The following is a 288,358-nucleotide window of genomic DNA, read 5'->3' as shown; positions in this document are numbered from 1 at the left end:
TAACTACGCTGGTAACAGATTTGAATACCAGAATGCAGTAAACAATTTTCACACACAGTTGCCAAGAAGAAAGGGTTTGATCGTTTGATCACATGACATTGTCTGTTTTTACTGTGTAGCACCTGCTGTATTGTTCTGTAATGCCACACCTCACCAGGCAGGTGAAACTGAAAGTAATTTGGCTTTAATTTCCTGGCAATCAGGTGGTGTCCTGACCTTGTCATTTGGATCTCAATCATTATTTTTGTCAATAATTACTTCATTGCACTTATGGTTATTCATAGCCCAACCAAATCACTGTCGCACCACAATGGTCTTCAGTTTATCTGCATTGTTGGGTCTGATGCGTCTTATCTCCCTACTGACAAGACAACATAGATACTCTACGGTCTGGTTTATTTCCTGGCTAATCAAGCACAGGATTCAGTGGTCGGTCAATCAGGTACTTTAGACAACGTGAGCAGGAGCTGAAAATGAAGTCAGCATCGACATTAAGTTAACAGAGGAAACATAAAGTGCTCTATAATTTTCTGGTAGACAGCTGTACTGATTTTGGACGTGTCGTGTTCTGTGTTTTCTGTGTGTTAATTTCAAGTTTTCGGTGTCTCTGAGTCTCTTCGTTGTCCTGTCCTCCCCTTGATTGTTCCCAGGTGTGTCTCGTTTCTGTGATTACCCTCCCGTGTATTTAATGCCACCTGTGTGTCTGCGTCTCTGTCGGGTCCTTGTCTACCAACAGTCAGTCATTTGTGTTTTCATTCATGTCCATTCGTGTACCTGTGCTACCAGTGCTGAGCTTTGTTTTCCCGCTCTGCTGTGCTGACAGGGTTTTGGACTGTTTGGAATATTCAGACATTATCATCATTAAACTCCGTTTTTTCACTTAAACCTGGATCCTCAGCGTCTGCCTCTCCACCTCACACCGCACCTTATGACAAGACGTCATCATAACTAACAGCAACAGATGACATATTTTCCCAAAACCATCACTGACCGTGGAATCTTCACATTTGGCCTTCAAGCCTTGTTGGTTCGGTCTCTCTCCCCTCTTTCTCCAGACTCTAGCTGCATTTCCATTGATCTGAAAATTGCACAAATTGGAAAATTGATTTGCATAACAGAGACAACCCAATTTGGAAATTTTTTCAATAGGTTCTTGTGTCAGAATGATGTGGTTTTTCAGTTGCATCAAAATGAGTGTAATTAATATACTGTAGCCACGTGCACCAACAATGAAATGTATAATTCACACAAGATAAAACGTATACTCTCTATTTATTATGTATATTTCAATGATTAGGTGTGTATATAGAAGCACATTGTATTGTTTATGTTACGATGGTTTGTAATTTCTCTAAGGACAGTATATTTTATTACATTATACCTCACAATATATTACGTGTCTTGCATGTTTGAGTAACTATATACAGTATGTAACTGGCTTCAGTGCTATAAACTAGAATGACACACGCCATAACAACCACACAATTCAGTTATGACTAGGGAGTGCAATTAAATAAATTAGTTTTCTTCCCACTCCCTTTCGAGATATTACTGCTCATGTATTAATACAGTATGCATCACATTACATTGACAGGGTGAATTAGATAATTCCTTGTTTACCCTGTAAGCATATCACTGCATATACATATATATATAACCAGACCAAAAGTTTGGACACACCTTCTAATTCAATGGGTTTCCTTTATTTTCATGACTATTTATAAGGCAAGAAATCCCACTTATTAACCTGACAGGGCAGGTTGACCTATGAAGTGAAAACCATTTCAGGTGACGACCTCTTGAAGCTCATCAAGAAAATGCAGAGTGTGTGCAAAGCAGTAATCACAGCAAAAGGTTGCTACTTTGAAGAAACTATAATATAAGGGCTATTTTCAGTTGTTTTACACTTTTTTGTTTAGTGCATATTTCCACATGTGTTATTCATAGTTTTCATGCTTTGAGTGTGAATCTACAATGTCAATAGTCATGAAAATAAAAGGAAACTCATTGAATTAAAGGGTGTGTCCAAACTTTTGGTCTGTACTGTACATACAGTATATATATATATATATATATATATATATAGCTTGCTAGTTTCCTTGACTTCTTAAGGGATGCAATATGGATTTTCCTCTATCAATAAAAGAAACAAAATGAAATGTAATATCTGTTTTACATTTTTTATTGAATTACTGAAATTAATGATCTTTTCAGCAGCATTTCTATTTACTGAGATACACCTGTACTGTCCGTTTCTCATTTCACTGCATTTACAATGACGAAAACATGATATAGTCCATGCTCATTCATGGATGTTCGTGTTTTTAGACAATTTTCCGTGGCTTGCAGTTCAGATGGTGCCTCGGTGCGCAGCCATCATACTTCCCTGATTTTTAATCTGTGGTGCGGCTAATGTGAGCGCGTCCACCGGTGTGCAATATAAACACTTCGCCGTTTAACTTGCTCGTACGCTGTAATGACAAGAAAAACAAAAACAGTGCAGAGGTGAAAGACAAAACACGTCTGCTGTGAATCAGTGCAAATGAGCCAGATGGAGGGAGGGAGTGTCAAAGGGAGGCCACACACAGCTGCACAGTAGATTAGTCACACACCCTCACAAAAATTAACGCCAGCACATATTATCCTGAAACATTAATCAAGCAGGAAGCAAGCACATTGTCTTCAGAATGGATCGCCTACTCCACACAGACTCAAATGAACTCTATTACACTGTAAGCTAAACCCACTATGTCAACTCAAAGAGAGAGAGAGAAAAAAAAAGCAAACGCATCCCCACAAGCATCTTCTGCACCTCATTTTTCACTGACTGTTAATAATGCATCGCTTACATTCAGTGGGAGCATTGTGAGGCACAGGGCTCAGGTGGGTTTTGTGAACGAAGAGGCCAACCAATCAGACATCGCGGTCAAACCTATCTGCCTTGAACTTATTCGGGGCTTTTGTTCGAATCCAAAATGCCGTTGCGCAAAATCTGCTTGCTAAGCTCTTGCATTTCAAAGTAATCAGAAGAGAGGTCACAATAGGTCGCGGCGTGAGCCGCCGACTTCAGCCTGCGAAAATAACATTTTATCTGTTGCCGGGTTTAGCTTGTTGGTTCTCTCAGGACATGCAGGAATTGTTCTTTGAACACGGAGCAGGCCGGGCTACAGGCCGTCGCTCTGTCCGACCGATTAGTGTCTTTTCCTTCCGCAAAGGAATGTATGTTGACGTTCCAGTTGGGCGCGGTTTGAGGCAAGCGTGTTGATTTATTGCACCACTTATGCACCTTTTAGCCAGGCCACCAGGACGAACCGCGAGGGTAGAAATGAAATCATAGGCTTTGATTTTGTCTTCAAGATAACATCTTCCACTCCTTTGCACCCACCACTGAAACCAAACACCCCCCACTTTGGAAAGCAGATATGAAACATTGAAGGTGACATAATGTGCCCTTTTGTCATAAGCTGACACAGTTTCCTGAGGTCTTAATAAAAGCGTCTGTAAAATGCTGTCGAAAAGCAGGGATACAGATGGACTGCAGTATTCTCCACCCGGCTGTTGCACCTCTTTTTTTTTAATCATTATTATTTTGGCAGTCAGTTTCTGACAGTGAAGTGGAGTTAAGCACTTGACTGCACTTCTCCCTTCTCTTCGATGGATTGCATGACTTTCGGGATCACTTGTGACGATCTAACCCACAGGGCAAATGTTGGTCATTTTTACTAAATTGGTAAAAAATTACACTTACAGGACACCCTGTCTGGCTAATGAAGTTATTAACATGAGTTAAAATATTGAACATTTTGAGTTAAAAAAAATCTAAATCTAAAAATGTTTGTATTATTTTTATTTAAAACAGAAGAGCAAGAAAAAAACACTCTTACAGCTTAGTTAATATAATGTATTGATTATTACTGTTATTATAATGTTATATATGACATTTAATTGTTATTTAGATTGCGTAAGGTAGACTTTAAATTAAGTCAGAGTTGCCTGTTATGTACTCAAAATCCTGATTTACCAGATCAGCTAAAGATAATTATGAAACTCCAGGAAGACTTAAGAGAACATTAAAGTAATCGGCGACACTCCTTTAAGTTTCATACCAACACATTACAAACACTCCAATCTCTTTCTTAAAGGCAATAGAAATTCCTAATATATGCGTAGTGTCAGCTAGTGCGACAAAATGAGTTAGAGAAAATCAAGAGGGTTGATTCCAATAGGAATTTATTGGTTCCTAATAACCAATAAATAAAAATTCCGGTTACTCAAGAATTTTTACTGACATATTTTAAAAAGGATCTTAAACTATAAGAATAATTTGAGTGTTTTCTAAACCTGGTGACCAGTCTGTGACTGGTGAACTTGGTGGAGTTCCAGGAAGGGTGTAGAATGTTATGCAAAAGGTTTTATGGTACAGAGACAATAAACATAATTTCTGAAAAAAACCCTCCTGAGATATATTTATATGTTTGTTTCTAAGCAATTGATGGACATGAAAAACCCTGAAGTCATAAATTGCAACTTGGCATGGGGCTATATTGGTGTATCGAGGTACACCAATATTTTCAGCAGGTATTGTTTCAAAATCTCTTGCATATTGAGCCATATCCTGTTTGCAATCCTTAAAATCAGCAGCAATACTAAGCACAAGCGTCATCGATGCTTTGAAAAGCCGATGAGCTAAAAAGACGTGTTTGTGGTCAACTACATTCTACATAGCAGAAAGTCACAAAAGGTCTAACATTCAATAAGCATTAAATACTTGAAAACTACTACTAAACAGCATCATTTTATTCTATGTTTTTATGTAGTCTATGGAAGTAAATGGGCGGGGGCACCTATTGTATTGTTTATCATTTATCGTGATATATTTGTTATCACGATAAGCGCTTTAATTTATCGTTTCACAATAAATTCCAATTAATGATGTTTAAAACCTCCCAAAACTGTCCTTATTGTTGGGACTGATTGTTTTGCTATTTTTACCGAAGGTTTGTTCAATGAAAGCACCAATAAATACCAATAAATTTGAAAGCGTCGTGCAGTTTAGTGATACAAATCACACTTCTGTACATAAATGCTGTCCTAAAAAAGTGCATTACAAGTGGGATTTTTTTTCACGAGCAGTTTTTGTATTTATGGGGCTACAGTTGCTGTGACTCACAGTAATACAGTTACCTGAAAAAGAAAGAAAACAATAGTTCTTATTGTCGCTTTTATCTTTATCACAATGGTATGGCAAGATATGATATACCTTTAAGTCCATATCGCCCATCCCTATAAACAAAACCATTTTTAGATTATTTTAGCAACAGTGGAATAGCTTGTTTTGCTTCTTTTGACTAAAATCAATTGCAATGTCTATATTCCAAAAATATTCTCATAGTTATACACCAAAAATATTATTACAACATCTGTCTAATTACAACAAATATATGTAATATGAATTTAAGGCAAAGGACTTAAACAGTATGAATATAAACGTGAGGCTGGCAATTAGCACAGGTTAGGGAAGACGCTTTATGAATCCTGCAACATAAGCTCAGATGTAATTAGAATATGAAAAATACTATGTTGCTGGTTTCAAATCAAACATTTCTTACATGCATTAAATTACCTCAACAATGCAGGAAGCTTAAAGTATTTTTAAAAAAAGTTTAGTCTGATCCAAGTTTCTTTGGAAGCTATAAAAACAATGAATAGAATATGAATCTATGAATAGATGTCAAAAGAGACTCAGAACAGAGTAGCTATCACAGAGCTGACAAAAATATTTGTTTAGAAAAGTACTAAGAAAACTGACCTTGGCTCTCCGTCTATACACCCAGCAGAAGCCAATCAATAAAACGTCTCCAAACGTTTGTCCACACACTGAAACCAATAGAAAAGACAGAGTTAATCAAACAAAATTCAAAATATGTAAAAACAAATACTGTTTCCAATACCATTTACCCCTAAAACATTATGAGCATTTAAATAAAAAGAGAATTTAAACATAACTGGTAGTGAAAAAGGAAGTCTGGAATGCTTTTATAGTGCTGTTTTTGGACATGATGTTACATAAACCGTCTGAATAAACCACACAGGTGCTGTCAGCTAACCTGAAGCAATTTTGCCTACACTTTCAGCCGTATTTATGCTAACAAAAGCAAAAACAACATAACGACCATAATTATGTCTTTACATTCTCAACTGCAGGGATGCTAAATCTTGGGGGGGAAAGGAAATATGCATAGACCATATCTCCACTTAATAAAAACAGCTTTGGTGCATTCCCAGTGTGAAAAGTATGGATTATAATTTCAGTCTCTTTTAGGACTGGACATGTTTGGAAAAAGAACGTTAAATGTCGAAGGTATTTGCAGTTGCAGACTTTGATTAACTGTTATCACATTGTCAAACATGTTTCTTTCCTCTTATCCTTCTCTTTACCTTCTTTTTTTATATTCTTGTCCTCACCAAATTTTCATTCTTTTCTGTTGTAGATCTTTCCCTCCTTTTGTCTTTCCTTCTGTCCTTCCATCCTTTGTCCAGTTCTTCATTCTGTCATTCCTTTCTTGTGTCCCATATCAATTCTTTCCTCCCGTCCTTCGTTTGCTCTCCCTTTGTTGCCATCGTTACCATCTTAACCTCCCTTGTGATATTTCTTCCGCTTTTTTGCAGGTGTCCCATCTGTTGCCTGTAGAAATCTCTACCGTACATTCTCACAGTGAACTTTGGAAAGATGTCACTGCAGAGTGGTTTGGCTAATATTCTAAACTAGAAGACAAAAGTTTATGGAGGGGACCTTGGAAGTCTTGGTGTCAGTGACAGCTTCCACACCGAAAGGGGTTACTCTTTCCCAACTCTGATGGAAAACAGAGTTGCTGACAATTGGGGGTTTTTTTCTATAAAGCCACTCAAAAAAAACATCTTCCCAAAAATATATGAGCTTCAGAGCTAAATCTGAGAGAAAAAAACTAATGATTGGCAAAGCATTGGGTGTGTAAGTGAAACACGTGACAAACAACTGCTAGCAAATTTTTACCGTCAAGGAGCAATTTATGAACTGGGAGGCTTTTCACCATATGCACCCAGCCTCAGCTGGAAAAATTGAAGATTTTGAGAGAGTGTAACTGAGATAATGTTGGTTTAAGTGAAAACGTGTCAGAAGATACGATAATAAAAACTAATAATGCATCCGTTCCATTTTTAAATGTTTTTTTAATTATTATTATTACTACTTCAGTGAAACCCTTGTAAAATGAACAAAGGGGCATTTTACTGCTAAAAAACGAAGCAAAAACCGATCCTTATATTGAGTCCTAGAAACAGCATGATGCATGGATGCCGAGAAGTAAAAAAGAAGTTTAATATCGTACGTAATGAACAGGTCTCGAAATTAAGAAAAAAAAAGTTTGGAAAAAAAAAAATAACAAGAGAAGGAGGCAAATATGAAGTCGGCTTCGGGGGTGAGAATGTACTGAAAACAGAGAGACGGAGTGTTAGTCCTCTGTGCTGCAATAAGCCTCCAGCAGCGAGGGTAAGAGGCAGAAAGACCAGGATTCCTGACAGAGCCTTATCTCATCTTCGGCCTGGAATAAAACCCATTTTCCAGCCCCGAGACAATAAAGCACAAGGTTACTAAACCTCACGCCCGTGACACCCCTATTTAGAGAGAGGCCTCGGCCCGACATAAAAATGCATAACACCATCACTGCGCCGAGAGATAGCGCATGACACTGGGTCTTAGCTTTCTGTGCCCGTGAGCATATATGTGTGCTTTATGATAATTCAACGGAGGAGTGTTGAGCTCCGCTGTGCCGTGCTCGAGCTGGAGAAAGTCTACTGGGGAAAGTAGAGAGAGACGGAAAAGTCACGACGGTCCAACGCTGGCGTTAGTTTTTGTCTTTTTTCTTCTTCTTCTTCTTCTTTCACTGCTCGCACACAAAGCTTAATTAAATCACAAAGCAACAAACAACCACGCGAGTGCGCGTGCATGCTTTCAAATAACTAAACGGAGCCACGCATGGAGTATGTCTGATTGCTTCCTCTGGGATTTCTTCCCCCCTGCACACTGAAGTGAATGTGACATGCGGTCTCTCATCATCACTAAGTGGATTGAGCATTGTGATGGGAAACTCAGGCACCCTTAGGAAAAATGCCATAAGGATAATATGTTAATGCGATTCACCTCTTTTGTAATGTGTAACCAGCATTTCCCGTCTTTCCGTCCTTAGCCCTGTCCAGACGAGAGCGCCACCTATTTCACTTCCTGAGATGACATGTAAAGTAGCTCATAGGTTGGATGCTGGGTTTATACCCTGATGGTAAAGACTTCAATTTGATTTCAGTGGTTTTTAGGTCTGATATTTGTTTCCTTTCTGTTCTGGTCCTTCCCTTTTTTTGCCTTCAGTTGTATCTTTCCTTTTTGCTGTCTGTTGTGTCTGTTGTTGTATCCTTCCCTTCCTCTGCAGTCTATGAGCTTTTTGTCCCTTTCCTTTCTTTTGCCGCCCATTATGTCTTTACTTTCTTTTGTCTTCAGTTGTCCTTCCTTTATTCCATCCATTCTGTCCTTCCTTACTTTCTTGTGTCTTTCTTTTCTCTTGTCCTTTCTTTCTTTCCTTTATTCCTTCCAACTGTTCACCATCCCTCTTTCGTTCATTCCTTCACTTTTTGTGTTTTGTATATTATATTTCAAAATGAGTACTTAGGAGATGGGATGTGTTTTTTTTTTTTACAAGTTTGTGAACCCTGAAAATAGGGCGTTACCTTGAGAGAAGAAAAGTAATCAGACAGGATTAAGGCACCAAAAGATGCCTTTATGGACTCCAAAGGAAAGCCATTAAGTCTCAGACTTCCTTGCCTTGTTCTCCCCCCATGCCCCTGAAAAAAGCACAGAGAAAAGTGAAATGTCCAGTGAAATGTCCAGTGTAACGGCGAAATACTTTCTGGCGAGAGTAGATGCAAACACAGGGTGGTTTAGGCAAACATCTGCCCAGAGCCAAAGTCTGCCCTACATAATTACTGGTATATCACGCAAACAAAAACACCCAAAAGAGATAGAAATACGAAGCCAACATTGTGTGGAAAAAAAAGTCTGCTCCGTTTGGTCATATCATTGCAAATTAGGTCAATGCAACCACAGCAAGTAAGGCATCGGTGAAGCATTTTGTTTTTTCTGTGTGTGCATGTGTTGCGTCACTGCTTGACTCACAAACAGCCACTGCGAGACGACAGATCTTCACCTCGCTCATCAGAGGGATCTGGCAGAAAACCAAAACCTTGGGAAAGCATCCACTGGTTCATTTAAATGGCGGAGCGGCAGCAAGCCAAGATTTGGCATTCAGTAAGACTGTTAATTACATGGGAAGCTCCAATGCAGGGAGATGAAAGCTATTTTGTCTGAAAGAAAATCTATCTAATCTTCCTTCAATTATCTAACTTGGTAATAAAGCTCTGGGAGGGACAGTTGACACTTTTCAGCACAAAGCAAGGCGGATCTGAGTTTCGGTTGAATTTTCAGATCAGTCTGTTTATTTTTTACTTTTGTTTAAAAAAAAGAAAAGAAAAGAAAAACCTGGTCATGACACGAACTCTCATAAAGACAAAAATAAAAAATCCTCCATGCAAACACTATAATTACTATAATTTGTCTCTACATTAGCGTAGAGACAAATTATAGTTTACGGCGTAGAATTCATGGAAAGGAAAAACTGTAAAACCTGCCACTGTTTACTTGATAAGTGAAGTTAGCTCTGTGACCGGCCCTTTGTACTGTACTTATATGAGCTTGGGAAATCACCTACTCATAACTGCAAGATAACCTCATTTGTTACTGGCAACAAAAACATCTCTCGAATGCAAGATATATTTCTGTTTCAATCTTCTATATTCTGAAGTAGGCGGTTGCAGAGAGTACTTGAAGGCATGCACCACCACGGGGCAATTTGCAGCGAGAAAAATAGCTATAGTTAGCCGGCATTATTTGACAATGATGAAATGTGAGCTCTACATTTTCCTTGAGGTGCTTCAGACGGCGCAGTAAACTGTAAAAATGTGACGGGGGCTGAACTCCTTCCACGGAATTAGGGCGTAACTCTCACAACCTGGTGTTTTTATTCGCCCGTGCGCACACACACGAGCGACTCTCTGCGCGAGCGCGCGCGTTTTATGCGCGTGCGAGATCCAGAGGCCGCCTTATCAGATGCTGGCAGAGTGGAGAACAGCCGGATCGATAGAGCTTTGGCCTGAAACAGGGAGACGGTACCTGGATCTCGACCGGCCTCCACCTTTCCTCCCATTGATCTTCATTACCTGAACAGACTGGAGCGAGCAGAGAAGGAGCTGCTCACACCGCCCATTAAAGACGAGAGGATAAACTGTGTGTGTACTGTACACGCGCCGCACAAATGGGGAACACGTGAGGCACGCACACGCTAATACATTTCAATTACAGTCACGGCTATCTCCATGACTTTGTAAGGACCTTAGGTATTCTACATTCAGACGGTGACCACCGCTGCTTAGAGCCACGTAAAAATGAAAGCTGACCAGCAAATCACCTGTAGGCTGTTAAAGCAAAAACGAATAAGAAATGCCTTAGAATTAGAAGTTACTCTAAATATGTTAATACTTGAGTAAGACTATTTAGAAGCAATGCTACTCTTTGGTAGGTAAGTAAGTACCGTCACGTTTTGTCAGTGTCCACGCTCTTTTGCCAAGTGTATAGATTAAATCGAATCGTATGCAAGCTTAATTGATTTTTATACTATTATATAATTTTTTTTTTTTAAATCATCTGAGAATTTCCTCTGTTTGAAAAATGTCACACAATTACTTTATCAAATTAAATTGTTGGAACAAAGATTTCTACCAACAGCACACGCAGAATCGATTCTAATAAAAGAATTGATGAAATTCTACAAAAAAATATATATATATACTTACCAAGTCAAGGCTATTTTCAAGCAACAAAGAGAAAGCAATGGAAAAAGTGAAGAAAGCAGCATGGATTTGAACACATGGATTGCTTTTTGCATTTTTTCGATGCATCTTCCCTCCCCTTGTCTCTAAATAGCGAGTCATTTCATGCCGAAGTCGAGCGAGTTCGAGAGGAAATGCGAGGGGAAAGATGGAAGTGAATAAAAGGCAGTTTATTGAATAACCAACACTGTCAGGTACCATTCTCCCCCTGTGTCTTAAGTTAATTTAATTCTCCCCCCCATGTCCCATCAAGTCTCATTTGGAAGTAGACGGCATCAAAGCCGAGCCGGAAAACAGCAAATGAGTGTAACTCAATTGTTGTGCGGCCATCATTGATTGTTTGCCCGGAAAGAAGTTGGAAGAGAGACAAGACACTTATTTTCTTCACCTCTCTCACCCTCAGCAATCACTTTTTGAGATGGATGAAAGTGTGTCAGAAAGTAGCTGTACCTGTTAGAACGCAGACGCCTCAGTTCACTTAGCTTTCAGCTGTTTCATAAGGTGCTGTATGCACAAGAAACACTAATGGCACACAGAGGCAATTAAGGATAATGTGGTGGACTTGCATAAAAAAATTTATAAAAAAAAGAGAGCGAGAGAGCACTCCTTGGTCGCAGAATAAAACAGATGGGTCTCTAATTAAGAGCCTAGAGCAGGTCATTTTGCCCGTTGTTACTCTTTCAACACTGGCACTAGTGTCAGGATTCTGACAGCAACGTAAACAAGTAATGCTCTTTAGCATATTGGGCTCCTTAATTTATTCTTAAAAAGATAATACAGGAGTAAATAATTTGAAATCTGTTCAAAAACTCTACTCAACTGAAAGAGATTAGGTTTTGTCCACTGGACAGAGGCCATTCAGGAAGAAAAAATTATAGGCAAAAGTCAGATTTGATTAGAAAGTCTGAAAATTGGATTTGAGTGAAAAACAACCAAAGGTTGTTGGATTTTTACTATTATAAGAAAGATATTTGCGTAGTTTTGTCAACTGGCTATTGTGCTAAATGCTAAACCATACCAAACATTATTCAAGTAGTTCATTAGAGGCAAATCAACCTTCCATGACAGTACTCCAGGTTTTGATCAAGACAAAATATTACTGTCCGAACATACCAAAATTTATGCAAGTCATCGACTATATTAGCACAAGCAAATCAAGACTAACAAGTCTTCTCAATCGTCAAGAAAACCAGTCTATGTTTGTGTGTTTAGACCAATAGCATAACGGTTCCATAAATCTCACACATTGTTTACAAGAGTCTCTCTTTGCTGTAGAATATTCCACCGTAGGTTTGATCTCCAAGAATCCTGTATTTTGAACTAGATTTTACGCTAAGCAGCCCAAAAGCAACATGTCTGCCTAACCCTGCAACTCCCCAAATAGGAGGATATGATATTGAACCTTTCTTGTTAGTATTTTGTGATTTATTTTTTTCCATAGTATTTCAACCTGGAATGCTTTTCGTAATTGCATTTTGCAAAAAATATATTGTGTATCACTGCTTGTTAGTGTTGCACATGTTTTAGGGTACGGTTGGAACAGTGTTTCCGTTCCACCCTGGCATCTTTTTACTACGTTGAGCTCATATTTTTGATGTGTTGCCGCTCGCTTTTTGCAATTTTAAATACATTGGTGCCATCTTATTTAGTCACTCATCTTAGCAAGAAGTCAACCAACTTGTTTCTCCTAGATGTTCCAGGGCTTCTGATAAAATGTAAAGGTGCCCATTTCCAGCAAATACCACAGTTAACCTTCTAATACTAGGACAGTAAAGAACTGTGCGAAGTTGTCATCAGCGATTGACAGAGCGTGGTTTTACCTGACAGGCAACATGTTTGGAATGTGTTTGTAAAGTGTGCTGGTTTATCTCTAGTATATTTAGACAGGGCCTCATGGAAATACATAAAATTAGCATGACTCATTAACGCCGCATTATGTGCTCGGACCAAGTGATGTGTTAAATTGTATTCCCGTACCACAGAAAGCAACAAGCTTGTCCCGTATTGACTAAGCGGTGTGTCAAAGCTGTGCTCACTGGTTAAGACTGCAGCCTTATTTCATGTAGCTATTTGAACTCAGACCGCAAAGGAGGGCAGTGTTACAAAGAAAGTCTAATTTACAAGCTGGCATTGTCATGTCTGCGTTTTAAATAGAAGGTAGTTGTGTGCCGGCATGAGAAAAAAAATCTTAAAGTAGTAGCATTGCTTAGCTCAGTGGTTCCCAAAGTGTGGGGCGCGCCACCTAGAGGGGCTGCAGTGCCATTGCAGGGGGGTACTGGAAGCGGTATGGATGAATAAAAAAAAAAAAAACAGTTACACAAAAGTGTTTCACTGTAAAGATGGTTTGTAGTTTGTTTTGTTGCAACCTGAAGTGTGAAATAAACCTCAGTGGAGTTTGAAAACAAAATATGTGTATAGGTTTATGTCTGGTTGAACGATGTGTGTGCCCAGTTGATTTTTTTTTTCTTTTTTTGTGGGGGGCGATTATTGTAATCCATAGGGGGGCCCAGAAGAAAATCTTTGGGAACCACTGGCTTAGCTTATCATAAAATGGCAAAAATAAGGTACAACTGCAAACATACCAGGAAGTGGCGGTCCACCTTAACTGAAAGTCTAGTTATCAAGAGGATTAATCAAAGAAACCAGCAATAGGATTGTGAAAATTATTGTAAGAATGTAAATTTAAGCCTCGTTTAAAGATTGCCCTTAGATATAAAAGGGATACAGCAAACATCCAGAAGAAAGTTCTCTCATCAGTTGAGATGAAATTCAACTATTTAGCCTACACTACAAAAACACAACATCTTCCCAAGCATCTTTGTATGGTTTCTAGTACAAATACCGTAGTATATTTTAAATAAAACAAAACCAACTTACAAATCACGTATAAGGAAGGTATAGGAGCTTGTTTGAATTTAATAATTCCTTAATATTGATTTAAAAAGCACTCGCTCCACTGTCAGATTATTTCACTTAGAATATGGAAAAATGTCTTGTTCTGGGTGAAATAACCTGCCAGTGAAACTAATACTTTTATTAATATTAAGGAATTGTTTACCTAAAACAAACTCCTGCATCCTGCTGAAAAGTTACTTATGAGTTAGTCTTGTCTTCTTTCAAATGTTCTACAATATTGACACTAAAATCTAGAACAGAAATACATGGTAAAATTTTGTGTTTTTGCCATGAAGAAAGTCTTGATGCTCACTTCCAATTTTTTTGCAGAAATATCTTTGTGTGTATGTGTGCGCGCGTGTGTTGGTGTGTGTGGTTGTTCATATTATCATTTAAATAAGACGACAATGAGATTTCTGTGTGAACCCCAAAGCTACCTACGGTACATGTGCAGAAGTAGAACATAGACTTCACACAGCAGTGCATTGTTTTTGGAACTAACGGCAAATAATGGATACATTTTAAAGTTATTTAAAACCAGCAGTTTGGTCACAAAGTCTTAACGCAAAGGAAGCTAATATCAAGACAACAACTAATGGCGATGGACTTTTGGGGAGCACTCACTGCAACTTCTGTATAGGAGTCACTTTAAATGTGTAGTCGTACTAGAAGTGGTGGGATTATGATGTGATGTGCGTCAGTGACACAGAATGTTTTTTAAGATTTTCTAATTATAATCTTCCACCTTTGTTTACACCCAGGTTAACCATGTCTGGTTTCTTGTGGGGTAGAAATATGATGCCCACTTCACGAGTGTCGTAAAATTAGGATAAAATGCAACACGTTGAGACAGCAGATGTGTTGAACACTATTATAAAAGTTTTCAGATTTAGTACCACATATGAAAGTGGCACAATTCAGATTTTTTTTTTTTCACAGGCAAAAAAAATTGGATTTCAGTCACGATTGCCAGCTTTGTGAACCTAACACCCTAAACGCCATGTTTCATTGTGAAACATAGTATCGTTCTGTGGGGATGCTGTTTTTATAAGTCCTCTCATCCATATTTAAGATCCTATTGTTTTTTCACAGTTCTTTTTTTCTCTTATTACACTTACAGTGCACATGTGGTTTAGGTAGCACATACTCAGAATAGTCTCCATGTCTTCGCTCCGTTAAAGGAATCCACATTTGTCTAAGCATCAAAGCGTTTTACATCGGTGATGGGTGACAATTTCTTTCTTTAAAACCCTTTTCTTTTTGTTTGCACTCATCTCATTACACATTTTGAAAAGGTCAAGCTCGTGACTCAAAGCCCCGCCGTACCTAATAGCCCTTTGAATTTTGCTCCCGTGAGCCGTGAATGTGGATCACGTGTGGCGCTTCCGATTTCGCTCGACGGCCGGGCTCGATGGGAATTCTCTCTTTCATCCTCCCTCCTCACACGGCAGTGTTTTGGCGCGGTTCTGTTCAACGCAGGTCAGTCCGTTTCATTTTCATTCCTCGGAGCCGAGGCCAAGCTCATTCACATGAACGTACGTCATTACATGTACAATTCCATGTAGAAGGCATAATCATCTAACTCTGCCGAGCATGTCGTTCTGATTGCTACGGCAATTACCAGTAGTAAGTGTTGCTCTGATTGACAGGATCCAGCTAACAGTATTGTGCATACATATAGCACCGAATTGCACAATATTCTTGCCTTTACGAGTCAAAACAGAGTAAAAAACACCCATAACTATCAGTTTTTGTGGTCATGATGTCACTGCAAACAAAGCACTTGAAACTAAAACGCATAACAAATCACTTGTTCAATTACAACAGTGGATAATCTGAATTCACAAGCTGTGTTTTGTGAATTACTAGAGTGGGATATTTCAGATGCAGCAGTGAAGTCCATAGTGGGAAAAAAAAAATATTGGCTTTAGATCCAGCATGCTTTCCAAAACTGAAAACATAAATAGAAACAGCCGGCCTGGAAGACTGTAGCCACAAAGAGAATTTTGACTTTTTCCCGGAATCCTTCAATGCAACGTGTTGGTTGAAATAGGTTGATACACAAAATGTATAGAAAAACATTTACAGGTTCTTTCACCTCAATGTAACATTCATTGCACAATTCAAATGAAAATCAAGTGTAAGAAGGGAAAAAGTGGAAAAGAAACCACATTTTAAAAAGCTGTAGTAACCAGGTTGGATACGTTTGCCACAACATTGAATCCTCTGTTGTAGCTCCTTTTGGTTCAAAACCAACATTTTAGTTTTATTTCTTAGACGTTGGCCAGCATGCCAAGTTCCCACCGAGTCTCCCAGATTGCGAGGACATCTCTTTCCTCAGCCCTCTGTAGTGGATCCCATAGATTTTCTGTCAGATTCAGTTGTGAAATCTTGGCTCTGCTATTCCAAAAGCTTCAATTGTTTTTTATTGGATGCCAAAATTTTATTGATTTAGATCGATGTCTGATTAGACTCACTTTCCTGCTAAAAAAATAAAATGATTCTTTTAAATCCACATTCTAGTAGGAAGGTTAAAATGTCTAGAATTTGAAACTGCATCATTTTCCTCACCTTGATAAAAAAAAAAACAACCTAACTCCATTTGTAGAAAAGCAACCCCACAGGGTTATCATCCAGGTTATTCTGCTCCCATAATGCATCACTGTGGGTACTTTGGTTGATTCACACTGCTGTTTCTGTGCCAAACACAGCTTTTAGTATTGTGGACCAAAAACGTAACTTGGATTTTATCACACCGTAACATTCTCCCACAAGCTTTTAGAGGCTTTTAGCCAAGGCTGGAGGTTTTGTTTGCCATCAATCCTACTTCCTTGGCAACGTCACTAAGCAAAGTTCCTATTGTTTTTGCAATTATTTACAAAATTGAATAATTACTTCCCCTTTTGATTACATTTCCATCTTCCCTTTCTTGACTGAATTTCATGACAGCTAGGACCAAACTGGCATGTCTGTATTTGAATCTATATCAGGGGTGTCAAAGTCATTTTCATTTTGGGCCCGATCAAAAACCTCAATGTTCTTAAAGGGCCAGTTGTGCCAGAATGTATTAATAAAACCATTAAACAATCAAAATCACAGATTTTGTGATGCTAATTTAGAAATATTTGTAAGAAAGTTTTGCGATATTTGCGCTAATGTATGACATTAAATGTGACTTTTTATTACTTGCCATATAAATCACGGACTGTAACTTGACATCCAGTAAAACTACATCCAGTAGTCACTGAAACTCAGTTTTTTTTTTTTTTTTACCAATTTTGAGAAAAATCAGCAGTAAAAATCAGAAAAAATGTGGGGATGTGTTGATTTTGTGTGAATTTTGTGCATTTGTGAAAAATCCGGGAGACTTATTGATGTAATTTGGAGAATTTGGGCCACATAAAAAGCTATGGCGGGCCAGATTTGGACCACGGGCCTTGAGTTTGGCACATGTGATCTATATAACTGGACTCATTTGGCTATAAATTTCTGAACATAAATTAAATCTGTTTGTCTTGCAAAGTGCCCTAAGATAATCTTTTGTTGCTTGTGAATTATTTTGCAACATAGCTAAACTGAACTGAATTGAACTTATAAATTCCTTATGGTCCAAGAACACCTCAGCAAGCCCCAGATTGACCCTGTAGTGACCCAAACGGTTTGCATTGTTTGCATTTGACATCCTGGAGACAAACTGTAACTTTCCTACTATTCAGCTGTACTGTGTGTCCTCTAGAGCTTGTATGAAATTCACTGAAATGCTAACCCATTTAAATCAAGTATTACATTTCTGAGCAGCAATAAAACGGAAGTGCCATCTGACTGTGTAGGTATCGGAAGAATTACACAGTCAAGGCAGGCATCAATTGTCCAGCATCATTGTGTATGATGAGATTAAATGGATGTTAGTGAAGCAATGATTAATCCTGTTGTGAATTGCTCCATAGATTGCAAGAGAGCCCCGAAGGACGGGGAACCAATCTGCCGAAAATCTCCCCACAATAGCACTTGTTGTGCATGCGGCGCCATCACTTAGCAGAATCTTAAACTTCATTGCCATGCAGGAACAAACTCAAAGCCTCACTTTGTCGCCGTGATAATTAAAGATAATTTATAAATAACACCATGCATTATTTATAAAATGAGAAGTTACATGATAATTGGTATGCAAATGTGCCCCCCCGCCCCACTCATCCAAACTAATAACTTAATAATAAAAAAAACTAAACAAAGAAAAAGAGTACATTTTTTTTACCAGCAACCACAATTAGTCTTCAATTAATTTGTTTCCCAATTAAACCGCGAACCTCCAATTAATCAATCTTCAATTATGAGCATATTATACACATCACATCGTGACGTAAATACACAAAGTCAGATTTTATGCTCTGGCAGACATGATAAACAATGTGTTGGGAGTTTAACATGCACCACACCGATCCCTCAAACACAACAATCACCACCTAACCCACATACACAGAGGTGCTTGTACTTTCTGGAATACCAATTGTTGCCAGCTCAGAATGGAAGAAAAGTTAATGGGCTGTACATGGCACAATAAATCGTGGTTTTCCTCAACTAATCGCTCACACACTGCATCTTGAATAAAGTATTTTGCAGATATCAGTTAAACCGGGTTACAAAACCAGCAGAAAAAAACATTAAGAAAAAACAGGAAAGCTGCAAATAAAAAGATTAATTTAACAAGGCCTGTTAAATTTAATTAAAATTAGCTACCGCAGAAGTGTAAAAACCTAAACATCTGTGTTGGTTAAAACTTCTTTTCTTCACTTCTTCACTTTAAAAAAAGAGTGCCTTTAACATGTAGTTAGCGTGACCCAGCTGAAAAGACCACATTTAAACAGTGAGGCTAGGTACATGTCTCAATCTTAATGGATTTCTCAGTCATTCCAAAAGACTAAAATGCAACTTTAAAAACATTTAGATCTATTTGTGCATTCCTATGTGCTTACTGTTGCTCTGAAGCACGCATTTTCAAGGGATGTTCTGTTGTGGCTGCATGAGACGTATTGCAATGTATAAAAACAACATTCAATGTTAACTTCCTGTTGAGCTTTTCCAATTTCTTCTGAATATTCTGATAATTTCTGGATGAGAGTGTGTGAACCATCAAGAGGATTTGCTGAAAGTAACATTTGTGTGAACACCAATCTTATTACACTCAGTGTACTTCCCATCCACATCCCACCCACTCAATGCACCTGTCACTGTGTTCTTCGGTTGCAGTTCTCCATTTATGAGAAAATATACCTGAAAACATTCCTGGTGTTACAAAGTGAAAACAAATACAAAGCAAAAAACACAGCTAAAAATGCTGAGATGTCCAAGCAAAATGCAAAAGTAGGGTCATGGCAATAACCCAATAATGTCACTTGCAGATGGCCTGTATGCGTTGATGAAGAGCCACTCACCTTAGCATGCTGAATGTTTGAAATGGCTCACACAGCAGAAGGGCTGGACTTGTTTTAGCAATTTCTGACCACTTTGGGCCAATCATAGACATATTATACTCTAATGATCAAAAACTATAAACAAATATAGAATCAAATACTTTGTTTGTTGTTGGGTGTCAAATGGCTAAAAATGAATAAACATAGTTAATTTGAGTATAGCTCATAACATATATAAAAACCTATGTCACCAGTATGCATAATAAAAATATATACTGCAACACTGGTGTTTCCAAATATGATGATATGGGGAGGAATTTTGGGGGGGTTCAGTGTAAAATGTGTTTTAAAATGTCAGAACATTTGTGGCAAAACAAGGAATGGTGTTACACAGTCTAACATTACAGTAGTTTTTCTTAAGGTGCTGGTTGTATTCTGAAAAGTACTTTCTGTGGGTATAAGGGGGAATTTCTGTAGCATCTGTTACACCTTGAAGTATGTGTTATGCCTTTCGTCGACTCCAGTTCTGAATAGTGTGTTCATACCGAGATCAATAGAGAGAAATTCTCAGTAAGTCAGGTGATTATTAAAATGTCGACGCACAATGAAGGTTCTGTAAGTTTTGACAACATCATCTTTAGTTGAATTAGTCAGATCGAAAGTGGAACTATCATTTTTACTTTCATTTTCAAGCATTCTGCATCTGGAGGTGAGTAAGGCGCAGGCGTAGGACAGTGTGAGACTAGTTAATCTTGTCATGTTAATCTTGTTTACCTGGTGTTTATGTTGCGTATAGCTGTGCAGAATGCATTAAAACTTGATGTGAGATAGTTATGTTGAAACAAAAGCCAGAAACACACGTGATGGGAGTATTAGAGATTAGGTTTTCACTCATAAGTAGATAAAACAGTTAAAAGGTTTAAGATAGAAGAGAAAGCTACATAAAGTGGTACAGCAAACTCCACAAAAACCCATTCATTTATAGCAATTTAGGGCTTAAGATTGGGTGACTCTAACGTTAATAGGGTCACCCAAAAAAGCCCGTTAGTTGAAATTTTTCATGATGAAATAGAACACCGCTTCAAAAGCCAATAAATACATCCTTAGTTTTTACCAATTAACATATGTTTACCAAGATTCTAAAATATCATGTATGTTTTGTAGTTTTCTACAAAAACATTGCCACTAGCAACTATTGCTTTATGCCGATTAGCCAAGTTAGTCTTTTATACCAAATGTGGTACATTAAAAATAATCAAAACACCATTACTGCAATATGAGCAGTTAGTTGTTTCTCGATAAACTGTTGAACAAAAAGTCTTAAGACTTAAGGATTATCAAACTAAAAACCAAATTTGTTTAGATGAGACACGGGATGCTATGCTGGAATAGGAGGGTTGAGAATTTCTTCCCATTTCATTATCTGTTTTCTTTTTTTTTGTATCCAAAGTCAAACTGTTGGTTAAACATGAGGATTTTTGCATAAAGAGTTATGTCTCTGAAGCTACCCTGTCCATTGCTTGTCATTTTAAAAGGCATTTCTTTACTCTGGTGTCAAGAAAGAGAGGAAAGGGAACGATTTTGTCGACATCCTTCAGGGGACATCCTGACATCATCCACATTGACAGTGGAGATACGGTGCTGTTACAACACAGTGAAACGAGAGGGGGCTTAGTTTAGTGTCATCAGCTTCATCACTCAGGGGAATGACCTAAGCCTTAGCAGGGACTGTGACAGTAATGGCCTGGGTCTCTGGAAAAAAAAAAGAAGAAAAATCTGTTGCCAGGGCAAAAACAAGGTGCGGGGTTATGGAAAAGCTGTCGAAAGTAATAAAGCAGAGCAGGTTTGATGAATTTCCATTTGTAATTTTTGATGTAAAGTTAAGAACTGACAGAGGAAAGTGGTTAGAAAAGTTGTGCCAAGCTTGTAAAGTTTCACTTATTGAAGAGTTGGCACAACCTCACAATTTTGGGGGTTTGTACAAAAAAAAAAAAAAATCATAGAAAGATTTTAAGTAATACCATGATTTTTTTTTTTCATGGAACAAATGTCTTCATATATACGCAGTCAGAAAATGCTTAAAAAACCAATTAATGTGTCTGTAGTGAATGTAAATAAGCATATTGGCAGGTTAAGTTATTAAGTTGAAGGTAAATGTGAATTCCCCTCTCCCATTCCTCCCTGCTGTCAAATGTCTGCTTGAGTATAAATCTTATGAGATGTAAATTTTAACATCTTTTCCTGGACTTATTCAAGATAAGAAATCTCTTATTCTGTCCATAATTGGAAGTTATTTTCCAAATCAAAATAATAATAATAATAATAATAATAATAATAAAGAAGAAGAAGAAAAAGAAGAAAAGGCCCCAAGGAGTGAAAATTTGAGCTTGGTCCTTAGGAGAGCCTAGACACCAAGGGGTTCACACTCAATTTAGCTGCAGCACATAGAAAATTTGAAGGTTGTTGGAGTAAACCGTTATTTTTCTTTTGTAAAAATAACAGTTTTGTAAAGAAAAGCTCTTGAAAGTATTCACTGCTCTGCCCTTCAATACATAATACTAGCTTCACGCTACAACGTGCTCTACACACCATTAATGGCAAAATATTAAAGCAGCGATAGGAAAGATTCTGATTTAAGACATCTCAGCCAAAAGTTTCATCGTTATTTCTCTTACATGTCTTAGAATGGAAAATGGTTTCATGGTTCATTTCCCGAAAGATAATTAAGTTGCTCCACTGTTTTACTTTGCACATTTTAATTAGGACTTTGCCACTCATTAGTTTTTGCGATATGAGGACGCCTGCATGGTCAACCAGTCATTCTACTTAACCTTTCCATTTTGCTGCAATGAGATCCATTTGCGAATCTGTCAGGGAGCACGCGCTGTGCATACTATTCGTAATCCGCCGCCTGAAGACGCACCGCTAAACAGTTCTCACCGCAAGCAGTGTACGGGGGGAGGTAATAGTTGTCTGCCCTTCCCTTTTGATTATTTGGTCACAATTCTCCTCCATATGCACTTCTATGCAGACTTTGGAGAAAGCCTTATCAAAAAGCTCTCTCTGTTTGAAAATGTGTTTTGAGGGGGAAAAAAAAAAACCCTCCAATGACGTATTCTTTCACTGCTTGGAGGGTGTTGCATTTTCATCACTCTCATTCTTCAGCCCTTAGGAACACTGCGAACCAGCGTGTTTAGAAAGACTCTCTCTCCGATTGCAACTGCTCAAAGTTGCCCCGCTGATTCACAGAGGTGAGCAGCATGTGTGTTGTTACTCCTTTTTTCCAGTTTCTTCCAGATCTATTCTAATAAAAACTGATCTGAATCATATCTCCAGCAGAAACCAAAAAAAAAACCAAAATCACTCCCCCTCAAAAACTTTTTATTTTTATTTTATTTTACATCAAGTACAAAAAAGCAGCATGAGTTGTTTATTTATTTATTTTGTTATATGGAGTTGATTTAGAATCAGGAATGAATCAACCTACCCACACAGAAGGATGAAAGCAAGGAGAGGTCTCACTGATTCTCTCTTGTATCTTACAGTGATATAGGTCACACAGTGCCTTGCAAAAGCATTTGCAAGGCACTGTAAATCAGGAAGGGAAAAGGAGAAAAGGGAAAGAAAGGCAAGTACTGTTAAGTATCCCAAAAGTACAGAAAAAACATCTCATCTGAGGTACCCCTCAGTGTCCAGATGATGCTGAGGTATCTGGACGCTGATACCTCAGCAGATACCTGTTTTGCATTTGCAAGCACAAACTTCAACGTACTTTATTGGGATCTTATGTGACAGACCTTGGTAAAGCACCTTTTGCTGCATTCACTTCTTAAGGTCTTTTGTAGGAGGCATCTACCAGCTTGGCACATCTGAAAACTGAAATTTTGACTCGACTTTCTTTGCAAAGAATATGAACATTAGCTTTACGTTCAGAAACGATTGCTTGTTTAAGGCGTGGACCCTGCTGAAGTTTTAAATGTCACCCAATCACTGACATTTGGTCATGACGTATGCAATGCACCAGTTCGACGATATGAAGCTTGCCGGAAATTACGTGTTGTAAACAACCATCCTCCACCGTGAAAACAGAAATGGCGGCCTGAACGAGACGGCTGTTAACGCTAGCTTAATATTTGGAGGCGCGGCCAACATGGACTGAAGGGCTTCGTTCACTTCTGTTTGCTGATTGGCTCTTTTAAAATTGTACAGGACAAATCCAGGTCAATGGCAAAATTTCCAGACACGATACTGAATTGAGATTGGAATTGAGTGGAATTGTGTAGAAAGGCAATAGCCAGGCTAGCCGCTAACAGGTTTTCATCCAGGATCACCCTATGTTTAGATCAGTTCATGTTAGCATCGACTGTGACTTTGTTGATTATTCCTACTGCTTCATTCCAGGATTTGGAGTGTTCAAGCAAAATGGATTTTTAGCTTTCTCCCTGTCTTACAGAGCTTTTGCATAAAGGCCAAAAGACTTCAGTAGTGACGTGACCTGTCCAGCAAACCTTCTTCCACATGTTCCCTGTGTCCTCCAGATTGCTCACGGAGAACTGCAAAAATACTTCTGGATGTCTTCCAACAACTTTCTTCTTGGAACTGTTCCATAAAATCTAAACACATTCAGTAGTTCCTACAGAGCTGCATTTAATTACTATTTAATTGCTGCTTTCTCTCACGTGTTTTCCAGCTTGTTTCACGTTCAAAATTCATCCAAGGTGACGCAAAATGACAAAAACTAAATCACATCTTTCATCACATCTCTTGTGTCTAAGACGAGTGTTTCCGGCCACGTTTCCTGGCAAAGGCGGTTAACACCTGCGCCACAATGATGATGAAAAGTGCATGCAAGCATCTCACATGTTGCAAAACGCCAGCAGCGAGGGCAGGGCGGCAGAGATCTGGTGCAGGTTGCAGGTCCAGTCACAGAGCTCAAGTTTAATCTCAACCAAACAAACAAAACAAGTATAAGAAAACATCTCTTTTAAAGCCACAGGCTGTGTTGCAATAATATCAGGTGTATTTAAGAGGCCTTCTCTGATTGACTCACACTATCTTTGGTGCTTACGTAACTAACGACAACCAATGTTGCAGCATCTCTTACATGCCACTGTTTTTTTCTTATCCCTCAGCGTCCAGATGAGATTTTTTTTCTGTATTTTTGGTCTACTTAACAGTACTTGCCTTTCTTTCCCTTTTCTCTTTCTCCCTTCCTGATTTACAGAAAGGAAAAGAGTATTAAAAGGATGGAGCATCAGCATTCTCTAGAGGCCAACAGAGGGAATGACATAGTCTTTGTTGAAAAGCATTCATCTTTCCTCTCTGTCTGATCTTCTTCCTTTCTGCGTCTGCTTGCTGCAGAGATAGCATCATATTTATTGCAGAATTCTGCCGTCTCCAGACAGTTCTATTTTGAGCCGGATAGACGCTCCTATTTTTTAATTTTTTGTTTTTTTTTAGGGTTGACTTTTGTGCATGTGAAAACAACCAAAATGAAATAACCTGTCTCGTGGCTTACAAAGAACCTACAGGTAACTTTACTTTGACACACCCTAACTGAACTTTAATAAGTAAGTGGCTGTGGGGAATTGTTTACTTTGGGGTTTTTTTTTTTTTTTTGCTGCTTTACCTCAAAATTTACAACAACAAAAAAAACAGAGCTCAGTGAAAACATCTGTTTTAGTTTCCACTTGACACATTGCAAATTCTTCTTGTAGGAGCATCTGCAGGCTCCGTGCTTTGGGTTATTCCACCTGGTGTACATGTTGCATTCATGACAAACCCTGGAAGTGGGTGGGTCGGCATGTCACTTGGAAACTAAAAGGAAAACAAAGCAACCAAGGGCTCTATATGGGGAAATGAAAGGAAAAGAAAACCTCAGCCGAGACTAACCCTCCCTGCAGAGGAATGCCAGGGATTCTGTGCCATGAAGATGAATTTATTTGTTTTCCTGCAGGAAGACTGAACTAGTCTGATTAAATTGTATGTGCTGAGCTGACAGAAAAAGAAAAAAGAAGAGTTTGCTTTAGGGAACCTAAATGTGACGCTATAAGGGAATCTGGATATGTTTTTACTCGCACCAAATTTGCATTGACATTGTCGCGCCATCGTTTTATTTGCCATAAAACTCTCATTTACTGATAAATCCTGCAGCGGTTTTCTTCCACGTTGTTTAAAGCTGCTGTTTTCATCTGTGTGAGATTTCCATGTTGTGTTGGCCAAACCTTTGTCTGCAATGCTTTGTGTGCATTCAGCACCATGCAAATACCAACTTGAGTATTTTTAGTTTGTCACCTGACAGACATTTTGCATAGCTGAACAACACAAAGTAGAACATAATTGTGAGGTGCAAAGAAAATTATACATGATTTGCTTTATTACAGTTTGTTGTAACAAATGGAAATCTTAAAAGCATTAGTATTCACCCCACTCCAATTGACACTTTGTAGAATTACTTTTCTACTTTTGTAATTTTTACCCAGAGTTTTATCTCCGACAGACTTACACGTCTAGATGCTACAATTTGGCCACATTCTTTTCAAGAGACCATAAAACTCTCTTGAAAAGATTAGACATAGAGCATCCATCCACCCATTCATCCATTGTCTATACCTGCTTATCTTTATAGTGTCACGGGGGGCTGGAGCCTGTCTCCACCGGTCATTGGGCCAGAGGCAGGAAACACAATGGACAGGTTGCCGGTCCATTCCGGGGTTACACAGAGACACACAGGACAAACAACATTCACTCACGCTCTCATAGAGCAACTAGGGACAACTCGAGCTGCTTCTCCATCGTCAAGTCTCACTTTAACCCATTAATGGCTGGCTTGGTTCTACCAAACTAGTACTACTGTACATAGTTCCAGAGTTTCACACCAAGGTGGCACAAAACCTTTGCTCCAACCTGATGGTGACCAGAATGCACCGTTTCTCGCTTCTTCATTGCATTCCCTTTCTTCAGAGAGGCGAGCTGCTAAATCACGACAATTCTGATACAAAAGTTGACGCGTGTTCTGTAGGTAAGCTAATCCAAAAACACATGATTGTTACTTTAACTGTCATGGTTTCTGGACTGAGGGAGGAAGTCAAAGGACCGAGAGAGCTACCTACCTATGCATGGCGAGAACCTACAAACACCCAACAACAAACCAAGTTCCAGCAATCGCCATTCATTATCAACTGGGTTTAGATCATTATGTTGATAGATCCATTCTGAAATGTCTTTGATCTAAACTGCTGCAGCTTAGCTCTAATTATACATTTCAGGTTTGTGTCCTGATTCTCTTCACCTGTTTCAAATTTTTTGGCACCTCAAACAAGTTTTCCTTCTAAGATGTTGTTTATTTGACTCCATCTTGTAATAACCTCTACAGCTACTTCCTCATAGCTGCTGAGAAACCAACATTCCCACAGCTTGATCATGAGTCCGTGTAGGAAGATGTTTTCAGCATGAGTGTCTCTTCTTACCAGAGTGCCTGTTTACTGTAACTCCAACATGACAAACTGCAAACAGGGCTTTTTTCGACAGTGACTTTTTTTGATCAATTAAAACCACGTTTGTGGAGTGCGTGACTGGCAGATTGTCCCACCTGAGCTGTGGACCACAACACATCATGCAGCTTCACTAGATGATTCATACTAGTTATCTAGTGGGTCATCTGCTAGTATGAGTGGATAACTATATCTTGAAGGGTTTGTGTTATAACCTTTCCATTTTCCAATGATGCATTGAACTGTGACTTTTTTTGTAGGTTTGGATATTGTTTTACAACCAAAACATTATCTTTGTCCTGTTTGTTGTGTCCCTTGATCTTCAACATGCTGTTTGTTCAAAATCAATCAATCAATCAAATTTTATTTGTATAGCACATTTCAGCAGCAAGGCATTTCAAAGTGCTTTACATCATTACAAACACAGAAACAAAATGCAACATAGAATCAACAATCAAAACACGACATTAATTCAAGTTCCATCAATAAATTTGTAATTGATTACATTTCAAATGCAATTCTAAACAGGTGGGTTTTTGGTCTAGATTTAAAAGAAGTCAATGTTTCAGCTGTTTTACAGTTTTCTGGAAGTTTGTTCCAAATTTGTGGTGCATAGATGCTGAAAGCTGCTTCTCCTCGTTTGGTTCTGGTTCTGGGGATGCAGAGCAGAACCAGAACCGGAAGACCTGAGAGGTCTGGAAGGTTGATACAATAAAAGCAGATCTTTAATGTATTGTGGTGCTAAGCCGTTCAGTGATTTATAAACTAACAACAGTATTTTAAAGTCTATTCTTTGAGCTACAGAGAGCCCGTGTAGGGACTTTAAAACTGGTGTTATGTGCTCTTTGTTAACTAACAAAGCTCTGAGACCTTAAAAGAACGACTGGATTTGTCCTGACATTAACTTACACAGTTACGCTATTGACTTTTTGGATTACTTCTGAATGGAACTGGTTGATTTGATTTGGGAGTTAAAACAAATGGATGCCTCAATTTTCCAGTTTTTGTTAGAGAAGTTGGGAAATACTCAGAAATCTTCATCTTCACAATTACAGTATCATAAATTGTAGTGGTTTGTTACAGTAAGTCAAAAATAAAATACATTTAGGCTTGCATTTGATTTGTAACAAAATGTGAAAAAGACTGGAGGGGGGAGAGAATACTTTCGTAGGCACACGAAATCCTCTTGTAAACATAAAAAGATTGAGAGGACACAAAGTGAAACTTAAAGGTGAAAAATGTCGACGACTCAAACAAAGAATCTCGTTTAGTCACTTTATTTTTAAGTGTAGCGAAAGTATTTCTCTGTGTTTCTCTTTCTCTTCTGCGACACATTCTCTCTGCCTTGCCTTTCATCTAAACACTCGGCAGGTTTTCTCATGCCCGGCCAGGACACATTGGAATTACCTATGGGTGTCTGAGTGAGACGCTCCACCCATCCTCGACTGATCCGACAGGTCCACACCTAAAACCATCCATATGGAACCGAGTCATTTTCTGTCTACGCAGTAGGAGCTGAAACACGACACTTCCTCAGCAGCCAGACAGGATTTCTGTGTTTTACCTTCCACTCCGTGTCTTTGGTAAGGTTCTTTGTTTTTTTTTTCTTGTTTCATATAGACAGATGCTTAGGAAATTAGATGCAATTCAGATTAGTTACCGACCTTCAGTACTTTTCTTTGAATGCTAAAAATAGAAGAGAAAGAAAAAAGAGAAAAGAAGACTAGAACAACAACAATGAAACAATTAGAGGAAGTCATGTTAAGAGGTAAGATCAGTCATACAACTTATAGATGACATGCATAAGGGAAACTAATAGGCTACTGAATTGATTGCTCTCTATTTAAGACCGAAATTACAAACAGAGACAAAATCCAAGTTAAACCGGTCAAAAAGAGGAATGCATGGAAAGTTCCACGAGAGAATGTCAACCACCTTTTACAATAAAGAGGCTTGGAGATGTATTGTTTTAGCTGGAGAAGTAGATGCAACTAACTTAACTCGTAGAGGAAGTTCTAGTCAGTTTATTTCTTCTGCCAAGGGGCTCATGTACAAAGTATTATTGTATTACTCTGTATTTCTGATACAATATTATATGCTACTTGAGAATTAAAAAGGTGTATTTATTCTGTGTCCTGTAAGAGTCGCACTGAGGTTCTAAATGCAGTTGTTTGAATGCAGGTGCGTAAACGCATTGCACAATCTGAAAGAGAGTGATATGTGTGCTTTGTGAGAAGAAAGAAAAAGGACAAACCCTTAGCAAAGAGATGATGGGACCAGCTGCGGCCGTTGGGGAAGGCGATGTTGCATTTGGTAGCAAATAGGAAAAACAAATTGCTGGCCGGCTGATGCTGTTTTTCTCAGAATAGATACACTCTGAGATTTCTCCTCCCACCCCAATTTTGAGATGTCACCTAAATTTTACTCTAATTTACGTGAGATTTGTCGAGGAATGGCAATACTTCCTGAAAAAGAGTTTGGAGACGGACCAAGAAGTTGGCTGGCAGCTGGAAACGGGTTTTTCTCAGCCGAAAAGGCACCGACCAAGATGTCGAACACTTAAAAATAATATTATCGGGGACGGCGTCGTAGCTAAGCACAACCAACTCTTCAAAGTGGAAGTTGAAGATGACTCGAAGACGGCTGTTTTAACCTTCAGTGAGGTGTTCAAAGATTAAGAGAGATAGCCAATCAAGTCAAATGAAATCTGATTTGATTTGATGAAGAGATAAAGCAACGACGTAAGAAGATACTTAAAAGGAAATACAACATGCAGAGACATATAAAAAAAAGCAAGACTTCTAAGAAGATAACAGGAAGGCCATATGTAGAGTTGCCATCTTTGTCTCTATAGTTATATATCAGGTAAACCCCTCTGGAAACAACACATGAAAAAAACAACTAGACGTTTTCCTGATGTCATTGGAAGCAGCATAATGCTCTCAATGCTAATTACCCAAATCATTAACTTAAGATGATAGAAACATTTTAAAATATCAACTCCGCAAACATTTTGGTTCTGAAATAAATTGAAATGAAATCACAATTTTCTTTTTTCAAAAGACGTATTGGTAGGTTGAAACTTGTCCAAAATCAGAGATTAATAATTGCCCTTGGAAAAACTTTGTTATTACTATAGATGAGCATCATCAGGGACAAATGGATGTAAATGCAAGAGGCCCGTCTTGCACAAAATGCCATGCATTAATACTCCCAAAAAGCATCGCTCAGCAGGTAAAATTGCTCAGCATCTAAGTCTGAGAGGAACGGGCCGAGGCGCACTCTGAGATTAATGCTCCTGTCTGGATCATCCATTTATGAGGAAAGGTAAAGTGTGGGTAGCATCAGCGTCGACTGTACGTGTCTGCTTTTAAATAGTCTCTGTTTTGATCCCCGTGGCATTTGTAGAGTTGGGTCTTTTTATGCTGTTGTAATTTAATAGTCAGACATGCTGGATGAGAAAGTAAATGGAATCTGATTTGACAGCTCAATATGTCCACGGTGATGCTGAGACGTTGACAGAGAGCATTTTTTTGAATCCAGATGCCAGGGATTAGACGAGACGGAGCCGAAATGGAACGGTGGGCAGTGAAGCTGTTATCCAACTTCTTTTTTTTTTCTCACCCCCTGTCAGACTGCCAGTGTTTATCAGAATGAGATGTAAATATAAAAAGGAGTTTTGGGAGAGTGAGGAGGTGGGGGGGCACTTTTTTCTTGTTATTGTAAAGTCTGGCACTTTTAAAGGTACAAACTCTTTCTGATAGCTACACTTAAAAAAAAAAGTTTGTACTTAAATGCTTTGAAACACAAGACATTTCTTTAGAATGTGTACTCAATCAGGACAAGACATTAACTATCAGGAGGGACTGACGTCAGTCAGACAAAGCTCCCACGTCCATATGCACAAATCATAGGCTTTTCATACTTTAAAGAAGTTGGACTCCAACTTCTTTAAAGTTGGCATCATACTGACGGCGCCGTTTGCCTGTTGTGCGGCATGTTTCAAATACTGTTCAAACATTTTAAGCGGCTTGCTAATAGAGTCAAGAGTATTAGTTTGTCCTCCCTACAAAGGCAGGCTCTGATGATGACTCACCCACTGAAGTGTAACGAGTCAGTTTTAGAAAACTCCACTCAGACTGAATGTGAAACATCTTTTTAACTGGAAATACATTTGTGAAAGTAATGCCAGGCAGTTTGTATTCCACCCACTTCATTAACATGAAAGAGCTGCTTATGGTGTGTGTGTTGGGGTGTGCAGGCGGGGGTGGGCGTGTGTGTGTGTGTGTGTGTGTTAGGAACTGAACACACCATTAAAAGAACAACTGCAGTGGTTCTATTGCTACTGTTGCAGTTTAAGCATCATCAATGCAAAGACTCAACGGAAAAATGTGTCTTGCTTCCCTTTGTATTTTAAGACATTTTTATTTATCAGAGTAAACGGGGCTAAAAAAAATTTATGTAGCACATAAAGTTTTGGGTTTTTTTTAAATATCCTTTTCGCTCCATTTCACAATTCTCCACAAGGACAGCCTGAGGGCATAGAAACAGCCAAGAGTTTGGTCTTAATTGAAAAGAAGTCAGAAGAAAGTCATTGTTTACAAAGAAATCCTTAAGAATTTGTAAGGATTTGAGTTTTCTGTGCGTTTATTTAGGTTTCTGTGTCAGTTGAGTTTCCGTGTTGTCCGGTCTACCCTTGATTGATCCCACCTGTGTCTAGTTCCCCTGATTACACTCTGTGTATTTAAATCCACCTGTGTCTCTTGTTTGTTGTTGGGTCCTTGTCTAATGTCATTGTCTCTAGCTGTGTTTCCTTTTGATACCAGTTCTGAGCTCCTAGCCTTCTGCTCACCTGTGCTGCCTGGATTTTGTGCATTATTCTTCATTAAACCATCATTTTCTCTACTACCTTGGTCCACTGCGTCTATCTCACCACTCTGCAACCTCAAAACATGACCGAATTCCCATTTGCCACAACCACAATAGATGGTTGTGGCAGCATTATGCATTGGCCATTGTTTTTTTGAGTGAAGACAGGGAAGAGAAAGGGAGGAAAATAACCAGCGCCCCATTATCAGCAAACATGGCTTTGATAAGCATGAATCTGCAATTTTACTCTGTCAAACATCCCATATTGGGAAAACAATCTAGTTTGCCAACTGAGGTTAGGACTGTTAGAAATGTCTGTATCTGGTTTAAACAAATTATCATCCTTGTTTGTAAAGTCTCAAGCAAACTTCTATGGAAAAAATTAGATTATTTTATTTGTCAAGCTGAAACATTTCACTTTTGCTTTCTCAGCCTTTAGTCTTTTAATTCTCTTTTCTTCCCCTTTTCTCAGGTTGAAAGCATCAGGACTTCTGACGATTTCCAGCTTCTCTCCTGACCCTCTTCCGTCCAAACACGCACCCATAAGTGGGCAATCATGAACTGGGGTAATCTAGAGGTGCTCCTGAGTGGAGTTAACAAATACTCCACTGTGTTTGGCCGGGTCTGGCTCTCTATGGTGTTCATCTTCCGGGTCCTGGTGTTTGTGGTAGCAGCTCAGCGGGTGTGGGGCGACGAAAGCAAAGACTTTGACTGCAACACTAAGCAGCCAGGCTGCACCAATGTTTGTTACGACCATGTCTTCCCCATCTCCCACATCCGCCTGTGGGCCCTGCAGCTCATCTTCGTCACCTGCCCATCGCTCATGGTCGTCGGTCACGTCAAGTACAGGGAGAAGAAGGACATGGAGTACACCACCTCCCACAAGGGGGAGCACTTGTATGCCCGCCCTGGAAAGAAACGTGGAGGCCTGTGGTGGACTTACCTGGTAAGAAAGATGGATTTAGCAAAATTTGGTATCCTTGATTTGACTTTGACATGAAGTTGGGCTTAGAAATTCTGAGGAGAAAAAAATGTACAAACTTGCATCAAAAGTGACATTCCTAGTTAATTTATTCTTTCCCACGTTTGACACAAATGCATCCCATTTTACAGGTGAGTTTGATCTTCAAGGCGGGCTTCGATGCTGGCTTCCTCTATATTCTGCATTTCATCTACAAGGGTTACGACATGCCCCGCCTGACCAAGTGCGAACTGCCACCTTGCCCCAACGTAGTGGACTGCTACATATCCCGGCCCACGGAGAAAAAGATCTTCACGCTCTTCATGGTGGTCTCCTCTTCTGTCTGCATCTTAATGTGCATCTGTGAAATGGTGTACCTCATCTTCAAACGTATCAAAAAGATCATTATAAGGAAGAAGGAGTACGACATGCAGAGGTTCTTGGAAAGTCACAAAATGACCCCTCTCTCAGATCCAAGGCCGTTCAGATCCAAAGAAAGAGTGGATCCTACAGTATCTATTCAGAATCTCAACAACATCAAGACTGAAGAAAAGCCTCTTAAGCGAGTGGAGGAAAGCTAGCAATACACTGTCCAGAGTGTTTTTGTCGAACGCCATGGAGAGATGGAGTTCTCCACGAGAGAAAACGCCAGTTGCTTTAAGCAATCCTTTAATGTGGATTTGTAAATAATTTAGATGATATTCTGAAGGACACGATGTGCACCTCTTCTCTCTTAACACAGAGGTCTCCAGTGTGAAAGGATTGTGTGTTTGACTAGTCTTATTTGACTGGTTGTAATTGTGTTCTGGTTGTGCTTTCTGTAATATTTGTAAATAACTACAACACCAATAAATAAATGAACGTGGCCACTTATGAGGATGTAAGCATTGACCACGAAGAACTATAAATAGTATTGAACAATGCTTAGCATTTTCTAGTACAACTGAATGACTCAGTTTTATTTATCTCAGGTAAATAGTCTTATCACACCCTTTGATTACAACTGCTTCACAATAAAAGTTTATATTTTTCATGTAGCTGGACAGTTGTATTTTCATAAACCTATTTTAATAGAGCTTTAACAATAAAATAGTTAAAAAAGAGAGTTTGAAAAGGGGGTAAAGACACATATTGAAGACGTTTTGCTTTATATTTTGTATTTATTGATGCAACCAATAAAGTCGTTATTTACAAACAAATGAAGAGTGTTATTGCAGTTTATTCTTTGTGCAAATCATCGTTCTGCATTGCCACAAGGTGACGTAGTGACTGACTCATTTAGTAAGTATTGGGTTGGATGTACAGTAGGGAGGTGCTTGTTGTGGGTGGTTGTTTTTTCCTCTCCCTTTTTTCCCCCGTTTGTCTACATTTCTGTCTCTTCCCGCCTCTAGCGTCCAATCAGAAGCTGAGCTCACTTCCGGAGTGTCAGCGTGACAGAAAAAACGGACCAATAACACACGCGGAAAAGCCGGCGCTGTTTTCCATACTGCGGATGTGTTTTTGTAGCAGGAAGTGAAGAGTTGTCAAACAAATCATGAGTTTTCACTACGGACAGGTAGGACAACTTAATGTTTTTCTTTTGTTTCTTGCTATGGTGACTTATTTAGTGGTTTAATTAGTGGATTGTGTGTTCCGCAGCCTTCGTGCGACACCGCCAGTCGTTTATGTTACACCACAAACGACTTTTATTCATTTGTTAACTGAGGGGTTGTTCCAGACTCGATTGTGTATGTTCAGAAATATTTGCCTACTGTCACTAAAACTACTCGGCAATAGTTTTAATGTATGTAGTGGGTTTTTTTTTAATGTATAAGAGTTAAAATTAATGTGATTTCCTAAGTACTACATGTTCTAAAAGTTCGATGCTGGTTTAATAATAAACTAAACTCTGCGCATCCTAATTTGAATGTGTCTTTTAAAGTGAATCAGCCACGATTCCGTATATTACGGTAACCTGTGGCATACGTTTATATATATGTGTGTATATATATGTCAGTTACGTAGGCACTGACTTAATCATAATCATATTTACAAATATATATATACCCTGCATGTTATTGTTTACATAAGGAAATTCCGCGCATGCGGACAACTCTTGAGGGCAAAAGGACACTCCTTTGACATGTCATCCATAGCCGCGCTGCCGCCGTAGAATAATTCCGTTAACTCAATCAGACTTGGACATGTAGATATTATTAATTTTGTGCTGTGCGCCACAGCAAAGGGAAAACCCGTTAAAGTCCAACTCAAAACCACTTCTTTCTCGCGCTGACTCGTTGCCATAGCAACGGACAACAACGCCACAAAAGAAAACCACTCAGATATTTCCCACACAAAAAGCAGAACATTCAGTCTGTTACAGATTTTAGGATTAATGTTTATTTTGCGATTTTTGATAAATGATTGCTGTGGTAGGAGGAGAAAACTCTAAATATTTCACTGCACTTGACTGTATGGCTAGCTCGCTGTTACTGTCTCTTACTCTGCAGTTGTGGAGTCGCAATGTCTGGGATCATGAGCGCCCCCTGCCATGAGGCAAGAGAACTGCCTGCCTCACCTCGAATCTGTTTTTTGCCGTTTCTGATCGCTCCTCAGCACACGAAACATGTTACACACACAGTTGGTGACAAAAAACACTGTTTATTTTTGCTTATTTTTCAAATAAGCTAAATTATGAAAAATCAGTTCATATATGAAATGTTTTTCAACCATTTTATTGGCGACGTACAAACAGGAGGAGCATGTTCTCATAGAAAGGCAGCCATGCAGTTAGCCAGAGGTTGCCGCAATCCCAGGTGAGGCTCAGCTCGCTGCTGCTTCACCGGCTTCTTTTCCGAGCATTTGAATGGGAAAATGCCAAAATTCAGCGATTTTGAAGAAATAATATATATCATTACATATTATTTTTCCATGATGACAGGGGAGGCTGTGCCTCCCCTGATCGCATATCACTTAAATATATATATATATATATATATATATAATCAATTTGAAGTGGAAAAATGAAGATTGTTCCCCATGTGGTGAATTTTTATCCTAAAGAATGTGAATTACAACACCTGATTAGCCACTGATTATTAATAATTGTTTTTTACAGTTTTTGATTTGAACGACTTTATATTTGGACATTGCTTTTCAACAATTTTGACAAATAAACAAACTTTTTCTCTATTATTATGCACTGTTGTACAATGGTAAACACCTCAATTATGATTACGTCAGTTCATATAAACAGGGAAATATTTTATTTGGGCTGTGCATCAACATTGATGACCTTGACTGAAATGCATTCCTCCACACACTTATTGGCGGCCTTGTAAAGATGTGTTCTTATTCATATATATTCAAAATTCAATAAAGAATTTTTGAATTTTGAAAATAATTGAATGTGTTATTACAATAGCAAGATCTAAATTGTTTATCCAGAGAGAACATACAAACTCCACACAGAAAGACCCCAAGCTGGGATTTGAACCCAGAACCTTGTCTCTGCAAGGCGACAGTACTACAAGCTGCACCACTGTGCAGCTCAACTTGCATTCTGTTAAATTTAATTAGTAAGGGCACATCATTACTATGTATTTTTGCTGCCTTGTAGCTCCAGAAACTTTCTTATCTCATGCAAATTTGCACCATCATACAATCGTACACAATTTATAAAGGAAACACTGTTAAAATGGGGTTCTATTATTATATTTTTGCTCTGATGCCATAGAATCGACTCAGAATCACTTGAATTCACCTGTTTTCCTTTGTATCACTGTGTAGGGGTATCCAAGAGGAGGCCACCCAGCTCAAGGTAACCCATATGGTGGAGGCCAAGAGGGCTACAGGGGTCCCCCTGGAGGTGGAACAGGCCCCACTGGGGGCCCATATGGGGGTTATGGAGCTCCAGGTTATGGTGGGCAATATGGGCATGGACCTAGTGGCATGCCTGGGGGTTACGGAGGACAGCCTTATGGAGGACAGGCTTATGGAGGACAGGCTTATGGAGGACAGGCGTATGGAGGACAGCCGTATGGAGGACCTAACCGATACAACGCTCCTGCAGGTAATTCCACTCAGCTGCTGCAGCTCTGTGAAGACTTCAGTAGCTGTAAGAGTAAAAAAAAAAACACAACAAGACTGCAAGATTGACCTCATACTTCTTCTTTGTTGCTTCTTTCTTTTGCTCTGCGGTGGGATGATTGATAAAAAAATAACCTGCGTTCCCAGATACTCATGCAGAGACGCGGCTCAGTTTGTGGATCCTCTGCAGGTCTATGCAGCTGGAGTAATGATGTAAGGTGAAGTCAGAGACAGATGGGCAGGAAGCGCTTTTTGTGTGCGTGTTTGATTGCACCGTTTTTAGTCGCATCTAAATCAGAAGCACAAATTCTACGTTTCCATCTCTTCCCTGCAGAAACTGATGTCAGAATGTCACCTGTTGTTCTTCCCATTCATGTTCATGACAGTCAACCATCTCTTTACTCCTCCTCCTATCACACTACAATGTGTTTTCTAAGTCTCCATGTATTTCCCACCATTTAATCAGGTGACTACCTCTTGACCTAGTACCGATTCTCTCTTCCTGAGGATGGCTTTTCCAGCCCTGTGAGGCATATTTACCTGATTTCTTTCTTTTTTTGGAGCAGTGGGTGTGAATGCTGTGGCTTTTCAAAAATATTCACACCAAATTTTCACACCGCACAAAATCTGTCCAATGTGCTTTTGTGCTATTTGAAATAGGATAATACAAAATGACACCGAGCCGTCAAGTGGAAGGAAAAGGATAAATTGTTTTACAATACATAGTATTTCTTATAAATAAATATCAGAAAAGTGTTGCATGTTTCTTTTTTGCCACAAAGCACAGCATCTGTCTCATTCAACCAGAGCACCTAATTTGACATTTGTCCTCAGGATGGTTTCTGAGAAACTTTAAATAGATTTTTTTTTGTGTTCTTTCAAAAATGTTTTTTTTTTGTTCACTTTTCCTTACAAGCCACATTTTCATTATCGTTGCGATGCTGTTTATTTGTATTTATTAAATTTTTTTTTATTTGTTGTCTTTTATTTCTATTTTTTTCTTTTAAATTTCTTTTGTTAGATGGTCTTTACTAAGACCTTCACAGAAGAGCTGGATTAATGTAGGGATTAGATTTTGTGCAGGTGAACTCTGTTTACTAATCACTTTCTAAGGGGAATGTATTATTCAGGATTTTAATTTGTGGGTTTCTTTGTAAAAGGGGATAGAGTGCAAAGAGAGAGCATGCCATTGTCTGTGCAATGCACTATATATCTAGGTTTTAGAGTAGGTTCTTAAGATATGGAATATTGTTTAGTGGTCTCAAATCTGATTTAGGGTGCAGAATGGAAAAGTTTTAACTAAATACAAGGAATAGAAACACTAAAAGAATATTTCCTGGCTTTTGGCTTTTAGAAAAAAAAATGAAACAATGCTGAGACTGCTCATCTTTCTTTTTTCCCCCGGTTTTATGTGTAGGTAACATCCCTCCTGGTGTTAACCCGGAGGCGTATCAGTGGTTCTACAGCGTCGACGCCGACCAGAGCGGCTTCATCAACTCGAAGGAGCTGAAACAGGCCTTGGTCAACTCCAACTGGTCCAACTTCAACGACGAGACCTGTCTCATGATGATCAGTGAGTCGCACGGCTGCGAATGGTTTAAAATGCCAAAAACGGTTTTTAGCATGTTGACAGTTCAACGACACAATGGTGCGGCGGTGTTCCCCACTGGCAAAGTGGCACAAATGTGACCTGGAAACAACAGGCGTTAATTCAAGCCACAGAATAAGACATTTTTTAAACTTTAGCTCGGTTTCTAGTCCAGGGGAGGAACAGGAATGCTCTCTCTTGATTCCTGCTCCATTCCGATTACATTTGCTGGCAGGGACCTAATGTTATCTCCAGCCATAATGAGAACAATGTGACCTCTGTGGACCGGTGTTAGAAGCAGAAGGTCTGCGGTGATGGATGGGGGGGGGGCTGCTGGGAAACGCACTAAAACATTTATGCTTTAGTTTGGAAGGACTGTGAAGAAAAAGTTTTTTTTTTCCAAGGGTTGTTTGTCTGAACTTGTGTTTCTCGTGTCTTCTGCCAGATATGTTTGACAAGACGCGGTCGGGTCGGGTCGACTTGTTTGGTTTCTCAGCGCTGTGGGATTACATACAGCAGTGGAGGGCCTTGTTTCAGCAGTATGACAGGGACCGCTCGGGATCCATCAGCGGCACAGAACTGCACCAAGGTATCCATGTTTCATTACCTTGTCTTAAAGGTGCTGCTGGTCATTTATTTATTCTATATATATTCACTGTATACCCCTCACATTTTTTCCCCCCTGCCCTCTCTCCTTTTTCAGTTTTAACTCAGATGGGCTACAAGCTCAGCCCCCAGTTTTCCGAGATGCTGGTGCAGCGCTACGGCGGGAGGGGCGGCCCCCAAGGCATCCAGCTGGACCGCTTCATCCAGGCGTGCACGCAGCTCCAGAGCATGACGCAGGTGTTCAGGGAGCGAGACACCGGCATGACGGGCAACGTCCGCCTCAGCTATGAGGACTTTCTCGCCGGTGCCGTCACGAGGCTGATGTGAGCGCGGCTCGGCCAACCTGCCCCGCTCGCAGCCGCTGGAAGGCGCGCTGTCATTTCGAGCACAGGTCGACAGCTGCTCGGATTTTCCGTGCTTCGCCAGAGGTGCCTCCCACCCCCACCCCCACACTTTGCGGTATATTCAGCGTAGCGGCAGTAGCTGCATTTAATTTGATGGTTAGAAGCCTGACGTTGCTCTCCGAATGAGGTGCAGAACCTTTACTGGCACGTTCACTGCGTGACGGGGTTTCTAATATCTGCTCCTGTAAGATGTTTGTCTACATAAAACCAGTCCGACCAAGGATAATGGTTATAGTTAGAGAATTTTTTTTGTTTGTTTTTTTTTTTTACTTTTTTTGCAAAAATGTCTTTAAATGTGGTGCTGAATTTGAGTTAATATGTAATTACAGATGATGGGAACATTACAGTTATTAGATTTATTGTCACACTGAGGCCTCGCAGTTTAATCAGGCCTTTTCCAACTAAACCATTAAAAACGTGTCTTTTTTTTGTTGTTGTTTTTCTCACTCTGTTTAACACATTAATCAAATATTTCTTTGTACAACTGTACAGATTACCATGCAGTATGTAAAAATATCATGTGGACCTTCTAAAATGGAAAACAAATTGTGTGCAAAATATGAGTTTTTGGAATTTAGCGCAAAGACAATATGAAAAACATATATATATTCCGTAGTCATGAGTTTTGCTAAATGATTTGTGATGGTAATAAATGTATGTTTTGCCATTTGTACGCATCCTTGATTCTATTTACTAACCTGATATGCATACAAAGCAACTAGAATCCATTTTTAAATTTGGTTTTCTGGCCATTTTAACAGGATAATTTGTCTGCCACTAAAATAAAGACATGCCAATTCATTTTCACCGGATTTGCTCTGACCGGTGATTGGCAGATCAACACTGAGAGCTTAATACTCCTAAATCTGGACATAGTTATAATTTCAAGAAAGAACATCAACCAAACTTGATATCTGCAGATGTAAAAGGCAAGAAAGCATAGTTGGTGCTTTACTCCATGTTTGATACATGGGTCTGTGTTATAAAACAGTTAGCCTAAGCTTAGCATGCCTATTATAATGAGTTGGTTATTTATCTTCTAAAAGCTTTGAAGAATAATGGCTGTCTAAACCTTATTCTAGAGAAATATGCCACCATTGACGCTTGATCTCAGGATTAAAAATGCTCACGATTTTGACAGAAAGTTGAGTGTGACCCTATCTGAACCTAAAAATGCCCATATAGTTACTTTGTTTTGTTTTTCAGTGAAGTGGTGTGAAAAAAAATGAATAAGCAGCTGTCTCTGTCTTTCCTCCCCACATCTGGTTCTTTTTTTCTTCACCATCTGTCCCCCTGCTTGATTAGTTTGTGGAAAGAATTGTTGTGCTTCACTCCGAATTGGGTAGACATGGAATATGAAAATCCCATTGTTATGGTAAGCATACTGATTATGGTTATCAGTATTATCACGGTTTTGTCAACATATGCAAAACGTATTGCTACAGATGATGGGTAATTCGCCAACGTTGGGAGACAATCGCATAAATGTTGTTTGTAATGTCATTACCATGATGATCATTTGCATTTCACAAACCTGGCCTTTATAGAAGAGTTGTGTTTGCAGTTTGCCACTAACTGTGTTACGAAACAGCAAACAGGCTTTTTCAGAAATGAAGTTTGCCTGTACACTGTCGAGGTTTGGCGATTCGCCAAACCACGACAGTGGCGAAGCCGTTCTGTCCGCGTTGACCACGGTTCCAAGTGTGGAGCAGCTAAAGTCGGAGCAAGAGAAATGCTTAAGACAGTTTGGTGAAATCAGATCCGGTTGTTTCAAATTTCAAGAGACCACGCCTTCAGCAAGCAATTGTTTCTGAGTAGCAGAGGATCTGGATTCTCCGTACGAAGCAAAGCGTAGAATGAGGGGCTGATTTTACCAGGCTAGATTTGAGTTATATTTTTGCTAATTATTTCTTACAAATTTTCATCACCCCCTGTTGGTCTATCATCCCATTAAAGCACTTTATGATTTGTTATTACAATGTAGCAAAATGGGAGGGGGGTGGAACAAATACTAGAGGACGTGATGCATGTCCAAAGGTTTAGCATGTTTTACGGTTCGGTTCACTGAAACCCATTTCCTATTACATGGTCTTTTTCTTCCTGACTTCTGTGATTCAGCAGTGATTTAACTTGAGTCCTGTCACTTTTCCTCATGTGTAATGAGGAAATTTCCCACCACTGACCATGCCTGACATCTGTAATTAGCTCTAACAAATAGGTTGAGTCTACGGGACTTTAGTGTTACAGGGCTGGGACACTCTGCTCTGTCAGGCTCGGCTCATGATTTGGATTGATAGAAATAGCTGCGTTGTTTTTTTGTTTGTTTTTTTTTTTCAGATGCAAAATATTGGCGAGCATGGCTCTAAATCTCATTTAACGAACAAACGGACGTTTATTAAATAGACCCACCGCTGCCAAGTTCAGCTGGTAAAGCAGAACTGGCACGGGCAATGTTGTTAGCCTGCGGGAGTAAGTGTGTGTGTGTGTGTGTGTGTGTGTGTGTGTGTGTGTGTGTGTGTGTGGCAGGAGATGAGCACATTTCTCCTTATTTGACAGCACTGATCACATGCCAGTCCTGGCAACTGAGGGATGCAGAGGTTTAAAGAATGATTTCAAACATAATCACCCACACAAGATTAAACTTAATCACAATTCCGGATTCATTGAAACTAATTTTAACAAATCTGGACATGGCTCCGTGTGTTTTTTTCCCCTCTGGAGCTTTACTGCAAGAAACCATTAAGTGAAAGCCAGCCACCGCTGTGTGACAGGCTGGCTGCTTATCGACTGCCATAGATCAACTAGGTGGCGAGGATTGTTGTTGTTGTTAAATGGAAAAGTTTCCAGAGTGGGGGCCGAATAATCAGTGTCATCAATCAGACGTAGCTTTGCAAAGAAGGCTTACTGATTCACTACCCAGAAAACCATCGTACCGAGTCTGATATTGCTTCTCCTATTGGGTGAAAGAAATGCACTTTGAGAGAGACGTAGGCTACCACTTTAAATCTGTACTTCTTCACAGAAATGCACCATTCTTTCTCTGCTAGTGTTTTCTCCATTTTTTGTTTGTTTTCTTAGTCTTGGTGTTTCACATAAGCATGTTTTAGTATATTCAGGAAGGATAACCTGAACAAATACTGGATGCAGTTTGTAGGCAAATTTCTCCATGACAATTGCTATGAAAAAGCTATGAAATAGCTTTTTCATAGCAATGTATATTAAACAAAGCTTTTAAACCTAAATAAAAAACAGATATTCAAACTGTGTTTTTATATGTGTGGCATATAAAAATAGAGTACCGTTCTTGTTTCCTTACAATTGCTTTTAAAGGGAAGAGGACTGGTTCTAAATGGTGTCTTCGACATTAAAGTATTTTACCTGGGACTTTAGCTGCCAAGTCCATCTGATCAGGGAAAGTTTTGAGTGTGTTCCTTAAGGCAGTGTTTTTCAACCCTGGTCCTTGGGGTCTTTATGCAGTCAGTGACCTTTCGTACAAACCGGAGCAGATTGGAGCTTGGATAAGAGTAAGGTCATCCAGGTCTGGAATCCTCCTTCCAGGTTTCTTTGACCCTACATAAATTGTATGTTCTATGGGTGCGGAAACTTGACTGGTTACTCTGGAATTTTTACCACGTGCAGCTATGTAAACATTATTAATTTTGGAAAGTTACCCATTTCCTATGTTACGGCTGCTTAGTTAGGAAAGTTACAAGTGTTAAGAGGTTTTTTTTCTAGCTTGAAGGCATGGATCAGATCCCTCGTAACAGGAAGAACTGGATTTCGCAAGAACGGAGCCAACAAAGACCTACACCCATTAAGACTGTGAAACTTGGGAAGTCATCCAGCGTAATCCGATAGACTGCCCCTGTGAGCATCATTTTAAAAGTGGTCATTCCTGATCTTGTCTATAATGGTCTTGCTTGCAAGGATATGAATGTTCTTTAAAAAAAGAATATTCTCCATTCAATCTGTTACTTTATGTTTCTGTCCAATACCAACACACTATATTGTCATTGATGAATGGCTATTTAAGTGGATATCTAATTTTCTTCAGGTATGAAAAAGTACACAACATTGCAGGAAAAGAAAGGTCATCTTGCGAACAAAGTAAAATGCTATGATGACATTAGCTCCACATTTAAAAATACATAGAAGAAATGCATAACATCAACAATTTTACTCCAGAATGTGTTCAACTTAAAGGAAAAGCCAGAACATGATTTGTAGATCACACATTCAAATAATGCTCCACGTGAGAGGAGTTATAGTTTTAACCAGACACCTGATTTCTGATTTATTCCTTACCAATGACCCTCAGTTTGTGAATTGTTAAATCCAGCTGGTGATGTTTATAACATTCATTTTAGATATTTTGTTAGTTGTATATATACAAACTTAAATACGGAGATACATTTTATTACACATCATTTTTAGTCGCTGGAAAAAGTAGCTGAGGGAGTACATATTGCTGGGCATTCAGTGCAGTGTACTATATTTACCAGTAGGGGGTGGTAAAGCGCAGAAGAAAAACTGGCGAATGACGTTGATACAGGAAAGAAATTGGAAACTCACGGAAATGACGTCTCTCTAGAACAAATGTGTTAACAGCAGAGGTGAGTGTGGTCTTATGAAATGAATTAACGGCGGTCAAAAATGGTCAAACTAAACAGTGTGATAGTAATTTGTTTCTTGGTAGACATAGTAAACTAGTAGATTAATATTCATACTTCCGGTGCCCGTTATAAGATTATGAATATCAAATACTTCCAGCTATGCCAACCATGGTGATGCTGACTTTGTTGGCTGATATTCGTGCAATACTTTATCTAAACGTGTTCGTGTTCTGGGGGTTTCTTTGTGTGAGTTTTTAATTAAACTCATGGTCAGTTTGTGCGCGCTCATTCGACTGGTCAGCTCGTGTTTTGTGGTATTTTGAGTCAAAAATGGCGAATTCTGTTAGACTGTTTAACTACATTACCAATAAGCAAAGTCTGACATAAAATGAATCCTGTAATAATAGCAGAGACCAGGTTTTCAATTCGGCACTGAGAAAACTGGCGAATTTGCGACATTGTAATGACTTTTTAACAAATATAGGAGAACTGAAGTTTACCGGCTGGTAACATTAAAGATATTAACCCTTTAATATCGGTAAAATAATAATAATTTGTAAGATTTATCGCCTCGTTTGAGTTAAAGCCGCAAATAATCATGATTAAAAACAACAAAGTCCTCCATCTGTTAATTCTAAGATTTTGGCTAGCAGGATATAACATTGATCTAGTCTCTGCAAATTTCTACAATTGCTTTAATCTAATCTGAAATATGAACAGAAAACCACATCAGATTTTCACAACATTAAATCAGTTGAAATACTGTTTTACAAAAAAAATGCCTCCTTGCTGCTTTTATTGGATTTTTGAGAGTAAGTAGCAGCCAGGTGTTGCTAAACTGCTTGATTATCTAATTATCAACAGGTGGCTCCTCTAGAGAAAATGGAGTTGCAAAGTGATCAGCATGCACCTTTTTTAAAAACTTATTTTTTCCCCCCTTTCTTTCAGACTAATTAAGTTTCTGCTGAGACTAATTGTCACAATTGACTATAATTTGTCCACATGAATATTTTTAATCGACACACTTATTTTTTTATTTCTTAATCATTTTAATTTATTTGTGTTACATGTTGAAGACCTTGGAACTGACTGTAGCAACAAACCTGTAGAATTGATTATTTTCTGGTCAAAAACACTAGACTTTATTTCCTTGACAATGGAAACTAATTTTGTTTTAACTGCAGGGATCTGGCTTTGACCACAAGAGGGGGCCAGTAGACAGAACATGATCACTCTGGCATTAGAAGTTGATGTTTCCTAAATAGTTTTTTTTCCTGTTACTGTCCTTAAAAGAACAATCTGTGCCACAATTTCTCTCTTACTATTATATAATTTATCTATTTTCTACTCTTCAGGGCACCTGGGAAATTAAAGCAGCATGTGGCCCGTAGTGTGGACTGCGATGCGGACCTACGCGCCGTACATCACCTTCCCTGTCGCTTTCGTGGTCGGCGCTGTGGGCTACCACCTGGAGTGGTTCATCAGAGGCACTCCAAAACCTCGGGAGGAAGAGAAGAGCATCTCGGAACTGAGGGAGGAAAGAAAGCTGCAGGAACAGGTGGGAACAGACGGCACTCAGGTGCTTAGCCTTAAAGAGAAACTGGAGTTCACGCCTAAAGCTGCTCTCAACAGGAACAGATCTGAGAAGAGCTAACTCATGTCGCGACAGACTTGTTCTTGCAGTTTTTTTTTTTTTGTTTTTTTTTCCTTTTCCATCAAGGGGATGGTTCCCTGGGAACCGAAGAGGTGAACCAGAGGACAAAAATCACCCACTGTTCTACTCACCTGAGTAGTTTTCACTTGTCATCTCCTGAAGATTCAAAGCCAGCCCGGCCGACAGTAAACACATACAACCAAACACACTCTTGCTATTCTTTGTAATCAGGTAAAAATCTTCTATCGGTGAATTTTCATAAGATTTGACAATGCATAGATGAACATTTCAATCAAGCCACTCTAATAACATATTTATTGAGCCTTTAAGTGTTTATCTAATGGATTGTTTTTACTTGCGCATCTCCACTTGCCCAAAAAAATCGTGTTTATTCATGTCATATTACAGCAGTATGAGCCAGATATTATTGTGGCTTCATCATTAAGTCACTCAATTTTTATTTATTTTTTGGTAATTTCATTCGAAGATATTTTCAAGATGAATGTTTCTCAAAGTGAGTGTCCTTTAATCTTTTCTGAATGTTAGAAAAGAAGTAGTAATTATCTTGCTGGAAGTGGGAAAAGAAAGATGGCTCTTTGTTGTTCCTTTTATCTCATCTGGCCTTTGAAGGTGTGTGGTAAAACAAGCCAGCAGTACAGGAGGTCTCGTTGGAGCTGTAACCTTTTTAGGAGTATTATTTGTAACCTGAACATGATGCTTTCATTTTAGAAAGTCTGGATGGTTAGTACTCCCAGGTGTATAAATTGTGTGTCAAAGAAATTATATGAAATAAAGGAAATCTATGTTCATAAATTGAAAAAGTGTCCGTTGCTGACAAATCACACAAAACTGGTTTAATATTCGTCACAAAAAACGTAATTTATTCCAAATGTGTATTCAACATAATAAAAAGTAACTTTGCTAATCAATAACCTTCTCATTCAGCTCTGAAAAGCTAAACGTATTCCTGAAGGGAAATCAACTCATTCATCTTTACTCTGTTGGATCATGTCAAACATGATCATTGAAAAAGCATTGATGCATCTTGAATTTTCACATTTCACCACCATAATTCTATTTGTTAGGATTTTACTTTTGTTTTTTGTGTTTTTTGTAATCTGAAAAGTGAGGTTTGCATTTGTATTTTGTGCCTTGTACTCCAATACCCCTGAATGCAATCAGGGGTATTGGAGTACAGGGGTACAATCAATTGATTCACCATAACATAGCTTGCCACAAATGCTAATGTTAGTTTGCATAGCAAATGATGACTGCAGATAAATGGATTTCCTGTACTGGTAAGCTGTTTTTCCGCCATTAGGACATTGAACAGCATACACAAGGATGATTGACAGCGCTAAGACCCTCCTCCTGGCTCTGATTGGTTGTTTTTGACAGAGCGGTTCATTAACAGTAGCATTCAGAGGATGAGGAGGAGCTTGATTTTTTTTTTTTTTTTGCACAGATTATCTGTGTCATACTGACGGGATGCTGCCTCCACATGGTGACATATTTAATAAATATGGAAAACATTTTTCTAAAGGTTACATACTGAAGCTTTAATATTAGACATCTTTAAATGATGCAGGTTTAGCCTTTAACACACTGTCAGCATCTTTGAAAATATAAAACAGGCAAAGTGTTTTTCTTCCAAGTTGATTCTTTTTTTCCCCACCATTCACCTGATTTTTGTTTTCTCTCGCTTCGAACTTCCAAAAACCTCCGGAGGGAATGAATGTTAACAAGAGATCTGACATTTAATGTGCTGGTAAACGTATACGCTTGAGTCAAGACCTCTTTTACTTTCGTCATCGCTACAGCGAAATGCGGGTCTGAAAATAAAAACTGACTGGAATTAGTCACAGGCTGAATCAGACAAATGAGACAAATAAGCAACAGAACTGATCCCACTGTTTGGGGTTTTAAAAGTTGGTCCCAGACCAATTCTGTGGTAATAAAATAAAAGTGGTCTGCAGCCTTTCTAGTGTGCCAGGATACGTTCTGCTACATTACCCCGCCAGCTTGCGAAATGGGTAGAGATCATGAAGCCCAGACTTCCACTGGCACCACAGTGGTAAATACTGCACTATCTGCAGCCATCTCCAGCTTTTTCGTCTCTGCTCTTATGTTCGCTATCAGCGAAATGGCCCACTCCACTTTGGATGAGACACGTTTGAAGAAGCAATTACCCTAGGCTGGAGGAAGTTTCCATTCAAAAAAAAAAGAACACAAAGTGAAGATGCAGAGGTGGCGCTGGGAGTTACGGCGAGCGCACTGTGTGAAAACTGTGTGTGTCCTCCTGGGAACAATCGGAGGACAGGTCATCCCTCGTAACAATGGCCCTCCGGCTCCTCAGAACGGGACGGCACTGTGGGAACGGAGGGCCGCGGTTCCTGGGAAAGGACGGGGGCGGTAGCTATTGTTCCTGCTGGATGATGGGGATAACGGGTGTGGGTGATGCTGGCTGGTCTTTTTTTATTTCAATCTGCTCAAGGAGGTCCAATCCAACATCCTGAATGGACAGGCTGGAGACTGTGTTCCAAAGTGTCGCATGAACAATAGAGCTGTCTGCCTCCTGGACGGGCACCACATCCTTTTATTAGATACTGTAGCTACACACGCGTGTAGCCACAGTCGTTTTTTTGTGAAGATAATGCTGAATTATTTTCTAAATGTATAGCCTAAAGAATAAACTGCCAGTCGGCCGATGTCAAGTCAGAAAGTGGGCAGATATGTTTGTGTATTTTTGTTGGGAAGCTTTTATTGGAACACAGACATTTATACATCGTATGTCTCTACCAGCTTTGGACATCCTTTATATTACAAATATTACAGAGGCGTAATATTTGTCGTCATTCTTTTTTGTGGGATCAAAAAAGACAGATCCCACATTCAAAAAATGGGGGATCTTTGATCCAAGCTCTGATTGGATCAAGCTCCAATCAGGAGCTTGATCTGATTCATCCAATCAGATCAAGCTCTGATTGGCTGAAGAATCAAGATTTTAAAAAAATCAAATAAAAAATAACTCTAAAATACTTATTCTGGAAGATAATCTCAACTGGATGTAGGGCTGGAAATATGCTTTGATCTGAAATATTTCATTGTAACTCTTTTTGTTTGATGAAAGTCAAAATGCTTTGTTCTTTCTGGTCTATCTATTTTAAGTTTGTTCAATGATTTGTGAGAATTTTCTCTATATTTTGAGGATTGTTCTGTTGGAAACAAAGACTAACATTCTTGACTGACTTGATTTTTGCTAAATAATAATAATAAGGCCCATATTACAGTTGATGTGTTCATATTTACCTGAAAATTGTGAAAGCCAACAACATCTTACCAATGAAGAAAACTAGCTATAGCACTCATTGATAACTTAAGTCAAAATTAAATAGATACAGCCACTCCTCCAGCAAAATAACATTCCTTCTTACATGCCAACTTTTTGCAAAAAAATACTATTTACTTCAAGAGATTTCTTTGTTTTTCATCTTATCTAATTACTATCCAAGCAACTTAATAGCACGTGATCCTTGCCTTTGTAAACAAAACACAAGAAACCATATCTTAAAGGAGCATTACACTGTAAAGCTAGCTGAAAATTGCTCGTTAGTGTACTATTTTTTTTTAACTAATTCACAATGCAAGTGTGAATTAGGGCTGGCAGAAAAAGAGCACTGATGTAATTCTAGTGTTTACCAGGAAAAGGGCTGGTAGGGGAACACTTCCACTTAAGCGTATTACAAATTAATCATTGCTTACCTAATCTGAAAGTGCTCCAGCAGAATATTCGGATCCTAGATGCGCCCGAGAGTCATAATTACAAGCACATTATAGTCTACTGGCGCAACACGGCTTTGAATTTTAAAACGAGGTACGCAGGTTTTGCCTCCCCACTCTCCCCCCCTAAAGTGTTCCCTTTTTGCAATAAGTTATTCCTACACATTAAAACGGTAATTATTTGCAGATGTTAACACTTCAAGCTACAGCGCCTTGCAAAAGTATCCTTGGCCGTTGCATCTTTTCACATTTTCCAAAGGTGCAACAACAAAAACAATGTCTTTCATTGAGATTCTGGGGCAGACCAGCAGAAAGTAGTGCAACTACAACTACAGCCTTTGGTGAGCATACACAGGGGAACAAAAAGCAAAATAATACCGGGATACCCACCACAGCACCATTGTCATGTGAAACAATCCCTGACCACCAATGCCCCCAGGGAGCAACAATACTGGAAAAGGAAACAGATACAGACTCACTTCCTGTCCCAGCAGTTAAATTTGGATATCGGCGACAGCCTTTTCAGTTTGTTTTTGCATGGAAGGCACGGTGCACGGACGGGAGATTGTTATGGATACGGACAAATCCGTTCTCGTGCGTTGTTTGAACGGATGTCAAGGCAAACAAAAGGAGTTGGCACACGTCTTGCCTTTTCCTCAAATGAGCTCTGCGCAGCGTAAACAATAAATCATAGAGAGCGGCCCCATGTAATGCCACAGAGCCCAAGCTCCGACTTGATCCAAAAATACAGATTTTGCATAACTTTCCTGACCTTGTCCACCCTGCAGCTGCTATTTGAAGGCCAGTTGGGTCCTTGCGGATCAGGAAAATTTTGAGTTTTTGAGGTCGAATCATGTCGGCCCTTCCTGAGTTCGCGAGGTCGCGTTTTTACCTAACCACTACAGCCTTCAGAAATGAGTAGAACCTTTAGTTTGTATGGCAAGTAGGAATAATGACACCTACTGTATATAATGTTGTATACATTATGTTTCAGCAATGCCCCTGTGTAAATTCTTGAGATTGTGATTCACTATATCACAAGTATTAATGTATATTACTGGAATTTTAAGTGACCAACACAAAAAATGAAAAGAAAAAGTTTAAAGATAAACAATAAAGGACATCTGCAAATATCAATGCCCACGTTTTTTCCTTGAATTATTTGTTCAATTTAAGTATGGTTAAATAATGTCCTAAGTCTTTAAAATAAGCCTTACTTAACCTTAAAGCAGCGCAATTCAGTTGAAGCTTATTTGATCAAGGACGGCACATTAAACTGTTGCATGTTGAAAACAAAGCAACTGTTGTTTTGTCTGTAGGTTTTCTAGCCACAGACTAATTTTCTAACCCAGAACCTTCTTTTGGACCTTTTTTTTAAAAGACAGCAAAGTTAAAAATGAAAAATTCCTGTCACACACAGAGACACACAAACACACCCACACACCGACACTTGCACTAAATTTATGACTAATTACATGAAAAACATGAAAATGCATATTACATAAATCTCCTCAACAACGTAAGCTGGTATACGTCGATGTTCACATATCCGTTTTTGTCTTAGCCATTGTTTCACCTGGGAATTAAAACGCTTTAAAATCTGTTACCATTTTTGATGTTAACAGACTCTTCCCATCAAACCTGTTTGATCTTTTACAGTTTTGCAAAAAGAACAAGCAGAAATCTTGCCTGGTAGAGACATACTGCAAAGAAAGTTAAAGTTCTGAGTGGCGGTTGTGAAAAGGTGGTTCTACAAAATGTTGACTTGCACAGGTTAAGTAAAAGTGCCCTCCAGGCGTTTGCTTTTTGTGTTTCGGAAATGAAACCAGGTATGCTGTTCCTTTCACTTCACAAGAACTGATTTGTTTTTTTAAAAGAAAAAAAATGGGCTTCATTTATTTTCGTTGGATAAATTGAGGAAGTGGATCCACTGTGACTCCAACAATGTCAGGAAGTAGAGTCACAGTGGCATCTGAACTCAGATGTTCCCATGGAATAACTTTATGGATATTTGCTGAAAAAGTTGACTTTAGTTTGTAAATTTTTCACAGTTGTACACAAGCAGAAGTCTCTGTTTTATTAGTTTTTTCTAAGGCACTCCTTACACATTTTTGCCCTGAACGATTGCATTGATGAGGGGAAACAGTCTAGACAAAGTAGATAATCAAACCAGTGATGGCTGTGAAGCTTTATTAATGCCCCATTGTTCTGAAGGAGGAACCAAGCCCTTTCTAGACACTCGTAGTGGGTTTTGAAGTTTCTTAGACTTGTCAGATCAAGAGTCACTTCAGTCAACCTGAAAGTTACTGAACAGTAGTGGAATGTTTAGTCTGTGAAAAAGAATAGAAGGCGCCCATTATTTTGTTCTGGTTTGTAATCTGTAAGTACAGATGATGCAAAAAGCTCGTCTGCAGATTTGCTGCTGGCTTCGCCTGGCACCGGCAGGTCGCCCTCCGCAATGTGTTCCTTGACCCCTATGGCTTTTCGCTGAAAACACAGAGGCCGACGCATGCGCCCACAATGGAAAGTGGAGATAACAGAACCGCTCGCAAATGCCAGAAGATTTCGAACACGCGGCAGGGACTGAACCCGGTAGCCGTTGCTGCCTCAGCGGTACGTGCAAATTTGTCCCCAACAAGGGCGTGTGATTAAAAAAAAACAAAACCACATTCCTCCAAAGGTTGAGGCGTCTCATTCCTATCGTTATTGGAAGAGAAAATTTTGGTAACCCACAGGGAAATAAATGATTTCACTGTTCCAGTTTTTTTTCTTTTTTGACCGCTCCTAAAGTCGAAGCTGTTCCACAAACCAGGTTCCCTTAAAGTTTTCTATTAACCCCTTTTCCTGCCATAAAAATCGCTTATCATCGCACCCACTGGTAATGGAGGCGGCATATACTGCTGAAAAGAAATATCACCTTAATGTATCAGAACCCAAGCAAGAACTTTTGTTGAAGGCGCTGACTTCTGGGTTTTATCAGTTGCTCTACATGAGAAAGGAAGAAAAAAAAGCATTAACAGCCCGACTTCTCCAGGGGAAATTAAATAGAGCACATAGCGCCGCTACGGCTTGTGCAGGCTTATGGTGCCGGATGAGTGATGCTCTCTTTTCACTGCGAAGCCATAACCCCCTGATTAGAAAACAGACATTAAATCAAAGTTATTTCCCTCCACTGGTTTCCTTGGCAAGCTGCACTGATGATATCGTGAAATACTCTTCCATATCTTTGTTTCTATTATTTATCCTGCTGGCATGAGGGATTCATTTTCTCTGCGTTGCAACAATGCTTGGATGGCATAAAGTGTATTGTTGGACAAGGAAACAATGGCAAATAAAAAATCTCATTCTGTAAAATGTGATGGGTGGGGGGTGGGGGGACATAAACAAAAAAGATCAACTTGAACTTCAGAAGTGAATAAATGGTACAAAATTGTGTCCCTTAGACTTTATTATGAACTGACATCAAAAATGATGAATAATTCTTGTTTTTTTGTTTCAAACAATAATAAATATTATGGCCAGGATTGCTTTACAACACCATAAAAATTACATTTAAATACATTTGTCCAAATATTCAACCACTCCCTTTCACTGAATTTGTACATTTCTGTACCGCTTTTTGTCCATTCAATGGGCAATTACTGGATTTGAGGTCCATAGAACAAAAGCAAAAAACCTTTTTGGCATTGTATTGTTCTGCAACCTCAAACTTCACTGTATTTTATTAGGAATAAATGAGACAGACCTACGTATAAGAAAGCATAAATGTGATGTTAACAAACAGGATATGTGGTTTTTATTACCCTGAACACACCACCACATTTTGAAACACGGTGTTTATAGCCTTATGCTGTGGGAGTGCTCGTCTGACAAATAGATGGTGCTAAACACATTGAAATCCTGGAGAAAACCCTGTAGGACACTGAAAAAGATCTCCGCAAGCATGACACTCCCACCGCCTTGTTTTGCTATGGGGTTGCTGTGTTCAGTGTAATCAAAACTGCATAGTTTTTTTTTCTTCTACATGTTGGTCAAATCAATAAAATCCCAACATTGACGTTTGTGGTTGTCAAACAACAAATTGCGAAGAGCTGTATTTTTGGACGGCTCTGCAGCTATTGCTTATTGACGTTTCCAGCTGTAGGTTCACATTAATGCCATCGCACGCAGCGCGGTTACTTCCTCTAGTCTCTTCATAGCTGAAATGCTATGGTCACCGTTACTGTTGCTCCATCCCACAAATCCCAATCTTTTGGCTTCTCTTCCCACTCCCCACATCGCCTTCCAAGGCCACATCTCCAACTTTTGATTGACCGGAACTCACTGGGCGAAAGGAGACAAGCATATTGTGTGCGTGCATGCATGCGTGCCTTCATCCACGCCGCAATTATCCTTCTGGGAGCCGAGCGGGGTCCAGAGACCAGTGCATTCCACAGAGAGCACAAATCCATTAGGAAAGAGCAAAGTTCCAGAAGACTCTTGGGGTTTCAGTGCAAATCTCAGAAGCGTACGTTTAAATCTAAATTTCCTTGCATAAACACTTAGTAGCTCCCTTTGCCAGACCCCTCGGCTTGTTTTTTCCACATCACTTTGCTATTAAACCTAGCAGGAAGGCATCTTATGACTTAAATCTCATTATGGAGTCACATTTTTATTTCGCCATTGGCAGTGTTCTCAAAATGCTTCATTTTGAATAGATTTATCAAAAAAAAAAACAACCTGCAAATGTCTGTGCCTCTGAGGCATGGAGTTCACAGTGCAGTGGTTGTTATACTGCTTTCCTTCAAACTGTGCACTCCTATTTGTTAAGTGTCATGTGCAGAAACGTCAAAAACCAAAGGAAGCTACCGTCAAACATATTGTTTCTGGTTTTTTGCATGTCCCTTATGGGCACCTTTCACATCCGTCCCTGTTTGATCTGAATGTTTTGAATGACTGCATCGTTTGGAACTTGCTTTTCCAGTGGATTTCATGCAGTTCATGTAGCTTGGAAGCAAGTTATCCCCGGTCTCTCCTGCATCCCAGTTCACTTCTATTACCGTTTCAGCGTAGCTTTCACAGGGGTTGCCCGGTAATTTTGCCTCCCTACCCTTTGTGGGGATGCTGATGTCCCTGCCGGTGTTATAAACCTGGGGCGTCTCCATTCGTAGGGCTGGAGTTACTTGTACCTGCTCTCTTAGAGGTAGGCAATCCTCATCCCACTTCTCTAGGCGATAGGAAAAGGCTAGGCTCAATAGATGGATGAGTTCAATCAGGTTGAGCAAAAGGGAGATGCCGGCTATCACCTGAGCGTAGACGGTGAAGATGGTCTTCTCCGTGGGCCGAGAGACAAAGCAGTCCACCGTATGAGGACACGGGAATCTCGTGCATTCAAACTTGGCTGCAATAAAGAAGCCGTCATAAAGGAACCAAAGTCCAGCGATAAATCCCGCCTCCAAGAAGACCTTTAGGAGGATGCTGAATGCATATGCCCTCAGAAGCCTCCCTTTCAGTTTCGGAGCTTCAGCAGATGCCTTTTTAGGCGCTATCCTTTTCCCACCACAGTTTTCTTTCTCTTTCTGCTCTGCAATTTCTTTAGTCACACTGGCGTCCTCCCTTTCTTTCACAGTTTCACATTTTTTACTCCCACTTTCACCTTTGCCCTCTTGGGCTTTTGGGTCCTTCCCACCTCTGATGGCCACGTATCCATAATAGAAGATGGAAGGAGTCGAGACAAAGATGACCTGGAGGACAAAGTAGCGGAAGTGGGATATGGGGAAGGCTTTGTCGTAGCACACAGAAGTGCAGCCGGGCTGCTTCGTGTTGCAGACGAAGTCGGCTTGCTCGTCATCCCACGCCGATTCAGCAGCTGTTCCCAGTACCAGAATGCGAAACAGGAAGAGTACGGTGAGCCAGATCCGGCCAATAGCAGTTGAGTACTCTTGGCCCTCCTCCAGCAGGTGTTCCAGGAAGGACCAGTCAGCTCTGGACATCCTCTGCTCCTGAGAGGGACAGATTATAGATAGGAGGCAATGAGACACATTAGAAAATCAAAACCAAATGTTACCTGAAAATGTACTGAAAGAAGATACTTTTTAAAGCAGGAAAAATGTATATTTTTTCAATTAAAATTTCTTTAGCCAATTCCCCGCAGAGATAATGTTACCAACCATGGGAATTATATATTCCCATATTGTGTTGTTTTTAACTATGTCTTTGTACTGGCAGTATATTTCCAGAGCTGCATTGAGTTATTCGGTTGTACATATAAGTTCAAACATAGGCATACTACTAATATTCGGATAAGTGCTGCCATTGCTAAAACTACAGGCAGACTAGAACAGCGCAGAAAATTTACATCATCATTCGCAACTTCTCCTGTTTGCTGATTGGCCCGGTTGAAATTCACTTGTAGAATTTCAAGTGAATGGGAGAAATCTCAGTCTGAGCTGTAAAGAGAGATTAGAATTGTACAGAATAACGCAGAAAGGCGATGGCCATTGTAGGATGCTACAAACCTAGCCATGCTAGGCCAATCTACAAACCGGAATCTTAATATTATGATTATCCCTTAAAAAAACTGATGTGTGTTTGGGATCTTTGTCCTGTCAGAACACCCAACTGTGACCAAGTTTCAACCATCTAAATACAAAACTCCTCTTGACAGCGAACCAGACCCTCTGCATGATAATAGCTCTTTTTAAGTCCGCCTGCTAAGTCAAACCAGGTAATGGGGACAAGACGTCCTGGTTATATATAACTGTGGTTACCGTGACTGAGATCCAAAGTTTATGTATAATGATTTAATTTATTTTTTTTTTACAACTTTTCCATTTCATTTGTTAAGGACAGCGACTCAAACCAGTCATTTCCAGTTTTATATCTGTAACTGAGCACATTTGCCGAAAAAGCACCGAAAAAATGGTTTAAGAGGGATCATAAAACTCTGGCATCAACGCACAATTGGCAAAGCAAACTGCATGTACTGACAGCATAGTTTGTCACTCTAATATAACTTCATAAGTTGAAAGCAGAAGAAAGATATAAAAAAAACGTTGTCTGAGAGCTGCAGGTTGCAGCTGTATCAGACCGGCAACCTATCTAGGGATTTAAAAGAACTCTTTGGCTGGCCCAAGCTCACTTTAATCTGGGAAAGTTGCTTTGATGATCTTGCGACCGACTGTGTTACAGCCGTTTGTTTTACCAGTGACATGAACTGTGTCGTATCAACATCCTTCAGCCTGTGGCTGTTCCTTCTCTTGAAGCCAAGATTTCCATAATTTCAGGGCAACAAGTGCTTTGAATTGAGAGAATGTTTCACAATGGGCTAAATCTAAATCTACTCTCCACCTGTTTATTTTCACTAAGCTTGTCTATTTTTCCAGTGTAAAAAGGATCACTGGGCAAAAGTAAGAGTGCTCACTTTAGCGTTTCTTTTTCCGATTACCAGTAAGCGGCCATATGTCCTTTCAACAAATTTCCACAAGAAGAGGCTTTCCACATAGAGAGCAATTTGCTTTGTATACAATGACTGGCTGTGACATCATCTATACACAAAGCTGTGAAAAAAGGTTTTGCTCCTTTCACATTTCTGCTGTTTTTGCTTTTATGTCACACAAGTTTCATACCTTAAACCTTCATACCTTAAAGGGGCAGTATCATGTAAAATTGACTTTGTTACAATGTCATTCCCTCATCGAAAGCACGTGTGGAGTGTTGCCTTGATTCTTTCATGCACGTTTGAGAACTCCCTTAATCTCCATGGCAACCATTCAGCTGTGAAAAACACCTTGCGTGGCTTTTGAGGACAAAGCTCCCCTTCTGAGCTGTGGCTTCTTAGCCACCAAGCTTCCACCACACAGAGCAGCCCGAGTCGCAACGCCTCAGCTCAGCTCCTTCAGACTAGCCAGCAGCAGTTAGCAAACAACTGGCAGGACTGCGCATCTGCTGAGCTCGTTATACGAGCTGCTTCTCAGTGCAACGCTGGGAAAAAACATTGCTAAAGAGTTAATAGAGGAGCACTGTTGTGAGACGAAGGCCCAATTTGAAGGCGTTAAAGCAGAAAGTCACATTTCTTTTAAGGCATATAGCATCTTTATAACTGAAGTTAACATAGTTACATGATTATGCTATAAAACGGTGCTATGTTCCTGGAAAACACATAATGCTCCGCATTTAAAGGCACACAAACTATTGGAAGGAATATAAAAGACATGTGGAGCACGGGAATGCAGAGTGCCAAAATGAAAAGCTCACTTTCTTTACAAAGACTGTTTAAGAACCCCAGAGACTGAGAATCCCTTCATTACTGGAACCCCTGGAGTCGTTGTGTGGGGGATGTTCTACCGCAACAAGGACCGGGTTACAAGTTATACAGAGCAACCCATTCAACATTGTTCAGAACCCCCCCATGCTGGAGCAAAGTTCAAAGAATACAACGCTTACAGGTAATGAGGGACATAAAAACTGACACAGTAAAGCCCCCAAAAGGTAATGGCTCTAAGTTTAATTTGTGGAGAGGAAAAAAAAAGTCTGTTTTTGCTGTTTAATTGGGTAAAACAACATACACCAAATGCATAGATTCTGAAATGCATTTGAAAACATTCCAACTCATGGCTATTTTTACAGCATGCAAAACTTTCCAGTGCATTTTTTTTTCCCAAAGAGGTTCTAATGTGGTTCCTAAATCCTGACTACGTGTGGGGTGAAGACAAACTTTAAAACCATGGACAGTGAGAGCTTTTTTGGACTAATCTCAGAGTGGGGGGCAGATGAAATTAGATTAAGCAATTAGATGTAAGTGGACAATATCCTTTTACATGCAAGATGTGTTGCATTTGTTGCTGCAGCTTAATTTTAAGGGCACGCAGCCCAGCTGCGCCGCGAGGACTGGCTTGAAAATGTACCAATTACATTTTAATTGGTACATTTTATTTCCATGACAGAATTCTCACCGGTTTTTGAGAAAAGGAAAAGAAAAAAAACAACAAAAAAGCGGCGCGTTGTTTTATCCTGTAAGTAACAAACGAGCTAATTTTCTCCAACCTTTTCAGCATAATGGTTCCTTCTTCACGAAAGAGCGTGTGTCTGGCGGCGGTTCCCTTATTAGTTCTTCCATGAGCTCACGCTGTTCTGAGGGGGCTCCGGGCCCTCATCATCGAAATGCAGAGGAGTAAGGCTTCCATACACTAACAAAACAACTAAAACAAAAACATATGGCGCTAAACTTAGCATTTTATTTGAGCAGGATTAGGGCGCGCTGCAACTGTTTACGACGAAACTTTGAAGGACCCGTCCAAAGAGAGGCCGTTATCCCTTTTTACAGAACACGACTACTAGCTGTTTATGCGTTTGGTGTATTAGGTAATAAGAGTAAGCAATGTGTAACGCGGCGCACTGTGGCTGAATTCAATAAAGTATCGTCCTGACCTGTGAGGATGTTAGGAAATGGAGGATGTTGGACATTGTCGAATGACACAGCGGCTTGCTCAAAGGGCAACACACGCACGCGCCTACACGCACACACACACACCCCCACACACACACATCTGAATAAACATCCTGTGTGGGAGAGATCAGACTTTGCTGTGATGCTTGTCTATTTGTTTATGCTATTAATGTTTTTATGTTGTTTCTTCCATCTCAGGGAAGAAATAACTCTTCATATGTGAAAATAAAAACTCCTATGACAGGATGAGGATACAATGGGCTGCCAAGCAACTCGGAGACGATAATGGCGTAGTAACTTTGCTGTTTCTGGGAAAATTCACGTGAGGAATTTGCTGACAATGTACCTTTGAGTGGGCTGGTATGATGACCTCACAGTATAAGAAGCCCAAATGAAAATATTATAGTATCACTGAGTTAACACAAAATTAAAGTGTAAAGTGATCCTGCTGCTACTGAAAGTATATAAAATATTTATTTTTGCTCTTACAATAAAACTTATTTATTGTTTTGATGTGCTACATCAGTAAAAGTGATATCATTTCTTTTGTTTGAGTACCATTATAGAATGAACTGTCACACACCTTAATATTGACACTACAGTATATCCATTTAAACATCTTTGTTTTTAGTTGCTCCCTATATTTATGGTATTCACAACTTCAATTTACTATCTAAAAAAAAAAATTCCCAGAAAAGAATCCCAAAATAAGCCACAAGTAAATAGTACCATCTAAACCAGGGGTCTCAAACTCCAGTCCTCCAGGGCCGCAGACCTACAGTTTTTAGATGTGCCACAGGTACAAAACACTGGAATGAAATGGCTTAATTACCTCCTCCTTGTGTAGATCAGTTCTCCAGAACCTTGCTAATGACCTAATTATTCTATTCAGGTGTGGTGCAGCAGAGGCACATCTAAAAGTTGCAGGACTGCGGCCCTCGAGGACTGGAGTTTGAGACCCCTGATCTAAACTAACTGAGTAGCAGTGTGTAGCAACAGGTGGGGGAGGGGACAGATGGCCATGATCTAAAAAGCTGGAGAAAATGTACCTGTAGCACTTTCTCTAGCTTCCAGTTAAATGACTTGAAGCTGTTGGGGCTCAGCAGTTTTGTAATCTTTTTCAAACACCTCCAGAAAACTTGAAACACTTTAATGATTCTGATAAATAATGAATGTGGTATGTGGTGAGTAAGTGACACACAGCGGTGTTGGTGATGTTGCTTTAACCCTTTCATGCATGAATTATGATCCTTAGTGTCAGAATTTTTTTTCCATTTTTAAAAAAATGTTTCTTAAGGCATAAAAAAAGGTAGGAAATTTTTTTTGTAAAAATAATTTATTTTTTATTTTTATGTGATCAATTGTAATTTTGTCCAAAAACAAAGTTGTTATTTGAAAAATACATCAGTAATATTGTTCCTTAGGGATTATCTGATGTCACAATTTTTTTTTTACTTGCAAGAGTCGTCTACAGTAGAAGGAGGGACCGGGTCGGTTCTCATGCTTTTTTGTCTGTCGGCCATATTGTATTTAAGAAAATTAATTTCTTGCATTTGCAGCTGATGGCCAGTAGTTGATGGTATATTTTATGATGCATTAGTGTCCACTTCAGTGGTCTGTGTGCATTTATAACATAAAAATCCACAGGAAGCACAAGAAAATGGCTTTTAGATAGCTGTCCACTGTAGTGACCACTATGCATGAAAGGGTTAAAATTACGCTCCATTACACAACATGATGACAGTTCCTCCTACAATAAAAGCAATAAAAATGTGTAGGAAATTGCCTGCTGGAATGCTTCTATTGACTGATGTTTAATTGTAAGCAATGGAAAGGAGACAGTTGTAAACACATCAGTAACAATCCTGGTCAAAAGATAAATGACATACAAATCTAAGTGCTGACAAAGTCTATATTTCTGTATTATTATTTCTTGCACCCACAACCAAACGTCCGGTCACTCCAGGCACATTTTCTGTCATTTTAAAAGGTTAATATTAAACTGTAGAAACATTCTGATGTATAGGCTTAGGCAGATTTGGAGCCTCAATTGTTTCTTGTTTCGGTCTTACAAACGTCTCTGGTTTAATATTACAGTTAAAAACACAGCATGGCAAAAGTTCATCTTACAACAACAACAAAAAAACCCATGTAAAAACAAATCTTCCGGCTGCTTCTAGGTTTTACACAAAACAAAATTATTTGTAGGTTATTCTAGGAATGGTGCATTTGCACACGTACACCAAAGTAAATAAGCTGGTCAGAAATTGAAATAAAAATTACAGTGTGCGCCTTACTTTCTTTTTGACATCTCTCTAAAAGGATTAAAGTCAGTGATAGAAAATGTTAGTTTTGAAAGCACCGCTTTTTTGGAAAACTTTGCGCATGTTCATACCAGTAGCGTAGTTCCCAAACTGTATTTTTAAAAAAGTCAAGTTTTGATCAATCACCAAAAAGCCACATAACAACTAAGAGCCTGGCTCAACTCAGAAAACGGCAGCAATAATGAACAGAACGAGGGCTTTGAAACCAGTCAACTCTAAATTAACTTCTGTTGAAACTTTCACATTTCCTAAAGGGATTGAAATAAGATCAATGTCACCTATTACAATGAGATAAATAAAAATAAAAAAAACACCTACTGGAATTATCCTTAAAAAAGCAAAAATGAAACCTTTACCTGCCACTGTAAACACAAACCAGAACATTTATTCAGTCACGATAAAAGAGACTTCACACTTCATAATGCTCTCATAATTCCATCCGTATTCATTTTTTTAAATTTTTTTTTTCCCCTTATCCAGGTGAACCTTCTTACCTTTCTCTCTCTTAAGGCGGCTTGTGTCTCCTCGCCGGTTCCGAGTCGCTCTGCTGATGTTACGCCGCTTGAAAGTGTGCGCTGCCTCCTTTACAAAGATCCGCCGTAATCGGAAAAAAGTGGGGAGAACTTTCCCATGCCCGCTGCTCTTCCCCTCTCCGCTCGGGCCCTCCCTCAGGAACTCCGTCCAGGAAACGTGATGCATGGACCCAGAGCGGTTCTGGGTAGCTGCGTCCCGACGCTCGAGCTCTGACCCTGTTGGATGAAGGCGCGCCGTCAGCGCGCGCGATGATTGCGCGGCGGGGCAAAAGCCGCCTGTTGCGCTTTAGTTTAACTTTGGAGGCTCGCGGTCACTGAAGATAAAACGGAAGCACGAATGAAAGATTATTATTAATAATAATAATAATAATAATAATAATAATAATAATAATAATAATAATAAATTAGCTTAAAATAAACCGATAGACTTATTATTATTATTACTACTATTACAAAAATAGAAAGCCATTTATCCTAATCAACATTTGAGCATCTGGATTTATGGCTGGAATGAAAACAGCGTTGTTGTTGTTTTTAGGATTTTTATCTCACATCTGCACGTAAATGACTCGACGTAATCTGCTGTGTTTCCTATAATTAGTCGAGCTTACTGTACTGTTTGATAACTATGTCAGTTGGAATGTACGACTTCACTGACACATTATTTTTCTGTTGTTTTTTTTGTGTGTGCAAAGTTCCTCGAGACATTTATTGTGAATTGGTGCTATAAATAAAACTGATTTGAATTGAATTTATTTTCTGACCCCTTCGGATCCTTTGAAGTGAACTTTTACGCATCAATTTACGAGATAGCTGACACATTATCCATCTGATTATTGTCCACCAGACTGTAATTTAGCGTCACACCACATAACGGCGCCACTTACCTTATTTCCAGTCAGTGCGCGACTTCCATGAAGCTCTTCAACCGGCTCAAAACAATGGGTGGATTTAATCCCTCGCCATATTTTGTAAACTATCGGTCATAATGTATGTTGCACCTTGAAAAAGTATTCACGCCCCTCGATTCTTTTCACATTTTTTGTCCTTTTCTTTAACATGACGGACCAACGCCAAGTAATGTGAATGTAAAGTGGATGGAAAATAATGTATAGTTTTCCAAACTGTTTACAAATAAAAATATGAAATGTGTGGCGTTTTATTTTTGTGTTTTATTTTTTTTAGATTTGTAATGAAATCTTCATCCTGTTAAGAGTCTAATCTCCTTTTCCCCCAACTATAACACGTTTCCTTCCGTTTACCTGAATTTAACTCCATCTACCTTTCAATTTAAAAAAAGCATTCCCAAAGCATGATGGTGCCACCACCGTGCTTTCACCATGATGTCAAATGGTAATTTTCTTCAAAATGTTCAAAATGACCTATGTTCATTTTAAACATAGGTTGTAATTTATTTATTTATTTTGATCTAGTTAGTCTGATTGGAAGAAAAATCCTCAATTGGATTTAGGTCTGGACTTTGACTTGGCCATTCCATTGTAGCTCTGGCTAAGGGTTGTTCTCCCAGTGAAGGGTGAATATATAGCCCACAGCATTATCCTACCTCCACCATGTGTGTCAACGTCTCCCATATATGCTGCTTTTCATGTAGATCTAAACTGGTCACAGTTGAATTAATCTGACCAGAAAACATTCTTCACAAGTTTGCCATACCCCTTTCGTAGTTCGCATCAAACTGCAGATGAGACTTCTTATAGTTTACTTCCAGCAAGTTCTTTCTTCTTGCTGCTGTCCCATACAGCCAAACTGGTGGACTTCATAACCAGTAGTTGACCTGTGGTAAGCTTTTCCCCCCATAAGTCGTGTATTTCTGTTCACTAATGTGCTAAAACAGACTTCTGACACCTTCACAGGAGACCTGCATTTATTACGTGACCTCTGAAGGCAGCTGGCTTCTCTGGGTTTTTTATTTACTGGCTGGATTACAGAGCAGATGATGACACAGGTCGAGTGTGGTTAAAGCAACAAGTGTTTTATATTTCCACATTCAACATGTCTTCATGAAAGAGAGGTGGGTTCCAGCTTTACAACAGCAGCAATCACCACGTGTCAGTCAAACTACAAAGGGCTCTGTTGGGGAAGGAATATACCGTCACTCACTCACAGGGGTGTACCAGATCTCCATCATTTCACCACTTATACACAGAAGACATTGATATAAATGCAAATATTTAGCAATTTAATATAAATATTTAAACATTCAATCACTTAACTTTACACATTATCCCTATCGTATTCATACAGTACAAGCTCAGAAATTTCCCACACTCTCCGGAACCTTTAAAAGGTGTCCAACAATTGTTTTCCCTGAACGTCCCGGGGAAGACACAGAGAAAACAAGAGTGATCACAACCTAACATACGATATTTTTTATTTGATTGTTTTTTACATTTATTTATGCTATGATGTCACGTGATCGTAATGGAATATATGAAAAACAGCTGTCTCATTCTGAAAAAGTTTAAAGACTTTTTGCGAGAAATTGGATCTTTCTCAAAATCCTAAATTTCCCTAATAGCTCAGTGAGGGGGGGGGGGGAAACAACACACAAAAAAAACACCCCCGCCCAAAAAACAGAGACCAGTTTAGCTTTGTTTGGATTCAGGTCAAGGACATCCCAAGGAGCGCATGAAATGAAACTGACGGCATTAATAAACATGAAGGCGGATGAGCAACTTTCTATTGGGTTTATGCTCAAATAGATTTGAGCTGCAAATCATTTTACTGTGACCGTTAAACCATGATGGGTTCTGCGTTGATAGCCAAGCTTAAGCAAACGTCGGCGGCGGCAGCAGTAATCCTCTTGTAAAGTGAGTTATTTTGCCTCCACCATTTTATTACTGTCTAATTTATCAATAAGGATGCTACTGCGGTCTTCACATTGATCTTTAGCTGGAATGACGCCGGTGGTATTACCTGAACTGTAGCATGATACGGTAAACTGGTAGCATTTGGCTCCTAATGTAATACTTTCATACTTTGGGTCTCCTTTATCTTTAATTACTGTACTCTTTAGTTGTGGCACATCCCTCTGCAGTAAGAGTGCTTTATTTCCCAGAATCCTGTTTATTATCACACTACTACATCATTTCCTTTGTAGTTCATGCCAAATGTTTCCCAAAGATGGTTTCCGCGGTGACTCAGTGCATTGGTTAAAATTATGTGTTGTGCTTCCTGAAGCACTCTCTCGCAGCCTGACCCTGTTGAATCATTCGACGTTAAATGGCTTTTTAAATAATGACAAGCTGCTCACTGCATCATTTATGATGAAGTAACTTGCAACCAGCAGAAACATTTTTATGCTATTTGTATTATTATTATTTTTTTTTTTTTACAATTTCTGGTTCCCGCATGCGTACCCACGCTTGTGTGCTGGGGTTTTTGTTTGTTTTGGCAGGATATTGCCACTGCATATGTACAAAAAGAAACATGACCTTTTTTTTCCCCCTCACTGTCTGACATCAGGACAAAGTTTGGCAAGCAGTCAAGCTTAAGCAAACAGTGAGCTTAAGCTTCGCCTATTTTGACTCATGGGCTCAATGTCAAAATATTGTAGTTCGGACATACTATCATCCAAACTGCCTCTCTCAGACAATGTTTCTCCTCCACATTCTGCTCACTGGGCAAATCACCAAATAAATCTTCATTTCACTCTAATGGTACCATTTTTGACCCGGCTGAGCAGTGCTTGATTCACAGTTTGATACTCCAGACATGACATCACTCATCAGCAACTTTCAGCTGCATTTTTGACTGTTTTGTGGCAGCTGCTCTTGTCTTGCACGCTATCATGAAAAGAACGTGGTTGGGTGTATTTTGGACATGAGATTTTTTTTTTTAGGGTTTCCTTAGCACCAACTGTATTCAAATGGAGAGAACTGGGCTACAGTAAATGGATATGATTATTATTATTGTTATTAAAGTTGAAGTTGGCATTCCTTGTATCCTTAAAAGAACAGGATTGTGTGTGTGTGTTCGTGTTGAAGGTGCATGCAGCTCTTTTAATACTATCAACTCCTCTGTTTGGACAGCACACAAAGCTTCTCTTCTATTTGTGTTTATTGGGAGCTCTTTTATTATGTTCAGGGAAGGGCTTGGCAGTGAAAGGGCTTTGTTTGCAGATGTGCTGCCACAGTCGAACTGAACAAGCTGAATGCGTTGTCAAAACCTAGACTATCTTTCCCTCCCTGGAAATAATCACCTAATATGTCCAAGTATAACTCTCTCTTGGGAGGCAACAATAAGAGATAGAGGGTGGCTGCATTTCCAGATAATTGCACAATTTGACATTTCGGAAATGATTTTGCTGGATGAAAACATGGCAACCTCAAAAAGAGATTGCACGTTCATCTTGTAGGAAAATGTGGAGATGAAACACTGCTGTCAACCAAGATTTTCAGTCCTACGTCAGTTTGGAAAACGTTCATCTGCATGGAATTCAATTGGAAACCCATTGCAACCCTATTGGAACCCCATTGGTACCCCATTAGAAACCCATTGGAATCCTATTGGAATTCTATTGGGACGTCATTGAAAATGCATTGGAACCTCACTGGAACCCTATTGGAACCCCATTGGTACCCCATTAGAAACCCATTGGAACCCTATTGGAACTCTATTGGAACCCTATTGGAATGTCATTGAAAACCCCTTGGAACCTCATTGGAACCTCATTGGTACCTCACTGGATCCCTATTGGAACACTATTGGAACCTCATTGGTACCTCACTGGATCCCTATGGGAACACTATTGGAACCTCATTGGAACCCCATTGACTCTCTGGTGTCAAGGTGAATTCTGAACTGTTATTCATTGTCAATCAGAGTCTAATTCAAATGCAGACACCACAACAAACACAGATTCAAAGGCAGCTTTCCTTCTTATACTGGACAGAGACGGATCACAAGCTAAGACGGTCTTCATCAGTCCAACATATAAAAAAACTAATTACGTCTTTCTTCCTGAGAAGTCAGGTCCTGACAGTTATTCCTAATCATGCCCGTGTCATCTCTCAATATGCAGAATACAAAAAAGGGGGGGAGGTTTGGACAATGTACCCGACTGGTGCCCCACGCAGACTTTTATCAAAAGCCTGCTGAATTGACAATGAATCATTCTGACAGATCAGCGTCTTGCTCTTTTCTTTGGTCATTACGTCTGTAGATGAATGTCTTGGAGGGAAGTGGGGACAGCTGACAGCGAGTAATGGAACTGCTTCTATTCAGGAGACGCGTTACGTCTGCCTGCGTTCTGGAAGGAATCGGGGAGGGAGGGCGGCTGTCTCTCTTCCCTCACCAAACTGCCAGCTACAACTTCCATTAGTTCCTCTCACTGGAGAGATTGTTTTATTTACTGTTGTGCTGATTTCTAACTAAATGTGATGTGATAAGAATAATAATACATCTCCTTACTAAGTCACTGATTCCCATTTTGACATGTTTTAGCTTTGTTTTAACCACAAAGCTTTATGAAACAGGGTGACTCCTAGTGGAACAAAATTGTTAAATAGATGCAAAAGGATTCATTGTTTAATCTAAAAGGTATGCCACTCATTTGTATTCAGCTCTTAAATCAATAGCGTTGGACTTTGTCTAGGCCGTTCTAACACAAGCATATTCGATTCTAAACCATTCTACCGAAGCTCTCTGGGCTGTAAGTTTATGTTTGTTGTCTTGTTGAAAGTTGAATTCTGCTTCAATCTCAAGTGTTTTGGTCTCTTTGCCCAACCTGTCAGTTTAAACGGAGAGCCATGGCTTGGTATTTTTGCCATTGTGCTATAGTCTTTATTTTAGGAAGGTGAAATGAGATTGTTTTATTTACTTACTTGTTTTATGACTTTTGCAATCTTCTCAGCAGTTTTCTTATTGACCTATCTGATGTTTTCCTTGGCATTAATGATGCTATTTTGCCTCATTTTTTAGAATTATAGTGCTAAAACAAAACAATACATGTTTTTAAATTTTTTTTAACACTATTAAATTGTGTACTAATTTACGTTGGTGTGCTACAAATTTAGTAGAGTTAAATGTGCCAAGTCTATTTGGTCCTTCTCAGAATTGGTGTTAATTTAACTCATTCAGAATAATTTCAGGAAGTGAAATTCCTGAAATTATTGTAGCTTTGGCTACAGTGCATTCTGTAGCCAAAGCTAACCACAGAGTTCAGTTTTAACACTTGAAATAGTTAAAGCTACTCGACAGCTTATTGCTGAGTTAAGCTATTCTGAGACGGACCAAACAGACTCGACACAGTGTTGATCCAAATTTGCTGCAAAAATCCCAACAAAATTCAATAGAGTTTGTTACTATAACTTGCATTGCACTACAATCTGTAGCAGGACCAGTATAAAAATCCCTTTGCAGATTTTAGGTCTTCGGAGTGTTTTCTGTAGGTTTTTGTTTTGGGGGGAAAAACTGATAGTCCGAAAAATACCTGGAGACAGAAGTGTCCTCACAGGTTAAACTGTAACAACAAATGGCTAAATCCGTTCTCTTGACAGCTTTGGCTGCTTTAGAAGACTGAAAATACTGAGGAGCCTACAAATCATGTCGGTGTTTCTGTTTTTTTCTGCATGAATAAGTAATAGCAAGAGTATTAAATCACCCTTGCTTTACTAAATGATGAAGTGCAGCCACTGCCTGGAGGAAAAGAGGCTGTGCCGACTACACACACTCTTCCATTCTGACTTGCGACTGCTCTGCGCATTTGAAAAAAGAAATGTATTTTTAGCCACACCATCAGCTGGCTCGTCTGCCCAGAAATTTGGTCTGCACTTAAATTTCTTAAACATCATTTAGTAGGCTGTCACAGCATTTAATAATTCAATCTAGGGCTTGTAAGACCGGCCCTTACAGAGTTTGTGGTTCCCGCGCAGCAGCGCATTAAATTTTAACGTGCCTAAAGAAATATCTCAACATCAACTCAGGACATCAGAGAGGCTTGTTCAGAGAAAGAAACTTCTTCCTCTGCTTAAATGATCTGATCTGGCCCACATTCCCATATGTTTCCATTAAGGGATCTTTTAAATGAAATAAACTGTATTCCTATAAAGCCTTTGTTTTTTGCAGATGTAAAAACCTAACAAAAATCGTCCATTTTCAGCAGGTTTCCACTCTGTCAGTGTTGAAGTAAACCTTCAACACGTTCATGTTGTGCAAAATTTTGAAAAAAAAATTACACTCTGATAAATCATTTCGAAAATGTTTTCAGCCTTGATTAAAGTATGCAAACTCCTGTGACACGTGAATGCCCTTAAAATACTCTGTTGGAATACAAACTTCAATTTCCGCTTTCGCATTTCATGCTTTACACTTTGGCATCTCATAGCTAGTCATAGTTTATTGTAGAGAGATTGAAATTGTTCAGAAGAATCGTATTGCACAGATAGACTACATAAAATTCACTCCATTATTTATTTAACATGGTATAATGAAGGCAGTCAGAAAATATGGGGGGGGGGGGAAGTTATTTTACAAAACTTGATAAATCTGTTTCTGAAAAGGTATATGCGACAACAGTTTCCTGGAGTTTATGGGATAAGAAGTAGATTTTATATACAAAATCTTTTTCTTACAAAGAAACCACCTATGCCTGGCTTAAATCTCCTAAAATATTTTGGAAAATTTATTACAGTTTAATGAGTCAAAACTGTAAGATTCGGGCAACGGTTCAAAACAGCAAATTTGGAAGAAACGCAAAGTTTGTGATGTTTTTTTAAAGTATTTTACAGATGTTTTTTGGGGTTTTTTGCAAAGAAAATGAAACTGTGAACAAGTAAAAAAAAAAAAAATCAGCATCACCGTGAGTCTAATTCTGAAGAGTAATTGGGAATTCCTCTACATTTCTACTGGCTTAGCTGTCCGCTTTATGGTGCTCAAATGTCCTGCAGCAGCAAATGCACCACCATGCACTGTCTTGGTTAGGCTCATGAGTTTCACCTGTTGGTGTCATGCAAAAACAAGGGCAGAGAATTGTCTCCATGAACTGAGTTCATGGAGGGGGGGTTACACAGCTTTGTGTGTGTGTGTGTGTTAAGAACAGCATTTGCAGCAAAACTGATTTATTTATTTTTTACTCCGAGAGAAAAACAAAAACATACTTTTAAATAAAACTGCCTGACTGTCCAAAGAGGCACTGGATTGACCTGTTGGGGCAAGACGGTTTCTGAAGGATTAAGAGAAATCCAGGTGAGCTAGCCATAGCACTGTTTTCTCCTGTCTATGTAAACCACTCACTATAGCTACTTTCGTTCATTTACGCACACAAGAAGGTGATTGTAACATTTACCGGTAAATCCTTTAGCAATATTCTGCTTCCACCAGTTTGTAATACTGAGCATATTCAAATCCACATAATAAAATGAAATGTTGTGAAATATTGGAGCCAGAGGCAACATAAAAACCTGTGTGGTCACCTTATAGTCGCTGGACAAGATGGGTTTTAGAGACATTGGTCAGATTCTTCATGTCTCCTGCTAGCACTTTCATCCTGGGTGTTGCTAATCACCACTTAGCATCACCAAAATAAAGACTTTTTTGAAAAATTCTCATTACAAAAGCTCTTGGCAATATTTGATAAAAAAAGAAATCATTTTAATATATCATAAACAACAATACTTCAGCAACTGTAACTCTTTTTAAACTTTTTTTTTTTTTTAGGTAAACAACCAGTTTTCTAATTGTAGCAGCTACCTGTGCTGCAATGCTAACGCTAATTTGTACACAGTATAACATTAACTCTATTTAACATTAACCCTGTTAGCAATTTAGCTTTGTGGAGAGAGCTATCAAGCTGCTAAAGCTAGGTTGCAAATGGCTACACTAACAGACAATGTTTTTCCAACAGCTATATTTTTATTTTTCCTACTCTAACAATTTTATAGCAAAACAAAATTTCACGACCATGCAGACTTCTGATGATAAAAATATTTTGCTTAAACACTGAGCTTATTTGCTGCTTCCCCCACACCCCCCAACCACCCCAATGCTAAAATCCCCAAAAGGTAAAAAAAATGTGGTAAACATTTCACTTCATCTTCTGAATTTAATTTTAGTGAAATGTAAAAATGTCCCGGTGAAATTCTGTTTTATAAAGTTACCCGACTGGATCATTAAACAGTGCTTTAACACAACAACAACAACACGCTGCTGTCCGTCCCTCAGTGAAATGGCGTTCACATTTCCACGGAACAGTCAGTGTCACGAGTGGCATCAACCCAAGAATTACAGTGCCTTGAAAACGTCGAAACAAAACGTAGCTGCTACTCACGAGATGACATTGAACGAGTGTTTTCTGTCTGGTGTGTTTTGCGTGGGGTTTTGGGTGGTTGGGTGGGTGGGGGACCGCTGCTGCGCGTCTCTTACTCCATCAGTCTGTCATGTTAGCAGTAAATCTCCAGCTCAGCAAGCTGTGCGTTCTCCTATTTCTGCCGCTTTATCAGTAAAGATGTCAAATTTACTGTCGATGAGCTACGGGGTCCATGCTGGGCTTCACGGCTTTTACATATGTTGTGATGAAATATTCATGACATTTGCAAAAGCTGTGGATTGTCTAAAAAAGACTATATGGTGTGCTGACGAGAGGAGTCCCAGCTTAAATGCAGCTTCTATACCAGCTTGAAAAGAGGAGGTATAGACGACGCCCTCTGTATAACGATTGGTAAAGAAATGTAAAAAGCCTTTTAAAATATGTTGATGCTTTTATTGCGGGAGCAAAATCTCACGCTGTATTAATTTCTGTTTTTTTCCAATTCGATATTTAATCAAAGGCCGAAAACATCCATTATGCAAAAATGTCAAAGAATAACTTGAGCAACACTTGCTGGCACCCCTTACATTTTAGTTACAGGAAAATGTAACTGATTATATTTTGTTCATATCTTTTATTTATCGGGGTGGGGGGGCAATGTTAATTTGCTTTTTTGGAAGCTTGATTTGGTAATCTATCACTTTAAGTGTGGGTTGTGATCTTCCGCCGTTTAACTTTGATTTCAAAGCGCTGACTATTGCGCTTCCCAAGCTTAAAAAATTGCCTAAATTGTGGAGTTGGATGACGGAACATCTTTTTTTCAGGCATTGAGTGCAGCTTTAGCTCATTTTGGCAATGAAGGGGGAAATTTGGAGAGCAAAAACAAGAAAGCTGCTCTTTAGCTACTCCTGTAGCTTAGTGGATGAGTATGCATAGCAACCATAGTGTCAAGAGTCATGTGCCTCTGTGAATTAGGTTCCATGTTTAATGTAGAAGTTTTGAGACCCCATCTGTGCTCTTCATCTGCTGTCTCCTATATTACAAAGCCCTGAAACCGCTCACTGACACACCATTGATCACTTCTGCCCTCTTAGTGGAATGCCACGACAGCCCATATTGGCAGCTGTTGACAGCTTTAAAGGTAAAATGAAGAGGTGGATCAGCAGCATCAAAACGCCTCGGGCAGTGGAAGCCCAGATTGACTTCCTCATGCTTGGTTGGGGCTCAGTTTTGGGGCTGAGTATTAGAAAGTGATCGATTTTGTTTTGTCCAGTGGGGATTACGCAGTCTGGCCACAGGTAAGGCTAAGCCATAGCTAAAGCAATAGCTTTAGTATGTAGACATTTAGTGACATCCATTGGCCAAAGTACAACGTAATGAAAATGTCGGGTCCACAAAAGTTTTCCGTCCGTTATCTATACCTGCTTATCCCTGCAGGTTCACATGAGGCTGGTGTTTATCGCCAGCGGTCGTTGGGTGAGGTGGACAGGTTGCCAGTCCCAATTTGCACCTGTCATATTTATTCTTCAGATGGAAAAAACTCAGCGCTTCCATGACACAATTCCAATCCGTTTTCAATAGATGGCCTGTATCACAAAGCCAATGTCTGGTCTGCTTTTTTGCTAACTGGCAACATTATTTGTAGTCAGCTAATATAGCTTTCTTTCTTGGTCCAGGTTATAATTTTACTTTTTTGACTGTGGTTGTAGACTGGTAGTATCAGTTTTCTTTTTTTATATTATTCTTTTCATGTGGCTTTAGTGCAAACTTTCCAACAGAAACAAAAAGAAACCGATGCTGATACTGTGAACTGTATAAACACATTTGAGTTGCTTGTTACCACCTCTCTCCAGTAGGGGGCTAATTCTAAACACTCCAAAAATATAGAGCAGATCAGCAGGTGTTGCACAAAGGTGACTTCTTTATTTTCACATTTTTGTAATTTGGAGATGATTTTGAATAATAGACCTTCTAATAGACAGAAATGTTGCTTTCTCAGGATTTCCACCTCGTCTCTTTGTGTAGACACAAAAGGCTAAGAGTAGCAATACCAAAACTATCATAAAGTTGTCCCGTAAGCCTTTTGCTTTAACAAATCTGGTGGAAAGCGTTAGCGTGGCTATCACAAGCGCGGTTAATAAAGACGCGGGCAGATCTGGCGGGGGGGCCGGCTGTGTAGCAGGTGGCGCACAGCCCAGGTGTAAACGATCCCGGCCTCTGTGATGAATGCTCTGCCATGTACATGAGAGGTGGAAGCTTGTGTTGCGCCATGTTGGGGGGGGTGAGGAGGGAGAAAAGTGGATATTACAGCTTGACCCGACGAATCGATAAATATTCATTAGTCTCCTTTCTGCTGAGAGGGGAGATTGTACAAAACAATCTGGTTGGAGCGCTTTATGGGAAAGTGGCGCTCCATGGTTGATAATGCAGCCGCCTGGGAGAAACGGGGCACAGCGAATCCGGTAGGGTCAAGAGATATAAGGATAAACTTCTATTCACTTTGCACTATTAGTCATGGGCGAATACAGTCTTTGGTTATACTTGTTTAATCTACTGCGGCTTGAAAAAGCACTTCATCAGAATAGAAGGATGGGGATACGTGATTCTAAATAGTGGACTTTGTGTGTGAAGACAATATGTATGTAGCCTACTTTCTTCTGACACCCCTAAATGAAATCCAAAACAACCATTTGCCTTCAGAAGTCACAAACAGGGATTGAATGGAATTTAGCAAACGTCTGTGAATGGGAAGCATCAAGAAAATCAAACTCATCAGTGGTAACGTTGAGACGTTTAGAGCAGGGTTTGATTACGCAGCGTACCCAAAGCTTTCAACCCATTGGGAGAGAGTAGTATGGCACAACTGCAAACCTATAGAAACATGGCTGTTCACCTAAAGGCAAAGGATGGGAAAATACAAAAGAAGCCAAGGGGCTGCGGAGGAACAGACTGAGCCAAGTAGGAGATGCAGAAAGCATGGATGGAGAATGGTCAATGGAAAAATGGATGGTGTAAATATTGGGCCAACCCTGAAAAAGAAAAGCGTTTTAAACAGGCAGGACGCACAAGCAGATTAAACAAGCAGATAGTTGATTATTCTACAACCTGCAACTTCAGATGCACGTTTGCGTCTTACAAAACCAAAAAGGAAACGCTTTTTTAAATATGGATGCAATAAATAAATGATAGTTTTGAGGGTTTTTTTCTGTAATATTCTGTGTATAATGTTTACAACAACCTTTCAAGCTATTCTATTCATTTTCCATATTGATGGTCTATCTTTTTTTCCTTTTGTAATGGATTCATTTAGTTGACTGTGAAATAGAAAAAGGTTTTATAATTAAGCATGTTATGTAGTACATATCTGGAAAATAACTTTTGCAGCTCTGTTTCTGCAGAGTAAAAATGTACTTGATTCAAATTTTTGTGAAATTGCTGCAACTGATATGGTCTTGGTTTTTGTTGCACTTTTTGGGGCGGGGGGGTTATTTTACTGGCAATTTTATTTATTTACTTTTTAATCAACTTACTACTTTTATTCATATACCCATCTGTGATATTGTGAAGCACGTCGGTCAAAATAATCTTTTGACTTGAGCTCTCGGCAAGTTCTGTTCTGTAGCAGAAGTGGCTCTTTGGATGGTAAAGGGTGTTGACCTCTGGCGCAGAACATCAAATCTCAATAACAGACATGAAAGTTTGTAGTTGTATCATGGAAAAATGTGAAAATCTCCTTCCCACTTCTACTTTAAAGCAACGCTCGTATTATAAAACTCTGGTTTATTATAAAGTAATCAAAGGCAGGCAAGATCACACTGTTGGGGACTCTAAGACGAAAGAGAGGTTTAGTTTTTCATCTCTTAACACTCCCTCCAAACCCCCCCTTTCACGGCCAACACATCTCTTCCTTCTATTAGTTAGCGGTGGTGAGAACAGTTCTAACCGCACACACACACACTTCCACACCTTGTCAGTTTCACACAGCACTGTCACTGACCGTGGTGCTGAAACATTCTGCATCCCTAAAAAGAACATTTAAAAAAAAAAAAAAAACCTCCAAAATGGTTCCTGTCCTCCTATCGCGAAAATCAACGGGACTATTCCCAGAAAGAAGTTAACGAGATCTCAAATCTGTGAACGCATTATCCAACGTGGCAACAAAGTTTCCCCTAACAGCCGCAAAGATGCTGAGCTGGTGTTGGAAGAGGCGCAGCTGTAAATTAAAGTGTGGGTGGAGAGCTGCCTGATTGTCAGTGGGCGGGTGGGGGTGTATAAAAGAAAGAAAGAAAAAAAAATCACCCGGAGAAACAGCAAGCCAAGCAGTGGAATAATTCATTATATTTTCACACACAAAAAAAATAATACAGCAAACAAAAAAAGAAACCTGGGCTTTCTACTGGACTTCAGACACTTTTAAACATGAAAGTACTTATTTACCATGAATATTTATCAGTTGTGCAATAGGAGAACTTTGTTTTGCAAATGAAAGAAAAGAAACTTGAGCACACTGAAATGGCGTCTGGGTTTCTTTGTGCATCAGGAGTACGTCGTTCTCATCATGAAGCGTAAATGAAGCGTACAGATGTCGTCCTGCAGCGCCGGCTCGCCGCAAAGCCTCGGTTTCAGTGACTTCATTCCTCAAGCGTGATGAGAAATTAGCACTAAAAGCATGCACTGGTGCCCACGGAAATGAGGCAGCCTCTTAATTATGGACTGCCAAACAAATAGGCAAAATATGGCAAGAAAAAAAAAAGATAAACACTTAGCTAATGTACCTAGAATTTATAGGAAAAAAAATGAGTGATTATTTCCACAGCTTTCCTGTTCCTCTGCTGACACCGTTTTGACATCGAGACGGTTTCAGAATTTAATTAGATTCCTCAAGCTGCAAGCCTTTCGCAGAAGAATACAGAAAACAGAAAATGTGCTCGACAAATGAGTTTAGTTGATATTATTCATCCTATCATTGTTCAGGGCAATAATCTCATGTTTATTGATGTAAAGTGATCAAACCTCTGGTGCAGGTGAAAGTGGCTCTGTTAAAGTTTATTCTTTTGGATAGAGGTGAATCTTGCCACATATACACAACAGTTTTTGTTTTCATTAAAATGTTAAAGGAAGAAGTGGGAATGGGAAAACTGTTCTATTTACTGGTAAAAAGTAGAAAAATACAAAAATCAGAGTATATTTGTATATATATGCATACATGTACATATGTACGCATGTATTTTGAAGGACATACTGAATTATTTTGGCCCATTTTGAAAGCCACTTTGCTTCTTTTCGTGCCCATTTTTCTGTCAGTTTTTGATTCCACTCAATTTTCTTGAGTCTTTTTAAAAAATATTTTTTCTTTTATCCTTTAGCTGAATCGTACAGCACTTTGGTCAACATCCAGTTCTTTACGCACTATATAATTGACATCATGTTCAGACAAAAAGGAGAAAACTCTACATTGAGGCAAACGAGTAACAATAAAGTTACACCGCCTCTGAATCCTCTCCTTCCTCCCTCCACCATCATTTCCTGCATCCTACATCCTGCCTCCTTCCTTCCTGGTCTTTTTATTTTTGCTCCTTATATTCACAATCCCTACTTTCTGAATCCCTTCTCCCATCGCTCCCCATCCATTATCTCGTCCTCCATCTCTCATCCCCACCTTCTTCATCTTACATCACTGGCTCTTTCCTCTCTCATCCTTCATTTCTGCCTCGTTCCACGATCCCTATCTTTGATTCCCGTCATTCCTTACTCTCACCTATGTCCTCCCTCATCCCATGTCCAACTTGCATCCCAGATCCCGCCCTCCCTCATCCAGCCCATCTTCATTCCCTATCCATCATTGTGGTCACCTTGGTGGTATCTAGTGGTGGGGGTCCCTGTCTTGCTCTGGGAACTGATGTCATGGCTAATCCCCCCCCCCCCACACACACACACACACACACATCGCCCCCCCCACACACACAGGTAGGTCGCAGAAAGTTTCCCAGTTTAATGTAATGTGCAAAAAAGACAAACAACAAATGATTAAAACTGAAAGACATGGAATCCAAACTGGAAGGCAGCAGGAGGAGATTCACTTCCGATGCGTTGGCTGTCAGCTTCGACGGTCTGATTTCTTTTCTTTTCTTTCTTTTTTTTTTTTTAAGCCCCTCCTCGAGATGCGGAGTGGGGCCCCGCTGAGGAACCCGTGGACCAATCGGTTGCCCGTAATATTTCAGTGGGGGAGCGAGCGTTGAGTGAGGATGAGCCACTGCTCGTTGTCCTCGCTGCTGCTTCTCCATCCTCCTCTGCGCTCTCCGATCGGCGAGCTGTGGAATAGGCGTGTTTCTGTTCCTCCGACGCAGAAAAACGCAGAGAAGAAAGCCTAACTTCAAGGTAAGGAGGCATCGCCTTTAAAGCTCTTTTGTTGTTGTTGGTTTTTTGGGGTTTTTTTAGATTAATGTATTTGATTCAAAGAGAAAGCCGAAGGTACAGGTGCCGAACGCACGGAACTGGGCTCATGCAAGAGGTGCAGCGGCTGTCATGTGCCGCTTCTGTTGGATGTGTGATGGAGATAGCTGACGGGTTGGACGGAAGAGCTTTCGCTGGTCCACTCCGTCGTTCAACATCAGGGTGTTGTGTGGGTTTCCAGCTGTGTCAACATGACGGGGGGTTTTAAAAAAAAAGGAGGGGGGGGGGAGGATGAAAAAGAGAAAAAAAAAAATCATCACCCCCATTTCGCGCAAATACGCTGGAGCAAACAAAAGCGCCAAATTGCCACGAAATTGCGAACCGGAGATGAGAGAACAATTTAAAAAAAAATGTTGCCACGCACCGAGTTTCGTTCGTGCGTAAATGTTCGCTGACCGTAAAAAAAGAAGAAAAAAAAAAGCGCGTCCCGCTTAAAGCAATGGTTCTATCTGCGTGTGTGTTAAAACGTGCGTCCCGAAGAGGGATCCGCGCAGGCTGCAGGGGCACCACACTGAGGCACGCTGCTGTTCAGTTCATCAAAGCAAAGTCGAGTGGAACACCAGCAGTCCCGGCGCTTTGGGACGCGAGAGGACGATTCCTCAGGACCTCCAGGAATGTCTCCCGCTAAGAGATGAAGCCTAATGTTGGAACTTAAGTCATAAAATTTGAACATTTTGGATACATTTTTATGTGTAGAAATTACGTACAGTGATGTGAAAAAGGTACTAGGCCATTTAGATTTCTCCTAATTTAGCTTTTTCTTTTTTATGGTGTGTGTGTGTGTGTGTGTGTGTGTGTGTGTGTGTGTGTGTGTGTGTGTGTGTGTGTGATAATGCTAGGGGGGATTTTGGTTCTTTTCTTTTAATTCTGCATTATTGAATGCTTTTTGAGTATTAAGAGTCTTTGAAGGTAAAACCATTGGTAAAATGCTTTGGATCATTGTCCTGCTGCATAACCCAAGTCTGCCTGATCTTAACCTAAAAAAAATGATTTGCATTGTATGTCATGAAAATTTGCTTGAGAGCAGAATTCCTGATTCAGTCACCAAGGACTTGCCGCCCCATACCATCACACCAACACCGCCACGTTTGACAGGTTCCATTCAGTTAATGTTTGTATTTCTGTGGGATGTAACGGGACACACATCCTACAGGAAGTTCCACACGTATCTCGTCAATTTAAAGAGCATTTTCCCTGAAGTGTTGAGTCTTTGTTTGAGCCAGCAGTGGTTTTGGCCCGTTTCCTCTCCAGTGGCACCTATGGCCGAGTCTCTTTCTTATTGTTGATTCATGAAGCCCAATCTTAACGGCGGCGGTTGAGGTCTGCTGTACATTCGATGTTGTTCTGGACTCTTTTATAGCCTCCACAGTAAGTCATTGATAGATTCTTGGAGTTCTACTAATAGCCGGGTGAATCCTGGGAAGGATTTGATCGATTACTGGATTTTATTAATCCTCAATTCTACCAACTGTTTCTTTTTCTTAAACCAAACATTTCCTTGACTTTGTTTTTGGAACCATTTTCTTCCTAGGTTGACTTGTTTTCATCAACGTACGCTTCTCAACGTTGTCCTGGTATTTCTTCTTTTTCCCTTCCAGTTATGATCTGTGATGCAACCTTTACTGTAGACATGTTGGGAGTAATTTGTAGAACCGCTCTTCGTCCAAACATGGAATGTGTGCAATATCATCCAAAGCTTTGATCTCATCTGTCAGCATTTCTCAGGCTTGACCAAATCTTCTGTAGCTAGTTTTAAACAAGCTGCAGCATGATCCTCTTTTTTTTTCTTTTCTTCCTCTTCCACAGTGCATTGGTGCATAGGTAACAGTGTGGTTGAGTGAATTACTTTATTTTAATGAGAACCCATGAAAACAAGATCTTTTTGAAGCTCTCCATTAATGCTTCTTGGCTCTTGGATCCCTCTGCCAGGCGTTCTACAAGAGAAGCCTAATAATTGCTGGTTTATGATGAAATTGTTTTTTTTTCCCACAAGGCTACAACTTTCAGAAGTTTAGGAAAGCTACCTTTTTGGTTATATTTTGTGTAAGACGTTTTTTGTGAAGATCTATTTGCTTTTACCAATCATACTGCTCTGTGCAATATTTTGGCCATCAGTTGATATCGTTATGCACACAGCAGCAGTGTTGCTTTCTACATTTTGCTCGATTTTAGCTGGTTTCTTGGCTTTCTATGCCATTTTACACATCATCTTCACGTGTTCAGTACTTATTTCATGCACTATTCCACATAATTATGAACAAAGTTGTTTTCCTTTTTGTTTTTTCTGGTGTGAATTTCTTCTCAATGGAAATATTATTAATATGTTAGAAAAACATTGACTTGTTCAGTGCTCACTTTACTCACTGTATTCATTTATACTACCAGATAATACATAAGTGAGACTAAAAGATGTCTGAACTTCTACCTTCAGTAAAGTTTTAAAGTAAAGTGGGTCTGATCAGTTACCGAAATAAAGTTGTCAGAGTTGCACTGTTGTGTTGAAAAATAATTCTCTAGATTTAAATTTCACTCATTTTTAATGCTTTACATTTAATTCCCTTCAAAATTCCTTTTTGCAGTGCAGTGCCGACGAGTTTCAGCACATTATTTCTTTACACTTAGGTGATTGAACGAGCTTTTAGAGCACAGCTGATCTGGAAGACATCGAATTTCCCATAAATTGCCGCTGCCTGTTTCACACAGCCGTGGCGCGGCGAAACATTTTGACTCTTGGCTCTGATGGGATTGGCTGATGTGCCAGGAGATCAGATAGCGCATCTTTGCCTGATGTACTATCTGTGAGGTTCGATGTGAATTCAAATGACTGAATAAACTCCACTAGAAGTTCATCCAGGCACTGCTTGCTTTTTTTTTTGTCTCTTAAAATGGATCCAGGTTGCAATTTTGAGTGATGTAGACTTGCTTTAGTCTGTATGTGTGTCCAGGATAAGCCTCGGAGCATAAATGTGACTCAGGAAATTTTATGTGATAGACCATGACGAAATGCTTAATTGTGAAGGACATAAATGATACAAAACTCTAAAAAGTGTGGCATTTAATACCAACTTTCACTGCAATTACGTTTGCTAAATTTCCACCAGTTTTGAAATTTCTGCCTATTCTTTCCAGCTCAGTTTGATTGGACTGAATCTTTGAACGTCCATATTTGGTCTTGCCACAGTTTCTCCTTTGTCTTTGGGGGTTAGGCTTTGAATAGGCCTTAGAACATAAATTCTGTGGTTCTGATTGTTTGTTTTGGTCACTATTCTGCCTCGTACTCTCAAAACTCCTGAGATTTCTAACAAGGTTTCTTTTAGCACTCGTCGCTGCACGTTTGGCTCCATCCACTTTCCACAGCTTTCATGTCCATGCCAAATAAAAGCATACCCACAGCATGGTGCTGCCACTGCCACCGTTTCCCACTAGAGATCATGTGATGATGTGTTGAGATGGCTTGTGAAAAAAAAACATTTTTTTACTTCTAATGTAAAGTAAAAAGAGCTTCTATCTTTAAGAAGCTCTTACTCTTAGTAGTAAGAGCTTCTTAAAGAGACAGACACCAATTTCAAGGTGTCAAAATTAAGTCATGTTGGTATTTTTATAACTGAACGAAGCATAGTTACTTGGTTTTGCTATAAAATGGCACTATGTGCATGGAAACTGAAAAATACTACCCTTTTAATAACAATACGTGATGCGGTATAAGTTTATTTAATAGGATGTATTTAGAATGAGTATAAGTGCCTGAGTTTTATAATTGTAGTTCATTAGGTTTAGCTGTGACTGTTCAGAATCTGATTGTTGTCAATGGAGCGCGATGCATAATTAAACGCTATGGAAACAGATCAAGTATTGGCTTTTTATTAAGTATGTTGCTCACATTGTCCTTTAGAGACACAAAACCCATTAATTTTAGATTGAAAATGTGTGGAAGCATTCATAAAAAAATTTAATAAAATAATTAAAACACTTTAGGCTTTCATCATTTTATCAATAAAGACTTACTGACATGGTGCACAAAAAAAGCAGCTAATGCTAAATGAATCGCCAGACATTGCAGGCCATTATATCTCAACTCACACTCTGCAGGTCGGTGTTATATTTGAGTAGAAAAAAATTCACTTCTTTTACTGCCATTCGCTCTATGCACCTGGCAGATTCTGGTAGTCAAGATGGAAAACAAGTAAAAGAGTGTGGGATTCATTAATTGCCTTTCTCTTTGCGATATTTAAAAGTGTAATTGCAATTGGTTGTTCTCCCTAATGCCTAACATCCCTGAAGCCGAAGAGGTTATAATATTCTTCTGCATTTCTCGTGCGTCTTCCGAAACTTTCTGCGACACGACTTGGACGCGCTGATTAAATTTAGTGCAAATTTCCAGAAGCGCATTTTGGAACAGCCCCAATTTTTCTCTCTGAGCTCAAACCGCCTCCTTCATTAACCAGAAAAGACAGTTCATCAGCAAAACAAGACGCAATTAAAATGATGATTTCTTTATCTCAATTTGACTTAAAATTAAGGTTCCTTACTTGAACGACACACACACACACACGAGGCTCTGCTTTGAGGCAACAATACATGTTCCAAACGTCCAACTCTTTGTTGTTTTTTTTGTTTGTTTGTTTGTTTTTTCCCCACACAGAGGAGGCTCAGTGGAGATGCTCCATCTTGATGGGCAGAGGATTAAATGCTCGTCTTGGCATCACGTCTCGGGGCCCCTGCGTGTTCCCTTCTCACGGGGATAACTGATCAGGAAAAGAGGAGAAAAACAGAAGTGTCAGTCTAAGTTGTGTGTGTTTCTGCCGATACAGTTACTTGGCAGACTGCGGGCCAGATGCAGCCCCTCCCATCATTTCCATCACTCCTTGTGAAGATGTGTTAAAAATTAAAAAAAATCAACTTAAAACAAAACAATATTTTACTGCAGCTAGGCCTGTCGCAATAAATCTATTAATCGCACAATAAATAAAAATGAGCTCCATCATTTCCATTGGCATAATTTATCAAATTTCTCTTTCTATTTACCAAAAACTGGATGACAAAAGTCTTCAGTCTGGTGCGTCGGTCTCAACTATCCCCCCCTTTTTTTTTGAGAATTTTGTTTACAGACTCCATAATTAATTTTATTTTTCTGTTCTTTTAAAAAAAATATTTAAAATATCTCCCAGTTCTAGTGTTAAATGTTGATCAGAAGTTAAAGTTAGATTTTTGAGAATGTGTTCTTGCATTATTATGCCATTACTATCACATTACTTGAAAACTGTCTCAAAACAATATTGTTTATCGCAATAACTTCTAAGACGATTTATCGTCCAGCAAAATTTGTTATTAATACAGGCCTATACTGTGTGCTCTTGTTCTAGACTTTGTAATTGGCTCCTTAACTGTAGATACTGGTGAGTTTAGGCAGCATTTTTCTGTCTTGATCCACTTTTTAATTTTTTTATAAAACATAAAGATTAAGAATATAATTTAATGCACTTGATTTATGATCATTTCAAAATTCCTTTCATCTATCAAAGCATCTTTGGGTCATTTTCTTTATCTTTTATAAGGTATTGTGCTTGGAATAAAAAAAAAAAAATGAAGTCAGACAAAATTGAGTTTGGGGGGGAAAACAGCCTGATGGTGCTTTTCTAATTGGAAGGAATTCATATGCAAGGTACCCAAAAAGGAAAAAAAAAATTGTAATTCGAAGATTATTATTTCTTGATAGCTTTTATGGAGCATTGTGGATTAGCAATCCGTGCCTAACCCCCTGCTTAATTCTTCTAAATGATTAATCATATAACATGAGAACTAACTGTAAAGATCATTTCACTAAATGAGCACAGAGAGGGCATTGTCAAAAAACACAGGAGGGAAGAGAGGCTAGTAGCTCACAATTGAAATATTACATAATGATGCTTATCGGATTTTAGCTGCTTTGGAGTCAGCCCTTTCAGATGTACAATCACTTAATTTCCTCAATCTAATCTGGAACTAACATAATATCTCTTTAGAGCTGAGTTATTATTATTATTATTATCGTCGCTGTTTAAAAGCGTGTCTCTCTCCTCGTGTCACGAGGAGAGAGGGAGGGAGGGCAGTCGCAGTAGGAATCTGTGACAAGGTGAAGCGCTTGGAGTGTTTTCATATCATTACAGCTGCCTCTAAAGCCACCGCTGCATTAAAATCGAGGACGCAACTCAGATTGGGTCGTTAGAAAATGCGGATGCATTCAAAGAATGGATGCGGCTCATGAGGAGGCGCTGCACGGATTTCCGAGTGTGTGTTACTACAAAGGCGGCCCCCTCACCTCCTGGACTCTCTCCATATTTTCTGATCGCCGCCTCCGCACCCACCCCGACTCACACGGCCCACGCGGAGGTCACTTTGCATTCAGCATATCAATGAAGAGCGTTGAACTCCAGAGACGGAAATATTCTGCCTTACATGCTTAAGTATCTCGACCATTTTCATATTTCGTCATGTTAAAATCCTAAACTTCAGTGTCTTTTCTTTGGATTTTACCTGATATTCCAACACAATGTAATTGTGAAATGGAAAGAAAATGTTGAGGGATTTTGAACACAAATCCATATTTATTATACGTAAGCAAAAAAAACCTTGATCCTCAGGAGAGATCCAAATCTTTAGGGTGCATTCACACCTGTGCTGTTTAGTCTAGTTCATAATCTAGTTTGTTTGCCTAGAAAGTCTGGCCTGTTTGGGGAGGTGTGAATGCTCAATCGCACATGTTGCAGACCTCAAAAGCGAACTGTGGTCTGCCTAAAATCCTAGGTGTTGGTTCAGTTGAAGTGAACTCTGGTGCGGTCCGAATGCGTAATGTGAACGCCGACTGCAATGGAGATCACTCCAAAAGCAGGAAGTGGACTAAATTTCAGGGCATTCTGGGTAAATACAACCAAAACAAATGTCTAACACTAGTGGAAGAAATGGCTCATTGTCTTTTGCCAAAAACAAAGGAGAAATCCTACAACCGCTAAAATATGACACCGCTCCATTTTTGTTCGCATTTTGTCAAGAAGAAAGTTGTCCTCTTGTCGTCTTCGGAGATTTTTGTCGCTTCCTTCAGTAGTTCTTGGTGCAGCGCCACCACAGGCGAGGAGGGTGAACAGGTTTGATAAAGTGCAGAGCGAAAGCTAACCGCAGCAGCTGAAAATGTAACAAATGTTGCAACTTGGCGCCACTATCAAAACATCTGCTGGACTACCAGATGTGAAAACAACCCAAGTGGCAGAATCTGTTGACAAGGCAGCTGTTCTTCATTTGCTTCGCTACTACTACAAATGTAGCAAGCCATTGTGGCACACAGTGGCTTGCTACAAGGAAGAAGGTGCCACAAACTCCTAACCCCTATGTAGATTAAGTGGTAAAGCGCCAACACGGAATGAATGTGACGCACAATTCTAATGACTGATGCCGCTAGTCTGGAGGTGCGGTGTGGGGGCTGTAGCTCCAAGGTGGAGCTTTGTAGAAATAGGCGGAGCATTGTGAGAGCAACCGTTTAGGCTCCTCCAAATGGTTGCCACGGGAGATTTAAGGATCATTCAAACGTGCATGAAAGAATTAAAGCAACACTCCAGTTATGTTTTTTATTTTTTATTTTTTTATAGGGGAATAACGCTAACATTATAACATGACGTAAACCTTTTCATATATATTTTACATAAGACTCTCCCTTTAAAGCCCCAATTAAATACGCTGGAGTTTGTAGCTTTAATGTGACAAAACATGAAAAAGTACAAGTGACACGAACGTGTTTGCATGGTACCGTAAAGATCCGATTACAAGATGAATGTGTTCTATGTACTCCTAATTGGGAGTCGTGCTGAACCCTAACCCTAACCCAACTGGAGTCGAATAAATCAGAGCACAAAAAACTGCAGATGTGCAGAGAGAAGCTCGATATTTTAGTGACCCTAATGGTTGTTTTTCACCGACTAACTCATAGGTACGTAGTAGATCTTAGCTGACAACGGAGGCAACCATGACAGATTCTTGGTCTAATTGGACTCGCTCGCCAATATGTCGGCGCGGTAATTAACAGTATAACATTGCCCTTGGAGTTAATCAGTAGGTGAAACATCAGACACTTAAAGGGCCGCCTGTCCAGAAGCTGTGTGTTCAGGATTTGATTGGTCGGAGCTAGAACTGACTGGTGAGGACAGCCGGGATGATTTGATGTTGCTGAAGCTGAAAAAAGCAGCTTCAGATTCTTTGTAAAGCAGGGCATATAGGTTCTGTTTAGATGCTAGCTGAGGCTATAAAACAGGTAATGAAAGTGGGATGAGTTGAATTAATGATGTTCGATGGGACAAAATATGCTGAATTGTTTTGATCTTTTTGCCAGCATCCATTAAGAGCTGCATTACTTTGATGTTGATTAATCACACATGAATATGACACTTTTCCTGTCACAAGTACTCTTAGCATGTAAAAAAGAGCTGCCTGATGTCATGAATCTCACTAATGAGCTTTTTAATATATGTAGAACATAAAAAAATAGATCCGTTAAAAGTGTGCACATCCTTAAGATTGCTCATTTGAGGACCAGTTCTGCCGATTTCATTGCGAAACCCTATGATGGCGATTGTGTTGAAAAAGACTTAAGTAGCAAGACTTATTTAAAAAAAGAGAGAAAAAAACGATTAAATTAACCTTTTAATAAAAGTCGAACACACACACACACACCCACACACTTATGACCTTCTTGTTCTTGTCCTTACTTGTATGATTTTATTTTTATTTTTAATTTATTGGTGACAAATGTTTTAGATCACAAAGTTAACTGTACTCAGTCAAATGTAATCTAAGTAATATGGCCCAAGCATCTGTTTGTGACCTTAAGCTTGACCTATTTAGCAGGACAATCAGCCAAAAGGGATTTGGATGCAAAGTCAGGACTTAAATTGAATTGAGATGCTGTGGACTGACTGAATTTAAAACAAAAAGTTAACCAAATTCCTCCCACAGTGACAAAATAAAACTGTTATCGCAAATGCATTATAAATAGCGTTTTCCCCTAATAAATGAATTAAAAAATTGCACTCTCATTATTTTTCTCTGACATTATAATAGCTTTGGTAAGTATTTGTGTGACTAAAAGGATAAAAACAGAAGAAATCTGTTTAAACTCTTGAATGAACTTTGCTTACTCTCCTCAGGGCTGTACTTATCCATGTTTCAAGTTACACTTTTTCCTTCCACTCAACGTTCCATCAATATGCTTGAAGTCAGGACTTTGTGATCTTCTATAGCAATAGCGTTTTGCAGCTTAGCCTTTTTGTGGGGTTTTCCTAGTTGTTGTTAGTCACAGAATGGCTCTAGCAACATTTCAGGATAAAAAGTCATTCATCTGTTGGTCTTATGTAATATTTAGACTTTCTGAAGCTGAATCATGAGTTTTCTTTAGCTGCAAGCCCTAATCATCAAAATGAACAGAAGTAATCACTTGAAATGTATGCCTCCGCATGAAAGAAACTGAGTATCACTTTTGAAATGGAATTACTGAAATCATGACGTTCTGCTCCATGCTGTCCGTTTGTCAAAAGCTCAACTTTTTCATTCCAGCCTGCAGCTAAAGATGAGTCGCACAAACTTAGACGAAATTCATTTCACTTCTTTTTTTTTTTCTAGCTTTAACATAAAGAGAACAATCCGAATGTTTGACAAAGTTACATCGTGGGATATCATCAAATATCATCTTCCTATGAAGATTTTCATGCGATTTTGTAGATCTTAAGGGTTTCTAACACAACTTCAGTGCTAGTCCTCCATTTTCAAAGAAAAGGGCAGAACATGTCGACTCTTACGGTCGTTTTGTTAGAACTAAGCCTGCCAGTTTGGAGAGAAGCGGGTGTCTGTGGATTCCTGCCGTCTTTATAGATCATGTTGTTTTTATCAGGTTCAAATCAGCTCATTCCTCCAGGGTCTGTCCCATCATCTCTGTTGGAGCGGGGAGTTTTTTTTTCTGTTTTAATCACAAGAGACTGCCTAAGGTAAACTTTTTTTCCTTGGGTTTAACTGGGTCAGTGTCAGCTTGCCCTCTCCAGCAGAGTGCAAACGTTCCAGATTTGAGATATGATTTGAAGATGTGCTTGTGGCGCACACCGAGGGAAGCCGTTGTTGTTTATATCTTTTCTGGCATCTCTGTGCTTTGCGGACAACAACCAGCTAGCTTCTGTATTCTATGTTTTTATTTGGGTCTTTGAAACAAAATGATGAGTGTTATGTGTTAAACCAATTCAGACTATAACCAAGAACACATAAGTTGGCAAAAATAACCATTTCCTGTTCAGCCAACTGCAGTTTTGTTACAAAGCTAACATTTTATTTCATTTTATTAACATTTTATTATACATTATTTTTAGTTGAACAACCAAATGATTATGGAAAAAATTCCAGCTCCCCATGTCCGGTCCCACTCAGTCCGGCTCTTTGTGCCTAATAAAAACACTCCTAATAAACGTTAAAAATAACAGAACCCGATCGCTCCGTGGTCCATTCGGCTGAATGAGTAGGAAATGAAAAAAAGCCAAAGAACGATGTAGAGTGGAAAATGATAAAAGATTGAGTTTTTTATTTTATATTTGTCTGGCTTTGTTAGTCTTTTTCAAATAAAAATGGACTTAATAGCAGGGCTATAGTTTGGTATCATTAGATTGGGTACAACAAAAGTAATCAGACTGCAGTGAGGTGACCTTTAACCTGCATTTAGTCAAAGCAACCAGACTTCCTTGGTTTTCTTATTTTGTTGTTTTTAGCCAATTAGGAGTACAGAGAAATGCATATTTTAGATTTTACTTCTGAAACCTACTTCTCTTCCTTCTCATTCTTGAATTTTTGCCTCAATTTTAAATCCACGTTTATCCCGAGAAACGTAGAGACATTCCCTGTTTTCATGTCAAAGGCATCATTCATTCGAAAGAGAAAGTAGATGACCGTCCTTTCCTTCCTTTAGACTGATAGAATACCCGACTGATTAGTGGAGTTGTGCCCACTGGGATTAAAGCCAGCCCAGCTTCTCAGATACCCCCTACTTTTCCTGTTTACTTCTGTTTTAAAAAAAAAAAAGCTTCATTGTCTCATCTCTAGGCTAAAATAAGCCTGGCAACAATGCAGACGCTAATAAGCGCGCCATATTGTCACTGGTCCTGGTTTAGCTGAGGAGAGACACACACACTCGTGCACCCCCAAATACTTCACACTTCTCTTTCAGTTGTACGCACGCCCCCGTGCACACCATCGGTGCCTCGGTGGAGCTACTCTTACTGGAGTGTCGCCACCTTGTCTTGACACATTTCCCCCTTGACGCTGCGTATTTAATCGCTCCCGCCGCCGCGGTTGCAGCAGCAGCAGCAGCATAACGGGGGCAACCGGAACCAAAGCACGGCCACACGGTCATGCGTTTGCAGTACATATCTCGAGACCACTTATCGTCTGTGAAGATGATGTAACGGTGAGAAACGGAATGCCGGCTCAAGCTCCCAGCAGGCCGATGGCAAAAACCGTGTGCTGGAAATCGTCTAGCGGATGGGACCAAAAAGAAGAAAAACAAATAAATGAGTTAAAGAGCTCGCAGGCGAGCGGCAAGGTTAAAGAGGCGAGGGTAATTGCTGTAACTTATCTGGGTGGAAAAATGTTTGCTCATGTTCAGAGTGTGCTCTTGTCTGATGCACTTGGGCATGAAATTGTTCCCCTTTCCACCTAGCAAGCCCCGAGCCTAAGTCCACTGCCCATCGTTGGCCAGCCAAAGTGGCCCGTTTTTTGTGTGTGTGTGTTTATGTGCATGTGTGTTTGCTCTTGGTCGCCTCTGTGAGTGTTTACCTTGACGGTTTTGCTGATGAGCGTGTTACATTTGGGAGCGGGGGGTCGGTTAAGCGAGAGGGCGAGCGCTGGGCATCAGCTGGGCCCTCTTTATTCCTCGCCGACTGACAGAATGAGTGAACGAACGCTGCAGTGATTACAGGCTGCGTGAAGAACTGCCGAATGATCACAGAAGCACTTCACGCCTAAATCCGAGGCAGAGGCGAGAGGGCCGCGGCTGGAGGGCTCCCACGAAGCGGAAGCGCATTAGCATATCTTCATTCAGATATTGGCGGAATGGTGTGTTTGTGTGTGGCTGGGTGTGTTTGGGGATGTTTGGGTTTCAATCCTGCTTTTTCGTCCGCGATTGATTGGATTGGGTAATTTCGTGATAGACGACCACGAGTCGTTGGTGTCAATTTCCGTGGGGAAAAAAGTTCAGGTCACACAGCAATTTCTGTCTGAATGGATTTTTGTGTGTTTGTGAACCCAATCAAAGCCCGAATTGAATACATTCAGCTGTTTTCATGTGTTTGGGGGGGAGAGAAAAAAATACCCGCCTCACATATTGTGCATTTACATCTGTGCATCTGTGATAAATATTATTTAGTAATCGTCAAGGGAGAATGCTAACATTCTCTGCAGCGTTTGCCACGAGAGTTGGGTGAGCGAGAAATAATAGCTCCAGTTTGCAACCCGTTGTGAAAAGCGTGTTATTCTTTCTTCGTTTCTGTAATATTTACTCCAAAGGCAATACATGCAGTTCACACACAAAAAAAAGTCTATTAATGCTTATTCTCCATCAAGGCGTGAATTACACATACAGCGAAGTTCTGAGTTTGAAATATTCATGTGTTGTAGCAGCCAGAAAAAGTCAAATACGTCTCTCATCTGGTGGCTGCACTGCACTATTTCACTAAAAGGTTTAATCCCACACCAAAGGGCAGCTAAGTGTACTTTACCTCAGTATGGGGTTGCCACAGTATCAACCTTGTGTGTGGGAAAAAAAAAAATCACTTGGTTGCTTTTTTTTTAATATTCTGCAGCCTAACCTGCCATGCTCTTGTTTAAAAAAAGCATTCAAATAAAATAAACTTTTATGGTAACAATCTCACACACAAACCCCACCCCCACAATTCAACCTTTAAGAATTGTTGAATTCTTTAGGTTTACTATATTCTGTAGGGGAAAAAAAATCCAAGAATAAGAAATGTTAAATTCTTCAAAATACACTTTTTTTTGTAAGACTGGAATTTAAATGCCTGTAGGGTTTAGGTTAGAAACGTGTCAGACCCACTGTTGGTTATTATCCATAAAATCACCTGTAACTATGATCAATCAATCAATCAATCAATCAAATTTTATTTGTATAGCACATTTCAGCAGCAAGGCATTTCAAAGTGCTTTACATCATTACAAACACAGAAACACAAAGCAACATAGAATCAACAATCAAAACACGACATTAAGTCAAGTTCCATCAATAAATTTGTAATTGATTACATCCATCCATCCATCTTCTTCCGCTTATCCGAGGTCGGGTCGCGGGGGTAGCAGCTTCAGAAGGGAGGCCCAGACTTCCCTCTCCCCAGCCACTTCTTCCAGCTCCTCCGGGGGAATCCCGAGGCGTTCCCAGGCCAGCCGAGAGACATAGTCCCTCCAGCGTGTCCTGGGTCTTCCCCGGGGCCTCCTCCCGGTGGGACGTGCCCGGAACACCTCACCAGGGAGGCGTCCAGGAGGCATCCTGACCAGATGCCCAAGCCACCTCAACTGGCTCCTCTCGATGTGAAGGAGCAGCGGCTCTACTCTGAGTCCCTCCCGGATGACTGAGCTTCTCACCCTATCTCTAAGGGAGAGCCCAGCCACCCTATGGAGAAAACCCATTTCGGCCGCTTGTATCCGCGATCTCGTTCTTTCGGTCATGACCCAAAGCTCATGACCATAGATGAGGGTGGGAACGTAGATCGACCGGTAAATCGAGAGCTTCGCTTTTTGGCTCAGCTCTCTCTTCACCACGACGGACCGGTACAGCGCCCGCTTGACAGCAGACGCTGCGCCAATCCGCCTGTCGATCTCCCGCTCCCTTCTTCCCCCATTCGTGAACAAGATCCCGAGATACTTAAACTCCTCCACTTGGGGCAGGACACCCCCCCTGACCCGGAGAAGGCACTCTACCCTTTTCCGGCTCAAGACCATGGCCTCGGATTTGGAGGCACTGATCCCCATCCCGGCCGCTTCACACTCGGCTTAATTACTCAGTAATTGATTACATTTCAAATACAATTCTAAACAGGTGGGTTTTTAGTCTAGATTTAAAAGAAGTCAGTGTTTCAGCTGTTTTACAGTTTTCTGGAAGTTTGTTCCAAATTTGTGGTGCATAGATGCTGAAAGCTGCTTCTCCTCGTTTGGTTCTGGTTCTGGGTATGCAGAGCAGAACCAGAACCGGAAGACCTGAGAGGTTCTGGAAGGTTGATACAATGAAAGCAGATCTTTAATGTATTGTGGTGCTAAGCCGTTCAGTGATTTATAAACTAACAACAGTATTTTAAAGTCTATTCTTTGAGCTACAGGGATGTACGTCTCTTGCTTGTAATTGTCCCAGATCTTCACCTCGGCTGTAATTGAGTGTGATTTCTGTTTCTATAGGAAATGAGAAATCCTCCTACAATGGTATCGACTTAACAAAACCAGTAAGATATATGGGGGAGGTGAAACACTGCTACTGTTCCAATGTCCTTGATCCTTTTCATCAAAGAAAAATATGCTAAGTAAGTTAACAATCTTGGATAGAAATAATGGTGTCTTTATTTCATAGTGATTGTTGAATTCTTAAAAATAAAACTATAGAGTCATCGGTTTGTGGCTACAAAGGGTGAGTACTGGGCTCGGTTTGTGTACGGTACTTAAAACGGGTTGATTGATTTGCGGTGAAATGATCTCTCCCAAGTGGCAGGAGAAATGGAAAATACATTCTAGTAGAAGTAGACTTAAGCTAAGCTAGACTTAAGACTAAATGACTTGTTTAACTGGATCTACATGCGGTCCAGACAACAACGTTCCCTCTTTTGACTGGAGCCGTAAGAAGGACACGCGTTACTTGCCCAGATGATCAGAGGATGGAGAGACAGCGATGTGGCGGGGGCAGAAAGATAATAGAGAGGCTAGGTTAGGATTATAGCCTAATGAAGTGGATGAACCATTACATCGATGACTCAGATTGAAGGGGTGGCAGTCATTTGATGAATGGATGATGGGAAAGGATGAGATGGGGGGGGAGACATGTTAAATAATGAAGAGAAATGGTGTTTAAAAGCTACAACATGTGGGGGGCTTGTCATTTTATTTGCCCTTAATATTTTTCTCTGTCTTGTGTTCTTTAATACTCAACTTAAAGTCTAAAAAGAGAATCTTTTGACTGAGAAATTTGAACAGAATAATAATCACGAGTAAAAGCTTTGCTCAAAGAAAAGACATCGGTGTCTTTTGAAAGATGAAGATGCAGCTGGAAATTAAAAGTTGAGGATATTCACATGTCTTCTGATCCCTAAATATGACTCGAGTGTTTTTATAATTTTTCTGGTTATAGATTAAGGTTTTTTTCTTTTTACAGTGTGCACAGTAAAAAGAAAAAGAGTAAATAAATAAATTAGCTTGCCTTTACAAAAATTGTGAAACGGTAATCACACATGGGTGTAAGGCGATGATTTGAACATTTTTCAAATATGTTTGCTACTATTCTTTTATGACTCCAACATTGATTTAAATTTCTCATTTCGGTTTCATAATGACTATGCTAAGTCTTCGGGATGTGACGATGTGATGGATGACGACCCTGTTTGGACCAGAAGCAGAAAACTGCGTAATATCTAAGCTAACTAATCACTGAAATACTAATCTATGAAAGTACTAATTGAGCAGAACATTGCAACTTCTCTGCCCTTTTCCACTTTACAACTGGTTGGTTTAATAAGAATCTGATTTTTATTCAATTACTTTTCCTGTCATCCATGACAGACCCATTAAAACCAGCATAAACTGGTTTATGCTGGTTACATTACATGACATCCAAATTGTTCCATTTTATTTACTTTTTTTTTTTGACAACCTGCTCGTTCCTATTTTTACACTTCTTCCCACCGTCACACCTTCCTTCACTGCATTTCTAATTTTCCCTGCCTACTGTGACTTTATTTTTTGCACTTCTCATTTAGCATTTCCCACTTCCCGAGCTCCCTTCTTCCATTCTCTTCCCCTTGCATCTCAATTACCCGTCCCGCTTTTAGAGTCTCCTAACCCATTTTGCCCAGCTTTCGTTTAATAACATCCGTCTCATTCTTTTATTTTAATGTTTGCCTTAGCTCCTCCAGATATCTCTCTTCCCCTTTGCTGCCCTCGTCTCCTTGTGACCTCCATCTTTTCTTCTCTCTCTCTCAGTAAAAAACCTTTCTGTCACTCCAACACTTCTCTCTCCTGGTTTTTTTGTCTCTTTTTGCCTCCTCTCGACAGGCCCCTCTCTCTCTCTCTCTTATAAACAGGGCAGGTGGCAGAGAGTGCACTTTCGGTGGCACATGCCTTCACTCAGATTTAAATAGATAATGGCAGAGTCTAGTGCTTGTTGGGCCCTTTGAATAATGCAGGAGATCCTGAAGGCATTGTTGCCAGGCATCACTGATGGCGACATGCATAAACCAGCTCACAAGCTTGCAATATTGATACCATGAGCAGATAGGAGGGGTGGTGTTCAGCCTTCCGTACGCTGGCATCTCTGACCGTTACCGTCGAGGTTAATGGTACTGCCATGTAAAGCGGGAGCTTCAGTTGTTTAAAGAAATGCACATTAATGATGGAGGTTTTTCTGGTCTTGGTGCTTTTTGTTGTTGTTGTTAGGTGTAGTGTTAGCGATATGTAAACAAGCAACGGCAATTTTGAAAGGAAAAATTGCCTTTTCAGTTTGAAACGTCCTTTTACCGGTATCATTTTTACTTTGGACAGGGACAACTTGTGCATCAAAAAAAGTAGTTAGTGCAACCAGATGGCATGTTCAATGAAGGAATAAAATATCTGATTATTTGGTGACAACTGACTGTTTCAGCTTCTTCCCGATCACAGCTGGTGTAGAGAGAAAGCTCCTGGTTTAACAAGCTACTGACGTTTTTCAGAGATTCTCTTTGAGTTCATCTGAAGGTTCATTGGCCGGTTATTAATAAATTGTGTGTGATCTTTATTGTGCATGACCCTCACAAACTTTATTGTGGTTATTTTTGTTTTGATTTCCTATTCAGTAAAGTTTTAAGATCTGTAGTTTTATCCACTCTTGTGCTCAGTCATGTTCTGTTTGGGGAATTTCTCCGTGTTAAACCCTGTGGAAACTCAAAAGTCTTACTCACAGTTTTTTTTTTTTGTATTAATGTAATTTCCTGCCTCCTCCACCACAGCAGTTTATGACTAAATTAATGTCGCAATGGGATTGAGTAGGTTGCCAATGTAAAGTCCTTTAAATGAGACACCAGAGAAAGGTTAATATGTTTTTTGTTCTTGTTTGGAAGAAAGATTAATTTCACTGTTATGATGATGGAGTAGAAACTAGAGTTTAAAAAGCTGTTTTTAAACTCTGATCGTCTGATTGAAGGTTAGTTTAGGGTTTAGTGGATGTTTGTTCAAAGATTTTGGTTAAATCTATATATCATTATATATCTATACCATTTATCTAAATAAATGCTATAGATACCATCCTTAAATATCCTAACATTATGCTTATTAAGGTTTTAAGGGGCAGTAGGAACAATTCTATTTTTCTTTTAAATAAATGCATTTAGATTCATTTTTGTTTTCACAATTTCCTAAAAAAAAATCCATCTTTTTGTGGAATAACTGCTGTTTTTACTTCAGGTCATGATGTATGTTGCCGAAACTGTCCAAAAATATTTTTGATAAAGTGTGCTTTCCTGATTGAGAACAAGAACTTTTAAAGCCCAGTCGGTTCATCGGCTCTTTGCAGGAACAATGTTCTCTGCGACGGGCATCAGAAGTCGATCCTGGCAGGGCGGTGAATTGTACCCGTCGCCTACCTCCTAAAGTGACACCGTCGTTTAATTTCACGCCACGGCATTATGAAACATAATTACCGGGATGATTTCTCAGCTGTGTCTCCTTCTCGCCCCAGCCGCCCCGCCGCAGACTCTCGCCGTCAGTCTGTCACGATCGCTCCCTCGGCGGAGTGTGACGCTGCTCATTTCCTTCTCGATCGTCTCCGTCAGAATGTCTGGCGGTGATTTGCGACGCTTCCTGTCAGTTCGGAGGACGAGGGGAAATTTGGCCTAATGCAGTTAGATTTATTAGGCCCCTGACTGAAAAGTTTCATTTATTTGTTGCTTTTTTTTTTTTTTTTTAAAGAAACCTGCTCCACACTTTTTTGGCGTGGAGAACGATCAGACACAAAACCGAGAGAGAGACAGGAAACGTAGCTTAAAGGATGCAATAAGAGGAGCTGTAAAAAAGAAAAATACCTCTCATTGTCTCCTGGTATCCTTGCTGCCAGCTATGTACCGGTGCAGAAAGAAGAAGAGAACAAAGAAAAAATGGGGTAAAATGTAGATGGAAAGAGTTTTTCTAGTGATCTTATCTTGTTAGTTACTCTCTTTTTGACCTTTTATTCACGTCTTTCCTCGGCCAGGGCTTCATACTTTTTAAGAATAAATAGTCGCTTCCCTAGGGAGAAATATTTCATATAGAGGCTGTTTGTGTGTTGATGCCTTCAGCCGAATGCCACAGACAAACTGGACAGCGGGTGAAAATGGGAGATGAAACTGAGCAGTTCCTTCAATGGGCTCTTGACTCACACTGGGACAGGATGGAAACACTGCTGCTTTTTTTTTTACTGGAAATTGGGGGGAGAAGAAAAGAAAAAGAAAAAAAAACGGAGAAAATGAGTTTTAAGCCGCAAAATCTCAGCGGTCTCCTCCTTCCCAGCAAGCCATTGCTCATGGAAACGCAAATGCAGCATCTTAACTCTTAATTTTTTATTTTATTTTCCCCCCCCCCGTTTCATCCCCCACTGTTTCTCTCCGTGGGGGTCTGCTTTTGTGTCTGCGTGTAATCCATGAGGAAGATGTGTATTTTTGCCACCCATCAGAGGTGTGGTATACAGCGAGACTGTCTGCTGTCAGCCGTACTCTGCCAGCAGCTGATAAATGAGGGGCCTGAGAGATCTGCTTTTACACCTCCCAACAACGCCGCGGCCCCTCCGGCGCCGTGCTGTATCCGAAGCTGGATCCGTCCCTGCGTCGCCTGAACCTGCTGCTCACGTCAGCACAAATGCATGACACGTTCACGTGCTTCTCGGCCTGTCACAGCAACAACTCTCTCACATCGAAGATTGGAGTCGCAAACCGAGGCTCTGCTTTTAAGGCGGCATACCAAGTTAATAGTTTCAGGTTTGAGTTCTCAGTGAAGACAGTTGGTGGTTTTATGCTCACTGGGTTTGATAAATGTGTGACTTTGTAAGTATCTAAGCTTCTCTGGTGTCGGAGATGACTGCAACACCGCGTCATTGTCAGTTTCAGCCAGAGAAGCAAGTCTGTCTGAAAGATAAGAGCTGTGCACCAAAAAGGGCTTTTAAAGGCATAGTTGTTTAAATAATTAGTACCACTGGATAAGACACTTAACGTTGCCAAACTTTGTAAACATTTTGTCGACATAAGATGCGGAATGTTGGAGATATCAAATAACTCTCAAAATAACAATGCTTAGTAATTTAAAGTTGCTGTATTCACTTTCCAGGTGACTATTTTCTCTGGGTGCTCTGTTTTCTTTGCACTGTTCCAATACATGTATATGTCGTGTTGAGTGAATTTGTGCACATCTGTTGATCTTTGTGTTTGTTCAACTCTGGATCCTTAAACTTTGTCATATTCTTCCTATTGCCCATTAAAGGTGAGCAATATATTTTCACATTGATCCGATATCAAGTAAATACAGGGCCAGTGTTGTCAGTACCGATACTTTTAAAGTTTGATATATCATCAAACCTCTAACCTTTTGTTGTTTTTTCTTTGAATTATTTTGTTAAAACCTAGGACAGCAAGTTTATAGATATTGACAAAACACTTGAATAAGACATTAACATGACAAACAGAAACTATAGAGAAGCCAAACAAATTTTTATACTACATAAAAGTACAAAAAATTTTTTGTCTGAGAACAAACTAAGGTTGAGAAACTACAAAACAAAAATAAATTACATTTCAAAAGGGCATTTCTAAAGTCAATCTTGCCGCTATTGATCTGTTACGGACTAGAAATCGATATTATTGATATTTTGGATTGACCCCCCACACAGGTATTGCCAATACCAATACCAATACCACATGATCAATCCATTACCGTTCCCTTCCTAAAAGACAAACACCAACAAAGTGATATAAATATTAGTCATTAATGTCGGCCCCGTTTTACAGATTGGGCCAATACCGACATGTTAAATAATAACTAACTTCAGCCGATACGATAGATGCCGATATATTATGCATTCCTACCATCAACAGAACAAATGAAGTGAAAAAGAAACTTTTGTTTCTGTTCACACTCACAACAATGAGGGAAAGATGTACAATGCCTTTCCCATGATAATGTGAACAGAGCTACAAAAGTTTAAACCACTGTTATGTTTTTCAGTCGGTTAAAGGCTCTTTAAAAGGCTCCTGTAGTTGTGCATCCATGCAAGCAGTCCAGCAGAGCATTTCCCAGCTAATGTAGCTTTTCCATTCTCTTTATTCATTATCCTCATCAGACTGAGGCGTCCATTCAGGCATATTTTTCTCTCAGGAAACAATTAAATATGACATACGTTGAGATGGGTTGGACTACTCTGCTGTTGACTGAAAAGCACAAATTCTTCCGATTGAGCCAAAAACTACATTTGTATCCTACTTTAGGTTAAATCAGGCCCCAATGCAGCCGTTTGCACACGCTGATGTCACAATAATAGACGCAGACAGGTGCTGGTTATTTCGCCGCTTCACCTATTCAAACACTTTCTGATGTCTTACTTTTTTTCTTCTCTATACCCAACTACTTTCAGGTCTGAATGAAATCCATCAGGCATGTCATGTTTCATATCGACCGGGTGTCTGTGTGCGGCTGGCTCGAATCCATTTTCTTTAAACCGTCTGACAACTGTTGATTTCAAGCTATTTTCTATAGCCTACTTATAATGCTGTGAAAGGAAACGTGGTTATGTGACGCCATCGGACATCAACCAGCAGGTCTTTCGGTTTTCTTGGCTCGGCCAGTGGTCATAACTATTCAACTGGCCAAGAAAGGCCTAGAGTCACAATCACCAGAGACTGAGCAATGTCAAATCTTGAGAAATAAATATATTATTTTCCAGAAGGTCCATATACAAGCAACCTCTCAAAATTATAAACTGTGGTACGTTTGAAGAATTCTTAGCAAAGGAAATTTGGATTTGGTGTGAACACAAACGTCAGTATTTGCAGCCTTGTAGTGATTAATCCTGAAACGTTATTAAAATAAACATTTTTGTGTCTCCTGCAGAAACCGCCCATCCATATTTTGGCAGCTCATGATTCTGATTTTGTCAGATTGGGAATCTTGAGGTCTTGCTCTGTTCATAAGGAAGAGCTCTATAAATCCTGTGTCGTAGGGTGTCGTAGCCGTATTGGCTGGAAGGTGGATAAGGGTGAGGGTCAAGGTAAAACCAGCAGGGGAGTTAAAGAGAAGCAGATAGAGAGAAGTGTGAGGGTCAGTGGTCATAGACAGCTTGGGGGATGAGGGACTGGGGGTCACCATAAAGAGGTTTAATGAAATCGCTGTGCGAATCAGGAAAGGCCAGAGGATGGTGGAGTTGACTGTGAAACTAGAAGGCAGTGGTGGCGTTTTGTTGTTTGAAGTCTTTAAATGAGATTTTTTAGCTTCCATTGTGTGTTCAGTCAGATGGGTTCTATCTAAGTGATACGTTTGCAAACGGAAGCAAAGGATTTTGCTTCCGTCACATTTAATAGATGATTTAATAGATGATTTAACAATCATCTATTAGTCACATTTAATAGATGATTTAACAAGGTTGTTCAATTGCGTTTTCATAAGTTTGAAAAATGCCATTACCGTTTTCTCAGGATATCTTTGTCTAGATTCAGAACTTATTTGATGATCCGAGCAATTTTTGTGATACAAAACATTAAGAACATAAATTAAAGAGCTGTTTGGGCTAAAGATGCGCAACATTGAATTTTTGGTCAATATCCGATATGCCGATATACTAAAACCCACTTGGCCGATAATCGATACCAATACTGATATTTTTTCCTATATTTACTTTCTGAAACTGTATGGCTTTTCTCTACTGTGGTATTAAAATACTGCATTATCGTTGTCACTTTAGCCTGCTACCAAATGCAAATGCCAAAGTGGAGGCTGAAAATGACGTAAAACTTTTAACTTGCATTATGTTTAATATCAAATTTATTCATGACGTCTGCTTTCTCTAAGACAATAACACTCAAACGGTGCAAATTTGTAAATCTTCACAAAACTCATTGATCAACTCAACCTGTTCACAAGCAACAACTGAACAATACTAACAGTTTCTTATGACGTTGTGCTGTTCTGTAGGCATCATTGTCATTGGTTTGCCACATAAAAACACCTTTTATATCTGTGGATTATGTTGACGGAATGGCTGACGTCCGATATTAAATTTTACAACTAATATCGGCCGATACCAGTACCATGCCGATAATATCGTGCATCCCAAATTTGGGCAAATACAATTTCATTGTTCTTGTCATCTTTTGGTGACAAAGTATTAGCTTGTGTCATCCTGATTCCAAAATGATGCGTCCATTAGAAACCTTTTAAAAGTGTGAATTAGTGAGCTGTTTACCAAACCCAATGACGCATTAGTCGTCATGAAAGCCTCGGACTGAAAGAGCTCAAATTTTCAACTCTTTGATTATTATTGTTTTGTGTGTGTGTGTGACTCATTCGAGCTTGGCATTATTCCGGCAGACGCAACCGGCATACATGTCAAACATGATCATGTGGTCGTTAGGTTGACAGGTAGCCACCAAGGGATCCCATTTATACCCATCCACTTTTCAAAGTCCACTTTTCAAAGTGCAGGTCATTTGTCCTTGTTTTGTCTCTGCCCTTCCCTTTCTCCTCTTTCTCATTTCGCATTCAGCGCAGCCGCACGGGTCAGTTCTAATTATCCAAGTTCAATTGGAATTGGCTTTTCAATTTTTTTTGACGTGGCGGCGGTGGAAATCGCGCGCTGCCAGTTGCAGCTTTTCTTCCCCTCTCTGCCTGCCTCACGGTATGTCGGCTACGTTCCCCTCACTGCGCCAGCACTTAGCAATGCAGCACAACCGTGTGAGAGGGAGCAGGGGTGGGGAAAGCTGCGATGCTACAAATGCTACAAGGCCAGGCGACGTGTGCACAAGAAGTGTTATGTACACATCTGAATCTGAATGCCAGGAAAGGACTGAGTGAATATGTGATGGAGCTCTGCGTTATGAGGGTGTGGGGAGAAACCCAGGGAGAACGAAAGAAAGAAAGAGAGAGAATCTCTGAAGGGGTTTGGGAGTGGCAGAGAGAGCCAAGACTTTTCTCCTCTGTCTTTCTTTTGGGTCCGCAGTGCAGGAGAAGAGAAGATTAAAGTGGAGACGCTGCTTTTGAAGTTGGGGCAATGTAGAAGAAGCAGCAGCAGCAGTAACATGCACACTCTCATATGGCATATTCTTCCTTAGAGCCTTATAAAGTTAGGAGAATACCGCCGACTTTGATTCACGCTGTCAATATGATTCGTTATGACGTTTTAACGTCCTTCCCACAGAGCTCCAGAGTGAAAATTTGAGCCTTTTATTTAAACAGGAATGATGGCAATAAAGACATAAACTCACAAGTCAGCCGTTGAAGCTGCCTTGATGCATTGACGGACCCAAAGTCTGGGGCGAAAACTGTAGCGGTAAATGATTGAATGTTTACACTGGGTGTAAATAAGAAGGTTATTTGTCCATTTTGGACAGAAACACACACACGCGGAGCACGCCCCCACACGAGCGTCCAGTGAGTGAGGCTTAAATACAAATCTGGTGCGGAAATGTCAAGAGGTAATTGTAGGAGTAATACTCATACTGGTGAAATGTCAGACTCACCCTCCCGGTCTCCAGTTCGCACCCTAATATCATCCATCACAGGCGTATGGATTCCCACATCGGGGGGAAGTAAAGATCATTATAACCATTAAGTGGTAATGTGTTCATGCCAGAGCAAATTGCAAAAGTATTCACCCCCTTTGAATGTCCTCAAGTTACGACAACAATCCTCAAATGTATTTCAATAAAAAGTGTGGACTGTTTGTGTGATTGGCGAACAAATCGACCAATCCCACAATTGTACAGAGTTGAGAAATGGATGGAAAATTATATATTTCAAAATGTTTTAAGGTGTGGCATGTACGAAGCTCCCTTTACTCTGATATCCCTAAACACATTCTGGTACAACCTTCAGAAGTCACCTAATTAATCAGATATAGTCAGATTAATCTAATTAGTTTATATTTTCACTGCTGTATACAGATCTGTGAAGGCCTCAGTAAGGCCTGTTGGAGAGTATTGGTAAACAAAAAGACCAAAGAACATAGCAGACAAGTCAGCGATAAGGTTGTGGGGAAATTTAAACCGGGGTTAGGTTTTAAAACAAACTCTAAACTGTAAACATCTCATGAAACACTTTTCAGTCCGTCTTGTAAAAACGGCACGCTTATGGCACAGCTGCAAACCAAGCAGCACATGGTAAGTATCAATTGAGAGGCCGAACAAGAGGAACATTATGAAAAAATTTTAAAAAACTGAAAGGGGGTAACTTTGGAGGAGCTGCAGAGAGCTACAAATTACATAGTCTGTTGACGGGACAAATATTAGTCTTTCACCAAAACCAAATGGACATCGTGATGTAATGACTTGTTTTAGTTGTCGCTACAAGCCATATAGAAGACACAGCAGTTGAATAGGTTGCTCTGGTTTGATGAGATTACATGTATCTGTTTATAACCATGCACAGCTTTGTACTGATCTTTTACATGAAAGCCTAGTCGTGTTTGATGTTGCAACGTAGCAAAAATGTGAAAAGCTCTAAAAGAGGGGGTCTAGTTTAAAGAAATATTTGTGTGTGTGTGAATGCGGAGGAGCTGTGTGAACTAGCCTCCCGAAAAGCAGAGGCCTCATAATGTGGATGTATTGGAGTTTAACGTCCTTGTCAAGTCCAATGGTTTCCTATTTGGAATTCTCCAGAGGCTGTTAGAAGTGCACACTCCATCGCTGCTTTCCCACTTGACCTAAAAATTCCCGTTCGCTGCATCGGACTGCCAGCCCTTTCTGATATCTCTGTTTTTCCATCCTCCTCTACCACCTTCGTTTCTCTTTCACACCGACTGAGATTTCTACAAGATAAAAGGCCCCGACGTACTTCATCCGAGCTGCCGAAAGCGCCTATCGTTGATGTAGACGCGTGACGAAGAACGCGTCATTCTGCTTGGCGAATTCGTCAAAACTATTTCGACTTCGCTCTGTGCGAAGTGTCGTGTGGTTGGTCAGTAGGTTGTTGCCATATTTTTATGCCGAACCAATCTGCTTCCACTATCCGGTTTCTGTGTCTGCGGGAGGCATGAATACTTTTGAGGAACGTTTAACTGAGATGGTGAGAAATGATGTACATTTGTATGATTCTTCTACAATAATAAGACTAGAAAATGCTTAATCTGTAACATCAATGTCCACAGAGGCTGTCTGCAGAAAAGTATGGCGCTAGCTCTGTGACCGTTTCATAAAGGTAATATGAGGAAAGCAGGGAGGTGTGGTGTGTGAACACGAACGGACTGCGCGTCGAGTGCTTGGCATTAAGATTTTAACTTTCAAACGTTGCGAAAATTCATCCAGTGGCGTTCGCCCTGACATGGAAGATCGCAACACGAAGCTGAGCACGTGGACCCCAGATCTCCCGCTTTTTATGTCTTCAAGCGTGCAAGAGCGCTCCTAAAACAAGCCCGTCCTCCTCCATAAGTGATGCTTGAGCTCTCAGCGTCTTGGTCTGTGCCGCTGATGGGCCTCCTGCCTCATACGGTGCATGTCAAGAAAAAACGCTGCTTGAATTATTGAACACAGAAAGGAATGAGATGCAAAACGCGCGTGGAGGAATGGAAAGAGGAGCAGAAGTGCAGGGACAGGGAGAGGAAAGAGTCGGGGAGTATAAAGAAATGCGCGGGAAGGGCGGGGAGATGCTGAAAGTCGACGAAAAGCACAGCGTCGTTTTTCCCTTTGGGTTGTTTGCGCGATGATGCAAAGAGGAAAAATGTAGATCAGCAGGGGAGTTTTACCTACACCTAGTCTAACTAGTTTCGGAAATACGTATGTGGCGCACTCTCCGTGTGTGCACATGCCTTGTGGGACTCGATGAGATGAAAAGGGAAGAAAAACAAAGACTGCGCGCTAATGTCTTTCTCATGCTTATTTTACAAGGCTCAGTAGAGCTGCAAAGGCTGTTGGGAGTTTTGCACGTTGTTAGTTATGTCGGTGTTTATGCATGCAAACGATAATGTGCACGTGGTGTCTACATTAGCAAAGAGAGGAACTACGTGTGTGGGGTGGTGGTGTGTGTGTGTGTGTATGTATGTGCGTGCTTAAAACTGGCAAATCTAGAGGGAGTCTGACTTCCCCCAGTGCTGGCTTTGTAACTCTCAGCTGAACATGGCTGTGGATCAATGTCATCTACAACACACACACACACACACACACTTGGATTTGTTTACAGTTTAAACAGCAGGTGGCATAGATAACAACCACTTAATCCGCAGCCATTTGGACAACCGAGTGCGATACCCCAAACTTTCCTTCCTCCATACTGCTTTCTTTCCTTTAATCTCCTTTTGCAGGCGTTTGAATTAAACTTTCTGCTGCATTACAGCAACCAGGTGGAAATTAGTCACAAATTGCTCAAGATTGACTTTAGAAAATGTTTTGCAGCAACACATTGTCATGATCTGTGTTTTTCCTTGTTTATTTAGAGTTTTCTGTGTCGTTAAGTCTCTTCGTTGTCCTGTCCTCCCCTTGATTGTTCCCAGGTGTGTCTCGTTTCTATGATTACCCTCCCGTGTATTTAACTCCACCTGTGTCCTTTGTTCCTCGTCGGGTCCTCGTCAATGTTAGCTTCTGTGTCGTCTATGTCTAGTCAGTTCGTCGTCAGTGTTTCCTTGTGCCTGCTGTTCGTTGTTACTGGACTTATTACTTATTAAATCATCATAATTCCTCTGACCTGGGTCTCTGCCTCACCACTCTCACCACCCGCACTTCCTGACACACATATGGTCGGTTTATTTTGCTATTTGTGTACAAAATGCCAAGAAATGCAGTCCTAGTAAAAATAAAAAGTAAAAAAGTCAAATTTTTTGCTGCTAATCAAATCCAGTAAATGATTACAAGCTATAGAGAGGATTACTTGTTTAATGAATTTATGTATGGAAGTGTTGGAAATTAGAATATAAGAGTAATTTTTTCTATTCCTGTGATATTGGCGTGACTTTAATTTCTTCTGTCCCGTTGTTACCCTTTTAACATTCTTCCGCATCACGTTTCTCATATACCCCGTGCCTATGCATTGTATTTGTATTAGTTTTGCCTTAATGCTTTCAATATGTAATAAAAATAGTAAAAACAAAATGATTCCTAGCATATGTGGTGACAGGTGTTGCAGGAGTTTCATTAGTTTCTTTCTCATGGGAATATAGGTGTGTGTTAACAGAACGGCAGACGGAAAGACTTGGGCAGTGAGACGATCCTGCTCGTCAAAGTGAAAAGGGTTCAAAGGCCATTTAAATGAGTATTTCCAGTTAAAATTAATAAGATAAAAGATGGAAAGATATCAGCAATGAATAACCTCTTTGAAAGTTCCCTATTTTCAACTTTCGGAGAAAACCGAAATAAAAAACTACGTTTTTTTACAGTTGTCTACTGAACAAAACATTATTCACAAGTTAGAAATATTCAAGACGGCTGATAATATCCACAAGAATCGCTGTAAATTTATTCCGCCGTCTGACTGAAATGCTCAAGCGATTCTACTGACCTCTATTAGCATGTTAAATGTTAAAGTTCATCACTGTGGAATTTAATACAAAAATATTTTTGGCTCGTTTTGAAGAGCTGCCAAAAGGAAACATCTGTTTTCCTCTTAAAACAATACTCCAACATGACTTAGAATTACAAAGTTGCCTTTTAATGAACCAGAAGATTTCCTAATCAGTTTCCTTTGGACAGATGAGATAAAGTAGAGAAATTTGTCCAGAACTATTTGAAAATGGCTCAAAGCAGTGGTTCCCAAAGATTTTCTTCTGGGTCCCCCCATATGGATTACAATAAAATCCCCCCCAAAAAAGAAAAAAAATAAAATAAAATTCAACTGGGCACACACATCGTTCAACCAGACATAAACCTATAAACATATTTTGTTTTCAAACTCCACTGAAGTTTATTTCACACTTCAGGTTGCAACAAAACAAACTACAAACCATTTTTACAGTGAAGCACTTTTGTGTAACTTTTTTATTTTTCATTCATCGTTACCGCTTCCCAGTATCAATATCAAATCCAAAACCTCCTGAACCTTTCCAGTAGAGGACAGAACCCGACCAGAACCAGAACCGGGTTCCCAGCTGTCTGACTGTGCCATTGCCCCCCACCGCCTCCCTGCAATGGCACCCCCCCGCCCCCTCGGGGCGCACCCCACCCTTTGGGAACCACTGGTTTAAAGAGTGGTGCAGAAGTGAATGCCCAGGAACTTCAGCGAAGTGAAGTAACTCTGCAAAGATGTGGTGGAAAATCATGTGAGAGATCACAAAGTGTTGCATATTATAATGTTACACTAGAGAAGCTGCTGAGACGCCCGATCATTCACGGTGCTTACAAGATGGCAGGCGCGGCAGTCAGGAGGAAAGGTGTGAAGATTTCAATGTGATGTGCAGTCACTACTTTTTATCCACTGGAATAAGTATGTGTGCGGCTGGAGATGTGTTTTGGTTGGAGGATAAAGAAACGGAAAAAATGGATTTTGACAACTCTTAAACGACTTCATGAGTAAAAACTCTGAAAATATAGCATATATGGTGTTCCAATGGTCAACCTGGACTGACTTTATTCCCTGTTGAGACATAAAGCTCAACACAAATTACCAGCATTATGAATGTAATTATTCCTTAGAATGAACCAGGAAAAAAAAAGTTATCCAAATGCACTTTGGGGAAAAATGACTGTAAACATGTCAGGTGAACAGTTTGAACATCTAGAACTTTTTTCCACACTTTGTCTCAGATTCTACATGCTGTAGAATCGTAACCTACAGTATGTTTTAGTCTAAAACATCAACCAAAGTAAGAAGGGAAAGATGGAGACTCATCAATAAGATCCACGAACGCAAGCAAACTGGACAGAAAGTCTTTTTGAGTTGGAGTTGATTAAAAGAACAAAGAGTTTTCTATGTAGCAGTATTCAAAATCAAATGTTAAGAAACGTCATACACTGACTTGCACGTAACTTTTCAGCAAGATATAGGAGCTTGCTTTAAGTAAATAGTTTTTTTAATATTGACGGAAAAAGTACTCGCTCCATTGGCAGATTATTTCACCAACCACAAAACATTTCTCCCATGATATAAGTGAAGTAATCTGCCAGTGGAGCAAATACTACTTCGTCAATATCAAGGAGTTATTTACCTAAAACAAGCTCCTATATCTTGCTGAAAAGTTACTTGCGTTATTTCAAGCGCACTAAGATATTTGCACTAGAAACTAAGCCAAAAATAGTTGGCAAGATTTTGTGCTTTTGCAGTGTACTGTTATTTATCAGGCCGCCTGTTCACCTTACAGCTTGTGGATTAAAGTTCAAGTGCCAACAATGTTTTGAAAAGGTATATTACCTTGACTGACGGCGTTGCCTTCACACCACGGAAGCTGTCAGGCGGCTTTCGTTTACTGCAGGTCAACCTTGATGTCTGAGCCTCCTTTCAGTCCTTTCTGCTGCACTGACGCCCAAGGCGGAACTTTTCCTTCCAAAACCCGTCGTGTGTGTGTGTGTGTGTGTGCGCGCGTTTTGTTGCTCGAATTGTGGAGTGAATTATTCCATAAAGAGCGCCGATTGGTGAGACTCTCCCCTCCCAACACCTGGAGCGGTCGCGCCTTCCGGGAGGCCTTCCCCCTTTTAGATCCATCGGCGGAAAGTGGGAGATGATTAAAGGGGCGAACGGCGAAAGTGGGAAAGGCACAGATAAGGCAAGAAATACAGTGACACATAAAAGAGGGAAAGCGAAGATCACATGTGATCAAGCTTTAGCTAAACGTAAGGCATTGTGGCACGGTGAGGGCTCTGCCGGTCACCATAGCAACATTTAAAAGGCTGATCCCCCAATGCAATTAGAGAGGCTTTGAGGCAGCCAGTTTGAGGGCAAAGCGTATGAAAAATAATGGCAAGAAAGAGCGCACAGACTTGAGGAAAACAACCCAGGCCGCATGAATGAAAACCAGCCATTATGAGAGCAAGCGTGCCGGTAATTGTAGGGAGACTTCTGTTCCTCCCCGACCCACAGTGGAAGATTTTCATAAGACTACACCTTTGGCGATGTCTACGCGTTTGTGCTTTCAGCGCGTTTGTTTTGTTTATGAGAGAGAATATTAAAAAGAAGCTAGCCGAAGGGGCTAGCCGTCGATTCGAATGTGTACTTGCCAGACCCGAGGAGTAAAACAAAGCAGGAGGGCAGAGGTTTGATTGAATAAAAGCCTCGACTCAGGCCGCCGAGGTGATCATATCAGTGAAATTAAACCTGCAAAACTTCAGAAGTGTTGTTGTCCAATATCCTCCCAAGTCTTACATAAGGTGCAAAACGAACACATGCTTGCTGGCGTGTATCAGACTCCGAGTCATCGGCCTTGTATTCCTAGAGTGTTTTGATTTGTCTTCTCTTTTTTGCTCATGAAATCTGACTAACTTCTGCAGCGTGCTTGAAATTAGGTGCATTTACAGACCTTAGCACATCCGCATTAATCGATTTTACAGCGGATGTTCAGTTCACCAACCCAGTGTTGAATGTTATTTTATTTGCAGTGTAATCCTGCTGTTTGTTTCCCCCCAATGTTATTCCTTAGTCATATGTTCCTTGGTGTTAGTTGCTTCTTGTTCACTAATGTTCTCTAACAAATCGCTTTACTTCTGCATTTACACTGATAACTTGCACACAGCCAGATCCTTATCACTGATAAAGGAGGCTGAATACAAATGCTTCCCACACAATTCAGATTTTTTTTTTTTTTTAGTTTTCAATCTTAAAAATTGTCTTACTCCTCCAGTTTACAATCATGCATAATCCCATGAAATAATACCGACAGTGACAGAATGTCTAAAATTTTAAGAGTATGAATACTTTTTTTTTTTTTTTTACAAGACATTGTAAAAAGAAAAAAAAGAAAAGCTGTAGCTGTGAGATTTTATTTCTCTCTCAGTCTGACAAATGTTATTTTCAACAGCTCGGTAGCTAAAAACCACGTTGTCATATTTTCCCTCCATCTCTCCCCGCTGGCAGCCAAACTCTTAACATAATCTCTACATGAGGTGGAACGCTTACTTTTTAAAATTTATTCTTTTATCATCATCAGCCGGATCACGTTTCAGTCCATTTGTGGGATTAGATGCTCCGTCGAGAGCAGGCCAAATTCAACAAACCCGTAATGTGTCAAAAAGCACTTAGCAAAAAAAAAAAAAAAGAAGGGAACATTTGAGGCGGAGCTCCTCGTTAAATTAATTTCAAATAAAGTGCGCGCGCTTTTTCTCGCCGTTACAGTCTACTCTGGTTTGTGTTAGGAAACATCACCAGCAACATTTAAACTCTTTGTTCCTCTTCATGAGAGAGGAGGATAGCCTGAGCCGTTCTGTAACGACCTCAGGCTTTCATGAAGATCAAATAATAACCGGCTACATTTCTATCAGGATCTGAAAGCTTGAGAATTTGTTTTAAGCTGTTTTGTCGTCTTTTGAACTTACAGCAAAAGAGAAAGACGAGAACTGTTTTTGACTTGGAAGTTGGTTTCTGACATTTATTTAGCTTGCTAATCTTGTAAAATCTTTCCGGAACGGGAGGAATATTATGTAAATGTGACATTTTTTTAGCTTTACATCATGTTACAATGTCATTCCCTCATCAAAAACATACCCGGAGTGTTTCTTGGATTCCTCCATGCATTTTTGAGAAATCCTTTCATCTCCTGCGGCAGCCATTCAGGAACGCCTACACGGTTCCTCTTACCTAGCGGAGCAGCTCCTCCAGACTAGCGACAGCAGCAATCAGAAAACAGCTGCCGTCGCTGCTCATCCGCTGAGCTCCTCGCATGAACCACTTAGTGCAACACACAAAAGGACTTGTTAAAGGCTTCGTGGAGAAGCACTGATGTGACGGCGCTCTGACGGTGGAGTGTCAGAAAGAGTAGGAGCTTCTTAAAGAGACAGAGGCCCAAGTAAAAAAATGTTGACATACTTATCAGTCTTGGAACAACTGAAAAATGTTACTTGATTGTATTATAAAATGGAATTATGTTGCCGGAAAATTCACACTACTACCACTTTAAAAGGTTTCCTAGGTTATTTTCTGTATTTCTTCCAGTTCATTTTGAGAACCACGTTTTGTTGTAATTACACGTGCATGTGTTTGGAAGATGTCTTTTTATTTGCCCATTTATCTTTGTAGAATATATTGTGTTTAGTGAGATTTAAACTGTCTTTGAAGCCAGATTAGACCAGATTTTCAATTAGATTTGGGTCTGGCTTTTACCTATTCCACTTTAAGACACAAATGGGCTTAGTCTAAGGCATACGAAGCCTATTCAAGCATCCCCACAGTATGATGCTACCACCACCATGTTTAACAGCAATCTGCATTGTGGGTGTAGGGTGTTTTACGTTGTTGTGTATTTTGTTAGTCTTCCTGCACACACAGTGATTTGCATGTTGGCCAAATTAGTTACGATCCATCGCTCTGTTAGTGGCAGCAGTTGTTATAAAGAACAATGTGGAAAACAGAATGGAGGATTCTTTCCTTTGAGCTGCGGGACCTTTAGAGAGTTAATAGCAGATCCATTCATGTTTAAAAAAAAAAGAAAGAAACAAAAAAAAGGCACTTCACAGAAAAGCGATGTGGATATTTTTCACTGCACACCCAGGACAAATTGATGGCTTGTGTTTTAGCAATAGCCTACTGAGTGTTAGTAGCGCAGTGTTTTCACTCCACTGACCCAGTGCAGTGACCCCCAGAGGGAGTTGATTTTTACCACGCTGCTTCCTTTTCAAATCTCTATCTTCTTTTATTTTTTCCCTCATCTTCTCCTCTGCTCACTTCCTTAAGCACATGCATGTTGATCTCATGATTCTCCACAGTCTCTCTTCTATTTTTTTTGTTCCTTCATTTGCTTTGCTCCCTCTGGCCTTCTTGTCAGTGTCGCTCGTTTTATTGCCTTCTACGGCGTCTCGAGACCCCCAGCTAGTCTTTGTTTCGTCCTTTTGCCACTGCCGTTACGTTTTTTTTGTTGTTTTTTTTTCACTCTGCTCCTCGCGCCTCTCCTGTGTTTACACCCTCCATCTGTCTTTATCACTCGATCGTCTCCTTTCAGTCTTTCCTTCCCTGTTTGTCATTCTCTTCGTATTTCCAGGCCCCTCCTCTCTGTTTGTGCCATCATCGCCAGTGTTATCCCTTCCTCCTCTTCACCGTCTGCCTGTGTGTACCGGATCCCGTCCCCGGCACGCGGCCCGGGTTGACAAATGGATTATCACTCCGACGACACACATAAAACCTCTACGGACCGCTTTATTTTTAGCAGCTACAACTACTTTATTGGTGTCGTTTTAGGAAACGAGAAAACAGACCCGGGCGAAGACGTGTTTGCATGTATTTTGTATGCAAGCTTTTCCATTGCCTGGGATGAAACCCTGGTTTTATTCAGAAGGTCAGCAATGTTTATGAGGTTTTTTTTTGTTTGTTTTTTTTTCTACATGTATATGCTCTGTAATAAATATAAAATGTGTATTTGCAAGCTTGGTTCAAAGTAGCTGTCGTTTACTGTGAAAGAAGTTAGTTAGGGGCATAAAAGTTCTTACAAAAATGTCAATTTTCTGGTAATATATTCAGAAGTCGCAAAGTCCCAGCAGTCACATCTGACCTGATTTCCTAAGTATCAACCGTGGAACAGCCGGAAAATTAGAAAATAGCTCAACATGCTAAGAAATCAACATTTACACCTTTACATTTTCTTCTGTTCTTGTTTTTTTTTCCACTTTACTTTGTGTTTGTGTTGCCGCACATATTTTAGGCAATAGATTAAAATCAATTCAACCAATGCATTCTTTGTTGTTGTTTTTTAATTGTGGCACTTTTTGTTGACCTTCGTAGCCCTTGACACTGTAATAGCAATTTTCCCTGTTTTTTTAATCGGTACGCGGTGATGCTACAAAGGTCAAAGGCCGCATCCGTGATAAAGGATATGGCAACTTACACCCTGTAAAATCTTTGGAAATTGAATCATAATACAGTACAATAAAATAAACTTCAAATATCTGTAGAAAAATGTTGTTTACTTTCTACAAGGTGCTTTTTTATTTTTATTTTTTACACATAAGGCAGCCACTAGAGATGTGCTCCCTATGAAAGGCCATCCACAAACAGTCATCTCTTCTTTGTATTAGGAGCAGATGGTAGGAAACAGAATATTTCTGTTACTTTTAAACAACCAAAACATGTTTACAGAGTTGACATTTTAAGCTGCCCTTAGAGGTTTATACTAGCAATTAGCCATCACTGCTAGCATTACAAAAACAACCTACATGCACTCATTAGAGAACGTGGATCTTTATTCTTACTCTGACATTTCCTTTCCTGTTTTTTTTTTTTTTTTTTTTTACAAAATCCAGATTGTTCCACAGCAGACAGCAGTTTAAAAACTTCAAACATCTGTTTTTTGTAATTCAGCCTGTAAAATAGTATTTTCTACAATTGATTCAGACTGATTTTTTTTTTTTTCCATTACATGTTTAGACGGGTCATAAAATTTTCAGTTTCCATTCTAATAATTCGTTTTGATTAGCTCACAGATTGTGTGAGATGATTTTGGGCTTAACAGCTGCTTTGGATAAGCAGCTGTTTAGCATAAGTCAAAACGATGCCAGTAGTGATTATATGTTGACAGTAAAGAGCTTTGATATATAAATGAAATAATGACAATTTCCTTTACCAAACACAGTCCAGTCATTGATGTGGACTTAAAATGACCTCAACTGTTATCAGATAACATAAGAGCTTACATATTTAACAAAAAATAATGCATTGTTGACATTAATGTTACAAGAAGTAGGTCCTGTTTTCAACAAGAAACAAAGCAATCCAACATTTATTTTTGGTTTGATAGCCCAGCTAACTGAACAACAGCATAAACAACATAGTTCATCTTGATAATGACAAAGACAGACGAATAAGTCCAGAATAAACATTTAATCTGCACCGAGGACAACTGATGAGGTGAAAGCGTATTATTATCGCAGCATTTGAAAGGATTTCACCTCGTTAATCTCTGCAAGTAGATTCCTGACAAAAGACAAAGCACAGCCAAAAACCACCCAATATTACAGCTTTTACATTTTTCACACAAATAGCTTGCAGATTTTGTTAAGCCATCTATATAATGGTTATTAAAACAAGGCATTATTTATTTCATTAGAAAAAAGCAACAGAAACATCTTACATTAACTTTAAGAGTTAATCGTTACGAGTGATTTGTGTTATGTTTGCGTAGCCATCCTCTTCATAAATGTTTAGTTTTTTTTCCCTCTTCAGTTGGAGCTGTTTCAAGCTCAGCTGATCAAATCATTTCTCTCACACCAGCACGTAAATGGGCTTTCTCTGTTGTAAGGAAAACATCATTTATATGGAGCATCCCGTTAAGATTCTTGATGTTTTCCAGCGTGCGCCACTTTTGTTTTCCACTTGACATATCTGATTGCTGCTCTATATTTGGTAATGGAGAGCATGGTGCATACTAACACAGAAAAATCTAATGTATTATTCAAGCGATTTTTTTGTTTTTTCCCTCAAAGCTATAAGACCTGGAGCAACACACTTACTCTATGGATTTTTGAAGCCGTGGTTGTGTAGTAAGTTCTGAGAGCATACAGCGTACACAAACACAGAAGTCCTTGTTTTTGTGGCGTCTGCAGATACTGTACTGTACTGCATGCAGACCTGTTATTGAGCAGTTCTTTCGTAGCATGCCCACGTCTGTTTTTTGTTTTGCTTTCCCTTCTCCGCTTTGCATGCCCCCAAACTTTAGCGCACGGATGCCATGCTCTTGCAAAGGAGTTGCAGAGGAAAGTAAAATAAAAAATGTTCCAAACGAACCAGGTAGAAGAACTGAATTGTTTCCAAGAAAGCTCAAGGTGGAAAATTCAGAACCGGAAAAAACATATTTACCGATTAATCTTTCCGTTTTTAATCTTGTTTCTCAAATTGCTCTACAATAGTAGAAATGCAACCTCATTTTTAATAGTAGATAAACTAACATGGCGCTATTTAAAAAATAATTGTCCTCCTTTTTAAATCATCTATTATGTGATTAACCGTTTTTTTTTTTTTTTTAAGTGTTTAATTTTGTTATCCACAGCCAGGGCTGATTACACCCAGAAATGTACAAATTGCTCCAACAGAACCTCTGACAACATGAAGTTGGTTGGAGTACAAAAGCAACCTACATTTGATCTAAAGAAATTAATTAGCTGATAAGAAATAGTCAAAAGTCAAGCCGTTTCTACACTCTCACGTTGTGAGGGCTTTCTAAAATCACGATGTATTGACGACTCGATCGGGAAGTCAAAAACGAATCCAGAAAACATCTAAAACACATCAGGCCTAACGTGCATCAGTTAAAAATTGTGCTGATGATTTATTAGTACGAAATAGATTGAGCAAAAACAACAGAGCAAAGTTCCCAGGTGAAAACTACAGTAGTGCTGGTCAAAAAGAACAGAACGCTCCATGTAACATTTGCCAACAGAAACACCATGATCCTTAACACTGAAGGGGAAAATATGAAATGGACAGATGAGACAATAGTGGAGCTTTTTGCAACATGGCGGTTGTAGTGTGACTATCGCTTTAAGATTAAAAAAGAAAAATGCTGAATTACTGAATTAAGACAGTCCTTTTCTAGTCTTCCAAAAACATAACGTGCATTTCACTGTAGCTACACTCTGACAAATACACGCATCTTCATACAGCAGTATGCAGATTAATGGGGAACTTGGGATTTAATACCTTGTCCAGGAGCATAGCGATGAAGTTGGAATTAAACCCACAACTTAGTGACTGCTGTTACACTGAGAGGTGTGGTGTGGAAGAAAAAACTCCTCAAAGTTGGCTGTAGCATAAACAAAGGTGGTTTATTAGGCCTCCTTCAGCACAGCATGGCTCACAGACAAGACAAAATGACATCTTCTCAAGCTTTCTCCCTCTTTTGGCTCAGCCAACAGTCCTCTTATATACTGTTGTCCCCACCTTCTCAATTAACTGCCCAGCCAATCAAAGTCCGGCAAACATGGGCCTTTCTATAAAAGAGCTGGGTTTGAGGCGGGCCTCCTCTTTGGTAGGTTCCAAGATGGCCGCTACAAGGACACACCCAAAAGGTAACAAACATTTCACAAACAAAAGGATCACATACACATTCTAGAATTTAAATGTTACAGAAAATATTATTGCTTCTTAACACTGCAAAACGACTACTGAACAACAGTCGTCCCAGTTGTAATGACAAATGGTTGCTTTATTACGGGGCAATTTGGGGTGTGCCATAACTGATGGAAACATGATTTGTGCTAAAGAGTATGTTGGGATTTCAGTTTGATCTGAAACGGGCGTGTTCGCCTAAAGAAAAAGTTTAACCCGAAAGGAATCTTTAAAGGGACATGTTGTGGGGTTTTTTCACGGCACTGTACAGCCAAGAGTGCATCAGCAGGTGCTGCGGTCGCAGCCGTAGGCTGAGTGAGAGACGGAGGCAGTGTGAAAAATTGATGTACCCTACTTACAGCAGCTGAGCGGAGAGAGGAGCAGCAGGGCTGAAATGATGTCAGACTTTTGAAGAGCTTTTTTTTTTTTTTTTTTTTTTTTTACTCTGCATTACATCACGCAAATTAGTTTTTGGGTGTGGGCGTGCGCTCTTGATTTGCCTATGCAACGCATGCGGTGTGATCTCGGCCTACTTTTGATTTGTTTACAGATTTTTTTTGTTTTTTGGTGTAAAACATGGGGGGGGGGGGAAAGGAATCTGTTTTCTCCCTTTTGAACGGAGGGTTCACATCGGAGGCTGCGGCTCTCATTAACTCCTTCCCTACAGTCTTTGGCACCGTTTGACCAAGCGGAGCCCTTTTTATCTGCCGCCCTACTGTTCAAAACGAGGCAGGGAAAGGAGCGTGGGTCCCACTAGAAGTCAGCAGATTCCAAACCGTTGTGCGTTAATCAACACCGTCAGACGCCACAAAGGCGCGACTGCGGCGCTTTTGCCCGTTTTACTCCCAGGGAGGTCTTAATGACCGAGGAGGATTTATTGGGGTTTACGCTGCAGGCCACAAAGGAGTTCTCCAGGCCTTTGAAGTTCTGCTGGTCTCAGCAGCCCCGTCTTAATGCACTGAAGTGACCGTAGCTCACGTAAACGGCCGAGATGGCCGTCACAGAAAGCAAGCTCGAAGCATTTAATTCTAATGTTTGGAATGATTTAATAAGGGATATTAAGCGACTTTTTAGATTAAGGTTCAAGTAAACAAGTCTCTGCTATTGGACTTTCCCATCACTCGGACGTCACCTGCAAATCTGGCTGTGTTGTTTTTATTGATCCTTTTCCCCCCCACTTTTTTTGCTACCCTCCATTTTTATCTTTTTAATATTCATCCCTTTTTCGAGCCATAAAGCAGACTGCCTTTGTGCTTGACTGACGGGATGGCCTTTACTCGTTACCTAGGGGTTAATGTTACCTGTGTGGCAGCATCTTAATGAACAGACATACACCTTTTTTATTATTATTTTTGGTTCATTGTCTGATGTTAAATCAGACCAAACTTATCTTGTTTTTAGGTCTTTAGGTCAGCATATAGAAATTATTTCTATATACTAAACGCCTCAAAATTGAGACACAAAATGTCAGATTTATTTAATGTCTTCAAAATCAGAAGTGTACATAAATATCCTCAATATTTGGTAGCATTGCTTTTAAACTGTGACTTTGGTCAACATGTTTTGGGTTTCCTTCAAGGTGGTTGATGTCTTTAAATGTTGCTTCAGGTGTTTTCATACAAGCTTCTTTCCTCATGATTCCATCTATTTTATGAAGTGCACCACTTCCTCTGGCCGTAACTTGTTTCCAAGGAAGAACCAGGTTTGTGCAGCGCCATGATTCACTTCCTGATATCTTGGCTGATCTTTATTTATTTATTTATTTATTTTTTACATTTGTAATGCATTGCTATGAAGCGCTAGCACACAGTTGCTTTATCTATATTGTTGGAAAATGTTAGATAAGGGTGTTAGCCCGGCCGCTGGCTTCCTACACAACTCTGCTCGATTCTCATCTGCCTTCAGTGCTGCGTCTGGAATTTTTCCCATGGAGCTGGATTTCTTAGGATGCGTTTCATCCTGGCCAATCAGCAAACGGAAGGTGTTTTGAATGATGGTGTTAAGCTTCTGGGCCATTTTTAAGTTGTTGTCCGCCTGCAGTTGCAGTTTTAGCAAGTGAACGAAGCCGTTCAGTATGTGTTGGACCACGCTTCCAAATATTGAGCAATTAAAGTTGGAGAAAGAGAAATATTTAAGTTTTATTGCTGGCGGCTTGGCACATCTCAGTTAACAGTGGGAGATGGGGTTTTTTTTTTAACAGGTTAACAGGTACGTTTCATGGCGTAGCTTTCTTGGCAATTGAACTGGCACATTCGTCACCGCCAAACATTAATGACTGGGTAAAATCAGAACAAGTCGTTTAAAAGTTCAACAGAGTCCACCCCGACAGCTTTAAGTGATGGTTTTCCAATAGCCAAGGATCCAGATCTTCTATATGAAGTAAAGCGTAGAACAAGGCACTGACTCCTAGCACTTTTAAAACACTTTTGGGCCAAGTTGACAAAAGGACTGATTGTTAATGCTCAAAAGACACATTTTTTCCCCACTTTAAAATGTCTGTATATAAATAATTATCTACATCGAAGATGAGCTGTAGTGACATCCATCACCATTGCAATACATCAGCAAGTCCAACTTTGCATTTCTAGTATACTGAACTTTTTCCTGCGTGGTTTAATGCTAAGAGCATCGCACTGGAAGGTGCGTTCACTCTTGATGGAACAGTTGTTGAAACACATCATGAATAAAAACACAGGCGAGCTTTGTGCGGATCTTAACAATGCTGTCATCACTTACCTGAACTACCCTAACAGCTTATCGAGCATTAACTCGACACGCACATTAGCCAGAGCATAAAAGTCAGCTGATTGGAGTGATAATTACAGCACCTGTCATGTCGTCTTAAAGTATTTATCTGTGTTTTATGTCTGTCCATCTGTCTCTCTTCCACAGCGGTCGCCGAATAGGCTCGTTTCTCTGTAGAGTGAAAGGCATGCTGGGTAATTGAAAGAGGGCAACTGACACAAGTTGAACAGATGGAGACGTAGAGTGAGCAGAGTTTGAGAGTGTGTGCTCATGCGTGTGGAGGGCGGCGCATGGCAGGAGTCAAACGGCTGTGGATTTATCAGCTTCCCAGTGAGGGCCAAAAGGAAACGCTTGCCAGGTTCCCCACTTTCTCTCATAAATCCAGGAGCACACGCAAACTCCAGTTCTTACTCGTCATACCTGTTCGCATTTGGATAAAGCAGCACATTTTAAATCTATGCATGCATTTAATCCCCTCTTGGTTCTTGAGTGAAATATCCTTCCTCTCCTTCATCTACCTGATGGACAAACATGGAGAATTGTGATAAACGGTAAATAAAAGTCACTATGAACAATGTTTCTGGCCTAAACGAGATAATCTAAAACAGTGTTTCTCTATCTTTTTTGGGCCAGCGCCCCCCTGTCCATTATCCAGGTCCCTCACCGCCCGCCATCAAAAAATTTGTAGGCTTCTTTGCACTGAATATTATTTTATTAGTAATATTACTATCATTATTGTTGTTTTAATTTTTATGGCTGTTTCTGTATTTATCACCAACAATCATTTCCCAGAGAACAAAAAAGCCATGCGAATAGAAACAATTTTTACAGGGGTCTGCGAAAAATGCAATGAATGGACATTCAAGTTAAAATTAGTAGGCCTTTCAGCAGCCAGAGTGGAAAAAAAAATATTCTTGTTCTGTGCCGTTTTCTGATGTTAGTTGTTAAATCCTTCACAAATTGACCAGATAAAAGATGTACAACAATACCAGTTAAACTTCAAACTATTTGCAAAAAACTGTGCTCTGCAACATTAAAACATGGATAGAACTGCAACCATATTAATCATAACCCTTCTTCTCTTCAGTGTTTCTGTACTCTGTAAATAAATCAAGTAGGTTTATTTATTTTGTACCATTCATTTTGTTACGTCTTGTACCATTCCTACAAGTATCCCAGCGACATATCTTTTTGGTTCATCACACATAATCCCAACACAAAGTAGCACATAATTAATTGTTTTAAATGTTGTTTTCACAAATGAGTATCCAAAAAATGTGTGGCGTGGATTTGTTTTCCAAACCCCTTTAAATCAAATGCAAGCAGTTGCCTTTAAAAATGTATAAAATGTTTCCCTATATGTAAGTTGATCAGTATACAACTGGTAGTGCTTGTCTTGAGGGGTGCCATAGAAGACATTTTAGCAGTTAAGTGGTAAAGAGAAACAAATTAACTGTGATATAAAACTGATAACCACAAGTTGTTCAAGAAGATTGTTTTCCAATTATAGCACAAAGTAAGGCGAGCGCAGCAGAGAACATTTTGAGAAGTGCTTCTTACTGAAGTGAACCACAGTAAACCAGCAACATGTGCTTTTGAGCACTCCTGCTTTGCCTCAATAACCTCTAAATTCACAACTTGCGTCTCAGGATGACATAAAATTTTCTCAAACATGAACCCAAGTGAAACGGGGTTGCCGTGTCGACGTCGAAAAACAGTTACAATTGCAGCTCGATAGTCTGTGATCAAGCTGTTATTGGCGAGGCAAGCTAATGACATTGTGTTTTCAGAATTTTATAAATGGTGTAGCAGGATGTTCTCTGAATGCAAGGAGGTTGCTTAGCACTGAACGTGTGGAAGGTGAACGACATGATAGTACTGATAACAATGATTTTCAATTTTGTTAGGAAATTCCTGGACTTTCCTAATTAGAATTTAAATTTTCTAGAGGCCATCTTTGTAGATTTTTCCCAAACGTAAGCCGGTCTTTTAGCATATGCTCTTATCTCTCTTGACTTCATATGAAGACCTCTGTTGTTTGTCTGACTCAGAAGATGTCTCTTTCATCTTTCTACAGCGGGTTGAAGGGCACGCTACGAGAAAAAGGCTTCGTGTTTTATTTCTTCTGATCTGTTTGGTCTTGGAAGTTTGTGTACCTTTGAATGTCACAAAAGGCGGGTGCGGTGGTTGATTTCACGCTACAGGGTTAGAGCAACCACTCTTGCTGCAACCGTGAGTGAAGATGCTTCCAGTGGAAAAACTGGAAATTTATCAGATCATATCACTTCATAAGCATAAACCTTTTCACTTGAATTCAGCAGCATTTAGCGAGCGACAATGAAAACTGTGCCAGTTTGTCTCTTTGCCAATTTGTGCCCACTCATTAACATTTAGCCTACTTCCATTTGTTACCCATAAATAAATCAGTTCCTATTTATGAACGTAGCCACAGTATATCAGTTTATATCCTTTAGGTTACAAATTAAGTTGAATTAATGTGATGAACTCTGGTGCAGTTAAGTTACTTGTACAGTATATTATTTGCCTGTTAGCTCAATAGTGGTTAAATGTTGTCTAAGCTGGTGCAAAATGCCTCTGAGGTGGATGGGAAATGACAAATGCTTGGTACAAAGAGTTCGCGCCTTTGTCACACCCCCAAAACATGAAAATGAAAAACTGCCCTGCACCAAACAAAAACGCTGACAAAACAAACAACTTGTGTTGTTTGTTATGGCGTTTATAGTTAATGTGTTTTGACCGCATTATGCCACAGTCATCTAGTATAGATTTTAATAGATTACATCACAGTGAAGAGACACCCCCCCGCCATAAAACCATAATATGTCTGCCCTTAAAGAGACTCGTGAGAGATCTGTAATGACTCATGAACTGAAAACCTCAGTTCTGACTGAATCGAGTGATCCCTCCTCCCCACCGTCGCTTATATCGAAGAAAGAAAGAAAGCTGAGACAGAAATTATTCAGCGTGTTCGCATGTTGTTGAATATGCTGTAGCTGCACTTAGCAGCCAGTGCATTAGGTACATTTGTTCAATTAACACCAACAGCAAATCAGCCAATTACTGCAACTCAATGCTTTCAGGCATCCAGAAGGTTGATTTGTTTATGCATCGCTCTGATTTACAGAAAAAGGTCCAAAAACAGATGATCAGATGGAATGATCAGTGGAATACCTTCGATGAAGGAAGAACGCTTTGAATCTTGAAGAAGGTTCCCACCAGGGGCGGCGCATCAGGGAGGGTTGGGGGGCCGTGGGCCCCCGGCCTGGGCCTAGAGGGGGGGCCTGGCAGAATATGACTGATAAGCATAATGAGAACTGGAGAAGGAAGGCCCTCACCTGGTGTATGTAATCCTACATGGTGTATGTAGGATTAAATAGTTTGGTCCCCCAGTAGATTATATAGTGGCCTGTTCCAGTCATTGTTGACTCATTGTTGCTAAAACCTTTACAAGACCGACTAATTTTAGTGTTGGATGTGTAAAATATTGAATAAAATGTTGTGCTACATGACTTTATTTTCACTCTTACATTTAACTTTATGATACACAAATTTACAAGTGGATCGTCCATATTGTCTCCAAGTGTATTCTGGGTAAAGCTTGTCACCAGCCGTCCACCAACGTCATCATCAGTCACTTGGCAACAGATGGCAAACTAGCTAGAGCATTTCTACGGACTAAGTTAACATGAGTGGAGCTGCATGGAGCGGCAAAGTGAAAAGGATGGAAAAAAGAGAGCAAGGAAAAACCAAAAACTGGACGCATATTTTGTTCCTTGTCTTGGAGATGAACCGGACTTTTTTGTTGGCAGCGATTCAGACCCGCCAAAACTGCCAGCCCAGCGAAGGAGCTGGACTGGTTGCAGGTAGCAACTCTTGACATTATTCACAAAGTGTGAGTTAACTGTAGACTGATTGTAAACTGTATCAGCCCAACTGTCGAGCCTACATCCCCTTTTCTCTCTGTCGGTGGTGCAGCGGTGATGTCGGGGACTGAAGGCTGAGTTATAGTCATTTTCAACGGTTCGGGTTGAGCATTTATGAGCCAAGACAGCAATATGACGTTTATAGTTAAGGTTTACATTGGAGCCGTCTGGAAGAGCATCTTCCAGGTCGTCCAGTTTGTGTGAACGACCGCGCGCGCAATCCGCACCAAATTACAAACATCCAGAGGTGCACGAGGTGCTGCGACATGCGGCGCGTGCCTGTAAAGTTAAATTATCATGAGCTTTATTATTTGGGTATAGGGCCCGGTCATTAGCCCCGCACCCCGGCCCAAAGCTGACTTGTTCCGCTAGTGGTTCCCACTTCAAATTTTAAGGGGTGAATATTCATATTATACCCACTAATCCACTCTACTGATATCTTATGCTTTTCTCCTCTTTGCCATCAGTTGCAGATGGTAAAGAAGCTCAAGGATAAAGAATGAAAATGAGCCCTGAAGTTTAGTTTGTCCTGCGCTTTAACTTCCTGTCTGTCTTTTATCAGAAGATAACTTTTAACAGACTGGTGAATGTTTTCTTTGGGGTTTTAGTTCCCCATAAACAGGTGTCGCACACACACAGAAACAAATGCAACCAGATTTTCGTTCCAAACCGAAGCATGACTAGGTTTTCAGAGTTGTAATAGTGGCTTAATTCCAAAGGGGGAAAAAAAGCTTGTCCTCTCTGAGAAGCAGCGGTCACTTTCCTCAAAATCGCATTAAAACACTTTGGATGTTTCAGAAGAAACTGTTTAATCTAAATCTTCGCTCTCTCGCCTCCTTGAATGTTCATTTAGGGATCTTAAAAGTGCTTCTTTGAGCTGCTGAGGGGGATATAATCTACTGTTTCCATAATCCCTGTGCGGATACAAGCACCCGCCCGGTCACTCTCGGACACACACCCTGTGCTCGCCGACACCCGTCTAACCAAGGATGCGGTCGCACGTGCACACATCGGCTTGCTGCAGCAGTTCTGGATGATTCACTTCAGAAAATAGTCTGCGGGCTCGTGACAATGATGTGCTGCATTTCCAGCAATACCTTCTGCTGTTTTGGAGCTTGAAAAATAATCGTATTTTTCATTTCTGACCAGTCATTTATCACTTGCGCTTCAAGATCTGCCATGTGTGCTGCCTAGCAAAAGTATTTGTATCTCCACTGTTTGCATATTTCTTGACATTATAACCACATTTTATTTTAATTGTGTATGTTAGATGACACAACCTCTTTATTTCCTGTCGCAACCGAAAAACAGCGTCGTATCTCACGCTTGCAGTGATGTATGATAACATCTAAAAACACAATTTCCAGTTGCTATCTACTAACTTGTGCGTAAATAAGACGTTCTCTTTCGTACTGAAGCCCGACTGTGAAGGAGGATTTGCCATTTCAAGAATTTGCTTTTCTTTCTGTTCAGACGATTGGCAAAGCTTGGGTAACGCTTGGCATTTTAACCAACAAACCAGCTCAATATGCTTTAAAGTTGACAACAGAGAAGAATCATAACACAGCTAAATGCTTCGAAAAGCCAGTGTTTTTTGGCTTACCTGATGCCATACGGCACATCTAGAGAGGCTGTTATTTTTGTTATGCATACTCGGCATCAAAGAGGAACCTGTCTATTGCCTGACACAAAAAAAACCCCAAAATCGTTTCTGCACATGTACACCTGTGCAATGAAAAGCTGCAAAAAATATATATAGATCGGATCCAGCTAAAAGCAGGCAGTTTGAGTGTCAGGGTTTAGATGTTTAATTGGCCAATGTGTCTGTGGAGTAACAAGGTGTGAGAGAAGTGTGGACAACTGCAGAGCGAAAGCAAGAGAGAGAGAGAGACAGAGTGCATCATCACCTTCGGAGCACTCTCTGATTTAAGAGGTGTAAGAGCCATAGATGTACTCCAGCCTGATTGTCGGCTTCCCTTGTGACTTCAGTGTTCAGTGTTGCGAGCAGGAGTGAGAAAGATGGGCTTAAAGGTCTGTTGTGTTGGATTTAAAGCTTTCTTTTGAGCACCTAATAAATGACTGTTTGGTGCTCGTGAAAACAAAATGAACACAATTTATAAGCCACGGTTTTAAAAGGAAGAAATGGAATAAGGAAGTCTCTGTTATACTGGGAGAGGCCGTCGGTATAAAATTGCCAGTTTTGTCATCATGAAATGTTCGATTCTCCAGGCTTAGTGAAGGTGGATACTCTCAGGGCTTGTTGCTGGAGTATGTAATTGCTGTTGCTACTGAAGCTAGTACTTGTTAGTCACAAAAAAAAAGAATCCCCTGAGCTTTTTTATAGACCTACTTTCTATAGTGTGCCATTAACTGCGTTCCGTCCTTTAGTCTTCAGGGCTTCACATCGTTTCACTCAAGGATAAAAGCTCTTCTAGCTGGCAAAAGTTTCAGTAAGCAAGTTAATTACCTTGGCTTAGAGCAGAACATCAAGTTCACACACTTCACACTTCTCAGTATTAAAAAAGATTCTTTAACTGCTAATATAGGTTTTTAATAGATATTTTATTTACTTAAATTTCGCAGAAGAGGCTGGTATCAGGTCATTATGTTAAGTTTCTAGTTTTATTTTTTAAATATAGTTACAAGCTTACTCCATTATAATATTCATAATTTAATACCCATGTAAGCTACTGTTAGCATAATGTAGTGCCTATCTTGACTACATCAGCTAATAACAGCTAAAGATAGTTTAATAATGCAGCTTAGTTACCGTCCAGCTAACCTACCTAGCTTAACTGCTTGATCTAGCTTTAGCTCACCCAGCTCCTGGCTAATGTTCATAAATTACAACTGTTTCATAACCTTATTTTCTCTCAAAACAAATGATTAATCATAATGTTGTACTTAGCTTAATTACAAGCAAGTTTTAGCTTCGTATACTGTTTAGTTAGACTATTTAGTGCTTAATGTAGTACTTTGCTATATTTTAAAAGGTACAGTTAATGACTCTTATTTGTAACCTTGGTCAATTTGTGTTTAAAATAGTCTTATTTTTACCTAGAATTTTTTTTTTCTGACTGGAATTATAGTAACATTATCTAGTTGACCAGTCAAAGTCAAACCTTGAGCCAAATATAAAGGCAGCTAAAGATTACGAGGTCTTTGCAAAGGACACTTTGTCAAAACATCAGTAGAAAAAACACGAAACCTAAACTCACGTTGTGATCATTATCACATCCATGGCATTTTAGATAAAACAATGTTTTTAATTTTCTCTGTGTGTTTACATTTGCAACTGTTTTCTCCCTTCTAGCAGAAATGCCAATAATGTTTTAGTCTAATCACAAAATTTCAGTCAGAAATAATGAAAATTGCTCCGAAATGTTTACAGTGAATATAATGTCAAACGGCATTTTACATTTGGTTCGTGCATATTTGCAGAATTTCCAGACACTGGTTGAGCTCCTTACATATTTGCAGTTGTTAGCTGCGTAGCTAACGCTGAGTGCTGTCCAAATGATGGCTATATGAAATCCTGCCTGTGCTTAGGAAATATTCAACATCAGGAAATATCTATTGTTGATAGATAAATTACACCTAGAACACTTTATGCAAGCATATATATAGTCGTTTCTGAATGCAGTTGTATATCACAGAGAATTCAGTCGTCCATTCACCATTTTACTTTACGACAGACTGACAGAACACCACAGTATGTAGGTTCTACACTCAGGCAGCCTTTTCACCAGTGATAATTGGATTTTAAAGTGAAGCGAAGTTTGAAAAGAAAAAATGGCTAAATGTAATCACTTTGAAAGCCTTCATGAATAATTCCTAAAGATGAAGTTACACACAGTTCTGAGAGCATTACCCAGGTTAGGTGTAAGTAATTGGATGACATAATCAAAATACTCAGCAAATGAAAAAAAAAAAAATTCTTTTTATTTTTTTTTTTATATGCCTCTATATATTTGTGTGTGAACATTTCTGCGAAGGCAACAAAAGGGTAGGAGAGCTCCCTAAAGGAGAGACCTCATTCCAAGGCCTTGGCTGTCGATATTACAGCCACAAATCAGACCTCCCACACAGCTGAGAGCAGCAAATAGCACACACTCACACGTGCGCTCATAGACTCCATTGACTAAAGGAAAGTTTTATTACCAGTCTCCGCTGCAGCTCCCCTGCTTACAGTTTGGACTGTGTGAAAGCAGCTTCATTTCTGCTTGGCTTTGTTAATCCGGTACATTACGTTTTGTCTCATTGGGTTTGCATAACTCTCCACACAAGTCTGCCTTCTGAGTATTGGCCTGGTCTGTTTGTCCAGCTATTCTGCAATCTGCTTTCCCATCTGGGCGGAGATGCGGAGAGCCCAACACCAGAGTAAATAAAAGTATGAACACTTTGACACCATGTCCTTGTACAGCGCATGTGAACTTTCCTTAAATCTGTTGGAGTATTTGTAATTATTTGTGTGGCATTTTGCGAACTTAGTCATATTTATGGTCTGACATAATTACATGTAGGTTGGTGTTAGCGGTGGGCCATACGGACTTAAAGTTTTATCACAATATTTTTTGTGGTTATTGTTATAAGTGTCTAAGAATTTACTATATTTTGTATATAGTAAATGATACAATAAATGTCCACTGTAACACAGTGGGCCTGGTGGCCTTATAGTGTCAGTGGAAACTTTACAAGGCAAGAGAAATATTAAAGAATGTGTGGACATAGGTTGTTGTTTTTATTGAATTGTCACAATTAAACAGTTATTTACTAGTTAACTCAGATGTAATTTTAATACCAGCCGTTTTTTTTATAAAGACAGAAGAAAGACGGATATAAAAACGTGGTAAAAAGCTAAAAGAGAACCGGAAGTGACGCTACAGCAGTGGTCGTAGCTCCTTCTTCGCTCACACTTTTCTGTGTGTTCTCTCAATTCATGTCCAGATAAAAAGAATGAACCAAACCTTATTCATGGATCACTTTTCATACAGCCATGTGTAACACAAAGTGCTTTACAGAGGCTGAAGACAGACAAACATTAGAAATGTTCAGATTCTTTAAAAACATGAACAAAGCAAAAATATTTAAAAAGAAGATACAATTTCTTATACTAACATGTGTTGTATGTTTGTGAGATGATGCACTTTGAATACAGATACTGTACTGGATACAGATAGTCATAACTGAATTCCCTTTACTTTTTAACACTGCGTCCCAACATGGGATGTTTTTTTCATTTCTTTTTTTTTATTTTCGTTTTTGTTTGCCCTCCCATTTTCAATTTGTTCTATATGCATTAAAATGAGGAAACGAAAAGCAAACTGAATGTGTGATAGTGTGACCTTTACCCAGTGAAAACCCACACTGAAGCCCGGAAGAGCTTTTTGTTGCTTCTTGGTCCAGGCAGTGGCCTTTTACCGGCATAATAAAGAATGATTTTTAAACAGAATATTTTATTAACAGCAAAAACACTAGCTTGTTTTTTTTCCGACAGCCTTTGATGCCGCTCCTAGTCCAGCAATGTATTTTTGTCTTTTTCCGTGAATACATTATCGTCCGACGTGTCTTTGAAAACTGTGCACGACCATTTCAAGATTTGGTAATTGCATAAAAACACAAAGGAGTCAAGCCGGGGGCACCCAGCTGTGTTCACCCATGGCGAGTTTATTTATTTATTTATTTATTCATGTTTAGTTTCTTTTTGATGCACCACGGCATATCAAAAAAAGGATTTTGGGAAAATGGTCATTTTTAAACAGCTTTTAAATGCTGCCGTTTAATTGGACACGTTTACAGTGCCTGTGAGTCAAATTACTAAACTTATAACAAATCTTGACACTTAATACATTTAAAGTTTATTACATAATGCTTACAATAGAGCAACTTTACTGCAGGAATAGACTAGTCCTCTAGTTTGCTACTACAAGGCAAAGAAAGGGAATCTGCACAGTGTTAGCTACCTTGGCCTTCTTGCTTTAAATTTACTGTCATACTGTAAGTGCAAAGAGATAAAACACAGTATCCTGTATTGATGAAGAACTTCTTATGTAGTGAAGGAGACATTAGAGCCATGACATCAGGATTGAAGTGGGTTTCTAGGGTGATGTCAGTCCCTGCCTTGGCCCAGTTCTATTTGACAACAGTGCTGTGACTGAGCGGAGCACGATGGTTTAAATATCACTCAGGTTGGCTACAGTGTGCTATGAACAAAAAACTGCTTGTAAGAGCACGGAAATTAAAAAGCAAGAAAAAAAAACAAGTCTTAAAACCCGTAAAGCAAACTTCACTTTATGTTATGTTTTTGCTCGAATGTGGATTGACGATATAAAAATAGATCATAAAGGACCAGAGCAAGCAACTAAATGTAGCTGTGGTTTTGATTGTGGAAGGAAGGGTTTTTTGAAGATGCCTCTGTCCTCATTTAATGACATAGGTAGCTATCTCCTTCCAGCAACGTAGTAACGGAAGCAGCGCAGCACAAAAGAACAGCATCTTCCACTCTTGATTACAGGAGTTTTGAAATGCAGTTACTGGATAAAACCTTCTGTTTCTTTTTCATTTGTGAGACTGATTCGTATGAAGCAGATCCGTGTTCATCCCCAAAATCTGTGAAATTGTATTCTTCTGATATTCCATCCCTCTTCTGTAAGGATTAGCTTATGTAAACTGAGGCTATTGGTTTACATTAGTCTGAACTTGGATGTAAAACTTTCATTACAGATTTTTGATAACTTTTGAAGGTCCGGAATTAGCTGCGTAGGTTTTGAGATTGAGTGGCGAGTTGTTTAATGAGAGATCAATCTTTAGTATGGCTCAAATACATGACAGGTGTTAAACTACCAAAAAAAAAAAAAAAAACTTCTCACTCGGGTGGGTTGCCCTTAATTCTTCACCAACTGTTCTTCCTAGGGTCACAGCTGACACCATAACGGTTTAAAGCCATGTTTTATCTTGTACGCTGACATTCAAATAAGACCTGAGCAAGTTTGATGTTCCAGCACCTGCCAGAAATTGTACTTGCTGAAGTGAACAGATGCTTCAGAAACAAAGACTGGGCAAAGGATTCAGGCACATTCAAGGTGGAACACGTACTTCAGCTAGCGCTCGGATTTCCAAAGGACTTCAATGCTGCTTGGTCAAAGATGGCAGTTCTTCAAAGAAATCTATTTTTTCCCCTTTTTTTACATATTACTGCAGGGACCTTGACTGTTCAGGGTTACCTTGGACGAATTAAACCAGGGAGAAATGATTGTCAGCGGACTAAAAATGAAGGGCGATGAAAGGTGTTTTTTGCGAGCGGTGGATAGGGAGAAAGGGGAAAAGTCAGGAACGCTGGAAAAGCTGGAATTTAAAGTCGGATGGAGACAGACTTAGGAGAGAGCAGATGGTTTCAGCGTTTTGCCCGAGGCCCTCCATACTCAGAAATGACTACAAGGAAAAGGAGAGAGCGAAAAAGAGAGAGAGAGCTGGGGGAAAGAGGACTTGAAACACTAACTACACATCTGCCCTTCCTTTCCCCCAGTGCTTCAGAGGGGTGGAGAGTAAAGAGAATACTGGAGGAGTTTTGACAGGCATCACCATCACTGCGTTGGAGCAGTCATAGATGGGGGAGGGAGAAAAAAACAGCTGACACACGGCATCCATCATCTCATGATGCGCATCTACCGGCTCACTTTCTTTCACAATTTGCTGAACCTACCAGATATTTTCATTTTCTGTCATACAGATCTGCAGCAGTCTTAAGACTCATGAATATTATACAATTTGGTCTTTTGTTTTTACCTGGAAACTCAAGCTAAAATGCAGCAGATCCCTTTGACCCTCATCAGATACCATCCGAGGATCTAAACGGAATTTGATAGTTATGTAGGATCTCAACTAATATCTCCTTTAAATCATCTATGTTTGAATATTTTCTTAGTTACACCTCCAAAAGAAGTTACTTTGGGCCATTAAATTACAAATGCAACTTTTGGAAAGTTTTGACTTGGAGATGCAGATTTTAGCTGAGTCAATTTTCTCACTTAGAGGTAAAATATAAAAAGAGGCTTTCATAGTTTTAAAGTTTTATTTCTGCAGTTGAGGGGATTGTTTTGTGTGGAAATGCGGAGGTTTTAAAACTTAAAGACAAAATATTATTCGTAGAAAAAAGTATAGTCTGACTGGACATCTCTTATTTTAAAATGTGATTTTTAATAACATTTAAATTTTAATTACAATTTTGATTAAGCTTCATATAACTTTAGATGTGATTACATCAGATTAGGTGCAAGAGGAAAGCACCTGTTCAGCCGGATATTATTTTCTCCTGTTTACTTTAAGGAAACCCGTTATTTTTATTGAATGTCATCACCTTCGTAAAATAACAACCTGTCATTTTTTGCCACTTGATTTCTTTTTTCTTTTTACTCAAGTAATTTTTTGGTAAAAAAAATAGGTGCTTTTTTTGTTTTATTTTTTTACATACATGTAGCATTTTTAAATGTTCAAAGCCAAAATTAATCATAATCAAATTCATTGTTTTATCACACAAAATATATACATATATTTGTAAACCGGACTTGTTCTGGAGCTCTTGGAGGCCCCCTGTTGGTCTGGCGCCCAAAGTGTTTGCTGGGCTTGCTTATGCCTTGGGCTTGCTCTGACAGACGCAAGCCCAAGGCATTTCTCTGCTAACTGAATGGTAAATGGTAGATGTATGCGACTTGGTAATGTCGCCGTCTGTTCCAGGATGAGAGCGGAGAGTGGAGGGCTCCATCCCAGCTTTCCATCCACTTCCTGTATGCACTCCTCTGACATCTTGATGGAAGTCTGCCTGTGTGCTGAAAAGACTCCCAATAAACCAGTTCCTCTCAACCAGGGCAGCTCAAATTACAATACGATCATCGTTTAAAAATACGGTAATGCCTCACAGCATTAGCCTGGAGTCTGCCCAGAAGCTCATTCCCCCATTCCCCCCCACCCCCCCCAAAAAAATCAATCCACCTTGCTTCTCTTCTCTTTGAGAATCCGTCAACGTCGCAGTGCTGCGCAGTCTATTTTCTCTAACTCGCTCTGGCACCGTCTGCGTCACCCTTGTGCACATGTGCCGCCTAACTGCCTCTCCATCTCTATTACACGGCCCGCCATTCCCTCTTTACACGGCGGCAGCCACTCCAGAAACAATTGACATCGATCGTCTCGTTCCTAACATTTTGATCGCTTTCTCAGACTTCACTGCAAGCAAGAGGGAAGCCACGGGTTCCAGTCGCGTTTTTTAACACGCGTTGGAAGAGGGAGATGATGTGGCGGACCTCAACTTTCATCCATTCTGGTTTCGTTCCATTTATGTCCAACGCCATTTGATTTATTTATTTTTCCCAGATGAGTCACGGACAATATGGCATGGTGACAACGTGTGAATGGCCACGGCATTACCGACTAACAAACAAGCAGTCGTGCAGAAATGCTTCAGAAACGTATACGGCGTGACACAACTCTAATTACTGCCAGCTACGATTGTGTTTGTGAGCGTGAGGCCTCCCGCGTCTTGTCGCCTCACCCTTCCCTTCCCCTGCTGATGACTGGAAGTTCACCGCCAGAGCGTCACACACTAAAGCCAGAAGACAATTTTGCCCTTTACAGCGGAGTATTGGCGCTAATTAGTCACTGTAAGCATGTCACTGGACTTAATGTCTGTGACCATGGAGCAGCAGCTCACCTTCAAATGATGGAGTACCTTTAGTGCATCTGTCATTTTACTGGGAGGTGAGGTAGGGGGTTTCATTTCGGCGTGTATGTGATTTCGAGGTTAAAGATCTGATGAAAAGTTGACATGTAGTCGTCATCATGGGTACAAATATTGTTAGATTTGACTTTCTTACACTTGTGTCTTTCCAGGGTGAAATTAAATATACAACTGCTGTGTTTGCTGAAGGGAATGATTGGCTGCTTGGATTTATTGTTGCAGCTTCCGGTTGAAGACGAGTTCTGAAATTATTTATTAGGCCTCAAAAATATGGAGAAATATGTAAAATAAAATAACCGGTATGATTTATACCAGATTTTGATATCAGTTTTAACTATAATTGAAAAGTTTAGGTATTGTAACCAAGCTGTAAAAGAATCCAAAATGTTTTGTCAAAATGTTGTAAAAAACACAGGCTGTTTATTTTATTTTAGTTGTTGATGATGTTGGAGGAATTAAATAGGACACCCTTAAATTTTCCTGTTTGAATTTGCAGATATTCCACAGTGATGGATTATATTACATACGCCTGTCGCGATAAACGGTTAATCGTACGATAAATTAAAACTATCGACGTCATTTTAATTATCGGCATTATCATCTCTTCCAAAGACACTGAATGAAAAATGGCTCAACTCCAGTGCTCTCCACTGACCCTCCCTTCCTCATTTTCCTTAGTTTAAAGCCCAGCGCACGCGAGCTGTCGGCCGATTGTTTCAAAACCTGACAGACTCACATTAGCCGACAGAAATCCTAGGTATAACGGTTCGATCGGGTTCGTTCCTGCCGTGTGGTGTCCAACAATGGGCACAAAATAATGGCTACAAGTTCAGTGAACTAATTTTAAAACCAGGCATTAATCAATGCTTTACTACAATCTACCTGCAATGCATGTGGCTATTGTCAGCATAAAGTCCTGACCGAATGACAATCATTATAACCTACAGTATTTACTTCACGTTAACGAAGAACAGCTGAAAAGTTACCGGGTTTATCAACTGCGGTAGCAATTTTGCTCCAACTCCTCCCCTTGTCATTTCTATTTTCTTTGCGTGTTGAATAAAGATTAATGTTGTTTCCACATATCATCTCCGATGTCCGCTGGACTTCGGGTTGCTCCGTGTCAGCTGTTTGGGATTCCCCTCCGTAATTTCCCGTCAGAAAGCACTGAGGAGAATCCGCGCTTTCTGATTGGCTGCCTGTCACATTCAACAGGTGGAGTTAAAGCTCCCAGTTGAGGAAAACCCCTGATTTAGATCGGAGCGGCAACGACGATCTACCATAACACACCACACAGTCTAACAAAGACCAACTTTCTAAGATTGTTGTAAGGGGAAAAATAGGAGCAAAAAATCATATAGTGTGAACTATTGCATCAGGTAGTGGGATGTTCCCATCTTCTCTATTTAAATCTAATTATTACTGAAGGGCAACATAGTATACAGACTTCATAATCTGCACTCTTTTGGTTGAATGCAGTATTTATTTCCACTTTGGCTTTATGTTGTTTTTGTTAATGGAGACTGAGAATCCATTTTATTTTTGTTTTTGGTTGTTTTGTTTATTTTGTTTACCAGTTCCAGTGTTTAGTGTTCTTTTGAAAATAAAGTGTATCTATCTTTGGCAAGAAACCGCATGCATTATTACGTCATTTTCAGTGTAAAAAGGTCTTCAAACAATATTATCGTTTATCGCAATAATTTTTGAGACAATTAATCGTTCAGCAAAATTTGCTATCGTGACAGGCCTAATATTACATATATTTGAATACATTTTATTTTCATTTTTCTTTAAAAAAATGTAAAAAAATCTATTAAGGTATCTTCTTATCACCATCTCTACTCTGAGTTTGACCTTTTAACCTCTGGATCTCACTTTGGATTCCCTTCTGTTCGGAGCAGTGGTCATAAACATTAATTTATTCCTAGTGTTGTATTTGTCCATAATGTGGTCAGGGGTCGTTAGTCTTATAGCTGATATGAATGGGTTGTGGTTTTAACCACTGGTCTGAAATAGTGTGCTGTCATCTCTTAAAATGAGAGATTTCACATTTTAAGTACTTATTGGTTTATTTATTGTTCATCTTTTCAGTTGTATGTTTTTTTTAATAAACAGGTTTTGTGTTTTAACCTGCATTGGTTTGAAGTGGATGACATCAGTGTCACGCCCTCTAGTTAAATATTAACTATTGGTGTGGCGTTCTTTTTATTGACTTGCTGTAAAAATCAATCGCCCATTGCCACACAAATAAAGACCTGAAAAAAGACTTGAATGAGTTTAAACCTCTGACATTTTGCTGGCTGTTTTCCTCTGACAATAAACTCCATTGCAAGACCTAAAGAACCGTCTCAGGTCTTCAGAAAAAGGATTGTGGCAGCTTATGTATCTGACCAGTGACTTAACATCAGTTTTCATACTGCGAGGTAAATAGTTTGCCATCTGAGGACGTTCAAAGCAGCTTCCCCACAAAACTGACTCCAAGATGCTAAAAGAAACCTCCAAAAACCCCAGCATGAAGGCCATGCTGACGATTGACTAGGAGAACATTATAAGAAACGTTGTTATGCTGTTCTTTGGACAAATTGCTCCACAACTGAGGCTATTTTTGACATAAACTATATACAGTAATCCAGAGAAATTATTAAAATGAGCTCAATTTTTATTTATTTTTTTCACACAGGTTCTCTGTCTCACAACACTTTAAAATATTCTTTGTTTGAACTGCCTCTTGGTAAATGTTGATCCAAATGTTTTGTTTTCACAGTTTTTTTACCTTTCCGTTTCAGTTCAACAACCATTGAAGTATTGTTTTTTTTTTTTTTTTTTAGATGTTTGGTTTGTGATTATTTTAATAGCTTAGCTGCTTATGCTTAACTTTTTTTTGCACTTTGTGCATCTCAAGTTGTTGGAAACCTGCTAAGGTAAATAAACCTGACCTTGACCAATGTCAAATCCTCTTTTATGCTCGTAAAGAAAAACAAAAGGAAATTTCTAACGGTATCTTTTCATACCGTTAGAAATATAAACTGTTTCTAACTGGCATAATTTTTTCTTGTCTGCTCACACATATTTGTTCACTTTTTCATTAAGTCCATTTTTATCTTTTCCCACTAACCGCTTTTGAATCTAGCGTGTTTATCCTTCCAAGAAACCGCGTTCGTTCTTTAGCTGTGATCTGAATAAGCGGGTATTTGAGAGGTGCTCAAAAACCCCTTCATTCGCAGCTTGCTGGTAGTTTCTGAAGACTTGTTCAAGCTCAGTGGAAGCAGACAAATTGGAAAATAAAAATCGTACTTATTTTTTACGTGTTTTCTGAACAGTTGCGTTCCACTAAACCCAAAATTGATGCTGATTTTAGGGAATATGACTGGCTAACGACACAACAGATATGAGGAGGGGGGGAAAGACCTACAGAGATGCTCAAGGCAGCATGAGTCTTCACATAGCGATCGCACTTCCTCTAAATTACTCTCTAAACCTTCCTAATTTACATAATCCATGTCGTGACATTTTAAAAGCTTACTTTAGATTAGATTTAGATTTCTTTAGGCCTACTACGCTCACTGTGCACATATTTGGCTGACCTGCGTTAAAAGAAAATCTATTTAAGGTGGCCTTCAATCTGCTAAACTAATAAGAAATCCTAAAAAAAAAAAAACAAACAGAGAGAGAAAACACTGGTGGCCTAAAACGTGAACACCATCGACGGCTGAGTGAGCTGAAGAAAGGCTTGTGCTGCTTATTACAAAATCTAACAGATTCTGTTTAGAAACCTAAAGTGATTGAAATTCTGCAATAGAAAGTTCTGAAAATCGAAAAATGAACCTGTGGTGTTTTAGAGATGAATCAGAACTGTTTGTTGAAAACTTGGAAAATCTCGCGATTATTTGTTTGGAAGCAAATTGCTGGATTTCATTCTGAGATGCTACGTTCGACTGAGGCTCAATAATAAACAGTTTAATTTCGGCGTTTGTGTTAAAACAACAAAAAGTCTAAATCATCAACAGCAGCTGCTCACAATTAACTTTGTCTACCAAGACTTTGTGCCAATAATACCTTTATAGTTTGTTTTTCTTACGCTTTTTGGGCTTTTGTTTTTGTTTACAAAAAAGAGCTGTTCCCAACAGTTAATGTAAAATGAAACGGTATAAGTGATCAAATTAATTTGATGGAAAAGTCAAGAACAGCTTGTTATTCACCGTTTAATAATAAAACTGGAATCTGTGTAATTTACTTTCGGTCTTTCTGTATGAATGGATTGAATTGATTATGTATTTTTGTTTGTAACTAGATGGACTTTTCAGATGATTCATGTTGTCGTTTGGTGCCATAAAGGTCATCTAGGATTTAGATGTTTGAAGGACTTCTAATGCAGACTTATAAGAGATTAAAAGCCTAACAATTAATCTGGATACATTTCTAACAGTTTTTTGTTTATCAACTTTGGGATGAGTCCCTCTGTGACTTGCTTTTAGTGGCACCTTTCTATGGCGGCAACTTATTTTTGTTCCTCCAAACTGATTAAATGGTCTATTATATCTAAAGCAGGCAAGATATTTGCTGATAACTCTGCATAACACCCTCTTGACAAAAAACAACCCAACACTCACAGCATCACCGCACCAGATTTTGATGAACCAATCAGTCTCTTTTTCTCCGTACGTACATCACGCCCAAGTGAGGGAGTTCAAATAAAGTTTGCAAATTTGTCCTCGCGATTAGACACATTTCGATTTCACATTCAGTAACCTGAAATCCGTGATAGTATAAATAGCCGCGCCGTCCATTACCATCCAGATTTCCAGAGTGCCCAGATGAAAGTCCGCTTTCTCGTTGCTGGAAGGGTAAAAGTGCTCACTCGTGAAACGTCCTCCGCCAACTGCAACAAAGACGAGCAGCACTTTCCAAGTGTTGTAATGCGCTGTTTGAGTCGAGTAGCTTCCTCAAAGTGCTTTGTTCAGTTCGTTTTACCTTTTTATTGAATCAGCTGCCTGTGTTAAGAACCTTTTGACAGAAAACAATGAGCCTCTTGAAGCCATGCTGTATTGAATTGTAAAGATGCTGCAGCTACAGTCTCTGGCCTGTTTTTTGTTTTTTTTCCTCCCCTCTCCTTCTGCATAGCTAAACATTATTAACTCGGGGAGCTTTTTCAAAACTTTCTAAAAAAGGAAAACGTTTTACCAACGGTACAGTTGTCAAAGTTGTGAAAAGTTGTGAAACAAAGCAGTGGAAATGAACAGAGAACTCACTGTGAATGCATAATAAATCGAAAATCCTAATGAAGGATGCAGGACGTTGACTCAAAAGCGTAAACTTGTGGACTCGGGCTTTAATAAGTGTTTTTCTAATTATAATGGAGATCTAAATGTGGTGCTGGGGGGAAACGTAAATACAAAATATTGAATGCATAAGCAGGAATCGTCTCCATATTGAAACAAGCAGCTGCAATTGTCATCAACTTAAATAACGCTGTTTTGTTTTGCATCAGACGTTTAAATTTGTTATTTTGTCGTATTAATGTCATTGCAACAGCAAAATAAGGCGAATTCTGTTACAATTTTTACTTCTTTGAATCTGTTGTATACGGCTCACAAGCTCTGTGAATCTAACACACAAACGTTTAGTTGTTAGTACATTTCTAATGTCCATATCCGTAGAGACGGACGCGCGTTTGTGCAGCAACGTTCTCGTTTGCAGATGTGCTCCGACAAGACCGCCGGCGAGTGGAAATGAGCAGCAGGCGAACCCACTGTGATGATATGCGGTGCTACAGCTCATGAGAAATGGGTTTTGCAACACACGGTTTGGGCAGCGCGCTGTTATTTGGGCTGCGAACTGCTCTGTGGAAGTTTTACCGGTGCGTGAGAAATGCATGAATTTAAAACGAGCAGAGACTTGCACAGACGCATACGGCGAGCTGGGACAGTGATCACGCCTGACAACTCGCTGTGGCTAAACACACACACTGCTCTTGCTCCTGTAGAAGATCAGCTTGCATCCATAGCACAGCATTAAACCATGTTGGGTTTCTTTTGGTTTTTTTTGCTAAATTTGATTGGTTGAATGCAATGGAATCATGTTGTAAGCATAAATAGTTTTTTGTATTGTTGCACGCTTTGTGTCTCCTCGTGTGTCGGCACTTCATTCTTGTGGCTGTGAATAGAATAGAATAGAATAGAATAGAATAGAAGTACTTTATGGATGTTTGTGTTTTGTTGCATCAGCATATTATATAAGCATTAACACAGCAACATCAACTTTAGCACCAGGCTCATCAAACTCATCTGCTCCTTTATGATTTGCTTGTCGAACAACAAATTTCACCTGCTGGCTTCACTGACTGGCTGTGCCACACGGGTACAACCTGATTAGCAGCTATTTACATTAGCTTAGCCATAGCTAATATCTACAGTACTGAAGATGCTTTGAGCTAAACCATTCTGTTGTTTAAGCTGTGTGTTTAGTTATCTTGTCAACAGATTCTCCCACCTAACCTTCTGGATCTCTGCAGTACCGTTGCCAGGGAGATGTTCTGTGTTTCTATGTTTAATGCTCATCAGTTTAGGTGAAATACTGTTTCCTGGCAGGCTTGCGGTCATGTGATTTGCCTTTATTTTGTCCACTTCTCAAATGATGGACTGAAAACTGTGAAATGTTAAAAACTGTGGCTTTTATATTAACATTTAGCTTTATAACCTAACCTTTGACTGTATTAATTGGTCATCATGAGATTCAGTATCGGATTTGGGCGACTTCTGAAATGGCCGGTTGAATTAGGTTTCATTTTGGGATGTCGGATTGGGGTTTCAACATGTCAACTTTTATCCTTAAAAGTTCTTAAACTCTATTTTCTTTTCACTTTACAGTATTACACAACTTGGTGTTCCTCTATCGCTTTCAGATAAACTGCACTGAAGTTTTTACGGCTGCAAAATGTCAACATATGAAAAATGTTCACCGGATGTAAATACCTCTGCAAGTCACCATAGACCTTTATGGATTATTTTTTTCACACAATAAGAGACAAAACAAATGTCGTTTTAATAATAATATTAAAAAAGGTAGAATAAAAAACTCAGTAAAAACCCTGTAATGGTATATACTGTATTTCTTTGCATAACCTGCCACACTTCCTCTGAAAACAACTCTGTAACAAAGTGAGAGCTGAATTCTGACTTAATTAGAAGACATAATTCTTCTATTTTTCCCCTCTTTTCCTCTTATCATAAGATATGTATTTTTAAGCTCACTTCCACTTTGTGCACTAGGAGCTTTACAGAACAAAGTTCTAAACTAACCCATGTTTTTTGCCTCAGGGCGACGAGCGAAGCGGTAAAGATGGCCTCACACAATTCCACACCCTGCAGATGAATCTCAGTAGGAGAGAAAATGAGTTATCCCACCTTTTTTATATTTTGTGGAAGAACTGATTTTATCTGATTCTTTTTTGTTTTTACTATGCCTTTCTATCTGACTCCATATAATCTGAGCAACATTTATTTATTTTCTGTTGCTTCTTTAGCTTTATAATCCTATAACCAGATCATATGTGAACATGGCACACAAAGAGGCACTTGGGTAACACACACACACACACACATTGGCATTTCGTCTGTTCATTATTACCTGGCTGGCATTTTCCACATTCATCCACTTATGATAGTTTTGCCTGACTTCCTGACCTCTGTTCTGCATGTTCAGACATCGGCACACTACCTGAGAGGGAGCCTGAGAAAAAATATGTAAAAAGTTTCAAAATTGATAGATGGATGTAACCGGTGTCAGAGAAACAGGTAGAAAAAGGAGGGAGAGGAAAAGAGACAGTTTGTGTGTGGGCGTGTGTGTGGGCGTGTGTGTGTGTGTGTGTGTGTGTGTGTGTGTGTGTGTGTGTGTGTGTGTGTGTGTGTGTGTGTGTGTGTGTGTGTGTGTGTGTGTGTGTGTGTGTAGGTCACCAGAATAATCAGCATCATCACATCATTACTGTGGGCGAACTGCAGCCCGCTGTGGTTTGATGTCGGTGATCACCATGTGCGATCCCACACAAACACACACACCCACACACACACACATATAGTAAATGTGCATGAAGACATTATGGTGTCAGCCAATTAGCGGGAGTGATGGGATGGGAGAAGAGGAAGATGAGAGGAAGAGTCTACATTACGACATTTCTCATTGTCAAATCTCTTAGCGCCTCTTTGCACCCGTCCGCCAATTAGTGTTTGGTTGTCCCTCTCTTTCCGTCTGTCTCCGCTGGCGGTGCATGTAGGTATTTCTGACATTTTGCGGTGCACAATAATCTTCTGCAGACATTTTCTTGCTAATTGGTGTAAGCCTGATATACATATACATGTGTACTGCCCACCACCACCGCCACGCCTCCCCGTTACCGCGGGAGTTTGTATCATCAGCGTTTTTCTGGGTCAAACTGAAAGCCACGACGCTTTGTACGTCGCTAAACGTTTTTGCACCTAGTTAGCTCTTTTAATCTCACTTGATTCTCAAGTTTTGTGATGTAGAAAATATCGCAAACTAATTGCATTGTGTCTTCAAAACACAAGTGCAGCAGTAGCCAAAGTTCAGAGACATTGTCTTATTGTCAGGTTCCTAAAAATAATGCCCTTTTTTTTTTTTGTTGCCAAAAGTGAGTTTTGTTTCACCTAAATCATCTTTTGGTAAAAAAAAAAAAAAAAAAAGACTTGTTCCATGATCTCAGGAAGGTGACGATATGGTGAAATGCAGTTAATTTTCTTACATCACCTTATGCAGTAGCACCTCTCAGCTATGCTTCCATGGGTTGCTAAACAATAAACATGGCTGTGCCGATTCCAGTCCTTGGATCTGAGGTGTCATCATACAATAAAGAATGTTGGCTTGAAAAGAGATCCTTGCATCCTAAAAAAGATATTTGACAAATGGTTCCCAGAGTTCAGGTCCAGATTGGGTCTGATGGATCATCAGGAATTGAACTATGCAGGAAAAATTTTATGTATTTTAATTCTGTAAATAAGAGGTCAGTGATTTGACAAAAAAACAGTTTCATGTTTTATCACAAGGTCACAACTCAATGGTAATTTATTTTTCTACATAAATCAAAGCTCTTGAAGAAAAAAAACAAATGTAACGCATTTCCAACCATATTCTAATCAGTTTGTACATTTTTTAAACTAAATACCTTTATTAATAACAGTCTGTATTTTTTTTTAATAACTTTATCACACGTGATCCATCTGTGATGGATTTCCGATAGGATTGGATGGACATCAGCCCCCATGTTAGGAAAAGTTGCTGTGGACGATAAATGTGTTTAGCCTTCAGCATAAACACAATGAACCTTTATTCTGAACATGAACGAAGATCACTTTGCTTTTATATTTGGAACATATTTTTGGAATATCTAATCTGTTTTAGATTGAAAAAGTCTGCCATGATATACAGTATTAGCAAGGGAAATTTAAAACAGAAACATGATTTAATTATTTAACTGTTCATTTCTTTTTAGTAACTCAATTAGCTACGTGAAACACATTGTATAGATTAATTATACACACACTGGTGTTTTAAAGCCTTTATTCTGTTAATGGTGAGGATTCTCCACTTACAGCTAATGAAAGCACATTTAAGATTAGAATATTACATGAGACCAATAAAATAAATGTTTTTAATAGAACAATATGGGCTTAGTAAAAAGTGTGTTTTAAAGCTTAATTACAGAGCTACTTTTAATCGGACTAATCTCATTAGCTCATTAAATATATTGTATTGCAAGCGAAAATTTCAACTTCCAATTATTTCTTGAACAGATTTTAATGGCAGAATTTGTTCATTTTATTTTGACATTAGCTGACCTTTACTCAGCGCAGACAAAGTATGTTGAAAGTGAAAGGATTGAGAATCGCAGTTAAACTGAGATCTATTTAATGTATCGCTTGCCAGAAACGGTCATAAAACATTGTTTTTTGTTTGTTTTTTACCTGAAAAACAATACATTTGCATCTCTAATTCTGAAGTTTCATTGTGGATTTAAATAGCTTCTCTCTGATTTATTTATTTATTTTTTCATTTACATTTGTAAAAAGTGAAATTTGCTGGATTTGTTTTTAGAGGTCTTTTGCAGTTTGTTCATTAAAAAAAAAAAGACGAAATGATTTCAAAAGCGTAGATTTCAAAGACGTCTGGTATCTTGCATTAATGAGGCATCACTAATGCCTCACTCCAGATCCTTATTTTGCCTAAGGCAGTCCCAAAAGGCTGAAGATGTTTCAAAATCCACCATGATCCACCATACAGTAGCTGAACATTTTGAAAAGATGAAATAGATCAACTTTTTTGGTACTTTGTTCAATCAACCCGTTTTAATAAAAATCCCACTGTTAGTCTCCGACAGCCTGAAAAAAGCAGCAGTCATCCCCTGACATGCCTGGACAGTTTTCCTTCACATCCTTGCATTGCTTTTTTTTTAAGCATAATATGAGGATTGATAACTTTCCTCTACTTTCTCTTGCTGTGATGCTTACTGCATCACTTGAATCTTGTTTTTTCAAAACACACAAATAAAAACATATTTGTGCAGGCGCTCCGCAAATGAGTGTTTAGATCAGCACCCCAAACGGGAGACGTGCAAGCGGTTCAGACGCTTGGAAACTGTAATTAGACACTCAAATCAACTGTGCGCGTTATTATGCAAAGGGAGAAAGATGCAAATTGCGGCAGAGGCAGCCGCTCTGTGACAAAAAGTTGGGACCCAGCGGTTTTGCTGGTAAAAGCATTAATGACCTAAAAAACTTTTTTTATTTATTTCTTTTTGCTCACCTTAGATATCTGAACCAATATTTTCTTACCTTTTTCTCAGGTATTCCCTTTCAATTCCTGTTTTCTTTTCTTTCTTTTTTTTGAAGCATTTGTTTGGTGCGCCACTTTTGTTTTCTGACGCTGTGGCCTTTCCCAGAAACGCGTCCGACCACGAGCGCCATGTGCTTCTTCAAACTCATTTAGCACCTGTGCACACATGTACCCATGCAGGCATACGAAAACTACTCCCCCCTGCCGCAAATTAGGCTGGAACACACACAAACACAAGCGACATGTGCGTGTGCACAGTCCTGATTGGTGAAGCTAATTTGCCCTGAGCGGACGGAGACTCAAACGAATAATGAGGCTTTGATGACTTCATGTGAAGAGACTCATCGGCATCATCTGTGACCTCGGCGTGACCCCCGCCTCCCTCCACCGCTCCCCCGTCTCTGTTCTGATTTGTTCACCCCCCTCCGTCCCAGCCCCCGATCCCCCGTGAAAACCGCCTCTCCTCATTGGCTGCCGCTCCCTGTGCCAGATAGAACGAAACGAGAGCTGATGCCACGATTTCTCACAGACTGTCAGCCGGGATGTGTTTGAGAGGGGTTAGCGGAGGAAACAGGATTTGGTCCATCGAGAGCGAATCAGCAGCTGATCCTGTGTGGCAGTAAAGCTGAGCCAAGGCTTGCTTAAAAAGCAGCCTGTTTGGAGAATTGAAAGGGAAAAACAACACATATCCTGTTTTGTGGGTGTATTTGTTATCCTTTATGCTGAAATCCAGTTGTGAACAGAGTAGAAAATGTTTTTTTATCATTATTATTTTAAGCATTGTTATAGCAACTGGATAGTAAGTTAAATATCTTAAACTGAATCTGTTTTGGTCCAGGCTAATCATGCCAATAACTAATTTCATGGTTCTATGATGGTTTGACTGATATCTGCTAACACAGGATGATGGCCAAAAGCAATTTTTGACAATTTAGAAATTGGCGATTTGGGAAGGAAAAAAAAAGAAACATTTTTGGCAAAAAAAAAGACCTGAGCTCCTATTTTATGAATCTCACATTGTGTTATTAATGTATGAATATGCAAGGCTGAAAACAGTGTATGACTGCTTCAAATGGTCAGAAAAAAAACATTTGCTGAATAAGAAAACTGATCCAACTCCCCCTGTTGTGTCATCCTCTCTAAGCATTTGGTATGCTGTGTTGAGTGAATCATCAGCGGTGCAAGCAGAGTGTCTGCATAGTGCAACATGGGTTTAAATAACAGCACTGAGTCACGGCTGCGACATTTCAATTCCGGTATTTGCAAATTTCATAGCAGTAGTGCATAAAATAAACCACATTTGTTTGGCGCCACTGAGTTGAGCCTGGAGATCACAACAAGTATGTATGCTGGAAATTTTTGTTACTTCAAGTCTCGTATCTTCACATAACACGGTAATGGAGGAAGATAAGTAATGGTATGAAATGGTTCCTTGTTTGGATGGTTGTAGGTTGTAAGTGGAAAGATATTAGTCCGTGGACCCAGGATGAAACCCTAACCCTTTTTTTTTTGTATTATAGGGTATAGAAATTGATCCACCTTAGAGCTTCGCAGGGAAACAGTTAATATGCGCATCATTAAGGTGCCATCACTGTTTCTGTTTGACGATGCAATCTTCCAGAGCCTGGATTTAAACAATCCATCTGAAAAAGGAGGCTGTGCATACTAATAGACTTGCATTTAAATCATGGAATATACTAATGGCCAGCTGGAGCGTTGCAATGTGAAGTTCACTGCAAGTTTAGGGGATAACAGGTACTCTGTACACTGTCGCTGGGAGAAGTGCAACATGAAGGGATTCCATGAAATGTATGTTGAAGACATTTAAACACAGAGTAGCTAAAGTTTGCACTGGTGAAAAGGTTAAGGGTGACAAATGCAAACATTTTATTTAATTTTTTTGATTACAACAAATAGACCTTCTCACAGGTTGTTGATGCGAAAGTGGTGAATTTAGGAATCGTAGATGATTTGCTTGAATTCAGAGCATCAGATTGAAAAAAAACGCTTTCAGAACCTGTTGATATTCTCACATTCTCTTGGGTTTTCAGAGATTGGCTTTAGCAAGAGAAAACATCTAATGAGCAGCAGCACTGCTGATGTCATAGGAGATTGGGGAGAGTGGTTTGGAACAACTGACATGTGAAAGATTGCTCAAATTACCACTCATTTCAACAAAGTTATTTCAGCTGCAACATTCAGATAACGTCAAAATTTAGCGTGAACAACATAAAAGCGTAGATCCTCCCTCCCTTCAGGGTCCTGGTGGTGGTGCAATCTTCTGGGGAGACTTTCTTGTTCCACTTTGTGTCCATTAGTCAATTCTGCAAAATTTAAATAGCACAGCCCACCAAAGTATTGTGGCTGATGGTGTCCATGTGTTATCATCCTGTCATGTCTCAAACCGGTCCTCTGAACATGTCCATATGTTTACTGTACTACCCCATACCACATATTGCCAAGTTTCTGCTTTCCGAAACCTTGTTGAATCTTTGCAATCACATATTGGGGCAGTTCCATGAGTCCAACCAAAACTACTCTGAAGGTTTTTCTAATCAAGTGGCCGGTGAGTGAATACTTGTGGCTATTTATTGATACAAATCCTGGAATGCTCTGTCAGGCTCCTAAAGTGACCTTGATATGGAGCCATTAAGGAGGTTTAGGATGACGCAGTGCACCCTTACTTGTAACCCTCGTGTCACATTACCAATACTGTGCAACTAATGGACGTTTACTCATTGCCTAACCGACTCTGACCTCTCTGAGTGCAACTAAGCACACACACATGCTCCGGCGCACACATACAATTGAGCAAAACAGCACGCATCATTCATTTCTGTAATCAGCGTGCCAGCAGTATGTTTGTCTAATGATCCGTGACGCATTAGTAAGCTTTGAATTGGGTCTCAAGTGACTGGACACGCATGAAAAATGACACTTTAAGTATGATATGTGTGCGTGCACACTTTGAATGTGTTCTGTCACTATTATGTAGAGGACGTTTTGAAGGTCTGCCATGAGGAAAACATTTACTGTTTGGACGCTCTGGGGGAATGGCAACCGCTCGATTCACCAATGGCGTCTTCCAAAGGAAGGGAGTAGCACAAAAGAAACAGAAGCAATCTTGGGTTGCACAAAACCAAAGTGGATTTCATGCTGTCGATATATTTCCAGTGCTTTTGCCATGTCTGCTTTGTTGTTGCTCATCGGCCAGGCCGCATCGGCAATGCTCGAGGGCAGGCGAACGAAAAGGTCAGGCGATGCCGAGAAAAGAGGAAGGAAGGGGAGAGAAGGTACAAATTGGAGAAGTTCCAGGCAACGAGGATAGGAGGACTGATTGAAAGGGATGGTACAGGGTGAAAAGAAATGCCCGGCCATTATTCCCAGCTGCTGCAATGGAATCGCTTAATGAGAATCCAAGCGATCCTCAAGACTGGAGTGAGAACAAAAAAAAAGAGAGAGAGAGAGACGAGGCAGTAGAAATGTCACGGAATGGTCCACTGCCAAGGGAGTGGGAAGCAACGCTTAGCAGTAAGTGATTTGCCTTGCTGTGAATGATGAGCCACATCTGCAAAATAAAGTCATCACACAGGTGTACCATAATCTCCCACATTTATACTTCCATCACATCCATCCATCCATCCAGCCAGTCAGCCATTGTGTCATCTGCTTGCATAAAACCCCATGAAACCTTTATCTTTTTCGACTGCAGTCTACCCATTTCCCCCAGAACATCCCATCTCTCCGTGTCCCCTGTCTGGCCCTTTTACCCTCCTTTCAGCCACCCGTTGCCCTCTTCTCCTCTTCTGTTCAGCTCAGCAGTGCTGGCGCTGATTTATGCGTGCACTTCTGCCAGCCTAAAAGCACCCCGTCACCGCCTCCTCACTTTGATGCGCTGTACGACTCCGGGCGGGCTCTGAGCCGATTCCCTCGTTTTGATTTGTGCACAGTCAGAATATGGTGGAAAACCAATATTGAAAAAAAAGATGCTGGTAATGTCTGTTCGGCATCTTGGTGTCTGTAAGTGTCAAGGCTGTCTCTTAGAGCAATTATCACGTTTGAACAAATTTGAAAAGCGAAGCACACTTTGACTCGGTTTTGTTGCCAACTGCCTCGAAGCACCTCTAATTAACGATGCTTCTAAACAACGTTACCCATTTGACAGGATCTCTCTAAAACTCTAATATTAACTACACATGGAGTTTTCTGGGTTGAATGAGGACATGTTTTTTTTTTTCAGGACTTCCTGCTGCGTACTGAAACGTCTGACTTCCAGGTCCGCTTATGCAAACAAATATGGACTGTCAGCAGTTCTTTGTTTCCATCAGGTGCCAACGCATCTTTGTTGCATTTAGAGGATATTAAACAGACTTGGAAAAGACTATCCTGTTCCACCTACTCCGCAAAAGTCACCCCAAAAACACTTCCGTTCATATTAAAGGGTCCATGGGGACATCAGTGCCCTTATAACCGTTAAAGGGTTAAACTTGTCATATTTTCACATTACCACCACAAACATATGTTTTCTTATCTTGATTTTATTTGACGAAGTCAAAATAGCAGCTTTGAAAGGGTCTTTCAAACTTTTGGAGTTTGCGTTTGCAATTTTGTCTTGAAGTGACACAAAGGGACTTTTTGCCATTTCCAGACACAAACGCCTTGAAATGGCATTTGTGTCTTAGCGCTACTTAACTCAAATGTATTAAAAAGCAATTCATTGAGGACAAACCAAGAATACTGGTCAACATAAATTTGCCAGGCAAGTAGATTTTCTATCAGAAATGTGGCCAAGAGATCCATTGCAACTCTGGAGAAGCTGCAGAGGTCGACAGCTCAGGTGGAAGTCTGGGTTTTGGAGTGAAATGGAAAGAAGAAAGTCATAGTTGAAAGTAACCCTTAAGAAACGTGATGCTTTCACCACCATCTTTCACTTTGGGGACTGTGTGTTAAATGATGTGAGCCCATAAGGTTTCATTTTGTGTCACATGACCAGAGCGCCGTCTTTCACATGTTTACCATAATCTCTACGCCGCTAGGTCAGACTGCAAAAGGAGATATTACACATCTTTGAATCTTTAAAGGCACAACATACTGTTTTATTTGTACAAAGAAACTGACTAGCATTTATCAGTTTTCATTCACTCCCCTAATACACATCTGCTGCTTTGTGTTGGTCTGTCGCGTAAAAATTATTTCAAATTGCTTTGACGTTTGTAACTTACAATACTCGATGTGCAAAACAAAACTCATTGAAATGCTGCTCACCAGTATTTCAGTGAGTGTGTGACCTTTTAGTGCCCTTCATTCTTGTTAGCAAAGTTTATACAAGATAAGCAGAAAGAAATTAGTGTATTCTTTTTTTTTTATCAAAGGTTATGTCTCCATATTTTTCTGTTTATATGCATTTTTGTATTCTTCAGGATCAGAAACCTCTGCAAAGGAATAGAGATTAGTGTTCTGCCTTTTAATATAGCCACGTATTAGCATGGAAAACATTTTTGCACTTATATAGCAGACAGCTCTGCTGGAATATGAATAAATAGCTTTTATTGGTGTAGACCTTTGAGTAGGTAAAAAAAAATAAAAATCTGCCAAGGGGGTCAATGCATCGCTGCGATTCGGTAGTGTTTATGTTCCGTCTGCACTTAGGCGTAATGCAGGAAAAGGCTACGACAATATGAATGCAGTGGAGTGGAGTGTGGGCATAAAAGCGAACAAAAAAATAAAGAGAAAAAACATCAGGAGGTGCGAAAACTAACATGGATGTAGGATTTAGTAAGACATGCCTTCTCTTCCTATGCAGTGGATCTCAAAGGTGTACACACACTTCACTAAACCCAAAGGCCACCAATGGAGAGACGTGATGGTGTGTTGGATGAACGTTTATTCAGATATCATTTTCGTTGAGGTGGATGAACTTTTCCAAATGCTGGTCCCTTTACTTAAAACTTCAGGCTCCTGTTAGGTTAAAAGTGAAGAAACATTTAAGAAGCTCAAACTGAAAAGATTGTTCGGCAAAGCTGGGAATCAGGTTATTGCACATTTTAAGACTTCACATTTTGTTTCATTTGTCGGGTGGAAAAAGATTTGCAGTGATTTATCATCAGAAGAACCTGGTATTTTAACAAGGATCTACTGTAAAATCCACTCTTTCCCTCATAAAATTGAAAATATATTGATTATGAGTTACTGTGTTCAAGTCCAAATATATTTTTTAAAACAGTAGAATATACTGTATATTAATGTACTTACACATACATGTAAATACATGAGGTTGTAGCCAAGTGGCTGATTTCCATTTCTAGTCCCATTGAAAGGTTGATGCTAAAACACATAATAAAAAACCAAAGATAAAAACCACAAAAAAAACACGCAAGAAATGCATAAAATCCATTCATATTTACATATTGATGCTGTTCTAAGGGATTTTCTCTAAGCTGCTTCCAAGATCGCGCCTTGGTAATGGAGACATGAACTCACACCAGACACAAAAGTTAAGAAATATCTCTTAAAAATAAGGGTTGATTTCAGTTCTCGACGGGGAAATCCAGCAGAACGCATGTGCAGCGAGGCCCGGAGCAAAGACTGCTGTGCTCCCCATCCATTAAAAACCCAGTTTAATGCTTCTCTTGGATATTAGAGACAGTAAATCTCACATTTATACCCAAGTTAACCTTACAAATGAAAACTCAACTTTGTCTAGAACTATAAAGCCTTCCTTCATGTCTTTTTTTTTTTTCTTTTCTCATAATGTTCTCAAAACCCCATTGACCACTTCCGTAGGATTTGAGACGGTAACGTATGTCAGTGTTACCAGTAAACGCCAAGAAACTAAAATCTCTACGCATTTATTGTCTTTCAGCAACCCGACACATTTTTTCTGATTTGAAGTAAAACGGCAGAGTAGAGATATTAAGGTTCATATCGCTGATTTGAAAAAAAAAAAGACATTAAAACCTTGCCTCCAAGTTAAAAACAATAATTTCTTTCATCTTTCATTGCCCACTGTTGTGATCCCACTTCAAAATCTTCATCTACTTTTGCAGCTAACCAGGGAAAAATTTTAATTTCTCCTCTCTACAGACACCTGAAGCCCTGTTATTTTCACTTTTTAAGGACAAGTTCCATCATTACAGTACATATGATCTGCCACACTAAGAGCATGCAGCGTGTATATGTAATGAGAATTATTCCTTCCTTCTACGTCTGACTGAACGATCGGCACCGTTGGGCGTCTCCCACATCTTCACAGCACGATGGAAAGTAGAAAATCAGAATTCATGCCAGCAACTGCTCCCCAGCTTTTCCTCCTGAGCTAATCAGAATCCTCTATAAGGTGTTTGCAGTTGCTGTTCTGTAATAGGATCTTATTCGGAGTGACTGGTTGTTAAGGAAGTTGCTTGGGTTGTCTGAAGATAATCCAGCGGAAACTCTGAAGAAGGTATTAAAAATCCTGATGCCATGTCATCAGTGTAGGTCTTCGGTGTGCAAATCTTTTAGACTTTCAAGTTTGTTGTTTTGCAGTTCATTTATTTTTTACACAATTATTATGACAAATGTTAAAACTGAAGAAAAATGGGGGGTAAATAGCTGGTATTAAGGCAATAATATATATATATATATATATATATATATATATATATATATATATATTTCCCTGACTTATTCAGTTGTCTTGAAAGCTTTCACAAGGATTCCTGGACGGTCAAACCATGCACTATGTTTCTAAAACATAGTGCATGGTTTAAAAACGCTGCATAGACAAGATTCCATTTTCTGACCAATATTCGATGTACTTGCATTTCCTTTAAATAATACGTCTTTGACTATTTGTTCACACGTTTCTGTTATTGTTGAGAAATCTACCCAGAATGGATCACACTCTGGAATACACATTTTGTACGCGTTCATATTTCTGAGTTTTTACCGAAAAACACGTAGTAATCCAAAGATTCACCAGCCTACCTTAACATGTCCTACTGAATGGTAACGACACTAAGCAATATGTTTTACTCTATATTTAGTTTATATGAAAATGTTCAATGAAGTTATTGCAAAAATATTTCTTTGTTACAAAACCGAACATGTGGTCCCTGACCTTACCTTACCTTTGTTTGGATCCATTAGGTAACTAAAATTCCAACAACGCATTTTATTTATTTATTTGATGCTGTGACCTATTTAATTATATTAATGTCTATACTTAGCGGAGCAAAGATGGTAATTTTATTTTTACCTGTTGAAAAATCCCACTGAATCAACAACAACCAAGTTCACATAACTGCTGTGTAAGTATCATTGGAGGTTGAAAATATTATTACCCAGCATAATGCTACTGTATGCTGATGCTCTGTCTGCAATGATGAAGATTTTCTAATCTTGGCTTGCTGAATGCTTGGAAGCCGGAAGGTTAATTTTCGCAATTGTTTTCAGCTAAAATAAGAGTGACTTTAGGAAGTTAAGATTGCTCTGTGCCTATCGCCATTGCTAACGTCCCTTGTTGTCTCCTGATTGCTGTGGTCAGGGCCCAACCTACCATCTCCTGACCCGATATGAAACGGCCTCGGCGCACAGCCCTGCGGAGGGATCGCTGGAGCATGTCTGGCACTAATTAATGCCCTTACTGCAGTCTCTTGTTAGACTAGGAGATGTGGGGTGAGGAGAGAAAGCAGGAAAAGAGGGGACAATCAAGTATCGATTGCATTTGCATAAACCACTGCAGTTGTTTTAAGCCCTCTGTGACCCCGCCGGCTCACAAAAAAAAACAAAACAAAGATGGACCAAACAGGAAAAGAAAAGAGGCGATTAGTCGAGTCGAGAGAGCCTCTCCTGCAATGCGACATAGGCGAAAGCTTCTTAATCTCACTGTTCCAAAGGCTACGCCGCAACTTGTTCGCTTTGTAATTTGCACCAATTATGGCTCCATTAGTGGAACCACTGTAGGGCGACAGGAGATAATGATGCTTTTCTCTTCAGTTGGTCATCAATATAATAGGTTGAATAAAACTCTGGAGGTGATGAAGTCACTTTGGCTTTGTTCTTTGCAATGGCACCGGCACTAAATAAATTAAACCTCAGAGAGAAACAAAGTGTAACGCAGCACAGGGGAGAGAACAATGTTATTGCTCTCCTCTCTTATCCGTTTGCTTTGTGCTGTCCGTCTGACTGGCAGATATTTCGGCCCAGTTGACAGATGATTTGGAAAGTGCCAACTTCTTTCTAGTCGGGCTTTGAGAACAGATTTTGAGTTATTTAATCCTTCTCTATGGACACGCTTCATTTTTTTTTTTTTTTTTTTGATAGCGCTATGTTTGCAAACTAATCTGCCAATTACCATTTTTCCTTTCAAAGCAGTGCTTGTACATGGAAATGAGCTTTTCTTGCTTTGTTTAGCTGTGCTAAAAGATAAAATGCTAATGACTAAAGCCATATGTAAGCTAACCAATATTCATTTTCATTTAGTAGTAAAAACCAAAAAAATCAAACGGGATCCCTGAGGACATAAGGTTATGCCAAGTGGATTGTCATCACATATAATAAAAAAACCCCACAAACAATATTTGTTCATTTAAAGCTGTTTTGACTGGGTTTGGCGTCATTTTCTTGTTGGAAAACATAGTTTGGTCACATTTTACCATCAGACCCGCACTAAGAAAGGAAGGTTGAAATTTGACCCAAGGACCTCCAAACCTAAAACTTATCAATTAGAAAGTTCTGGAACAGTTAAGCAAGTTTCACACAGCCAAAACTGAGACCATCTTCGACGTAAAACTCTGCAACAGAAAGTATTTTGTCTTTTGTGGGGCCTTAATTATTAGCGGGCAATTTGTCTTTTTTATTATTTTTTTGAACTGCATCTAATAAAAAAATAAAATAAAAAAAAAGTTTTTTGGAGGCATTTCTAAACTTGCTTCCTGTTTTTATTCCAGTAACCAGCATCACTCTAAACTACTTCCATTTTACATCACTGAGTATGGGAAGTGAAATGATACGCTGCTTAGCTCATCATTTGACCTTAAAGCAGATGAATGAAATTTCATGGATTAAATCTCGCATTTCACTTTTGCTGCAAGCGAGCAAACTTTAAATAACTCATTTGCTCTCCTCACCGTATCCATAGAAGCGGCGGTAAGCGTCCCACACATCTGGGGCCATCCCTGGAAGCGTTACCTGCTGTGTGCATGTGCGTCTGTGTGAGCAGAGCACAGACTGTATGTGCCATCAGCATGCAGTAATCATATGCGTGCGTGTGTGTGTGTATGTGTTTGCATACGAGTTTTAATTTCATCTCTTGTGTGTACGTGGGAGCTAGCAGGGCAGATCAGTGTCCATGCTGAGGGCTTTGTCACAGCTGACCTATATTAGATGAAAGCAGCTGGATCAGTGGCCTGCAGGGACAGCAAAAGAGTTGTGTTCTAATTATCTCTGCTGCAAGCTAGCAACACATCACACACATGCGCGCGCAGACGCAAGCGCGCGGCGGCGTACCACGCACACTTCCCTGCAAATCGATAAGGGCCCGTGAGAGCATCTGCCATGTTCTGTTTGATGAGCGGCGGCGGCGGCTCCTCCTGTGCCTCATGTCATACAATGCATATTAAAGCCTCGTTTTTGCTGTTTTGTTGGGGTTTTTTTTTTTGTGATGATAGTGTCCTGCGGTCTCCGGGTGCAACAGCACATCACACATCTCGGTTGTGCTTTGCGAGACGTAATTACAAGGTGATCACAGCGAAAATGAAATCAAACTCTTGTTGTGGGGCGAGGGAATTGGAGGAACGCGTCTCCAAGACGGTTCAAACTGAGCTGGTGTGGCCCGTCTATTAGCCGCCGTTGCTATGGAGCCCAGAACTAACACATGCTGAGGGTGAGCGTTTGTTTTAATGAGGCGCAGGGAAAGAAAAAAAGAAAAAGAAAAGAAAAGGGAGCTAAGGCTTTCAGTAATCACTATAGTAATGCTAAGGCTAATGGAGGGGTAATAAAAGCACGTGGAACCCTGTGGCACCGTTTAATGAGACTGCAGTTAGCTCTGTTGCTCTTAGCTTACGTAGCATGGAGGGGATTTATACGACCATATTCATTTCGTCTAATAATTATCTCAAATTCAGTGTACAATAGCAATGCAAACACGCGTTTGCATTGCTATTAAGCAGTGTGTTCTCTCGTAGAATTACTTCTGCTTTTGTCTTGGCAACGGCCAATCGGTCATTTGCATTGAGTTCTTTACATCAGTGTGAAGCAAATTAGATCCACTTTTCTTTGCAGAATGGCTTAAATTCAGGCACACAAAAGTGTTTCCAGCACAAACGGTCTTGTCATAGCCATACATTACAAATAACATTCAAGTTCAGACTTTGACTTGGTCAGTGGGAGTCATACTTGCTGGTGTTATCTTGGTTTTGTTTTGCTGGATTAGTCAAATGTGCTTGGGGTTTAAGGTCAGGAACTGGTTGGTTTGATCTTCTACTTCAGGATTTATTGGCAGGTAACAGGAATCGTTGTTTTATCAGATACAGCATGTCACCTGTGTCTCAAAGAAGCAAAGCTGTCCTGCGTTATGATAAAACCACCAGCTTTACGGTTGATGTGTTTTTGTGTGTTAGTTCTATGTCAGATTGAATGAAGGGTGTAGACTCCAAAAGTCTCTGCTTTTGTCTCACTGGTTCAAAAACTATTTTGTCTTAAAGGAAAACTGACCAAAACCCTTCATGTTTTGGTCATGATGAGTTTCGTCTTCAAACTTCCCAATAGAGGGCATTTTACTTTTTTGTTATAAATCATTAGAAATTACCTTAACTGAAGTACAGTGCATTGCTCTGGGTTCATGTGTCACTACCTGGTTGAGTTATTAGCTGCGTTTCCATTACAAATGTGCTCAAAACTTTCACTGTTCTGCTAATGTCAAAAATAATTCACCATTGCTCTGTTTGCATTAAACGAGAAATGCAATTAAACTCACACGTGAATACGTTTGTTAACGCGATAAGTCATTAAAAAACATGACGCGTCATGATACTCTAACTACTTCCTGTCGTCTTCGTCGTCTTTGTGGTTTGCGCCAGCGGCAACATCCAGTTGTTGATTATGTGATGCTAAAAAAACAACAACATTGTTTCCATTGCGGTTTTGCTAAATAAGTCAATTTCGATACGGCTAAAAAGCTACCTCATCCTTGCACCAGAACTTTTTATCGAAAAAACTGGAGTGTTTTTTTCCAAAGGTAGTGTGTCTAAAGAAGCATCTACATGTTTTACAGTCATCTGAAGTCATCTCGGTGGTTTCCAGGCAGCCGCCAACAATTGCCTCTAATAAGCTAAAGTACCTCTCTTATGGGAGTTGGTCCACATGGGAGGGCGAGCTCACAAAGGTGTAGTTTTTATTTTTATAAACAATTATAAACAATTTTATTTTTCAAAATGTCAAGTGATGAAAGTATGCGGTCAAAGAAAATGCAGCTACGCTCTTGGAGTGTCTTTGGTAGTCAGGGCTCTGTTTCTTTAAACTGGATCATGACATGATGCTTTTCGGGATCTTTTAGCCTACTTCATGCTGTTAGACAAGTTCTATTGCAGTGATTTTTCTTTTTTTTTTTTTAAATCTAGTAATTTGTCACGAATCATATCACTCTCAACCAGAAAATTGTAGCTAATTACAAATAAGTTATGGATCAACATGCTTAGGTATTTTCGCATGTTTGGTTTGGATATGTTTATCATTTGAAAAAAGCTTTTTATATTAGATGCTAAGCTGGAGTATTTAAGTTTAACAAAAAAGCAAAACAAACAAACAAAACATTCCTCCTCCAACACTGCAAATGGAGCAACACTATTTTGTTCTTTTCTGAAGTTCAAATCATTTCACACATGCTACCTCTCGGATGTAATTGGAGACAGAAAGCACTCAATTAAACCAGTTTAGTCATCCCCTCTTCTTTCCTTCTTTCTTTTTTTTTTTATTGCTTCCGTTTCTTTCCCGTCCTTCACACACAGCCCTTTATCTCCGTGGCAAATTTCACTGCGCTGTTCCCTCCCTCTCCTCTTTTTCATATCCTTCTGCCATCCCACCGTTTGTAGCTCCAGGGCCTGTAGAACAGAACAGAACAGTGGGGAGCTGAAGTGTGTTAGTAAGGCAGTCGAGGGAGCTTCTTGTTTTGGGACCCGAAAAAAGAAAAAGGAAGCAACACACAGGCGCAGATTTTCCACCACATTGCCGGCGCCGCAAGGGACCCGTTTACAGGTCAGAGCTTATGGGGAGAGGTACCTTCCCCCCGATATGGCGGGGCGCAGTGTAAAGAAATGGAGCTAAATACTTATTGCCAGAAATGTGTGATGCATGATGTGAGGTTTGTCTTGTGTGTGCTTCCCTGACGGTTCTCTCCTTTTCTTTCTCTTTGCTGTTTTCCCCACAGACTGACTGGTTCTGATTTATTGCACTGTCCCCTTCTACGTAAAGACATGGAGCACCTTTTTCTGATGAGACTGTGGTAAGCTGATTGTGGGCATGAGCACACGCAGGAACACAGGAGTGATTCCTGGAGCTGCTTGTCACCTGAGTTCTGTTCAAACTCCAGTCTTGTCTTGTGCGTCCTTGAATTCCAAGCCCCGGAGAGATTAACCCAGATTAAGGGAAAAAGCTTAATACAGTGCCTTGCTAATATATTCATGCCACTTAATTTTTTCTCACATTGCAATCGCAAATTTTTCTGTATTTTATCGGATATGTTAGTCCAGTATCCAGTCAAACCGGAAGGAAAGTAGTAAAATACTAGGGCACCTTGCATTTGAATTCAGGACCCCTGAATCAGTATTTCATATTAGTTCTACAAAGCATTTTCTGTCGCATTTAAAGTAGAAATTTGTATTGGTCCTTTTTGCCAAACAGCTGAAGTTCAGTCAGATATGGTGGACGGCTACTGTGAAAAGCAGTTTCCAGGTCTTGCCGCAGACCGGGGATGCATCTGGGACTTCCAGGACTCCATTACCCAAAGACCTCCAAATAATTTCCTTGTCACAGTGGATCCATGTTTATGGTTGCCAATAATGAGTTTTCATCTAGAATCGCCCTGTATTTGGTTCCATCTATCTTTCCATCATCACTGAACAGTTTTCCCAACTCTGTGGAAGGATAGCAATCCCAAAACAAGATGATGCCGCCACCATGTTTCATGATGTCCATTTCGTCTGATTCAACCAAAACACCTCCTTCCACATGTTTGCTTTGTCCCCTACTTTGCTTGTGTGAAACTTCAAACTTTGAGTATTCACTAGCGACGTAGCAAGATCTCGTCTTACAACATCTTCTGACATTAAAACGTCACATTGTTCGTTGCAGTAACTGCTGTCTCAACAAGTCCTACCAAGTTGCAGTCAGCTTGGCTTCGCCTGATAAAGTTATAATAGCGGATGCCCCAACCATAATTTGTTTTGGCAGCAATTTGGGTTACCAGTCGGAGTGATAAATGGCCACAGAGCGACGGACAAAACCCAAACAATATGTGAGCCCTGGGAATTGTTCAGTTGCTGAAATGGGCAGAGAGCATCACCATAACAACTGACGAAATGTCTGAGTGCAAAGAGCGACATCACAATCACAGCCGCAATCAGTTGAAACTAGGAAACGGCAAGTGTTGTACTGCAGATCATGCGTAGTTGAAGCTCTGTCCTAAGCTCTGTAGAGATAAAAAAATAAATCAGAAAAATGCACAAGTTTGTTGAGTTTGTAGTGAAAATCAATAAAATACAGACTACAGGTCTTTTTGAAGCATAAAGTTGATTTTTGACATTTTCTTGAAAGTAATATTAAATCTTACATCTAAAAAAAAATACATTGTGACTTGTCCCATCTTGTGTGTTTTAGGTATCACTACATCTCTAGTAGGTACTAATTAGTTAACTTCTGGAAGAGGTTAGTGCAGGATTTTATTTACGCATTTCAGAGTAAGATGGATTCATTAGCATGCCACAAATCTGATTTTTCCAATTCACAATTGCATAGTACTTTGTATTGGTCTCTCATAAGTTTGTAAAATAACGTGACAAAATGCTACGTGGGTGAATAGTGTTATCTAAACACTTTACCTAATGGGATGCATAGAGTATTTATTCATGACCCTAAATTGAAAGCATTTTGAAAGGTGTTTGGTGTTAAATTTGATGTTTTCAATTTATCACTTAAAGTTCCTCAGATGATAATACAGCAGTTTGAGACGCAGCACTTCTCAGGAACCGGGTCGGCCCGGTTAAACACACATATAAGAAAGTTCTGCTTTTAGCTTTTCTGTTTGCCAGAGAAGGAGAGCGAAACAGAACGAGATGAGAGATGTCCGACATGTGGCTGACACAGTAGTAAAGTAAAAAATAGCAGCCAGGGCTGACCGATTGTGCTGGTTCGAGGTTGTACTTCTATTCTTAGACTCGCTCTCCTCCTTTCCCTCCCTCTTTCCTCTTCTTCTTTCTCGTTTGTCTCATATTAGTGCTTTGACATCAGCGCTCAGTCCATCTGGTGTCTAGAAGTAATCTGGATGCATTGCCTCTCAAATGGGCCGAAATGACCTAACTATCTTCCTCACGACCGACTGTCATTTTTATTTATCTGCTGTCCTCACTCCCCCCCTCCTTTATTTTATCAATCACTTCCACAACTGATAGAGCTATGCATCTGCTTGTTATCCTGAGATGGGTTTAGTAAACTCTGAGGCTTCCACTTAATTATAGCTGCAGAGAGAGTGCTACTGAAAGACTGAATGCGTTCTGTGTTTGTGTGCCTGTTTTGCTGATAGCATTAAACCTCCAAATGACTTGTGATGTGCCACACTGCTAAAATTGCATCAAAACGGAGCTGAAAACCTTTATTGTTTAATATAGCTGAGAAGGCTTTGCACTGTTGCCATAGCGATATGTGTTCATACAAAACATGTGGGACGTGGAGGTCCGGAGCCCTCCGTACGTACATCAGTGCTGAGATAAGTACCGTATGTCATTTTGACGTTATGTAACACTGTGCATTGATTCAATGCGTGTGTTGATGTTTTCACCTGATTTGGCTCCTCTTTTCATATCGTCCGTTAAATCTCACACACACTGAGTGTGTGTGAACGTATGGCTGACATAACATATCAATCAGCTGTTTGTTAATTATCTTTGCTGTTGGTGCTTGATGTGGGACACTGATTCCTTGCATTTTGATTTCTTTTTTTGCTGACTCATGTTTAGATTCCTAAAAAGTTACACACTGGCTAATCGAGGTTTAACACAGTTATTGGTTTCAACAGCCATTTATTGTGGACACGTCTCATAAAGCCTCCCAAAAATGCCATCAGAACTAAAAGTAAGGCAACATAAACTCAAATTAGTTCACAGGAAATAGAGGATTTACATACTTAAAAGATGGAAATAAAACAAAACTGTACCTCATTATCCACATCGACTCCAGAGGAGTAAAGATGAAAAACCTCTCAACCAGCTTCTTCAGGTAGAATGCCCCATGTTTTAAGTGCACCAGCTAATGTTTCCCCAGGGCAACAACGTGGCTTGTGGAACGAGATATAAGTTCCCCATCACATTTGAACGCACCTTAACCAAACAAAGGAACACAGTGTGGCCATATACTGTATGTGTGGCACTGAAAGCTGCCACACATATCTAACTTAATGTTTCATATTAAATAACATGTAACTACTGCATCCTTGAACCGTACAACAAAACAATGAACCAAAAACACTACTGTTGCCTTGACGGCAGCTACACCTTAATAATGATTGGGGGGGGGGTATTGTTTTTTTGACAATTTTAGTGCAACATCCAAATCAACCATATAGAATACCTGTTTAGCAAAGATCATCACCGCTGGGAAAAGTCAACACTGGGGTTTGCAATGAGGTCTTGTTCCCAGGAATCCCGCGATGCTGAAATTTCTGTCGCGTGTGTGTGTGTTGAGAACACTGTGTGAATCAAATTAATGCTGACACTTTATCAGGAGAGGTAAACAGCCTAATAATTAAGTGTTGAACCCAAGACTTGTCCAAATTAAGTGTTGGCCAAAACAGGTTTTCCTAGCTACCCTTTATTCTTGCTTCAGCCTGTTTGTTTGTTAGAGGATGCTGCCGGTGCCTTGAGTGACAGAGTGGGCAAGAAATGGCTTAACCTGGTGGAGTAGTTTGGGTGTCTCTGTAAAGGTCACCAGTCCATCACAGGATGTCCCTGGGAGTACATGAAGCGTGCCCCAGTGAGGCTTTGGGAGGGCATGCGAACTCCACAGAAAGACTCTGGCTAAGATCTGAACACGGCACCGTTCCAACAGATGTCTTTATATGGCTGTTTTATGTTTCCTAGTCCTCTCATTTTTTTTATTTATCCATGAAAAGAATACACAAAAGACTGGACTTGTTTAATCCATAGATATCGTTCAACTGTATTCAAAACCCGAATCAATTTGAGCCACCAGGACCACCTTATTGACACATCAGTCAACATCTCCATGTAAAACAGCTTTTCACTTTTCAGAGACATTTTTCTTGTTGCTTTGACAGAAAAAAAAAAAAAGATAATCTCCTCCTTTTAGGGCTATTTACTTGGGTAGTTCTTGCTGTGAGGCAACCATGTAATCACTACTCTCCTGTTCTTGTCCTAAACAACTTCAGTTCACTGTTCAACTAGCAGTGAAGAACCACAAACACTGTGTTGTTCAGGTCAGACTGAAAATAACATAAAAGGGGACAATTTCTGCTTTGTGTGAGTACGGTGCGGGCCTACGCGTGAAGTCCAGCAACAGCCAAGATTAAAACCATGGAACTTTGTTACATGAGTTGACAATGTGGACAATTATTTTTGCTGGGGTTTTTTTTTTTGAAGACACTGAATTAGAGCGAACTGTATTTCTGACTGAACTAGACCAGGAAGACCCTAAACTGTGCTTCAGGCAAGTACAAAGCCACACGGATCCAAACTGTTGCCTAAATGAAATTATGTCGTTTTGAAGCATTAAAGCATTAATCTACACAAGTGGAACCTAAATATAAGACTGTAAACCTCCCCCCGAATGAGCATAACATTTCTTTTCTGTTAAACATGTCTCTTTAACAATATGGTAAGCTTTGCAAAAACGTCAAAAGATTACTCAGATAAAGCCTCCTGTATCCTCTTACTCTGGCATGACTCCTGAACCGCTGCCTTGTGTGCAGCCCAACACATGTATCTTTATTTCACGCGTGTGGGAAGTGGCCGTGTGCCCAGTTGTCCTGCTGTCGGCCGACTGTTTCTGGGCAAGTGACTTCAAACGCCAGCTTTTTGGAGCGCTGATGGACAGCATCTCATTAGAAAGCACATTAGGGTGTTTGTAGTTTGGTTTGCACTGCTGTGATGAATTGGCAAGAGAGAGGGGGCCTGCAGGAGAGCCCGTCACCATGTGAGCAGGGGCATCAGTATAATAATTGCTTGGGGTGACGTTTCTGACGCTCCTGTGTAATTCAGTCTATTTTGTAAATCAAAAATATTAGAGTAGGGATACCATAAAGTACATAATTATAAATTGCACAGCTGACATCACCATGCAACTGGTTATAGAGCCATTGTTGTTTGTTCAATGTGATACTTTTTTTTTAGGTTATTTTATATTGGTTATTCTGTTTAGTTTTGAAAAATAGGGACAATAGAAGACACAGAGTTAGCACTTCCTGTTTAGCGATGCGCTTTGTTAGTTTTTCTTTAGGCGGAGCACAGCCTGTAGGTTTGTGAACAAAAAAATCACATGTAGAATCACATATCTATAATGAACAGCTAATTATATTGGATGAAATAATTGATATTTTCAGGTAATGAAAATGATTTAAGAGCTAACAACACATTTAGCATTTAAGCTGAACATGAATCAGCTTCACATGTCATTTCAGCATCCTGATTTGCTCTATTTTTTTTTTTTGCAGTTTTACTCAGACCAGTGGTGTGTTGAATAATAAAGCTAATGACAACTATTCAGGCTGCATCATTGGGAAGAGTTATCTATCCGTTTAGCAACCACGGCGAGGGCAGAAAATATAGTATGAACACCTTGAACCTTTTCAAATTTCTGTTGACTTAAACATGTATTAGTCGTGCGCTCCACAAGACTTTTTAAAAGCTTTTGTTCGAAGGAAACCTTACAAAACTCCATTTGCAGTTACACACAAACCTAAACACACCATTCGCAACAAGAAACACAGTGGTGGCAGCATCATGTTGAGGATTTTATTTTTTTTCCTCATCAGGGAAATTAAAGTTGAAGGGATGAAGGACAATGGCCATATGCATACTGTGAGACTTACTATACTGAGGTTTAGACCAAAGTATATTCATTAGAATAGTCCAGTCAAAGTCCTTATCTAAATTTAGCTTATAGTATGTAGCAAGACTTGAGCATAAGCATGACTATAGATGTTAATAGGTTACTGTGTGAGTTATTTCCAGGAGATTAAATACAATAATCCAGAAATGGACAAAGACTCCTCCTATTTATCTCAGCCAGCAGCTAAATTAACTTTCAGAATATGATTGTAGAAAGTTTTTCACACCATCCAAAAAATGGTTACAAAAATAAAAAAATCACACAATGAAGTGAACGCTTTGAATCGGCGGTAAGAAGTAAGGGCTTATAGTCTGTGTGAAATGTGACACAAGTCTGGTTTAATCAATTTCTAATATTCACTTCTTCCCTCAAACTCTGTGCTTTATCCTCCAGCTGTCAGTTACTTCGCTCTCTTCCTCTTTCAGAGTGATTTATGGATATCTTTTATCATTTCTGAAAGTAGGGTTCATCTGTACTGAACTACACAACTCCCGAAACGGGGAGAAAGGAACACAGTAAAGATTCAAATAAAGAGGCTACATGCCGCGTGCGCACGCCTGGGCGTGTGTGTTAACAAGAGAAGAGTAGGAGAGAGGGGGAGCGAGGCGCTACTGTCTCAGACTTCACATGATTTAATCAATCCCATCCATCACATCTGGGTAATTAGACAGCAGCATGGATCGCATGACCAGAGTCCATCAGTCAGAGCGCAAACACACGCATGCGCACCCCCACACGCCTCTCCAGTCTTACTCAAACACATCGCAGCTCGACAACGAGGGGAGTAGGTGTCGTCACCATCACTGCGTCCAGTGAGGGTTAGGGCTTTTAAAAATGTGCAGACACAAAATCTCTGGGTTTATATTTTAATCTACTGTAAATGTTATATATGATTTCTGTTTTTTTTTTTTTTTATTATTGTCTTGTTCTGAAGAACTCTGCTCATCCTTTGAAGAAATTATTTTTGAAATACGGCTGCTGAGATGAGCTCCTCCTTCATCTGTCTTGGTGTTTGACCGAGCCACCGCCCAGGCTGGCAAATTACAGGCATACATACAAATGCACATTATCTTTTACACTTCTATTGTTAGAAATAAAATAAATAACCATTTATAGTCACGCTTTATTTGAAGTTGTACTAAAAGTTGCATTAAAAGTCCATTAAAATTGCCAACTTTGTCCTGTTCAGTGAATAGTGACACTTTTAATGCAAAATTGTGCTAAAGCTTGCATTAAAAGTCCATTAGGAGCGTCAACGTTGCATTAAAAGTGTCATTATTTACCGAATGACTCTTCATGACGACAGTCATAAACATTCATAAAGACTCCTTCATGTTCATGACAATGTCATCTCAATCTTATGCACACCCTTCAAATAAAGTGTTACCCCATTTATTACTTTCATTCCTCTTCATAATTGTGTTGGTCTACAAATTAAAATCCCAGACATCCAGAAGACTGTTTAAAACGTGAAAAAGTTCAAATGGATTATTTTTGCAAGGCACGGTACTTCAATTATCAAAAATAACTCTTTTGTATCCTCAAAAGTATATTTTCATAGATATTGTTTAGTTTTATGACAGCAGCCTTGATACAAGTTTAACGTTTTTTCATCAAAAGGCTTTTTTCAGTTACTTTTATTTTGGTGGAATTGTGAAAGTGCAGGCCATCTAAATGTTTCTGTAGCGTTAACCGAGCACCGCTTGAAATTTGAAGCCGAGACAACAAAATGCTTTTTGACACTGCAGACACATCAAGTCTTCATTTAAATCCTTTCTTGTACTGAGAAAATGTTCCTGTTCGCGTGAGGGTTACATTTCAATCTCTTTCGAAAGGAGGAAGCAAAGAACGGCGACTTTCCAGAGAACACAAAGCGGATTTTGAATAAAGATCCACAAACCTGATTATCGTGTAAGCGGCTTGTTTTCAGATTGATTAGCCGTGACCGTCCTGTCAGTCTGTGATGAGTTCCGTTTCCTGACATTTAAATTTTAAACCCCGAAGAAATCTGACACAATTACAGCAGGCGAACTCCAGGCGCCAACAAACAGATATCAACGACCTAAAACAAACAAAATAGAACCTGTGTTTAAACACATTCGATGGAGATGCACAGAACGCTTCAGCGACATGTGAAATGTTTTCTTGCTCTTGTATGGAACGTTGTGGGAGCGAAATATTGGCTTTGCTCCTTTAAAACAATGGAGGCTTTTTGTCGCAGCGTGAAACCCATTGCATCTGCTTTGTGAAAATTCACAGATTCAAACGCCACAAATCAGTAGCTTACGATCGAACGCGTTAAGGGACAAACAATTCCCCTTCCAATGCAAACTGCAGTCTGAGCCGGTGCAGTGCAACACGGAAATGAGCAGCAATCTCTGGATTCGGTTACAAAACAGCGGCATTGGTAGAGCTACCGAGAGAAAGAACCAAAGATCTCCCCACAATTATCTTCACGTGTTGACATTTTTATGTATTTCTGCCTTTTTATTTTTTTTTGGCTTTAAATTCAAAGCTTAATCTGCGCCTTCAGGCTAACTGAGACATCACGTTGCCAAATGTGATGCAGATTTCTGTCAGTGTCGTTTCCCACCGTATGGTTAAAATAATTATAGTATTTAATAAATCAAAAACCCCCAATAACGGTTCCTGGATAGGAGTATGATGTGCGTTTAGCATGCAGATTAGCAGTAATCCCTTTAAAATGAGTCGCTATTGTTCATTTGTAATCGATATAGAATAGAATCTGTACGCTTTGGGTTTATGTTTACATTAATTTGATGGGAGAGAAAACATGAGATTATATAAATTTGTGAATGTGTGCCTGTTTCATGAATGCCTGTGTTTATGTTAACGTCACTGTCTGGATAATTTACTACAGATTCCTACTGCGTTCACACACTTATCCTTTTAATTTCCTCCGTAAAATTAAAAAGGCTTCCTACAGATATTTAATGAAGAATTCCGAATGTTTTATGGTTACGATAACTTGCATTCATTTGTAAAATTTAAATAGAACGTTTTCAGGCATTAGAGAAAAGCATAACTAAAAGAGATAGGTGGATGGACAGATAATCAATGCACAGATGGAAGCAATCCTTCAAACGAGGACAAAACATAAAGTCTATGATGAATGATGTTTATTTCCATATTTATCCAGACCTGGGAAATAGTGCCACTTGAAGAAAATTGCTTACTTTCCCGGGCTGTGTAGCAATCCTGTAATTACCTCAACAGATGACAGAGTTTTGTTGTCAGAACATGTGGCAACGGAGTATTTCCTCAATTTGCCTTCGTTGGCTGCGACATTTATCTTGTCGTTTCCATCTTCTGCTTCGGCTTCCAGCGCTCGCTCTTAAAAACCGATGCAACAGCAGATCTCATCCTCATTTGCCATTATCGCATCTCGCGTTCCGTTGCCGCGTTTGTCGCCCTGTTTCATTTTTAGCGCTCACAGTTGTTGTCTGAGCAGGTAAGAAGATGACTTGCATTAAAAATGAAGCACATTTGTCACGGAAAGCAGAGGACGAGAGGCGCCGTTGTAGAATTGACGAGATTTAAATCTTGCTCAGTCTACCAGTCTGCTGGCCCGACTGTGTGCATTGATGTCTCTTATGTTCTCATGTGTACCTGCTTATACAGAAATAAGGTAATTACATAACTTGGTAACTTCTACATGCTGTAAGTCAATGCAGTGGTTCCCAAACTGTGGGTCGCACCCCCTAGGAGGGGCGCAGTGGCATTGCAGGGGGGGCGCGGTAAACGGTATGGATGAATGGAAAAAAGAAGAAGAAAAAACAGTTACACAAAAGTGTTTCACTGTAAAGATGGTTTTGTTGCAACCTGAAGTGCGAAATAAATTTCATTGGAGTTTGAAAACAAAATATGTTTATAGGTTTATGTCTGCTTGAGCGATGTGTGTACCCAGTTGATTTTCTTTTTCTGTTTTGGGGGGGATTTTATTGTAATCCATACGGGGGGCCCAGAAAATCTTTGGGAACCACTGAGTTAATGTGATGCCATGTGCAAGATCCCACATAGCGAAGGAAAGGGAAGTGTTTGTGAACCGTAGCAGCTACTTTAGCGTTGTATTGTACCCTGGTTTTCCAACCGACCGCTGGATTGTGGTTAAGTTGGGTTTGATGTTTGTCCCGGATCCAAACCAGATAAGTACGTTTGGCCCCGTCCTGTTCTTGGTTCATGGTTGTATTTTGCTTTAAAGTTGAAGCTGATGAAATATTCTCCACCTCACTTCCCTCTATCAAATTGTTTCTGTTCGAAATCAAGATAATTATCTGCTTGAGCTCTCGTCCTGTTGGTTGTTTTTGACTTGAGCATATTAGCTCTGCATCACAGTTAATTAGCTCTGTATTTACGCCAAATATTCTTTTGAGTACCACTAAAGGCAACTCGAGCACCTCAACTTTAAAGAACGCTTTGAAGTCGAGCTTTCTCATACTGTTTTACTTCTTTTTTTCCCCGTTCTTCTAAAGATTGTCTAATGATGCAAGCCGACACATTGGCTCGCTGAACCACTGCGCGTCTTGATTCGTTCTGACGATAACGTATTGCTAACGCTCTTTCAAAATCCGAAGAAGCCGTTCACACGTGTCAACAGATGTATTCATTAATCACGTTTTTGAGATGCTGCAGTTTAGTGGCTCTTGCTAAGCTGGCATTTCTCATTACACTTTTGTGGACACATGCAGACAGATTACCCGGCGTGGGTTCAAGGGAAGAATGAAATTTTAAAAAGCCGATGCAGATAAAAAGGAATAGGGAGTTTCTTTTAAGTCGAGACATGACAGAACACCGGGAAGGAGAGTGTGGGGTACATGAAATGCAATGCATCACTGAGCCACCTGAACTGCGGAGCACTTGACTTTTTCCTCTGATTATATATTCCGTCCCTTTCCGCCGCCGCACGTCTTTTCACATATCCCCTTCTTCTCTCCAACCCTGGTCTTTTTTAAAAATTTTTTTTATCTTGGCTCCCCTGACTGTGCCCTGACACTCCAAAGCTCTGCTCCCCTCATTAACTCTCTTTCATGGAGCTGCAGATGACAATAATTGGTTTGAAAACTGAAGACAATGGCAGACAAGGATTATCCCCGGCTCACACCCACCGCCACCCTCCTAAACCCTCCCGCCCCCTTCCCACATGGAGGACGTGGGTATTCTGCATCCTCCCCACTTCATTCACTTCCTTTATACATCTTATTTCTCTTCCGTTTTTTTTTTTTTTTTGGATTGGAGGGTTCTTTAAATCCTGCTTCTTTCTGCGTCGCTCAGAGGGCTGCGAGTTGTCTCCCTGCGGGGGAAACATAGCCTTGTTTTAGCTAAAAACCAAACGTGACGTTGATGATGCGGCGGCACACACACACGAACGCAAACAGAGAGACAGCTCCGTGAAACGATGATGGCTTTTGATTAAACGGCGTGACTGATACGATGTCATCTTTCCAGAGAAAGCATGAACTTGTGACGGAAGGAAAACAGAACAGCGTTGCATATCTAGAGGCAACTCAAGCTCAGATTTGTAATATTCAAGTCCTGCAACAGATTCTTGATTGAATTTGGGATCTTTACTTTGACTGAGCCATTTGCAATATGCTTTCATCTAAACCAGTCTTCTAGCTTGTGGCTTACGTTTTGTGATTAGTGTTGCATCTCTCTCTTCCTTGCTTAAGAAAACACAACACCACGCTGTCACTGCCTTGTTACTGTGCAGGTTGGATGTTCATGGTGATGTGCTAGTGTTGCGTTTTCTCCAAACTTGGTGTGTTGCATGTTCAACACAAAGTTGAACATGTTTTCTGTCCTCTGTGTTGCTTTTGGCAAACTTTAGAAAGAAGCTGCATATGGTTTTCGTTTAACAATCATGCCAACTTTTCATAAAAGTCCTATATGTGGAGTGTACTAGCAGTCTCTCACCTGTGGATCTGTGCAGAGATGAATACAAATTCATGCCGCACTTTTCTGATTCTTCTTTTGTTTTTTATATTCACAGTAAAAATGACGGTGGATGAACCGCAGAGATTTCTCTATTTTGTGTTTAGTCTGTCTCTATCACGGAACAGCCCTGATAAAATATACCAAGATTTGTGGTTGCAATAGACAAAATGTGAAAAATGTTCCTGGGACATAAATATTTTTGAAAGGCACAGTCTTACAGCATAAGAATCGCATTATTATCCACCCCCCAACCTCACAAGTCGTTTTTATCTCCGTTGCCTTCTCCCAGTTTGTGGTCTTTCTCTCTCCGTTTGTGAGAAACCTTGGCTGTGGCTTATCCCTCCCTCCCATCTCTTCTATCCAAAGGGGCTCTCGGGTTTCCCCTGAAACTGCTTCAGTGTAATTGATAATGGTGCGTAATTCACTTCTGGCTCCCCTCGGCTGGTCAGAGGTCCACTTGTGTACGAGAACAGAGGAATAATCAGCAGGTGTGTGAGTGTGTGTATGAGAGAGACGGGATAAGTTGTGAGTCTTGTAGATTTTGCCACCTTGTCATAAATGACTTTGAGTTTCTGTGTGCTCGTTCTTCGATGAGTTTGTGTGTTGGAGATTGCAACCGCCATTGGGGGAACTTTGGTACCTTTGCTACTGTGGGCAGTAACAATACCTCATTTTACACAATCTATTGATTATGAAATGGGACAAATAGGACATTCTATGGGAATAAAGAAAACCACTGGAGGTTGTATGATACTTTGGAGAATGTGAAGCTGGGAAACCTTGCCCTACCATCCATTTGGATGTTGCTATGAGACATACCACTTACATAAGCATTTTTACGAACCATCTACAGTACACCCTGTCACTGAAAAAGTATTCGAAAAAGGCCATGGGCTGTTCTTGTAGGATCATGACTCAAAGGTGACTGGACAGTATAGTACATGTTGAGGGAAACAACAATCCATTAGGGTGTTGCTGCAAACATCTTGGTGCCCTGTGCAGCACAACACACCTTCATGGGTGGACCAAAACACTACTAGGCAGGCGGTCATTATGTGACGCCTGATAATGTGTAAATTACAGTGTAATGCTAAATCGAAATCATCTGACGTGTTGCATAACTTCCAACGTTGAACGTAATTTCCATCCACAAGTAGAGAATGCAAACACAAACTCAAAGATTGCGATGAGGCAACAAGGAAGCAACAACCCTCCCACCCTCAAGCAACAGAGGAGAATGAATAATAAAAGGATCCCATATGTTGCAGCTTGTAAAACTAGATCACCAACTGTGTGCCCAAGGATGTTTGGGATGCTCAGGGGCACCTCAGGGCATCTGGGGTGGTCGGCTTCAGACCTAGCAGGCTGTCCGCTGCACGTTGCCCACCTCAGGGTGACACACACATGCGTGTGCACACCCCATGAGGACTTATAGCGACCTCAAAAAACATGGCAGGAGCCCCTGTAAAAGTTCCCTTTTTCCAACAGTTTTCAAACAGTGGACAGCAACAGTTTATTTAATTGAGCAGGCTTTAGGTTTTTATTCCATTTAGTAAATATTTTACTGGGATTATCATTATCAAAGAAGGTGTCCATTACAGCATGCCAAAACGTTTAAAGCATTTAAAGGTTTTTCATGCGTTAAGATGCAATTACCAAAGCAAAAGGACAAAACATTTTGCTCATGTTAAGATAAAACTTGGGTTCTTGAAGTACTGGACTTCATTACTGACTATTATAAATTAGCAGACTACTTTGAGTTAGGCTGAAGTGTTAGAGTAGGGTAGATATTTTTACAAGTTGTTGCTTGTACATCCACGTCAAGAGTTCAGTCTTTTATGTCGAGTTAAAGTCAGGTATCAAATCTTTTGTCTGAACTAAAAGTCCAGGTCTTCCATCCCAAGTCCAGTTTATGTGTCAAATCTTTCATCCCATGTCAAAATGGAGGTCTTTCATTTCATTTCAGGTTTAGTTTTTTTTAAGAAGCAAGTTATAATGAGGTCTCAAGTCCCTGAAAAGTTGCTTTTTAAGAGGTCAGTTCAAACCAACTCTTAAGACCTCATCCAAAGCAAAATGTAAGTTCTAAGTTTGTCAATCTAAGTCAATGCTGAAGTCCTTGAAAAGTAAGTACAAGCCAAGTTCCAAGTTGTCTTGCATTTTTTCAGTATTTTTTTTCCAAAAAGTCCAAATAAAATATCAAATCTTCTCCTGTGTGTCCACTCCCAGATATTGACAAACCCCCAGGGTAGAATCCAAGACTCGGACTCTTATATCTTCCATCCAGAATGGTAGTCAAAATGAGGCACAGGTCAAAAGCCCAAAAATCACACGATCAATGAGAGAGGCTGGAATGCAGACAGAAGTCGAGACAAACTAGCAAAGAGGGGAGAGAACCTGAAGGATTAGATACTAGAGAAGTGATTCTGAAACCAGGTGTACAACGTGAGGGCAGGAAGACGCTGGACTTCAAAACCCGAGATAACAAAGGAATAAGGCAACCAAAGTACAAGGTATGACGGATATAGCTATTATAGCTGACTTTGTAAGACTGTAGTGAGGGTCTAAATGATTTCTTGGAACGTGGCAGTGAGAATATGGCAAATGTCAACTCAAGTAATAAGTAACGTAACTTTTGTCTTGTAGTGTTGTAGTATAAAGGAAAAAAATCAACAATGAAAGCATGTTTTACAATAAAAACCATAAAATTGCAATAGAATAAGGGAAAAATAAACAACCCATAATCTCACAAAAGGTGACATTTGTTGCAACATGTTTTTTCCCATGAACATGAAATGGTCAAATGAAATCCTAATCTGATTTCTGGCCTATATTTTACACTCTACGTTTAAGATAAACACAAAGTAACCTCAAACCACGATTACACCATTCAAAAAAAGGAAACTACAGCGTCGACATGAATCCCTAATACCTTTTTGGGTTGTGTCTCGGAGCACCAAGAGTTGGCAATCATAAAGTACACCAGCAAGTCCCACCTCTCCGCGCCTCTATTTGTTGCTCCACTGCACTTTCGAATTAAGCCCACAGATTTGTTTTCTCTCTAACACTTAGCGGACTTATCAGGTTCTGACATGGGTGTGCTGTCGCTGTCACAGCCCTGGCCCGTCCCCTTTGTTGGCAGCAAGCGGGAGAGTTGCTTTGTTTGTCGAGATGTGTTCAGCAATTCAATTTTCTCTGCTTCGCAGGACAACTGGAAAAGCAAAAGGATTGAGGAGGGCAGTAATTGAAAGCCAGCAAAGCTCATTGCAGGGGATCCTTTTGTACGCCTGTTTGTCCCCCATTTTGGGTTTATAACGCCTACATTTACTGTACATTTGTCATGTCTTCTGACCGTCCATCAGAAGTCTTTGTGGACGGTCCGCCTGGTTATCCTTGAAATGATCGATAGTCATGCAGAAGTCTGTTTATAATAATATACCTTGTTTTCCTCTAAAAACTAGATATCTGGTCATGTTTTGAACCAAAAGATTTGAAAGATGTGGAATTTGCGTGAAACATTTTCCACAAATTCCTTTTGTAATTATTGAAAATTTACCAAATCTTTTTTTCTTTTTTAAGTCACGTCATTCGGTTATTTGTACAATTATGAAGAATAATTGTGCAAAAAAACTACATCCAACTTTAGGTGCAGGTCAAAAGAATTTAAGTTTATTTTGGGAAGGGGTTTTTTTTTTCTAGCTTCTGTGACTTTGATTTCTACATGAATGCAAAATTTACTTTCATCTAAAAAGGATTTGTATGCTTAAGGAACAATTCAGTTCTTTCTCCATTTTACAGTAAGACAGCTCTGATATGGTCAAAACCCAAAGAAGTGCAACACTTGCAGTTCCCCCCCAAAACTCTCTACCATCCCTCTCAAGACCTCAGTTATCTCCGCTGTTTGTGCACCTTTTTCTACCACGATTTTTCCTTCCACTCAACTTTCCATTAGCTTCTTTCGATCTAGCACTTTTTGAACACACAGCTTATGATTTCTCTGAAAAGATATTGTTTTAACCTTTAGTTTCAATGGCAACACAAGACAAAGGGGGGAAAAAAATGCTGAAATATTTTTGTGGAGGTTGAATATGGCCAAGTGCTAACAGGTGTAAAGTCATGATTGTGATGACGATAACATGACTGTAGCAAAGCAGCTTGGTATTCAAATATACACTTTTTATCATCATCATTATTATTATTATTATTAATATTATGTTAAGTTATTTACTATATAAAGTATGGCAACTACATTAGGTAGTAACTAATTTATCCCCTTTAAAAAAGTTGTTTACTTGAGGAACTTCAACCTTGAAAATTTTTAGTTTTCAATTTTGTAGCTTCTGTGATCTCGTGTCCTATTTCCAATGTTTTCCTCAAACAAAGAGGGTCTTTTTATGAGCGCGTAACTGTGAATGTTTCTGGCTGTTACTTTGGCCTGAGACAAGATGTGGAGTCACACTGCATTATTCAGATGGGATGGAAGATTATGCACCATCTGTGTCCATTTCCCTGTGGCCCTGTCAGAATTGATCCACAACCCTTGACCTTTTCGGAGTGCTTTCCAGCCGATCCGTCCTGTCAGTGTGTTGCTCTACAGGCGCGTGGGTGTTTTGTATATTTGCCATGTTTTGGGCATGACTCAGCCCGCATTTCCATAACCTTTTCGCTCGGTAACAGAGTGCAGGTCGGGCACAGGCAGAAAGATGTTTCTTTCTGCTTTTACGTTGTGGCGCACATCAAAGGCCAAGGTTTTTGCTTTTCTCCTGCTAGGATGGGATACTAATGCACAACGTAAACTGTTTTTGCTAAATAGGTCATACTAAATAATGAATGTTTCTAATTTTTCGGCTAAATGTTTGTGTTCAAACAAGCGAGCTTCGTAAATAATACACAATGCTAACCTTGATCACGAAACAGAAGATGTGATGGTGCTTCAAAGTGTTCGGCTACACATCAGTGTAAAATTGATGTTAGTTTTTATTTAACAAATACAGTTCTGAAATACCTAAACTATTTAGTAAAGGAATGATCTCTGCTAGTGGTGAATGTGTGTGTGAGGGATTGAAAAAAGGTAATGGAAGTTTAAGTCTCATAAACATCAAGTCATTAACAGTGATGACCCACAGGGTCAAGGTGTTTATCGTTATTATCATTATTGTTATATTCAGTTATTTGCTATAACTTTACTATAAATTATGGCATCCTAGATTGTTAATTTTAAAAAAGTGATTCCATTTTGTGCCATATTTGCACTGATGATTACTGGAAAGCCTGAAAATTTCTGACCAGATTGCTCAGGAATCAGGTTTATAGCAACTCAGCATGGTGATTAAGAGAGAGTGCAAAAAGAACCGCAGAAGTGATCCTGACCATCTTTTCATCTGTTGTGAAATATTTGTGCATCTGAAAATGACTTGAGGATGTCCACCAGCAAACTCATGTGCTGAGCAGAATAACTCGGTGTGTCCAGCTTTTTCTAGAACATATATAGGCAAGAATTCCAGTAATATATTTTTGTTGTGCTTGCAAATTAGATCGCAGTGTAGTGAAGTTATCTTTGTGACTGAACAAAAGAAAAAAAAAAAAATAGATCATACGTACATCTACATGCATAACACACACACACTTTTAAAAATCACTTTCGGTTCCTATGCACTCTGATTTCTCGAGGTGAAGTTCAGAAATGTTGCTATGAAACACAGTCTCCAATAAATAACAGAAAAAAAGTTGTTGGACTGAAAAGCGGACACTAGAGGGGTCAGAAAAGTTCATAAATAAAGCAACCAAGATACTAAATAGGCAGCAATGCGTGATTTGAGTTTGCATCTTACTGTCATATCAATATTAATATCTGTTTATTGAGTATAAGTGCAGGACTGAAAGTTTTTACTTACAATTTTTTTTTTGTTTGTTCACATTTCTTTTGATGTATTTCTATGATAACACACGGATAACAGCTGACAAGTGTTAACACAAGCAAGAAATTGAAATAAAGACACACAATCCTCAATGGCTTATCTTTGACGATTGAATACAGTCGTGTGTTCCTTCTCGAACCGGACTGCGCTTTCGCCTCACTTAAGCACGATCCATTGGCTTGAAAGGAACGAATTGCCCGTGTGATGAGCTTCAACTAAACGACTAACTTACAGTAATTCTGGGCCAGGCGTGGGACGCTTGGATACAAAGTAGAACATGAAAGGCCAGGAGCCTCGGCTCTCAAACAGAACACATCAAAGAGCAGACAGGCGAGTGACACCAAGCTTTCCTCTGATCCTCCACAAGTCACAAAATGGGAACAAGTGCTTGACAGTACTCCCTAAATCGCTCCCTAGCTGAGTGATTCTCCAGACTCTTCTTCTCTAAGCTATCTGCTCTTCATCTCCCCTTCTCAACTTCTTTTTGATTTTTTTTATTTTTTATCTTTGACTTTTTTTTTGTTCCTTGCCAAAGCACAGCTGGTTGAGAAGTTAAGGCCATTAGGGGTCAGTATGGTTTTGATGAGCTCAAATTGTTCCGCTTTAATGGCGACCCGTGAATGTCAGCGAGGTCGCACTCCAGGTGACGTGAGCCCGACTGAGGCGTTCCCACCCATCGAGTGGATTCCTCTCTGGGATGCCTAGGTAGTGCTAATGTGGTGCAAGATTCTCTCTCTGATTGAAGTTAATTAGACCTTGTGAAGTGTGGCACTGATAGGCTTCGTATTCTGATTAGAGAGATCGGCTTCCTGCGAGAGGCAGAACTGATGAGGCTGTCTTATGCAACGCACCCTCACCCCGCGGAGTTGGCTGTTCTGCCCCGCACCTCAACGTCTGAAATCGGCGGCTCCTTGCTTCTTTTTTTTTTTTTTGGCTCCGTCGGTCAAATTGGATTTGAAAGAGGTCTTTGTCCCGTCACCGCCGCCTCAACGCACGACAACAGCGTCAGGTCCAGAGTGACAGCAGCACTGGGAGCAAACTAATAGGTTGCTCTCATGCTCAGGGCTTGATACGGATCCAATCTGAATCACTTGCAAATACCACTGCAGGCAGGCATTTAGCAACTTCTAAGAACTCTAATGTAACAAGACCATCATGATTCAGAATAGTTGGGTGTGTTATGTGTTGCTGCAACTCTGAGTGTGGTTTTGAAGGTGTTTTGTTTTGGGTGCTTTTTATACTCAGTGACACCTTATGCCTGGGAGGCGTACTGCTTTGAGTGCAACTGGCATAAACACTGGATAATGCTGAATTTGCAACTCATTTGGTTCAATTAAGCTATGCACAAATATATTTGGTATTGTCATGTTTATCTTCTTCTCAGATAAAGACTTAATCTTTAGTAGTAGAAATCTGAGTTATGTTAGCTAAATCAGTCAAAGCAAAAATGTTTGTGAATTTAAAACCTTTGCAAACGTAATGAAAATGAACACAAGAGCCCATTTTTTAAATGTGATCACTGCATACATTGTAGTGGGGCTGCAGCCTGGCAGGAATGAGAGAAATGAAAGCAAAGCTCAATGATGCAGCAGTGGGTAATGGACTGGAAATTACAAAGGTATAGTTATTCACAGAGCGATGATGAGAAATAGAATGCCATATTTCACATGTGTTGGACTGTTTTTTTATTTTCAGCTGGGCGTTTTATGGCCTGCTTTTGAGCCCCAAGTGGAAATCGTGAATCGTGGAATTTTTATAAATAATGTAGAATTTGGTCAAACATCTTTAAGTTTTTCTAGTTAAACAATAGAAACATATTTATGAAGTAGGAGAACATCTCTGATCCACTTATCAGTAGAACTGAGATTTTCATGAAGCCATGTGTACCAAGTCAGAGTCCTTCAGCAGTACATCTGAAAAATAAATACAAGTTTAGTTGGTGTCAATAGAACATAAGGGCAGCTCCCTAATCCCTGCTTGAACACAGAGTGGATTATTCCCCTCAGAAGCTCATGTGGATTCTGCTTTATAAGTGGATAGAGCAGTATCCACTTGTTAATAAGTGAAGAAACTAGAGCACAGTTATAATCCTACTGTAAACCATGTAATGGGCTTTGTGGTGCTGGTGCTAACAGCACAGGTAACAGGTATCAGAAAAGACGTCTGCAGTGACAAAAACTGGGGAAGACATGTAACAAACGTCCCAATTTAAACCCTCTGTGTACCTATGCTAGGCTTAAATTTTAAAATGATCCTCCCTTTCATCGTTTTTTTTGTTGTTGTTGTTTGTTGGGGTTTTTTTTTTTAGAACAAATTCTTGCTTGTATTTTAATCAGAGATTTCTATAACATTAAAGACGCAACAATTCTCGATATTGGATAATTCTCCAATATTGCACAGCAGTAAACGGAAACCTTTATTTCAGCTGTTTCCAGTGCCGTACAGTGTGTTGCTAAAAGCTGAGCTAGCTTAAGGCCTTTGACCTATCACCCTTGAACTACATTTAAAAACCAGTGGTTAGAACTGCTGAAGTCTTTTCATCTTTCACTTTTCAGCATCGGTTTTGAAGCGTATTTCTATATATTAAACAGAAGATTGTAGATAAACTAAAGCAACTGCAGCCATTTATATGGGACAACAGACAATTCCTAGAGCTAGCAGAGTTCTTCCTGTTTGATTTTTTATTTTTTTTACTTGGGGATCAATGCACCAGTGCACAGGATTGGATTTCTTTTAAAAAAAAAAAAATCAATTTCTTCCTCTTCATAAAAGAAGGCTCTCCTGAAATGAAAACAAACTGCTCCCCTTCACGAAGGATTGGTCGACTCTTCTGCAAATGTGTACAGACTGAGTTAAAGGGGATTTACTTTGTGTAGAATGTTTTCTCAGCTACAGCAGCCTGGCTCTTCTGTTTCCCACAGATGGCTTGTCAGTCATGCAGTCTCTAACTCACCAGAGATCCAGAAGTCTTCTAAAGATTTTTTGCTAAACATATCCGTGTGAGTCATTCTTTGTCAAACTTTGCCTTTCTCTCTTTTTACTTTGGTTCCGTCGTAGAGATGGTGTTTTCACGATGCACAAAAAAAACACACACACACACACTTTTGGGGCCTACGGAGCTCCTATACTCTGTAATACATAATGCAGCTCCAGCATGCATAAGTAAAAGGGTCAAGGAAAGGATAGAGCGGTGGAGCTCAGAGGTGTTTAGATAGCACAGACACTCTCAGAGAAACTTGAATTTAACTGTTGGAAACACAGTAATCATGGATACATTGTGCGCCATTACCGCGAGTCAGGTAGGTAATCAAGAGGCTGTTTCCGTGAGTTCTTAACTCATTAGCTCTCATTAGTGCTTTCCTCTTCACTACCGCTTCCATCATCCTGATAACGACATCTTTAGATTTGAAGACGTTGGCTCAACAAGAACAGAGGCTTGTTGAAAAGCAAAACTACAAAACAGAGCTCATTTATCCACCACACTTGTCCTACTTTAAGAGAGAAATTTCAATTACCTACAAGGATCTGTAGATGGGATTACATTCAGGGCTTTAATCTTCTGATCAAAATCTTAAAATCAGGAGGGGGAAAAAAACTGCAGGTATTTGCATTTCGTATCGCCTAAATCCTTACCAGGTTTTAAGTGGAGCTTCACAAATGAAAACAGGACAAACTGGAGCAGGAGACGAAAAGAAACTAAGAGTTTGCAAATGGTTGAAAATTGCTTTGAAACGCTAAGAGATTATCAACCTCGTAAATAAAAACCCAAAACAAAACAAAGAACCACTTGTTAATTTGTAACCATTAAGCAAACCTTTAATACTCACTTTGACAAATGATTGATTTAAAGTAGTTTGTGGCTATTTACTTGTGGTCCGATGCATGGAAATGTGACTATGCGAGACTCTTAAGCTATGAGTTGGACTGTGTGTGGATGATGGTGGTAGGAGTTTACGTTGTGTCCATAGTCCACTCGCCACGCCTACTGGTGGTGGTCAGAGGCCCCAGTGGCACTGGTGCATGGCAGCTTTGCTTCTGTCAGTGTGCTCCAGGGTAGCTGTGGCTACAACCCAGTAGCTTGCCACCATCGGCGTGTGAATGTGTGTGTGAATGGGTGAGTGTACTATGAAGTGGTTTGGGGTTCTCTGAACTTGAAAAAGCACTCTAAAAGTACAGGCCACTCAAAAATATGAACTAATTAGCTGGAAAACATCAAAAGTTTGAGTTAATTGGGGTTCATAATCTGACATCCTTAGATAGAAACAACTGCCCCAAATGGCCATCAGAAAGGAAATCTATACTGTTCACAAAAATGTATCTAGAAGCTGAAATAAGTGGATACCAATCATATGAATACAAATGGTTTGCTTCAGATAAGTCATAGTGTTTCTGCCACATCGTACCACAAAACGCTCCACCAGTCATGTGTCACTGGAGTCTTCAACTCCAATCACTGCACGATAAATAAACTCCTGAATCGTGGCAGTTTGCTTGGGGTGGGCCAATAAAAGTCTCTTGAGGGCATTCAAGGTTCCAAGATGTGTTCAGGGCACGCTGTCTCCATCGTTCTCAGTGCCATAACCCGTTACGTTAGGGTAACAGGTCTGTTGGCATTAAAGACACACAGATGAAATTTCTCGGGTATTGAAACAAGGCAGGATGTCTCCATCCGGCATTAGAGCGTTCTCCCAGGTCAGGCTAAGGTTACCGAAGTGTTACCTAATGCCACATACCTGCAGCCCATAAGCCCGTCGTGAAACTATCTGAGCCACTTCAGTGTCTCCGGAAGCCATTTTCACCTGACTCCTACAGACGGTTAAATGGAAGAGAGAGATGAAGGGGCCACCAGCGTCACTTAATGGAGGCATTAGTGGAGAGTTTCTAAGCCTGTTCTACTACCTGCTTCATTGTGACTAGGTGATTTTTAGGGTTTATTATGTCCACCAATGCCTCTCAGGTGACTACAAGCAGAAGTAGATTTAGAAATCACGTGTCTGTAATATGTCAAAGTGATTGAAGCTCTGCACATGGAACAGACTGCAGGAAAGTGTTATTATTCTGCTTGGTGTTTTAGCTCCTACGTGGGTTGTCTTTATTGAGCAACACCGAATCCCTGTTACAGAGCATTACGATGTGTTCATGTCATACGAACCTCTTAAGGCCACAGGCATTTCATTTGAGACATTTATTGTAGCAGCGTTTTACATGGCACACCACCACAGGAGTGCAGGAGAACACATTGCTGTTACTCATAACCGTCTAGAAGGAAAATGGGCGTCTGTGCTTTATTCATTTTTGCGTAACCCAGAGTAGAAACCAACTATGTTCCTTTCACCAGATCAGAAAACTCTTCTCCATTGAACCTGTTAATTTTGTGTGTCTAACATTTCATTGAACCTGCGGCTTTCATAGCTGTAAAAATCAAAGGCGTAGTGAGCCCGTAGCAGCAGGGTGACGCTGCTCTTCCCGCCTCCTCCACACCGGGAACTGCTCCATTGAATTGATTACGTCTATAAAGGTGCGCGCCACCTGTAAAGCGGCGCAACGTGAGCATGCAGAGATGTTTGGATGCCTCCGTTGGCGTATATGCCGTCTTTCGGGGGGGTGGCATTTCTGCTGATTATTTCGGCTAGGTGGCAAGTGTGAAAGTTGCCACAATCAGGCCCTTTTTTTTGAGGACATCTTGCTGGAGGAATTTGTATTGCTTTCAACAATGGCGTGATAAACGAGGGCTTGTATCAGCACTGATTAATGAAGTCTTCATTATCTCCAGCTTTCCCTCCGCGTTTCACTCTCGCTCTCTCATCGCCTCGCATGGTTAGGCCGCATAGATTTCGCACTTTGTGATGGGGTTGGGAACAATAGGACAGCGCGCCTTCCCGTTCTCTTCCTCGTCGTAACTCCTTCTTTTGTCTCCGTTCTCAGTGACTCATGAATGTCACTTTCTCGTGCGCTTCTTCCTCGTTTTCTGCGAGCTGAATGGCGAAGGGGGGTGAATAAGGAGGCATCTGTATTTATAACACAGCTGACTTTTCATCCAGCGCTGTTTTGTAAACGGCTATAAACACCGATTCATAAAAAGCCTATTGTTGTGCATGTGTGGTTTTAGATGACATGTCTAAATGTCAAACTGCCAGCGTTGGATGACATTCCACGCTTGGAGCGCTCGGCGGTCGTAATGCTACAAGGCACCACGCACATCCTGTTTGATGGAATCTATTAGAGAAATGAAATTGCCCTGAGTTAATTTGATCTGGGTAATATTAGCCTAATAGAAGAGCATCGCGTTCTGAACTGAATTTGAATCCAGGAAGCAGAATTACACATTCACACGGCATACAGCTGCAACCTCTGGAATGCAGAATTGGCTGTTTCGAATATTTTTTTTTCCTCACACACCCCTCCCCCACCACTCTCTTCATTTGCTGTTCCTCCTTTTCCGCTTTCTGTCACACACTTGACACAAAAGACTTGGTAATAACAAGAACTGTACTCCAACGACGAAGTCTTCACTAAGTGAAATGGATCGCTTTAGTCTGGCGGTGCGCCCCTCAAGTGACTCATCATCGGAATTACACGAATCAGTCATCTCTACCAAAAAGACGAAGTAGGAGAACTTAAATTCTTCTGACGCTGACAAACAGGCCATTTCCAGTTCAGCAATGCACTGTGTAGTGCAAATGAACACAGGTGCTCTGGTGAATTGAGCTCTGGTGACTGTGAACTCATTGTCCTGTTCAAGACAGCAGTTTACGATGATTTGATCTTTTTGAAGTGGGGTATTTACCTGCTGGAAGAAGCCATCAGAAGGTGGGAACACTGCGTCTATAAAAGCAGTAGGTATGGTCAACAGCAACACCTGATGGTTTAAAGAGTGTTCAGTTAGGATTAAAAGAGCTGAAGGTGTTCGTAGAAAATATCCCCCACACCACTATACGCCCTTCCACCAACTTGATTCGCCAATACATCTCAGGACATGGCTTTCATTTTGAAGCAGCCTGCCCGTTCTCCTTAGATTTCTGAGCTCAATAAGGTTTTTTCCCTCCCACAAATGCTGTTCCTTTCTTTTTTTTTTCTGACCGAACTGCTTCTGAGTGACCGTCCGAGACAATCAGCAATTCTCAAAATACTTAGACCGGCCCGTCTGGCACTAGTAACATAAATCCTTTAAGTCCTCCGTTAGTTTTTTTTTTATGTTCAGTTTAAACTTTATATAATTGTTGTCAACACATCTAGATGTTGCTACAATGTGATTATACAGATTCACTAATTGTGTTAAGCCATTAAAAAGGAGCAACATGTTCAGAGACTGTACATATTAAGCTTAAGTCTTGACACCACGTTTGTCTTCAAACCAGCTGGAGGTTTTCTGCATTTCTTTAGTAACAAAAATGTAGAATAAACACCAAACCTTTGAAGCTTTCAAGTGACTTTTGTACAACATGTTCGTTTTTACTGTTCTGCTATTTCGGAAATAACGTAAGTATAAAAAGCTGATACCAGCTCATCAATTAGTCAGGCTATCTGCTCAGGTAGCTATTCCGCAGTCTGTTCCTTGACGTACATGCTGCTAGAAGCTTTCCAAATGTAGCTTTAAAATGGTCTTCTAAAATATTAGCAATTTTGCAAATTTCATTTTTAAAACCTTGATAAAGCTCTGTGCCAACAAACTGCCCCATCCCTACTAGACAGCAAATTCTTTTGTTCTTGTTCTGAGTGAATTCATTTAGTTGCTATGGATAATTTGCTTCCTTTAACCAAAAAGGGAATATTGTGGTAGTTTTAACTAGAATATGTCACAAGTATGACACTAAAGTAGAACTTCATTCTGTCAAAAAAAAAAAACTGTCCCCTTTAAATTTCTGTCCTTCTTCAAATTCAGTTTTTTTTTTCCTTTCAAACTTGTTTTACATTTTTGACTAAATGAATCATTTTAAGTGCTGAGCTACACTGATTGTCACATTTCTCAAATTAAAGTCAAGTAGTTAATTGTGATTATACAACTGTGATCTCTTGATTAACTTAAGCTCACAATTTTCACATAAATTTCCAAATTTCTCACCGTTAGCATCTTAGCAACAAGGCTAACTTTGTGTCACGCATGTCTGGTCAGTGTTAGGACGGTCTCAGTAATGGGAAAGACTGTAGGAGTCCTGTTTCTGAAGCTCTTTTCTCTCTCAGACCTGGCGTGTGTGAGTGTGTGTGTTTGATTGTGGCGATACTGTCTTTTAGGATGCAATCACTGGATGGAGCTAAGCTAGTGTTACAAGCCTAGATAGTAGAAGAAATCCCACTATCTCTGTCAAAAAACAAGTGTTTTCACTTTTTGCACAGTTGCACCCTTCCAGAAAAGACACTTCCCGTGCTGAGGCTATTTTTGTGCTGTCTGTTTTGTGTTTGTACCTATGACTGTGAAATATGGGGCACAGCTAGCAAGGCTGCCCATTAACCTAATGACATATAGACTTCTACATATTCATTTTGCACCTTAATGACTTGAAGTGTTATTGGGTCTCTTCCATCTGCTCATTACCGGAGCTGTGCAGACCGCATGTTTCACTTTGGGCAGTGATATTAGTTAGCTCTAATAAGGTGTTGTGAGGAAAGTAAATGAGGCCTGTTTGTAGGGAAGAGATAACGTGAGATGAATAATGTAAAGAAGGGAAATCCAATATAGCAAAGGTAAGAATTAATGTTTTGCATATTTTATGCACGTTATGCAAATTGATAAAGCTTTTTGCACTTCTTTTTTTTTTTACATTTCATTTTCATGTCAAACATTTTGAATTAAACGATGACAAACGAGTTAAGCTGCGCTTACGACACTTTACCTCCGTCGGCACACGAGTGGAGAATAATCGTCTTTCAGTCTCACTTTTCCATCCCACAGAGTGGCGACACCCATGTCAGATTTATGCAAATGCATTCTACATGTAGTAAACCAGTTCACCAAGTAACCTAGCAACACTAGAGTCAGCTGGTTATTGTGTGGCCATCCCTCAGCTGGTCTGTCTTAGATTTGCATCCTCGGACAGAGCTGTAGTTGCAGCGCTTGGAGGAGTTTTGAAATGTCCCTCTTCAGGAAAACGGCAAACGATGGTGAATTCGTCCACTACCACCAGAATGATCCACCACAGTGCATAATATTCATTTGTGAGTAACTTGTGATTTCTCTTGGTTGTATTTTGATGGTTTATGTTTCAGGCCATTCTTTTATAAAAGAAGAAAATTTAAATGACTTAAAAAAAATAATAATAATAAAAAGAGGCACTGGACTTTCTACAGTGTCTTCTGAACACCTGAATTGTCTTTTTTGTTTTTGCCTCAATCATGGAATAATAACAGAAACACGACAATTTCAAACAAACTTATAATTTTCTAGAAAACGCTTTTGTGCTGGGAGGAAATGGTTTTCAGCCAGAATATATGGATTTTGCTAAACTGCAATGGAAACACTTTTTTGGCATCAGAAGAGTCGCGTGATCAACAGCCGGATGTTACTACTGGTGAAAACATTGAAGAAGACAACAGGAAGTGGTCGGAGGACGATGTTTTGTTTTTGGGGTTTTTTCTGGACATTGTGCAGCTTGGCTCCACCAGAGCTCTCACAGCATGCACAGTTCATAACAAGTTGTGTCATTTGAACACGTTAAATAGATACTGCAAGTCTTCTGTAAAATAGACAATTACAATTTCCGTAAAACACAAGTATAAAGAATTTGCCACTTGATGCGACAAGCTCGCATCAAGCGATGCGAAGATGGCATCTTCTCTGGCATCTTCTTCAGAGAAGATGCCAACTTCTTCTCTGGAGGCCGATGGACACCAGGGAGTAATTATGAATATATTTTATGTGTTTACATTCGTCGCTGCCATGATTTTGAATGGCTTACTGCGTGACCCAGCTTATTTGTGTTTGATTTTCATTTCATTTCTTATTTAAAGGAAACACCTCAATTGCGAAATTTGTTCTTTTTCGACATTAGCAGAATTTAGACTAAGATTTGCGCACATTTGTAATGGAAACGCAGTTAATGTTGTTCTCAGCTGTCCTAATGTTTAATATGCAAACTGTATACCTCTGGAGACAGAGGCAGTATGTATTTTACAAAGAAATGTTTTACCTGTGCAACTTTACCATACAAGATTTACTTGCTCAGTTTCTTTTTTGACTGGTCCTGTCGTGGTCATATAACATGCTAAAAAATTAGCATGTTAACTCGGATAACGCTTTAAGAAAAAACAGTTTTTTCTTTTTAGGGTTAAATTCTGTGACCCTGTAGTTTGACTCTGATGTTCACTCCTGTGAAGATTGTGCTTTCCGCTTGTAACCAACCTGCAACATGCTAAATGCATGGATTTGAAATTGTCTGTAAATGTCATTCGATTAGCAACGACTACTGCTGCTGTCCCTCAGAAATCCCAAGCGAGCAGCAAGAGTTTTACCAGTGCATTTCCCTTCACTGCATTGACAGTCAAAATAAAATGTTGCAAATCAATGACTGCTACATAAATTAGCAGTGAAAAGATTTTGTCTCTAAAACGCATTGATTCTTGTATTAAATTCTCCAGGTTTTCTAAGAGATTTCTTTTTTTCAGGAGATTCTGTGTGAAACATCAAAAGTTTTTTTTTTTTGTTTTTTTTTTTTGTTTAATGTCTCTTTGTATAAAACCTTGGCTAAGCATTAAAAAATGAACATAATTGATCTACAATTGTTATTTCTGTGGAGACGTTTAAAGAAATATCAGCCAGTGTCATTGTGACGGGATGTCAGAGAGCGAGAGATCCAATCTGTTATGTGTGGAGACATTGCCAGCTGGCCCCTTGGGTAACGTTGCCTTTTTCATGCTAGAATGATTCATAGGTCAATACTGAGTCTTTAAAACACTCAGCAGCCCAAAATTGGTCAGGCACAATTTCTGGTCTGAAAATGAGTGAAGAAGCAGCAATTTATCTGATGGTCAGACCCCCTAGGAAAACTGTCAGCCACTCCTTGCAACACTTTACCTAACGGAGGCAACTTGTGATTTGCTTTAGATTTTAAAAAACAAAAATCTAAACTATTGATATGCCTTGTAACCATGGACAGGATGATACTGTTTAGAAAAAAAGAAAAATAAGTTCAGGAGTTTTTCTTTTAAAAACATCAAAATGTAAAATAAATGGGTCATTATGCATTAGGTTCATGGAGGCAATAGGAAGAAAAATATGAATGCGACGTAAAACATTAATGTTGTTGTTTCTAGATGAAAATGAACTTGTTTTCTTTGTGTTATTTGAGGTCTGAAAGTGCTGCATCTTTTTCGTTATTTTGACCGTTTCTCATTTTATGCGAATAAGTACAAAATTTATGCTTGGAATTTCAAAGACATGTTGTCAGTAGCTGATAGAATTTTTTTTTATTATTATTAATTTTACTCAAACAGGTACCTATTAAAAGTGAAGTCAGAGAAAATGATCATTTTAAGTAGTCTCATAGTTTTTTCCAGAGCTGTGTATAGTATGTGTTTAGAGAAAGTGTATAGTGCATGTAAACAGGGAGGCAGGTTTTTTTTCCCCACCTTTAAGGATCAAATCACTGTGGATACAAATGTTAAATTCACCGTGAGTGCCCCTAGTGGTCAGCTGAGCTAACATAACACAGGCTGTGTTATGATCTGGCCTCGTGTCCATTGGTCAAGTGGAAGAATGACTGAATGTTCGACTAAATCTTCTTCCTCACTAAGCTTTTTTGTCTCTTGATAGAATTCCAAAATTGATTGGAAAGGAAATTAAATGAAAGAATGAAATTCAAAAGTTGTGTTTCATGGTCCCTTTTTAAACAGGTGGACAAAACAAAGTCCGCCTTTCAAAGAGAATCTTTGGGACAGTTGGAGGTAGACTTTATTCAGCAGTTTGATTTAATAATAATAAAGTATGCACAGAAAGATTAAAGAAACTTGAGGCGGAAATGAATGCGATGACATTTCATAAGCTCATCTGAATAGCGTCTGATAAAAACAAGGATAAAGGTGATGCAAAAAAATTGTAACATATTGCTTTTTTTGTTATATGGTTAACAAAAACAGGGTTTTAAAAAAACTGTTTTAATAACTTTACATTTTGAAAACAGCTGACGTAAACTCAGGATATTTTCATGCTCCACCTTTCTCACATATTTGCGATTTGGAATCGGGAAACATTTGTGTCTTAAACGGAAAGCTCTAAAGATTGGCTCTTTATATTGATGCTACTTCATGTCACCGAGGGAAATGAAAATCTGCTGTGTGAGCGGGTGTGTGTGTGTGTGTGTGTGTGTGTGTGCGTGTGTGTGTGTGTGTTCTGATTCTTTGCCACGCTGTAACTTTCTGCATCGGGCCTTTGATTTCCTGGTAGCAGGGCTTGTAATGAATCGCAACAGAAGGAAAGAGATATTTAGAAGGAACAAACGAGAAAGCCTCCGATGGCGAGCGTGGGTGCACACATCCCACTTTCCAAGAAGACGACCTACTGAGGGTCGTTTTAAAAACCTGTGGAGGTTTAGCTTCAAGGCGGACGGTGAATCTTTTTAAAAGGCTTTATAGAAAGTTGCGGATGCAACGGAGAACAGAGAGGCGTGTTATTTTAAGCGGGACAGTTCCTGCCACTAACATAAACTACACAGGCCACATTTCAGAGATTAGTGAAGTCCAGCTACAGATTATCAGTGATGTCAAACAAATGTTCACTTCAGGCCGTGTGACACGTGTATTCAAAGCGCCGGATGGAGCAGAATAAAAACTACTGATAAAGTTACCGTTAAGCAACTGTTAAAATATTTAAAAATAGCTGTTTCGGCATTTAGTGAGCATTTCTTTTCATATTGCTGTAATTTGGCAGTGTACAGAAACAAATAACTGATTTGATTTGATTGATAAAATAATATGTTATCCTGAAGGTCCTGTTTATGCGTTTGTCTATATACCGTTTCTGAATTATTTGCGTCGTAAATTGTTTTCAACTTTTCTAGCAGAAAATTTTTTTTTACCATCGTTGACTTGAGGTGAGAGAACAAACAAAATAATTTGAAGGGCCACAAATAGCCCCGGGGCCACACTTTAGAATATTACTGAAAAGCCTGTTTATTTTGATAACTTTATCACTAAGTCAAACATTATATAAATTGCACACAGACTGATGTTTTAAAGCGTTTATTTCCTCTAATCTTGATGATTTTCTGCTAACAACTAGTGAAAACATTACATTCAAAATTAGAATATTGCATCAAACCAATAAAAATGTTACTAAAAAAATTACAAGTATCCTTTATATCAACGGTTGTTGTTTATGAAAGGTGTTTTATTGAATGACAGTGCGTAATTTTATTTCAATATTTTCCAGATTTAGACAGGTTAGAAAAAAATAAAAATCTAGCAAATTATTTGTTTTCAGGCTATGAAATAGCATACTATAACAATAGTATGCTATTGTCAAAATGTTTTTTAATCTCCTTTCTTGCTTCCTTTCACTTTCCCTTCCGTCATTCATTGTATCCTACTTCCTCTCGCTCTCCGTCTCTTCCTTGTGCCCTCTCTATTCCTCCCTGCATTTTCTCTTCCTTTCTTTCTGCTATCTTTGTTCACCCGCGTGTCCAGCCTCCATTCCTTTACCTGTTTTTCTGTATTTTCTTGTCTCTTCTTCTTTTCCACCTTTTGTTCTTTTTCTCCTTCAGGTTCCAGGTTTAAAGTCCATCCGCTACACAAATTGCCACCATGAATTTGTAGTGTGAACTTTGGTATTACACAGTTACAATGGTCGTAAAGGAAGTTCAGTCCTGAGCGATGTGTTGGAACCTTGAACATAGCCTCGGCTGCGGTCCGTTCCGCTGAACGCGTCCTGCGGTTCTGTGTGTCCTTATTCGGGTGAGAGTTGCTCAATATTGATTCGTGGTTGACCAGATGGAGCTTAAGAGGAGTTGATCTTTTTGACCAGAACTATTTTTGTGAAACTATTCAACAACCAAAAAAAAAAAAGCCACTTCTGAAGAGTTGCAGCTTGCCTGAAACTCTCCATGCGGCGTGTGGATTAGTGTGCGCCGTGAGGCTCTCTAGAGAAGGTCACGGCCTAATGTGTAATAACTGCCTCTCTCAATGAGTCCGTTCTGCTGTTCTTCTATCTGCTTTGATCGCTAACTCCCCTCCGTCCACTCTCTCTCTCTCTCTCTCTTATTTATCAGAAGCAGAGAGGGGGAAAATGAAGGCCAAGTGCAAGTGAGCAGCACTTTGCTAAGTAGTGTTGGTATTTTCCTTCTCATTAAGTCTCAGTCAGAAGCCCTCTCAGGCTGTTTTCAGTGGAATAAACACACACTTTGCATAAAGTTGTAGATTTTTTTTTTTTGTATGTTTTTCATTAATTTCATGAGTCTGAATACGACTTCAAGGCATGGGGGTAAAAAATGGCCAAAGATGAGTTTGTCACGAGCTTATAAAACTAAACATATTTATTTTCTTTATTACATTGATTATGATATCAAAACCCATGTCTTTTTTAGTCCCGTATTATATTTTTCTATTGCAGTAACGTATTGGCCTGTTGAATATTTCATGAAAATATCTGAATTAGGTCCAAATAAATTACTATTTTGTATTAATCTAGTCGTTAAGCTTTGCTACCTTGACTAAATTATGTCCCATGCAAAAGTATTAAACTTCAACTTTTCACATTATGTAATATTACGACTACAAAATACTGCATTTTGTTACGATTTTATGTGATGGACCAGTACATAATTGCAGCAAAGTAAAAGGTTACGGTTTTCAAAACGTCCTTACAAGTAATTTTTGTAAAGTGTGGAATTCAGCATCAATTTTGTCTCATAGACGTAAATAAAATTTTAATTCTGAGTCAGATATTTGTTGGGTTACAAAACAATATTGCTGGCAGCTCCAATACATCATTCTTTTTTGCAGTTAATGATGGAGATGTACTGAAACCTTTCAGATGCCTTATAAGACTCTTACAAAGGGAGCTAATGTTCTGCTTCCAGCATGACAACATAATAAATATGCAGACACAGCTACGATGAAATGGGTTAGTCACGACAGAAATTCATGTTTTAACCACCTTCTCAAATTCCAAACCCCAAAAAGCGATTGAGAATTTGAGGCGAAGCTTAGAAAAACTGTTGTTGTCAGGCGCTCTAGACGTGGTTTGACTTATAGCCTGGGTTTTTGTACAAAGTAGAATGGGTAAGAAAAGACCATTTTTAGACGTGTAAAGCTGCCAGGGACATACCCAGACCTGCAGCTGTAAAATACAGGGGAGAAAAAAAAAAAAAAGGTGGTTTGTAATATCACAAAATGTGAAAAAGTGTCAGAGGTAGCAATACGTTTTGCAAGGCCGAGCAATACATTTTATAGCTGAGAAAGCAGAATCGGTTTCTTCACTTTCTTGTCAAATAAGTCGGTGAATCGTTGTTCTCTTTCGTTACAGCTGTGTGAATGCGCCCGCTCTGTCTGTAACTCCGGCTGTTATCTGCGGTATAACGGGGTTTCTGGTACTTTCACTTCAGGCTCCCCTCCTATCTTCCTCGTCCTGTGCAACACGTCGACGGAGACAAAGAGGAACAAAAATGACAGTGTTGTAACTCAGACACGTAACAAGATGGTAACGGCCGTCCTGGAACTCGGGACCGTCTACACGCTTTAATTCAATCTCCTTCGTCGACAGGAACTTCCCCGCCGGAGGTCGATTCTGCTCTGCTGCATCCAGACTAGCGCTGACCTCAAATCACCTTTCTGAAGGGAAATCCTGCTCAGTAAAAGCATAATTGTCTCGAGTGAATTTGCAGTTGCGTTGCACTTTCAACACTTTAATAAAATCAAATCAGTGTGTGATTCTGCACATTGTCAGCGGTTGTTAATAATGATTAAGTCTGATATCACAATGAACAATTTTATGCTTCAGTACTGCATGTGTTGGTGATTTCTTATGTTTGTTTGGAAAAGTTGTGATGAGTTAGAAAGATTGGTATTTTGCCGTAGTGTCAAAGATAAACAAATACCTCGGGGGCGTAATATTTTTATGGGATGGATGCTGGTTATTTCTTCCCTTCAACATCTTTGGACTTTCGCATCTTTGGTCGTTTCAGTTTTACACGCAGGAAATCAAAATGGCTGCCATGTTGTAGTGCAAATCCACCACGAGGACATTTTGCTCCAACAATTTTAAGTTATTCTTTATATAATGTAAGGAAATGTGGTTTTGTGACTCTAGTAAATCGTATCTACCAGTAGGAAGTCACTCACAGTTATTTAGATTTGGACTTTGGTTTTAATCTGTCAGACAGTCCATGAACGTTTAATGATTGTCAAGAAAATCCGAGCTCATCCCACTTCCCCATGCTGGAGATTTTAGTTTAACAGTAATAATAAATAAAGTTATCTTTAAAATGAATCACTCAAGTGACATCAAGGCCCAACATTAGACTTAAGTGTCAATAAAATAAATCTAGTTGTGTGTGTTGTTTTTGTCTCATGCAAACTTTGCTTTAATTCTACTTTTTTCTATCTAATCATAAGAAATCATAGTCAGTCAGAGAGAGTCATTAAACAGGAAAAGCAGGTTTCCTGGAAAAAGAGGAAGTTTCCAGCCTGCAGATTTATAAAAATAGCTGAGACTATTTTAAAGCATGAAAGTTTTAAAAAATTAAATCTAAACATTATTAGTAATTGGATAAGATTCAAAGTAAAATACTTATATGAATATTGGTTTACTTGTAATAATACACTTATATTTGTGGGAACTACAAGAAAAACAAGTAACTGTAACTTTAGTAGTAAATAATTAGAATCATGTATTATTCTTGGTTTCTTTTCAGAAAAACATCTGTAATAACTCACATTAAGATTATAATAAGAATAATTAATAAGTTATGGTTATAAAATCATAAATGAATGCTAAATCAGAGAAGCTAAAGAAAATAAATGTAATATAAATGTGATTTTGACATTAAACTTGAAATGGTGTAAAAAGGTGTAACTGCAATTAAACATCACTGATATGTTGGAGGTAGAGAGTAGGTGAAAGGTTGTGCAGGCAATGGACATAGGAGGTTGAGCAACCCTGAGACATTAGCACAGACATCAGGAAATGTCTGTAAGACAGTGATGGATATGAGATCATCTGTCTAAGCAGACAGCAGGCGCACCAGGGGGGTGGATGAACCCTATATAAGGTGGGTGCAAAAGAGGAACCTTTTGTTGGATCCTCCGGGCAGCTTCGAGCCAAGATCGAGATGGACAAAGAACCCTGCAGCTGAAGAAGAGCCGGGGCCACAGAGCCGAAGACTGTCCTGCTCATGGAGACCAACCGGTCAGGCCCACAATCTGTGGCTTCGAATCGCACTTCTCTCATCGGCTGGGTTCAGACCCCAAAGACAAAGATGAAGACAAAGACAAGGAAGAAGAACTGGTGCCTTTTTTCCTGCCAGCACCAAGTCCTGTGTGACCTCAGCATCCATGCGGAGAAGAAGCTCATCAGACCTACAGAGATCCCTGCCTTCGCCGATCAACATCTTCCTCCTGCTGCCACACCTTCTTCATCATCAAGCCAGGTCTGGGGTTCGAAACGCCAAACTCCGTCCGTCTCTCTCAAAGGTTCCCTTTTTTAGTTCTCAGTATCAGCAGTAGGGAAAGATAGACTAGATGACTGATTTTACTTATTTGATTATTTCTGCTACTGAATTAAGCTGTACTGACCCTTGCAAAAATGCCTTACTAATAAAATATTTAGCATAAAGAAAATCTAAAAGATGTTGTGGACATTCAGTTAATGAGTCACCTTAAAGTTCTTTGATGGTTGTAAAATAGCTGTGATGTTTGATTCTGGAGAGGAAGAGGTGGAAAATGTTTTTAGGTTGCTGGTAGCCCATATTTAAAACCTCATCCTTGGGACTCGCCCGAGTCACTAAAACCTACCTGGTTCAATAACAAATGCAAGTTGCAAAATAGAGAACGAGCGACCGTTAACAGGTGTGCTCTGTGAAACTAGTTGGCTGTAGGCTGCTCAGTCTGGCTAATTCACAGGGGGAAGAAGGGTGGGACACCTGGATGTAGGCCGTCAGATAACCAGGCGAATCGTTTCTCGAAACCAGCTTAAACAGAGTTTACTTCAGTTCTGGACAGGGTAAATCCCAGCAGATTTAGGAAACTCAACGGACCCGTTAGACGGAGAGCTGGTAGCACATCTCCCCTCTCAGAAGAGGAAGTACGAGAGTGAGAGAGTAGAGACAGAAAGGAGGGGGGGGGGGTGTTGCGCAACAACATGATCCAAAGAAGTATGGATCTTGACGGATCTTCACACTAAATATATTTTTTTAAGACACCAGAATCACACCAACAAAACTCAGTGTGAACCTTTCATTTTTTAACAAAGAACAGTTGCAGCATGATTTTTGCAGAATACACGGTATATATACAGTATATTTAGGCTTTTATTTTTTCTGCCAACCATTGGGATTTAACTTTGTTAAACCAATTAAGTCTCCCATTTGATCATTATTTTTTTGTATAATTATCTGTCATTTAGTCAATAAACCAACGCAGCAAAGATTTCTTTTTTTATTTTGTTAAATATGATGTCAACCAGTTGACATAGCGACAGACAACCTGTAATATAAAAGCCAGACAAAGCAGCATTTTTAACTCTATCAACTCTTTATACATCTGTGACATTAAAGTGATGTTGATATATTGTCATTTATCCATCAATAAAGTGATAGTGGGGAGAGACATTTTAGGAAAAGTTGTAAAATTTGAAACACAAGGGTTTAGTATTACAGACAGGCAAAAATGGTCACTTCTAGGGTTACCTGAAATACCTGAAACAATATCTGCAATATCTTTACCTGAAATAATAAAATCGTCCACATTTTTTGTGCCTTGGAGAGATGAAGGACATCGCCGCCTCGCCATCAAACTTTGCTATGCGACACTTTTATTTGCCCGTCTAATGTTGAAACTGAACAATCCTTTAGTGACAGCTTGACTAAATGCAGTGAGATTGATTTCTGCTGCTGTACAAAGACAAAAGCACAAAAATAAAAAACCTTGTCTTCCGAGACAAAAAGTAAACATTTCATTTGCAGTTTCAGAAACTGCATTAAGACTCTGTATGAAACTTATGTGTTTTTTATTTATTTTTATGAAGGTAGTGTTTTTTTTCTCTGTTGTGCTCATTGTGCTTTTCATATATTTCACTTTGAAATACTTTTAATTTACTTAGAATTTTATGTGTACAATTGCTTTAAAATTAGTGACATTGCCCTTTACTGAATAAAACACAAATCCTGAAATATTTTGATATTTCAAGATATTTGCTCTAGAAACTAGACAAAACTAACTTGCAAGTAACTTTTCGGCAAGATATAGGAGTATGTTTTGAGTCAATAATGCTTAATATAATTATTATTTTTTAAAGTATTAGTTCCAAAGGCAGATTATTTCACTTATAATAGGGGGAAAATGTCTTGTACTTTCAATAATCTGCCAGTGGACGTAGTATTTTTCATTAATATTAAGGAATTGTTTACTTAAAACAAGCTTTTATATCTTGCTTAAAAGTTAAGTTATTTTTGTCTTATTCCAAGTGTACAAAGATGTTTCTGCTAGAAAGTAGACTAAAACTACTTAGTGCAGTTGTATTTATTGCACTGATTAATTGAGAACTAGGTCTGAAATTGCGAGTTAGACACCACTTTTCAGCAAGCAAAACAAAATATTAAAAATGACAAAAAAAATTTTTTATCCAACCCCAGCGCTTAAATGGTTTGCAGGACAGTCCGATTGGGAAATGCAAGTCGCCTCGCCTCAGTCAGAACATTTCGAGACAGAAAACAAGCTGAATGTGAATCAGCTTCTTCAGTGTTATGACAGTGCTGCATCTCTTTTGCTCACCTAGTCGGATAAAAAATAAAAATAAAAATAAAAAACGGTAAAAATTCACCAAAACATGAACTCAGACACAAGCTGAGTTTTGTTCACAGGGTGTTGGGGAGGGGACAAATTGAATATCTTGCATGTGAGGCACCTTAAGGAAAAATATGTTCCGACTACTACGCTCATGAGTTTCTTTTTCTTTTGTTGCTCTTCTTCACACTCATCCTCCCTCCCTCTTGCCTACACAACAACCCCACCACCCTGCCTGGCCAATGAGACATGTTGCGCATATATAAAATCACCACTGTATATAAGAATAAACAAAAAGGTTTGGTTATGTTGAATGAGTATGAGAGAAGAGAAAACGGGGCAGGAGGGGGAGGGGCGCTGCCAGAGCAGGACATAAATTGCCCCCCAAGGCACTCTTCAATTTTACCCTTACGACGAGAGCATATTTCCCCTGTGTTGTGCTCATCATCTCTATCTCTATCACACACAAACATTTCAAGCCCCCCCCCCATCCCACTCTACATCTCCTCCCTGCACATCCCTCCGTATCCCCGCGTGTTCGCCGCTTCCTTGCCTACTCCAACATCTTTGTATATTAACACTTGGCTACTTCTCAACAAGAAGACTGCCGCATCCGTGCATTTTCCCCTTGAAAGATACAAACGGCGCCGCGTGAATCCTTATTTTTCGGTCGCTTATTTTACACTTCGAGCCCTCTGTGTGTGCAAAGCTAATGAGCTGCAGCCAGACAGTTTTTTTTCTTCTTCTTCTTATATGGGTCGTCTTCTCAGGGTCGTCCTTCGAATTTGCCATCTTTCTCATCATCCTTGATTTTCTCTGGATCGTGGAGATTTAGTTACGGCACTCGCAGCTGAAGAAGAGCATGTGGAGAGTGTGTGTGTGAGTTTATTTGTGTGTGTGTGTGTCCAAAGCAGAGAGGGAGAAGGAAAAAAAAAAAAAGCTGGGAAAATGAAAATAGATAATTCTTGGCAAAAAGCTGAGAGAAGCAACTCCGACTATCTGCCAGGTTCTCAGCGTGTGTGTCTTTGTCTGGCGCCGAAGGAAGAATGCCCAGCACAATGCGCTGCCAATCACTTATTCACACATTTCACTATTGTCTGTCTCGTTCTCCATTATGAGCAAACAGTATGCCAGTGGTTAATAATGTCTTTGAAGTTGACTGTAGGGGCACGTATGGGAGTGACACCAAAGTTAATGAAAACTTCCCCCATTATTCCACGACAATCCCGCGTGTGTGGTTTTCCCGCTTTTATTCCCGAATGGGTCGACATATCTACCTCTCGCCATGCTGTGGCTCGGCTCATTGTATCTGCAGTCAAACAAAGCCAGTATTCAAGCTCACAAAGGATGCAGCCGGGCAGCTTTAGCACATTTCCATAATGGACAATGCCGCGACCGGGTTGTCAAAAAAGATTGCCCTCTGTTGGCTGTCGATAAACTTACTTTCTGGTAACAAAGCAGGAAGATAATAATTGGTGTCACCTGGTGTCAGATGTTTGGCTATTGTAAAATACGCAGTCGAACTCTGGCGCAAATCAAAATAGCAAACTCTAGAGACCTTTGTCTCGGTTCGGTTGAAGAGAACTCTGGCGCGGTTCGGATGTATATGTGAACGCCAGGTGGACTGGAGACTGCTTCCAAAAGCAGGAAGCAGATTTGGAGCGGGGCATTCTGGGTAAATACAACCAAAACAAAATTGTATGTCTAGAGTTAGCTGGAGAAGTGGCTTGTGGTCTTTTGTCGAAGACAAAAGAAAAATCCTACAACTGCTAAAATCTAACGCCACTCTATTTATGTTTACATTCCATGAGGAAAGATGCATTCAGTGTCTTCTTCAGAGGTTTTTGTGTCGTTACCGTCTGCCATTCTTGTTGCAGCGCCACCACAGGCGGAGGGGTGAACGGCTTGCTCAAAGGGTGTGGTTTGTCTGACACATTGTGCCAATGTTGCAGTTTTGATCCCCAGTTAGTTTGAGTCGACCGGACTTACTAAACCATATGAGCTAAAGTTTAAATATAATATTTTAGTTTATGTGTATATATTTCAAACATTAAACCAGATACATTGTGACCTGATCACATCAAACATAGCAGCTTGGGCACTATGTGAGCTGCTTGTTTTGATGTAACAAGCTAATAGGGTTGCTAACGCGTCTGGGATTTTACCCTCTTTTTAAACAGAAAATAAAAATATATTTGTCACTTCCTACAAGCTTTGCAGTTCTGGTATTTCTTGAGGGACTAGTGAAAGACTCGTGTTCGGCATCAGAAAGTTCAATTGTAGGTCAAATACAAATTCACCTTGCTTTAAAAAAAACAATAAAAGCGAAGCTGTGGATTTTAGATTAAGGTCTTGGAGAACTTTTTTCTTTCCCAATGAATTGCCAAAAGGATTATAGATTGGTGACTAAAATTAAGCGACTCCAGCTACAACCTGCTAGAGATTTGTCCTCACCTCTCAATCATGCATGGCTTACGCAACCCTCGCTTGATTAAAAACATTAGCAATCACCTGCGGGATGTGTTACTTGACGTGACTGAGACTGACTTTACTGCATACTTGGGCACACCGGATAGAATTCTAATTAATCACCGAAGTGCATGAACAGCAGCTTTGTGGATCTTGTGCATCGGGGTATATGAGCAAGCGGTCAATGAGTTGCTAAACCACAATACTGCAACATCCAACAGCTCTTTGGATGTTCCATAATTGCACGTCATAACTTTGTATGAAGTGTTTTAAAAAAGCAAGTAATATTGTTAAATATGGATGTAGTGACGAGGTTTAGGAGGGGTTCTTTTCTCCATTTTTGCAGTAACTGATAAGTGTTTTGCTTCACTGTGGGGGAATGTTGGCCCACTCTTCCTTGCAGAAATGTTTTATTTCACCCATGTTGGAGGATTTTTCAGTTGCTCAGAGGTTGGCTTGTCTGTGTGGTTCAGATCATTGTCCTGCATCATAACTCAAATGTGCTTGAGGTCATAAGGCTGCAAATTGATGGGCGGCCATTCTCCTTAGTGCAGAATTTAGTTGTTTTTTTTCCCCACATTCAACAGGTCTTCTGGTACCTGAAGCAGCAAGGGATTCGAGTTTGACTTTACATAGGATATAACTTCTAAAATGTTCCACCTTTTCTATACAACACTTTCTAAAAAGAGCTTGCAATACTTTTTCGGGAAATGTTAGATGAGTCTTTGTATTGCTTGTGGCCAGCAGAGGTTTTTGACTTGGATGTAAATTTTCCCCAATCTCTTGGCTCATGTTGAATTTTGAATTCTGATTCTGACTGGTATAAAGTAGGCTAATGGTGTCATAGATGTTGTTCTGGTGTTGTAACCCTTTCTAGACTGTCAGAAACGTATTCTCCCATCAGTTCTTTCTGTGGAAAAGCGCATGTTGCGTTGCTTTGCTTTAAGGGATTTCTACAGTTCTGGCAATAATCAGATCTCGGCATGACCAGTAAAATTTAGCACGGCGTTACAAAGAATCAGGTCAATCACAGGTCAAGTTAATTTGTAATTTAAAAAATAGGGGCCTTTTTTTTTTTTTCCTCTTTGGATCAGGATGGTTTGGATAGCTGATATTTCACACAATAAGTAAAATCCTTTTTTTGAGAAATGGATGTTGCATTTACTCAACTTGCCTAATACACAATTTGTTTAATCGTGTAAGACGTTGTAATTCACTGTTTCATTGAATTTAATAACTACTGCATTTAGAATATGTCACAGAAATGCCTGTGCTGTAAAAATGCAAGTATTGAGATATTTGCAAAAATGTATTGATAAATCACAATGAGCAGAGACAAAAAAAACCCTTAAAAATAAAGCTAAGTAAACAGCTTCACTATGCACCCTGTGACTGTTTCTTTTGCAGTTTTGGAAGTTCACTGGCTGGAATGCTAAACCTCAGTTGCATTGTTGCTTTTTGGTGACAACTTTATATCTCCATAATTTGGCGTTTTGACTTTAATGTCATAATGAAGCAAAGAAAAAAAACCAACAACTTCCAATCAAATACGACTCAAACTATTGAGTTTCATGAGATGGAGGGTTTACTTCCTCAGCCACCCTCTACTGCCTTCCTATCAGTGCTTTTGAGCATTTCTTTTCTTCAAACCAGTCAAAGTGCTAAATTGACCCAAAGGTTGCTGAGCAGATGTTATTTCTGTTTTGCCAAACACAGACTCCATATTCTTTGGTGCACTTGTGGTTCAACCTGTTTGCTTGGCTAAGAGTTTCATTTTTTTGTTTGTTTTTACAGCTATGGTCCCTTTGAGAAACGAAAAGTGCCATCCTTACAACTTCTGTTTTGAGTTTTAATTTTAAGATGCGGTAATAAAAATACAATAGAGCACTTTGTATTGCCTTGTTGCTGAAAATGTGCTATCTAAATAAAATTACCTTTACTTAGATTACATGAAGCTCTACCATGATTCATGTAACTTGTTGTTTTTGCTTTTTGTGTAGGTCAGGATTGAGGTTTGTGCTCCAGCTAGAGACTCACTTACTATTGCTTTCTTCAGCTAAGATTATAAAAACCATTTTGGGTGCCGTTTAAAAAGTCTTTTTGTCTCTTCATCTTGTTGTTATAAATTCTACTTGAAGCAGTTTGAAAAACTCATAGTTCCAGTTCTTACAAATGGAGATCGGCCGCCATATGGGCAGTTGCTCAGGGCGACATTAGAACGGGGGTCGCAAGACAATCAAATTTTAAAATATATACATAACAATAGAACATGTCTGCCAGATATTCAGCCAATTGGGAGTGAAATAGAGAGTCCTGGTCACCTGCTTTGTGTGGGACTGAATCCCACCCCAGGATGTCAGGGAACCATTTTACAGTGTAGCTGCCACCGCCATTCAAAGAATAATTTTTAGGTTAATTTTGTCACTTTTATAGAAAACGCATAGAAGTAAAAAAAAAAAAAAAAACAATTATACTCTGATAGAAATTTGTCACTATGATCTTTGAGCCATATATGCTATGGACCAATGTAGCTATTAAATAGCATTGTTTTTCAGGAGTCTCAGCTTAATAAGTGGTTCTGTTCAGTTCTGTTCTGGCTGACACATGTAAACGCTGGTGTAATTATCTCTAATCATGTGCATTCACTGCAAACCGTAAAGTCACGCTGCTTCAGTTTTCTCAACAGAAAAACATTTTTTGGGCATCATTATTATTATTTCTTTTCTGTTTATCTGTTTAACAGAAGTATCTGTTCCTGTTTCTTGATTTTCATGCATATCAGCTGTGAACTTTTCAATTGTACTTGCTTTCCAGACGGACAAAAACTGAGTTAAAAAAAAATAAGTGAAAAAGAAAAAATAAACCATCACTACATTAGTTGCTCTTTTCCAGATATTTAGCTTACAGTATTCCACTTAACGTGGTGCCGCTTCTGACCCAGTATCCATCGAGACGCCAGAAAGCAGGCAGACTCAGCTGTTAGCAAAGTGGGTCAGAGCAGCTGGCGTGATCGCATGAATATTTAAACCGAAACGGCTCCAGACCCGAAAACCTCAGTGACAACCCTGTCGACGCCGAGTGGCGGTAAACGACAAGAGGACGTTTAACAGCTCCGACTGAGACACGTCTGAGCATTTACGTCGACACTGGGAAAGAGGGAGGTGGAGCGTTGGCTGGAGAGTGACTGAAATGACGGAAGAACAAAAGTGACATGAAGCAAAAAATCGGGGAAAGTATTGCTACGTAGGATCAGTCTGAATAATGAGTGCATTGAGAATATGTTCCGCCTGCTCCTTAAAATAACAAGAAGGAAAAAGTAATAAAAGAGCCACTATTAAAGCCTGTGTGTGTACAATATGACATATCTTTCATTGCCTATTTAGAAACATATAAGTGAAAGCACCAATTAGACCAGCACATGCCAAGAAATATTAAATGGAAAGTAACTTCATAATCTTCCTGACGGGAAGTCAGAGAGACAGGATGGATTGACAGGTTTAAAAGAAAAAAAAAATCAAATTAAAAACCAAAGAGGAAAAGCTGGGCAGGGAGGGAAATGACTGGAAGATGGATAGAAGTAGGTCAGGAGGAGAGATTGAGACGAACAAAGATAGAGAGGGCGTCCAGGAAAGCGACAGCCGACATTAAAATGTGTGTTTTATACCATATTATGCGTATTTCTCACTCTGTGCGAGAGCCCTGAGTATTTGGCCATGGCTTGTACGCTGGCATGACTGACAGCTCCGAGCCGGTGGGGAGTTCCAAAAACCAACGGCTTCATAATAAACACAACATGGTTAAATTTACTCCTCCAGGCAGAGGAGGAGCTCACTTTGCTGTCTGTTCAGAATTAGGGACACACACTGTCACAAGTGACTGCAGACAATCTGTCACAACATGCTATTTGATATCGTCCCTCAGAATGAAAGTTCAAGTCGTCGCCAAAACATTAGACACATACTGTTGGTTTGTAATAAGAGCAATGTGGTTTTTGTTGTTGTTGTTGTAGTTGCTCTTAAATCACCCCACTCAGTAATTTTTGTTTTTGTTTGAAGATGTTGGTGCTTGGATGGGAACTTTTGATTTTTAATAACTGAGATTTTGACTTAAACTTTGAATATCTAATTTTAGCCTTTTTTCATCTAACTTCTTTAAAAAAAAAAGGTACAAGAGCAGCGTTATTTTATAACAAATGGTATGTTATTAATACATGGTAGAAATCTGTTAAAGCTTTGAGCAGCCAATATGATTATTAGCTTGTTTCTATGTTATAATTGTCTTGAAACGCTAAGATACATTTTCACCCTTTTAGTGGTCATGAATTATGAAGAGCAGTGGTGATGTCACACCATGTGAGTGTAAAACGGGGTTTTACTGTTTTTAAAACAAGGACATTATGAACAAGGAGCTTTATTAATCCTCATAAAACTGAAATGATCTGACTTTGAATCTTCTTCCTTCAGTGCCAGTTTCCACACTGAAGAGCGTTGACTACTTTGGTATTGTGTTTTCATTCTTGTGGAAAACTTTGCTGAGTGTCTGACGGCTCTATTTCCAGTGAAAATCTGACTATTTCAGTCGCCTACTGGTTTCTTGATCCAATAATTTTGGTTTTAAACTAAAATTCTTATTCCCGTATTAAATGTTTATTTAATATACATGTTGTAGTACTTTGTGTAGATTTCAATTTGTGTGTTTTAATATTGAGAAATAATTTTAAAAATGTTATTTAGTCTCCATTGATTCCAGACTAGTTGTCATCCGTTGTCATAAGTGTCATGTTTAGGCTTCTGTCTCTTTAAAACCAAGTTTTTGAAAGTGCTGCTGTGCCAAAATTGCCTTATAATTGTAAGATAGTCATATAATACCACCTTCCTAAAATAATGGTCCAAGTCATTTTTTGCCAAATGTGTGTGTAGATATACAGTATATATATATATATATATATATATATATATATATATATATATATATTTTTTTTTTTTTTTTTTTTTTTTTTCACTTTAATCATTTTTTGGCAAAAAAACGACTTTATTTCAGGAAGGTAACAATAATTACTATTGTCCAAATTTGGTTAAATTATGCTTTATAATTATTGTATCTAAGTTTATTCGGATGCGATGATGACATTAAAGCCAAATTAACTGTGGTCCAATCACAGGGTGGCAAACTGATCAGATTTGCAAATATTGTGTCCAGTAAAGAGGCTATGCTCTATCTAAATGAAAACAATGTAACTATCTGCATTATATGTATTCAAAAGAATTTGCAGTACTTTTGATGAGATTATGCAAAAATACATAAAGTCCTGCACCATCTGATGTTCCAATTAAATATTGAAAACTTAGACGTTTGAGAAGAAAGAAATTGAAGAAAATCCACAAACAAAGTATTTAATGGAGATGGAGAGAGGTTTTTAAAAAGCCACAACTCTGCAGCTTATACATGCTATACTGTCATAGAATATAATAAAAATATCCTTTATTGTCCCTCGATGGGAAAATTCAGAATGTAGAAAGATAGACATAGCTTGAGTAAAATCCCATTTTGTTTCTACTAATACTCAACAACAACAACAAAAAAAGGTTTTGTTTTGCAAAATTGCTCGCAATCACCTAATGAAAGGTAGCCCGGTCCACCCAGGTGCTACGGCTGTCTGAAATCAGTTCACGGTAGAAATCTGACTTTGAGAGGGGCCGTCGTCACGGCTACACCAATGTCACAGCTCGACGCGAGTGAGCTTTTTCACTGGCAGCTTTCATTCACCCAATCAAGGCAAACAGGCCACGCTCTATTTAATGATTATCCCAGCATCTGTCCTCCATCTCATGTCTGTGTGAGGCCAGCAAACACCGGAGCAGGAGCCCAGCGAATATGATCCAGCTTAAGCAGTCTGATTCTGGCTCTCGGCACGTAATTTCATCTTGAACAGATCACATTTAGAAATGACGGCGAATGCTTTTGGGCCTCGTGAACCGATAGTGTGACTGTGATTTATTACGCAGTCAGTGCAGGGGTGGTTAATAGAGGATGTGATTACAACGGTACCGTTTAATGCAAGCTCAATAAAGAGCATGATTACAACACTTAGGATGTAATCTTGGTTGTTATCCATGAGCAAGAGATAGCAATCCAAAGATGTTCTTTATCCAGTTTTTACTGGGTTTTTTTGTTTTTTTTACTTACAGCAGTCAGGCTTTGTGGATAATGGGACTTTCATTGAGGCACATTCCTGCTGCAGGATGTGCTCATTCCATTTACTGCATATGCTTTGTGGAGAAGATTGCTTTCTCTGTTGAGAATGACACATCAACTGGCTGGTTTTTTTTCTCTGGTCACCTGAAAAATGTGACTCATATTACTGGCGGGGGGGGACCCCCAACTTTTCAAATTAATTTTTAATTATTCAAATTCAGTTTCAGATATTTCAACTCCTCCACCACGCAACAGAGTGAGAAATCCAGTCACAGTTACACAATACGCCTCTGTTTTTCCTTATTACTCATAAAGTGTTAATTGTAACTCGGCCGTATGTCAACGCTCTGTTCCTTCTATTGCTGCATATGCAGGGGTATGAATCAAGAGGTCTGAGTTAGTGGTGGGCATTTATTGTATCGTTTGTCATTTATCGTGATACATTTCTTATCACGATAAATGTTTGATTTATCGTTGTCCAGATAAATCCCAATTAAGGGTGTTTAAAAACCCCTATTGTCCGTATTGTCGCGATTATTTTTCCAGTTTATATCCACGATTTGTTCAATAAAGGTGCATCTATAAATAGCAATACATTCGATGAAATGTAGCAACTCTGTGCATGTTAGGGGTATAAATCGCACTCCTTGATGTGATTGTCCTAAAGAAGCATGTAACAAATGGTGTGTTTTTCCAAGAGCAGTACTTGTGCTTGTGGGGCCAGGATTATAGTGCCATGCAGTCAAACTTTAAGAAAAAAAAGTAATAAATAGTTGTAAGTTTTATTGTTGTCACAGTAGTACCACAAATTATCATGATGAAACTTCCCGTTCGTAATGTAACGAAGAGCGACAAAAATGTAAACCTGTCTTCACCTTAAGCATGCCTAACCTTAGAAATTGTTTGGTACTTCTTTGTTAGCTTAAAAGAATCCTTTTCTATGATTACCAACACTGTAAGTCACCCCTCTGGAAAGTAAGATGCATTTTAGGGGACTGTCCACGAAATGTTCTGTCTGTGTCTGTGCCGTCTACACAGATTTATTTACTGCTAGCTAACGTCTCTGTACATTACTGCCACCTTGTGGTTGCTGTGATGTTCAAAGTTTTTGTCACGTGGCCCAAAATCAGCAAGTTAAATGTGTTGTCTGGCACTATTTCTGATGTAACCAAAGCAACAAACAGAAATGCATAGTTTTCAAAAACAGATTTTTTTTAAAGAAAGGGATTGATTTCTAATACACAGAGAGGAAATGAACGTTTGTGTTTTTGGAGAAATATCTCTTTTCCCCTCTCGTTGTGTTCACTGTTCTGTATGCTGCCTCTCGGAAACATCATAATTTGGGAATGAGCAAAGTGAGATCCTTCTTTCTGACTTTCCTTCTCTGCATTTTGGACGCAAGTTGATCAATAAAACACATCTTTGCTGCAAATCACAACAACGCCTGGAAATTCCCTGAAGGGCAGGATGGAGTAGACAGGCAACAAGGACGGCCATGATGCGAATCTAATGAGAAAGAGCAGAAAGGGGGCATAGGTGCTAAATAGGGAAGTAACGCCACAACAGTAGAAAGGCAACAAGAGAGTTTAAAAGAGGTTCTTTTCTTAATTGTTTTTCAGCGCGGTGGTCTTTGAGATGAATGTGAAGGATAAAGCTGTTGGTAATCACCTGTTACTGTCTGATGGATGAATGTTTACCCCAGCATCGTCTGTTCCGAGTTGAATAAAACATGAAGTGCCGCTTATGTGACAAAACATGTTGCTCTGAGACAAAGCATTATTCTTCTATCTTTGGCTGTTGTGCTGACTCTATGAAAGAGAGAATTATTTCTGCACTCTCCTGTAGCAAATGCAATTGTAATTCGTATACATGCAACAAATTTTATTTTTATTTTTTTAAATGAAAGGATTCCATCTCTATGATGACATACTTCCATAGATCAGTTGCTTTTTAGGATTTCTTAGAGTTGGTAAGGTGTTGTGATTGTCAGGGTTTTTGTCCTGTGTCTGAGCAAAATAAAATAAAGAAAAAGAATGCTGCACGAAACTATTTGGTTTTAGATCAAGGGTTTGTCACCGTGGAAACGACAGAAAAATAGAAAACTGTTCCCTCGGCGACTTTCTAATCCAAGGTTGTATGACTCGTCAGGCAGAAACGATCAAAACACAAACCTATTAATGGGAGTAAATAAGCCAGACATTTAATGTTGCTGGTTAAAAATATCACCTTTTACAATTGTGGAAGCCTGGCTGAAAGAGAAGTTGTTCATATGACAATGACCTGCAGTTTGAACCATGGAGTAGGGAGGAACACACAGATTCTACGCAAGGCCGATCAGCTCTTTGATTTTTTCTTTTTCTTTTTCTTGTGATAAGTACTAATATCAACATATTGAAATGAATTCTTCTAAGTTAGATAGTAGAGTACACCTTCAGAGGTCAAATGGAGTCCATGCCTCAATGGTTCAGGGCAATTCTAGAAGCAAAATGGGACCAATGATCTCTTAGGCGTCTGATTATAATGTCATTGAAGAATAGCGGAAAACAGGTTTGTATTTTTGCAGTGTAGTTACTACTCCCGCTTTACATTTTGCACCAATAACAGAATAGCTCTTAGAATCTACACAAGAAAAGGTTCTGCTACTATTCTGTGTTAGGACCTAGCTTCAGAATCGAGACAAAACAAGTATGTATCAACTTTTTGGCCTTGAGAATGTCTACTTGCTAGCACAGCCACAAACCCAATGCAATTTCAAGGCCTTATTAGTATTTTTCCTTCTGCTTTCAGGTGAGACCGGTGCAGCCCTGTCACGCCCACAGCGACCCCTTTCGGCCCGGACGGCCCACCACGCCCCGGCGCCTATGAAAGGGTACCATGTCAGCCGTAGCATGTCTCAGCATTCCTCTGGTGGTGGCGGAGGAGGCCCCTGCCACTGTACGCCGGACGACTGTGACGGCCCAGGCAGAGACTACTACCATGGCCGTAGCGACGGGTACTACTACTCGGGTGGTCCAACCGAGGCTCTGGCACTGGAGAGGCATCACTCCCACTCTCATTCGCATGCACACTCGCACTCCCATAGCCACTCTGGCACCTTTCCCCGCTCCCACCCCAGCCAGCACCCGCCTCTCCAGTCGTTTGACTCCTGCGAGGATTGCCTGTCTTCGGGCCATGGAGGAAAGATGCATCGGATTCCTCCAAACCTAATGGACCAGTTTGAGAAGCAGGTTCCCTTCCACCCAGATGGCTTCCACACCCTACAGTACCAACGCACGGCGAGCGGAGGGGCCGAGCACCGCAGCGAGAGCCCCTCTCGTATTCGCCACTTGGTCAACTCCGTCCAGCGGCTCTTCGCCAAGTCCCATTCCCTTGAAGCACCCACCAAAAGGGAGTACAATGGCACGAGGGGCGGCGGGGAGTACCGGGGCGAGAGAGGAGGGGGCCACAGAAGCGGAGGGGAGGAGGTTCACTACTCAGGCCACCAATCTCGCTCGACCAGGAGGAGCAAGTCGCGAGAGCGCAGCAAAAGCGGCGACTCTCGGCACGAGTCGGGGCGACGTCACCGCAGCCGGACGGCCGGCTGGTGGAGCTCTGACGACAACCTGGACAGCGACAGCAGTTTCTTGGTCAGCGGGGGCAGACGGGGTTATCCCACTGGACACGAGAGTCTGGATGCCGCCATTCAAGAGCTCACCATGAAGAAACCAAAGGAGCGCAGCGGAGGACCCGGATCCTCCGAGTGCATGGCTTGCACCACCATGGCTCTGACCGGCGGCGAGGGCGGTGGGCACCATGGCCACCATAGTCACTCCCTGAAGCGGAGCACCTGGTCGGCCATGACAGTGAGTCAGGCCAGGGAGGTTTATCCTTCCACCAGGGGAGGAGGTTACGATAAAGCACTGGTGCCCTTGGAGAACAAGCTGAAGGAGAGATCATTCCACTACCTGCAGGTTTGTGTGTACCAATATTTTCAACAGATTCATACAATACAACAGCCAAAGAAATGCATTGTTTCTTTAAATATGTGACGTTTTTCATGCCAAACTGCCACACATGTAAACAGACTTAAAGTTTTCACAGGCAACCCTTCTGAAGGATCTGATGCAGCTCGAGTTCAAAGTACTGTGAGTTTGAGTAGTTCACGTCAGAAATGAAGCAGTTTTCCAACAGTTATAAATAACTTCTAAAAAAGCTATATGCCATAGGGAGAGATAAGGAGTCCAGCCCCACCTTCTTTTTTTGTTTGTCACTCATTGCACATGCAGACACAAAATCTCTCTACTGTATTGAATAGGTACCAATTGTTGGATTTCCCTGCTATCCAGAAATAAAAACACATTTCAGGATTATTTAAATTGTAAACGTATGCCAAATGTTTGGATAGATTCGACTGATCATGAGATCAGTAAGCAAATCGAAGCGGTAGAAACCAAGGTTTGTGTGTTTTAGGTTGTTTTGTTGCTAAGACACTGATTGAAACTATCAGACGTCTGAATGCCTGAAGCGCTGAAGCAGCAGTAAACTCCATAAAAGCAAGTTTCAAAGTGAACTTAATTTCAGTCATGACTGTCACGTTGTAAATTGTCAATGGACTAGATTTATGCTGTAGTGCTGTTCTAGTCTTGCCGACCGAATTTACACTACAGCCACATTCACAAATGTCCACACATTCAGTTGGGGCTTAAATGCCTTGCCCAAGGGCACATTGACATGTGGCAGGAGAAACCTGGAATCCAACCTACAACCTTCTAAATGCAAGATGGCTATTAAATTAGAACAATGACCAACAAACTAACCTATTTTTCCCCCCCAAAGTAATAACTCTTCCTTACTTTAAACCTGTTTTTCAATATTTCTCTGTCACTCTGCATGAACTTATGTAGAATATTATTTCATGTAGTATATGTCAGGAGTCAGCGGTGTGTTTTGGTGTGTTTTTATTTGGGATTTTATGCGATGGACAAACACAAAGTTGTGCATGATTGTAATTTGGAGGAAAATTCATGGATGGTTTTATGACTTCCCCAAAAACTACAACGAAAGTGAAGAGCTCAATACAAATGCATTCAGATTTTTATTAGTATAAAGATTTGAAAACCCTTCATTTTCTACTGGCACTTCACACAAACGGTCAATGACGTACATTAAAATTTGTGGTAGGAAGAGAAAATGTGTTTGGAAGACTATTTTTTTGAAAGTACTTCTTACTATTCAGACTAATATTGTTTAATGTTGTTTGGTGTCTACAGATGTTTTCATCTCCTGGTAACAGATAAGTGCTTTTGCAGTCAAATAAAAAAAGAGCAGACGCAAGGTGGGGTGACTTACTTCTGCTAAATGCTCTTCTTCAGTACGGCCAACAGCTACACAATTGTATGTAATGACGAGTGGTTCCATAGCAACCGTACACTTTCATATGAGGAGCAACCATGGCCTGTCGGTAACAGTGCTCTATTGGTATTCCATCAGAGTGGCTTCTCTCTGCAGCTCCTACACTCACAATCCACATTCCTGTATGTTCAAACATTTAAAAATGATGCATTGCAAATGCATTTGAATTCCTCAAAGATTTTTATTTTTAAAGTAGAAAAAAAATCAACTTTGAAGTATCAACTGTCGAAAGCGTGCTTAAAAGCACCAACCCCCAAATGACTTCCTTGGTATTTCACCGCTGGAAATTATTGATCCACGCCCACATGTTATCTACCTTTCTCTCGAAACAATGGTTTCTCCTACTTCTCGCCACTTTTGATAATCCCAAACGGAACAGAAACAGATGGATGCCCTTCCGCTTCTTCGGCGGACGCAGGCCTCCTAAAATTTTACGCGTAATTGCTGCAGCGTAGCTGAAAAGGCAACCGAGTGAGCACAGAAAGAGGAAGAATTGGAAACACGCGCACACATCAACCCGCTGAGCTGGAGCTGCCATGCAGGGCTATGTTTCTACGGAAACAGCAGGTAGTCACAGGAGTCCCTGGTGTTTTTCCAACTTTCATCCTTTACAGACAGCTGAGGTTTGCCGATAGAAGGGAGAGCGAGGTCATGCGAGTTGCCGTTCTGAAAGGATAAATCTCACACAATTTGCCTCTGTTCTTGAGACTGCCGTCGCCTTCGCACCTCAGGTCACAGAGAGAACTTCCCTTGCTGCAGGTTTTCTCATCTCCAGGTGTCACTGTCTTGGCAGTGTTGGGGAGGGGGAAAAAATGAGGACGCAGTGCATTGGCTGAATTCTGTGCTGTGTTCCGATGTTGTTGAACTCCACACATTTATGGAACCAGTAACGCCTAGAACTGCAAAGATCTGGTTTTGGACAAGACGGTTGTTTTCATTTTGTATAAGGTGTAATTCCTGTATTATTTGAATTATAAAGAATGTTTACAAGTAGTTGGTTTCTTGTCTCCGGCAGATAAAAATAAACCGGTTATCTGTGATCTGATATATAAACTGATGCGCATTCAAGGCTACTTAGCAGCAAGCATACTTTACATGTGAAAGCAGCACAAGTGGCTTTAAAAATGGGAAATATGGCTCTTTGCCCCAGAGCACGTCTGTGTGAGTAATGGCACCATTGCCCCCCAAAAACTATATTTGACATGGTAATTCACACCTTCATAAAAACGCTTGGTTTTTGAGACACCAACCAAATATCCTAAGTACAACACACACTCCACATTCATTGCAAATCCTTAAGTGCATAAAAAATTAGTTAAAGTTAGCCTATGCTTCAACTGCATCTCAAACTGAAAACATAACTGCAGTTTTTGAATAGTTTCTAACAACTTTGGAGAATTATTCTACTGTTTCATAGTCACAAGAAAGAGTTGGAGCCTTATCTTACTCGTTTGACCCAGGTACAATGTTTTGTGACTTGTGAAGAACACATAAGACTTACTTGAGTTGCAAGTCCACTCGTCTTTCCCATTTTGAAGGAGTTGCTAAGTAAAACTGACCTGTGTCACTTTATATTTATTCTCCATTGAAGCAAGAAGACATGGATTACTAACTAAACCTGTCTATTTTGTTTCATAAGGATTGTTAGAGGAGATTTTGTAAACAACCAATTATTTCTTATCATGGAAATTTGTCCCACACTGAATAAATGCGCTCAAATCGGATTTTTCAATTTTTTTTTTTTTTTTAAGATAACATAACTGCAATAAAAGATTAAACTACTTTAATACTCTTAAAACACTCTATTTACCAGGAGGGCAACAAATGAGAACAGCTCCCATCCAACATAAGGCATCTCTCAAAGGCGCAGATATAGATAATGACAATCATCAAGTCATCAGACACCTACTGTATACTCTCGCTAATGTGCCTCTAATGTTGCTTAATTTGCATTCAAAGCAGGAACTGATGCAGTAGATGAATTAGTACACACCTTCTCATTTCCTACCTGCCAGCTCGTCATTGCTCTTAATTTTGTCTCCTGTGCCGTAGACGTGTGTGCCTGTGCGTGTTTTCCAGGCTTTATGCTGTCTGTGCATTTGTTGTGCAGTTCCCAGGAAAAACTGATTACATATTCACAGAAGCAAAAGAGTAGTTACCTCTAGGCTTGCACTGAGGTATAAATAACTGAAAATGAACGCCAAATGTTTGTGATTTATGAAAGCAATCTTTTGTTTCTATGGATATGCTTCATGATTTCTTAGATGTGAACAAGAGTTTATGTTGCTGTAGTTTGCCAATCCTAATCTGTGAATGCATTTTCTTCTCTCAGTCAAGTTGTTGTGTGTTATGTCAACCTACGCAAATACCAGGTTTCACCTTGGATTAGGAATTGACCGATCCACTTTTTTTACTTCCAATACCGATACAGATATCTGGGGTACAGTATCGGCCGATACCAATCCGATACCGGGCTCTGAGTCAGGACCGGGCTCTGAGTCGGGACCTGCCTCAGAGTCGGGACCGGGCTCTGAGTCAGGACCGGGCTCTGAGTCAGGACCGGGCTCTGAGTCGGGACCTGCCTCAGAGTCAGGACCCGATTTTTTGCTCCTATTTTTCCCCTTACAACAATCTTAGCACGTTGGTCTTTCTAAGATTGTGTGGTTTGTTACGGTAGATCGTCGTTGCCCCTCCGATCTAAATCAGGGGTTTTCCTCAACTGGGAGCGTTAACGCAGCCTGTTGAATGTGACAGGTAGCCAATCGTGGATTCTCCTCCGTGCTTTCTGAGGGGAAATTACAGAGGGGAATCCCAAACAGCTGACACGGCGCAACCCGAAGTCCAGGACATTGGAGATGATTTGTGGAAACAACGTTAATGTTTATTCAACATGCAATGAATATAGAAATGACAAGGGGAGGAGTTGGAGCGAAATTACTACCGCAGTTGATAAACCCGGTAACTTTTCAGCTGTTCTTCGTTAACGTGACGTAAATAGGTTATAATGATTTTCATTCAGTCAGGACTTTACGCTGACACTAGCCACATGCATAGCAGGTACATTGTAGTAAAACATTGATTAATGCCTGGTTTTAAAATTAGTTCACTGAACTTGTAGCCATTATTTTGTGCCCATTGTTGGACACCACACGGCAGGACCGAACCGGATCGAACCGTTATACCTAGGATTTCTGTCGGCTAATGTGAGTCTGTCAGGTTTTGAAAATGGGCCGACAATCGGCTGACAGCTGAGCCTTTTTTCATTCAGTGTCATCAACAGAAAGAGAAAAAGGTCGGAAGAGACGATAATGCCGATAATTAAAATGACGTCAATAGTTTTAATTTATCGAACGATTAATTGATAAACAGGCCTATTAGTTTTCAGTATAAAACTTATGAAAGAAACTGATTTGGAAAAGTTTTCTCTCTCTGATTTTGATATTTTTTGTTGCCAAGATGAATTACTGTCATTTTGGTCCTTAAAATGCCAAAATCTCCACTTGACTTTACATTTTGGTCCGTCTGATTGTGTAATTTTTAAATCTGAAATGTTTTATAATTTGACCAGATACTCATTACATGAGTCGCCTTTTTACCAAATACATTTTTACTCTTGAGTAATTTCTTGGATGCAACATATTTTTAATTGAGTAAAAATATGCCGAAGTAGTGCTAGTTTTACTTGAGTACTATTCTGGGGTACTCTACCCACCTCTGGACAGAGCACAAAGAATAGAATTAGTCTGAATAGATCTGCCCCTATGGATGTGGCACATTGTCACCAATCTAGAATTTATTTCAGTATCGGGACCGATACCAATATTAATATTGTATCGGTGCATCTCAACCTTGGATTATGGGTCGAGTGTCCAGCCGGAAAAGCTGAACAAGACAAAGAGAATCTTGGCAAGTTTTAGATTACAGCCGTCTAAAATAGTTAGACGTGTGTAAGGTTTCTCATCTGCAGCGCAAATGCCAATCAAAATGGGTGGCATGCGAGCCCGACACTCTTCGTTCCCTGTCCCTCTTCCCCCATCGTCGGCCTGCGAGCGACAGATAAGAAATGATTACAAAATGAGAATATGGAGCGAGAATGAAGTGAAGTCGGATGAGGTGAGAGAGAGGGCGGAAAAGACAGACTTGGAGAGGGAGCAAGAGGGACGCAGAGATGGCAAGCTCAGGGATAGGAAATAGATAAAGAAGGTTATGGTAGCCAAGGGGCTAAGATAAAGGAAGGAAGGGAGGTTGTGGAAATAAGAGAGTTAGTAGGGGGAGATGGCCACGGGGATCTGGAGATTAGGCTGAATCATCTTTGAAGTGATGACCTTAAAAACACACACTCAGCTGGTTGCCAAACCCTGGGGCCCCTGACGATGAGTGTCTCAGTGCGTGTAGGTGTTTTTCATTTGGCCCCACACTTGTAGGGGACTGCAAACCTGACAGCATTTGCAAAACTGGAGGGTTGAGAGGCCCCTTATGGGTAAGGGGGCTGCGGCAGGCTTTCATCTTCCTGGAAAAATACGGGATCAGGTGTAAGAGATGGACTCACACAGACGAATGCCAAACTGAACGGTCCTTTTACAAAAAGGGAAACTCGGGTGACGCTAGATGCTAATATAAAAATTTAAATAATAGATTAAAAAAGGTAATAAACTTGCTATTTGCATTTTTTACCCTCTTGTTCTTAATAGTTTTAGATGTACGACAGCAAGTGTGCTCACTTAACATTCTTATTACATTTCTACATATTGTTAAGTGAATTCACAGGTTAAGAACCAAGCAGATTAATAAGGGTAAGCAACCATTTGTTTATTTTGACATAAGGAAAAAATTCTGTTATATTTTAGAAACAAAACAGGATGTTTTGAGCCTTACTCTCAAAATCATAAGTTGGAGAAGAGGATTTGTTTGTTAGAGAGCACACATATGTCAAAGCCAGAGAACCACCCAAGATTTAAAAGTATGGAAAAATGAATAAATTGCAACCACGCTTTAATTTATTTATTTTTATTTTATTTTTTTGGTAAGTGCCTAAAAGATTTTCATCCTGCCAGAATTTTAGATTTGATCACAAATAGTCGTTCATCAGCACATAGAAATAGAGGTAGACTGGTCTCAGAAAGGGACACTTTTAAATCCCTGTCTGGGTTGCCGGTTTGGTAGGTCTCAAGCTACAGCTCTCAGGTAGAATTATGCAATATAAAACATAATTCTGTATACCTAAATTTGAACAGAAGATTATTGTACCTCTATGTAGCACTACTTTCCTCCTGGGATATCAGTGTGTTATGCATTCATGTCTATTTCTCAGGTAGTTCAGGTATGTTCTTGGATATTTTTGCTTTTTTTTTTTGTTTGTTTTTTTTTTTACATACAAATTTATGTAACTGTTATGAAACCAACACAACCAAACCTGATATAAAAATTTTCTATTTACTTTTTTTTGTTTTTATAAAAAAAAACATTGCATTACATAATGTAAATAAAACATATTTATAGCTGATAAAATTCATGCAGCTTAAGGAGGCTTCACTGTGAACATGCCAATTTTTTTTCGGCATATCAGTTCTTCAACTGTCTACCTGTGTGGGCTTTTTGTTTTGTTTTGTTTTCCCACCTGACTTCCTGTTTTCACTCCATTGATAATTCGCTCTCCTGTTTTATGTTTTGCTATCTGCTCACTCTATTTGCCACCTCCTCCACACACTATTTTCTTGTCCTTTGTGATTTTTTTTTTTTTTAAACTTCCCTCTGCCTTTCTGCGTATTTGTTTATTTGCTCTCCATCTGTCGGCTTCTTGCTCACGCTTTTTTTTTTTTTTTCCTGTTTCTTTGTGTCAGTGTTTCTCCAGCTGTCAGAGTTTCTCTCTCTCTGTAAGTTTCTCTGTGCGTTTCTGTCTTTCTTCTCGTGTCATCTACAGTGAGCGTTTTGAACGTACGCATCTGCGTTGCGTGCACGTGCATGTCTTTTTTTTTTATTTTGCTCTCGTCACATGCACGAGCATGATGGAGCTCAGCTAGTTCGTTACCTTTACAACCCGATGGCGTGTGCCCGTGTTTTAAGGACTGTGTCTGTCTGAGTCATCGCTGTCCTTCTGGTCGGAGTGCAAAATATTTTCCCGTGAGAGAAATATAATTCTGTCTTTTGGACTGTATTAACAGATATTGTGACAACACGTTCAATATCTCACGACTAATGAATTCATTTTATGAATGGTGTTTGGTTTTTTTCCCCTCCTAATATCTCATTTTGCAGAGCTCATCTTACTGTTAACACATTTAGTCTGTTTACTACAATAATAAAAATACCATAAAACCTCTTCTTTCTTTTTTTTAACACTCATCACACCTTTATGGTTTTGCTCATCTAATCCAAGTTGTGCGTCTGTCTGGTTATGTTAGTAGCGAGAATGTGACTAACACTAGATGCCCTTCAGGTCCCTTCAGAGGACTGGGGGGGCGGCGGCTACGGCGGATCAGCCGACAGCGGAGGCGAGATCCCGTGCCGTCGGATGCGCAGTGGAAGCTACATCAAGGCCATGGGCGACGACGACAGCGCAGACTCAGAGACGAGCCCTAAAGCCTCGCCCAAATCCACCCTGATCGCCCAGAGGGACGCCTTCAGACGCTCCATAAGCATGGATCAAAGGTTAAATGCCACAAGAACTGCATATATGTCACTGCTGATAGAGAGCCCACAGCTCCCCCCCATCTCTGGGTTTAAAAGCAAGATGGCACAAGCTGCATTTACTGCAAAAAAAACCAACAACAACCTGGAAGAGACAGATACCCTGATGTGTCACATGGTGAACATTTACGAAAAGATAGAATGTGACTATGGAAGGGAGGAGACTAGCCTGGGGAAAAGAAAAAGCTAATTCTTCCTCAGTAAGCTGGCATTTTCCATGTTTTAGCAAACCTTAAAACACTTTAATTGGCATAGTTAAATCCTCAGCTCAAGCAGCTTCATACTTATGTCTTTGATTGTGCCAGACACACCCAGGCTTTCAATTGGCTTAAACGAGGCATGAACGGTATAATAAATTTGCTTTAAATTTTGCGCTGATTAAAATGATGAAACTCTTTTTGCTTAGAGAACTTTGTGTGACGGGTTTTACTGGCTGACCGGCAGGATCCATCACCAAAGGGTCAGCTGGTTTTACTGTTGTATGAGCTGTTTCATGGCTGCTGGTAAAGACGAGCGTTTTGCCCTCGACATATTCAGGAAACACTTGCTGCATTCTTGTTGGTTGGGCAGGAGGCGTCACTTCTGCTTTTCAACGATGTACAGTTGCGTAATTGCGCATCTGTTGCAGCCACTTTTGCATGCGAATGTAAACGTTGAGTGGGTGGGCGTGGCCAGCAGCAGCTTATTTAGATTTAAAGCGACAGGACACCCTAAAAGAGCTCATTCTAATAGAAGCTTGAAGCAGGCAGAACTGAGCAGAATAAAATCTTATGTAACATTGACTTTGTGCAAAAAGACATATAATGAATATTTGTATGACCCATAGACCTATCCTTATCTGCATAACAGGTCACCTTTAAAATACTGAAGCCTGTCATTTCAAACCAATCTGCCCGTTCTGCCTTCGATATCAAAACATTTCCATCCATACAGCTGCCACTTACTGAATACTTTCTCTTTCTTTTTTGGGGGGCCTGATATTTGAAGGTGAGTGTGCATACAGGTGAAATCACATTTTACCATTCAACCTTCTCCTGTTTCAGCAAACTTGATAAACAATTGTGATAAACAATTCACAGTTTTAGTAGAATTTACACCGATTACTTGATGTTTAGCATCTTGCGCCCCGCTTTGACAAACTGGTGCATTTTCATAACACTCTGAATGGCTGACGCTTCAGCACTCATAAAACATGACTCATAATATTTATGATGGCGGCAGCCAGCCGAGTTGTGATTCACGTTGCAATAAACGCAGCCAGCGCTCATCAGCGCCATGTTGGCTTAGGAGAAAATGAAACTGGCATTAGTCTGAGATTTGTGCTATTGAGGTTACCATAAAGCTGTTGGGTTTTTTTTCTGTTACATTTCAGGTATTCCTGTAAGCAGTGCACAGATTCCTACCCGAACAGCAGAACGGCACCTAAAACCCACACTCGCTCTCGCAGCTACACACGCTCTCTGACCAGCTCACAGGTGACTAACTCCATCATCCACGGCATTTAAATTATTCTGGAATATTCTAACGTATACGGAATACCTTTGAACTTTTTCCACATTTGCTTAGGTTGCAGCATCAAACTTAAATATTTTTAGGGGTTTTTTTCTTCTAAATTGCCCTGAATTTGGCTCCATCTGCTATGAACAGTTTTCCTGTCTTTGCTGAGGAGAAGCATCATTACTTTTCCTCCAGACACGATGCTTTGCTTGAAGGCCAAAATGCTCAGTTTTGGTCTCGTCTCACTCGTTCTACTACGTTTCCTGTTTCCCTTCCATGGCTTGTGGCAAACTGCAGACAGGACTTTTCGGGGCTTCCTTTCTTTTCCACTCTCAAGACTTGTTGAGTGCTCGACTAACAATTATCCTTCTTAAGTAACGTTCCTTAAGAGGCTCAAACAACTGTAATTATGCTGAAATGCAGGCAGGTTGTTTGTATTGGATCGTGTCAGAATAAATGGGCAGGATGCAAATGCAAACCGCAGATTTTAGATTTTTGTTCTTAAAAAAAAACAAACATCTGAACTCCAAGAACACCCAACCCTTTTTGTTCATTTCTCACACAATTATTGTAATTTTTTTTTTTTTTTTTTTTTTACATAAGCTGGGAGACGCGTTGAACCACCAGTTCGAGACGGTGTGCGAAACCATGTTCGGCGAGGTGGAGTCGCAGGCCGTCGAGGCCCTGGATCTCCCCGGCGTGTTCCGGACCCGCAGCCACAGCTACGTGCGCGCCATCCAGGCGGGCTGCTCCCAGGACGACGACTGCCTCTCCGTCTTCTCCATGTCCGCCCCCCAGGGGAGCATCAAGGGCGGGGCCGGTGAGTGGACTCAGAGGCGTTCTGTGTGCGGCGTGTGCATCCATTTTTTTTTTTTTTTTTCATTTTTAGCCTCCTGGCATCTCCGTTCTCTCTGCCTCTAATTCAGCCTTCTCTCCCTCTCTGTGTCTGTGTGTACGTTTGCAAGCTATAGGCACAGACTTGCATGTGCCTTATTGCTCATGCTCTTTCTTGTCTCCCACACTTCTCTGCTCTCGTCTCACCCATCGCACCCCCTTGCGTGACTGCAGGTTGCTTGCGATTATTACCATCGCTGTTGCTCTAGTCTCCATCTCTTTCTTGTCTTCCTTCGACAAGAAAAGAAGACGACGTCTTATCTTCAATCCTTTCACTCAACACAAAAGTCCACCTATGCAGCTGTTACTTCATTAGTCAAGTTTATTTGTGCAGCTCATTTCAGCAGCCAGGCAGTTGGAAGTGCTTTTGCATCATGAAAAGTCACCCATTATGAAACAAGCCATAAACATAACATTTTGTCAAATGCCATCATCAAAATCAAGCAACAACACATCAGATATGTTAATCAGTGTTTAAGCTATCATTAATCAGAGGCCGCTCTAAACACGCCGGCGGGGGTTTTAGCCTCGATTTGAAGGACGTTTCGGCTGTTTTTGCGGTTTTCTGGAAGTTTGTGATTTGTGACACGTAGAAACTGAATTATTACATTTTATCACTAAACCACCACCGACTTCAAGGTTACTTTATGTCATAGGGGCAACAAAATGTAGTGCATAATTGTAAAGTGAAGAAAAAAGAACATACATTTTTTCCATTTTTTAAAAATCAAAATAGAATCATTTTATCAGCCCTCGATTCTTTGATTCCCCTATGCAGTCAGAGCAATGAAAGTTGACATTTAAGACTTGATTTTCTCGCCAAGCTCTATTCAGTGTGTCATCTGAAAATGGAAAGAGTAAAATATTATTACAACAGCAAACCTACGAAGATGTCCTACTGAAGTGACAGGTAAAGCAAGGAGAGCAGCAGGAGCTCCATGGTAACTGGAGGAACTTCTGATATCCATAATTAAGGCGAATCTGTTGACAGGAAAACTACTAGTTATGAATATTTTTACTTAAAAATACAGTTCAGACCTCAATAAAGTTAAAATTATGCAACAGGGTCAGTGTTCGCAGCTGATTTAGCTTGAGCTATGTGCGCAGAAGAGCTTCAGTTCTTCTGCGCACATAGCTGTGCGTGTGCGCAGAAAACATGTACCTGTAATGTACATGTTTGTACATTACAAATGTTCCCGAAAACATGTACCTGTAAGTGCCTGCCGCACATTTTTTGTTTGTTTTGTTTTATTCTTAACATTTTTGAGTTATTAATATTTCCCTTCCACTTCAGTTTTGGCGTTGCATTGTGTTCTCAAATCTCAAGGAAATACGTTGAAGTTCGTGGTTGTGATGTGACAAAATGGAGAGGGGGGAGCTGAAGGCCCCTGTTTGTGCATACATTACACAGGTAATTGCTGATTTTTGTCAGCTGCGTGTGTTCGCTAATGTTTGTTTGTTCATCGGAGGCGCTTTAGACCCTCGCAGGATTCAAATGTAAGTCCCACGAGATTTATTAAGAGCGCTGCGAAGTATCATCCGCGTCAACGGCGAAACGCTCACGCGCCGCACGAATACCTCCACGGCGCAGACACGCACGCGCACCCAGGGGAGGTCTGAGCTTCAGTTGGTATCTTTTACACTGTGGAAATAAACAAGCTGCACACACAGATGCGAAGGGTGATGAAGAAAGGGAAAGCGGTATGGATTGCTTTTGGTATCCGTTTCAGGCAATTGCTTTAACTTTTAGAAGAAAAATTCGCCCAGGGGGAGAGGTTTCCTCCTGTCACCTTTGCTATATCTGACATAGCAACCGCTTTTTCTGCCTTTTCCTAAAAAATAAAAAAAAGAAAAGAAAAAAAGTATATTTTTTTCATGAAAAGGAATAATACCCAAGCTGTTGAATGAAGAAGTAGACTCCAGCATTGTCCTTTTTTTAATGCTCTCCGTGTTCTCTCTTCTCTCTTTTGTCGGTTCAAAATTCCTCCTTTTTTCCCCGCTTTAACATTCCTCTTCTCCCTTCTAGTCTGTCCATTCTGTAAGTATCCGCCCGCTCTTCTCCCTCTTCATATCGTTTACTTTAACCTCAAACGCCTGTCTTCTTTTCCCTCGCTCTCCTTACACTTCAGTCTTTCCTTACCGTAAAGGTGCTCCCCCACCGCTCCCACCTCGCATGTCCAAGTCTTCTCTCTCGGTGCGCGCCCAGAGCAGCACCGAGTCCACCCAGGACGCCTACTTCCAGAGCGGCGGACAAATGGCTCCAGGCACCGGGCGCCCCAAGCAGCACAGCAACTCCATAGACCTCGGTGGCTCCGAGGGGCCGTCGGGTCGCGCCTCCAGGGGGGGCTACTACACGTCTGGTGGGCCCGGACGCTCCCGCCAGCACAGCAACTCGGCGGAGAGCCTGGACGGGGTCAAGGGTTCCAGGGAGCTCGTGCCCTACGGAGGGGGGCCCGGAGTGGGAGTCAGGGCAAAGCACAGCTGCTCAGCCGACAGCCTGCTGGAGGGGCCGCCACGGCCGGCGAGGGACCGGGACGGCCGGGTCGGCGGCGGCAGCCTGGGGAAGTCGTCGTCACTTCCACAGAACAACATGATAGTGAGTAAGATCGGCGGGCAGGACGACGGGCGCGCGGCCAGGAAGTGGAGGCCGTCCATTGCCGTGCAGGTGGGGATGAGGAAATGTGAAACATACAATGCTGTGAAAAATATCTTTCACTTTATGGATTTTTTTTGTTTGTTTTTATGTTTTTGGTCACACTTAACAAAACTTATCAAAGGCAACCTCAGTTTAAAAAAAATGCAATTTTCAAATGGTGATTCAATTTGTAGTTTATTTTCATTCCTTAAAGTTGAGGAATGTAACTTTTATTTTTTTTAAATGTTTTATTTACATATTTGTTAAAAGTGACAGCATGTCGTGACAATATGAGTCATGTGAAAATATCAATCTTCACCTCCTCCATGAACTGCTGTCGCAATCTGAAGAAATCCCCCCCTCCACCAAAAACAACCAATCAGAGCCAGGAGGAGGGTCTTAGCGCTGTCAATCATGCTCATGTACACTGCTCAATGTGCTAATGGTGTAAAAACAACTTACCATCTCAGAAAAACCATTTATCCGTCGTCATCAGTGGCCATGCTTGTTAGCCTTAGCATTCGTTGCAGGCTAAGTTGTGTTGAACCAGCTTTAGCGTTGCAGAAGGTGTGAGCTGATTGATGGAGCTAAGACCCTCCTCCTGGCTCTGATTGGTTGTTTCTGACGGAACTGTGTATTTGAGTAAATATCAGCAGGTCCGTAGCGAGAAGGCAGAGAAGCTTGTTTATTTTTTCCACAAATTATCTTTCTCATATTGTACTGTCAGGACATAATGACGGTTTTAGCAAATATGTAAAAAAAAGAAGCAAACTGATCCACATGATCAACATTGTCTATTTTACTATGTTCTTGTGATATAGCTTTTATGCTAATATGCTAACATTAAATCTCAACTACTATACCACTAGTAGTTAACCTAAATGTATAAATTACTATTTGTGGAGTTTAATGCTTGGATAATCGGATAGACTTTGTGTGTGTGGCAGATTTCCAAAAATTGTATCTTATTTTGTATTTATTTCTGTCATTTTTAACTTTTCCTTACACAATAAAAAAAAAACACACAATGCTGAAAAAGCAAAACAAAATGAAAAAAAAATCAAAAGAAGAAAAAGTGTAGACCGAAAAAAGTGTAGCTGGAAGCGTACTTTTTTGTACATACTGCATTGTCAAAATCAAAGCTGCAGAGTCTTTTCTAAAACACACCTCCAAGGAATTTCAGCCGAGTCTGGAATGAAAACGGAAAATATCCGAGCCAAAACTTCTGTTTTTTTTGTCGGGCGGATCACACATTTGTACTCTGACAACAAACGCATTCAAAACGCAACCCAGTAAGTTCTTCATACAGCCGATGTAAATCTATTTTCATACATTAACCCACAGCAGCTGTAGCTTCTCGTTTGTTTTTGTTTTACATTTATTTCTGTGATAAAATGTCCTCCTTCCCAAAGAAGTTATTTAACTTTTCCTTTACTTCTAGCTGCTCATGTTCTGTACTTTTCGTTTGCTGCTCCAGGTGGACAGCTCGGAGACTCTGTCCGATTCCGATACGGAGGGAAAAGCTCTCACCGAGGTTCACTCCATAGGAGTCCAAGTGGAAGATGAGAAAAGGTAAAACACAAAGAAAAAGAAAAACAGAAACAAAAAAATATTATTGATCTGCAGAACTTTCTCTCCCAGCTTGACTTGTTTTGGTGACATTTAAGTTTCTGTCATCACGGATGCCTCTCGCAAACGCAGAGTGGGGGCTCGAGGGGTGTTTGTTTACCCGCTAATTTATCTTTGTTCCAAAATATGCGGCTTGATCAGGAGCGGCTGGTCTTTGTGCGGTAATTTATGTGAATAATTCTGATTTATATTCAGAAAAAGCCCTCGTCTTCCTGCGCGCCCGACAGCGTCGCCATGTGTACGGCTGATTTCTCGTCTATGTCCAATTAATTCATTTAAGGTTTCATCAAGCAGCACAGCTTGAACTCGGAAACACTTTGTTCCAAGAATGTCTCTTTTTCTTTTCTTTTTTTTTTTAAACCATGTTTGTAACCCCGTCTGCTGCAATCCGTACACACAACATGGCTTTCCCACATGACTCGGCGCTTTTCCTAATTTTATCCATTCTCGCGTTTGAATGCAATCACCGAAGATGACATCAGGACATCCGGCGCTGCGGATCTGAGTCACGCTGCGGACCCGAACAGACTGAGGAGACGGATGAGGGGAAGGTTGGGTTTAAAGTTGCAACAGTGTAAACACTCATCAGTGAGCACACTGGCATGACATTTGCACGCACCGATGCGTCATATGCCAGGGGATTTAGCAGGACTTATAACAACCAGGCGAGTGGCGGTGATTGCCGTGACAACACGGCCCTGCTCGGTTTGGAATGTGAAACGATAAGAAGGTCGAAAGGAGAAAAAAAAAAAAACATAAGAAAATTGAGAACGCCTTCTGCAGGCAATGCAGTTTGATCAGACGGCTCTGAGCCCGCTGTGACTCCTTGTGTCTTTTTGCAAGGCGGGCTCGATTCAAACGCTCCAACAGCGTGACGGCGAGCGTGCAGGCCGACCTGGACCCCGAGGGCTTCCCGGGGCTTAGCGTTGCTGTGCCAACACAGGACAAGAGTCTGCAGTTTGGCTGCTCCTTCCAGAGGCACTCGTCAGAGCCAGAGTCCGCGTCGCAGTACACGGAGTGCCACCGCACGGTCCACACACAGGGCCAGTGGGCTTACAGAGAGGTGGGTCACTGCCAGAAGTCTTCCTCATGAAAGATACAGAGTTTACTTTGAGTGGTTCTTGCTAAGGAATACTACAAAAGAGGGTTAGGGAAACAGGGGGGGGAGGAAATTAATTCTGACTTTAATCTTCTGAGATATTACGTCAGAATTCTGAAGTTAAAGTGGGAATTCTGAGAAAAGAAGTCAAGACTCTGAGATTAAAGTCCAAAATCTGAGGAATAAAAGTAAGAACTGTGATATTAAAGTCAAAAGTATGAGAAAATAGTGAAATCTGAGGGGGAGGGGAGTAAGAATTTTGAGAAAAAAATTCTGTAAAAAAAAAAAAGAATTATTAGATTAAAATATGAATATTTAATTCAGTGGCCCTAATCCTGTTCTGCAGAATATTGACGTTGCACACAGGTATGATCGCACCCTTTGCACTTTCTCATTTTCTCAAACTCCAGTGAATGTTATTAGGATGACAGAGGGAAGCAGAAAGTTCAAGGAAGTAAGTTATTAAACATCATTCCAGTGTATGAACGTCTCAAGACACACCGTTCCCCCAATCATCCAAAAACAGAAACTGAACAACTGAAAACCAACTGAGACATGCAGTTAATCTGGCTGGTATTAACCAGAGACGGGTAGGAGAATCTGTTGACATGACAACCAACCACCATGTACTTCCCAAGTCTGGTGTTTATGGATGAGTAAAAGGAAGAACAATAATGTAGAAATAAAACCATATAATTATCATGATTGAAGTTTTTCCTTCATGTAATATGAAAATAGAAATACCGCAAAAACACCATTTCATTCTGTATAGAACTTAAAGCATCTTGCAGCTTTTCATTAAGCTTACATTTCTGCATTATAAATGTGTTTATTGGTGTAATTTAACATCCTAATCTTAAATATTAGATATTTATTAAGTGAATGTGGAAAATCAGCATAATTAACAGAAATAAAGGCTTGAAAAGTCTGTAAATCATCTATATCATGTGAATTGAAATAAGTATTATTGAAATAATAAAACTTTTCAATTACATTCAGATTATTTTTTGTGTTTTTTGCTAAACTTTTAAAAAAAAAAAAAAACTTAATTATTTTTCCTTGGTTTTAAAAATCATGCATTTCTAAACATCCAGATTAAACACATTTACAGCTGTAATTAGACCAAATGTGAAAAAGTTTAAGGTGTGTGAAAAACTTTCCAAAGCATTGTTCGTTTTGTACATTGACGTCTCGCTACATCCTGCGTTTCATTTACTTCTCACTCAGTTTGTTTACATCTATGGAAACCTAAAGTACAAGCAGCAGAAAAAAAAGGACGTAAAGCTTGATAATAAAGCTTACACATCTTTAATATGTCTATAAAAAGGCAGACACTGAAACATACAGCAGCTATTTGCTTAAAGATCTTTTTCTGTTTGAATAGCCATGGAACATTTCTTCAATTTAATTAGCTTATATTTAAATCGAATCTACCGGTATTCAAAATTCACAGCAGGTAATTGAGTATCGCTGAAAAAAAACCACATTAAACAGCCAATTGTCCACCGTTTTATTTTTATATTATGTGTCTGTGGTTTTACATTCAGATGTCAGAAATTATAGATTGTAAATCATCTTTCTGAGATATTTTTGTATATAGTGGTCAATAATGGTGATAAAGTGCTGAAAACACACATTTATTCACTATTTTACTAGGAAAAGCTACAAAATGCACAAATTCTAATTATTCATTTCTTTCTGTCCACCTCAAAATTTCCATTCTGAAGAAAGAAGACATTTAGTATTTTTTTCATGTTCAAAAAATGGTCAACTTATAACATCTTTTCTATATAAATTTCCCACTAATCGTTCTTTTTGTCTTTTTTTTGCATTCATTCTAAGAGCAAGAATATATTTAGGAGGAGCCCTACAATTAAAGCTGTAATATAACCTACTGTAGATTCCCTCATTGAAAATTGTGAAATAGTTTTCCATAAATCTAATCTTTGGCTCCTCAGCTGCACACAGTGGGTGTAGATTGGCAGATTTTATTGTACAACACAGTTGCTAATCCAAATTACTAACCGTGTTAACATCTGTTTGTCGCTTTGTCGTTCTAGAAACTTCGTCTTTTGATTTTTAATGCTCTCGATTTGGAGTTGTAGGCCTTCCGGGAGGTACGGGGTTATGTTTTTGAACTCAGAGTGTCATTTCTTTCTTTTTTTTCCTTTTTTTTTTTCTCCGAAGAGTTTTTGCGGCGCTAGTGGCTCGTATGGTTTTTGTACAGTAGGCAGACAGGAAGGAGGGTGAGGAGAGGGGGGAAGACATGCGGTAAAGGTCGTCGGGACCGGGAGTCGAACCCGCAACGTCCGCGTCGAGGACTAAGGCCTCCAAACGTGGGGCGAGCTAACCCCCTGCGCCACCACAGCACGCCCCTAGAGTGTCATTTCTAAAAGTAATGCACTCCTTCTGCTCACACAGGATCTCATTCAGGGCAACTACAACCCCGAAGCTTTCCAAGTAGACACAAGGCCCCATCAGCACCCAGACCTGCCGCCGCGCTCCCACTCCCCTCTTCCCATTACCGCGGAGCGCGCCTGGACGGCCACACCGTCCCTGGAAGGCCCGCGCAGCCTTCCCGACTCGGGCCGGGCCTCGCCCTGCATGAGGGACGGAGAGTTCTTCCTGCGCCTGCTGCAGACGGAGGTGGAGAGGATGGAGGGCTGGTGCCAGAACATGGAGAGGGAGGCGGAGGAGAATGAGCTTCCAGAGGATGGTGAGTTCAAAAACTATTTCTCATTTTGCTGTTGCTGTTTTTGTTGAACTACATTTCCACTCTCTCTCTTGTTCTCTCTCTCTCTTAGCTCTTGAGCTAATTCGAAGCGCAGTTGGCAGTGCCCAGATGCTCATGTCTCAAAAGGTCCAGCAGTTCTTCCGCCTCTGTCAGCAAAGTATTGTAAGTGTGCATGACAAATCACATCAACACACATTTCCATATAAGCGTGTTACTATGCATGTTGGATGTGTTTGGCTGCAGCTTTCCTCGGCACATTTCTGTATCAGGAAAGTTAGCATTCACAACTGTTCAACTTTTTCATTCTCTGCTACTTTATAGCCCAAACTTCACTGTCTCGAGGGATTTTATTTGATAGACCAACATTACATTAGCAATTGTAAAATTGGAGGAAAGCAATATAGAATCTCTTGACAGGGCAGCTATTAGTTGAGCACACCATTGGTGCCCCCAAGAGGAGGGTTGTGGGGGGCCATTACCCCATTGAAAAATGTTGGCCCACCCACTGGCAGCCCCAGAGAATCATGTTCAATCAAGACATGAAAGTAAAACCCAATAAATACATAGAATTCAATTTAAAAAATACTTGAATGATCCCAAAGGAAAATTAAATGTTGCTGTAACTCATTAAATCAGGATTCTTCAGAGTTATTGTAAGAAAGATTTCCTGTAGAATACAAAAGCACACTTCACCTCTATCTGTTACTATCTATGTAGTTTGTTTTCTTTAAGTTGTGCCACCTCAGTTTTTTGTCTAGCCTGGTTTGACCACTGCTATTACAATTTTCTGGGGGTGCCACTAGCACACCTCATAAATCTGACCTTTATAGAACAGCAAGAGAGAAACCATTAGTGTTAGATGTCCAATTTGCAGTTTGGAAGGAGTTCTAGTCGCATGAGCTCAACGGTTAACATTTTTGACTATTGTCTAACATTGTGCATTACCCTAAAACAATATCCTCATATCAGTGGCTAAGTCATGCAGTGAATATGCTTTTAGTCAGAAGGACACAGAAGTCGGCCAGTAGAGACAGAAGATGAATGGTGCTAACTACAGGGCAATCCTGAGAGAAACCCTGTTAGTGGTTACCTGAGCATATTCTTGTGTCAAAATGGTCCAGTCAATGTTCAAATTGAAATCTAAGAGAAACTTGATGTGCATAGATCCTCTTAATCCAATCTGGTTGGGTTTGAACTGAGAGAAAGAGTTCTAAAACTTGCAGCTGTGATTGCGGTAATTGGTGGAGCTGCACCAAAGAATCCACACAGGAAGGCAGGATACAAAAGCACATAATAATTTTCAGATTGTTTAGCCAAACATTCTGTCAACTTTCTATCTTTTGCCTTTCATGATACTTACCATGAAATCCCAATCAAATTCATTGAAGTTTTTGGCTTAACCTTTACTTATTTGGTCACATTACAAAGGGTATGAACAAAAGGTTTCACTTTTCCCGTCATCAAATGTCCCATCCTGTCTCCTTCCCGGCCCAGGACCCGTCCGCCTACCCCCAGCCCACGTCGCAGGACCTGGCGTCCTTCTGGGACCTGCTCCAGCTCAACATAGAGGACGTAAGGGTTAGGTTTCAGGACCTCCAGAAGCTCAAGGACTCTGGGTGGAGGCTCCCACCTGAAAAGAAGGTGAGGGACCGGAGGGTCCGGCCTACCCTGGTTTCCCTTCAGCATTCTCCCCGAGCTAAGATGCCTCTGTGCCGCCGGGTAGAGCAGATGGCTGTGGCCTCCAAACGTTTGCGGGCCGCGAACGGTCAGAACAGACCAAGAGGAGCTGAGCAGATTTGCCTGCGAGGCAACGGAAGTTCAAATTGATAGGGTTTTATTTTGCATTTAATTTTAATTTATGTATATTTAAGTTTTAATCTTTTTTACTTTTCTTGCACTCTGTCAAGAAAAAGACAGCTTTTAGCATTATTTTCTATCAATCCTCTCCAAAACTAACTCTCTTTTCTTCTTTTTTTTCCACTTTTCCCCTCTATCTCTCCTTCCAATTCCTTTCATACAACGCAACACTGATGCATGCTGCGATACCTTTTTGGGGCTATTTTCCTGTCTCATAATTCGTTTGATTACTTTTTATTTATTTTGCCCTCTGTTGTGGGTTTTGTCTCTTATTGCATGGGTTTTCCGTCACAAACCCCTCTTCTTTTCCACCACCTAACATGACAAATCCACTGTCCTTTTCCCGCATCTCATGTCAATGTCTCATCCTCAACGGGTCAGGAGGATAAGAAACTTCCTCCGCCCCTACCAAAGAAGCCAGCGGGCGGGGTGAGCGGCAGCCTCCGGGCCGATAGCGTGGGAGACGGGGTCTCCGTTAGTGCCAGGGGCGGCCCGGCGGGGCTGGTGGTGCCCCGCGTTGGAGGGCACACCCTCCCCATCAGGGAGAAGTCCCTGGACCTCGGAGACCGTCAGAGGACAGAGGCGCGAAGGAGGCTGCTGCAGACCAAGCGTACCGCCTCCTTCAGGCAGAACTCGGCCACCGAGAGCGCCGACAGTATTGAGATCTACATCCCCGAAGCCCAGACTCGACTCTGAACCCACGATGGCACTCGCTTCCCCCTCACCCGATCTTCTGCGAGTCATTGCTGCTTATACGCTTCCGACCCACCACCAATTTTAGCATTTTCCATCAACTTCTGTCATCCTACATTATTACCTAACAAGCAATGACAGCCATTTTAGTGTCTTGAAATTCAAACCATTTTACCGAGGCAGAGGCCTGAGGGGTATCTAGCCGAAGACGTTTTTACTTCCTTCTTAGTCGGAATTTCTTTACATATATATATATATATATATATATATATATATATATATAAAATATATATATAATCATTATATAATATAATATATAATGATTATATAATATATAATCACTCTGGCTGAAACCATGTCAGAAATCTTTTGTAAAACTAGGCAGCAGAGGTTCATGCAGTAGCATGCCTGTATGTGTTCACTTGGCACAAAAAAGGGCTTAACAGGCAGAAGACCTCTGAGGAGATTCTCTCCTCCTCCCCCCCCATCCCCCAACGCTGTTCGGAGCGAAACCGACTCCCACTTACAGGCTTTCGCCGATAACAGCTCAGCCGAGGCGAGATCTATTGATTTCTTGAGCATCCTCAGTTGGCTCCGAGAGAATCCCTGAGGAAATATCAAACACAGAATCCTTAGTCCCTCTTTCTGTCAAGTCACAGAATATAGTTCAATTTTACATCTCACTCTGTTGATGCTTTCGAACCACCTGTCCGTCAGCATCGGGCGGCGAGGCTCTCCGGTAGTTGTGTTTGCCTTTTGGCAAACACAACTTCAGTGTAGCATCACAGATAAAAAAAACATGAAGAAAAGAAAAAAAATCAAACTCCTTGTGTAGTCTCTGAAGTCTCAAGTACTCAGAAGAGGAGGGTTTGGGAGAGTTTTTACATGGAATTATTTCAGTGGCTTTTCTGGAATTACTTGAAGATGATCCCCCTTCTGTTTTTTACACTGTGAGAGTAGAGCACCGCCAAGTGGTCAAAAGAGAACCCCGCTTCAACAGCAGTGGTCTTTACAGTTTCGATATATCTTATTCAGGAACAAGTGAGCACCCCATCCAACCTCTTAATGAAACAGCCATTGAAGTGGTCAGAACTGCTATCTTCCCCTCCAAACCCCCTTCTTTCTTGCTTGGACAGACTTTACTATCGTGTTTATTCGTAACTAAATAACTATGGGTTTTTAAGTAAAAGAAGAGAAGCAGCTTGAATTTTCAGCAGGATCTTATCACCAAACTTTATTTTGTTTCCCTGACGGCGTTGACGAAACGAGGAATGGTTTCGTTTTGCTGGCAGATAAAATGAGGCCTAACCGACCTTAAAATATCCTTCCAAAGAATCACCAAGTCGAATCAGATTGGGATTATCTCCAAAAAAAAAAAAAAAGTGGTATTTTTTAACTATGCTGGGAATGTGAAATATGTGATACGTGTGGAGCTACGGTACCTTGCACACATTCATATCTGGTGAACTTCTTCACCTTCTTTTCAAGTTACAACCATAAACTTCAGTTCATGTTTATGTGATGGACATCAATCTAGCATCCCTCGGCATCATGCTAGAGTGAAGTGTTTTCCATCACAGGGTGTTTTGTTTGTAGGGAAAATGTTCGATTTTGTTATCATCTGGTCTGAATTGAACATTTGCTGTTTGAATTGTGTCGAGCAGCAAACGGGACTTCTTGTTTTTATTCCAAATGCTTCTATAAAAGTTGAATCTTCTATTTTTGGTGTCAATTTCTCCCAACTCAGTTGCTGGTCTGCATCCGCTAAAGCTGCCATGAGCGTCTGGGCTGCGTCTCGGATTAATGTTCTGCTTTTTTCATTTATTATGTGAAAACCCAATAAATGTGAAAACTGTTGCATAAAAGCCCAAAGTACAGAAATTCACTTAGGTTTGTGGTTGTAACATGATAAAATGTGGAAAAGTTAGAGAAGCGTGAATGGTTTTGCAGGGCTCTGTATGTTGTTTTTTTTTCCTTTTCATTAATTTACCTCCTGAAACAGGTCTAAATTATTTTACAAAATTAACTTTTTTTGAAGGATTCTTATCAAAAACGCGTCCTTCTTGTGTTGGGGTTTTCTACGACTGTTGGCTCATATGTGAATGCACTTGAATAACTAAATATGAAAGTCTGTGTGAATCCCAGTTAATACGAAAGAGTCGAAATGTATGGAATAGAGAGATGACAAAATGTCCGAATTTGTAAGCATGAAGTTTTCATTCTTTCCTTTTATTTTGGTTGGAAAATGTTGGAAATATGGGATATTTTATTGGAAAATGTATATTTTATAATATAACCTACATTTCTAGATTAGTAGAGATTATCGAGTACAGTACATGTACAAAGATCATATATCAAATGTGAAGCACTGCAGTATTGTTACAATAGATCATAGCTGTGTGGCATATCCAGACTGAGTCCATGTGAAGAAGACTTTCAAACGGCTCTTATTCTCTTTGTGAGTCAGGTTCACAGGGTATCTCTGGCAAGAATGGTGGTTGCCAAGGATGATCCTTCCTTAGGCCTACTTAAATATCTGTGTGTGGTTCTCACAACTTGTACTGCTGTTCCCCTTTTCCTCCCTGTATCTCCTGTTTAGAACCAACTACATGTGCCTAACCAGCTATGTGTGGAGGTTTCCTTTGAACACAGTTTACACTTTGAATATATACATAAATATATATATATATAGAGAGAGAGAGAAAGACAGAGAGAGGGAGATGTATATAGAAATGTATGAAATTTGCAGAGTATTGTTGGAGATTTTTTTTTTTTTTTTGACTTCCTGAATCTCCCTCATGTTGCAATACACACCCACGAGACTGGCACCCTTTGTCAATGTGGAACACTGCATGCTTTCTGATGGCCTCCTCTGAACAATTTAGCAGAGTCTCGTTTTGGAGAAGAAACGCGTATTTTGTAGCCTTTAAATCTTTTTCCTCTGTGTGATTGGGGGAGGGGGTGAAAAACTTAATTGCTAGGGTTTTACAATGCAGTTATTCCGACGAATCACACGTTTGTACAATTCTGTCCTTTTAGAGACAATGATACAGATATCCTTGGAAATACCAACCAGTGTTTTGCTTTTTGGACTTCAGCAGGTGAATCTTAACAACCTCCTTGTACAAACGAGGTGCCCCGGCATTGAAAACAACGAGGCGCAGCAATGCGAGTTGCGGAGCCGCCTTCTCTCTTTTTTTTTCCCCACGTCCTTCTCTGCGTCCGATGCCGCTAAAACTTGATGACATCCGAGCGGTGCCTGTCGCAGGCCCTCGTCAAACGAAGCACAAAGAACTGCTCTATTACTGTTACGCCACTGTGACGGACTCTTGACCCCACCCTCACTATCCTCAGTCCTACATGCGAGGGGGGTGGCAAAGTCTCTGGATCACACAAGTTGCCCTTGGGGGACACTAGGATTTAAAGATTCTTTTGTTGGATTTTTTTATCCGCAGTAGCAACCACAACTACTCTTTCATTTGTGCTGACTTTCTTCTCTCTGAGTTCTACAAGTTGAGGTGTCAACCAGCCACACCTTGCCTTGAAATAGGTCCATAGCAAACACAGTTTTTGTGGTTGTGATTTCCATTGTATTTATTTATTTTTTGTTCTATATAATGTATCTATCACATCAGCATCGTACAAACCACAGTTCCTGGTTGTGTTGTAACATTATCTCAACACTGACAAAACACAGCAATCAAACTATCTTAAGCCTTTCTTCCCACATGGCCAGATAAAATCTGAGTACCTCAGTTTTTAGCAAGTGTCCCTCTGTCCTCAGGGGATTTCCTAAACCCACCGTAAGACCCTAATAATACGAGGCTATGTTAATCCTCGCAGGAGTGTTGCTGATATTCTCTGATCGAGATGGGGAGAAGGAAGGAAAAAAATCTCTCGCTGCTTGAGCCCAGATTCACTGTTAGCCATTTATTTCCCCAAGACTAGGAAACAGCGTGAGTCAGTGTGGTGGCAGAGGCAGCAGCTTAATTGTAGCCGATTTGTGTGTGTCTGTGCTGCATACTGTGCTTCTGGAACAAAGCCAAGCTGGAGGCCTGTGGTAGCAGCAGATTTGAGTTTTAGTTGACATTACTGTGAGGCAGAGCTGCTCTGGAGTTTGAAGCTAGCTTATGTCTGTGGTGTGGGGGCTAGCTAGCCCTGGGCGCTAGCTAACCATGTTCTTGCTAAGTTAAAGGAACTTTTTTGTCAGAACGAAACCAAATTGTTATGTTGTAGAGATAGTTTTATGAACCAATAGTCTGCTTAGTCTTCAATTACTGCTTTTAACCAACTGTCAGCAACAGGACATGTTGTGATAGAAGTTGGTAAAGCTAGTGGTAGCATTGCTTTCAGTGAAACACATAGTGCTTAAAAAGTTCTGTTTGTACTCCAAAGTGGAAATATTCCAAATTTATATTTTAAAAAACCCTCAACTGGAACACCCAATGAAGTCAGATTTGTTAGCTGGAAAGTAGTGATACTCTTCACCCAGATAAATTTAATTTTCAATATGGCTGCCAAGTGTTAAAAAAATATAATAGTAACAGTCTGCTTCTTTGCTACGTTGATGAACAAATCTGTCGTTTGGACTTCCCTTAGCGAGAATGTTCCTGAAATCTTTATGAAGCATAATTTATTTGCTATCAAATGTTTATATAAAATTAGCTTGGAAAAAAAAATCAAAAAGCTAGAAGGCTTGCAAAAGGTAAAGCTTGATTTAGAAAATCTGTGGCTCAAAATATTGGTTGAAATTAGATACATCCAGGACCTGTACAGATTCTACTTTTAACCAGAGCTATCCTGTATCTAACCTATAACCTATAACCAGCAATTAACTTGTGACAATTATGTAGCCAGCTAATGATTGTATATGGCAGCTTTTGTAACCCATTTACTATCTAAGTGGGCCGTTATTTAAATGTAGCTTGGGCAGTAGTTACACAGCAAACTTGAAAAGCTTTACTGACTTGCAACTGTAACATGGTCAATTCTACTGTGAGGTCCTAATCAGATCTACTTTTTACAAAACTTGAAAGCACTTTGCTACCACTAGTGACTAATGCTAGCAACTGTAGCCTTGAGGGATAACTTAATGAACAACCAGCAGAAAATATCACTGATAATTAGTCAAGAATCAATTCAAGTGTCAAATTTCCATATCTTCTACAATTTCAGATTTCTCTCATTCATTGATTTTTGCTGGCGCTCGTGTGTATAGTCATGGCTGGAAACTTGTTTAATATTCACACTTTATTTATACATGTGGGGATCCTGAAGGTGCTTATCTACATAAGAAAATTATTAATAATTGCACATAAGTATCATCTTCAGTGACTCCCGCGTGTGCAAGCAGAACTTTGTATTCGGCATGTTATTGGCAGACCACACCATAGGCAGGGAGTTAATTACAGACCGTAAACGCCTTCAGTTGCTATTGCTGAAAATCACTGAGCATAATTAGGATCACTCTGATTTAATAAGAAACTTAATGCTTTAATTCATATTTTGGCCAAACTACTTTAATAAAATGTGCTTGGTGGTTTCTTACCTATGGTTTTCTCTGCCCCCCTCCTTCTTTGTTGCTCCAGAACAGGTCGGACTCAAGCAGATGTTCAACTGAAACTCCAATGTGCCTTTAGCACTGAGGTGTAATTCTGTTTGTATGTGTGCATATGTATCAACGTTGTAATGTAGATTTACAGGACACACACAGCTAACCATGAGGGTAAGAGACAACTGAGCAATTACTGTGTAATTATCAACAATATATATACATATATATCGATACCCTAACTTCGCCATGTTTACAAAGTGTAAATACCTGTTATCAATGGACATTGCTTATCTTAAAATTGCATTTATTGTTATTAGAATATAATTAATATGATTACTGTCATTAAAAGTTTTAATTAGTGCCATTATGATCATTATTAATACAGTGTTGTTGAATATAGCTATGAGTAAAAACTGTTCTGTAGGCTGATCAAGGGCAAGTAATGTGTATAGCAACAGAAATATATAAATATATAGTTTATTCTATGTTCAGTTCAATAAATCGCTGCTATTAAAGGGGATGGAGCAGAAGAAGAGAACGTTGATTAACTCTGGGAAGACACTTCCCCTCCCACCCCCCTCTGGGCTCAATGATGCACACTCCACCTGAGAGGTGAGGAATTGCCGAAGGAAGTGAGCTTTGGGAGTGGACCGTCCCAACAGTAGAACCTCTTTCTCTGTGTGCTCTTACTCCACTTTGAACTCTCAGTGCCAGCAAGAGGAGGAAATCAAATGGGGGCGTCGAACTGATGGAGACACTCAACTCGTTATTCAACTCTATAATGTAGCAAAGGCAACAACAGGCCTTGGTTCTCGAGTCCCTCCTTGTCTTTCTTGTATTATCGGTGACCACTATGATTTAGAGCAAGCTTCAGCATGGATTCACTCGTTTTATAGACATCATCAACTCTGTGCCAAGACAGCATATTGTACATACAAACCTTAATTTTTGTTTGTTCTTCTTCTTCTATGGAAATGGCTGACTCCAGCAGAGCAATAGAGTCACGACAGGGTGTAAATGTTTGTTGCGCCACCAAGTGGTCGCCCACGTGTGGTGCACAAGAACACACCAGGAAGTGTTGTCTGAAGGCCGATGGAGGCAGTGTAAACCATGCTTAGTTTGTTTTTTTTTTTCTCCTCCCCCCCGTTTTGTACATACAAGTTTATTTCTTGCTCTCATGTTTTTATGGGTCTAAATGTGTCCAAACCGAAGCACGTTTGATGGCGCTGAACCCGGAGAGATGGCACACTGTGACGTGGTTTACTCCCAACACAGAATGTAACACTTTCAACGTTGTCTGAACATTTTCTAATGGCTAATATTATTACTATCAATATTATTATTATTATAAAGCTATTTTAGCGAGTTAAACGAGCGTCGCTGCGTCTCCTTTGTCTTTTTTGGTGCGTTTACTCTTCGACTGAATGTTCTGAAGAAAATGTGAAATGAAGCAGTAAAAACATTATTCTTTCGGGGTAAGAGCAATGTTGTTTTGATTGACGGTATCTTCTCAATATGAGCTTAATAAGTTTTTTAATTTTCTGGATTCTAGCTGGCCCCTCCATTGGCTTGTATATCCAAGCTTGATTCAATTCCAAAAATTGAGTTTATTAACTCAGCGTTTCATCTGGGGCCACCATTTCTGCAGCATGCAGAACTTTAAGTAGTAAGTCTATTAAATTTCCTTTTAAATAAAACGTGTTGCTGATACGTTCTGGCCTTGTGTGCAGCAGGATGAAACTGTTTTAAGTCAAGGAATTTCAACAACACAAGAAGTTAGATGATGTTAAACAGTAAAATGGAGAAGTTTGATCTACATGTCTAAGGCTATTTATTGATGGAGTCATCCGAGAAACAAAATAATGCAACATGTTCAACCTTTAACTCTTACAATGACTGTGAAAGGTGTTGTAGGACATTTAACCTTTTAACTGCTTTTATAAAATTGTGAGTATAATTCAGGTTTTTGGGCAGGAAATTGCAACAAAAAAAACCCCTGATAATCAAAATATAATTGAATTTCAGTTACTTTCACATAGGAATGGTAAAGGGATAAATAATCCCATTCAGATCAGTATTTAGTAGATGCACTTAATGGTCTCAAACACACTGGCTCATCTGGACACAGCAATTGCAACAGAACAGTTTAAACTCTCTGGGAATCCTTGGGGATTAAGTTTGAGCATCTTTTTACATCCAATCCCAAATTCTCAACTGGTTTGGAATACTCTAGAATCTTCACCTTGTTGGCTTTAAACCATTTCTGTGCACTTTTTTTTGCTGTAAGCTTTGTGTAGTTATGCTAATCTCCCAAACTGTAGTTCAAATCAGATTAATCTTTCCTGGATTGCTGTGAAAAGGCATAAAGAATGTTTATTTTCCACAAAATTGGAAACAATCAGCTGAGAAATCTTCACAGGTTGAACAGGAATGCCACTTTCATTTTTGGTAATAAAAACTTACCAAAAACATTTTAAAAAAAAGAAGAAAAAAAAAGACCTTGTCATATTAACAACAAACAAGTTTTCAGATCAGCAAAGGAAAGATCAAAGATGTTAAAAAAAAATTCCCTTAAGCATTGTCCTATTATCCCTTCAAAGTGGAAAATTAAAACATGAATTGAATTTAATACATTGCTTCACATGGTAAATATTTTATAACTTCAAATTTCACTGGACATGATCCAGTTTGAGTGTCCAGGCTTGACCAGGAGTGAAAGGTAGCTCAGGCAAAAGGACGGTGAGACCTGCATTAGGGTAGACCGGTGCCCAAGGTAGGGAGGACGGACGACCCAGTAGAGTCACCTAAAAAAGAAACGGATTCCTATTTGTTCCTAGTCACTTTTAGATTATTGATCATGGGTTTGGTCATGTACTTGTTCCAAATGGCAACACATAATCTTAATAATCCCATTTACCTTAGTAGTTGCTGATGTTTGGGGGATCAACAGCTTCAGTGTAGTTGTTGGGGGCTTGGCTGTTATTATGGCGTAGACCGTGGCACCTTTTGAGGTATACCTAAAAGAACGTGAAAAGTAGCAACCATCAAGCTCATTTAGTTTTTTGGGGTTTTCTTCCAAGCAAAAACTCATGCTGAGTTCTGGAAGCATGGAAGGAGAAAACAAAAAAATGAACACTCGGATCCTAAATATTCAACTTTCCAGCTTTCTTACCACACTGGCACGGTGCCGTTTTCCATTTGGACTCTCCAGGGTTTGGTGGCGTAGATGGCCTCTCCGTTGGTTTCCAGCCAGGCGCCAACACCCCTCAGCCTCTCCTCAAACACACTGGGAACAGTCCCGTCGGCTGTGGGACCTACATTGAGAAGATAATTACCTCCAAGAGCCACTGTGCTGACCAAATCCTGTGAAGAAAATGAGAAGCATTCAGTCCCGAAGATTAGGCGGCTGCATCTTCAGCAATCTGAACGTCATCTTGCATCTTTACGTCAATAATAGCAGGTAAGTCCATCAGTTCTTTGAGCTTCATGTTTCGACGGTAACCCCAGGATAAAGTGTCCACAGATGTACATTTCTCCCACTTGTGTTTGGGCAGCTGGCCTGGAGTGTATTTGTCCTGGCAATTATAAAAGCCACCGTGTTTGCAGGCAGTGCCTTGCCCCCATCGATCATTGGTCACAACAGTATCCTAAAATCAAGGACGATAGGGTAAATGGACTGAAGCTGTTATTTTAGTTTTGTGCAACACTTTAAAACAAAGTGCAGACAGTTTTTGTGTTTCCCCATCATAAAAAGGACTGACTTTGACAGGGCTGTCGTTGTAGAGCCACGCCAGAAACTGGGTGGAGTTCCAGTAGGTGTCTGGTGCTTCCCAGTCGCCATCAGACCAGATCACTTCAGGTCTGTACCTGCAAGGCAAATATAACACTATCATGTTGTGCAATAACTGAGAACGAGCTAACTTTAACTAAGGTATGGCTTGTAGTTTGTGCAACAATAACAGAGAAACTGAAAACAAGCGGTTTGATCGGTTACTAAAACTTAAAAACTACTAACCTTACAACAATGTTATAAAGTTCAGGAAGTAGTTTCCGCATCACAAACTGTTGGGTTTTGAATCCATTCTTCTTGTCCTCCAAGTAGAGGGGGTTGAACCATTCATACAAGGAGTTGTAGAGGCCATAGTGCAGCGACCTAAGTGATGAAAACAAATCTTTGAAGCTCTTGCTTTTTACCTTCACGTATGAGACATGTTTTCAGTTATAGCTGAAGTGGTCCAGGTGGTTTTGTGCTGCGTTTCATATTCCTATTGAACTCATTTACCAGAATCTACAATTAGCAGATATTTTCCTCCATCAAACTTCTTTGAGTTCACCCACCGGTTGCGAACTGCATCTCCCAGGTCTTCCACCAAGTCTCTTTTAGGACCATTATCCACAGAATTCCAGTTCCAGGAGTATGGAGACCCCCAGTTAGTGAATCCTTCATGATGTTTGGAAGTCAGGACAACATATCTGGAAAGAGTGTACTGTGAAACAATGCCTTGCAAAAATCCTAATAAAATCCATTAAGGTTTAGAGATTGTGTACGGGTAGTTTTGCATGGAACAGAAAGTGCGACACACACCCGGAAGTGGAATATAAACACCTTCTTCTTGTTGTTGTTGAAATTTATTGGCGGTTGGCAAAAAAAACAAACAAACATATAAACACCTTACTTTGCACCAGAGGCTTTGAAGATGTCCGCCCACTCCTCCGGGTTGAAAAACTGCGCGTGGAACTGAGGGGCGAAATCCGGGTAGCTGAAGCCGGGTGGGTAGTTCTCGGACATGTAGCTCACACACTTCGGGTCAGGCGGCTGCTGACCCTGCCAGTGCCACCAGAACCACTCGCTGGCGAAGCCTGGCACTGAAAATACTCCCCAGTGGACAAAAATGCCCACCTTGGCTTCGTCGTACCATGAAGGCAGAGGTCTGGCGTCCAGACTCGTCCAGTTCGCGGTGTAACGAGCCGCTGCGGGAGACGCGAAGGCGAGGAGGAGGAGCAGGAAAACAGCAGCCATAGCTGCTACAAGTTGGCCTAAAATAAGATTACAGGGCACTAATTTAAAGTCCTTAAATCTACCTGGTGAGCCTCTTGTTGCTGTTTGAGTCGTTTCCTCGTCACATGACTGGACTCACGTGGAGCATCACATGAATGACTCGTTTTGCAGAACTGCAAGGTGTAAAAGTTAATTTGACCTCTTAGTAAAGGACTTAACATATATCTAGATATAATCTTTGACTCGAATAAGAAGATTTGAAAACCAAAAGGCATCTGTAAGGCAAACAATGTCATTTTAAATTGCATTTATATTTCTCTGTTTTTAATTTATCGGTATATTTTGTTTATTGTTCTCAGATAAAATAATCAAACCACTCGTTATTGGTCTACTGCAATATTTCTGTTTTTAAAGCACATTTTCGATTTTAATCCGAATGTCTCCATGCTTAAGACGCACCTGTGTTTACTTTAAAAATGCGAGTTTTTAGCCACAAGATGGCAGCACATCTATGAGTACCTCTGCTTTCACGAGCCTTGTAAACTTAAAACTGAGAATACAAAGTCGACAAACAAAATACAGATGGAGAAATGCTTATTGATCACTGTCAAATTTTTATAGTACAATACACATGGAAGTCTGCCATGCTCTAGCTTATACAGGTAATTTATTTGCTCACTTCTTTACACACATGGCTGCCATTTCTGTAAACAATTTAAGTTAAATAGTCATTTATAAGTCGCATTTCATCTACATATAAACGGAGGCACCAGGTGTTAGAGACAATTATTTATTTGAATTCATGATTGACGCCTTAATCCCGATCCTGCTGGATGAGTACAAAATCTTCATTTCCCCGTACAGCAACTCGGAGAAATTTAAATTTCTTTACATCCACGTACAATGCAAACAAAAAGAATTCATATGCTGTATTTTAAACAAGATTTGTGAAATTTTCATTTCCTAACAAGCTCCAAACAAATCTCCATAATGACAAGGCAGAAACTGCTTTTCAGAACTGTTTTTTCCCCCTATTGTCAATATTGCCATAATCTTGTTATTCTGTTGTTTCATAAATATTTACATCAAGGCTTAATATTTTATTGAATAACAATCTTATCTCCTTTTTGAACCTAGTGATGCTCACAGATTTGTGATTTGACACAATCCGATCTCTGAGGTCTACAGACAAGTCATTTGACTTCGTTGCTTGGTTTCTGTTTTGATACAACCGCAGCACCTTGAAGACACAGGCGCACGCTCGATCTCCATTTAAAATCATGTTTAATTACTCAAGGTTCTGAAAAAGTGAACGGCTGTGAATACTTTTTGTTGGCACTGTACACGTTTGAAATTTAAAGTTACATCTAGACGATTTCACAAATGGCAGACAGGTTTCCTGCTACTAACTAATCACTGACACACAATGACAGGCAGCTTTGGACCGGAAATTCAGGACACAAATGAGTGAATAAATAAATAACCTTGCAGTAATAGTAAGTGCAATGAGGCCCTGTTTTATTACTAGTTGATGGTAAAATTCACAGTGTATGACCGACATCAGAGCATTCAGCAAGCTGTCTTTCCAGCATCTGTTTCTCCACTAAGTCCTCCACTCTGCCAACCTCCACCTCGTCCACATCGTCCATAAAGCTTGACCAGTCTGTGGTCCCATCCGCACGCACCATGGGCTCTGGCTGGCTGGACGGGTCAGCGGGCGCAGAATCTTCATGAGTGGTGGTCACGCAGTTGCAGCTGTCGCAGATGCCGAAGCGCCTCAATCCCGGGGAGACGTTTGACCCTGTGAACGTTCGCCTGCAGCTCTTGCATGATACTGGCCAGTAGTGCCTGTGAACCTATGGACAGACACACAGTGGGTATTGTTTTGACTTGGTTTAGAGTTTGTAAGGAACAGGAACACTCAAACATACATACATACACCATGCATGGTGGAGTCAATTGGTATTGCTGGGCTCATAAAAATGATTACTGAAGATTGTTGTAGGACAAGTCGTACTAACAAAATGGGATACATGAAAAAACATGAAGGTCACACTTCACTCTTACACTAAGTGCGTGGGTCCGGAGATGCTCCTGTCGTGTGAACCGCTTGCCACACATGGGACAAGGGAAGGGCCTCTCTCCGGTGTGGCAGCGGATGTGTCGCTTCATGATTCCTTTCTGCTTGGCAGTGTATGGACAGAAAGGGCACTTGTGGAGTTTTACTGGAACTACCAAGCCATCGCCTGTAGGGGGAGAAAGACAACAACTGAATACATAAAAATCTTCTGCTTTCGGATTTACTGTATTTAACTTGGTCTTAGGTTATTCTAGCTCATTCATTGACAGTTAAAACTGGCTGAGGTAATTACCTGTGTCCTCTCCGAGCCAATCAGACTGGATCTCCATGATAGATGACCCAACAAAGCCCAAACTTTCATCCATTCTGCTACTTCCTGTGCTGCTGCCGAGTCCTTGGTTGAAGCGCTGACTTACTCGGTCCCCTACAGGACTGGGGCCTCGGGGGCCTTCACCTCTGGACAGAATCTCCATCAGCTGTCGGGTGTTAAATGAAGGGCTGTATCCTAAAGGGGACCGCTCATTGGAGGCTGAGGGACTTTGAAGAAGTAACCTGCTATGATGCGTGCCATGCAGAGAGGACCCAGGATATGGCGCAAGGTCTTTGGTGTCGGGGGACTCTACGAGTTCCTCATCAGGGTCATACTCTATTTTAGGGTTCACCAACTCTGGGGTCAAAGCAGAAGATGAGGAGGAAGAGAGATTGGTCTGATCCATGTGACCCTTTTGGTCTTCCCTCTCAGGTGGAAACCCCTCCCTAGAGGAATAAGCGCTGTCAATGTTTCTACTGGAGCCCACTGGGGTGGCAATTGCGGTAGACAAGGGGGTACTTGTTGAAGTACCTTCCTCAGGACCTAAACCCGACCCCCCATCTACTTTTGCAGCCTCTGAACTTGTCCCTGTAATACCTGTGCCCCCAGCAACAGTTGCAGAAGGAGTTCCACTGTCCGCGGGTCCAGTTGCTTCATTGTCCTTCTGGTTCTCTTTCTTCGTGTTCCTCTCCTTATCCTTGTTGCAAATCTCCAAAGATGAGTGGATGTACTCTTTACAGAAGTTCACGAGTTCTGTCATTTGCAGATAGCTAGCCGCTGACATCACCTCAATCACGTTGTTGCTGTTAAGGGCCAAGCGGCCAGAATAGAGGAAGTCGAGGATGACAGAGAAGGCGTCGGCTGTTACGATGTCCAGCGATGCTGTGCTGTAGCGCTGTCCGCTGTCCTGAAAAGTCATTCCAAGTTTAAAACTAGAAATCTGCAAACACTATAACAGAACATGGCTTTGAACTGCTCTAAAACATCAGTTAAAGTTAATGATTTTGTGTAACAGCTTGAACCTTCAGTGTACTGTTATATACCAACTTACCAATTACATTTAATCGATGTATAACATGCACTTAACATGTAGATAAATTAATCCACAATTAACTGAATATGCCCAAATTATATTTAGGCATATTATTTATTTTTTAATCAGATTTCATTTTGATTTTAAAGTGATATTGAAGTATTTCTACAGAAAATTGTATGTTTTGTTTACTAGCTTTCAGTCCAGTTTCAGAGCTCACCACAGTACTGAGACTGCCCCTGTCAAAGTGTTCAAAGACATACGGACTGTGGAAGAACCACAGTGCCAGTACTTTTGGATCTTAGTGCAACATTCAACACTGTTGACACTGACAATGATATTCTGATTAAGCAACTGGAGAGCTGGATAGGACTTTCTGGTACACTTCTGGTTTGAGTCTTTAAGCAAGACTCAAACCAGGACAGGAACAGAAACAACTTTGTGTCAATAAGTAACTTCTTGTCAGAGCGGACAGAAGTCGCAGGTGGGGTATCCCAAGGTTAAATTTTGGGGCCCCTTGGGGCCTCTTTAATAGCGACATGCTCGTGTTGGCTCAGATTATAACAAGTAATAAGATTATTTCTCATAACTACAAAGATACTGTTACTCTGCTCTACATTATTATGTCACCAAGTGTCTCCGAACCCATCCAAGCACTGAACTGATGCTTAGAACAAATCAATGCGTGGATGAGCCATAAATCTCTCCAGCTGAATGGAAACAAAACTGATGTTATCTTTGGACCCAAAGGGTCAACTTCAGTTATTACAGCTAAACACTAACAATCAAGTCTGAAATCTTGGTGTTGTTATAGACTCAGGCCATAACTTTCAGATACACCTAAAGACAGTTACAAAGTCGGCCTTCCATCACCTGAAGAACATTTCCAGGATCAAAGGAGTAATGTTCCAGCAAGAGCTAGAGAAACTCATTCATGAGTCATCTTTTCTCCCATTGATAACTGCAACAGTGTCTTTAAAAGTCTGTGTGAAATGTCAGTCGGATAGATGCTGCTCCCATTCTCACTAAAAACAGGAAAATGGAGCAAATCATTCCAGTTGTAAAGTCCTTACACTGGCTCTCTGTAACTCAGATAAAAGTTACAGTCCGTATTGTTGTTATAACAATACGGAAATAACCGCTTCCAGATCACAAAGGTCTTTTGGTTAAAATCTACTCTTCATCCCCAGAACCAGAATCAAACATGAAAAAACAGCCTTCACTTTTATGCTGCTCTCATGTGGAAACATTTTTTTTTTTTTTTTTTTAGAAAATTGCAAAAATGCTTAAACACTGACTTCTTTTAAACCCAAAAACTGACCTGCTTACAGCTGCCTTGATAAATAATAACTGGAACATTGATTAATTTGTAATCTTCCTTCAAATATTTCAGGAAATTTGAAGACGACATTTTAGCATATGCATTTTCTTGGCACTAACAGAAAACAGACAGAAGCTGTGTAATCCTCACCTGCAGGTAGTGAACCAAAAGAGCCCGGAAATAGCCGCTTCCAGCAAATAGCACGTTACGGTGGGCTTTGAATACACGCCCCTCTACCAGGATACTGCAGTCGCAGAAGAAGTCTCGCTTTCGCTGCTCATTGAGCTCAAACAGCAATTTGGGCAGATAACAGGGAACCTCCATGTTTTTCCTTCTGCGTGATTCTAGCAGCGGGAAAAAAAAAAAAAAACCTGCGGGAGATTATAGATGATAAAAATGCGATGTTAAAATGACCTGAAACTACACAACTATTTAACAGTTCTATTTTCGATTCTTGCCATTAGCTTAGTATTAAAATCCACAACATTTTGAAAGAAAACTCGTAAATGCACAGAGAACTTCACATTTTATAAACAATAATATTGCTGAGGGGCTCCTAATAAAATCCGATAACGAAAACAGGAAGTGATTTACGCTCTGCTTTGTTTGCTAACGCGACAGCCTGTGCAGCTAGCTCTAAGTAGCTAGCTGCTAATACTTTGTCGAGCAACACAGCACAGCTGCAGCATTCAGCAGGCCTTTACGAAGCGTTTTATACGAGGCACTATAAACCCTTTCATTATAGACTTACCTGAGCTACTCTATAAACCTAAACGCGAAAGAAAGACAGCAGACTGCAGGATTTATTGTCCCATGCCTACAGAGGCAAAGACTTCCGCTTTCGTTAAACAATTACGCACATTTTCCTCGTCCAATCATTTGACCGAGCGAGAGTCAATCGCCGTCTCCCCTTTTGTACCGCGCTGGACGTGAAATGGCATTAGTGACGTCACTGAAGTCCTCGCGGAGTCCGTTTCGCCGCAACATGTCATATGGCCCTAATAACTAAAAGTGCTGTAACGGTACATGCAAGTAATTGAAAAATATTGCCCGTATTAATTTTGGGTGCCAAACAGATTTTTCCGCAGCCCACAGAAAAAAATGACACAGAAGAAGAAGAAGAAGAAGAAGAAGAAGAAGAAAAACAGAGATAAAGAAGGCATAAATAAGGAACACTATTTAAGCACTATTGTATTTGTTTCTGAAATGCTTACAAATGTTGCTAAAAAATGGCGTTGTGACTGGATGATGCAACATAATCACAAACATGCTTGTCTTCACATGCCATGCTGCAGTATTTTGTTCTCTTCAGAAAGCATTTAGCAGGGATGGAGGCCACACGGCCATACGAAGGCACAGCTTTATGTGTAGCTGTCACAGATAAAAACATCAGTCCTTTCTATTTGGATTAATTGGTGCAGAACTGTGAATAGGAACGAAGATGACACATACCTATCAGCATTTTATTTTTCTTACAAATAAAAACCAGGAAAGTGTGGCATATAAATTCAGCCTTGATTACTTAAATGCCACTAAATAAAATCCAGTGCGGTCTATTGCCTTCAGAGGCCAGTTAATTGTAATTGTGCAATTTCATTTAAGTATAAATTCAGCTATTATGTTTATTAGAGAAGATGAGAGAGCAAACAGCATCACAAAGAAAAGGGAACAGTCAAGAAGAAGTTTAAAGCAGGATTAGGCTAAAAAACAATAATCCCAAACTTCAAACATCTCACAGAGGATTGCGGTATTCAGCGTGAGGCAACTGCTAAAAGACACGCTCATTATTTGCATGTCTTTTAGCAGTTTAGTTTGCCCGACTGAACTGACAGGTCGGGCAAGGAGAGCATTAATTGGAGAATTAGCCAAGATGTCCATGGTAACTCTGGGAACCTGCTGCAATCCATGGCTGACGAAAACTATTTGTTGTGGGCTCCATAAATTCGGAAAATACATTTGTTGTAAGCGCACCAAAATAAATTTCATTTACAGTTTTCAGCAGGCCATGTAGAGGACATGGAAAGGAGGCGCTCATTACTGGGTAAGACAACCCAGTAATGAGCGATATGAAAGACATCTACTCTAAAAGACATTAAACAAATAATGCTGCAACTAATCGTATTGTGCCTACGGGATACCACATTTCAATCACATGATTAGAAAAAAATTATACAAGCAAGGCTGTGTGGCAAGGAGTGGCAGGCAAACCAGAGCATATTCATAAACATGAATGGAATAGTCAAGGTCCAGACCTAAATCAAATTAAGAACCGGTGGCAAGATTGTTGTAATTGCTTTAAAAGCTGGTTCCCCAAAGTATTGACACTGGGAGGTATAATGTGTAGCTGTAGCATCTTCTCTTTGTTTTTATTTGTAAAATAAATTTTGAAAACTGTGATTAATTTCTTGCATTTTGCTTTATAATTAAGCATTGCTTTGTGTTTATCTATCATATAATTTCCCAATAAATGAGAATTTGTGGTTGTAATGGTAGAGAATTTTAAATGTATTCAAGGGGTATAAATACTTTTGCAAGGTATTCTAAGTGAAGATAATTTTTTACTTCAAAAGTCTTGCAAAAACGTGATGGTTCATTTAAAAAAAGCTCTAAATTCTTCCTAAATCGTTATTCACCTTTAACACCAGTATTAGTTACAAAACGTCCTGCCAGTGATCTTGACGATAATCGCCTCCTCTCCTTCTTACACCACTTTGAGCTCGCAGCAGCACACCCGCCTGCCCTCATTGTCTGCTCATGAATACTTGTTTATTTGCCTTCCATTTTGCAAAGAAAATAGTTCCTTTCTCATTTTCAGACGCAGCAGGGATAAACAAGAAGTTCCTTTAGAGCTGCACCACACCCTCAATGCACAATCCACAGCTTTTAGAAGTGTTTTTTGCGCTGATGGGTGCCGACCAGGCAACTTATTTGTTTCAGATATTTTCCCATGGCAAACAGCGTGAATACAAAGGCTTCGTGTTGGCCTGATGGAACCACAGAACCGCCACACTTGAGCCTCCTCTCTCTCTCTTTTTTTTTTTTTTCAAAATAAAATTTATGGTACCTCATAAAAAGAAAAAAAAAAACTCTATTCATGCTTATTTGTGCTAAATATAAAGTATCATAGCCAGCAGGGGTTCGGTTTAGGCCTTGTAAACTTGACACAAAGTCATCAAGGGCCAGTTGACCCATCTGCAAAGACTCGAACCCGAAACGAAACTTAATTAGGTTAAGCTGTGTGGTAGTTCTGGGTGCTGACCTTCTTCTTCTCACTGCGCCTCAGGGGAACACAAGACCTTTTGTTTTGGTCATTTGTTGACTGCATGGCAGGAAACTCCCTCTCATGCAGGCCTTCCACAGTCACAGTGAAGCTCCTTCGATGCCACCGATCCGGGTGACAGTTTAACGCCGGTTTACACCCAGCAACCCTTTAGCAATGAATAACATTGGTGATTTATGATCGGGCTTTGCCCCATGCCTGTGATTATGACGGCGCGTGATTTACCGATGGAAAGCCAGACGAGAAAAGTAAATAGATGCAGCGATCACTGCTGTTATGTAAGGTCGCCTCCGAACGCGGGACCTCACTCTTTGTGTGCGCTAGCCACTCGGAGACCCACGGCTGGCACAGAGGGCTCCAACGGCACTCCGCTGGGTCCCTGTGGTCTGCGCCTCAGCTCATAACAGCCACTTAGGCCGGCATTTTCCCAGGCTGAGACAACACACCACGGTGGCAGCGGGAGCCGCAGAGAGGGCCTGATTAAAGACTAGAGACAATGGAGGGAGAGTGAGCCGGGGACCATGGTGGCATTTTCCATCTCCGCCACTGTCTCCTGGGGGGACCGAGTATGTGCCGTGAAACGTTTGAATTATCCCAGAATCTCTGGAATTCAGACGGAGGCACCGCGGAGAGGACCCTCGACCGGGGATCAAAGAGCTTCGAGAGGAGTGCGGTGGACTGGTGGTGAAGTCGAGTACATGGTGGAGCTTGGGTGTGTGTGTGTGTGTGTGTGTGTGTTGGGGGGGAGGCATACTTGTGTGCTTAAGAGCACTCAGTTGAAAAAGATAAAGACAATGTTTAAGTTTGAAGCATTTATAGCTTCATGTGTAGGGATGTTTAAATAAAAAAGAAAGGGGGCCCATGTTTGGTTTTTGAGGAGACATTGATCACTGAGTGGTGTATAAAGGCATGTGGGGAGTATGTGTTGCTGTTCTTTTATCCTTCACAGGATCAAATAATGCAATCATAGCCAATCATTGCAAGTCTAATACAGTGGGCGCCCCTCTTTAGCTTGGAGACGCCACTTTCTGTGGTGGCTGAGGGACAGAAAGAGCAAAGCAAGAGACGGGGGTGAACTTCGTCTTTCTATGGCCATCTATCTCTCTGTAATTATCACTTAATGTTCCTCTGCGTTCTGGAGACGTCTGTCTCTTGCTCTGTCTTTTCTTTTCCTACGGAAGACGACAACAAGCATGAGTCAGAAATAAATCTGCCAGCCTTTTTATCATCGTATATTTAGCCTCAGAGCAGAGTGGCGAACGAAGCCGTCCCAGACCGCCAGCTTCCGATATCGCAGGGCCTCAGCGACGGCTGGTTGGCTGGCCGTCCTTGCCACAGCTATATCCAAAAGATCAAGGCATCCTTTACTGTAACAAAGTCAGTTTCACAAGTTTTGACTTTAGCTGAGAGAGAAAAAGCCAAAGTCACCAATAATCTACAATATGCAGTGCCTTTGCATGTGCCATTTTGTCAAGTTACAGCTACAAATTTTATAGGAATTTGGTGTGCGTTTTCCCTACCAGTTTTGAACATCTAGACACCAAATGTTTTTGTCCATTCTTCTTTGTAAAACAGCTCAAGCCACATCAGACCGAGTGGAAAGAGTTTGTGAACATCAGTTTTCAAGACTCACCACAAAAGCTAAATTGTGTTGAGGTCCTCAGTCTTAAGTCTTGCCAGTGAAACTTTCTTAATTAAGGTGTTATGATCCTTGGGTGTTTGTGCTTTGGGTCTCATTTGTGTTTCCATTTTGATCATTTCATTGTTATTTATTTTCTTAGATCTCGCTGTGTTGCTCATTCCCTTGTGTTTTCGGTCTCGTAGTTTATCTACTTTTGTGCTTTTGGATTTTGTGTCTCGGGATTAGTGTTCCTTTCTGTTTCTTGTTAGTTTCACAAAACCTCTTTGTTCATTTGTCTCTATTCCTTCTATTCCTTCATCCTGACAGTAACTGGTGTCACTTATTACCTGTTGCCCAGGTCATTATCCACCTATGTCTCTCTCCTTGTATGTAGTCCTCTGGTCCTTCCATGGTTACTGCTGGTCACTAACTACGTTTCCCCTGCTGTGTCGCTGCTTGCAACCAGTAAGTTGTTCAGTTACTGTTTATATAATGAATCCCGAAGATCATTCCAAACTCCCGTCTGCATTTTAGTCCAACCTAAATATTACAAATCATAACATAAGGATTTTTTTATCACAGGTTGTCCATATCTTGGCATGTCTACGTCATACCGTTTTATGATGTGTCGCTCTTTTAGAACTTTCTGCTGTTTTAGTCTTGATGATGTCTCATGTTTTCGTGGTTGGACTTTTCTGATTGTTACGTGTCAAACATTTTACAACTGAAACATTTTATTTATGTATTTATTTATTGTACTGAAATTTGTCTTGATCTTTCCTGGTTAAAGGTTTAAAAGGTGCGCTCCGTGGTGTAGAGGTAGAGTGAGCGCCCCACATACAGAGACAATAATCCTCAATGCAGCAGACTCGGTTTCCTTTCTCTCTCTGCCCATTTCCTGTTTGGTGACTGTCAAAGGCCTCTGGTGCTGTAAAATGTTTTAAAAAGGGGAAAACGTTCATTTCATTCTTGTTGATGCACAGCGGTTTGAACCGTGTTGTTCTAAGCTTTGGATTTTGTTTTCCCAAAGGTCAAAATTATGGACCTTCGTGTCTCGCTGTTTACTTTAGCGCAAGACAAAAATTGTCTTGCCAACAGATTTTCCCAACTGAGCTGCGGATCTTCCGAGTTACCATTGGACGCCTTTGCTGCGTCCCTCATTATTTTCCTGCTGAGTTTGTCAATTCATGTAGATGTAAAGGTTTCTTTTACTTATGTTTATGGTTTTTGGACAAAAATGTTAGCAACATATCTGATCACATGTTTTGCAAGGTTACTATGTTTTTTTTTAAAATGTTACATTTGAAATTATCAGCCATCCAAAAAGTTTGTTTCTGATATGAAATAAAACAACTTAAGTGGAGAACAACTATGTTTTTTAAAATTTTTATTAAAAAAAGACATTTAATAAATTATTTATTCCCCTCAATAGTCAATGGGAAAAACCTCTGTTTTTTTCTGAAGAAACATGTTGGTAAAAATAAAAGATTAGCTTAAATAGGGATCCAGTTTTTGTTTTCTTACAGATACCTGAGGTTTGGTGCCTGCCGATACAGGAAAAGCAGTGCTGAATTGACTTAAAATGTTTCTTTTCTTTTTTTTTAAATTAAAAAAAAACACAGACATACATGTACTAAATTACAAATTTATTTGATATCTCTGCGCCAGCACGATTAAATACTCCCAACAGCCTCACAAGCTTGGTTAATAATGTAAAAACAACACAACTTTCAGTGCAATTAGGAGTATAACAGCCAATGAAAAATAAATAAAAAACTGACAAAAACAATAAGTTGACTACCTTGGTCAAACATGTAAAAATAAGCTGAAACAAACGTTCATTTGAATGGTTCATAAAGCGCAACCAGGAATTCCAAATAAAATGTAAAATGAATAAAGCATGACGTTGCTCTGAGCACAAAGTGTGAAATTAGACTGAACAGATCTGCCCTTATGGATCAGGCGCTTTGCCACTGATGCGTAATCTAGAATGTCTTTTATAACATCGGGACCGATACAGATATTACTATTGGATCGGATCGGTGCATCTCTAATCTTAAACATGAATCTGCCAGAGTACAAATAATTTTGGGATAACTGTATGTCACACCTTATGTGATAAAAGACAGTATGTGATATTCAAAGCCGATGGACTCAGGAATGTCCAGCTGTCTGAAATATAATTCTTGCCTTGAAGTTTTGATGTGGCAGCTTTATTTGGTCTGCCACTTTCTTTCCCCTTCTCTGTCCTTCGTATCTCGCTTTTTACTTTAGCTCAAGACGAAAATACCTAAACGAACAAATGAAATTTGTTTCTACTGACATTTGTTTGTTTTGTTTTTTCTACTAAAATCTCATTAGTGAAACGCTTTTAGAAACGAGTATCGAACCTCCACCCAAACCACCAGAGCAGGGAGGGCCAATAAAAGATGAAGAGGAGTGGGCGGTGAATATATAAACATGTACACTGTGTGCTTAATTATTAGACAAGTCGTTAGAGGATTATTTTTATTAATCACCAGCTACAATGCACATGGTTAATTCAAAGTATTAATAAACCTCAAACATGAAAGCAAATGGGAAGTTTTGGTTTTCTTAGAATATCTGTACGTGCACAAGTACTGGGTAACTATTATCATTCAGAATTATGAAAAAAAACACACTTTCCCATCTCACTTTTTTGTTCTTGTTTAATTGTTCTTGCGCTTATTCCTGACGGTAAGTGTCGCTTTTGTTCATTGCCATGCCGATGACGGACAACGAGTAAGGCTGACGCAGCAGCGCAGTAGAAGAAAGAAATACTGCTACCTGCAGGTGGGAGTTAGCAGACGATGTTTGAGTGAAATTTGCAATAAACACACACTGACGCATTAGTAGAAAATAATGCTGGAATCTATTGATTTTGCATGAATTCCCGCGACCATGGATTCACAAAAAAAGAAATAAAAATGGAGGGACTGATGTAATTTGACTGTTTTAAAACCTCTTTTGATCTGACTGCTAAATTAATATTTGAGCACACAATTGTTATCTACAAGTTTCTATTTATGTGTCCCTCTGGAGTCTGGAGGGCCAGATGAAACGCTATGGCAGGCCCTCAGGCCTCGAGTTTGCTTTGCATACTGTTATAAGCCTGAAAAATGCCAATACTAGCAACATTATGGTGTTAAATAACATGCAGTTTGCAAGTCATGAGAGCATTTCAACCAAGGATATGTAAGTGCAGTAGGACTCCCTAAAAATAATGATTCTTAAGTCTCATTCTTCTTTGTTCAACTGTATTTTTATTGTTTTTCTTAATCTCAAATCTTCGGGTAGGATAAGAAAAGCAAAAGAGCAGACAGACATTCAAATTTATTAGCCTGTGCCTCCAGTGTAATAATTCTGAGAATTGTTTACCCATAAAAGTTTTGTCCATGCGCCAATAAAGAGTCCACTGAAAAGATGAAAATGCCTTCCACTATCATCAACATCCTCCCCTCATCAAAGCCTCATTTCTTTCCAAACACACCCAGCATAACCCCCTTCTCGGAAAACTAAAAAATCGACCCAGTAGTGCACTTGGTGGGGGTACTTCTTTATTCTTTCTCTTTTTCTTTTTTGTGGAGGCAGGGGGCTTAGGCTCATCCTTGTGAGCTGCCGTCAGAACGAGGTGCGAGCAGGAAGCCTTCCCTGATAGGACTCTAATCTGAGGTGTAAAGTTATACGGGGGATTTGGGAAAGTGAGAGGCTGTCAGGGAGCGGTGGCCTGGAGTGCCACAGCGTCTCTCTCTGCGTGCTTCTGGGCGCTCCGCTGAACCGGTTTCTGAGTCATCTAAACCTTAACGTTTTCACGTCATGCTCTAAGGAGCAGGTGGTGATCTCATTTGTTTTGAAATCAAAAAGCACATCCTGAAACTATTGGTGCCGCTTAAGGATTTTCATGTCATGTTACAACAAGGGATCCACTTTTTTCACTTCCGATACGATACAGATGTTTGAGGTTTAGCATCAGCCAATACCGATCTGATACAGAAAAGCAACGCTGACTTGACTTAAAACGTTTCTTTAAAGAAAAAAAATTTAAAAAAGACATTGCACTAAATTACTATTTTATTTGGTAACTCTGCATCACTACAGCACACTTAAAAACAATAACAGATTCCCAAGCTTGGTCAAACATGTAAAAACAACTTTAATTTGTTTGGTCAGTGCAATTAGGAGTATAACAGCCAATGTAAAATAAATAAACAAGGAACTGACAAAAACAATAGGCTGACTACCTTGGCCAAACATGTAAAAAGTAAAATAAAACCAATAAAACCTTCTTTGAAATAGTTCAGAAAGTTCCATTCTATATATAATGTAAAATAAACAAAGCGTACAATTAGACTGTACAGGTCTGCCCGTATCGATCAGGCACATTGTCACTACTCTAAAATGACAATGCAGGGACTGAGACCATTAATCAGAGAAGCAAACATGATATCTTTGATGGCGCTACAAGAGCTGCGGGGAGCCGAAAATCTATTGATGGGGCAACTAGTGGAGATGCAATGCAAACATCTGTCCTTTATCAAAGAGGATAAAGTCTGGCAAATGGTCACAAGCCATGTTTCGGCTTAACTTTAACAAATTTCAGAGTGAGGTTTGTCTTTCAGCAGGAAAATAACGCTAGCAAGATGGAATAGTGTAGATGGAGGCATACTTATGTGTTAGAACGGCCCTGTCAAAGTACAGGCAAAAACCCATTGAGAACCTTTCTCAAGACTTAAAAATTGAGGTTTATGGACAGTCTCTAGCCAATCTAAATGAATTTGGACTATGTTGCAGAGAAAAATTGGGGGATCAGCGGGCCTGTGCAAAGCTAATATCCTAATATTGATGTCTTTCTAATGTTGCACTGATGCAGACTCAATAAAAATACAGGCCGTCCAGAGTTTTCACATTTGTATTTATAGAAAATATTCCTTAAAACTCTTTGTATTCCGCTTCACATGAACTACTTTGTGTCATTTATCCCATAAAATCCTTACAAAAAAGTCTGTGAATGTGAGGGGTACAAACACTTTTGCAGAGCGCTGTGAATTCAAACCCGAGTCTTTTTTTTTTGTTTTTGTTTCACAGCACAAATCTGTGGAAATCAAACCTCACATGACGGCACGCCGTAAAAAATTCGTCTCCCCCCATAAACGTGAAATACGGTCAGCTTCCGAACAAAAAAAAATGCTTAAGTGGACTAATATTAGCCGACTCTTAACACCCCTTCTCCCTCTGCTCCCACCACCTATTCCACTTACCCCCCCCTTCCCAGTCATCAAATCAGACACAGTCACACGAGTGGCCCGGGTGGGTGGGTTGGGGTGGCGGTGGGTCGGTCGGGTGGATTAGCCTTGAACCCTTTGATTTTTCACTTTTTCCTTCTTCCTCCTCTGCTCTCTCTGAGGCTCATAAAAGGCTCCGTGCCGTGTGTGATGTGGCAGAGGAGCGCAGTCAGAATGGACTGATTACGGAGGAGCGCCCGCGTGCCTTTGAGTCATGGCACCAAAATACATTCTTCAAGTGCTTAAATATAGTATCAGTTTGGCTTTTTTAAAGTTTGTTTTTCTCACTGGAAGACTTTGGGGCATCCTCTTCTGGCAGTTTTTTTTTTTTTTTGAAAATGTAAATCAAAAACAGATTTTTTTTTTTTTTTTAACGCACCCAAATCCCTAACCCCCGTCTTCCCTTTTATTCCCTTTTTATTTTGTTTTTGGTTAGTTTGTTTAATCTTATGAAGGAAATTGACTTGGTGTGGGAAAGGCAGAATTCTTTGAGTGAGAAGTTAAGTTGTTTTGGAGAGTTGTGTACATAAGCATTTTTTTTTTCTCTCTCTCTCTCTCTCCCTTTTTTCAGCACAGGAAGAAAAAGTGCCGGGGGTTTGTGCCAAAACCTCATGAAGTACAGATAAAAAGGAGCTGAGTGAGAGGGAGGCCGCAACACCGCGACAAAGATACGGGGCTGTCCAAGCAAAGCGCTTTACAAATGACGATCTCCAGGGGGAAGATTGGCGGCAGGGTGAGAGGGGGGGCAGGGATGGGGGTTCAAATCTGGATGGATTGTTGGGAAGAGAAGGAAGATGGGCACTGAGACGGGGGCAGGGGGAGGTGATTGGGGAAACATCCCCCCCTACCCTCCCAACTCCCAACTCCCTTCTTTGGCCACATTAAAGACATAAAAAAGAAAACAAACAGAAAAACATGTCTGACATAAAGAGGCTGGTTTCCGCGGCGACAGCACAATGGCTGCCTGTGGCTCTTGGGGAGTTGGGGGTTGGGGGGGGGGCCTCGCCGTCCCGTCTGGGGGCCCCAGCACCAGCGAAAGTCACCGCAGTCACAGGCCCCATCAAGCGTGTGTGAAACATGGTGAATGTCATCGCAGGCCCAGTGCTGTGGGAACTGTCATGAAAGGGACCCCACTCGGAAGCCACAAAAGCCCCTTTCTGCCGCGTCTCCTCGGCTTTTAGCCTCTTTATTTATCTTTGCGTGGAGGCGGCGGGGACGATGGGGAGTGTGGGGGAGTGGAGAGCTGAAGAGGGACGACTCATTCTCAGTCTCTGTTCACGCTCTAGGTACCCTGCTCTCGCTTACAGGCGGCGCGACCCTCAGGCGCTGCCCTTCTGACACCTCAGATCACGGCAGCCAGACGCCATCTTAACACCGATGGCTTCGTATGCACCTCGTATCCACAAAGCGGGCAGAAATGCCTCGTATATCCAGGTTAGTGGTTGAAAAGACGGCTAGACATGTCAGGCATTCCTCGTGTGTCTGAAGAGGACATAACACCCTCATTGGTCCAGCCAGCAGAGTGCCAAGCCGCGCCGGTGCCAGTTCCCATGCCAATCTAATGTTGATCACTCTGACTGAGCAGCCAGCATCTGTCTGATTATTACAATGGCCTCATACTAATAGGGAACCCGCTAACTTTGAGCGTACATGGCAGCGGCGCTTCCAACCGGGCGCCATGCTGGCGACAACATATAGTGTCTAGACAGGACTCTCAGGCAGTCAACAAACACTTACTTTGCTTTTAAAGGGCTTTTTGGAGGGATATTTTTTGGGACTAATGCTATTTGAACAAGTCAAGCGACATTTGAAAATGGGGAATAACACAGGGGTGTTTCAGTCAATCAGTGATAAAAGTATTTGGCACAATTCAGTAGTGGCGCCTGCAGAAAATGTTCATGGGGTCAATCCAGGCCAGGAAAAAAAATTGTGGGGCACAGCTAAAAACAAAAATAATATTTTCCATTTATTTTTTCATGTCTTCATTGAAGATGACTCTATTCATTTATATGACAACACACACATGACTCTCTCGGCGCCCAGCATTTTTCAAGTGAGGCCATGAACCTCTGCTGCATTTGCCAGGTAATCACACATAGACTCAATGTCTTTCACAAAATATTCAAAAATAAATTTTACAGTCCACCTACTTCACCACGACGGCATTTTGTGAAGTGTGTGAAAGGGAAACGGAAAACCAGTTGAACAATTTGAAATATTTGCACGGATTTCCAACGTTAACACATGTGATTAATCTGAACATTTTAACGTGTTAACATTACATGACGCAGATTAATCGTACTGGCCTCTCACCTGGTTCACAGCAGCGCTCTATGAGCTGGACAAATGACAGCAGGCGGTAACAAGGATTGAGCAATCTTCAGCTTTATTGTGTTGCGTTGCGTTGCTAGCTAACCCCGCGAGCGTACGTCTACGTGCACGAGCTCCAAATTTCTCACGCAAGAATCCCGCCGGTCGCTCGAGGAGGACAAGGGACTGTCGTCTAATTACGTAAGTTCCAATGGAGAATGACTTTTTAAAAATGTATTTATTTATTTATTTATTTATTTATTTTAAAACGAAATGACTTGTTTAAACGCTTCCTGAATATAAAAACCTGGAAAACTGACTCTCTTCAGACATGCTTTGTTTGAGACAGTAAAACATTTTCCTTAGCTTTTTTTTTATTATTTTTTTTAACGTGCGTACACTGGCAGTTTTGGACACGCGCTGTGTGGGCAGTTGCCCAGGGCAGCATCAGAAATGGATTCGCCACCCAAGAACTAGAGAATAAAATGCATCTTATTTTATGTCGAATATGTTTGCTACCATTCCTATGCTTAATTCCCTACGTTGCTGTTGAGTAATGCAAGACTACATTACCTGGTTTCTGCTACAAAAAACATTATTATAATTGCCTGAATTTTAACTGGTTTAAGAGCGGCAGAAGGTAGAGCTTATATTTCAAAATTCCAAATAAGTCAGTGATTAATCATAATTAATCGCAGCTCTAGAGTGTGACATGATTGAATATATTAATCAACAGCACTAAAAATACTTACATACTTAATTTAAATTAATGATTTTTTAAAACTTTTTTTTTAACGTAAGTTACTCATTGCGGGAGCAGTGACTGCAGTCCCACCCTTTGATCAGTTTCTGCTGCTTCTGCTCAGTTATGCACGTTGACGTGAACGCGGGGAGAGCGTAAGCAGTCCGCCGGGCTCGCTCCATCTCACGGACTTCCCGAACAATAGCAGCAGTCATGCATCAGAAACAATAATTGCAGCCGAGTGCTTGGGGCTTATAAACTGCAGCTATACGAACTGTCCGCATTCGCGTGACGGAGCAGCGCGTGTGCTCATGTGAATCAGCTCCCAAACTCGCGCGTGTCCGTGTGCGCCGTTCGCACGTTTGCGTCGGCGCTGTGCGTGTGTGCGCAAATTGTAAAAGTATGAGCTTGTTAATTCCAATAAGGGCCTTTGCCTTGTTGTGGTTTGGTGGGATGGGAGGGTGGAGGAGGGTGGAGGAGGGGAGGACATCTTGAAGTGGCTGACCAAGATCGCCAGAAATCTGCCAGAATTCCATCCCGACGCTCAGTGCCAGCTGCCCTGCATGTTGATCACCCATCAGCCTTCCTGCTCTACTCTGTCATGGAACCATTTCCACAAATAATCTGTTTATTTATTCATTCGCCTTCTTAATGACTTTCCGACACTTGCGCGTTTTTGTTTTTGTTTTTTTCTTCCCCCCACATCTTGCTTCATGGCATTGGAGATGGGAGGACGAGCTGCAAAGGAAACCAGAGTGATTTCATTCGCTGGTGATGCAGAGAAGAAAGTTAATCTGTCTGAGGGGAGAGATGGGAGGGTGGGTGATAAATATAACAACAAAGACTTGAAGGCCTGACTTCATAAGCATCTCCTCTTTCAGGGTTTTTTTCTTCTTTTTTTTCAGTTTTCTGCAGCTGAAATGAGATCCAGATCTGAATCAAGGAGTGATTGGTAACGAAAGGATGGGATGGAAAGGAGACGGAGAAGGGATTTTCTCTTTCACCCTCATGGTCACGGCCATGTTGATGACTCACACTTGGGTATTAAAAACACACGCTAATGGTCATGTTTGTATTTTTGGTCTAACTGCCTCAGACGTGTAATACGAAAGCTGGCAGACGGATCTAAAATGCGGCGGCCGTGGGGGCTGAGTTGAAAAATGGTGTGTAGGAAATGAATGAAAAAATATTTTTAACTGAGAAAAAAAACCCAAAAGCGTCAATGAGGGGTGTTGAAGCTTTTGTACATTAAAAAAAATTTTGGTAAAAATGGTAAACAGAAAAATTGGGATTTTGATGTTTATTAAACTGCTTTAACAAAATCGCCAGTGCCACTTCAGCTCAAAGTGAATTTGACAGAGGCGGGGTCAGCTACTAGCCAGACTTTTTTTTTGTGAAATCAATTAAACTCACTTTATTTATATAGCATGTCACTTATAGAACAACTCGGCATGTTCTGCTTTTTAGCTTGCGTCACAATTTTGTCAATTTTTCATTCAGGTAAGATCAAATATGACCTCCGAAAAAAAAACAAGCTTTCTCATCCAGGAGCCTCTGGTGACATCACATAAGAGATGAGATCTTATGTCTTATGTGATCTGCGTAGTTCACATAAGACTGCGTGAACTATGCAGTCTTATGTGAACTACTCAGTCTTATGCGTAGTTATAAGACTGGGTAGTTATGAGGAGATCAGTTTGCACTTTGTAGTTCTTTCGTTTTTATTTTTGCGGTATTGCATTTTAACAATAAAGTACTTCATTTAAAGGTGCTTAGAATGATTCTGAACAGAAAAGCCTTTTGATTATATCATGTGGCATAGAATGGATTGTAGGAAAATCTTGCAACAAAAAAAACACATGCAAGTCGAGAAGAAGGACTGGATAGATGGAACTATCAAACGTTGTTCAACCAACATTATATTACACTAATAAATCTACAAGGTCTCTGAACATTTTATGTATGTACCTTATATAACGTCATTTGTATACTGACATAACTATTGAAACGTTGAAAGTAACGTTAAGCAAAAAAATCCTTACATTTAAATTTTAGGATGCATAAAATCAGTTTATTTAACAGCAACCAATCAGCAGAATCGTTGGTTTGCGGTTCCTCTCGTGATGTCATCAAATCAGATACAAAACAAAGCAGAATAAGCACATTTGCCTCCTTTTTAAAACATTATATATTGTGAAATCCTGCAGTGGAAATTCATACGTCATTACCAAGCTGTGTAAGCCAGTAAGGTTACATTTTGCCAAGTGCCATCAATACACATCACACTTGTGATTGAAATGGGTTATAAAAAAAAAAAGATACATCCTGTGGTCAAAAAGTCACTACAAAAAATATTTTTAGGATTTTTTGAGCAGCTTTATCACACATGTGTGGATATAGGTTCAAATCTTCAGAACTTTGTTTTGGACTGAGGTCCATCCATCCATCCATCTTCTTCCGCTTATCCGAGGTCGGGTCGCGGGGGTAGCAGCTTCAGAAGGGAGGCCCAGACTTCCCTCTCCCCAGCCACTTCTTCCAGCTCTTCCGGGGGAATCCCGAGGCGTTCCCAGGCCAGCCGAGAGACATAGTCCCTCCAGCGTGTCCTGGGTCTTCCCCGGGGCCTCCTCCCGGTGGGACGTGCCCGGAACACCTCACCAGGGAGGCGTCCAGGAGGCATCCTGACCAGATGCCCAAGCCACCTCAACTGGCTCCTCTCGATGTGAAGGAGCAGCGGCTCTACTCTGAGTCCCTCCCGGATGACTGAGCTTCTCACCCTATCTCTAAGGGAGAGCCCAGCCACCCTACGGAGAAAACCCATTTCGGCCGCTTGTATCCGCGATCTCGTTCTTTCGGTCATGACCCAAAACTCATGACCATAGATGAGGGTGGGAACGTAGATCGACCGGTAAATCGAGAGCTTCGCTTTTTGGCTCAGCTCTCTCTTCACCACGACGGACCGGTACAGCGCCCGCTTGACAGCAGACGCTGCGCCAATCCGCCTGTCGATCTCCCGCTCCCTTCTTCCCCCATTCGTGAACAAGATCCCGAGATACTTAAACTCCTCCACTTGGGGCAGGACACCCCCCCTGACCCGGAGAAGGCACTCTACCCTTTTCCGGCTCAAGACCATGGCCTCGGATTTGGAGGCACTGATCCCCATCCCGGCCGCTTCACACTCGGCTGCGAACCGATCCAGCGAGAGCTGCAGATCACGATCTGATGAAGCCAAAAGGACCACATCGTCTGCGAAAAGCAGAGATGAGATCCTAAGGCCACTAAATCGGATCCCCTCAACACCTTGGCTGCGCCTAGAAATTCTGTCCATGAAAGTGATGAACAGAATCGGTGACAAAGGGCAGCCCTGGCGGAGTCCAACTCTCACCGGAAACGAGCCCGACTTACTGCCGGCAATGCGGACCAGACTCTGACACCGGTCATACAGGGACCTGACAGCCCGTATCAAAGGGCCCGGTACCCCATACTCCCGGAGAACCCCCCACAGGGCTCCCCGAGGGACGCGGTCGAACGCCTTCTCCAAGTCCACAAAACACATGTAGACTGGTTGGGCGAACTCCCATGCACCCTCCAGGACCCTGCTGAGGGTGTAGAGCTGGTCCAGTGTTCCACGACCAGGACGAAAACCACACTGCTCTTCCTGAATCCGAGGTTCGACTATCCGACGGACCCTCCTCTCCAGGACCCCTGAATAGACCTTGCCAGGGAGGCTTAAGAGTGTGACCCCTCTATAATTGGAGCACACCCTCCGGTCCCCCTTTTTGAACAGGGGGACCACCACCCCAGGGGTGGGGTTGGACTGAGGTAAAAAAAAAAAAAAAAAGAAAAAAAAGCCAATTTACTCACTCAAAAAGTCCCAACAAAGATCTTGCACTTCTGCATTGTAGCATGTTTAAACTAACCCACCCTTCCAGTCTGCCAGGCAGGAAGAGCCACACTCAGCTGGGCATTGTGTTGAAGGGGGCATGCCACTTGGCCTCTCTCCGTCTTGCACACACACATATGCTCACAGTACTGGGTCAGTCAGGCATCGCTCCTAACAACCGGCGCCTCGGCCTTGTGTTTCCATGGCAATCAGCACCAGCGATCTTCCCACGGTGGCAGCGGAACCCAGCACCGAGTGCTGCGGGGAGCCGTGTGTGTGCGTGTGTGTGTCAGTGTGCTTGCATGAATGTAAGAGCATAAAGAGCGCTATCTTGTCCGGTGAAGAGCACAGATGTTCAGACACTCATTGGGCTGATTCCTCTCTTGACCCCTTTGTCATTGCCCCTCATGTCTGCACACATTGGCATGCACACAGGGCCGCCTCAAACAGTTTGGAGTTTTTCTTCTTTTTCTTTTTTTTTTTGCTTCATGTTGCGCAAGATCTCAGCAGAAAATAGATTAAAATCTGGCTGCAAAGTTCTTTAACATTCGGATCCAAGAATTTTACAAAAGCAACACTTTTTGAAATCCAATCCTGCAGATACGATCATATAAAGCTTGAAAACGGACGTTATTTCGCCTATAATGACTTCCAAACGATATTTCCACTACATTCAGCTTACAGTCCGTGCATCATTTTGTTGCTTTTTTAATTTTTTTAATGTAATTTTTGTAGACACCTCATTCCCACAGCCTTGACCTCCCTCCTCGCTGCTGCTACCATCGTCCAACAAATCAGCATAATTTAAGGCAGCATAGAAAGACAAAAGTGAGGAAACAAAATAGTAGGAAGCTCGGAAGCTAATTGACTGGGGATGACTGAGCAAAATGGAAAGATGGGAGGATGGGAAGATGGAAGGGAGGGTGACAGGCGAGGGAAGGGTAGATTAAAGGGAGGGAGGAGGGCCTGAGGAGAGGAGGCGGGGGAGCAGAGGCTGGCAACCCTGCCCCAAACTGCCAAAGTCCTACTTTGTCATTGGGTGCCTGTGACAGAGAGAGCAAGCCAAGAGAGACATAAGAGAGGAATAGACTACGATTGGATGCCACTGATTGTGTAAAAAGGCTGAAGCGGCTCGTGAGTATTCTTACTTGTCATGGGCCCTTGGGGGTTGCTCAAGAAGAAGAGGTCCGAGGGCACACGAAGAAGCAGCGGCGCGGGAAGAAGTGAACAGAAGTGACAAGAAGGAAAACAAAGCTTTTAGAACTGACAGCGTCAAGAGAGTCACACTCTTCAGTGTCCCAGCGACTCCACCGAAAGAGAGACAGACAGAGAGAGAGAGAGAGACAGCGGTCAACAGCTCATCCATCATCATCTGTCCGACGAAGAGGTGAAAGGTTAAAGGAAAAACTAAATAAAAATGAAGAGACCTCACGACTACAGCTCTCCAGACTCGGACACAGACGAGTTTATCGACGTGGGGCAAGAGGACAGCTACTGGTGAGCATCCGCCCGAGTCACACCTGAGGGCTGGAGCGCGTTTCCCTCCAGAGTAAAATTACACCGCTGCGTTCGCCGGCTAAATATACACACGCGCGAAGGCTCCAAACATGTCGTGTGATGAGAAATGGGTGTTGCACAGCATCGAAGTTCAAAGAGTGCAGGGGGAAGATGTTGGTTTTTCAGGGCCATGACACTGATGCATAGCAGAAATGTAAATATTAAAAGCAATGACTTATTGAGGTTTTTTTTCTTGTTGTTTTTTTTACAATCTACAACACTTTCACTATGATTAGCAAACGTGGCAGTTTTTCCTCATTGGAATAATCCAAAATAATAGAAAAAGCTGAAGGTACAAGTTAAAAATAAAGTATCTTGCACAGAATTTTTTTTAAGGCATCAAATCTGGGTGCATGTCAGTTAATAAAGAGTTAGGAAGATATTGCAAAAAAAGGTAGATATTATCTGAGGCCTGCTGGTTCTGAAACATGCAGTTTTTTTATTGTTTGCTTAATATTAAAAAATGGTATTTAAATATTTTTTATATGCAGTGCAGCAAAAAAGGTAAAAAAATAATAATTTTATTCCTGAAACATGTTGGGTTTATGTGAATTTACATCTGCATCGTATGCATTTTCAACATGTAAACATCTATAAACAGAAAGTAGAAACTAACTCAAAGGCCAAAAACAGATGTTGTAGAAATAAATATGTTTTGTATTATGTTTTTAGAGCTCCTAGCTTCATTTTTTAGTTAGCTATGTGACCTGTTATTTTGAAAATTTCCACCATAGTTTCTGGCTCAGTGTAACATTCTATGGAATAACAAATTAAATTGCTCATTTTTCTCATCTAGCTAAATCAACATTATTTTATTGAAGGATCAGTTAGTAAAAACAAAGTTCTAGCTTTGGCACATAAAGATTAATTTCTTCAGTCACTTGAGGTTCAAATGTGGCCTATTTAATCACAAGTTGTTTCAGTGTCGTTCAAAATGCCTGATAAGCTGTAAAAAAGAAAAAAGGACTCTGAATGTAGCGCGCTCTCTCCTTAGATGCCGTTGAAACATTTAAGTTTTTAGTTGAACTGGTCAAATTCCTTTGCGGAAAATTTTACACACATCTGGATTAAAGGAAATATTTGCGAATGTGCGTGCTTCCAACACATATATGCAGAATTAAGAGAGACTGGGTTACATCACGAACGCAAAGTGAGCCAGTGACACAAGAAAGGGGTTTGGTGGGTTTAAAGAATTTGAACTGCCCTCTGATGTTCGAGCTGAGGACTACGCTGTTTTTCCAAGGCCTTCATCATCAAAAATCAACCTAAACAAAAACAGTCTTCTTGATTTGGCAGCCCTCAAGTTAAAAAAAAAAAAAAAAATCTAATGGAAGTTCAATCCGTCTCTGCAGCGACAGTTTTGAAGGGAACTCCGAATTGTGGAACTCTCTCAGGGCATGCAAGACGAGAGTTCACAGACGAACGTGATCCGTTTTGGCCGACTGCACTTGGAGGGCCACGGCTCCCATGTCTCCTGTTGGAGCTTCCGTTGCAAAACAAAAGCGTCGCCCCAGGGCTACGTAATTATCTTCCTAAAAGTGCTTTCTCCAAGAATATATGCAACCAAAAAAGCCAATCTCATCTCTGCTGCTTCTCAGTGCCCAAAAACCAGTATGATTCAAAGGGGTTGATGCGCTGTTCTTCTCCCTGTGTCACATTAAGCAGGGTAATAACAACAAGATGCAGGCGACTCAATGTTACCACATTTAGTCTTTTTTTCCATCTAACGTTTTTACTTGCTCCATCTCCATAATGCAGCCCCGTCACCGGGTCCATGTCTCCAGGCAGTGCCTCGCAGATTCTGGCACGGAAGAAGAGGAGAGGGGTGAGCGGGAGCTTTGGATCTTCACTTTCTAAGATCCTCGTCTCGATGTGGTTTGACTCTTAAAGTCCCTTTGCTCTTCTTGTGATCCAGATCATAGAGAAAAGGCGCAGAGACCGGATCAACCACAGCCTTTCGGAGCTGCGGAGGCTGGTGCCAAGTGCTTTCGAGAAACAGGTAGATTCTCACGATAGAGAATGACGGAGGATGTCATAATTAGATCATCACTATGACTTTCAAAGAGTTTTTGAATAAAATGTGGCTCATTTTCTTTTCCTTAAGGGTTCTTCTAAGTTGGAAAAAGCAGAAATTCTGCAGATGACTGTGGACCATCTCAAACTGTTGCATGCAATGGGAGGAAAAGGTACAAGGACGGAAGCACTTTGAAATGCTTTTAATGTCACCTCTTACTGAGAAAGATTTGAATTAAACTGAGATTTCAATCACAGGGTACTTTGACGCAAGGGCACTGGCAGTAGACTACAGGACCCTTGGCTTCAGGGAGTGCGTTGGAGAGGTCGTACGGTACCTAAGCTCTCTGGAGGGGGAGTCTCCGGACCCAATAGGAGCTCGCCTCGTTTCCCACCTCTCGCACTGTGCCAGTGAGCTGGACCCTCTCCTCCTACAGTCACCCCCTGCTTCCACCTTACCCTTCCCTCCCTGGCCATGGACCTCCTTCCCGCCAATTGCCCCTGCTACGACAGCCCCTTCCTCGCCATCTTTCCCAAGCAGCCGCAGGGATCTTGCCCTGCTGGGGAGCTACCCATCATCCGTCTCGCTGCGTCTGGCCCCATTGGCTGGCTGTCAGCAGGGCGCCCCGCCGCTCCTCGGACCGACAGCTCTGGCCTCCATTCACAGGGTGGCCTCTCTTCCATCGTCTCCTGCTCTAGGCCACTCCAGACCGAACCAGCCGTCCCCTCACAGCACCAACTGTGCCTCACCTCTACCTCTCCCGACTGCCTCCTCTTCTTCTCCCTGCTCCTCTTCTTCCACTTCATCATCTTCTGCCCCTCCACAAGTGTCCTTCCGGCCTTTTGCGCCTCTTGGCTCGCCGATAGCCCAGCGCAGGAGCTTAAGCGGAGCATCCAAGGCGCCACAGGGGTGGGGGACTGAGATCGGAGCGTTTTGAAGATCATCTCTAACAAATGAACTCTGTAAAGTGGACACGGACCTTTCATTTGCACCATGTAGCAAATACGTATGAGCATTGTCTCTTTTAAGGGACTCTAAAAGCCATATCAGACAATGAGTGAAGTTTTCGATTCTTACAATCATAAATGAAGGAATGTGAAGGAATTTCTTTGTTGTATCTATAATCTTGTTTGACAAAAACACATATAGTGTCCCACAGAGCCATATATGCTGTTTTCCTCAAGAAAACTTGAGGGTGAGTTTTGACTGGACTTTGAGCTGTGATATTTTCCTTTATTTTCTCTGAAGCATTTATACATCTGATTACATTATTTTTTTTGCTTTCCAGAGAATGTTTGACGAAAACCTCTATAAAGTTTAAGTGCCTTCACTCTTGTATGTGTTTCTGCTTTCTTTCACTGACTACATGAGTAATAGCCGGCGTGTTTTTGCAGCTGTCAACACAAAGAGCAAAGGAATGGCAAAGAGACAGAGAGCTGTACTCCTCGTTTATCCATATCTGTCAAGTCTGCAAACACTGCCAACATGTTCCCCAGCCGTAACCCTCTTTGAGCATGTAAGCTGTCTCCAGCCATAGCTTATGGGAGCTGTGGTCTTGTGGTGGCGGAGGATAAACATGGTGGGAGATGGTGATGTTTTTGGGATGCCGCGGTGAGGCAAACAGACCCATCACTGTGCCCTCTAATTGGTACTCCCCTGTAATTAACTTCGTCCTCATATCAGCCAATGCATCCCCCCCTCTCCTCCTCTCGCCGTTTCCCTTCCATTCTTACTCCTCAATCCTGCGGTACGCCAGCGGATATCTTCTCTCTCTGTTTGTCTGCGCCACTGACTCCTCAACAATGGACGGACTGAGGAGAGGGAGGGATGAAGACGAGGGAAAACAAAAGGCATAGATCTGAAGGTCTGTGGTCGAGTGACTGATTCGGCATAGACGTTTAATAACAGGGTGGGGGTGGGAGGTAGAGGAAGGGGTTAGGGGTTGATGAGAGGGGCTGTGAAGGTTCAGATGGAAAGAGAGAAGCATACTTTGAATAAAAGGAAGTTGGCCAGAGCACAGAGTGTGCACAACACATCCCTGAAGAGTGATAAATGGCAGTTGCAAGCAGTTGTTTTCTCTTGAAGATCCGCATGGCCATGCTGTGTTTCACCAGAGCTGCACGCCGGAGGGATGAGAGGAGTTTTGTGTGTGTTTATTGCTGGCCAATGCTTTGATCTACTTCGGGATGCAATGTCTGTGGTCTGCGGTCCAAAAAATGTGTGTTCCGCAAAGTGCGCACTGTTTATTTGAGTGAGCGTGCTAGTGCGTGCTTCAGCCGGTCCCCTTGTGCTTCCACTGCCTTTGTGTGTCAGTGTTTTGTTTATGTGGTGTGCAACCCCCGGCTGTGTGCTTGTGTGTGCGTGTAACATGAGTATTCGGAGCTTGGCGTCAGGACCCGACCGCAGTGACGGCGTGGCTCTCGTGCGAGGCCCGCCGGCGGTCAGACGGACGGTATGGTGGTGGAATGTTCGAGGAGCGGGCCCGCTCGAGTGACACGCACGCACGCACACACACACACACACACACATGCATTCGCACACAGAGATACATAGTTATGGACAAAAACACAAGCTGGCTGGCACTATTCAATCCTCTGAGTGGAGGAGCCAGAGTCACCACCACAGCTTCCTGGAAGGACAACCACACTCGCATCGCACAGGCTTTTCCCACGGGGGAGGGGACGCTCCGAGGGAGCAGAGAAGAAGAAGGGAAGGGAATGTTGGGCAAAGAAAGAGGGAAGTTCTGAGCAAAGGTTTTATGGAAGCTTAGTGAGGAAAAGAGGAGGTTCTGTCACAAGGTAGGAGGGCTGAAGGGAAGGGGAGTAAATTAGAAGGCCACAAAATATTTTTCTCAATTAAATATTGTGCTGCGTTAAAATTGTAAACTCGTGTGCTAAATTTAAATGGAACAAATGAAATTTGAAGAACTATCTCTTAATTCAGTGCGGTCAGATTAAAATGTGTGATTTCTTTTCACAAACTCAATATTCTCATCTAATCTCACAACAAATAAGCACATTAATAATGCCACTATGTAGCATCTGTTCTGATCCTTTGTAGTGATTCAGTTCACATACTATGACTGAATTAGCAAAACAATTAATGTCATTCAGCAAATTTTAAAGACATTTTAGAGGCCATGTGTGTAATTGTGGCCACTTCTAACTTTCTTAATATTACAAGTTTATTGTTTAGCCCTTGAAGATTTTATTGCAGTCAGAAACACGCATGGCCGGTAAGCTACAAAACTATGATGCTCTTGTATAATAAAATCCTGACTCTATAGCACATTAGATGACAAACCCATTAGTCATGTGAATCATTATTAAATGCAACACAATGGAGCAACATTGTGTTTGTGTCTCTTACCTATTAACATTAGGACTTAGCAAAAACGTTTGGCGTGTTAGCCAAGAGTGGCTAAAAACACTTTTTTACTGTCAAATAAGTCAACGTACAGTGAAACACAATATATAGTGGGCTGGGAAAATGTTTCTGTAAATATGTACATCAAATTCTTATTTTTCAGATAAGAAAACAGAAAATTTAGGCTTTGTCCTAACTTTTTACTTTGTAATTTTCACCTCCATGGCCAATTAAAAGCTCCCACAGGTGCAGTTTTATCTTTATTAATCTGTTTTATTCATGCTGCTCAGTCTGAACCATAGCGTTTCTGCTCATAGTCATATTAAAACAACAATATACCGTATATGCTCATTTCCTTGGGCTCCCTCTATCAGAGCTGTTAGTATTTTTCTCAGTTTCCTTTCTGTTTGTTTTTTTCTTAGTCTTCAGTTTAGTTATCCTGCCTGCTTCATGTCTGGATGGGGCTGAGTGGATAGGAAGTCTCGTCTGGATGATCAAAATCACCCGGACTCTGTAAGAGTGGCATCTTGTGGTCAGAAAAGGGCACTGCAGGTAGCAGTCCTCATAGAAGACATTAAAGAAAGATAATATGGCAATGTTGTCAGCTTCTTATGTTCTAAAAGACCAACATTTAAATCGTTTTCCAAGTTCTCTTTTCCTCAAACGCTGGAACTCTGAACTGAGAAGTGAGTTGAGTGTTGAGCAAGTTCAAGATTTAGGGAGAGGTTGCTATTTGTGTAACTTTTCATATCCAGCGCTGTCGCACTCCCTCATTCTCAGCAGCAGTCAGTAGAAAACAAGAACGACTGTGGCTGTTACTATGCTGCTAAGAAAAATAATAAAGTCAGGTTTAAAAAAAAAAAAAAATAGAGAAATAGAACGAGAGAAAAAACAAGAGTGTCAATTTATAACCCAGTTTTTCTCCAAGAAAGGTGAGTAGACTGTGTGAGATTATCAACCATTTAGCATAGTTAGCTTAGCTACAGACTACTGTTTGCCTCCATTTCACTAGCATCTAATGAATTAAGGAAACAAATTACCAAGATATTCATATATTTAACTTGTCCCTGTACCTTTTACCACTTAACAACAATAGCAGCATTAAAAATGGTGACTGCTGCTGAACACCGTCAAGCACTTCAAGCAGGAACGAACCATTTAACGCAGAACCTGGGGGCTTCAGGGCAAATATGGATGTCTGCTTTTTGGTCTGGGAGTGGGAACATTAAAATTTTACTACTAAAAACAGTCTTTGAAAATACAATATGATTAATTTTGTAATTGACAGAGCCCCAATTTTTTTTTTTTTTTTTTATATGAACAAAAAATAAATAAATAAATAAATTGTGGAGGGGCCCCTGTCGGTAAAATTACTGGAAGACGAGACAAAACAGACAAAAGAAATCAGGCTTCTGTAAGAACAGCTTGTCTCTAAACAAAGACATTTGAGGCAGTTCTTCAATTTAATCTTGAGTGCAAGAAGAGAAACGACCCGCTTCTGACGTGATCAGAAACACAGCCAGGCTTTAGTCACCCCCCAACCGACTGTGCTAAATTAAGCTGAGGTCAATTACCTCATCAATGCTCATTTAATTAATACATGTGGTAAAATCCAACTTGTGGTCAAAACATATTTTCAGCCACAGTTTGGAGTCGATGTTTCAGCTGATTTTAAAAAGTAGAGAAAATGTTTATTAAAATGACTGAGATTGGGATTAAGTAAGGAGAGGGACAAAAACAAACAATGACACAGAGCTGCTGTTGAATCATTGATTTGGTTATATGCTGATTATAATGTTTACGTTGTTAAAGTTACAAGATCCCTGCATTGTTTTAATAAATCTAGTAAAAGAAAATCAAGATACTCATCACAACCCTTCTCTTGTATGTATAGTAAAGAAACAATTGTGTGGAAAAATGAAACATTTCCCAATTTATAATTTTGTTTTTTTACTAATTCAAGTTTTTACAAATTCTAAAAAATATTTGTTGTTGCTTGATCATTGATTTCTGAAAAAATGAGACGGTTGACCTTTGGTGTTTAGATTTTAGATAACATTTTAGACCTCCTCTTCTCTGCTTAGTCACTGACTCACTGACTCAGAGCACTGCTTGATTTCGATGCAAGACCTGATAAAGACCTTAAACTTCTTGAACTGTGATTAAAACGCCAAGCAAAACACACACATTTTTTTATGTTTGAAAAGTTTGTTAATTAAAAAAAAAAATTAAATAAAATCTGCATGCAGGGCAGAAAACTCCAATCCCTATTTTAAAAATCTCAAAGTCATAGCTTTAACTTTCAATAGTGCGGCTATAACTCAGCCTTAATGAGCATGACTTCTCTCAAGCTAAATTATATTAGTGAACTTGTGCTTCCATATATTTTGTGAATGTGCACACACCTTTCCCAAACAATGTCTTATTCACGATGATGACATTTACCTTCTACACATGGAAGGTTTTGCTTGTGTTCTGCTGAATTATATATATTGACTTGCTTATTAAAGTACTGAGGCTGGGATTAAAATCATGGGAAAATAATCAAGCGAGCCACACGGAGCTGCTCCCGAATCATTCTTTTGGCGACATCAGAACATATCACAACAGTTATACTGTGAAACATGTAATAATATTTAATAAATGTAGCTGTTTGATCATACATTTCTGAAAAAATTGATATGTAACCAGCAACCTTGGATGTCAGGATGTTACATAACATTTTAGCTTGCATCAGATTGTTTATTATATATATATATATATATTGACTGAAGGACCAATTACTCAAAAAATTTAAAAAGACAGTTTTGCTAGCTGCTTGATTTTTACACAACTTTAAAATCAGGCTGAAGTAGACATTAGTCTTCTTAAACTGGATAAGGAGACTCTGTCCCCTATTTTGACAAGTTCAAGAGTTCGATTTTAAAATATAGCTGAGCACTTAGTCCTGATCCCACAAATATATGAAATGGCCCCATACCACAATATGAAAACTGAAAGCTAGCACTGTATCATTTATGGAAATCCATAGATAATCTTTCTCAGGCACTTAAAACTCTAAGCACTTGGCAGTTGAAAATTGTTCATCTTGCTATAAAAGTTGTGTAAGAAGCCCAGTCATTTAAAAGTTTAATGCAGCTGCAGGATTCAAAGGAAACAGTTCCTCAGGGTGAAGCCCGACACCGCGTCAGCTAGGTTGGTCACTCTGGGAGGAGCAGGCATGGTGATGACACGCTTCAGGTAGCAGACACGGCTGTAAAACAAAAAATGTTATTTTAGCTTAAAGCCCTTTAGCTGTCTACCAGGCTTTATTGTACAACAATAATAAGGCCATCTATTATTAAACTTACTGAAAGTGTATTAATTTAATTTATTTTTTCTGCTTGATGCCGTCGTAGTTTAAAACATTGCTCTATACTTTGCCAAGGAAAAAATGTAATCAGATTTTAAGTATGTAAAACTGCACATCCCAGATTTTACCATCCTGTTATTTGACAGTTCTGTTTACTGAATAATAGCTAAGATTGAGTTTTATTAAAATATCTGAGTGTGTTGTTGAACCTTGAGGTAATGTAGCTGTAGAACTGGCAGCTGGGGTCCGAGGTGCAGGCGTTCTCACACGACTCAACGTTGTTCAGTGGGAAAAAGCGAATGTCAGAGTACGGGAAATCCACTCCTACATACGTTGTAACGTGACTTGGTGAGAATGGATTCGTCTCTGGAACAGGAAGTTTGCAGAAATGGAATAAATTTTTAAAGCCAACAGGACCATCCGACAGAGACTGTGTGTGTCTCTCCAACATGACTTTCCTCTAAATGCTAAAGCTAGTTTTGCATTGCGTAACATACCGTTACGCAGCGGACAGGATCGGGATGGCAGCCCAGATGTGATACCGCTGGCATCTTTGGGGACCATTTGATTTGGATTGTTCTTCAGATAACATTTAAATTTGTTGCTAGGGAAAACAAAAGATACGCATTTCTCATTCTGTTAAAGTCCTCAAAATTTTCTCTTGGTACTGTCCGAGGTTTCTGTTTGGAAGTAAAACCAACATTGTTTACCTGACAAAAGAGAAGTAAGTGCATAGTGGGTGAGCGGAGCACAACACCTGACACAGTTCAGGAGAGCCAGCTTGGTGAACCTCGATGTCGTAACCAGGAAAGTCAGTGTTTGGAAAAAGTGTGTGCTGACACACTGCAGGATACAAACAGTACAATTAGAAGGCTGACGGATGGCATCCTGATATTATTTTGACCTTGTTAGAGAGGGTTTGATTACCTGTTTGAGAGGATGGAATTATTTGCAATTTACGAGAAAATCCAGATATTCTGTCAGCAAGAGCTCTGACAGCTGGGGTTCTTGGTACTGACCAGCTGTATTTAAGGTGGCACTTGTACCTAAGCACAAATAGGTTTGTCAGACTTGCAGAATGTCTACAGTCAAAGCAGAAAATATTATTTCTAACTTCTGCTAACTTACCGGACATTTGTGTTGCTAAACTTCCCATTGAGGAAAGTGAAGAACTGGCAGAAAGGATCGTCAGTGCAGGCTTTCTGACACGCCTTGTAATCCACTGTGAAGAAGGTTCTGTAGTCCGCTCCGGGGAAGTCCACATTCTCATAAACTTTGCACAGTGACGGCGCTACCAGGAAGTGAACAACAGTGAAAAGCGTTACTGCTTAATTACCAGTACATTTCAGATGTTATAAATGGCTGTGTGCTTACTCGGTAGTGGACTGCAGGACTTTAGAGAATAACCGGCAGTGGTGCCCTGCTTGGGATTCTGTTTTTCTGGTTTTCCTGAGGAGGTGGCCTTAAGGAAGCACTGGTAGTGTCTGGGGAGAAGACAGGAAGTGAGGTCAATGAGCTCAGTTCCATCAAGGGCAATCTTTTTCAATCTGTTTACAACCCAAACACCACAGTCTGCATTACAGCTAGACATTTCTAAAACAGATAAACGGTCCCAGTCATTTTTTTGGAGTGGGACCAAAAAATGACTCTGGAAGTTTTACGCCATGCCGACTAAATACAATTTATTTCAAGAAATAAATTGTGTTATAACATTTAAACGACAACAGTTGATGTTTTTGTTGGATTTAGATTTCTTCATCTTTTAATTTTCCAAACATATTCCTTCTGTAGCTTTTCAAACTTCAGTAGCTTTGAACTTAACCCTGAAAATACTAGGGGAAATGTCAATCAATCAAATTTTATTTGTATAGCACATTTCAGCAGCAGGGCATTTCAAAGTGCTTTACATCATTACAAACACAGTATCACAATGCAATAGAATGAATCATTAAGTCAAGTTCCATCAATAAATTTGTAATTGATTACATTTCAAATACAATTCTAAACAGGTGGGTTTTTAGTCTAGATTTAAAGGAAGTCAGTGTTTCAGCTGTTTTACAGTTTTCTGGAAGTTTGTTCCAGATTTGTGGTGCATAGATGCTGAAAGCTGCTTCTCCTCGTTTGGTTCTGGTTCTGGGGATGCAGAGCAGAACCAGAACCGGAAGACCTGAGAGGTCTGGAAGGTTGATACAACAACAGCAGATCTTTAATGTATTGTGGTGCTGAGCCGTTCAGTGATTTATAAACTAACAACAGTATTTTAAAGTCTATTCTTTGAGCTGCAGGGAGCCAGTGTTATGGTTTAATGTGCTCTATCTTCCTGGTTTTAGTGAGAACGCGAGCAGCAGCATTCTGGATCAGCTGCATACTGTATGCAAAACGCTTGTCAGGAACGTTTAAAGTCATTGAAGATTTTTAGATTTTATTTTATTTATTTATATTGTTATTCACATGTTTCTTTGATTGAAAAAGTAAATAAAAACAGAGAAACATGTTTTTTTCTAAAAAAAAAACAAACAAAAAAAACATGCTCCTTTTTATCATGTTTTATTACTCTTTTCAAAATACTTATCTCATAGCATATAAAACATGGAATGAAATCATCTGAAGTCTAAATCTGCCACAGGTGTAAAAAAAAGAAAAAAGAAAAAGTGTGGCTTCTCTTTGCAGAGTTTTTCAGCAGTGAACCAAGGAAAACATGTTCATTTCTGTTGGTGGTTGCGTACCTGCTATCAACCAAGCAGTCAGGACCAATAAACGCCCAAAAGAGACAAGGCGCCTCCTGAGTGCAGAGGAACTGACAGTGTTCAGCATCCGGAGAGAAAAGGATTTTGATGTCTGAACCTGGAAAGTCCCAATTCAACCGAAGTCCTGAGTCACATCCTGGAAAAAAAAAAAAAAATTAATTAATATTAACATTAAAACAAATACTAACACCCGAACTTAATATACATTTCTTACCAAAGCCGCCAGCACAGAAATAGAGCAGAGCCACTAAAATGAAGAGAGTCTTCATCTTGTCAGTCAGCCAGGAAGGTCTCAGTGGAAACAGCAGCAGACAATGATGTCAACTAGCTGAGGAACGACTGCGGGTCATATTTATTTGTTTCATGGGGGGTGTGACCAGGGCTGGACTGGGACCAAAAAAAGTGACGCTGGACATTTTTGGCCATGCCAGCTCATCATTAAAATTTACACGATACATGAGCTACTGGAGGCACGTTGTGTTGTTTCAAACATAAAAACAAAGCACAACACTGTACGCAAGAGGAGAGTAACCATGTTAAATCGATAGGCTCTTTCACTACGTAGATATTTTAATATTGGATGTCAAAAAACTCTGCTAGAGATGTCTTGTCAGTGTTTTGTGAAATGTAATGTTTGTACAAACACACAGTTATGGCCGTAGCAAGACTATATATCAATGTAAAATAAAGTTAATCATAGCTGTGAGTTGTAAGACCTGCAAGATACAATAACACTAAGTTGGACACCAAGCAACATACTTGTTTAGCCTAGCATTATTTCAAATCAAAGACGATAAAAGCAATGCTCTACAAAAGTTTATGTTTATGTACAAAACTGCAGTTTTGTACACAAATGCCTCTTAACTCTACAACCTTATATTATTTTTATACCATTAAGTCTAAGTCTGACTGATGTTTCAGTCCTGTAATGGTCCTATGTTGAGCATCTCCACATTTTGGCTACAACTTTCCCAGAAAGTGTTTAGTGAAGATGTGTCTCTAATCTTTTTTTAGTACATTTTTACATTTTGTTTCAATTCACAAATTATTATTGTTATTATTATTATTATTATTATTATTATTATTATTATTATTATTATTACTGCACACATCCCAAAATGTGTTAATTGTTAACCCCTCCTCGGTCTTAAGAGATGAGGGGTCATTTAGATCCTACAAGTGTTTTATTCTGCGCACAGTCCGGTGGGGTCAGCCTGAGTCCATGTGAGCTTTACAAATTTGGTGTGTGTGTGTGTGTTTGTGGTTTCAGAAACTGATGACCTGACGGGACAACGCCGCCGCTTCCTCACTGTCCCACCGTGACATTTTCCGCACAAAGACCACGGGAGGGTTAACCTCATCATGGGCTATCACCATTCCTATGTTATTCCACAATACAGGAATATGTTGTGGAATAACATTCCTGGCATGCTGTTTCTCTAACAGCGTGCCAGCTTACATGTACGTTACTCGTCCTCCGTCCCAACCTCTTCCATAAAATATTCCATCTTCATGAAAATTTTGACTCCTTATCAGGCTAGCAGCAGCTAATCTGACCTCTTCCTCAATCTGTTTCGGGGTCACATCTCTCATCCTCCTCATTTATCCAAGAAAACCAATGGGCCAACGTGGTTGATAGAAAATCATTTTTAAAATACTTTTTTCTTTAAATTCTAACCGCATCCGGCCAGCCAATAAATGTATCAGCCCACTGGGCATTGCCTGCTACACTGCTACCCCTAGGTATGGATGAGGGTTGGCTTTATCTGATGACATAATCAGCAATACTGAGGCGCATATGATGTGTAATTAGACATCCATGGTGCTTATGCTAACGGGGCAATCAACCATCTATTTATACTAAACACATGTTAATGTTTCAGGGTTGGAAACTTAATATTTGTAAACTGATACAAAAACGGTCGTGTTTGCTGAACGCAATAAGGACTCGCATTTGCAGTTTGGGCCTGGTGAATGGGAAACAGGAAGCATGTGACAAAAACAACTCTGATCAGATAAGAGTGAAAAAAGGATTGTTTGGTTTGTATGCCAACACCACTGTGTTCCTCGTCCTAAAGAGGATCATATTTACGCAATGACAATAAATCTAATTAACCTGATCTAAGCCAATATTTTTCTTTAGAAGTTACAGAAAGGCTAACAATGGGGCTATGGATTACAAGGGTGTGGTATAATGTCAGAATACTGCAATACAAGGGTGTAACTTTGTATTGCAAGTTGGTGGGGATGAATAGGAGATGGGGGGGGGGGGGGGGGGGGGGGGGGGGGGTTAGTGTGCTGATGCACCCACAGTTATTGGAAGGCCTTTTCTTTTCTAGTGCTAAGAATAAATCAAAAACTTACATGTATTCACATGTAAGCCAGACACTCTTATTCAATAAATTAGGCTTGTCAGATTAATAGCACCTTTCGAAAATAATCTTTTACTAGGTACTAAACATACTACGAAATATAAATATTTTAAAACATACGTAATCTAATTAATCTATGTAATGTCTTTCACTTGGTGATGGAACTGCTGACAAAGGAACTTTTCAGTCATGTTCTAATTCATGGAATCAGCCTGTATTTGCTGAATGCTTACCTACAGTTGAAAACAGTTTCACAATTCAGTAGGTTTTTGTTTTTTTTGTAAAGAATTATCACACAGTTGCCTTTTATTGTCTGATTTTATCAAGCGCTAAAAACATCAACATGGGATTTTGTAACAATCAAAATGTTATCAAGCATTTCAAAAGCAGAAGAAGTAACTTCTGTGTAAACCAAATGAATCCTTGTCAGTACAAACGTTGTATTTTTCAGTTGTGTGACTCTGACTCCACAGCTGTCCCTCAGCTGGTTGGCAAAACCTTTGTCCTGCTGAATTACACATAGCAGATGAGATATGACAACAGTCAGCATATCTGAAGATAAAGGAGGAAAACCTTTCGAATTTTTGTCCAGTGACATTAAAAGTTGTCCTAAAGTTTTCAGACGAGGTAGAAAAATCACCGAACAAATGGAAAAACAAAAACTGTGTGTCGTGGGGTTTTGAAAGAACTTCATACAGTTAAAAATAATCTCTAAAATATACATTAGAATGTCAGACAACCCTAAAGTGGACCTCAATGATTCTGTGTTTTTCTGTGCTCAGAGTTTATTTTGAGAATATCTAGTTTTTAACAACTCAAACTGTGGAAAAGGTGTTTATTTCTTCAACAAGATTATGGACAGTAAATTGATTTTTTTTTTTTTTTTTTTGTCAAAATGTTGACAGTGTTGGGTTCTCAGGCGTTTAGGTCATGTTACTTCACTGGTCAATAAGTAACCAGTGATTCTAAGGTCACTTATTGGTGTTTTGGTGAGGTGAGCAGGCGCCAAGTCTCTCTGGGAAATGAAATCTACATCTCAACGCTGCTTGTCATCAGCGAAAATCATCAAAAGCCAATTTTGCATTATAAAACCTTGAAAGAAAAATATGTATCTCAGTGGTTTTTAATGACAGAAGAAACTGCAACGCAGTCCGTATTTTCTATCATTTCCAGTTTGTTTTGGTTGCTTATTCAATTCCTCTCCTTATCAGTGCTGAACTGGCAGCTTGCCCAGGCTGCAGCCTTCCTCCCAACCACTGACTGCTGACCCACAACCCCCTCACCATCAGCGTATTATGTCATGCCATCCTGTTCAACTAAACAAGGTCAGTCTGACCTATAACACCAGAGCAGGTCATGTAAGTTTTAGCATTTCTTAAAAGCTACACCATACGGGTGGTTAAATGATAAACTTAGTACATTCATCATCATTACAATCCAGGATTAGTTTGTTTTTTTTGTTGTGCTTTTTTTTTGTGAAATTTTGGAATACAGTTGACATATTTTAGCTTTAAAATGATTTTGTTTGAGTTCTCAGACTCATCCACTGAGAGTTGCAAAACTGCCCTTTGCCCCGCCCGTGTTTAATAAATCTGTTACTTAACCATCTCTCGGATGAGAGCAGCCTCACTTTTTCTCTTTACCATCTTCAGAAGAAGATGGAGTCCCGTTGTGTGAGAGGTTTCCTGCTGTTGGTAGTCTGCCTTTCTTCAGGTCAAGGTAATGTACACTTTTTGCACACGGACATTGCGTTCCCCCGGATCTCCCAGAGGCGTGAATTATTTTTACTAGTCCACTTTTTAAAAAAATTGCACATATAATCATCTTTTTTTTTCTCCCCAATTTCCTCAGCTTGTATTCAAGGTTTTCTGCAGAATGTGGATTTTCCCGGGTCAGACGTAGTAGACTTGTACTCTCCGTCCGTGGAGCATTGTCAAGAGCTTTGCACCCAGCACCCATCGTGCCTCTTCTTCAGCTTCAATCGGCCTGACAAGTCTTCAGGGTACGAAGGGCGACGGCGGCAGTAAAAACACAAACAAAAGATTTCACCAAGACGCTGTGCAAAATGTAATATTAAAATAGCTTGAAATGCATAAATAAAAATTTTAAAAAAGCAAAAAAATGGTTCAAAAGTTGACACAGGCTTTGGGAAGAAATATCTTTAGCTTACTATTTCATTTTACCAGAGAGCTGGCAAGAAAAATATGCTCTATAAAACACTCAAGTACTAAAAAAATATATTTAAAAACAATTTGTTTTCTTCTTCTCTTTTCAGGCGTTTTCGATGCTACCTGAAATCAAGTTCTTCCGGACACCCACAGTCTCAGGTTTTACTGTTGGGCGTCTCTTCTGGCTATTCTCTCAAAGCCTGCGGTCTGGAGCCAAGTAAGTTCACTTAAATTTTACAAGGCTGTAGCTATAAACCGTTTGGTGTTGTATATATTGTTCCCATATTAATGTGGTGATGAAAATTTATTGTAAAAACGCTTATAGATTTTTTTTTCTTCTACAAAACAAAACTCCTGAGTGAATATAATTGTAAAGCTGTGACTCTCACTTGTTTTCCCCTCGTCCCCCACAAATGCGTGTCTAGATTTCTCTAGCCTTTATTGATCATATTTCTGTCGCCATGGTTCCAGCGCCTTGTTTTCCTCAGGTTTTTGAGGATGCGGACTTCCACGGTGGGGATTACAGAACCTTATTCACTGTTAACTTTGAGGAGTGTCAGAGGGTCTGCACGCTTGATCCGGTGTGCCAGTTCTTTACGTTTGTAATGGGGAACTTCTCGTCCCCAGATGTCAGGTAAATCTGAACTACCCAACAATATTAATGGTATTTTTGTTGTTGTTGTTTATTTGTTTGGTATGGGTTCTGGCCAGAGCCAGAACCAGAAGACGTGAGAGGTCTGGAAGGTCGGTACGACAACAGCAGATCTTTGGTGATGTGATGTTCACATAGCATATGGATTACGGAAATAATCAACTCGTCATGTCCTGAGTCTGGATCCTCCCATGTTCCTCCAACTACAGAAGCTTTTGGTCCCCTGGTACCTGTCTACTGCTTTAGGAGTCACTAAGGACAACCAATCCCTAAAAGACTCAATCAGCTCAATGGCTTCCATTATCACTGGTGCTTAAGGTCCAAGACATAACACCGCAGCTACGATGATACAGTTACAAAATGTATCACCAAATCCTGGTACACTCCTCAACCACCTTGAAACTGTTTGTCTTTTGTTTTTGTGTTAATCCAATGACCAGATCGGCTGTGCCTTTTAGAAAACGTTGTCGTTGCCTCTGTTCTAGGTACAAGTGCCACCTTAAATTCAGCTGGTACGTGCCCAGACCTGTTGCTGTAGTCCTAAAGGCTGGAGTCATTTCTGGATTCTCCCAGAAATCACAACTCACTCAACACTTTGCCACAGGTACGCGGACGACTGGAGTGTCTCCGTGGCGATGCAATGCACATCGACATTTTTGCCTCCTAATTGCCTTTATTCTGTGCTTCGCGCAGTTTGTCGGAGCCATCTTTTTTCAAACACCGACTTGAGAGGAAATGACTTCCTGGAGTCACAAGCCGTCTCTCCCGAACATTGTCAGTTCCTGTGCTCCGTCCATCCACAATGTACCTACTTCTCTTTCAGCAGGTGGGGAGCATGGGTCTGTCTAAGATATTTATAGATTGTGGTTTTGATTTATTTTGATCCTTCGATTACTTTAGAGAAACTTGGACGGTTTTGTTTTGTTGTCCTATGCTTTACAGTAACGACTTCAGGTGTTTTCTGAAGAACAATCCAAACAGCATGGTGGCCAGAACGAAAAGCAACTTCACGTCAGGAATATCATCTCACCTCTGTCAGATTGACGAGAGTACGTTCAGCTGATCAACACGAAAGCCAGAACAGAACACGCTTTCACCAGCAACGCCGTTTAAAACACACCTGTCTTCATTTTGCTGTATTTGAATCGATGGCAGTTTTGCTGCCACAGAGACAAAAATTGTCACATTAGTCTTTCCTTTCCGTCCAGTTGAATTGCTTTGTATGTGAACAGTGCTACATAACTAAACTTTTCATCTGAGTTGGTTTGATTTTAATAGTGTTTAACATTAGAGTTCCTTAAAGCCAGCCCAAGACTTAAGCAAACCAAGCTGCTGCTTAGAGCCCCGAAACCAAAAGGGGTCTCCCATAAAGACTTGACTTTTTTAGATCTAACATGTGTATACTACTTTATTAAGAATGGGAATTTAATTAAATTAAATTTGTCAATTTCAGCGTTGAAAATTTGAAAGATTTTAAATGGTTTAATAATTGTATTTAAGCTCAAAAGAAAATAGCAAGAGTATTTTGTAAAAGTGCAAATATAATAATCGTCCCTGGTTCTTGTTTTAATATACTTGCAAATCTGAAGCTATGAATTGAATCTCAGTTTGTTCACAACTATATTTGACCAAATAGCCAGTTATCAAAGGTTGATTTTTTTTTATTAATCTCAGCCAATTAATTTACAGAGGCTGAAGCACTCTAGCTTACTTAATTTCCCTAATCTTCCACTTACAATCAAATTTAATGATATTATTTCAAAGTGTTAAGAGTTGAAATGCACTTCTTGTGCCAAACCTTCAGAACTATTTCCATTCTAGGAAGCTGCTGTTTTTCTCGACATGTCCCTGAAGTAGTTTGGCCTCAAAATCTAACCATAAAACCTACTTTTGCTGTCAGGCTGGGCTAAGCTGACCTACAAAGACATCGAGTTTCGCGGCTCTGACTTTAGGTCCGAGGTGGTGACCTGTGTGGACATCTGCCAGGAGAAGTGCACAGAGGACCCCAACTGTCAGTTCTACACCTACCACAACGGGAGCTTCTTCCACCCCGACCATCGGTACGGCGTCTCTAGTCATCAAATGTTCCTACTTGGCTTAGCAGCGATACATGTATTGTTGTTTTTGTGCTGCAGGCACCGCTGCTACATGAAGCGAGTCATCACCATGCCTACGCCTTCCCAAGTTAAGAAAGTGGACAATGTCAAGTCTGGCTTCACCTTGAGGAACTGTAGAAGTGCATAAAAGTCTCAGGATTAAAAAAAAAAAAAAAATCTAAAACTCTGTTTGCATGTGACAGAATTCGTCTGTTGACTTCAAGCAAATATTTACAGATTTTTTTTTTTCCTGTGCGTTTTTGTGTATGCAAAAAGTTACAAAAAAAATTTAATTAAACTATCCAGCAGTGGTTTTGGTTTAACTTTTCTTACAAAAGAACATTCGACAGGCCAGGCATATTTTACACCTTGTTCTCTACATGACAGTGTTCCGCGGTGGAACAGTATTTTATCAGCGTAGAACCAAACAGCTGAAAGTTGAGGCTGTCATTCTTTTTTTAAAACACATTTATAGTATTAAAAAAAATCCAAATCCCAGTTGATATTTATTAAATACCTGAAGATATAACTGACCTTTAATCTGAGATGGAGAATTAGAAATCATGCTGCACATTTTACACAAATCCCATGAAGAGCTCTCAACACAGTTCAGTAAGCTGGAATAGCTTATCCATTTAACTACACCTTTGATACCTGCAGTATTGACTGTTAGGTCTGGGCCAGACCATAAAATTGCAAAGGGTTCAATTGAATTCAATTGAATTGGTTAAAACCTAAGAGTTACTAATACCTGAGATGTTTCACAAGAGCTCAAAGTAAATGGATTTCATGACTTATTAGGAAAGTGTAAGAATAAAATCACAATATGCGAACTTCTCGGCACCCGACAGCAGACACAATAGAACAGACAGAGAGCCTCGCTTGAGATCCAACACGGTGTAATTTAAGTTCAGTTTTAGTTTTGTTCATGAGTTAGCAAAACAAAATAAGTTGAAAGACCACGTATTTCAACTTAACCACGTATATTCCAGTTCTTCCACCTCCAACTGGAAGAACGTGAGGAGAGTGGTGTGGACAGCAGAGAGGATCATCGGGGCCCCCCTTCCCTCCATTCAGGACATTTCATCCCAGCGCTGCGTGTCCTGAGGCCGAAACATCATCAGTGAACCCCTCACACCCCCACCATGGACTGTTCTCCCTGCTGCCCTCTGGAAAGAGGTTCTGCATCATCCGGTGCAGGTCCACCAGGTTCCGAAACAGCTTTTTCCCACTTGCCATCAGACTGCTGAACTCTTAACTGGACTGCACTCAAAAACTGGTTTCCACTTTATACCTTGCACATGTACATAGCTAAATAACTTCTATTTTACTGTCAGTCCTGCACTTTATATTTTATATTTAGATTTATATTCATATTTTATACTGTATTTTATTTTATTCTGGAGTAACCTCACAACATTGAAAGCTCAAAACATTGTCCTGAGCCGTATGCAACGAAATTTCGTTCTGTATACACCCTGTGCATGCAAAATGACAATAAAGTCAGTCTAAGTCTAAGTATACACTATATATAAAGGTTACAACAATATAAACATTACAACAATATAAACAGAACTAAATGTCAAGCTTCTGTTCTCTAATCACTAATGCCAAGATTACAGTTTTTACTTTTCTGGTCCAAGCAAAAACAGATTAGCCTTATCAATGCAGTCTTGAATCCATAGACTTCTTATGCTTTGAAATACCACACTAACACTTACATAAATACAAGTTTACTTTGACTAAATCTGTGACTCTACAATGACACTTAAAGTGACTTTTCAAAAGTAAGGTTATGAACCTTCGATAAGGTGCCCGTTATCAAATTAGTTTAATTCCTGTAACACAAAATGGGATTTTAGCACAAGACTGGATTAATAAAATCTTCACATGGCACAACATTTTGTGAATGGTAATTGAAAAGGTCAAAAAAAAAAAAAAGGAATCCAGATCAATAAACAGAACATAAGCAACAGAAGAATCAACAGAAAAACATGAGTTCACACAGAACATCATTAATGGCAAGCGCATTTATCAACAACCCAAAAATCACACAAATTTAAGGCTGCAATGCGGTTATTGCTTTCCTGTAAAACTAACTGAGCACAAAGATGAGATCCCAAGTTAACTTTGAATTCCTCCTTTCATAAAACAGTGCAGTTGCATGATGGGAAGTGCTGAAGGGCAAAAGACATGGAGGTTGTTATTCAGTAACCTCTTCTTTCTGTCTGGGATGGAGCGTTGACCCGTCGCCAGTCTGTCACCCCCTGCCTGCAATGCCCACCTCGCTGCAGTGACATTTCAACATGTCCATTCAAATCAGATAACACAAGTCAATGTGACCAATATGAGATGGAACACTGTTTTGTTGGTTTTAGACTATGCCTGTTTAAATGAAGAGCTTCTCAGCACATTATAATTATCAGACAAGCAAACGTTTTTCAAAATTTGGACTTGGTTTCCGTTCTGCCTCATTGGCTGCACTAGCAAGACCATAAGGGAATTTTTCCAGCCTCTTGGATTGACAGGAGACCCGGCAGGTTGCAAAAATGCCCTTTGACCTAATTTGACCTGATATTTATCCTTTACTTGTGGATATGCCTGGATCAGATATAAGACGTCTGTTCTCTCCGTCTGTGGAGCGACTCCGACTGCCAGCTTCTTCACCTGTGTTTTTTTCACTTCTATATGTATTCAGTTGGCGTTATTCTATCTTTAGACATTTACATACATAGAGAAAACGTTATGGAATTTGGATAAATATTATAAGGACTGGCTGCTTAACTGGTCTACCAAATTGCACCAATATCCCAATGATGACTTACCTGGAATGTTATAGAAGAACTCAGAACTTTATCGCAATTATTTTGGTGGGTTTACGCTCCATTTCAGCAGTTCAGAAAAAACAAAAAACATCACGCAACAATCGGAGGACTTGCCGTAACATTGTAATTTTGTGGTCATGTTATATTGGGGAATGAAAAGTGGCAAACTCATGGAATGAAAAAAATCATCACAGGATTTATCATTGGTATCTTACCAATCGGGAGGAGATTTATTTAGCAGATCTAAATAAATGATGTGCTAAATCATGTAGCACATCAACACATTCAATAGTTGCAACAGAACTTCCAAGATCTTACAAAATGCATGAAATCTCCCAACTTTTAATGGTTATAAAACTTTTATAGGACGTAACACATATTGGCGTATATTTGGAAATTTCAGCCAATGGTGTCCCTTCCCTTGATTTGTTGTTTTGGCTCAATTTATAATGACTGGATATTTCCACAGCTAGGGGATGTGAAAACAGCCTATGTGACTTTTTGAGTTATTATTTTCTTATCTGTCCAAACTTAGACTTTTGCATCCAACTGAAGCACGCAAACATCCTTTTTAAGTAAGCTGGTAGGAAAGATGTATTTGGAACACTATTATAACCCATTTCCTGACCAAAACTGCACAAACATTGTAACTATTGCTAACCTTTTCACAATCAGTCTTGTTAAAAATGTGCCAAGAAATCAAAACAAAACCTTTAGCAAAAAAATATATATATATAGGCTATATATATCTTTGTCTGAAGGTAACAAAAAATTTCCATCAAAAGAAAATTAAAGTTTATTTCTGAAAGCTTTCTGTCTTTTTAAACAAGTTATTTTCTGCAGTCCCTCAGGCTGAAGCCAGACACAACATTGGCCAGTTTGGAAACTTTGGGAGGAGCCGGCATGGTGATGACCCTCTTCAGAAAGCAGCGACGCCTGCAGCAGTGACAACAGGGAATATCGGTTCAGCGACAAAGTGGCAACATTAGTGGATTTCTACCTGAATTTCAATAAAGCTGTTTGGGATGAGGAACACTGTACCACTCTGCACGGTCAGAGAAGCTTTCATCGACGTAGGCGTAGAACTGGCAGCTGGGATCCTCGTCACATTTCGACTGACAGAGCTCCGCCGTATCCATCAGCTCGAATCGAATGTCGGAGCCACGGAAATCCACACCTTCATAGCTCTGCTTGACCCACGCTGGTAGGAAAGACGTATTTGGTCAAATCTCTGCTGTTAGAATAACATCTGAGTCTAGAACGGGCACAGTTATGGTAGCATTAGTAATTAACCAACTAAACGTGACCTAACTCAAAGACCTCCAACGTTCATTTCAGCTTTGGACTTTGCTTCAATACGTCTCTGCTGATGAGCAGAGAGCAGAAAGTGTGTTCTGTTCAGTGTTTGCGTCGATTCATGGTACGTACTGTCATCAAGCTGACAGAAGTGTGCCGGTATGCCTGACGTGACTCCGTCTTTTGGCGTAGCTGCCAAGTCGTTGAGGTTGTTCTTCAAATAGCATTTGAAGTCATCGCTGCGGAATCGCAAACATTTAGAAAGGTTTTAGACGTGCTACGTCTCAGCTGCATCGACCAATCAGAACAGCTACGATAAATGAATCGTTTACTACCTGCTGTAGGAGAAGTAGGTGCACTTTGGATGAGCTGAACACAGGACTTGACAGTGTTCAACGGAAACAGACTGCTCCTGCTCAAGGTCGCTTCCCGGGATGTTGGTGTTTGCAAAAAACTGGTTCTGACATGCTGCAAATGGCACAAAAAAAAAAAATAAAATTCAACAACATGAAAATTAAAAACAATAAAACACCAGCGTTTTAGCTCTTGATTTATTTTATTTTTTTTTACGTGTGTCAAGATCTTGAGTCTGTTGGGTTTTTTGGGCAAATCCAGATGTGACTCCAGCCTTTTTTTCCACAATAGGAGTCCGTGGGACACTCCAGCTAAACTTAAGGTGGCACTTGAATCTAGAAGCAAAGAAAACAGGCATTTAAATGGCAGAGCCAAGATGTTCGGAGGCCCCGCTGCGTGATTTCTTGAGTGGAACACATTACAAGGAATTTAAGCAATCGTCAGAAACTTATTAACATAAAAACAAATGCTCAGCATGAGCAATGCAGGGCAGTATACTGAGAGACTCATTGTCTTCCATGGACAGGAAAAAAATGTGGAAGTGACCTGGGTCATGGCGCCGCAAATACCTCTAAACACAAGCAGTTCCAGTAAGTTGAAGAAAGTGCAGCTTTGTTTTTGCTTCAGACTCATTCAGCAGTTGACCACTCTGATGAAATTACCAAGGTTATGTAGTATTTTCTTCTTTCAAACATTAACTAAAACACAAACGTTTGCACCTCCGTACTCATTAATTCTCCTTAGTGATGACTTTTAGTGCTTTTGTGGACTTTTGCTTGTTTTGGTAAAAGCCTGTATTTAGCTATAGAAAACTTATAGTTTGCAGCAAGGTCATTCCCATTGTAATTAAACCATTGCAATATGGCAGCAAATGTTTACCACCAATCTATATTTAATGATTGTTTAATGAATATTCTACACAGAACGCATTGGAAGCAGTTTGCTACTATGACTGATTACAAGCTAGTTTTACAAATTTAGTAAAAACCCAAGTAAATTTATTTTGTGTGGCATATTCGATATCATCGATTTCTACTTATTTTGGATTCTGCTCGTCTTCAAATTTGTCTCTGATTGGTTCCGAACTACTACTGATCTACTGCAGGTAGTGGACAGTTCGCTTTGTTTATAACCTTTCAACTGAACTTCACTTTAGAAATGTTAAACTAATGTTGAGCCCGCATGTTTCAAAAAAAAAAAATTCACATCAATGTATGAGCATCAGTCACTGCCCTTCATTTTAAACTTTAGCACGCCCTCTAGTGGTTGAGATTACATTACAGTTCTCATGCGTGCCACACTTCAACTTGTTGGGCAAAAAACATTTGAAGTTCAATTTTGTATCTCTTTTTTTATTGATTGTTTCAGTCAGGTTCGCAACAGCAGATGTTTCATTGCTGAGTGTTTTCTTTCACATCACTTTGTTTCTACTGAAGATCTTGCACTCTACACCTTTATCGAGAAGACAATTAACTTTTACCTGAAGTTTTGGTCTGTGAACTCCCCATTTAAAAAAGTAAAGAACTGACAGCCAGGATCCTGTGTGCAGACTCTCTGGCACTCCTGGTAGTCAGGCGTGAACAAGGCTCTGTAGTCTGCGCCAACAAAATCCACGTCCTGGAAGACCTGCGAAAAACAAGGCCCTGGCAGAAATATTCAAGAAGCCATGGTTAGCATAGACAAGCCTCCCGGTCAAGTCCTCTCCTAATTTTGCTTAAAATCTTAATAAAATGTTGCTGTTTTTTTGGGGGGGGCGGGGGGGGTTGTCCTGAGCATGAAATAATCATTTGTAATTTTTCAGCGTGTGAGCCTACTTGGGTCTGGATTGCAGGACTTGAGAGAAAAGCCAGAGGTGACGCCCAAAAGAGGAGCTTGGGAAGATGGCTGCCCGGAGGGGGTGGATTTGAGGAAGCAGGAAAAGTGCCTGAAGAGAATAAAGGGTGTGTGTGTGTGTGTGTGTGTGTGTGTGTGTGTGTGTGTGTGGGTGTGTGTGTGGGTGTGAGGGGGGGAGGGGGGTAAATAGCAGCATCATCATTGTTAATCATCATCAACTTCACTAAAGACACAAATATATTGAACTTAAAATACAATGCAAATAAAATAAAAATCATCATCAACTTTATTAAAAACACAAGTATATATACTGTATATATATTTAAAAAATTTAAATGTAAAGGAATAATTTTAAAAAGATACTAATCACAAATGTAAGTCACAGATTTACAAAAAGGCCTAAACCACCACTGGTTCAATATTATGGACTTAAACATGAAATATCTTAAATATTGGTAATATTTAAGTACAGTTGCAAATAAAACAGATAAGCTTTTGTACACTAGAAAAGTTAATAACTCCTTTTTTTCTAACATCTTTAAATGCAATCATATTTTTTCATCTGAATTTTATCATTTTTTAAATTCCATTTATTAAATTATTTTATATTTTAACTATATTAATACAATTATGTATTTACTTTTGACAGTTTTTTTTTTCTTTCTTCTCTGGGGCAATTCTCATTGAAACTCTTCCTCTCTTAAACTATCGTTTTAGTAAGTGTGTGTCCTACCTGTCGTCTCTGGTCCAGTCGGACCTGATGAAGGTGAAGAAGAGGCAGGCGGGGTGCTGAGTGCACAGCTGCTGACAGTGCTCCACGCTAGGAGACTGGAGAGACGCTATGTCTGATCCGGGAAAATCCACGTTCTCCAGAAGTTCATTAGGGCACGCTGAAGGAAAGAGAAGTCAAAAGTGTACATGTGATAAACAAATGGCATAGACATTCTGGAAACAACTAAGTCATTTTTTAGTGTGCTACCTTTACTGAAGGAAAAGCTGCTGGCCAGCAGAAGGCCCACCAGAATCGAACAGCCGCCCATCTTCTTCTGCGGACGCGGTGCTGAGCTCCCTCTGCTTTTTAAAAGAACTGGTTCTGCAAATGCCAAGCCAAAGGACAAGTTTACAGAGAAGTCAAAGGACAAGTTACCTCACAGCCTGTTTGCGCAGTCGGATTGTGTCACGTTTTAGACACAATCTGTGTCTGTTTCGAAACTGTTCGGAATTTTCCTGCGTGCTGGAAAAGTCAAGCTCCTTTTTTCAGAGATAAAGATGCAGTAGAATTTTGTTAAAATTGAAATATAACACATTCCTTTACAATTATGCACTACTTTGCCTTGACTTATTCATGCAAAAAAAATCCCCCCCGCAAAATGCAGCAAAGGTTGCAGCAACATTAAAGTCCAAGTGGATTTTAAATCTAGAATGCTGTTTAAGTGATCTTTTGACACCAAGATGGATCTTTATGTTGGAATGGAGTTGAAGTACATCACAAACAAACTTCAGCTCCATTTCGCAGACAAACAGTTTCAGTTTTTAAAACCGTCAACTGTCAGGATCTGTGTTTTTCTGTGTTTATTTAGAGTTTTCTGTGTCCTTGAGTCTCTTCGTTGTCATGTCCTCCCCTTGATTGTTCCCAGGTGTGTCTCGTTTCTGTGATTACCCGCCCATGTATTTAACTCCACCTGTGTTCCTTGTTCCTCGTCGGGTCCTTGTCGTTGTATGTCGTTGTCAATGTCTAGTCGTCGTGTCCATCTGCCTGCTGCTCGTTGTTTGGACTGTGTTCCCGTCATTAAAATCATCATTTTCATTTCTACCTGGATCTCAAGCGTCTGCCTCACCACCTCACACCGCACCGCTTCATGACAGAAGGACCCGACCAGACCGAACGGTGAGGCACGCTGTATTTACTTTTCATCATGGACCCAGAGGAGTTAAAGGAGCTGACGGAAACGATCAGCGAGTATGAGGAGGCTATGGCCAAGCCGTACGCTGCCGGCCGACGCCTCGGTTTCGCCATCCGCTTGGGACTGTTGCTGGACTACTGGGTTCCTCGTTTTCCGCACCCGGGGTTGGTGGAGTTGCAGAGGGAGGCAGAGTGGGAGCGTAAGGCGGCCCTGGCCGTCATGGCTGGCGAACCTCTGCCTCCCAAGCCGCACAGTTTCTCCGCCAGCCCAGATCCCGCTCCAGTTCCGGGACCAGCA

At 40.2% G+C, this 288,358-nt stretch overlaps 11 protein-coding genes and 2 long non-coding RNA genes across 17 annotated transcripts; 7 read left to right on the top strand and 6 right to left on the bottom strand.

Moving 5' to 3' along the window:
* Nucleotides 1–24,650: 24,650 nt before the first annotated feature.
* Nucleotides 24,651–33,799, top strand: gjb9b (gap junction protein beta 9b). Of its 3 annotated transcripts, XM_028036641.1 has the most exons (4): nt 24,651–24,808; nt 28,142–28,353; nt 32,112–32,585; nt 32,753–33,799. In XM_028036641.1, the coding sequence occupies exons 3-4, from the start codon at nt 32,196–32,198 to the stop codon at nt 33,179–33,181; spliced, it is 819 nt and encodes a 272-aa protein (XP_027892442.1). In that variant the 5' UTR covers nt 24,651–24,808; nt 28,142–28,353; nt 32,112–32,195; the 3' UTR covers nt 33,182–33,799. The 3 variants fall into 3 exon arrangements, with proteins under 3 accessions (XP_027892442.1, XP_027892441.1, XP_027892444.1); XM_028036640.1 differs by lacking the exon at nt 24,651–24,808 and having other exon boundaries at nt 27,595–28,353; XM_028036643.1 differs by lacking the exons at nt 24,651–24,808; nt 28,142–28,353 and adding an exon at nt 28,382–28,538.
* A 219-nt stretch (nt 33,800–34,018) lies between these two features.
* On the top strand, nt 34,019–39,939 carry pef1 (penta-EF-hand domain containing 1). Its single transcript, XM_028036639.1, has 5 exons — nt 34,019–34,155; nt 36,369–36,651; nt 38,086–38,241; nt 38,702–38,845; nt 38,960–39,939. The coding sequence occupies exons 1-5, from the start codon at nt 34,135–34,137 to the stop codon at nt 39,187–39,189; spliced, it is 834 nt and encodes a 277-aa protein (XP_027892440.1). The 5' UTR covers nt 34,019–34,134; the 3' UTR covers nt 39,190–39,939.
* Nucleotides 39,940–43,786: 3,847 nt separating this feature from the next.
* smim12 (small integral membrane protein 12) lies at nt 43,787–46,354 on the top strand. The gene is made up of 2 exons (XM_028036908.1): nt 43,787–43,879; nt 45,235–46,354. Exon 2 carries the CDS (start codon nt 45,258–45,260, stop codon nt 45,531–45,533), a length of 276 nt encoding a protein of 91 aa, XP_027892709.1. The 5' UTR covers nt 43,787–43,879; nt 45,235–45,257; the 3' UTR covers nt 45,534–46,354.
* A 6,363-nt stretch (nt 46,355–52,717) lies between these two features.
* Nucleotides 52,718–61,843, bottom strand: gja4 (gap junction protein alpha 4). The gene is made up of 2 exons (XM_028036907.1): nt 61,559–61,843; nt 52,718–55,294 (listed from the first exon to the last, which is right to left on the bottom strand). Exon 2 carries the CDS (start codon nt 55,283–55,285, stop codon nt 54,164–54,166), a length of 1,122 nt encoding a protein of 373 aa, XP_027892708.1. The 5' UTR covers nt 55,286–55,294; nt 61,559–61,843; the 3' UTR covers nt 52,718–54,163.
* Nucleotides 61,844–77,013: 15,170 nt separating this feature from the next.
* Nucleotides 77,014–227,359, top strand: dlgap3 (discs, large (Drosophila) homolog-associated protein 3). Its single transcript, XM_028035739.1, has 13 exons — nt 77,014–77,243; nt 155,608–155,682; nt 204,764–205,926; nt 213,804–214,015; nt 215,427–215,529; nt 216,155–216,371; nt 218,575–219,110; nt 220,558–220,652; nt 221,553–221,772; nt 224,230–224,524; nt 224,613–224,704; nt 226,037–226,183; nt 226,781–227,359. Exons 3-13 carry the CDS (start codon nt 204,838–204,840, stop codon nt 227,093–227,095), a joined length of 3,321 nt encoding a protein of 1,106 aa, XP_027891540.1. The 5' UTR covers nt 77,014–77,243; nt 155,608–155,682; nt 204,764–204,837; the 3' UTR covers nt 227,096–227,359.
* Nucleotides 227,360–234,993: 7,634 nt separating this feature from the next.
* Nucleotides 234,994–237,798, bottom strand: LOC114155708 (tissue alpha-L-fucosidase). Its single transcript, XM_028035738.1, has 8 exons — nt 237,323–237,798; nt 236,985–237,119; nt 236,662–236,799; nt 236,408–236,513; nt 236,093–236,293; nt 235,819–236,009; nt 235,564–235,663; nt 234,994–235,450 (listed from the first exon to the last, which is right to left on the bottom strand). The coding sequence occupies exons 1-8, from the start codon at nt 237,664–237,666 to the stop codon at nt 235,316–235,318; spliced, it is 1,350 nt and encodes a 449-aa protein (XP_027891539.1). The 5' UTR covers nt 237,667–237,798; the 3' UTR covers nt 234,994–235,315.
* Nucleotides 237,799–238,419: 621 nt separating this feature from the next.
* Nucleotides 238,420–243,284, bottom strand: zbtb8b (zinc finger and BTB domain containing 8B). Of its 2 annotated transcripts, XM_028035735.1 has the most exons (5): nt 243,141–243,284; nt 242,540–242,733; nt 240,018–240,942; nt 239,713–239,891; nt 239,187–239,501 (listed from the first exon to the last, which is right to left on the bottom strand). In XM_028035735.1, the coding sequence occupies exons 2-5, from the start codon at nt 242,711–242,713 to the stop codon at nt 239,187–239,189; spliced, it is 1,593 nt and encodes a 530-aa protein (XP_027891536.1). In that variant the 5' UTR covers nt 242,714–242,733; nt 243,141–243,284. The 2 variants fall into 2 exon arrangements, with proteins under 2 accessions (XP_027891537.1, XP_027891536.1); XM_028035736.1 differs by lacking the exon at nt 243,141–243,284 and having other exon boundaries at nt 238,420–239,501; nt 242,540–242,713.
* Nucleotides 243,285–255,975: 12,691 nt separating this feature from the next.
* On the top strand, nt 255,976–256,690 carry LOC114156565 (uncharacterized). The gene is made up of 2 exons (XR_003597966.1): nt 255,976–256,463; nt 256,551–256,690. It is a non-coding gene; the product is annotated as an uncharacterized LOC114156565 (long non-coding RNA).
* A 3,307-nt stretch (nt 256,691–259,997) lies between these two features.
* On the bottom strand, nt 259,998–260,788 carry LOC114156564 (uncharacterized). Its single transcript, XR_003597965.1, has 2 exons — nt 260,674–260,788; nt 259,998–260,568 (listed from the first exon to the last, which is right to left on the bottom strand). It is a non-coding gene; the product is annotated as an uncharacterized LOC114156564 (long non-coding RNA).
* heyl (hes related family bHLH transcription factor with YRPW motif like) lies at nt 260,575–264,432 on the top strand. 2 transcript variants are annotated; one of them, XM_028037070.1, is made up of 6 exons: nt 260,575–261,022; nt 262,435–262,748; nt 262,841–262,907; nt 262,998–263,081; nt 263,187–263,268; nt 263,354–264,432. In XM_028037070.1, the coding sequence occupies exons 3-6, from the start codon at nt 262,857–262,859 to the stop codon at nt 264,031–264,033; spliced, it is 897 nt and encodes a 298-aa protein (XP_027892871.1). In that variant the 5' UTR covers nt 260,575–261,022; nt 262,435–262,748; nt 262,841–262,856; the 3' UTR covers nt 264,034–264,432. The 2 variants fall into 2 exon arrangements, with proteins under 2 accessions (XP_027892871.1, XP_027892870.1); XM_028037069.1 differs by lacking the exon at nt 262,435–262,748.
* A 3,786-nt stretch (nt 264,433–268,218) lies between these two features.
* LOC114156653 (plasma kallikrein-like) lies at nt 268,219–272,909 on the bottom strand. Its single transcript, XM_028037208.1, has 9 exons — nt 272,776–272,909; nt 272,541–272,697; nt 271,189–271,298; nt 270,943–271,105; nt 270,742–270,860; nt 270,525–270,657; nt 270,312–270,418; nt 270,024–270,180; nt 268,219–269,715 (listed from the first exon to the last, which is right to left on the bottom strand). The coding sequence occupies exons 1-9, from the start codon at nt 272,828–272,830 to the stop codon at nt 269,610–269,612; spliced, it is 1,107 nt and encodes a 368-aa protein (XP_027893009.1). The 5' UTR covers nt 272,831–272,909; the 3' UTR covers nt 268,219–269,609.
* Nucleotides 272,910–276,502: 3,593 nt separating this feature from the next.
* On the top strand, nt 276,503–280,160 carry LOC114155410 (plasma kallikrein-like). Its single transcript, XM_028035279.1, has 9 exons — nt 276,503–276,652; nt 276,785–276,935; nt 277,209–277,318; nt 277,573–277,735; nt 278,239–278,357; nt 278,447–278,579; nt 278,696–278,802; nt 279,654–279,813; nt 279,889–280,160. Exons 1-9 carry the CDS (start codon nt 276,592–276,594, stop codon nt 279,995–279,997), a joined length of 1,113 nt encoding a protein of 370 aa, XP_027891080.1. The 5' UTR covers nt 276,503–276,591; the 3' UTR covers nt 279,998–280,160.
* A 2,725-nt stretch (nt 280,161–282,885) lies between these two features.
* Nucleotides 282,886–287,284, bottom strand: LOC114155689 (plasma kallikrein-like). The gene is made up of 9 exons (XM_028035697.1): nt 287,137–287,284; nt 286,891–287,047; nt 286,139–286,248; nt 285,805–285,967; nt 284,541–284,659; nt 284,306–284,438; nt 284,103–284,209; nt 283,716–283,875; nt 282,886–283,610 (listed from the first exon to the last, which is right to left on the bottom strand). Exons 1-9 carry the CDS (start codon nt 287,195–287,197, stop codon nt 283,505–283,507), a joined length of 1,116 nt encoding a protein of 371 aa, XP_027891498.1. The 5' UTR covers nt 287,198–287,284; the 3' UTR covers nt 282,886–283,504.
* Nucleotides 287,285–288,358: the final 1,074 nt, after the last annotated feature.

This window comes from Xiphophorus couchianus, chromosome 13 (genome assembly GCF_001444195.1).
Source record: "Xiphophorus couchianus chromosome 13, X_couchianus-1.0, whole genome shotgun sequence".
NCBI lineage: Eukaryota > Metazoa > Chordata > Actinopteri > Cyprinodontiformes > Poeciliidae > Xiphophorus > Xiphophorus couchianus.
This window is presented reverse-complemented; position numbering and strand designations above follow the sequence as displayed.

Coding starts and splice junctions, on each gene's coding strand:
- gjb9b (XM_028036641.1), top strand. CDS start 32,196: ATGAACTGGGGTAATCTAGAGGTGCTCCTGAGTGGAGTTAACAAATAC. Junction 32,586..32,752: donor GCCTGTGGTGGACTTACCTG/GTAAGAAAGATG, acceptor CCCATTTTACAG/GTGAGTTTGATCTTCAAGGC.
- pef1 (XM_028036639.1), top strand. CDS start 34,135: ATGAGTTTTCACTACGGACAG. Junction 34,156..36,368: donor TGAGTTTTCACTACGGACAG/GTAGGACAACTT, acceptor ATCACTGTGTAG/GGGTATCCAAGAGGAGGCCA. Junction 36,652..38,085: donor CCGATACAACGCTCCTGCAG/GTAATTCCACTC, acceptor TTTTATGTGTAG/GTAACATCCCTCCTGGTGTT.
- smim12 (XM_028036908.1), top strand. CDS start 45,258: ATGTGGCCCGTAGTGTGGACTGCGATGCGGACCTACGCGCCGTACATC.
- gja4 (XM_028036907.1), bottom strand. CDS start 55,285: ATGTCCAGAGCTGACTGGTCCTTCCTGGAACACCTGCTGGAGGAGGGC.
- dlgap3 (XM_028035739.1), top strand. CDS start 204,838: ATGAAAGGGTACCATGTCAGCCGTAGCATGTCTCAGCATTCCTCTGGT. Junction 205,927..213,803: donor GATCATTCCACTACCTGCAG/GTTTGTGTGTAC, acceptor GATGCCCTTCAG/GTCCCTTCAGAGGACTGGGG. Junction 224,705..226,036: donor GCCTCTGTCAGCAAAGTATT/GTAAGTGTGCAT, acceptor TTCCCGGCCCAG/GACCCGTCCGCCTACCCCCA.
- LOC114155708 (XM_028035738.1), bottom strand. CDS start 237,666: ATGGCTGCTGTTTTCCTGCTCCTCCTCCTCGCCTTCGCGTCTCCCGCA. Junction 236,800..236,984: donor GGAGATGCAGTTCGCAACCG/GTGGGTGAACTC, acceptor TTCATCACTTAG/GTCGCTGCACTATGGCCTCT. Junction 236,010..236,092: donor ACTTACCTGCTATTATTGAC/GTAAAGATGCAA, acceptor TTTTCTTCACAG/GATTTGGTCAGCACAGTGGC.
- zbtb8b (XM_028035735.1), bottom strand. CDS start 242,713: ATGGAGGTTCCCTGTTATCTGCCCAAATTGCTGTTTGAGCTCAATGAG. Junction 239,892..240,017: donor TTGGCTCGGAGAGGACACAG/GTAATTACCTCA, acceptor CTCCCCCTACAG/GCGATGGCTTGGTAGTTCCA. Junction 239,502..239,712: donor TCCGGACCCACGCACTTAGT/GTAAGAGTGAAG, acceptor GTCTGTCCATAG/GTTCACAGGCACTACTGGCC.
- heyl (XM_028037069.1), top strand. CDS start 260,943: ATGAAGAGACCTCACGACTACAGCTCTCCAGACTCGGACACAGACGAG. Junction 262,908..262,997: donor CACGGAAGAAGAGGAGAGGG/GTGAGCGGGAGC, acceptor CTTGTGATCCAG/ATCATAGAGAAAAGGCGCAG. Junction 263,269..263,353: donor GCATGCAATGGGAGGAAAAG/GTACAAGGACGG, acceptor TTTCAATCACAG/GGTACTTTGACGCAAGGGCA.
- LOC114156653 (XM_028037208.1), bottom strand. CDS start 272,830: ATGAAGACTCTCTTCATTTTAGTGGCTCTGCTCTATTTCTGTGCTGGC. Junction 271,106..271,188: donor GTCCTGCAGTCCACTACCGA/GTAAGCACACAG, acceptor ACTTCCTGGTAG/CGCCGTCACTGTGCAAAGTT. Junction 270,861..270,942: donor TTTAGCAACACAAATGTCCG/GTAAGTTAGCAG, acceptor ATTTGTGCTTAG/GTACAAGTGCCACCTTAAAT.
- LOC114155410 (XM_028035279.1), top strand. CDS start 276,592: ATGGAGTCCCGTTGTGTGAGAGGTTTCCTGCTGTTGGTAGTCTGCCTT. Junction 278,803..279,653: donor CCTCTGTCAGATTGACGAGA/GTACGTTCAGCT, acceptor TTTTGCTGTCAG/GCTGGGCTAAGCTGACCTAC. Junction 279,814..279,888: donor TTCTTCCACCCCGACCATCG/GTACGGCGTCTC, acceptor TTTGTGCTGCAG/GCACCGCTGCTACATGAAGC.
- LOC114155689 (XM_028035697.1), bottom strand. CDS start 287,197: ATGGGCGGCTGTTCGATTCTGGTGGGCCTTCTGCTGGCCAGCAGCTTT. Junction 285,968..286,138: donor GTCCTGCAATCCAGACCCAA/GTAGGCTCACAC, acceptor TATTTCTGCCAG/GGCCTTGTTTTTCGCAGGTC. Junction 284,660..285,804: donor TTCACAGACCAAAACTTCAG/GTAAAAGTTAAT, acceptor CTTTGCTTCTAG/ATTCAAGTGCCACCTTAAGT.